Source organism: Marmota flaviventris, chromosome 14, assembly GCF_047511675.1.
Source record: "Marmota flaviventris isolate mMarFla1 chromosome 14, mMarFla1.hap1, whole genome shotgun sequence".
In the NCBI taxonomy this organism is placed as follows: Eukaryota; Metazoa; Chordata; class Mammalia; order Rodentia; family Sciuridae; genus Marmota; species Marmota flaviventris.
In genome coordinates this window covers 87,695,929-87,957,585 of record NC_092511.1, presented here as the reverse complement: position 1 = coordinate 87,957,585, position 261,657 = coordinate 87,695,929, and the positions used below count along the sequence as shown (strand labels likewise).

The 261,657-nt window shown below is 42.9% G+C and overlaps 1 protein-coding gene and 1 non-coding gene across 6 annotated transcripts; one reads left to right on the top strand and one right to left on the bottom strand.

The window, feature by feature from the left end:
• The first annotated feature begins 68,324 nt into the window (after nt 1–68,324).
• Nucleotides 68,325–259,853, top strand: Vwa3b (von Willebrand factor A domain containing 3B). 5 transcript variants are annotated; one of them, XM_071601861.1, is made up of 28 exons: nt 68,325–68,816; nt 74,604–74,846; nt 87,189–87,283; nt 87,917–88,167; nt 90,252–90,414; nt 97,173–97,342; nt 101,337–101,452; nt 125,261–125,386; nt 144,229–144,416; nt 148,796–148,950; nt 163,563–163,701; nt 164,867–164,998; nt 176,615–176,713; nt 179,114–179,296; nt 181,707–181,834; nt 184,606–184,757; nt 189,964–190,083; nt 191,003–191,090; nt 191,187–191,343; nt 206,262–206,380; nt 212,859–212,909; nt 223,532–223,733; nt 240,830–240,935; nt 245,211–245,335; nt 246,532–246,669; nt 249,053–249,153; nt 258,744–258,923; nt 259,123–259,853. In XM_071601861.1, exons 2-28 carry the CDS (start codon nt 74,663–74,665, stop codon nt 259,145–259,147), a joined length of 3,693 nt encoding a protein of 1,230 aa, XP_071457962.1. In that variant the 5' UTR covers nt 68,325–68,816; nt 74,604–74,662; the 3' UTR covers nt 259,148–259,853. The 5 variants fall into 5 exon arrangements, with proteins under 5 accessions (XP_071457962.1, XP_027806470.2, XP_071457961.1 ...); XM_027950669.2 differs by having other exon boundaries at nt 258,744–259,853; XM_071601860.1 differs by lacking the exon at nt 212,859–212,909 and having other exon boundaries at nt 258,744–259,853.
• Trnat-cgu (transfer RNA threonine (anticodon CGU)) lies at nt 75,340–75,415 on the bottom strand. Its single transcript has one exon. It is a non-coding gene; the product is annotated as a tRNA-Thr (tRNA).
• Nucleotides 259,854–261,657: the final 1,804 nt, after the last annotated feature.

Below are 261,657 nucleotides of genomic sequence, written 5' to 3'. Positions count from 1 at the left end.
GGGAAAATTTCCACTTACAGCACTTGCCTATTAGATGTCAAAATGGAATGCTATGTTATACCATACCTGGTGCTAACCAACTGAAGCTGACAAAGGTCTGTGGACTTTGACCCCATTGCCAGGCCCTTCTAAGACCTACCTGAACTCTGTTTCTGCCCAGTGAACAAAGAGACATGCTTTATCAGTGCTGTTCCACCCCATTGTGTTGATTTTCAACCTTTGATTAACAACCACCATGAAACACTCCCTCCACCTCACCCCCGCTTTCCTCTTTCTAGTACTTAAAAAGCCAGGACTTTTCCTGATTCTTGAGATTTTCCCCTGATGAGTTTCCAGGCCTTGAACCTTTCCCCTGATTAGATTCCATGCCTGGCAAGTATATAAACTCAGCAACTTGGTGGTCTTTGCTTTATATTTGACATAAATTCATACCTTTATTGTTAACCGAAGATGCAGAATGATTCATTTAAAACATGAAATGTTTCTTTTCCCTCCTGCAGTGGCTCCCATCTCAGGATCAAAGTCAAAGCTCTTGGGAGGCCCCGGCTCCAGGACCTGGCTAGCCTGGCCTTTGATGTTCATTCCTGCTGCAGTTCTCTGGGCTTCATTTACATCAACTGGACTGTCACCATTTTGTTCCTGGAACATCCCCAGTATGCTTTTGGGCCCTACCTGAAGCTCTTTCTCACTAACACCTTGGCTGATTTTTAATCTGTCCTCAGCCGTGTCCTTCATCTAGTCCAGAGTATGACCAAAGCCCTCGACAAGTGCATGAGAAGAAACGTAGCATATTGTCTGTGATCTTCAGTACACAGAGGAACCTGCTCAGACTTAAGTCCTGGACTTTGTGAACCGATTTTTTATTTTTATTTTTAAGAATAACACTAATGGAACCCCACTGAAGAATAAGGCACAAAAATAAGCAGACTTAGTCCCTGATAGGTTTCTGCTGGTGTTATTCTAAAAAGAAAACAAACAAACAACCTGTTGTAGTGGTGCACATCTGTAATCCCAGTTATGTGGGAGGCTGAAGCAGGAGGATCATGAGTTTGAGGTCAGCCTCAGCAACTTAGCAAGACTCTGTCTCAAAAAATAAAAAGGGCTGAAGATGTAGCTCAGTATTAAAGCCACTGTGTTCAATCCCTAGTATGGGGGGCGGTGTGGAATTAACACACAAAGCCTAGGGCTTAAGCCTGTTAAAATTACTAGGTTAGTTACCTAGGCAAGTAGCCTAGGGTAGGGCAAATAACTTCAGGCAAGCACTTCAAGCTGAAGGGAGAGAGAGCAACTTCTGAGGTGGTGGGCTGAGCTCTGTCACTGTGGATCCCTCCTATTCGAAGGGTTTTTTTCATTCATTCCTTAAGAAAACTAGATTCCTTTGCAGTTTCCAAATCCACATGACCCAAGGTATCATCAGTGACCCCAAGCACTACCACTCACGCACACCTTAACTTTGTAGAATTAAGCGTGATTTTGTTCAATAATCTTCCTTCCAAGCCAACTGGCATATTTTACAAGTCTGTGTTAATCTTTCTACAATTCCTAAGACTTTTTTTTTTTTATAACAATCATCCTAGTTTGAAAATGAGTCAAAAACTCAGCCTGCCCTTTTAAATTCTCAACCGTCTCCAAAACCCCTCTTTCTCTCTCCTACACTTATTATCCATCTTGTGACTTTTTAAAAGTTTCATGTGACTTGATGGTATTTCCACGAAAAGGAGGGAGATGATTTCTTGAAGTCAGGGGGTAACCCTGTATTTTTCTTGTTCCTTCCACCTTCCCCTCACTCTCCTCTCTAGTACTCAATTAGTAATTTGACATTGATTTTCAGGCTTCCCTGAGTTCAGGAACATTTCTAAACACCATTATTAAAGAAATCCGTCTCACCCATCATTCAATTGTATTTAAAATTGCAAGGTTTGGTGATAATTAGCAGCCTTAGAAAGCCATTCAGGGAAAAAAAAGTCATCGAGCAATGTGTGGAGGGACTTTGTGTTACAACCTCTATTATTTAACTATAACTGAAAAAGTTCCAGGAACAAGGGCTGAGAATGCGGCTTCAGTAGCAAAGAGCTTGCCCCACAAGCACTGGATACCCAGAACCCAGAAAGAAAAAAAAAATGATCCAGAACTATTCAGTAAGGTCAAGACCAACAAATTCACAATGCAGATGGAGACCAGAAACAATGAACAGCAAAATTTGATTTTTGTTTGTTTTGGCAGGGCTGAGGATTGAACCCAGGGTCGTGTGCATGCTAGATAAGTGCTCTACCACTGAGCTATATCCCCAGCCCCAAAGTGCTAATTTGTTTTATATAAGACAGTAAAATTATAAAAATTTCTGAGACAAACATGAAACAAAAGTGACACAATCCTCTCTCCTAAGTCTCACCAAAGCCCTGGAAATACTTTAAAGAATTTTGGCACTTGTCAGGACATTTGAAACGAACTTCAGCCCAAGATGGCGACTGATAATGGCCAGGCCTTGCAGCATCTGGCAGGACCTTGGAAAGCCCCACTTTTGTCCTCCAAAGAAATTGGATGCTCAGGACCTCTCCAAGGCCATGCTTGCAGATATGGTTCAACATGTAAGGCTCGAGTCCCACCTTGCACTAACTCCTCTTCTCTAGTTACTCTGTGACCCTGGAAGGACACCCAGGTTCCTTTGGTCATTAACACGATACACAGAGACTTGTATGTCTCTGAGGTATGCACAGATTTGTGGGGCCTGAGCCTGGGCCAAAGAGAGACCTGGGATGTGACACAGTGACTACACATGCTCCTCCCTGCCTCCTGAGGACCAAGGTTGCCAACACAGATCCTCTCTAGCCACAGCCACCCTGTTCCTGATGGAGATGCTTGTTGGAGCCTCACCAGCTGTGTCTGGCACATCACCTGTCCTTCCTCTGAGAGCATGCTCCCCTGTCCAAAGGCACACAGATTTATTCTTTGTGATCTAGCCTTCTCTGCCACAGTGGACATGAACTTCCACCCCAGGCTGGCCTCATCCATTTGAAATTCTCAGTAAGAGATTAGATTCTGAAGAAAAGTCTGAGTTATATAAGTGGCAGAGTTTATACAGGACTGTCCACTATCCCCTCTGCTGAGGTCCCCAGAGCTGCTCTGAGCTCTGCCCTCTCAGGACGGGTTGCTCAGTGTCATAGTTGTTTTCTGTTGCTATAACAGAATACCTGAGATGGAATATAAATCGTCCATTATAAATCATTCATTATAAATGAATGAACAGGAATTTATTGAGCTCGTGGTTCTGGAGGCCAGGAAGTCCAATGGCACGGTGCCAGCGCCTGGTGAGGGCTTTCTGGCTGCATCATAACAAGGCAGAGGGCATCACGTGGTGAGAGAGTGGGAACGTGCAAACCCAGGTCTCTCTTCCTCTTCTCATAAAGCCTCTAATCCCATCATGGGGTGCCACCCTCATGACCTCATTGAATCCTAATTACCTCATCAAAGCCCCTCCTCCAGATACCTCAACATATGAATTTGGAGATTAGGTGTCTGCAGGAACTTTTGTGGGGGGGGGGGGACGTTCAAACTCAGCATTTCCACAAATGCTATGAAAAAATTCACACGCACAATGGGGGTGGTAGAAGAGGTTTTCTTCTCTGCTGAGTGCTGTGTGGCAGGAAGACTCTAAGATGGCCCCCAAATATCTATAAACATTTTCTATAAACAAATTCATCCCCTCTTGAGGATGAACCACATAACACTTCAATGGAGAAGAACATGGCCAAAGCGTTGTGATCTTACTTCAAGAATAGATTTTAAAATCTCTGTGTATGTCTGTTCTCTTTCTCTGTCTCTCTTTTCTCCCTCTGGGAAAAGAAGGCTATGGTGACAGGAGGATCCCTAGGACAGGCCCTCTCATCCAGACATACCTCTGGCCCTCAGCCAAGGCCCTGTGGCCTGCCTGCCAGCAGCCACCTGTGAGCTTAAAAGCTAAATGGGAGCCCTGCACTGAGCGCAGGCCTGGCCCACACTCTGTTTAGATTTGCACAGGCTGCACCGATTGTTAAAGGAAAATAAATATGAAAAAATATGAAACAGAATCCTCCAGAGCCCATGATGTAAAATTTCAGATAAGTCAAAACAACTGAATGCGAGCAAAAGGGAAGTTACTTTCCCCATGGATTTTGGAACAAAGCTCTGCGAACTTGAGTGAAGACCTCCCTTTCTTCCTTCCCACAGCCCGCCCTGAATCCTGGGGGGCGAGGATTGAACCCAGGGTCGCATACATGCTAGATAAGTGCTGTCTCTGTCGCTGGACCCTGAGGATCATCTTAACCGCCCCCCCCTTCTTTCTGATTTCTTTTCTAACTATAAAAATTTGTAGGATAATGGGGACTGATGGGAGCAATACAGATGTTTTTCAAAGCCATTTCCCCCTTTACTATGAACTGGGACACTTCACGTGGATTACATTATGAACAAGTAAGCATTAAAATAAAATGATAATTCTAAAATGATTTTAAATTCAGTTTATTCTTGCTCACTAAGGAGGTAAGCCAAATGTTGCAGAATAATAGAACATTTAAAATATTATGTTGTTTAATTAAAGAATCCCTTCGTATATTCAAGTGTCCTAGCCACTGGCCCTATATGGTAGTTGAAGCTTGGGTTTCAGGCTCTACCTTAGTGTTGTGGGTTCTTTGTTTTTGTTGTTTTGTTTGTTTGTTTTGCAGTAATGGGAGATGGAAGTCAGTGCTTTCCTTTTTTTCTTCTTATTATTTTGAGACAGGGTCTTACTTAATTGCAGAGGCTGGCCTCTAACTTGTGATCCTCCTGCTTCAGTCTCCTGGGTTGCTGGGATTACAAGCACGAGCCACTGTGCTTAGTTTCTTTTTTGGTTTGCTTTTGTATTTTGAGACAGGATCTCACTAATTTACCCGGGCTGGCCTCAAACTCAAGATCCTCCTACCTTAGCCTCCCAAATAGCTGGGAATACAGGTGTGTGCCTACCTGATTTTATTGTTATTTTTTAACTATTTTATTTTGAAATAATTATACATTCAAGTGCAGGTATAAGAAACTAAAACTGAAATCCTGCATTCCCTTCTCTCAGTCCCTCCAATGGTCACATCTGGTGCGTTTCTAATATACTATAAAAACCAGAAAATCAACCTGAAGTGGATGCACAGAACTTTTTCAGATTTCACCAGTTCTAATGCATTCATGTGTCAGTGTGTGTGTGTAGTTCTGTGCAGTTTCATCCCATGGAGACTCTGCCGCCACTACCACAGCCAGTGCCCCAGACCAGCTCCACCACCACAAGACCCTCCCTGGCCACCTTCCTGCAGTCTGGAACCTGGATTCTTCTCATCACTGTGATTCTGTCCTCCCTCCTTCCTTTTCTTCTTTTTGGCACCGGGGATTGAACTCAGGGGCACTCGACCAATGAGCCACATCCCCAGCCCTATTCTGTATTTTATTTAGAGACAGGGTCTCACTGAGTTGCTTAGCACCTCACTATTGCTGAGGCTGGCTTTGAACTCGTGATCCTTCTGCCTCAGCCTCCAGAGCCGCTGGGATCACAGATTTGCCCCACCACGCCCAGCTTGATTCTGTTATTTTGAGAATGTTACCTAAATGGAATCTGACAGTATGTGGCTTTTTCAGCTCTGCCTCCTCCCGCCCCTTTCTGTGAGCATAACTTGCTGAGTGCTGCCCGCACGGTCATCCAGGCTTCCTGCCTTCCTGGCCGTGTGATCTGAGGAAGTCACTGAACTTCTCCAGCTCTGTCTCCATTTACACCGAGCCCTGCCTGGTTCTTTGTCCACAGGCTCCTCTGTGTCTCAAGTGCACTTGACACAAGGCCTTCCAGAGGCCGTGTCATCTGTCTTAAAATGGAACCTCAGAATGTGGCTGGGACCACAAACTTCTGAATCTACTATTCAAATCAATAAAGTATAAACAAACATTTCCAAATCAATAGCGAGTAAGGAGAAACACTAGAGTCCACTGGGCATTGGTTCTAGAACCATCCCCCTGCAGATACCAAATCCAAGGACTCTCCAATTCCTTACATAACATGGCCCTGTGTTTGCACAGAACCTATGCACATCCTCCCATGTACTTGAATTACTTAATGAATTAATTTTCTGAGACTGGGGATTGAACCCAGGGTGCTCTACCACTGAACTACATCCGCAGCCATTTTTAAATTCTTAATTTGGAGACAAGGTCTCACTAAGTTGCCCAGGCTGGCATCAATATTGTGATCCTCCTAAGTTTGCCCTTGTGTACTTTATAATTATCTCTAGACTACTTATAGTACATCTTACAATGTAAACGTTACTTCACTAGTTGTTATACTATGTTTTTTTTTTTTTGGAATAACAGTCTGAACATGTTCAATACAGGTGCAATTTTTTTCTGAATATTTTCAATCCATGGTTGATTGAATCCTAGGATATGGATTGTATGAAAACAGGGGCCAACTGTTTTGGGAAACACCAAGTGTACAGTTTGGATATTTAGATTTAGTCTATTCTTGTACTAAGTAATTTTATATATGTTTACAGAATCATTGTTTTCCTTTTTTTTAATTTTGAGACAGGTTCTCACCAACTTGCTCAGGGTCTTGCTAAGTTGCTGAGGCTGGCTTTGAAGTCTTGATCCTCCTGCCTTAGCCTCCCAAGCCACTAGGATTACAGGTATGTGCCTGTAGAAACATAGTTTTCAAGAGAAGCCCATTTAAACTGGTACCAGTTGTATTTTGCCTCAGTTTATCTTCCATCAGTGGCCATGGGTACCTTAGTGGCATTTACCTGCTGTTTGGAGGTCGTCGGATTCCATCTTACATGGGGTGAGCTAACAGGGTAACTAACAGTCCCCCACCGTGCCATCATCTGAAGTAATCATGAGCACAGAGTGGTTTTGTAAGTTCCCAGAGCCCTCTGCCCAGTGGTCAGCTGGATACAGAGGCCTTTCTGGCCACCTCTGAAATGCACCTGTCTCCTGTCTCTCTTCCGTCCTTTACTGGACTATATTTAACTTCGGAACACTTGTCATTTCTTGACACATTGTCTATTTATTGGTTTACTGTCTCCCACCTTCCAAATGCAATCTCCAGGAGGAAAGGAACTTGACCCTCCCTGTATGTTTCCATTGCCCAAGGTGGTCTCTGATACTTGGTGTTCAGGGAAGGAATGAGTCCAACACAGAGTGAGGCACTGACTTCTCCCGCTGCCTTGGAGGTAAGCGGGAAGTCTCTACTTGGAAAGGAGAAAGGAGATGTGAACTCCATCCAGCAGGAAGGACTTGGGATCTGTCAAAGATCTCCACTGGAGCCAGAGAGCAGAGGTGAAATGGCTTCCATCGATAAAAATAAGAAGGTCATGATGAATAGCAAGTCTGGAGAGGGGAGTGTCCCAGACCAGAGAATTGCATATGCAAGGGGGGGGGGGGGAACGCTGCATTTTTCTGCAGCTCGGTTCAATTCCTATTTCAAGGCTTAATTTTGAAAGGACGATGCACTTGATAGCTTTGGAGTTGTGGTCCTGCCTCACCTTTGCCCAGAGGTGACGGGTGAGAGCTTGTGTGCATATTCCCTTTGGATGATTTAATTCATCCACAGACGCTGAGCCCCATCTCCTGCCTCTGTACAGATGAGGAGACTGGGACTCAGCACTCTGAGCCGACTCATCTCGGTGGCTCTGTGGTCAGCTTTTCCTGACTCACTCATTGGGTTCTGTAGGGAAGGTGAGTACCCACAGCAATGTTCTGCTTTTTAGCTGCAATTTCTGTTCTCAATATTATAATAAGCTTCAGTTCTTTGTGTGTGTGTGGGTGGGGTACCTGGGATTGAACTCAGGGGCACTTGACACTGAGCCACATCCCCAGCCCTAGTTTGTATTTTATTTAGAGACAGGGTCTCACAGAGTTGTTTAGGGCCTCGCTCCTGAGGCTGGCTTTGAACTTGTGATCCTCCTGCCTCAGCCTCCCAAGCCACTGGGATTACGGGCGGGTGCCACCATGCCCAGTGTAAGTTTCAGTTCTTTATTTTCATCCTTGATGTAAGATCTTTCCTCTGATTCTCAGGTCTTGAGGTTTGGTAATGAAATGAGGTGGCCTTGCTTGGTGACTCCTACACTGCACTTTCTCATCACAAATGCTAAGAGATCTTGTCAGACTCAGTAGCTTCTTCCAAGTACCGAGCTTTGCTTAAGCAATGAGTATATGTTAGAGCCATTATAGATTAATAATGTCTTAGCACTCAGATTTCTTTGACTATAAATCAATTATTCATCTGAAGTTTCTTTTGAAAAGTCCCAATTTTTAAGTTAATTAATTAATTATTTTGGCACTGGGGATTGAACCCAGGGGCCCTTTACCCCTGAACTACATCTCCAGCCTTTTTTATGTTCTTTTAAAAAACCTTTGCTTTTATTTATTTTACTTATTTTTATGTGGTGCTGTGGATGGAACCCAGTGTGGAGCAAGTGCTCTACTGCTGAGCTACAACCTCAGCCCCCTTTTTTTATGTTTTATTTTGAGACAGGATCTTGTTAAATTACTGAGGCTGACCTTCAACTTCTCATCCTCCTGCCTCAGCTTCCCAAATTGCTGGGATTACAGGCTTGTGCCAATGCGCTTAGTGAAAAATCCTAATTTAGATGCAACAACAGTTTTTCTGACCTTGAGTGTCTTCATCAACAAAACAAATGAGGGGGCCACAGTGGACTTCTGGTGGTAGTTAATGATATATGCATGTTCAAACCTCAAAGGGGACTCTCCAAATCTGTACTGGGGAAATTTTTGCACTATTGTTAGACCTAAGTTTACGGGTGTTAATATAAAATATTAGAAATTAAAAGAATATTAGCTAGTAACCAGCAGTGTATGTCAATACAGCCTGGAGAACCTTATTAAAATTCATAGGCCTTGCTGGGTGCAGTGGTACACTCCTGTAATCCCAGCAACTCCAGAGGCTGAGGCAGGAGGATCATAAGTTGAGGCCAGCCTCAGCAACTTAGCAAGATCCTGCCTCAAATAACAAATGAAAAGGTGTAGGTGTAGCTCAGTGGAAAAGCCCCATAAATTTAATCCCCAGTACTCCAAAACAAAAAAACCTTAAGCCTAGGTCCTGCCCCCAAAGACCCAGATTTGAAGAGTCCCCTGTGAGGTTTGAACACGCATATACCTGTAACCACAATCAAAAGTCCAGTATGGCCCCTTTATTGATTTTATTGATGAAGAAACTGAAGCACAGAAAAACAAAGAGATTTATTCAATTTCACACATAGAAAAGAAGTGGTTTCCACAAGTATATTTCCAGAGACTGTGACTCCAAAGTTTTTCTGGAGGAAGATGCTTAAACAACTGTCGTCATCTCCTTGTAATTCTGTAAGTGAAAATGGTGAAGTCATTCTTAGTTCCTTTTGGAACAAAGCCTTGGGTGTCCAGGTCAGGCGGTTCTCAAAGGTCATGTTTACATCTTACCAGAATGAATCCTCTAAAGAGAAGGCGTCTGTGAGGCTTCAGTTTACAGAAAGATGGGGGTGTTCACCAGAAACACCTCTGGGGAAAAGAGGGTTGAGGGGGTGGGGAGCCAGCAACCCTGTCACAGGGTCGGAGGCTCAGGAAGCCACCTGACACGAGCCCGAGAGTATCCTGGCTGAGTTTCTTCAGGACACGGACAGAGAAGATGACCTCCAGACACAGAACACGTCTACATCACTGATGTCACTCTCCAGATAATTTAAACAAAAGAACCCCCTTTAGCCAGGCATGGTGGCACATGCCTGCATCCCAGCTACTTGGGAGACAGAGGCAGGAGGATTGCAAGTTTGAGGACAGCCTGGGCAATTCCATGGGACGCCCACTTCAAACAAAAACTTCTTTTGACCTTGTTGCCCATCAGTTACCTTCTGATGTCCCCATGACCATCAATTTTCTCAAAAGACCCATCTTAATGGCAGCCTCTGTTAGTTGTTCCCCCTCCCACCACTACGGTTTCTGAAACTGTTCATTTATTTGTGAGTTCGTGCCAGGCACTGTCCTAGACTCGAGGTGAGCGTAAAAGACGTAGTCCCTCTTTCTGGTGAGGGCACAGACAATCATGAAGCTGGTGGCACAATCCAGGAAAAGGAGAGAGTGCTGGGAAAGAATAACCAGAGCTGGGTTTAGATCGGGGTGGGAGGTGTTGATCTAGAAAGCTATCTTGGAGCAAGTGGAAGCTAATCTGATATCTCAAGGAGTAGCAGGAATTAGCCTGCAAAAATGGAGGATAGAGTGCTCTGGGTAGAAGGGAACACAAAGAGTGAAGGACTCGAGGCTGGGACAGCTTGGGCAGCAATCATGGATCTAAGAGAAGGTGGACCCCTGGCTAGGGCTGATGAACTTGCGAGTCAGTAGTGCCACGCAGGTCTGGGGACACAGGAAGGACATGCCTCCTAGGCCTGCCTGAGATCTCTGGTTCTGATTCCAAACACACAGGGAAGTCATTGGAGGAATTTAAACAAGAAGAGACAAGATCCGATTTATATTTTAAATTGGCTGGACTGGAGACTGGGTTAGAATGGAAACAGGAGGGCCTCGCGGGGCTCTTTCCAAGAGTGAGAAGTGACCCTGATTCAGGATAGAATGGAGGCCTTGAGGTGGGAGAAGCAGGCACACTCAAGTCCAGTTTGCAAATGGACAGAATTTGATCCATTGGATGTCTGGGAGGTACCCAGGGGGTCTCTAGGTTTCTGGCTTAAGCAATTAGATGGATTGGTTGTGCTGTTTGCTGAGATGTAAAGAGAGAGAGAGAGAGAGAGAGAGAGAGAGAGAGAGAGAGAGAGAGAAAGGTTGGGGGAAAGGGCCAGAATTTCTTGTTTTGGGGTCTATGGACATCAATGAGGAAAGGTAAGAGGCAGATAGATCTGTGATGTCAAGCTCAGAAGTCTGAGCTGAACATCAATTTGAGAGTCACTGGTATATGGTTGGCACTGAAAACCCCAGGAATGTGGAAGTCCAAGTCCAGAGAGAAAGCAAGAGACTTTAACGATATAAAAATCAGGTGAAGGAAGATGGAGAAAGGAAGACCAAATTGCCCAAACAGAGTAGAGGAAACTACAGGGTGTGATGTTGTGGAAGCTAAGGAAAGAGACTATTTCTAGAGGATGTGGCCAACTCTGTCCAGGGCCACAGAGAGCTCGGGAAAGCTGAGGACCATCAAGGGATTACCAGACCAGGAGGGTCATTGGTAAACTTCACCAAGAGCCACTTGGAGGAAATCCTGAGGCAGAAGTCACCCTGGAGTGGCTTGAAGAGTAATGGGAGGTTCTGTAAGTGGTAATGAGAACAAAGAGAAATAGGAAAGGATGGGAAACCCCAGAACATCAGGGTACATCACTTCTACCTAGAATAAGAAATACTTTCTGGAACTTTTGTTGTAGGTGTACAAGGGTCTAGCTGTGGGCCAGAGGTCAAAGTAACCTGAGAAATGCTGGACAACTGCTTTGCAGACGTATTTTATTGTCACACCTGTGTAGAGGGGAGTACCTATTGATGTCCGTTGGGTAGAGGACACGGGAGCTGTCAGACACAGGGCAGCCCCCACGCCAAAGAATTAGCTGTCCCAAAATGTCAATAGTGCTGAACTTAAGGACATTTGTCCTATGGCAGTGGATTTCAACTCCAGCTACATGTGAGAGTCGCATGCATGTGCTGGCCTCTGGGCCCCTGGGATATTTACAACACTCCTTGGGTTTTCTGTGCAGCCAGGCGTGGGATGTTTTCACCACCCTTATATGCACAAATACAAAAAGGGAAATGGACTGCAGATAATTTAAGACGCCTGACACCACCCCCTCCTGCACACATGCAAATCAATCCGTGGACACCCAAGTCCACATCGTCAACAGATGTGACCATGAATCCTTGCAAAGTGGTGTGAAGGAGACCACCAATTTCTTTTTTAGGTCAAATGTCTCTCTGAACTCCCACCTTTGCTTGGACAGTGACTGGTTCTTCTCTGTTCTTGTTCCCCCCTCTGGCTACAAGGTATAGGGCCCCAGATAAGAGAGGCTGTTGCAGCTTCTTAGTGACCCACTTTAGTTCCCTTTTTCAAAAGAACTTAATATGCTGGCCTTTGTCCTCTGCACACCTCAGTTGCACTATGACGTGACCCTAATTGATTTTATTTTTACCCATCTTGCTCTTTCCATCTGAACACTCATCCTTCAATTCTGGTAAATTCTCTGCTATTTTTTTTCTCTCTCTTTGCCTCCTCCTCATTCTCTTCCTCAAATGCCTACTGGATCTGTATTGGATTTTGTGATTCTATTTGTCACATTACATTGATTTCCTTTTTCAAATATTCTGTTCTCTCTCTTCTTTGGTGTGATTTTCCCAGATCCACCTTTCAAACCACAGGTTTTACATCTTGACATCACCTCTATCTTGTTTACTGAGATTTTTGATGCCTATATATTTTAATGCCTATATATTTCATTTCCAAATTTTTATTTGCTAATTTATCTTTCCCAGTGTCTCTTCCTGCCCTAATTCTATTCATTCCTTTATTTCTCTGAAATTTTTCTTCTTTTTTCTTTTCCTCTCTCTTTCTTTCTTAGGGATGGAACTCAGAAGTGCTTTATCACTGAGCTACATCCTCAGCCCTTAAATATCTATTCATCTTTTTAATTTTGAGACAGGATCTTGCTAAGTTGCTGAGGCTGGCCCCAATTTTTTTATCCTCTGCCTGAGCCTCCTGAGTCACTGTGCACCACCACACCTGGCTATGAACATGTTTAACTATCTCAGATCATTTCTTTATCATTAATTCTTTGAGCATATATCCCACCATTTGCTGTGTCTGCTGGGACCCTCTTCCGCACAACCCCATGTGGACGGACATCTGTTGTAAGCTTATACTTTTACAGTAACATGACCCAAATATTGTGAGATAATATTCACAGCCTTCCTATGCAGAAAGCACAGTTTACAGAACATTCCCTCCAATATCTAGGCTTCCCATTTTACATGAAATAATTCATATTGTTTTAAATCTCTGATTTGAAGAGAATACTAAAATTTTTTTTTTTTTTTTTTTTTTATAGTTAAGGTTGGGATGAAGGAAAGCCAGGAGAAAGCAGGTGTCCAAACCACCTGACCAACAACGTTTAACAGAAGGTAGTTGGTTAAAAAGTCTTTGATAAGATGTTCAGGTTAAGTTTCAAGGCTTGGAAAAACCCTAATGATCAATATCAAAGGCTATTATATTAAGATGTGTGTTTTCTCAATCAAATATCTTCCAGTCTTCCAGCATCCATTCTCTGGTGCTGTTTCTAAGCTACTAAACACATTTCTTTTTTCCTTTGTACATTCCTGGGGTTACCACTACCACCCATCAGTAAGGAAGGAAGGAACTCAATCTGTCACATCAGCTGAGAGGACATGGAATTGTTGCCCTTGTCCTGGACCCTTAGCAGCTCAGGACTATCAGACCTTTTTAGCTAACACAACACTACTGAGTTAATGTTCAGTCACCTTAAACCTTGAATTTCTCCCACACATTGGACTGCAGAGGATGTGACTTCTACAGTACAATCACTGTGATTCTAAAAGACATCCATAGAGGCAGTCTGATGGTAAGTATCCTGGAACGGCCAGTTTCTTGGTCTTGAGTCTGGGAGGTGGTCACAGAAGGCAATGGAATGAGCTGAGGTCCCTGCCAAGCAGGACTGTCATCTATCTGGGGATTGGGCCCTTGCATATAGAAAACACTGAGTGCACACACAAAACCACGTGGGCCAGACGAATACTGCCGTAGGGAAGGGGGAGATTTAGGAGCTGAGGTTTGTGGGCAGACTCATATCTAATCTGGCCTTGAGGGATGAGCTTGGCTTGTGCACAGCTCATTTGATAAGCAGATATATGTGTGGGCGAGCGCATGCTGGGACTCGTGGTGGTGAATGCTTCCTTTTGGGGAAGAATTGGTAGACGGGGTTGGTAAAGGCGTGGTCGTCAGAGGCAGAGGGTCAGCTGGGGAAGGAAGGTAAAGGGAGGAATATTGATAACTGGCTGATGCCTAGGAGGGGAGGTGGTGGCAGGCAGATGACCAGCGGGAAGAGGTAATGTCATAAATGGCCACTGCCCACCAAGTGCTTTGACAAGTGGGGTTGTGTAACTACATTGCATGGATTACCCCATTTGATCCACCTGTGAGGCAGAGAGTGCTGGTGTCCTCCTTTGTTAGAGGAGGAATCTGAGGCTAAGGTTGCTTAAATAAGTGGCCCCAGGGTGTACAGACAGCAAGTGATAAAGTATCGATATGAGCCCTGGCAGCGGTCCCAGGGTTTATGTTCTTAATTACCATAAAACTCGGTGCCTCAGAGGACTGCATGACTCACCTTCATGCTCCTGAGAATTACAGCATGTGTCATCTTGGTCATGGCTTTCCATTGGCTGCCAACTTCTGAGGTCAAACATTGTTCACTCTACAAACACTCATGATATGGCCAGTCCCTGGCCTTGGATTGTAGGCTGATGAATCAGGTGGACCTCTGCCCTTCAGCAGATGACAGTGCCCACAAGGAGGTCACAGGAAAAAGAGCTGTGTCAACATATAATTAAAATGCAGCAAAGGGTGATTCATTGGATGTTTCTGTAGGGTGCTAGGGAATCTCAGAAGATGGAGTGGCCGATTTCAGGAGAGGGAGCTGGTGGGGAGGCTTCAGGAAGAAGCCTGGATGGAGGAGTAGTTAATCAGATAGATATGGAGGTGTGAAGGTGATGCAAATCAGAGGAACAGTGCTCAAGCACTTTGGAGGTGAAGGGTGCGTGGCAGATCAGGGGGCCGGAAGAGAGACGAGTAGCAAAGTCCAAAGGCAAGCCTCAAATGGTTCAGAAGGCTCAGTTCCTGGGTGAGTCCAGCTCTGTAGTTAAATATATGTGGACTTCATGGCACCTTATAATCCTCTTGGCAACTTATAATGCCTGCTAGCATATCAAAGGCTCTAAGAAATATTACAGTAGCCATGAGCAGTGGTGCACGCCTGTAATTCCAGCGGCTCAGGAGGCTGAGGCAAGAGGATTTCGAGTTCAAAGCCAGCCTCAGCATGGGTGAGGTGCTAAGCAACTCAGCGAGACCCTGTCTCTAAATAAAACACAGAAAATGGCTGGGGATGTGTCTCAGTGGTCGAGTGCCCCTGATCTCAATCACCAGTACTCCCCCCAAAATTATAGTAAACTAGCCTGTATACATCTTTTAAAACAAGACTCTCATTTTAATGGTCCACAGAATCCTTTGAAATAACTTTTACTTTTCATTTCAAGAATTTACACTTTTCCTAGTTTTTATTTCTTGGCTGAGTTCCTTATCTGTTTACTCACTAAGATGATATTTTTCTCTAACCCTTTGAAAGTAAGTGTGACAGCTGCTTTAAAGACTTTTTCCCCCCTAATTCCAAAATCTGGTCCATCTTAGATTTGGTTTCAAATGACTGCTTTTTATAATTAAGTTCAGCGGATCACATTATCCTGTGTCTTTGTATGTCTAGCACTTTCTGATTGTTTATTGGACATTGTGCTAGTACATTTTAGAGAACGCTGGTTTCTATTATCTTTCCCTGAAGACTGTTGATTTCTTATTTGGCCAGGATGATTGATTAATGGCTGATCACCGTGAATTGATGGAGACTTAGTTTTTTGTTCATTAGTGCCAACACGTGGAAAGCTCAAGACGTTTTCCAGTCCCTTTGAACTTGGAAGGACTGATTCTCAAAACTCTTTATCCCACACCAGCCTTGCGGGACTTGGCTTTAGACTTCATTAGGATGGGTTGAGAGGAGCCGTGACTCCAGGGCTTTTCCAGGGACAGGCTTCTAGCCTCTGCTGGAGGATGGGAATGTTAATTAGTTGAAAACAGATCTCTACTCTTTGACAGGGCTATTTCTTCCTGTCCTCAAGTCCCATTTGGTTTCTAGCGTCTGACCTACTCTTACATTATTGCAAATCCTGTCTAGTGAGCTCCAAAAGGTCTTGCCCTGTGCCCTCACAGACCCTTCCTTGTTGACAGATTCCTGAGGATTCCCCACGTGGACCTCCGGAGCTCCCTGTCTGCAGAGCTCCTTCCTCTGCTAGGCCCCCTCCCTGATGCTATCTACTGAGCTGCTCCAAGCAACTATTTTTGCCTCCTCGGCTCAGCTGGACCACAGTGTTTCTGCTTGGATTCTAGTTCTTGGTTGTGATCAGCTGGAAAACTTTCCCCACACAGGGATCTGCGAGTTTTCCTTCTTTCAGGAATAACAGTCTTGTGCCACATGTTCTTCAGGGACCAAGAACTATTCTTCCATATTTTTGTCCATTTTATAGTTGTCTATGGAAGGAGGGTTATTGTGATACCAGTCACTCCATTATGGTCAGAAGTCGAAGTTCAATGTAAAACTATTAAACAGCACATGAAACTAGCAACATGCAAAGTACACTTTGAGAAATACAGAGTGTTGTAATCAGTTTTTTCTCTGTTGGGACTAAAAGACCTGACTAGAACAATTGTAGAGGGAGGAAAAAATTGACTTGGGGACTCACGGTTTCAGAGGTCTCAATCCATAGACAAGAGGCTCCATTCCTTGGGCTTGACAGAACATCATGGTGGAAGAGTGTGGAGGGAAGGGGCTCACATGATGATTAGGAAGCAGAGAGACACTCCACTCGCCAGGTACGATATATACCCCAAAGGCACGCCCCCAATGACCCTGTCCTCCAGCCACACCCCACCTACCTTCAGTTACCACTCAGTTAATCCATCAGGGGATTAATTCACGGATTAGGTTAAGACCCTCATAACCCAATCATTTCACCTCTGAACCTTCTTTCATTGTCTCACACATGAGCTTTGGGAGGACACCGCATATCTAAACCATAAATCTGAGATAAGTTTATGTTCAATTTAAGCCACACCTTTCATGTAATTCAATGCCTTGCTTTAAATGTTCTTCTGGATCCCTACTAGGTCTCTTAAATTTATGTGTTATGGTTTAGATACCAGGTGTCCCCCAAAAGCTCATGTGTGAGACAAGGCAAGAATTTTCAGAGGTGAAATGATTGGGTTATGAGAACCTCAATCCAATCAGTGGATTAATCCCTTGATATGGATTAACTGGGCAGTGACTGCAGGCAGGAGGGTGTGGCTGGAGGAGGTGGACCCCAGGGGTGTGCCTTTGGGGTTTATATTTTGTCCCTGGTGAGAGGAGCTCTCTCTGCTTCCCGATTGCCAGGTCCTGAGTCGCTTCCCTCTGCCACACTCTGCTGCTATGACGTTCAGCCTCATCTTGGGCCCTGAGGAATGGAGACGGCTGTCTATGGACTGAGACTTCTGAAACCCTGAGCCCCCAAATAAGCTTTTCCTCCTCTAAAATTGTTCTTGCGGGGTCTTTTAGTCACAGCAGCAACAAAGCTGACTAAAGCAACCTCCTGACATCCACATGGCTGACTCCTCCCCCCGGGTTAGATTCTACTCCTTCCATTCTAGATGACCCTACACGGCTGCATTTGCTTCATAGCATTTAACTCTGCCTGACGTATATTATAGCTCTAATTTATCTCCCCTCCTCAACTTAAGTAAGTTCCATGAGAAAGGAGACTTGTATTTATTCTAGTGCTGGGATGGAACCCAGAGCCTCTCACGTTTTAGGTGATTCTCTACCACTGAGCCACATCCCTGGCTGAGAACAAGGACTTTTGTCTGTTTTGGTCACTGCTGAATCCCGGGCACATAGGACACTGCCTGGCTCTCCATAAATTAAGTTGAGCAAATAATATAAATCACAGTAAATGCATTTAAAATTAATTTTTATGAGGCTATTTAGAATAAGAGAGACTGAAAATGGGCATCCCCAATTAGAAACATATTGGAAAAAATTTGAAAATTGTGTTGGCTCTTTTATGAAGAAAGACCATCGAATGAAAAGCCCTTGGGTATTGCATTCCAAACAGTGGGACCATTATCCTGTGGGCCTAGGTGAAGTTACCCAAGCTCCATCACCTTCTCTCCACAGGCCAATTTCAATAAAAATCTTAACAGAAGACTGTATAAAAATGAGAAAAGAAAATGCAGCATCCCGAGACAGTGCTATTCTACAGTTTGCATGTGCTAGAAAAATCTATTCTCTCTCTCTCTTTTTTTCTTTTATACAGACACCATGGCATGCAGGGGCAAAAGCAGCACAAAAGTTTTGTGAGGCACAGTCTTGTGAGGTTTGCTCTGGAGGATGCAAGATGTGTGAGGACAGGAAAGCCTCTTGTGTTGTCCACGGGAGATGACCAAACCCTAGACCCTTACAGGAGACATTACCTGAGGAGAGTCTGCCAAGACCAAGATTCCTCCATTCTGCGTTCTGGAGCTCTTGGTAAACCAAAGGTACCCCTTACGGAAGATATGGGGCCAAAGAAGCAAGTGCAGTTCCGTCACACCTTCTTTAGTGTAACTGTCCCCTGCCCTCCAGGACTGTTTCATTCTCTCTCTGTTCTAGGAGCCCCAGCTGTGGACATATTCTTCTAAGCTGCTGGGATCAACATCCCAGGGGACATTGGTTCCCATTCCTACTGCTTCCTAAAGATCAAGAAAGGCGGTCAGGCACCTCCAGTTTTGGGGGGTTCTTGATATATTAAAAAAGGGTGAAATTCCAAAACCGGGTTATAAAAATTGTGGTATTTCTAAATGGTTTCACTGAATGCATGAATGCTTTTGAAACAAGAAAACATAATATGGTATCGTGATGCTATTTAGGGTACCTCTGTGCCTGTGTAGAGAACCTTATTTGGAGATAATATTGAAAATCTAAACTTGGGCTTCTTCAGGAATGTTGCTCTCCCCATAATGATATGTCTACTCCCTGGACATGGCTAAAGTCTTTTGCTGGTCAGTCAATGACCCCAGTCTCTGTGACCCTCAGTCACTTAAAGGCCACTTGGTGCATAAATAGATGCCTCAATGTAGTAAGAGCTGCCTTGCAGGGGAGGAAAAAGGGAATGATTTGATCAGATTAATCAGTTCCAGAGAAATGACTAAAGTCTTCTAACCAAATTATTAAAAAATCTATTCCTAAAATCTCATTACCTGCTATCTATTACAAAAGTGGACAAAAGATTAAAAGCCGGACTCATAAAAATGACATACCAAAGGGTGTTCAGGATTTACGAGTTAAACCGCAGGGAGACCACAGCTGTGTACACACTGGGGCTTCTGGGAAATGCTGAGGCTTGGGGTGAGAAAAGGATCAGACTGGGGAGTCAGAGCACCTGTGGTGGAGAATCTTCGTTAACTAATTCACCTATCTATCCCAAACGTGCTTACTACTCCTATCCACCCATTTATCCTCGCATCCAACTGGATATTTACAGAGTGCCTGTACCAGGTCAGACACTAGGCCAAGTTTGGGGGTTTCAGAGAATGGGACAGGAGCTCAGGGAACTTATTCTGCTTGGGGTTAGAAACATAATCTACCATGGCAGCCCAGGATGTAAGTGACCCGGACAGAGGTGAGCACAGTATAGGCAGCTGACTTAGAATGGGCAGAAGAACAAAAGCCAGGACCCAAGCCCTAGTTTTCTTTTGCTCTGTCTTCAAAAAGAATGCCCTTGGAACTAGAAATAATAGAATATTGGTTAGAAGAAACTGAGGGCTAAGCTGTCAGAAGAAATCTGGGAGAAGCTCATATATATATTTACTCTAAATGAACTTGGATTTCTTTGAATGTTTTATGAAGTCTCAGTGGGAAAGAGGTTTTATTTATACTGTGTATTTCTAGAGGGAAAAACTAGGACCAAGAGGAAAAAATAAGAGTAAAGGAGATCATAGCTTAGTATATGAAGGGTTTTAGGTAAACATATCCTTGTTTTGTAAGTTATTTTTTTTTACCTTGCCAAAAAAAAAAAAAAAATAGAATATGCAAGAAAAGTATTAACATGAAAATAATTAAAATTACATTGACTCTCACAACTCAGTCATAAACATTATTGAAGTGTGGTATATTTACTTGCTGTTCTGAAATGTACCACACTTTCAAGATTATGTGATACATGCAAATTTTATCTTGCTATTTTACTTAACGGTATGCATTTTCCACAAAAAGTAATTTCCGAGTTCTTAGTCCTAGCCAAGATGGAATAGCTGCATTACACTAAAGTCTCCCTCACAACCAAGCACAGCTAACAAGCACAGGTGACTCTGCACCATAGAGAGAAGTCAGATTGGTGGAGGACTTTCAGACTTGAGAAACAACATGGCAGCCAGTTCAATGGGACTCCTTTTTGCCTCCTGTATCTGCTGAGTGAAGGGCTGGTAAAGCCTGCAAATTGGAACCACCAGCAAGCAAAGCAAAGGGAACAGCAAAGAGTTAAGAAAACCCAATTCCCCCTGCACAAAGGCCCAGGCAAAGAGAGGACAAGACAACAGAATGTCTGTTCTACTCCAGCAAAACACCACTGGAGGAATGTTCTCACCTAAGGTTCCCATCAGACCCAATGTGGATCTCCTCTCTTTCTCTTGCCAGCTCCAAGAAAGGAGGAGTGATTTATTGATTTACCCACCCAGTGGTGTTGACAGGACCAACCAGGGGACCCATCTTCCACCTACTGCCCAGCGGAAGCACAGCAGTACGCCAGTTATCCTGCTTTGGTGCCATCAGTGGGGAAAGCCAACGAGAAAACACCTGCCCCACCAGCCATCAAGGAAGGTGAAGGAGACAGTGTGTGGCAGGGACAGTCAGCATCCATGTCCTTCCACCCTGGATCAGCCAGGCCTAGCAGGAAACTGAAGACATTGAAGTAGTGTGTCACCCCTGCATGCACAGGCACATGAATCACTGCTTAGCCTTCGTCACGATGGTGTCCTCAGGGCTCAGGAGGGAGGGGGACACCCACCCCCAGACTGGCCTGTTTTTCACACTTAGAATGAAGAGCTATCTGCTAAAAGAAAAAAAAAATAAGTAAATAAAGATGAAGTAGGATTCAGTCTTATGACATAATAACCCAAATTGTCCAGGATACAACTGAAACTCATTCATCATACCAGCAATCAAGAAAAATTATAAATTGAGTAAGAGAGCTAATCCACAAAGGCCAACCCTGACTCAGCTCGGATGTTGAAATGATCCAACAAGGACTTTGGAGCAGCCATCACAAAAACCCTGAAACAAGTAATTACACACATGCTTGACGTGAAAAAGTTGACAGTCTCAGGAAAACAGATGATATTATAAAAGGACCAATGGAAGATTAAATTATAGAACGGAAAGTACAACAAGTCCCCCAAATCTGAATGTCATTTAAATGAGTCATTAAATGGACTCTTGTCTGAAAAAAAAAAAAAAAAAATATATATATATATATATATATATATATATATATATATATATATATATATATATATAAAACTGAGGAATGAATCAACAAGATTGAAGATAGAAAGACAGAAATTACCCAATCCGAACAACACAGAGGAAATAAACTGAAAAGAAAATATTAGAGATTCAGGGAGACTAGAGTGAAAAAAAAACTTCTAACATTCTTATTATTGAATTCTAGAAGGAGAGAGCAAGAATGGAGATGCAAAAATACAGATAATGAAATAATCAGTATCAGCAAAAATACTGATAATGCTGATAAGTGATAATGACAGAAATTCTCCCAATTTTGACAAATAAAACAACAATGGAAACATAAACATTCAAGAAACTTAAAGAATCCCAAACAGAAAAAAACCCAAGGAAATCCACACCAACATACACACAGGTGAACTTCTGAAGACTAAAGAGAAAAATCTGGAAACATCTAGAATGAAACAACACTTCTTTACTTTTATGAGAAAAGCAATGTGATTGACAGGAGAATTTCCATGAAGAACCAAGAAGGCCAAAAGAAAGGAGAATGATAGAAGTTCTGAAGAAAGAACCATGAATTCTACACGCGGCAAAATTATCCTTCAAAAACGAAGGGGTAATAAAGGCACTCGCCCAGAAAAATAAAGATCTAGCCCTGAAGAAAGGCGCAAGGGCTGGGCTCAGTGGTGCACGCCTGTTATCCCAGGGGCAGCTCGGGAGGTTGAGGCAGGAGGATTGCAATTTCAAAGGCAGCCTCAGCAAAAGTGAGGCACTGAGCAACTCAGTGAGACCCTGTCTCTAAATAACATACAAAATAGGGCTGGGGATGTGGCTCAGTCGTTGAGTGTCCCTGAGTTCAATTCCCAGTACCCCAAAAAAGAATGGCTAAAGGACATTTTTTCAAGGAAAAGAAAGAAGAAGGCTTGGAACTGCAGGAAGGAAGGAAAAAAGATGAAATGGGTAAAAACCAAAAAACCAAAACAAACAAACAACAAAAAACTAAATGCTGTTTTGAGATAATTTAATTATAATAGACTATTTCATTCCTCTCTCTTTTTTTTTTTTTTTCTATTCTGGGGATGGAATCTGGGGCCTTGAACATGCTAGGTAAATGCTCTACCACTGAGCTACATCCCCAGCCCCTTTTCTATTTATTATTTTGAGACAGGGTCACACTAAGTTGCCAGAGGCTGTTCTTGAACTTGCCATTCTTCCATCTTAGCCTCCAAGTAGCTGAGATTATAGATGAACCCCACCATGCCTGGCTTGTGAGTTTCTTAAATAATATTTAGTCAATGGAGCAAAAATCATAATGTATACACAGGGAATATAAAATAATTATATTTTTTAAGTGGGTAGGTGGAAATAAGTGTCCTACACTTTAAAGGGATAAAACACTATTAATAGATTGCGATAAGTTAGGTATCTGTGGATATGTGTAGGTGTATGTAGACAAATATTTTAGGTCCACAAATATCTGGATCCCATCCCCAGATCTATAAATGCTGAAGATGTCAATGTTCCATTCTCAGCGACTGATACAACTACTTGACAGAAAATCAGCAAAGAACATCTGAACAGCCCCACCATCCAGCAAGATCCAACTCGCATCTGAAGCACACTAGACTCGACAGCAGCAAATCCCATATGCTTTTCAAATGTCTACGAAGCATTCACAGAGACAGACCATTCATATCCTGAGACAGAACATAAATCTCCAGACTTGGAGATACAAAGTAGGTTCCTGGAAGATAACAGAACCAGGATTGGAATCGGTAACAGACAGCCAACAAGAAAACTCCTTAAGGTTGAATATAAAACAACAGAATTCTAAATTATCTGTGGGTTGAAGAGGAAGTCTCAAAATGCATGTCACTGAATGAAAACAAAATCCAGCAGATCGGTTTCCTTGTAGTGCAGCTGGAGCAGTGCCAAGACAAGAAAGGGCCAGACCAGAAATCATCGAAGCAAAGTCAGAGGAGATGGCAGAGTGGGGATCTGCAAAACCCTTCTCCTCCATAAAAGCCACGAGAAAGGGGCAGACGTGTCAGAATCATCATCTTTCAGAATTCTGGACATTACCCAAAGGCTTTTGGTGATTCAGGAGCATTTATTCAATAAAAAGGGCTAAATTATTATTTTCTTAACTGGCTTTTTTTTTTTTTTTTTTTTTTGGTACTGGGGACTGAACCCAGAGGCACTTAACCACTGAGCCGCATCCCCAGCCCTTTTTTATTTTTTATTTTTTTCTGTATTAGAGACAGGGTCTCACTGAGTTGCTTAGGACCTCGCTAAGTTGCTGAGGCTGGCTTTGAACTTGCGATCCTCCTGCCTCAGCCTCCAGAACCTCTGGGATTCCAGGTGAGTGCCACTGAGCCTGGCTTTTTCTGGCATTTTTGACTTCCTTTTCATCTCGCCCACCTCAACACTGTGGTAGTCTTGGAAACTAACTGCCCATAATCATTGTGAAAACCACCAGCCTGGCAGCCTCTGGAGGGTTCACCAGAGGGAGGAGGGATACAGCTCCTTCCAAGCCTCATTCCCAGAAACTGAACACGTGGCCTGGGGGTGGCTGCCTGCAAGGCTGTCTTCACAACACCTGGCTTGTCGCCAGCCCTGAGGTGAGGCGACCTGTCACGGTGGCAATGTGTGAGGAAGAAAACCCACTCACCTCTTCGCCAGGACAAGACAGAGGGAGGGCAAGATCCCACGGTCCCCTTTGAGGGCCCACCCCCACTGACAGGAGAGGCCCTTGAGAGGACACTCCAGATTCTTGTGAACTAGAGCCACCTATGATGGGATATTATTCAGCCAGCAGAGGTCATCGAGGATGGATTCAAGCTACAGTATTGGACTGTGTTTCCGTGATGAAGATATCATCCTAAGGGAAATGAATTCAGCATGTAGCATGCAATTCTATTTACATGCAATGTCCAGAGTAGGCAGGTCCACAGAGTCAAAGGTAGGTTAGTTGTTGCGGAGGGCTGGAGGAAGGGTGGGTGGAGAGGCATTGCGAATGGGAGAGTTCTTTCCTTTTTCCTGAGGAAAAAAGTTCTGGAATTAGATGGTGGTGGCTTGTGCTCACTGTGTAAATATACTCAAAACCAATGAACTGGGCACTTCACAAGCCTGAATCACAGTCGTAGGGTGTGTGAATTACATAAGAACAGCAGCCAGGAAATCGATGAAATTGAAAACTGAACATCAGTGAAAAAAAAGTTGATTTAAAAAAAATCAAATCATGTTGATAATTCCCCAGCAAAGGATGGACAGAGATAGAAGATACAGATCATGATTATCAGAGAGGACACAGGGGATGCCACTCTGCATTCTGAAGTCATTGAGAGCATAGTAAGGGAATGCTAGGAGGGACTTAGTGCTTCCAAACTCAACGACTTGGAAGGAATGAGCTATTTCCTTGAAAAATGTGATTATCAAGATGTAATAGATAACCTGCATAGTCCAACGACCATTGAAGATCTTGAATTCATGATTTTCTTTTTTAATTTTTTTTTTGTTTTTTTAGTGTAGGTGAACACAATACCTTTATTTTATTTATGTGGTGCTGAGAATCGAACCCAAGGCCTCACACATGCGAGGCAAGTGCTCTATTGCTGAGCCCTAGCCCCAGCCCCTTGAATTCATGATTTTAAATGCCTTCCAAAAAAAACTCTGAGTGCAGGTAGTTTCACAGGAGAATTTTATCAAACATTTAAAAGTATTAGAATCCATTTTAAGTAATGTCTTCCATTCAATAAAAGAGGAGATAACATTTTCCTTTTGGGGGTGGGTGGTTTCCGGGGGTTGAACCCAGGGGCACCTGACCACTGAACCACATCTCCATCCCCGTTTATTTATTTATTTTTATTTTGAGTCAGAGTCTTGCTAAGTTGCTGGGGCTAGCCTTGAGCTTGTGACACTCCTGTCCCAGCCTCCCAGTTTGCAGGATTAAAGGGGTATGCCACTGCACCCAGCTGAGGAGGGAACATTTTAAACTTATTTTACAAAATCAGTTTTACCTTAATATCAAAGACAAAGATATCACAGAAAGAAAGCTACAAACAGCATCTCTAAGAACTTAGAAGAATCCTTATAAAATGTTAGCAAATCAAGTCCAGCAATAAATAAAAGGAGTTATACAATGTGACCAAATGGGGTTTATTCCAGATATGCAAGTCTCATTCAGACTTCCAAAGTCAATAAATGCAATGCACCATGTAACAGGTTCAGATAGAAAAATTGTATGTTAAGGTCCATTAATGGAGAAAGGGCATTAGGCAAAATCCAATACCTATTCTTGCTAAAAGCTGCAATCCAGGAGTAAAAGAGAAATTCCTAACATTGATAAAGAGCATCTACATGAAACCTACCACCAACATCATACTTTATTAAGAAAGCTCAAATTCTTTTATGTAGAATATATAAATCACTCTCAATAGGGAGGGTGCATGGTGGGCAGGAAAGATGGTGGAATGAGTTGGATGTCATTACCCTAGGTAAAGGTATGACTACACATATGGTGTGACGCTACATTGTATACAACCAGAGAAATGTCAAGTTGTGCTGCAGTTGTGTACAATGAATCAAAATGCATTCTGCTGTCATATATAATTTAATTAATTAATTAATTTTAAAAAAGAACTCTCAAAGCTCACCTGTGAAAACAAATAATCCAACAATTAGAATGTGGACAAAATTTCAATAAATAGACAAATTTCAATAAATAGACAAATGTCAGCCACAGAAAGAGGAAAACCATGTGAAAAGATGATCAGTATTATGGAATTGCAAATCAAACCGTGGTGATCTCCACCCACCTGTCAGAAAGGCTAAAATGAAAATGATGACATCATCAAGTGCTGGTGAACACTTAACAGAAAACAAATCCATCATAATTGCTGGTGGCATGAGGAATGGCATGGCCTCCCTGGAAAACAGTTTGGCAGTTTCCTCGAGAACTAAACATGCAATTTCCATGCAACCCAGCAATTGCACTCCTGGGCATTTATTCTACAGAAATAAAAGCTATGTTTACACAGAAACTTGTGCATAGAAACTTTTTTCACAATAGCTTAAAACTGGAATCAACCCAGATGTCCTTTAACAAGTAACTAGTTAAACTAATTGTGGTATAGTAATTCCCCCTTTCCCTCAGAGGATACGTTTGAGATTCCCAGGGGATGCCTGAAAGCATAATGGTACCAAACCCTATATATCTGACAGCAGAGACAGCTACCAAGTAATCAATGGGTGGATAGTGCATACAGAGTGGATCCACTAGACAGAGGGATGTTTCATGTCTCAGGCAGGACAGATTACACAGAGGGTGTGAGATTTCATCATGCTACTCAGAATGGCATGCAATTTAAAACTTATGAATAGTTTGTTTTTGGATTTTTCCATTTAATATGCTGGACCATGGTTGACCATAGGTAATGGAAACTGTGGAAAGTGAAGCCAGGGATGTATATCCCTATCTCGGAATACTATGCATCAATAAAAAGGAATGAACTATTGATATACACCAACTTGAATGGACCTCAAAGGCACTATGTAGAGTGAAAAATAAAAAAACAATCTGGAAAAGTTACATACTATACAATTCTGTTTACACAGCTTTCCTGGAGTGACTAAATTATAGCTGTGAAGAACAGATTGGTGGTTGCCAGGGTGGAAAAGGAAGTGAGGAAATGGAGGAGAGATCTTCATGGAGATGTCTTGATTGTGGTGATAGTTACATGAATGCCCACCAACGCTAACATCTTGCATAACTAGCACATTAGCAAAACTAGAAAATCGACACTGGCACAATCCACAGAGATTATTCAGATTGCACCGGATTTGCATTCATTTATGTGTATAAGTCTGTTGTCTGTGTGCATGTGGTTCTACTGGGTGAAGTTGAAAAATAACTTGGAAAAACAGTGATTTTTTTTTTATACGAGGAATTTAACCTAGGGGAATTTTATCACTGAGTTATATCCCCAACTTTTTTTTTTTTTTTTAAATTTTGAGACAGGGTCTCACAATTGGTTATGGTCTTGTTAAGTTGCTAACACTGGGCTCGAACTTGTGATCTTCCTGCCTCGTCCTCCTGAGTTGCTGGAATTACAGGTGTGCACCACCGCCAAGGAAAAAATGTAATTTCAATAGCTGTATTTACCAAATTTTATATCTGGTGCATTTAAATGGCTAGAGTCATCACTAGCAATAAATAATTTCACATGTACACATCTTTGTGTACAAACCTTGCCCATGTTTTGACTTCTATCTTAATTTTGAATTCCTAGTAGTGGAATTTCATGGTCCTAGGAAAAGTGTTTTAACAGTTAAGCTCCTTGAACTGGGACAGGCTGCCAGGGAACAGCAGATCATTGTCACTGGTGAAGCTCAGGTTCTGGTAGCGTGATGCAGTCAGGATTTTAGAGGAGGTGCCCGAGCTGGTTGAACCAGGTGGCCTTTGAGGGCCACGTCCATTTTTGAGCTCCGACATGGACTTTTCTACAGGCTTCTCTGCTCTGTGAGATAAAACCAAATCCATCTTCCTCTCCTCAAACCTGCTCCTCCTCTTTTGGATGACATCGCTACCTCATTGCTCACTGAGAGTCACTTCCTGTTCATTTGTCCAGTTCTGAGTGCCAGTTGTCACCAAGTCCTTGGAGCTCTAGCCCCCGGGCCTCCCACTGTCTTGCTCTTCTCCCTTCTGCTGCCCCCTGCCCCTCCTGCTGGCCCCCTGGCCTTTTAGCCACGTGCATCTCTGCTCAATTACCAGTCAAGCTGTAACCAATCAACTTGTCTCTCTCAGTTCTGTTTTTCATCAATGCCGCCTGATCTCACTGTTGGGGGAGTTCTCAGAACCTCTCCTAGCGGATTCAAGAATTATTTTACTTCACTTGGTTCTTTTTTTGTATAATTGCTGAATTAAAGTATTCAATTTAGTTGGTCTAAGGAATTTTCCATTTAACACTGGTCTCCTAGGGCTGCTGTAACCAAGTACTGCAAACAAGGTGGCTTAGAACAACTGAACTCTTTTGTCCTACAGTACTGAAGGCTGAAAGTCACAAATCAAAGTCTGGCCAAGGCCATGCTGTCTCTGGAACCCAGGGGAAGGACTGTTCCTTGTTTTTCCTAGGTTCTTATGGTTTATTGGCAGACTGGAGTGTTCCTTTACAATCCTCCATCTTTACGTCCCTCTTCCTTCTGTGTGTGTCTAACTCTGTGTCCAAATCGCCTTATTATTATTATTATTATTGTTATTATTATTATTAATTTTGTGTGCTGGGGATGGAATCCAGGGCCTCGTGCATGCTGGGCAAGTGCGGTACCACTGAGCTACATCCCAGTCCTCCCCCTTTTAAAAGAACACAGGTCACATAAGATTAGGGACCACCTTAATGAGCTCATTTTAACTTGATCACATCTGCCAAGACCCTGTTTCCAAGGAAGATCACAGTCTGACGATAGGATTTCAACACATTTTTTGGGGGGGGGTGGTGGCAGGGAGCAGAGTCAAAATTCAGCCTGGGATGCGCTCCAGGTCACAGGGCTTGGTGCTCTGCCTCCTGTGGGAGGGCTCCAGGGTGCTGTCTTCTTCACATGGTCTCTATTTTTAGACAATTGTTGAGCAGGCAGTACCCAGGAAAGACCTGCCCAGGAACCTGTTGTGGTGTTTTCAAGTGCCCTAGGTCCCCAGTGTTACAGGAGGCAGGGACTCCTTCATCCTCTATCTGCATAAATGCCTCTGTGGGCTCAACAGGGGGGCACCCCACCTGGGAGCCCCCCAGGCTCATTGCACTATTGTGTTCATTCTGACACTCCTCCTCAACTCCTCTTAGGATGAAATAAGGTATAAAAATAAATTAATTGGATGGCAATTCCCAGCCATGGTTTTGTGGCTTAATGAAGTAGCAGCACAGGGGCAGGCTGTGAGTTCCAGGGACTCAGCGTTACCATGGCAACGGCAGGGCACCACCTCCCCCACGTGGCCCTTCCCCAGCCTCCATTAGGAATGCCAGCTCAGCCTGATGCCTCTGTCCTCCGGAGAAGCCATCTCTGAGCCACAGACAGGGCCGTGGCCCTCTGAGATGCCGACACAATCCTAGCGCCCTTGGTCACTGAGCTCGCCTGTGGTGGCATTTCAGGTGTCTGTTTAGTCCCGTCTCTCTAGGATGTGAGCTCTGGGAGGGTGAGGACCCTACGGCCTTCATCACAACTCCCACCACCTCTAATTCAGAACTCCGCCCATAGTGATCAGCAGAAGGGAAGAACCTTCGGGGAGCTACCACAGAGAGTGGAGGACCCGCAGTTATGAGCTCCAGGGGCGTCTCCAGAGCTGCCATTGCGTGTGGCCACGCGTGCCCACTTACATTTAAAAGTTCAAGTTCAAAGTAAGAATTGAATTAAAATTAAATTTTAATTAGAATTAATTAAAAAATTTAAATGGAATTAAAATTTAAAATGCGCTTTCTCAATTTCACTAGCCATACTGCAAGTGCTAGATAGGCATGTATGGCCAGCGACCATTACATTGAACAATGTCGATTTAGAACATCCCACCATCGCAGAAAGTTCTACTGGAGAATTCTGCTCTAAGAGGACCCCATAACCAGCAGCCCCGGGATGCTCTTTGGTTAACTTCAGTCCTATGTCAGTGAAGCTATGCAAACTAGATTGATTCCTGGAGGGAAAAAGTAAAATGTGAATAGTTTCTGACTATCAGGATTGTGAATTAATAACCACTTACCAGAGAAAAGAAGTTGTGGCCTAAGACATTCCTCACCAATCCATGGCCAAACCCAGACTTTTCTTTTCTTTTTTTTTTAAAAATATCTTTCTTAGTTGTAGGTAGACACAATACCTTTATTTTATTTATTTATTGAACCCAGGGCCTTGTGCATGCGAGGCAAGCACTCTACCAGCTGAGCTCTATCCCCAGCCCCAAGCCCTGACTTTTCTAATTCTTCTTCTCTGCATGTGGAGTTCCTCTGCCTGGAATATTGTGCTGTGAGAATACACATCATTTACCTAGTTTTTTAGGGTAAGGCCGTGTGGCTTCACATGGAGGAATTCATTCTCCCCTCTCCCTCCCCTCAGCGTGAGTATGTGTGTGCATGCACACACGTGCACATGGGTGTAGAGAATAGGTCTTCTCATGCTTACTGCAGCCTAATTCTTATTAGACAGTGACATCAGAATTGGTAAGTGGAAAATGTTTTGTGATTAGCACAGAAGGCAGTAATCAAGTAGAATCAAAACTGCTCTGAAAACCTCTTAGATCTGCCATGAAGCATGCATACTTTGTCTCATTAATGCAAACTCACAGATATTCTTAGGGACATCTACGTGTAACTACTCTGGGTTAGAAGAGTAATTCTAGGAGGATGCTCTTTAGCAGGCATGCAGGTCTTGAAACCACTTGTCATGTGTGATAACCACAATCCCTGATATGGAAGGGACATTCTAGATTGTTCCTGATGGCCAGTAACTGTTTCACTTGTTGTTCTCAAACTGTGGGTCCCTGGGGGCCAGCAGTGTCAGCGTTGCTGGGGAGCTTGTTAAAAATGCATATTCCCGGGCCCCACCCAGACTTACGCAATTAGAAACTGGCCATTCAGCTGTGTTTTCCCCTAGGTGATTCTGATGCATTATAAATTTGAGAACTGGTTTTAATATTTAGCCTCTATAGTTTAATATAGATGGACAGATTTGTTTGCCGATATGAAGATGACAGTCTCTGCGACAGAACCCGCATTTTTGCTGGATTGAGTCTAAGTCCTATAAGACTATTTCTTTGCATAGGAATCTTTTTTTTGGGGGGTGGTACTGAGAATTGAACTTTGCCTCTGAGTCACACCCCCAGGCCCTTTTTACTAAGTTGCTGAGGCTGACCTTGAACTTGTGCCTCAGCCTCCCAAGTTACTGGGATTACAGGTGTGCACCACCCTTGCAGAGGACTCTTTGAGGAGCTTGAGAGAAGACTGGCTGCTTACCCGCTGCCTTTCCCAGGTGATGTTTGCAATGAACAGAGTCAGGCCATTCCTTGGACATTGGTCTCATCTCAGAAGTAGGAGATGGGGAATGAGGCTTTGTGGTCTCCTCAGAACCCGAGGACGTTAAAATTGAGCAAGGCGGTCTCATCCTCATAGCAGAGGGTTCTGCAGGCAGGAAGGGGCCCACAGAAGGCACAGGCTCCCTTGTCAGCACTAGTTGCTCTACGGGCTTCCCCGGCAGCAGAGCAATTACGGTTTCCTTTATTGTAGAGTCTTCGTTTAGATCTTGTCACTTTTAAGAGACAAGCCTTTTGAAAAGAGGTGAATTCTTCCTAAAATTTTACTCTGAAGAGGGATTAGTGCCACTTTCCAGACTAAAGATAGTATTGTATGTGTGAGTTCTTTTATCCTTTATTTTTCCCCAAGCAGCTGTGATAAGCATGGCCGGAGTACTCCATGCTCTCTTGCTTCACCAGCAGAACACAAACGTAGCTCCTCTGGGTCTTTTCTCATTCAGTCCTGCTTTTTTTTTTTGTACTGGGCATTGAACCCAGAGGTGCTTTACCACTGAGCCACATCCCAACCCTTTTTATTTTTTATTTTGAGACAGGGTCTCACTATGTTGCTTACATCCTCGCTAAGTTGCTGAGGCTGGCCTCGAACTTGCGATCCTCCTGCCTCAGCCCTCCTGAGCGACTGGGATTACATTTTGCCTTTTTTATTTGTCAAGACTTTGGATTTGACCAGTCAAGGGAAACTCCATCCACAAACCTGTACATGTTCCATTGTTCCAAGAAGGGATTCTTGCTTTTTCTCTCCGGGTGTGGCATTTACTTTGAGGAACTAGGCTTTCCTGGCTTTGATGACATTTCCAACTGTGCACATCCTCTCCCGTTACCTTCCCACGGGCTGACCTGACCTTCACGGTGTCCAAGCCCTTCCTCATCTGTTTTGGTTTGGGGTTACAAATGTCTCTTCAGTTCTTTGAAGATAGAATTTTGTTCCTGTTTCTTAGTCTCTTTCTTACATTTGGGTGATTTCTCAGAGAAAAGGGAAATTGCCCCCTTCAGACCACAGTTCAAAACCAGAAGGCTTACCCTCAGAGAGTCTTTTGCATACAATATTATTTTTAGTTTCAATTCTGCATCACATGTAATCTTTCAAGAGTCATTTTAAATCACGATGAGGGAACTAAATCAAAGTTTAAATTCAACCTTTTCTGGTGCTACCAATGCAAATAACTCCATTGAAGTAACACTCCAGCCCTCCGATTCTGTCGCTCATGGCTAAACACGCATATTACCTGCAGTGAGAGACAGCCACATCGGGGTACACGTCCTTGCCTGGCAACGGATAAGCATCCTTTGACATAAATTTATAATGCCTCCCCAGAGCAGAAAGGTAAGCATGGGAAAAAATGGAGTATGGCATTTTGCCCTGCTATTGGTTCCAATGTGGTCTGTGCCCACCAAACTCATGTTGAGGCTTGGTCCCCAGCGTGCTGGTGTTGAGAGGTGGTGCCTTTAAGAAGATGAATGCTTTTTTTTCCCAGGAGTGAGGGAGGTCTCACTGGAGCACCTTCTTGCTCTCTTGGGACTGGCTACAGTGAATTTGGCTTCCTCTGCCTGCTCTTTCACTTCCTTTTTTTGCCATGTGACCTCCCTCACGTATTGCTCCATTTCCACACGTGCTGCTCACCACTCTTGTCGGAATTCCCACCAGGTGAGGTCACCCACCATGTTGTCATGTAGCTCACACTTTCAGAGGCTCAAAGTCCAAGATCATCTCATCCCGCCTGCTGAGCCTCTAAAATGGTGAGCTAGGTAAACCTCTTTATTTCATAAAAGTGCCTGGCCTAAGGTATTTTGTTAGAGCAACACAAAATAAGACAGTTCTTCCACGGGTTCTGAAATTTCAGCCTTTGCGAGAGTTGATGCTGTTTGGCAGAAGGACCTCCCTGGCCTGTTCCGCTACCCAGTCTTCAAGCCAAACCAGAAGAATCAAACAGCCAATCGTCCAACTGTGGAGGACCATAGCATCCTGTGGCATGTGACACTTTGTTTTCTGTTTAATTGAATGCCAATTCTTTTAATTTGGACATGAAGCCTTCCCCCAGTGTTCTGGCACGCCCATGGCCTTCCCACTGTCTAGAGAACATTGCTGAAATGCAAAGCCCTCCACCCCAAGAAGCCAAAACTCATTGGAAGGAACTGACCAGTCGAATTCCTTTCCTTGTGTGATTTGGTGGCATCCTCTCCATCCTCCCTTGCTCCCTGGAACTGGTGGGAGCTGTTTGGCAGGTATCCCATAGCTGTGCCAGGGCTCATTCTCTCTCTACCTGGAACTCTTTTCTTCCCTGAGAAGAAATCCTATTTACCTTCCCAAGCCCCACACAGCCTTTCCTGATTCCTTCTTATATGAACTTGCTTTCTACCTTAGGGTCCTAGAAAAATTCATTCTAAATTAGAAGTGAAATTAATAACTTAGTAATATCAAGAATAACTCATTCTGAATAACGAGATCGGATCCTTTCCCAAACTCATTGTTAAGAAAAATATTTTCAGCCAGGAGCTTCCGACCCGTGGAGGAAAGTTGTTTCCTAATTTGGAAGACTCCTTCTTGGATTAGAAACCACTTTCTCACTTTGGAGAAACCACCAGCACAAGTTTGTTTTGTGTTGCAGGAGGGGTCGAGGGCGAATTTCAAAAACATTCTGCAGAGCAAAAGAAGCCAGACACAAACGAGTCTATTTATATGAGATCCTGGAAGAGTCAAAATGAATCTATAGTGACAAAAAGCAGATTGGCGGTGGCCGGGGGCCAGGGTTGGGGAGACGACTGGCTGCAGAGGCTGGGGGACCTTTTGGGGGGAATGGAAATGTTCTCTGTCATGGTTGTGACAGTGGTTACACCGATGTCTATTTTTGTCTAAACACAGCAGATGTAATTTATATGTAAATTACGCTTCAGTAAAATCGATCTAAAAGTGCAATCTGGGGCCAGGATCTGAATGGACAGGAATTCTCAAATAAACGAGAAAATGTATATATATATATATATATATATATATATATATATATATATATATATATATATATTTATGCATATACATGTACAAATTTTGTGTTTCTTTTTTTTTCTTTAAAGATCTTTATTGAGATCTAACTTATGTACCATAAAATGCACCTATTTGGGGTGGGGGGTGTAGCTCAGTGGTAGATGGTGTGATCAGCGCGCTCATGGCCCTGGGTTCAAGCCCAGCATCAAAACTTTGGAGCAGGGAGGCCCTGGGGACACGGCTCAGTAGTAGAACATGGGCCCAGCATGAAGAAGAAGTCTTGGGTTCAATCCCAATGCCACAACAACTTTTTTTTCCCCACCTGTTTTAAATATATAATTCAGTAACTTAGTAAATGGACAGTTGTGTGGCCACGGTCTTGATCCATCTATAGACTGTTTCCCTCACCCCAATAAAATCTCTCATGCCCTTCATCATGCTGATGATGTCAGAGCGCTCAGGAGCCAATCACTCCCCCAAAAGGTGAAGGCAGTCAGTCCCCAGGGGCTGAGTGTGTTGTTTTGCCAGCGACTCCCCAGCCTCTGGGGAGTGTGTGTGTGTGTGGCCTCACACACTGTCCCCAGGCCCCAGCACAGGAGACTTCCCATCCTTGCTTGCTTTCTGCAGATGTGATCTCAGGTGTGTCCTCTGTGTACCTCTGTGCACCTGGAGGGGCAGAAGGGCGCCTGGGTTTGTCCTTTGGGCACACCTGCTGCTCTCTGGGTCCTGAGCTCCACCAGTCCCAGGGCGGCCGAGGCTCCTACCCCCGGCTGCCCTGCCCTGTCCCACCTGCTTCCCTTGATGTTGCCCAGGGTGCTGCTGGACAGGGCTCAGGCCTCTGCTCTTGCCAGCTGTCCAGGAGCAGGCCCAGGAGGAGCCTGTCCTGCCAGTCAGCTGTGCTGGGAGCGGTGACAAGAACAGAGGCTGGGGAGCAGCACAGCAAGAGACAGCAACACGGGGTCTTGGTGGGCCTGGGGCAAAGCCAGCCCCACTCTGGGCAGGAATCATGTCTCACCTGAAAAGACGGACAGGTGCCCAGAAATAGGAGGTAAACTGCCATCCTAGCCACCAGAAGTCAGGGGACACCCTGACCAGGAGGTGGAGGACTGCCTGGGCCTGCCCTCCCTGCTCAAGGCCTGGGCTCACAGCCTGACTTTGGACACAGCTCCCCAGGGTTCGACTTATGGCATTTAGGAAAGAGCAGAGTAACCTCACTGACTTACACCCCGAATGTCACAGTCTCAACTCCTCTGCAGGCAGCTCTGGCTCTCAGGGGAGTTGGTAACTGGTCTGCCCAGTTCTGAGCTGCAGATTGACCACGGGACTGCAGTGGGTTGGAGAGAGTGTGACCGTCTGAGTGTCCCTGGAGTGTTGCTTTCCTTATTAAAAGCAGGGCTTTAAAGCTTTACAGTGGTGGGGGTTATGGTTTGATCTGGAATGTCCCCGAAGGCTCATGTGTTGAAGGCTTTGTCCCCAGTGTAGTTCAGAGGTGGGGCTTTGGCAAAGCTATTGGATCACCAGGGCTCTGACCTCATCAGTGGATTAATCCACTGATGGATTCAGTGCGGAATGGACTACTGGGAGGAGGTGGGGACGAGGAGGTGGGGCCTACTGGAAAGCAATGAGTCTTGGGCATACCCTTGGGGACTACAGCTTGGTCCCACCCCTTCCTTCTAGCACCCCCTCCCCACCTGATGTTCCCCCTCCGCCTGGAAACAATGGAGCTGGCCAACCAGAGACTGAAACCTCGAAATCCGTGAGCCAAAACACATCTTTTCTTCCCTAAGTTGATTTTCTCAGGTATCTTGTCACAGTGACAGAAAGTTAACCCATGGGGCCATGTCGAACCAGCCAAGTTGCTAATGGGCTCCTTGGCTCATGAACTTTGCTTTTATAGAGACTATTTATTGGAGCAGGGCAAGAATAAAATGTGGATCTTTTTGTTTACGAAAGAGAAAGAAAGGCCCCAGCAGGGTGGAGACAGTAGAGGCTGCTGGGCGGGGGCGGGGAGTGGGAACTGAGCTAGGTGGCCTGCAGGCAGCCAGAGGTGGGCCTCTGTGAGCTGAGAGGCCAGCCCTTGGCACATGCTCAGTTGTGCCCCTAGACTCCACTCATACAGCATATATATATATATATATATATATATATATATATATATATATATATATATATTTTTTTTTTTTTTTAACAAATAATTAAGAATTTCAAGGGGATTACCATGGAGCACTAAATCCAAGCACCAGCCCACCCTTGCCCATGGCCTTGAGTGGCTGCCTGGTGGCAGGCTTAGGCAGCAGGCCTTGATTGCCATTTCATCATTTCTGCCCAACCTCCCACAGGCAGGATTTGCACCCAGATGTGCCAGGAGTCCCCGAGGTGAGCAGCAAGTATTCAGCTCTGGACAGAAGCCAGCTGATGGCAGGCTTCCTACTTGCTGGCGAAACTCACTTCATCTTTATGAGTCTAATTCTCCTCGTCTATGGAATGGATGTGGAAATACCTGCTTTTCAGAGATGTGGTGAAGGTCAAATGAAGTAGGAAGAAAACATACAATCATCCTTCAATATCTTGGGGAGTGGTCCCCGGGCCACATGGACACCCATATCTGAGCTTGCTCAACCCCTTTATATAAAACGGTGTAGTGTTTGCTTACACTGCCCCCCCCCCCCCACCGCCCCGATTCTAACAAATCTCTAGATGACTTATCGTAACTAATACAACGTCAGTGCTATGTAAAGAGTGTGTATTGTTGGAGGCCATAATGATAAGAAAACAAACTCTGGACATGTTCAGATACCACACCATACCTGCAGATGTCAATTTTTTCTTTTTCTTTGGCAGTGCTGGGCTGGACCCAGGATCTCGTGTATGCTAGTAAGGCCTCCATCACCGAGCCCCAGACCACTGGTTTTCTTTTCTGAATATTTCTGAACCACTGTTGGGGTGAAGATGGGGAGGGGGAACTTGGGGATACAAATGGCCAATTTTAGGGCTGGGGATGTGGCTCAAGCGGTAGCGCGCTTGCCTGGCATGCATTCGGCCCAGGTTCGATCCTCAGCACCACATACAAACAAAGATGTTGTGTCTGCCGAAAAATAAATAAATAAATATTAAAATTCTAAAAAGAAAAGAAAAAAAACGAATGGCCAATTTTATATTTAAGCTCAGGGCTTTGTTATTTTGGGGTCTCTGGCGTCAAGCTTAGCGCCTAAATTTGAGAGAGGAAATTCTCTGCAGCCGTGCTTCCTGAGCCATTTCTGCCATCAGTGATGGCCTCTGCAATATTTTGACTCAATGATGTTTATCTTCCAGCTCTCTCCCTCCTTTTCTTTCTTTTTATCTTTTTTTGGTACCAGGGATTGAACCCAGGGGCACTTACCCACGAAGCCACATCCCCAGACCTTTTTAATATTTTATTTAGAGACAGGGTGTCACTGAGTTGCTTAGGCCTTTGCTAATTTGCTGAGGCGGGCCTTGAACTCACGATCCTCCTGCCTCAGCCCCCCCCCCCCCCCAGCCTCTGGGATCACAGGTGTGCACCACTGCACGCAGCCTCTCCCTCCTTTTCTATAAAACCTTTTCTCCTCATGGCTCATGCCTCTGATGCACTCCCTAGGCAGTGGCCTATGGCTTCGGTTCTTCCAATTCTCCTTCTTAAAACTACCTGTTCAGGGTTCCCTTGGTTTAAGACTCTGTATTGTCTTCAAAGGAAGCAAATTGAGTTACTGTCCCACTGTTGTAGTCTATGCTAATATTTACATTAGAGTCAATAACTTTATGGCCTTAACCCAAGGAATAAGGCAGTTAGGAATTTCAGAACCCTTAGAACTGGGGAGGGGGTGTTTGTGACTATCCGAGGAAACCGTAACAGATCAGGATAGCTAATCTGCCTTTGTCCCACAGAACATCTGGAAGGTGATGGTCGGCACCAATCGGCTGGTCTCCTGGGTTGCTTTTGGGCCAGAAGAAAAATTTCCAGGCCCCAGAGCTGAATGTGACCCTCTGGCTTTCCTTATTTGGATAGCATTAATTGATTTGAAAAAAAAAAATCGAATGGTCCATGCTTGTAAGTGGGGTGAGCCCTCTCTAGTTGGCTGGAGGCCCCCCCTTCCCTTTTACCTGTGGTCTCCCTCTTGGGTGTGGTCATTAGTCTGCACCCTCCTTTTAGAGGTGAGAAGTTGGTTTGGTTAAGAGAAAAGCCGAGGCCAGAGGGCCTGGCCCCAGCAGGTCTCTGCTCCTGTCCCTCCCTCAGAGCCTCTGTTAAGTTTTGCACCTGGCCTAGGTGCACCTTCACCCCCAGCAGCTGGCCCCTGGCGATCAGCAGGCTCAGGGTGGCAGCTTCCTAGGGCTGTGATTACAAAGTTCCCAAACCTGGTGGCTTGAAACACTAGGAATACGTCCTCTTAAAGTCAAGGAGGCTGAAGGTCTGACATCAAGGTGCTGGTGAGGTCCTTCTGTTGTAGGCTCTGAGGGAGGGTCCCGTCCCCGCTTCCCTCCCAGCTTCTGGGGTGCCAGCAAGCCCTGGTGCTGGCTCGGCCGCGCTCCTCTCCAGCTTCTGCCTGGGTCTCCACAGGGCGTTCTCCTGTGCGCCCTGTGCACCTGTACCCATCGGCTGCCGTTCCTCTCCTTTGGAAAGACTCGGTTGTTTTATCAGGGCCCACACTGCGCAGCACGACCTCATCTCAATGCTTTCCATCAGCAAAGGCCCTGTTTGGAAACATTCCTTTTTGTTAATCATGATTTAATTTGTTGTTTTTAGATATACGTGGCAGTAGAGTGTATTCTGACATATTATACATTCACGGAGTGTGACCCATTCCCATTAGGATCCCATTCCTGTACTTGTCCATGATGTGGAGTTACCCTGGTTGTGTATTAGGCCGTAAAGAGGTGTCCCAGCCCCCCAACCCTGGGGATGTCAGAGAAGGCCTGGTGGGGAGCCAGGATGCTCACCATCACCTAGTGACAACAAGGCCATCTCCCACCGTGTCGATGGAGCCAAACTCCTGTCCTGTCCTTCCTAGTCAAGGAGGTATTGCCTACGGGGAGCCAGGACTTCCCCCTGCACCTTGTAGTGATGAGGAGACCACACCCTTTGAGTGTCAAAGGAGGCCATCAGGGGACCTAGGCTTCTACCATCACCAGGCAATAATGAAATAATGATCTCACGCCCTCACTTCTTCTGCTAGACAGTGTCAAAAGAAAGCAACTAAAACAACATTTAAATAAGATCCAGTCTCATAGGGCACTGTCTAAGGTGTACAGGATTTAATAAAAATATCACTCATTATTTCAAGAGCCAGACAGATCTCAAATAAATCATTGCCAACACATTAATTGATAGGAGAGGCAATTTGGGTTATCTCACAAATATTTGAAAGCAGCTATAATAAAAAGGCTTTGGTGAACAATTACGGACATGCTCGAAACAAATGAAAATCTGAAAATTCTCCGAAGTAAAAGCTATCCAGCACCAAATGAGAATTTTAGAATTGAAAAGGGTAACAATCAAAAAATGCAATAGACAGGCCTGATAGCAAAATAGTTGACACAGAGGAAAGATTGGGTGAACTTGAACATGAAACAACTATAATTTATCTGAGCTGAAGAGTAGGAGGAAAATAGACTTCAAAACCTACTATTTATTATTTTATAACAAAAGGTCTAATATTAATCTCCTCAGAGGCTCAGAAGCAGCAGTGAAAGAAAGTAGGTCTAAAAAAATTACTGGAAGATACAATAATTGAAATACTCCCTGAATTTGGCAAGAAACACAAACCTACAGATTGAAGAAGCCAAGTGAAACCCAAATGGAATGAATGTAAAGAAATCCACACTGAGACACATTACATCAGATGTCTGAAAACTAAAGAGAAGAAGAAGAAAAAAATATCTGGAAAGCGGCAGAAAGAAGCAACACCTTATATATAGGAGAAAGTCAGAAACCGGGGAGGCCAGAAGGAAGTGCCACCAAATGTTTTGAGTGCTGACAGAAAAGGATCATCAACCCAGAATCTTGTGTCCAGTCAAAACAACCTTTAAAAATGAAAAAGAAATCAAGGAATCCTCAGATGAAGAGAAACCAAAGAATCTGTCACCAGCAGATGTATCCTCAAATAATGGCTAAAAGAAGTTCTCTAAACACAGAGGGAATGATAAAAGAAAAAAAAGATAAAAACCTTGAAAAACAAGAAGAAACAACAAAGTCAGCCAAAACATGATCTGCTCTCTTTTTCCTCTTGATTTTCTTTATTTATGTTTGTGATGGAAGCAAAAATTGTCACATTTTCTGGTGTGCTTCTAAATGTATGTGGAGGAAATAGACAAGGCAATTATATTACTGTCACCTTCAATATTTAATATACTAAATTTGAAAGCTATACAAAGGTGTATACTGAAATAAAAGTATGGAGAAATCAAAGCATAATTCTAAAACTGTTCAAGTAACCCAAAGGGAGTCAGGAAAAAGAAAACAGAGAAAATTAAAACAGAAAAGAAATAGAAAACAAAACAAAACAAAAAAAAGGACTTAAGCCCTAGTACATTCCATGCGAACACTGGTCACAAGGAACCTGGTTCACTTGCTAGGGCTGCTGCAACAAGATACCATGTGAGGCGGTTTGAGCAACAGGAATTTATTGTCTTACAGTTCTGGAGGCCAGAAGTCCAAGATTAGGGTACCATCAGGGCCATGCTCCCTTTGAAGATGCTAGAGAAGGATCTGTCCAGTACTCTCTTCTTAGCTTCTGGCAGGTCCTTAGCCTAGGGCGGCACAATTCCTATCTTCACAGGGTATTCTTCCTGTGCATTGTGTCTGTCTCCAAATTTCCCTTTTATATAATGGCATTGAGTTGTACTGGATTGTGGATATCATGTTAAGTCATTACATCTGCAACAGCCCTATTTCCAAATTAGGCCAAATTCTGAGATACTAGGGATTAGGACTTCTACATTATATTTGGATTATACAATTCAACCCATTCCACAGGAGAAACTACATTAATGTCAGGGAAGAGCAAGGAAAATTATCAGAGGTAAAGAGGAGATTTGCATAATAATAAAGGGGTGAATTATTCAAGAAGACATAATAATCCTTAATGTGTATGTACCTACCAACAGAACATCAAAATACACAACACAAAAAACTGGTAGAACTGCAAGGAGACCCAGACAAATCCACTGTTACATTTGGGGACTTCAATACTCCTCTATGAGACACGGCACCCCTAGCATGTGCACCAATCAGAGTGTAAAACACAAGAAGCAAAACTGGTAGGATTGAAAGGAGAAACAGATAGACCCAGCAGGCAGACAATCAGTAAGGACATAGGGAAACTAAAAAGCATCACCCATCAACCAGATCTAATTGATATTTATAAGCCCTTCCACCCAACAACAACAGAATACACCTTATTGTCAAGCTCAGTTGGAAGTTTCACCAAGACAGATCTCATTTTGGGACATAAAAATGCATCTTAACAAACATGAAAGAGCAGAGACATAAAATATGGCCTCAAACCACAATGGAATTAAATTAAAAATCAGTAACAGAAAAGTAACTGGAAAAAAAATCATAAAAATTTAACAACATATTTCTAAAAAACAAAAGGTTATTTAGGTTAAGGAAAACATCTCATGGGAAATTAAAAAATATCCTGAATTAAATGAAAATTAAAATACAATTCACCAAAATTTGTGAGATGCAGGAAGTTATAGCATCAAAGGCATAATTAGAAACAAAGAGTAATCCTCATGACTTGGGAGGCTGAGGCAGGAGGATCACAAGTTTGAGGCCAGTGTGGGCAACTTAGCAAGACCTTATCTCAAAATGAAAAATAAAAAGGACTGGGGATGTAGCTCAGTGGTAAAGTGCCCCTGGGTTTAGTTCCCAGTAATGGAGACAGACAAGAGAGACAGAGACAGAGGAAGCAAGGATAAGAAGAGCAAATTAAACCCAAATTCATCAGATGAAAGGAAATAACAAAAGTTTGGGCAGAAATTAATAGAGAAAATCAATGAAACCAAAAATTAGTACTTTGAAAAGATCAATAAAATGGATAAACCTCTACCGAGACTAACCATGAAAACAAGAGATAAAACACAAATTACTGACTTCAGAAACTTAAAAGGGGTGATCATTACTGATCTTGATGACATTAAAAAACAATAAAGCACCAGATGTAATAGTAAAAGACACACATCTGTAATCCCAGCGACTCAGGAGGCTGAGCAGGAGGATCAGAAGTCTGAAGGCAGCTTGCACAATTGTTTAGTGAGATCTTATCTTAAAATAAAAAATAAAGAAAGAGCTGCTGGTGTAGCTCATTGGTAGAGCACTTCTGGGTTAAATCTGCAATACTCCCCTCCCAAGGATAATAAAGGAGTATTAATGAACAATTCTATGCCTAAAATTTTGATAACTTAGATAGAATGGACCTGGAAAACACTACCAAAATCTACCAAAAATCACAAAAGAAGAAATAGATAATCAGATCAGGCCTGTATCTATTAAGAAAATTGAACAAATAATTTATAAATGTCCATACCAGAAATCACGAGATTCAGAAGTGTTCCCTGGTGAATTCTATTGAACATTTAAGAAGGAATAATATCAATTCTCTATCATCTCTTGATTGAGGAAATAAAGTGGGAGGAAATACTCCCTAACTCTTTCTATGAGGCTGGCATACTACTAAATATCTAATACTAAAATCAGACAAAGACATTACAAGAAAAGAAAACTTCAGATCAATATCAATAGATGAAAATATCCTGAACAAAATAATAGCAAATCAAATATACAGTGTATGAAAAGAAGCATACACAATGACCAAGTGGGATTTATTACAGGTATGTAATGCTACTTCAACATTTAAAAATCAGTTGGTGCAATCCATCATATCAACAAACTAAGAAAAATAATATGATCATATCTATTGATTCAGAGAAAGAATTTGACAAAGTCCAATACTCATTCATAATCAGACTGTCAGCAAACTAGGAATCGAAGAGAACTTCCTCAACATGATAAAGAACATCTACAAAATATCCAGAACTAACATTATACTTCATGGTGAAAAACTAGATGCTTTCCTTCTAAAATCAGGAACAAGGTAATGAAGTTCATTTTTACCACTTCTATTCAACAGCACACTGGAAGTTTTAGCCACTGCAATAAGATGAGAAAATTAAATAAAAGGCATATGGATTGGGAAGAATGAAATAAAACTATCACTGTTCACAGGTGACATGATTGTGTAGAAAATCCTAAAGGATCAACAGTGATAGCAATGGAGCCTGTAACTAATAAGCAATTTCATCAAGATTCTAGAATACATAATTAACACGCAAAAATCAATCTGTTTTCCTCTATCCTGGCAATGAACAGTGGGAATTTGAAATTAAAATACAATACCATTAGCATAAAAGGAGCAAGAGGATGAGGAGAGATGATAAAGTATTGTCAGTGATTTGAATTTTAGACATTCTGATTGATGTAAAGGGGTATCTTGTGGATTTTATTTTAAATTTCCCTGTGATATGTGATAGTGATCATCTTTTCATATATTTATTTGCCATTTTTTGGTGAGATATCTTTTCAGATTTTTCTGCCCAATGTAACAAATGTACTACATTAAAACAATATATTAATAATAAGAGATATTGTGGTGGGAAGATGGTAAATGGGAGCTCTGTAATTTCTGATAAGGTTGTCTGAAAACTTAAATAAGAACTATTAATTAGGGGCTGAGGTTGTGGCTCAGTGGTAGAGCACTTGTCTTGCATGTGTGAGGCCCTGGGTTCAATCCTCAGCACCATGTTAAACAAAACAAAACAATCAAATAAATAAATGTATTTTTTTAAAAAAAGAACTGTTAATTTAAAAAAGGCACATCTAAACCCTAACATAGCAATTATTGCATTAAATGTAAATGGTTTAAATATACACATTAAAAGTTAGGGACTGGAATATGGATTAAAAAGGTGATCCAAGTGTATGTTCTCTATAGAAACTCACTTCAAATTTAACAAACTGGCCAGGTTAAAAGTAATAATATGTAAAAAGATATGTAAAGACTAATCAATGGAAAGAAGGAATGGTTATAATATCGTTAGATAAAATGAACTTTAGAACAATGAAAAGTACCAGGAGCAGAGAGTGATATCATATAATTATAAAAAATATTTCACTAAGAAGTCATAATCATCCTAATATGTATATACCAAACAGCAGAGCTGTGAAGTAGGAGAAGCAAGACTGATAAGACCAAAAGGACAAATAGACACATCCATAATCACAATTAGAAAGTTCAAATCTTCTGTTAACAATTAATAGAGTAATAATGAAAAATCAGTTAAAAAATTAGAAGCATTCAACAGCCTCATTAACCAAGAGGACCTAATTGATATTTATAGAAAATTCCCTATGACAACAGGGAAATACATATTCTTTTCAAATATCCATTAGTACATATACAAAAGTAGACTCTTGGCTGGAAAACAAATCTCAACAACCTTAAAGGAATTGAGATGATAGAGTATATTCTTCAATCACAGTGAAACCAAGCCAGAAATTAGTAATAAAATAATAGGAAAAAATTCAAACTCTTGAAAACCAAAGACACTTCCAAACAATCCACAGGTAAAAGAGGAGCTCTTAAGGAAAAAAAATTAAATACATTGAATTGAATGAAAATGAAAATACAATTCATAATTTTGTGGGATATGGATAAAGTAGCACTGAGAGGAAGATTCATAGCATTGAGTCAAATATTAGAAAAGACAACATGTTTCAAATTAATCATCTAAACATCCATCTTAAGAATCTACAAAAAGAAACGTAAAATAAACCTGAAGCAATTAGAAGGAGGGAAATGAAACAGATCAAGCAGAAATAAATAAAATTGAAAACAGATCAATAACACAAAACTGGTTCTTTGCAAAGATCAATAAAAATTTCAGACCTGTGTCAAAACTAACAAAGGAAAAAAAAAAAAGAAACAGAGATAATGCAGAAACCACCAATAAGAGAAATGAAGCAGAGTGTATCACTACAGCTCCTGCACATATTAAAAGGATAAGAGAATACCACAAACAACTCTATTCCAATTAATTTTAACCTTAGGTGAAATGGGCCTATTCTTCAAAAAACACAAACTACCGCAACTTATCCATTACAAAAAAAGATAATTTGAGCTGGGCACAGTGGTGCTCCCTGTAATCCCAGCAGCTCCAGAGGCTTAGGCAGGAGGATTGCTAGTTCAAAGCCAGCCTCAGTAAAAGTGAGGCACTAAGCAATTCAGTGAGACTCTGTCTCTAAATAAAATACAAAATAGGGCTGGGGATGTGGCTTAAAGGTCCAGTGTCCCTCAGTTCAATCCCTGGTACCCGCCCCCCACCACTACCAAAACAAATGAATGCAGGCTTAGGAAGAAGGAGCAAAGGAGGGCATCAATTGTAAACAGAACACTCTTCCAAAGTAAAGGCCAAATGAGGCCATGAATTGAAGGAAATTTCACAATAGCTCAAAAGAAGAAAGGAATGGGAGGACTGAGTCACACTTGGGAGAGGCGTTTTTTTTTTGCTTTTTGTTTTTGTTTTTGGTACCAGGGAATTGAACCCAGGTCGCTTAACCACTGAGCCACACACCCCATCCCTTTTTATATTTTATTCAAAGACAGGGTCTCACTGAGTTGCTTAGGGCCTCCCTAAGTTGCTGAGGCTGGCTTTGAACTCCCAATCCTCCTGCCTTAGCCTCCGGAGCCTCTGGGATTACAGGCGGGCACCACTGCATCCAGCTTCTGTAAGGTTTTACTCCAGGGTAAGCAGCAACTTAGGACCAAAAAATTGGTATTATCCATCACATTGAATTAATAATGTCATTTATTAATGAATAAGAGGAATTAACATTTAATAGTATATATGGATTGCATTTTATTGTATTTATTGTCTTGTTTCAAAAGTCTAAAATCATTTGTGTAAGGAAATGTCTAGTTTTAGGATTACATGTGTGAGTAACATTTTGACTAGAATTCTCAGAACCCATACTGGAGGGCCACGAGAAAACTTTTTGTTTGAGCCTTGTGCAGTCATAGAACAATTTTTAAACTGGAAAGTTCTTCAGAGATTCAGTAGAGAGGAAACTAAAACCCCAAGAGATTAAAGGACTTTCCCAAGGCCAGACAGCTAATCCACAGCAGGGCCGTGAGGAGCATCAGGTCGCATGGTGTCCTGTCCGGGCCCCCTTCCAAGGCATGGCTGTTCAGAACTGTGATCCAGGAAGGTGGATTATTCAGACCAGGAGGCCTGGAATGCAATGTCTTGTCTGAGACAGAGCTTTGCTCTTCCTTTTGCAGGCCTCTGACTTGTGGAATACAAGTTGAAAGACAAGAAGTTTAGAGAGGAGAGTGAACAAGAGAACCCACTCCACCCCTAGCACCCTACCAAGGCCAAGGTCACTGCAAACTCCGGCTTCAGCATGTGCAAGTACATGCCAAAGAGGGCAACAGCTGAGCCAAAGGGCTATTTTTAACATTTCTAAACCACACCGGTTGCATGCCTTAGAAGATGAGCTACATAATGATTCTCTGTTGGAAGTTTCTTTTTTTGCTTTAAAAAAAAAAAAAAAAAAAGATTCACTTTTCTAAGGGCATCTACACTGAAGGGCAGCGGATAAATTCTAAAATTCATCTTCTTGTTTTTAAACATTTAGTGAAATAACAACAGTATGGTAATTATTGATTTCAAACTTAGAACTTGCCCTGTTTGTAGATGGAATTCACCTGAAACATTCTAATATGACCTATGTTCTATTGGTTCCAACCATGCACTAAATATGCAGGGATGTTCCAAGCTGGTTTTTAGGGGTGCCCAGGGATTCCTTCCGAATGCTCACAAACGCATCGACTTAGTTGCCAAATGGGGTCAGCCGGTCCTACAGCTTGATTTCCTGTGTCCTGGCCCTGTTACTGGTCTGACTTCATGTCTCCCTTTCCCAGGCCCATTCCTACCCTGGCGCGCCTGCTGCTCCTGTTGCTGTCTCTCTGAGAGCCCACCCCTTCCCTGTTAGTAGACCCCTGCACCTGCAGTCTCCTCTGTGACCTCTGCCATCCTGGGCTCGCAGACTTCTGTTGTGAAAAGAGGGAGGAGATGAACTGGGTTTAAGAGCTGGCTGCAATGTTAAGCTAAGAAAGTGGCAAAAAATCACCCAATGCAGAGAGTAGTTTTTAAACTGAGGGTCGGATGGCTCTGCGACCTTAAGGGTCAGCTTCCATGCTGGAACGAGCGAGCGCTGGAGACAGCGTGCACCTGGAATCTCTTTATTTTTATAGGGGGACTAACAAAGGAGTTTCATAGAATGTTCTTCACCAAATAAGGCAGGGATAAGGTTTCAAGGGTGGAGTCTTGCTTCCTGATGTCTTGTGCTCAGCAGATTGATTGACATCTTGGCAAGTCACACCCATCTCAGATGCTGGGTGGGACCTTAGGCCGAACTTGAGGGGGAGGAGCACCGGCATCATGCGACCACTCCCTGACAGGGAGCCCGCAATGCCAGGCCTATCCCCTCACATCGCTGCAATGCACAATAGCTCACACACAGCCCATGGCTGGCTGGCCACAGGGAGTGGGGCAAAGGGTCTGGATGACGTTAAGATCATGAAGTGTAGACAGTGTCATGGCATGAACTGAACTGTTTCCTCCTCGGGCCGCTAGTCACTTTTTGAAGCTTCCTAATTAAGAATACATTTTATATATATAAATTTTGGGGGGGAATTAACCCAGAGGTGCTTAATCACTGAGCCACATCCCCAGCCCTTTTTAAAATTTTATTTAGAGACAGGGTCTTCTTGAGCTGCTTAGGGCTAAGTTGCTGAGGCTGGCCTTGAACTTGAGATCCTCCTGCCTCAGCCTCCAGAGCTACTGGGATTATAGGCATGTGCCACCAGGCCTGGCTCATTTTATTAATTTTAAAGCATTTTACCCCCTGAAAAGGGGTCCATAGGCTTCCTAGACTGCCAAAGGGGACTGTGGCACAGTGTTTAAGAAACACTGCCCTAGAGGTTGATTTATCATAAAGGATATTAGAAGTTATTTTTCATTTTTGTAATCAGAGAGTTTATCCTTAGAGAGTCAAGTTGTGAGCTCTGCTCTTGCAGAATGAGAAGACTCACTGGAACATCACTTGTTAGTTCTACTAAGATCTTGGGTCCCAATTTTTCTTCCCTTGAGAGAGAACTTTGTCATCTGACTTAATAAAACCCTGGTCCTGGCTGGTGAAGTTTCCAGGTGGGTTTTTGAGTGTCCTTTTCCAGCAAGGTGCATGTTGAGGGCTGAGTTCTACCATCCAAAAAGATATTGAGGTTCTAACCCCTGCCACCTGTGAATGTGGCTGTATTGGAAATAAGTTCTTTTTTATTTTTAGTTTTTCTTAGTTAAACATGACAGTAGAATTCATTTTGATAAAATTAATCACACTATCTATCTATCTTATTCTCATTAGGACCCCATTCTTGTGGGTGGACACAATGGTGGGGTTCATGTAGGTGTTTTCATATGTGTCTTAGGAATATTATGTTAGGTTTATTCTACTGTTTTTCCTATTTCCATCCCCCCTCCATTTATTCCCCTTCATCTAATCTATTGAACCTCTCTTCTTCCCCTCCCCACCTTTATTGTGGTTTAGCATCCATATATCAGCAAAACATCTGGCTTTTGGTTTGGGGGGGAATTGGCTTATTTCACTTAGCATGATAATCTCCAGATCCTTTCATTTATTGGCAAATGTCATAATTTCATTCTTCCTTATGGCTGAGTAAATACTCCATTGTGTATATGTACCTGATTTCTTTATCCATTCATCTGTTGATGAGCATCTAGGTCAGTTCCACAGCTCAGCTATTGTGAATGCTATAAACATTAATGTGGTTGCATCACTGTAGGGTGCTGACTTTAAGCCCTTTGGATATATGCTGAGGAGTGGGATAGATAGATGAGAGATAGATGTTAATCTTTATCCTAGTACGGATTTCCATAATACATGGATTCCATTCTATATGGATTTCTAGTTTTCCTAGCACCCTTTGTTGAAGAGGCTATGTTTTCTCCTGTGTGTGTGTATGGGTGTGTTTTGGGGCCTTTATCCAGTCTGAGGTAATTGTATTTAAGTGAGTTTGTCTCTGTGTCTTCTATTCTGTTCCACTGGTCTTCTTGCCCATGTTGGTGCCAATACCATGCTGTTTTTGTTACTTTAGCTCTGTAATATTATTTAAGGTCTGGTATTGTGATGCCTCCTGCTTTGTATGGAAATAGGTTCTTTACAAATATAACCAAGTTAAGATGAGATCAAATTCTACAAATATACTCCGCATATATGGTCCTTGTAGATGTAACCAAGTGAATCCAATAATAAGTGGTTCTTATTAGAAGTGGAGAAGGGACACACAGAGAGAAGAATGACATGTGACCATAGAGACATAGATGGCAGTGCTAGGGCTACAAGCCCAGGGACCAAGGACTCTTGCTGACAACCAGAAACTAAGGAGAGGCCAGAAACTAAGGAGGACCCCAGAGTCTCAGGGGAAGACTTGCCCTGCTGATACTTCAATTTTAGACTTCTAGCCTATAGAACTGGGAGAACAAATTTCTGTTGCTTTAGGCCACCAAGATTGCAGTACCAGGCTGGGGATGTAGCTCAGTGGTAGAGCACTTACCTAGAAGCATGCACAAAGCCCTGGGTTCAGTCCCTAGTAAAACACACACTTGTATACGTGCACATGTGCGTGCGCGCGCACACACACACACACACGTTGCAGTATTGTGTTACTGCAGCCCTGGGAGGAATGTGTCCCAGGGACAATAGAGGGAAAGAGAGTGGAAAACCAATTGAGGTCACAAAACTGGTTTTGTGACTTTTAGAAGCTCGTTGCTAATAAGGCTTGTACACCAGGCAGGATCTGGTCTGAGATGAACATTAATGGTTGCATACCATCTGGCTGTGCGATTGTGGAAATATATAGTTCCTACCCACGTCCAACTGGCAGAGCCTAAAGCTACCCAAAATAGCCGTACAATTGTTTGGCCTAGAGATTGGCTTAGCTCAGCAGACAGCAGGAGCCTCTCGCCCTTCTTGTGTTACACTTGGCTAAAGCGGCCCTTATCTCACAAATGCTTCAAGTGAAAGTGTCTCTTACATTTTTGCTCCTTTCCCCCCTTTCCCCTGGTCCCCAAACATAAGTTTAGGGAAGACTGGGTATCTGTGTTTTCCTAATGATCTCCCTGCCCCTCAGGAAGGGCTCAAGTTTTTATGCAGTGATGCATAAAGTCTGCCCACAGGTGTGCTAGACTTCCCTCTCTCCTAATTCCCAAGAGTGAGCAGGACGTGGGCCAGGTTAGGACTCACTTGGTTAATGCTGCATCCTTGTTTACTCAAGAAGACAACCATGTCACCATATATTAGGGTACCAATTCACACACCCACTTTAGAAAAAGACGTTGTGCCGGCAGGCAGAGGCATTCTGGGCGCTGAATACCTTACCTCCCTGGTTTGGACCCTCCAGGAAGGGTGGTAGAAGTCAGGAAACAGTTAGGGCAAGGACAACTGATTGTTTGGGTTGTCCAGGCCAGCATACCCACACCACGCCCCTCCTCTTAAGTCCCCAGTTCCCTCATGATTGGCTCATTTCCTGGAGGTGAGTCCTGAAATCTGCTGTGCTCCCAATGGGTCCATAAATAAAGCCCTTTCAATACATAAGAGCATTCACAAAAGCCACCTGATCTTTCAATAAATAGTATCCCTTGGACTAAATGCAAAGTCAAATATTGACCCACTAAATTTATACTCATGTAATCTAATCTTCATGTCAGAAAAATAACCTTCAACCCTGTTCCTGATTCAGAGAGAGAGAGAGAGAGAGAAATTGCTGTTCCTTTGGTCTCACAGAAAACCACGATATCTAGTTCTGCTCCCAAAATCAAGTTTCCAATTAAAGAAAAAACTTGCTGAAAGAGTCCACCGATCAGGTAAATGACATTAATTAAACCAATCTTGCATCCCCAGAATAAATCCATGTGATCATGGCATACAATCCTTTCCATGCATTTCTGGGCTCTCAGTTTACTAGTATTTTATTAAAGAGTTTCGTGTCTCTATTCATGAAAGATATTGGCCTGTAATTTTATCTCCTTGTGATGTCTTTGACTTAAATATCAGGGTCCTACTTGGTCTCATAGAATGAGTTGGGAAGTATTCCCTCCTCATCCATTTTTTGGAAGGATTTATGAAAAATTGGTGTTAGTTCTTTAAATGTTTGTTGGGATTCACCATGGAAACAATTTTTGCCTTGCTGGGGTTGTTTTGTTCTGTTTTTGGTTAGTAGCTCTTTAATGGTCGTAGGTCTAATCGGATCTCCTGTTTCTCTTTGAATCAGTTTCAGTGGATTGTGTGCGTCCGTGTGGTTTTATTCCATCCCATCCAGGTTGGCTCATTTGTTGGCCTTCAGCTGCTCATGGTATTTCCTTATAATGCTTTTTATTTCTGTGAGGTTGGTAACAACGTTCCTTCTCTCGTTCCTGATTTTAGCCTGTTTTTCTTTGGTGAATCTAGCCAATTAAAGGTTTATCAATTTTGCTGATCGTGTGAAAGAACTGTTGGCGTCACTGTTTTTCCCAATGCTTCTGTTGTTCACATCATTAATGTCTGTCCTGATTTCTTTTATTTTCTTCCTCCCATTGGCTCTGGCGATTAATTTGTTCTTCTTTTCTCCAGTGTCTTTAAAAAAAAGTTGGGTTATTGATTTGAGATTTTCTTCTTTTGTTTAATATAGGAGTTTAGAGCAATGAAAATCTCCCCTGCTCCAATGCACCCCATCAGGATTGCTGTAGGGTGTTTTCATTTTTATTCATCTCAAAGTGTTTTCTAATGAAACTTGTGATTTCTTCTTTTTAAATTCCGGCGTATTATGGATTCCTCAAATTTCTTTCTGCTTATACTGCACTTTCAAGCATTTCTATTATCTTTTTAAAAACCCACAATTCTCTCTGTAGAAGCTCATTGTTTTGAATCTCTGTGTTTTTTAATTTCCACTGGAGGTCATTTATATTCAGCTTAAAGAACTTGCTTTCCTATTTCTTTAAAGTGGGACTGGTAGCCAGGATTTCTCCCATATTGTATCTCATTGAATCTGTCTTTGTTTCACCCCAGCTTTTGAATGATATTTTGTTGTATAGAAGCATCTTGGCTGATAGTTCTTCTCTTTAGTGCTTCAAATACATCATCCTACTTTCTTCTCACCTCCAGTATTTCCAATGAAAAGTCAGCTGTTAGTCTTTTTTTGCAGATCTTTCATATAGAATGAGTCATTTTTCTCTTTTTGCTTTCAAAAATTTTCTTTTTGACTTTGGCCTTCAGCATTCTTACTATGATCTGTCTGGGTGTGGATTTTATTTGTGTCAGTGCAATCCTCCTTGTAATTCATCAAGCTTCTTGCAGTTAGATTGTTGGTAGACTAAATGTTTGCTTTTAAATCCATTTTAGGACATTTTCAGCAATTATTTATTTAGACTTTCTGTGCTATTTTCTCTTCCTGTCAGGTACTCTAATTAGTGTATTTTGGTGTGCTTAATGTTATCCCACATTTGCCTAAAGTTCTGTTCATTCTTTTTCCTCCTTTTCTCTCTCTGTATTTCATATCTCATAATCTCTAGCTATCTGAATTAGTCAGTTCTGATGACAATAACAAAATACCTGAGGCAACTAACTTTATAAAGAGAAAAGGTTTAGCTTGCAGTTTTGGAGGTTCACAACTTACATTTTGGGAAGTTCAACATCCAAGATTGGGTGGTCCCATTGGTTTGGCCTCTGGTGAGGACAGCACACAATGGTGAGAGTACATGTAGGAACAAATGGTCACATCTCAAACCAGAGAATAGAGAGAAAGAGAGAGATTAGAGTTCCACAGTCTTCTTCAAGGGTACACCCAATGACCTAAAGACCTCCTGCTAGGTCCCATCTCCTAAAGGTTCTACCACCTCCCCAGATAGCACCACTCGGGGGACTAGGACTTCAATACACAATCCTTTGGAGAATATTCAACATCTAAGCCACAGCACTGTCTAGCTTCAATTTTGCTGATCCTTTCTTCTGCCAGTTTAAATCTACAGTTTAGCCTCCCCAGTGACTTTTTCATTTAAGTTATTGTAATTTCTAACTCCAGAATTTCTGTTTGCTGCTGCTTCTTCTTCTTCTGTTTTTTTAAAAATAATTCCCATCTCTTTATTAATATTCTCTACTTCACGAGACATTATCATTGTAACTCCGTTGACTTTTTGAAGCATGATTTCCTTTTGCTCTTTCAACATATTTATAATCACTACTTCAAGTCTTTCTAAAATTCAACATCACTTGTTCTTTCAAGTAAAAATGATGTTTTATGGGAAAAAAAAATTGGCTAGTTCGTTACACAATACAAATGTTCTCACAGCTGATTTCCCTTGATGCAACCATTGTTCTTTGATCTACAGCCACATACCTCCCAGTTTGTCACCCCGTGTGGGTGGAGGTATGTCTCTGCATAATGATCCACATGGCCCTGAAGTAGAGATTTGAATCTGAGGATTTTTCCTCATCCTGTGACTCTAATTTTAGCACATTTTCACACGACCATGATGAGCATAAATGGTTTTAGAATGACTCTAATTTTCAGTGCTTTGCTTAAATTATGGCAGTTGAAGCCTTCTTGACTATAACAGCTGTTTCGGAGGGCAGGACACAAATGCACCAACATACAGGTGGTAATGTGGTTACATTAAAACCAAAAGGAACTGACAAATCAAACACAGAAAGGCCCCCAAGCCCAGTACCACCCAAGCTGGCCTTCCTGGTATTACTGCCAAAGAGTGGAGCCCAGGGTCTAGGTTCTGAGTAGCCCACAGAGCCTAAGAGTGGAGTGGGAGAGACAGCTTCATGGCCAGGGCAGCTGAACGGGGCCTCTGGAGCCATAGCACAGACTGGAAGCAAACCCTGCAGTCAGGTTGAATCAAAGGCATCTCGGGGTTCCTGGAGGAACCCCCCACGGGGGAAGTCCAGGCCTGGCCATTGTGTAACAATGGAGTGAGAGCTCTGCTCAGTTTTGAGGTCTGTGTATTTTACACAATGAAATCCATGACTCTCCTTCGCTGACGCTTCTCACCCCCCGAGGTGGGTGGCAAGCAGGTCACTTGCAGAGCAAACAGGACCGAGAAACTGGCAGGTTGAGATGTCCACTGTAGCCCCTGGGCCATTTTAGATTCAGTTCTGCACTCTTAGCATTCATGTTCCCGGGGGGAGCAGACAGGATGCTTTGGGAACACGTGTCCTCTTATGTGCCCCTCGTGGCGGAACATGCTGGCTGAGGGTCCAGGCATCAGACGAGGCTTGTCAGCGACCCCACGGCAAGGACTTGACTGGGGTTGATCAAGAGAACTTGCAGCTAACACTGATGAAAAATTTTGACTTCCAAGCTTTAATTAAGTTAATTCAGAAGACATAAAAGCATGCTGAGTGAAAAACTTCTATGTCCCTAAACATTTATTTTGTTTCCCTGGAAGCAATCAATACAGCAGTTTTTCCAGTTTCCTTCCAGAAATAGCTTATGCAACCAAGCAATCACATATATATGTTCTTAAAGAAAAAAAATGCATTTGTGCCAGATTTTTATATAGTGCATAACACTAAGTGTACATTTTCTTTCACTTCAGGGGAAATGGTTTTCAGTTTTTCAAATTACAAAATATGCATATTTATTATAGAAAATACACAAAGGAAAAGCAAGAAAATGAGAATTGTTCATTATGCTGCATTTGGACATAGCCTCGAGTGACCTGGGATTATTTATATATCCTTCCAGTATTTTTACATGACATGTATAATATATTTCCTTGGGGTCTTGTTTTGTTTTTCTCTTACTACAGTGAGTTGCAAATCAACCTTTCCAAGTCATTAACTGTATCTTCTAGACTTTTTTTTTTTTGGTACTAGGGATTGAACCTAAGCATACTTTACCACTGAGCCACATCCCCAGCCCTTTCTATTTCTTTATTTTGAGACAGGATCTCACTAAGTTGCTTAGGGCCTTGCTAAGTTGCTGAAGCTGACCTCAAACTTATGATCTTCTTGCTTAGGCCTCCCCAAGCCATTGGGATTACAGATGTGTGCCTCTGCGCCAGGCTTGACTTCATTTTTTTTCTTTTCATTTTGTACTGAGGATTGAACCACCCAGGAGGGCTTAACTACTAAGCTGCATCTCTAGTCCTTTTTTAAAAAAATTTATTTAAAGACAGGGTGTCACTAAATTGCTTAGGGCCTCACTAAGTTGCTGAGGTTGGCTTTGAACTTGTGATCCTCCTGCCTCAGCCTCCTGAGCCACTGGGATTTCAGGCATTCACCACCACACCCAGCTAGACATCACTTTTCAATGGCTTGTTTATATGTAACATAATTTATTTAACCAAGATATCTTATTTGAAACTGACTTTGGTTACAGTTTTGCACCTTTGTAAGCCTTAATTTGATATATAGTTAGCCTTTATTTATGGAAGACTTTATAATTTAGGTGAACATTTCCTAATGAGAAGAAGACAGTCCTTGTCTTGATTTTGTATGTCTCCAGGGCACTGTACACAGCTAGATGAATCTAACTATTACAAGGACATATCTGTAATAAACACAAGTTTTAAGTGTAAACAACCTCAGAAAGGATTGGGTTTCTGATAGAAATTGCTTTCTGGAAGACAGGATAGCATTCTTTGGACTTAGAGCTACAGATTCTGCTGAGGGTTCACCAGGGATCTATTCATTCTATTTATAGAAAGAATTGTGACTTGGGGGTCTTACATACAAAACAAAGTCAGAAGAAGGGCATCTGGCCTGGCGTAGTGGCACATGCCTATAATCCCAGAGGCTTGGGAGGCTGAGGCAGGAGGATCGCGAGTTCAAAGCCAGCCTCAGCAAAAGCGAGGCGCTTAGCAACTCAGTGAGACTCTGTCTTCAAATAAAATACAAAATAGGGCTGGGGATGTGGTTCAGTGGTCGAGTGTCCCTGAGTTCAATCCGCGATACCCCTCCCCCAAAGAAGAAGAAAGGTATCTGTTTACAGTAAGCACACCCTCTATGATTTCCATTCAGTTGGGACAAAAGAATATATTTTGCACCCCAGGGAGCTGTAGGGCTCCCAGACCACCTGAAACACACCAGATAAAATGCTTTCTGCACATGACAAAACCATTTCACACATTATTGAAAGCTACTTTCTCGAAACAATTCCCTGCTTCTTAGGACGAGTGTGTTTTAAACGATGAAGTCTGAGTGCTTGGTGAGCATGCGTGAGGCCCTGGGATCAATCTCCAACACTGTGAATGTCTAAAGGATGATGGTCACAGGCCTGGGGGTTGTCACTCCAGCAGAGTGCTTGCCTAGCATGCAGGAGGATCCGTCTCCTAGCACTAAAAGCTGAAGAGGATCAATTGTGTTCTTGTTTATTATTATTCTCAGTGAAGCGGCAGAATCTTTGTAGCTTCTTCAGTCTCCAAGGAAGTCTTCTCCATTCCTAACTGTGAATCTCTAAAATAGGAACAAAGAGAAATGCTTCCAGGAAAAGGACCAGATAAGCCAGAAGGAGGGGAGAGAGAGCATACCTTTAAATGTTCGCTCCATTTGTGATTCAGATGCAGTTTGACATTTCAAGTCAAGAGGGATATCTGGGGACCACTGCTGTGCTGACAGAGCCCGTGCTCGGTGATGGAGAGAGCCAGGGGGACAAGGATAGAGTGTGCCCCGTAGTCGAGGCGACACTAGGGCACCTGATGCCTTTCTTCTTTTGAAGGACACTTGCACCATCAGCCCCAGGCTGGGTTTAGGCTTGTGCACGTGGACAGCAGTCTCCTGAAAATCTCTGAATACATTTATAAAGAAGAAAATCTCAGGTCTTTTCTTCACTGGAAACTAGACTCTTGACTGTTATCTGCAGAAGGAAGATATTTCTTGGGTTTGCCTTTCCTGGAAGGTATAAAAAAGCTTTTCTTTTCTTTTGAGACAGGGACTCACTAAGTTGCTAAGGCTGGCCTTGAACTTGTGATCTTCCTGCCCAATACTACCTCCTCTCCAAAAAAATAATTTCTATTTGTGAATTTTTTAATGATCATCCTTAGAATGCCTATAGAAGAAGTTTCAGTACTCTCAAGATGACACTTTTATACCTTTCAAGTGACCGTTTTTTCCACAATGCATCTGATCTCACAATGGGCCCCATACCCTAAAAAAATTACAGTTCTGGCTGGGTGCAATGGTGCACACCTGTCATCCCAGGGACTTGGGAGGCTGAGGCAGGAGGATCACTAGTTCAAAGCCAGCTTCAGCAAAAGGGAGGTACTAAGCAATTCAGTGAGACCCTGTCTCTAAATAAAATGCAAAATAGGGCTGGGGATGCGGCTCGGTGGTTGAGTGCCCCTGAGTTCAATCCCCAGTACTCCCTCCCCACTGCCAAAAAAAGTTACACTTCTGTCTTTCAGGAATAAGATACAGTCAGCCAAAGTTCATGAAGTAATCTACATAAGCCTTGAAACATGGGCCACTGTTTTTTAAAATTTTTTTTAAACTTTTATTTTTAAATAATTGTAGACTCACAGGAAGTTATAAAAATAGTACTGAGAGTTCCCCATACTTTCCCCTCAGCTTCCAAGGGTAACACCTCATATAACTGTAGTGTACTATCAAAACTAGACAATTGGCATTGATATTGGTGCTATTGCTACGATTCTTTTTGACATCTGACAGTGTAAGACCTGAAAATTGAAAACTAAAACCCATGAAAAGGAATGAGCTCCATCTACTGAGATGGACTTGTCCCAGGTTTAAGTTCTCCACACCCCACCTGCTGATGCTATTTTGGTTTTGTAAATTAAAATGCTGTCTCCTGTAAAAACTGCTAATCCCAGTCTCCAATAGGCAGAGCGGCCTCTCTGATCTTTTGTTCCTTGTGCCACTGAAGGGGAAGGGGGCATCCTTGGGGGCCTCTCCTGGGGGTGTCTAATGTTCTTTTCCTCCCTCCCTCCTTCCATTCTGGTATTGGATTGAACCCAGGGCCTCACCTGCATCAGGCAAGGGCTGTACCACTGAGCCACATCTCCAGTCTTTTTTTAAAAAAAAAAAAAAATTTAAACATTTAATTTTTAGGTGTAGATGGACACAACACAATGCCTTTATTTTTATGTGGTCTGAGGATCGAACCCGGGTCCTGCCTGTGCTAGGCGAGTGCTCTACTGCTGAGCCACAATCCCAGCCCCTCCAGTCCTTTAAAATTTTTATTTTGAGACAGGGTCTTTCTGAGTTGCCAAGGCTGGCCTCAAACTTGGGATCCTTCTGCCTCAGCCTCCCAAGTAGCTGAGATGAGAGGTGGGCCCCACATGCCTGGATTGCTCACTTTTATCTATTTATTTATTTATTGCTTTTAAAACCTTTTATTTAAGTGATTCTTGATTCATTTTTTTAGGTTCTTATAGTTGGAAAAGAGAATCAATTTGTTTTTTAAACTAGGAAACATCAACACTTTTTCTCTACTCCTTTTGCCCAGTGAAACCCCTGAAAGATGTTTAACTGAAACTCTGTGATCCAAGGAACTGGGGCTAATCATTAACCAGTTAATTGAAAATGTAGGAACCATCACCAAAGAATGACACATAGATCTCGCCGACTTCCTCTAACTTGGCTCAGATGAATGTATTTATTCCCCGGTGTTTTGATGTTGGGTTGCAGGGAAAAAAGTGTGCTTTAGTGGAAAACTATGCATTATTAATAGTGCCCCCTCTGCCTTATCAAGTTGATCTGTCAGAGTTATTGTAAAAATCTATACTTTGCTGGTAACTGAGAGACATACAAACTGCCCCGTCAGCTAAGGATTGACTTTCCTCTCCCCAGGAGAAAAGTCGGTCTGTGTCCATCTGTACTTTCAATTCCACATGACTCCTTATAAATTTGTTCTGTTTTGACTTCTTCTTTGAAGGGTTATGACATTTGCCTGCTCCTTCATCTGATACATGTAATAAGATCTTTTACATGAATTCACTTTTTTATCTAAATGAGTGTCCTTTTCCTTTTTCCTCAACTTTTATCAGGGTCAAGATTTTCTCTTTGAAAATTGTTCACTGGTCAGAGTTTCTTCTCTTTCTTTCAAAGATTACACCCAGACACCAATGATTTCCACTTCCACTCTCCATAAAGTGGAAATAGAGCTTCAAGATACCTGCAAGATAGTTTGGGATCTGAACACTTCTGGATTTCCGTGACTCCTCGTTTCCTGTCCCCAGGCATTTAGGAGGGTCTCACCTACTCTGAAAATAATAGCAGTTGCTTTTTGACTGTTATGGTTTGGATAAGATTTGTCCCCACCAAAACTCATGCTGAGACTTGATCCCATTGTGGCAGTGTTGGGAGGTATGGCCTGGTAGGAGGAATTTGGGTCATAGAGGTGGAGCCCCCATGAATGGCTCAATATCCATCTGAGTTCTCGCTCTTGTGAGATCGGATTAGTTACCTCTAGAGCAGATTGTTACAAAGTGAGTCTACTTTTTTTTTTTTTTGCTACTGTTGATGCCCTCCACCACACTGTGACACAGCACGGGGCCCTTGCCAGATGTGGTGACCTCGACTTCCCTGCCCCCAGAGCCATGAGGAGCATAAACCTCTTTTCTTTATAAATTTCCCAGACTCAGGTATTCTGTTAAAGTAAGAGAAGATGGTCTGAGACAGCGGCATGGTATTTCCAAAGCATTCATCCTGAGTTTCATAGACATATTTTTTTTCCCTTTTAGTACTTATTTTTCACTAATTTTATTCAATCACATAACAGGAGTCTAACCAGTTTCAGTGGATTTGAACATGAACACATCTGACATGGTAAACATATAATGCCGTTGGCTGGAGCAGGGCCTGCCCATCACTGACTTGCCAGTCCCAGGAACTTTCTATGCTATGGTCACTCTGAGGTGCTGGGTTAACCCTGTGAGGACACCGAGGGAAGGCCAGTTCCGAGCCTGTGTGGCAGAGACTGGCTGACTGTCCACATACATCTTTCTCCCAATGTGCGCTCAGCTAGACCTCATATGCCAGACTCCCTGGTAATCACTGTGGCCCTGGAACTCCATGCTAGCCGATGGGGTTTAAGCAAAAGGGACAAATGTCTCTTCTAGGTCTGCCCCATGGAAACCTCCCCCAGACTGTCTCCAGCTTTCTTTCCCTTTTGCTGGATTGAGTGCAACTACCACCTTTGAAGTCGTTGATCAAGATGGCAGAGCCAAAAGACATTAAGAAGCCTGGGTCCTCAGATCACTGCTTGGAGGACTATCACTTTTTGGACTCTATCTAAAGAAGATACGAACTTCCGTTGTGCTTGAAGCAGTCTGGATGTCTGGGTTTGCTTGGTACAGCAGTGAGCACCATTGTCCCTGAGCTAAAGCTTCCGGGGCAGCCCCACGGCTGACCCCTCTGTTTCTACTGGGTGAGAGGAAGACCAGTCTTTCCGTGGGATTCTCTGCTCAAACCACATCCACAAGCACAGTTAGTGTGATGAAGTGGCCACCTGCTGAGACATCCTTTAAAAGGAGAGCAGGTAGAGTTAGGCTTCTCATATCTTTTCACAAAGACGTCTTGGGGGCCTACTGCGTATCAGGCCCTGTTCCAGGCCCTGCAGATATGCAGCAAAGTTGACAAACAGTGGGGACAGACAGGAGCAAAATGACTGATGCTGTACAAGACAGCTGGAGATGTGTGCTACGAAGAAGGGCCCATCAGGGAGGGTGGATGGAGAGCTGAGGAGGCAGGAGATGTCTGGGATCTCCAGGGTCCTGGTCAAGGAAGAGCTCAGTGAGAAGGTGGTGAGGGGCAAGTCAATGCCTAGCTGGGGGAAGAGCATGCCAAGAAGTCAGGTCAGAAAACACAAGGCCTCCTAGAGATGCACTCAGGTTAAAATTCTACTTCCAGGACCCAGTTTAAGCCTAATCCAACCTGGACTGGGGTGGGAGAGGATGTCTTCAATGGCCACGCTCCTGAGCATGGCAGGCCCTGGTGCTTATTTTTTCTCTTAAACTACAGATCAGTACGCCATCACAGGGGGCTTGCTTGGCACCTTGGCCACACCTGTGGTTTGGGCCATCTTCACTGTTTTTGCCATGCTGCAGGACCACTGTGTCACGGTTCTTGGTGATTTGCATTCCACCTGGCTCTTCCTGCCCTGTCTCTGTCCTGTCAATCTGACCAACGAGACAATCACTTCTAGGAAAACTCAGGCTGATCACGCTCCTCCCCTGAACTTCTGCAAGGTCTCTCTGTAGCCCTTTTCCTCAAAGCCCCTCCAAGTGCTACCCTGAGCTGTGTCTTCTGGGCTAACCCATCCTCTAGCAGCCTGCATGTGCACCGTTTGCTCTCTCCCCCACAGTCCTGGGTCCAGAAGGAAGGTTTATGCCTCAGAGCTCATCCAAGCCCCTTCCCACAGATTCAAGCTCAGATATACGGGGTCATTTTGAGAATGGGGGTTTGGCCAACATTCACACCTGAACCTTTCAGAACCACGTAATCCCTGACAAACGAGAACCCACAAGGGCTCAGGAGTGTAATCAACTTGACCCAGGAGCAGGGTTTGGGCCCAGCATCTCTGGTTCTCAGCCCTTCCACATTCTTACTGCATTTTGGTTAGGTTACATATGACAGGAATTATTTAATTGCCGCGACCTGTATGGCCATTAATTCAGGTACCAGAGGGGGCGATGAGAGGATGAAGAAAAGACAAACAGACACACAAATAGAGAAAAAGCTGGGGCTTGGTGGGTCACTAAACCCCAGCAGGGAGAGAGATGGTGACCCAGAACCAGCTCAGCACATTTACTACATAAGTTTTAAAACCAAAAAGGTTATTATGAGAAAGTCTCTTCAAAAAACAAGCAAAACCAAGGTCATAGGTATGAGCAGCCCAATTATGATTATCAGCTTCTGCCCACAATTTTCTACCCCTGGGAAGCTGGTGTCTGAACTTCATGGTCAAAAACTGATAGTTCTCTGGCTGGCACAGAATCTCCTTTTGAACAGGGTGTCACCATAGCAACTGGGCAATCTTTAATGGGCACCTTCGCACTGAAAGTTCCCAGGAGAGGTATTGCCTGTGTCCCAGGACAGCTCAAGAACCATAATTCAGTCACTGCTCCCAACACTTCATATTTGTCAGGTTTACAATGTTTGGTTAATAAGCCTCCAATTGTAAGTTCTAGTTAAAAGAAAGACCATCTTACTACAATTGTGCAGTCACGAGGTTCCCATGTGTAGGGTGAGTGAATAAAGAACAATATGCCCTGACTGTGTTCAGGTTGAGAGAGCCGCATACCAGAGGCCGGGTGACTTATAAACAACAAAGATCTATTTTGCACAGTTCTGGAGGCTGGAAGTCTGAGCTCAGGGTGCCATCATGGTTAGGTTCTGGAGAAGGCTTTCTTTGGGGCTGCAGAATGCCAACTTCTTGTTGTGTCTCCACATGGTGGACAGAGTGATGTAGCTCTCTGGCCTCTCCTTATAAGAACACTATTCCCATCATGAGGGCTCTACCTTCATGACCTTGCTACCTCCAAAGGCCCCACCTTCAAATACCACGACACTGGGAATTAGATTTCAACATATGAATTTGGGGGACGTATAAACATCTAACCCACATGGAACCCTATGTACCAGGCCCTTTATTTTATACAGTTGATGAACAGACTCACTTCAGTAAATGGAGTCACAGTTGCTTTTTTTTTTTTTTTTTTGGCTTCCCTTTTCTGCATCCCTCCCCCAAACCCCAAAACAAAATAACAACAAAAACCCAAAAGAAGACCTCTGTCTGTTCTGAAGAAATTTAGAAGTGGAATGCTTCACAGACAATGTATGCATTTTTATATTTGAAAAAGCAATTGTTTAGCCAGACAGATTCCTGTCATCCCAAAGGCTCGGGAGGCTGAGGCAGGAGGATTGCCAGTTCTTTTTCCAGTATGGCTCTACGGAATTTCTTCTTCACATTATTTGTGATTTACTCCTTGTTCTGTTCTTTCCAGAAATGCAGTTGGGAGTCGTAAAGGCTTGGCCTGCAGCCTTGCAAAGGCCTGGAGCTTGGTAATCAACAGGAAACTCAAAAGCTCTGCACTGAGAGAGGGATAAACCTACTATGTCCACAGGCCACCTTTTAAAACCACCCTTTCCATGAAGGAGGACTTCGAGAGACAAATGGCATTTGAACAATGACTTCCTGGGAACTTTGTTTAAACTTTTACTATGGTTAAAAATAAACAATTTCTTCTTGCTATCGTGTGTCAACGCTTCAAGAACCTGGCTCAGTCATCTATTGCAGGAAGGACATGTGCGAAGAAGCTCAGCAATACGCCTGAACACTGGGACTTGGAGTAGGCAGGCCTGACAACTTGAGTGATGAGATGGGGACAGGAGCTTCTGCTGTATAGAGCCCTGGGTGGGTGAGGGTCGAGGGGTCCTGCCTTCCTCCATGAGGCCTTAGCCATGGTGAGAGTCTTTACCAACCTCAAGAAGTGTTAAAAAAAAGAGGACTGAGAATGTGTCTCAGTGGCAGGGCACTTGCCCTGTGAGGTCCTGGGTTCAGTCTCCAGCACTGCAAAGTAATAAACGAAACAAAACAAAAGAAACAAGAATCTCCCTCCCCTAAACCCCACAACAAAATAACAACAAAAACCCAAAAGAAAACCTCTGTCCGTTCTGAAGAAACCTAGAAGTGGAATTGCTTCACAGACAATGTATGCATTTTTGTATTTGAAAAAGCAATTGTTTAGCCAGATGCACGCCTGTCATCCCAGAGGCTCGGGAGGCTGAGGCAGGAGGATCACCAGTTCAAAGACAGCCTCAGCAAAAGTGAGGCACTAAGCAACTTAGGGAGACCGTGTCTCTTAATAAAATCCAAAAAAAGGCTGGGGATGTGACTTAGTGGTTAAATCCCCCTGGATTCAATCCCTAGTAGTCTGTTTGCATGTCCCCCCCCCCCCCGCCCCCACCAAAAAAGCAATTATTTAGCTGGGCATGGTGGTGCACACCTGTAATCCCAGTGGCTCAGGAGGCTGGGGCAGGAAGATTGCAAGTTCAAAGCCAGACTCAGTAAAGGCCTAAGCAATGTATTGAGACCTTGTCTCAAAAAAAAAAAAAAAAAAAGGCTGGAGATGTGGCTCAATAGTTCAATGCACCTGGGTTCAATCCTTGTTTTTTTTCTTTTCCTTTTTTAAAGTGATTGTTTAAAAAATATTCTTCTGAATTCGATCTGCTAGCATTTTTCCTAGGAATTTTATGTTTAGATCCATCAATGGGAGTGTTCTGTCTTCTCAAGTTCTTTTCCTCAGTCTTCAAGGAGGGGGGCATCCTGATGTAAGTGGGTCAGAGTCCAGGATGTTGGTGGTACCAAGTTCATACATTATGGGCTCTAGTGTGCTTCTCCCTCCTCTGCAGACCCTCCTCTCCCTCTTGATCTCACATAAGCACTGGCAGTCCAGATTTCCCTTCCAGGCTTGGGAAGAACCTGGTGCAAAGATCTGAGCACAGAAGGAGAGAGGGTCTAGCCTGTGCTCATGCAGGGTTGCAGGTCACCTAGGATAAGGAGGACCCTTAAGGCCCCTACGCCTTTGTCCACATCTCCCCAGAACCCTAGGAAGAGGATGACCAGGGCGAGGCAAGATTCAGCCCATTCCTGAACGCCATTTCCATATGTTCAAAAAGCTCATCCCAAGAGCAGAGTCTTTGCCAAGTTTTAGTCTTGGTATCTATTTTGAAGAGTGATTTAAAAATGTCAAGCATGTGGGACTTTTGGTGTTTATATGAAATATTTTTTGCACCTTCTTAATTTATTATTGCGATATGATAGATGGCCTACCATCCTTCAAGAGTAACGCCCTGAGGCCAAGGAGTTGTTAACAAGCCCTGTGGGAGGGAAGGGGAATTAGGAAATAGAGCTGCTTCATGTCCTTTGAGATGAAATGTGTCCCGTTATAAATCCATTCAGCAGGGGTTTTGCTGGGGATCTAATATCCAGCTCTAAGTGAGCACTTCAGCTGAGATGACACAAAATTACTTTTGGAGAAAATGAAACCAACAATTGATCAATACAGCATATAATTAAGAGGAGAAAGTGAAGAGTCAGGGGGCCAAGATTCAAACTCTGAAACTATTAGTGAAGTGGCCCTAGAGATGTTACTTAATCTTACATCTCAGTTTATTTATTTACCTATAAAATGGAGATATTTTGGCAGCTCCCTTGTGGAGCTTTCCTAAGTTTTAAATAAGGTAATATATTTAAAGTGCTTAGAACATTATTTGGCATTCAGTAAATTCTAGCTTGCTTTCTTTCTTTTTTTCCCCCAGTTCTGGGGGTTCAACCCACAGCTGCTCTACCATTGAGCTACATTCCAGCCCTTTTTATTTTGAGAAAGGGTCTTGCTGAATTGCGGAGGCTGACCTCAAACTCATGATCCTCCTACCTCAGCCTTCTGAGTCACTGGTATTATAGGTGTGTGCCGCTTGTTGGGCTCTGGCTATTATTTATAAGGATTGATTCCATCTGGTAGAAGCGAACACTTCAAGGATGGAAGACTTATGCCTAAAAGCTTTGTTCCTCATGAAAATTGGTAGAGTGACAGCCAGGATCCTGCACTCCCTCCCTAGATAATGAACATCAAGTATAGGTGATCCCTGACTCAGGATGTTTGATTTGTGATTTTTCAACTTTAGGGAGATGCAAAAGTGATAGGTGTTTAGTAGAACCTACATCTGAGTCTTGAATTTGGGTCTTTTTCTGGGCTAGTGCTACAGGGTATGAGATGCTGTGATACCTTCACCAAAGGGAGCGCTGTCCGCAGCTGACACTCTATAGTGTTGCGTTGCTCAACTATGGTGTACGGTAAATTGGATATATTAAATACATTTTTTTTTTGGCACTGGGAGTTGAATGCACGGTGTTTAACCACCCAGCCACATCCCCAGCCCCCCCCCCCCCTTTTTTTAATGTTTTATTTTGAAACAGGGTCTCTCTAGGGCCTCGCTAAATTGCTGAGGCTGGCTTTGAAGTTGTGATCCTCTTGCCTCAGCCTTCTAAGTTGCTGGGATTACAGGGGTGCACCACTGAGCCCAGCTAAATGCATTTTTGACTTACAATATTTTCAACTTATCATAATGAGTTTATTGTGAATGTAACTCCATTGTGAGTCGAGAAACGTCTGTATAGACAGATGTCTGTTGAGACTCTGCCTTCCCCTGGCCCCACCCACCTCTCCCAAGGCTGCCCATGATGATCAAACTCCCTTCCCCAAAAGTGCTAAAAAGGGTTTAACAGAGACTGTTGCCTGACCCAGTTGCTCCATGTGCCCCTTTCCTCCCTTCTCTTCAGAGAGAGGGCCACCCTTTCAATTCCATCTCAGGCTCTTCCACACACTGCTATACAATTCCCTTGAATGCGCTCTCTCCCTTTCCTCTAGTTCCAGTTTTTATAGTGGGTTTTGGAAAATTGCTTTTCCTCTTTTCATTCCATTTATCACTCTCTGTCCCCCACCAAAGATCTCAGTCATGGGCATGAATCCAATCAGTGTCAGGGATAGATTTATATAAAGAAAAACAAACAAACAACAACAACAAAAAACTACCCGACCTGAAAAGTAAACAGCACAAAGGTCAAATGACAAGGAAATGGGAGTGTATATGGTTGCTGAGAGTGTGGTACTGATAGGTCCTCCTCCCAGCCTCAGAAGGTGGAGAGCAATTACTGGGGTTGGAGCCTCCAAGGGAAGACTTCCCTGAAGGACCTGAGAAGCTGTGTTTCCCAGGCTGTGGCAGTCCTGATCAAAGGGGTGGCCTAGGAAAAGCCAGTCGTACTCAGAGGCAGGGACTAGTTAGTCTCTCTTGGGGGTTTAGTATTTAGTACTGTGTAGTTTAAAAATTTTTAAAAATTGTCTTTGGTTTTCGGTGGTATGAATAGCAGATGTCATTTTCAGGGCCAATGCTGTACAATCTTATAACTTTCTAGAATGATTTGTGATCTGAAGTCAAACTTTTCACTATTCTTTATAAAAGCATTAAAAAGGGGGGGGGGTAATAAATTCCTATAGTTGAAGTAGACTTTTCTGTTGGGGACAGAATTACTCAGTTCTAATATTAATTGTGTCTTATTAGATTGTTGACTCATAAACCTACAAATGATCACGTTACTTCTTCAGTTTGAAAATCTAAATCACAGCGTAATAGACCCCATATTAAAAGCAATACTTGCCTGTGGGATCTTTTATTCAGGATTTAAGGATGATTTTCATAAGCACATTTTTTCTGGTACTAGTGCCTGAAAAATCATGGTATATATTTTGAACCCTCGATGAGGCAAAACTAAAACAAGGGTTAAAAATAAAGTTGAATGGGGGAAATATTGCCTACAGAAATTTATTTTACATTTTGGTACCAGGGCTCGAACCCAGGAGTGCTTAACCACTGAGCCACGTCCCCAGCCTTTTTTAATATTTTATTTAGAAACAGGGCCTCACCAAGTTGTTTAGAGTCCTGCTAAATTGCTGAGGCTGGCTTTGAATTTGTGATCCTCTTGCCTCAGCCTCCCGAGCTGCTGGGATTACAGGCATGCACCACGGTGACCGGCTGCCTACAGGAATACTATTATCTAATGATAAGAATTTTTTTTTTTTTTTTTTTGTAACTGCAACCCAAAGTAACATTGCAACATCCTCAAGTTGCAATTGTAACAGTGCAAATTTGCAAAGTTGCTGCTCGCTGTTCCTTCTGTCTCAGCTCCACCCATGTCTGGTGGCTGAACATCTGTAACTGACGCTACTGTTTCAAGTTTCTTTCCCTCCACTGCACAAGGAAGAGAACACACTTCTCAGTGAGGAGGTGAAAACCACTCAGGGGCGAGTCCTAACAGCCTGGCTCCTTACCCGGGCTCTCTGCATATTTATTTGTTAACTTAATTCATTAATATTCTCCACTGCTAATTTTTCCCGTGACAGTAGGCACAGGGGACAAAGCCATCCTCTCTCTGCGTTGGGCGTGGCCCCTGCGTGAGGAGGGTTCCTTGGAGGTGGCGGACGACCGCGTTCCCACCTTTCCCGGGAACTGGGCCCTAGACCCGCCAACTCCTCTGCCTGGGGCGCGCCCTGTGGGCGGGGCCGGACCGCGAGCCGCTCCGTGATTGGCTGTGTCCGAGCAACCGCGGCAACGCCTGGACAACAGAGACGTGGACCCGCTGAACCTTCGCGCAGCCGGCGGAACCTCCGCTTTGCCCATTAGCAAGATGCTTACCTCGCCCGCCCTCTCGGGTCCGATGGGCCCTGGAGGGTGGGTGGGGGGCTGCTGAGCCGGAGCCGCTTGCCCTCCATCCGACATTGCCTAGTAAGTGGGGGGACACCATCCTGCCACGCCAGGACCTGCGAGGCGCTGAGCTTTCCGTCAGGTTGCTTGGAAGGATGCCGAGTTTCCTAGCTGAACTGCAATCCTCCCAAGTGCTCAGCGACCTCCCCATGCTCACTTAACTGTGGTTGTCGGGTCGAGTCCAGGGACAGGTACCTGCCCATCCTGCCCTAGAGAGCTTTCCCTTGGCACCTTGCTCCCTGCAGAAGCTTAGCCACTCGGGCAGAGAACCAGCTCCCTGGTTTCTGTCTATGCCACAGTTCAACGTAAGATGACGAAGTCCACTTGGGCTTTGGAGGTAATACGAGAACCAGGAAAACTAATTTCTAATAAATAATGATAAATATAAATAAAACCTCAAAGTGATCTGCTTTGCACTAAAGCTTTCCACAGATTTCAGTTCCGGAAAGGCCTCTGGCTGCCTGCCATTCCACACGTGGTGTCACAATCACACCACTTTCTTTGACTCTTTTTATATGGGCATAAAACTTAATAGTTAGCTTTAGTTTCCATGTAGTTTCATCGCCTCAAGAGCTGTGTGTTTCTTTCTTCTCAGCAAGGATCCACCCTCAAAGCTCTCTAATTATTCTTAGGTTTTCTTTTCTTGCCCCTATTTTCTCAATCCTGGGACAGTCCACTGGAGACTCCTCACCGCTGCCAACATTGTTGGCTCTGATGATCACAGCCTGGCCTTGCCTTTTAAGGGCTGAAAAATGGGGACTGTAAAGAATTGAAGCAAAGTACATCAAGGAGTGTCGGCTCAGTGTCCTTTCTTCTGGGAGCATGACAATTCAGAACTCTCAGAAATCACAAGACATAACCACCTCGCCTAGACCTTTTTTTTTTTTTTTTTCCAGAAGTTATCAAGAATAGGAAGTTTGGGAGGCTGATCCTAAAGCTTACCAAATGCTGAAGCCAAATTGATGAACTCTTAAGTCTTGCTTTGCCTCTCAGCCTCTTATCACATAGGATATGACCTTGTAGGGCATGGGACTCCCACCACCCCCAAAGCAGCTGTGGGGCATCAGTTGGGTGCCCAGGACAGCAGGGCTGGAAGGACATGGAGCCCCTACTTCCTTTGGTTGTGGCCCTTGGACTTAAGCCATAAACTTTCTATTTTCTCCAAAAGCTTTGCCTACCCAAGGCTTCAGCTCAGACTTTCACTTCCGTCTTTTCCTCTTTCACTTCCTCCTCTTACTCAGGAAATCCCTTCCTCTTTCTTCAAATTCCATGATTCTTGGCATAACTTTTAAAACTTTGGACAATGTTCAAAATGGAATGTGTTACATTGTTCTGACTTCTGGGTTCTTTGGTCTCCCAATTTGTAAGTAACCTCAGATGATAAAACCTAAATAATAGTAGTAAATAAATAGTATACTTATATCCAGAACATAATGTCTATAGTTAAAAAGATAGCTGTTTCCCATTCTTAGCCTCCTTAGAATTGTGAATCTTTACTTGGTTTTGAAAAAAAAAAAAAATCAGGATTCTGTCAGTAAGTTCCAAGTGATGGATTTAATTCATCTCATCACTTAAACAACGTGCTTGCTGTATATAAGGCACTGTGCTGAGAGCCTTCCTAGAGTTTGCCAGTACAGCCGTGGAACCTTCTTCTAGTCTAGAGAGGTCACACCAGAAGTGTCCAAGGCTAGAGAGATGAAGTATTCAAAGTGAAGGGAATCTGGAGAGGCAGCATTTGATGCCAGATCTGGAGGCTGAGATTCCTCACAGAATGCTGGAGATCAGCTTGGAGGTGGGAAAGCATGGGTGGGGTGCTGTGTGTTGATGGGGTGGGATGGGGAGTCCTTTGCTAATCCTGGCTTCAGGCAGGCTTCCTTGCTCTTAGAATAGTCTTTTTTTTTTTTTTTTAAATCCCATTTGAGTAGAAGATCCCTCCTGTTGGGAGATGCCCTTTCTCTTTTCTTCCTTGTTTTCTCTGGCTTGTTCCACTTTCCACTTCCTTTCATGTCTGACAGTACAGGTATTGTCAGGCTATAAAACCCTGGAGCTGAGGTTTGAGTCAGAATGAATCATACATGTTCTCAGATGCTATAGAGCCAATCCCACCTATTAAAAAAATAAAATAAAAAGTCAGATAATCCCAAAAGGAACTGGGGATGTGTACCTGAGCTAAGCTGGGGAATTTGGCTACCTTTGGTTTGGAATCAAGAATGTGTCCTTTTAAAATTAATTAAAATTTGAAAGCAGAAATAAAGAAGTAAAACCTCTTCCCTTTTAAACCCAAGACATGTACTCCTTCTGGCAAGAATGTAGGAGTGGGTGTGTTTTAGGGAAGAGGAAGATTAACTGGAAATGACGAAGTAGTAAAGAAATCTTTCTTCTGAGCTTCCCTTCCTTGTTTCTATAGGAACAATTGACCCAATTTAAAAGAATTTTAGCTGTAGCCTTTGTGGACAGATTCCCCCAAAGAAAGTTGAAGCATATTGATCTGCCCTTGTTCTCACTATCTGTGATTTATTCTGAACTTCATAGTTCAAAATGCCTGGGAATTTTGGATTAAAAAGGTACTTGAAATAAAAGTGGATGTCATGAGCCAAGCTTGGTGGCACACACCTGTCATCCCAGCGGCTGAGGCAGGAGGATCGCGAGTTCAAACCCAGCCTCAGCAAAAGTGAGGTGCTAAGCACTCAGTGAGACCCTGTCTCTAACTAAAATACAAAATAGGCTGGGGATGTGGCTCAGGGGTTATGTCTCCCTGGGTTCAAAAAAAAAAAAAAAAGTGGATGCCATGAAACAACATATAACACTAAAGGAAAATGGCTTTTAGATGGTTTCTTTGCACACAGCTCTTTCCATGCAGTAATTGCTTATCCATGCCTAAGTCCTACAACATCATATTTGATCCTTCGAGTAACCTGGGGTTAGGGCGTGCCACTTTGGTGTTGCTATGGTAAAGAGGTAAAATCACTTCCTAAAGTGGCATAACTAGTTTACAGTGAGTTTGGAGTCTAAACTTTTCTGCTCCTCTGTCATGTTCTCCAAATAATCTTGTAACACACTAATCAAATTGAGCCTTGTAGGAAGAAAGTGGGTTCTTTAACAGTACGAATGTATATACCTTTGGAAGTCAACATATAGGAATAACACAAAGTCATACACAACTTGACATGGAAAAGTTAAAAGTTCAAGAGCGATAAGCCAGGAGGCACGTTGAGCCTGAGCTCTGAGAATAAAGTTAATGCTATCTGTGTTGGATGAGGACCAGGAACCCTAAGAAAATGTGCTTCTACTGGAACACAGTTGTAGACTTGTCCCATAGAATCAGGCTGGAGGAGGCTGGCTCTAAAGATAACAGAGTGGTAAAGCAGCGGCTTGGACTCCTGCTTCTGCCACTTACTGGCCGTGGCAGAACTTGCAATCAAGTTCTTTATTCTCATAGTTTCTAGTTAGCATCACTAACTGTGTGGTTATGAGGAATCTGTGGGCCAGTGCTCATGAAGGATTCCGCCCAGTGCCTGGCCACTGTGGAAGCTGCTGCCCTTGTTTCTATTATAATAAAAGCCACAGAACACAGACACTGGGGATGAATGGCCGGGGTTAGAATCAGAGTTACACCTGCTACCAGCTGTGAGATTGGGCTGTCTCGGATTCCTCATCTGCAAGAAGGGAATAAGAATAGTGCCTGCCTCCTGAGGTTATTATAACTGCACACACCACCTTGTTAAATAAGTGTTTGCAAACCTTGGAGGCACTACTAACTTCTCTGCACTCAGGCCTCCCTGGCTTGGGTCCAACTGATTTTTGTGTTTGACTGAATTTCCATGTCAATAAGACAGAGCAAAGAAAGGGTAGCAGATTAACAAAGAAAAGGAAATGAGTAGATAGCAATTCCCATCACCTGGTTGCTAACAGTGTCCGAGAAGGGGGAGGATCACATTTTCCAACCAGCTCTGGGTGGGTGGCTCTCTTCCCGCCTTTTGGTCAGGTACACCTGAGAAGAAAGGAAACCTGAAATCTATAAAGGGGCAAAACACCCCCAGAATGGTTACCAGCTTCCTCTCTGGAGGATGGGTAGTCTCTCTCTCCCTCTCTCTCTCTCTCTCTCTCTCTCTCTCTCTCTCTTCTATCTTTCCAATAAAATTTGCTTTTTTGCTCTTGCCTCAGTTTTTCTCCAGTGTTTAATCGTCAACACTGGGGGAACGAGGATCTGATACTAATTTTCAAGACTGTTTTCATCATAATACTGAGATTTAGGAAATACAGTTAAGAGTCTTACAGGGCTGGGGTTGTGGCTCAGTGGTGGAGCACGCAACTATCAGGTGCGAGGCCCTGGGTACCACATAAAAGTAAATAAAATTAAGGTATTGTGTCCAACTACAACTAAAAAATAAATATTTTAAAAAAGAGTTTTGGAAAAGGGAATATTTTTTTGTTGTTGAAAAGTTTTACGGTCCAGGCAACCTTCTTATGCATCACGCTCTGGATATAGAGGTAAGCAGAACTTTTCACACTTCCTCCAAGTCATCAGGCCCCGCTCAGTTGTGGTGGGTTAAGATTGCATTATAGTCAGGTGTGGTGGCGCACACCTGTAATTCCAGAGGTTGAGGCAGACTAGCTAGTTCAAAGCTAGTCTCAGCAATTTATTGAGGCCCTGAGCAACTTAGGGAGATCTTGTCTCTAAATAAAATATAAAAAGGGCTGGGGATGTGGCTCAGTGGATAAACGCCCCTGGGTTCATTCCCAGTTAAAAAAAAAAAAAAGGATTACATTACAGTGTGGCCATTCCCTTTCCCTGTTACACTACTTTATTTAGGTGAGTTGAGATAAGTTTAATAGGTTGCATATTGCTTTGTGTCCAGTTGATCCCAGAATAGCTAGTTCTGTGAACCAGAATGTTTCAGTCCAATTTTAGAATGAAATCCCAGAAAATCAAACTCTGAGAAGATGTGTGCATGTATTCCACCAGGGCCCAACTGAGATCTGCTTCCTGCCTGCCACCAGTTCCCAGTTAGCCACTCCGTCTGCAGACCATGCACACTTCCTCTATATCCTTGTGGGTGCAAAATGTCAGGTGTGGTTATAATTGGAATACAGATGTGTGATGCAGTTTCTGGGGAGAGATTTTCTGTTTATAAAAGCAATTCCTATTTTAGAAATGTTCAATATCAAACAATATGTGCTGGGTGCAATGGTGCCTGTCTGTTATCCCAGCAGCTCAGGAGGCTGAGGCAGGAGGAAGGATCGCAAGTTCAAAGCCAGCCTCAGCAACAGCAAGGTGCTAAGCAACTCAGTGTGACCCTGTTTCTAAATAACATATAAAATAGGGCTGAGGATTGAATTCAGGGCCTTGAGTGTTCCTGAGTTCAATCCCCAGTACCCCAAAACAAAACAAAGCAAAATAAAGCAAAACATACAAACAAAACAAAGCAATATGCATTTTTGCAAAGGTAAAAAGAAAAATTTAAAGAACATAGAAAAGGCAAAAACCACCCATACTTCTGCTACATATAGATAATTATTGCAAACTTATTGGCATATATCCTTCTAGATGCGTTCTCTCTCTCTCTCTCTCTCTCTCTCTCTCTCTCTGTCTCTCTCTGTGTGTATGTGTGTTTGTGTGTGTATTGAATTTTATGGGTACCTCTCAGCAATATATGTGGATATCTTTGCCAACAAATGTATATCTATATTGTAATTTTAACTGGTAAATAGAATTGCATGTCATGAGTTTTTTTTTTTTTTTTTTTTTTTTTTTTTTTTTTTTTAATTAAATCAGTCCTCTGTTGATTTGAGAAAATTATTTTCAAGTTTTCAGGAAGTCCGAATTTGACTCAGGAGGTCCCAGTGACTTGCATATTGACTCAGAGATGGAGGAATCAGATTCATCTAAACAGCAGCTGCACAGACAGGAGGGACTAAGCAACACCAAGACACAATTGGTTGAACAGAGTCTCATTTCATCTGAGAAATGGCTTCAACTGCATGGACTTAAGAGCAACAAATTGACCTTGAACCAGATTCTGTCGCAGATTGGATTTCCACACTGTAAAGGTATAGTACTCATGCCCGGCCAGCATGCTGCTGATGAGCCTTCCAGGAGGCTGGGTCTGTCCTGAAGGCTCCCCGAGAACCTTAGGTCTCTGAACTTGCTTTGATCTGACATCTCTGTAGGTAGGAAATCCTTGTTCTTGCACCTTTATGTGTATTATATAGAAATACAGCTGTCAATCCACATTCTCACTGAGTAATGCTAAATTTTATTCTTTCATTTTTATAGATGAAATGAAAAAAAAGAGAAGAATTTGTATTTATCCATACCCTAGCAGATGTCTCACTTATCCCTTGGGCCATGAACCCCTTTGGGATTGATTGAAATAATCCCCTTATTCCTGAAGACAATAGCTGGGTGTGATTTCAGGGAGCATGGTTCAAGTTTTTCTTAATGCATTGGCTGGAATGCTAGTTCTTAGCTCACAGGGGCACTTTTCTCTATAGGAAGCATAAACATGTATAAGGAGGTTTGTTTGTTTTTTTTTTTTGGTGGGGGGGGTAGTGCTGGGGATTGAACCCAGGGCCTTGTGCTTACGAGGCAAGCACTCTACCACCTGAGCTATATCCCCAGCCCTATTTTTTTTTTAAGTGATACACTAAATTGGGTTGGTACAGAAATACAGGGTCTAAGAACTGGGATCACAGAGTGTTTTACCATGGGTGAGATAGCAAGTGTGGAGGAACTGCCCTGTCCAGCACATTCACCTGATGCACATGCTCCTTGATCTAATTTCGATTACTAGGATTTTACTCAGTAATTCTGAATTAGTCAGTCAATCAATCAATCAAACAAATATTTATTCAACAGCTAGTAATACCATTTCTTTCTTTCTTTCTTTTTTAACCAAGTGTGTCACCACTTCCTTTGAGACCTTTTCCATACAGGTACTGTGAAAGGTCTAGGCGTGTGGCTGTTATAGAGTGATCTGGAGGCCCACCTGTATGGCAAGACCTGGCTCTTTGGGCCTCAATTGTGCTTTCTTAATTACCCTATGGTCCTGTGCTGTTAAATATCTTTTGAGTGGCAGTACGCCAGAATCAGGGCTTGTGGGATTCCCATATAACGACACAAACAGAAAGATTTATCTCATTTTCAAATAATTATAATTTGCAACTATAATTTAGTTATTAATATTAGCAAAATAGTGATTCCTTGTATTTTATTAGGGATTTTTCGTCTAGGTTCATCAGGGACATATTGCTTTGTGATTTTCTTTCCTTATGACATCCTTGTCAGGTTTCAGCAACAGGATTATGCCTCATAAAATGATTTGGAAGTATTCCTTTCTCCTCTATGTTCTGTGGGTGTTGGAACATGATCGATAATATTTTTTTCTTTAGAAGTGCGATGGAACTCACTAATGGAAACTTATCTGGGCCTGGAGCTTGGTTTGTGGGAAGAGTTTGATTTTTTAAGAAATCAACATGGGGCTATTTAGGCTTCCTGTTTTACCACGCCAATTTTGGAAAGTCATGTTTTTCATGAACTTTGTCTATTTCATCAACATTTTCTAATGTATCAAGAAAGCGCTTTTCATACTGTTTCCTTAACAGCCCTGTAATGCCTGTAGGAACTGTAGTGTGGTTTCCTGATATTGATATTGTGTGCTTTCTCTCCTTTTTTTTTTTTTTTTCATTAGTAAGTCTTAGTAGCAGTATATCTTCTCAAAAAAGCCAATTTTGAGTTAAGTTTTTTTTCTATTTCATTAATATCCACCTTATTATTTATTTCCTTCTACCTACTTTGGATGTGTGTTCTTTTTTCTAGGTTTTTAAGGTATAAACTTATATAATTGATTTTTAAAACTTCTCTTTTTATATAATCATTTAAAATTACAAACATGCTTCTAAGCATTATTCTAACTGAATGCCATAAAAAATGGTTGGAAGTGTTGAAAACTATTATTGAGTTAAAAATACCTCTTTCTCGTATGTGTGTGTGTGTGTTTGGTGATGTTAGGAATTGAACCCCATGGTGGTCTACTACTAAGCTACATTCTCAGCCCTTTTTAGATTTTATTTTGAGGCAGCATCTCACTAAGTTGCCCAGGCTGGCCTCGAACTTAATGATCCTCCTGCCTCAGCTTCCTGAGTAGCTGGAATTACAGGCATGCACCATTGTGTCTGGCTCTTGGGATATTTTTCTTTGATAAATGTTTAAAATTGTGTTGTTTACTTTCCCAATATTTTAGGGCTTTTAAAGAGATCTAGTTTTTCTTGAATTTCTAGTTTAATTCTATTGAGGTTAGAGAACATAACATGCAAAATTTTAGACTTTGGACATTGACAAAGATTTGCTTTACAGCTCAACATCTGTCTCAGCAAGCATCTGACACAACTGAAAAGAATGTGTATTCCACACTCGTTAGGCAGTATTTATGCATGTCGATTAAGTCAAGATGGTTGATGGTATAGTAGAGATACTCTATATGTTTAGTAGTTGTTTTGTCTGGTGTATTTGTCCCTTAATTCTGTTTGTTCATGTATTTTGAAGCTCTAAATACATACACATTTATTTATTCCACTCCTTGGCATATTCCCAAAGGACTTAAAATCAGCATAAGTTGCATAGGGCACTATATTTAGATTTTTTTTTTTTTTTTTTAGTACCAGGGATTGAACTCAGGGGCACTCAACCACTGAGCCACATCCCCAACCCTATTTTGTATTTTATTTAGAGACAGGGTCTTTCTGGGTTGCTTAGTGCCTCACTTTTGCTGAGGCTGGTTTTGAACTTGCCATCTTCCTGCCTCAGTCTCCCAAGCCACTGGGATTACAGGCCTGACCACCGTACCTGGCTATGATATTTAGATTTCTGGTTTCCACACATTGATTGCTAGTGTAGAGAAATGTGATTGATTTCTGCAGGTTGATCTTCCATCCTGTGATCTTACTGAACTTGTTAGTTTTAAAACTTTTTCTTTGATTGTTTTATGAACTCCAAGGGATTTCTAAGTAGACCATCATATTATCCACAGTTTTCTTTCTTTCTTTCTGATCTATATGCCTTTTTTCTTTTCTTGCACTCTGCTGGCTGGAACCTCAGGCACTATGTTGAATAGCAATGGTAAGAGTGGATGTCCTTGTATTTAGGGGAAAGTTTTCAGTCACCAAGATGATGTTAATTTAAGGTTTTTAAAATCAAGTTGAGGAACATCTCATATTCCTATCAATCTGAGAGTTTCAAAATCATTCTTGGTTGTTGAACTTTTGTTATTTTTTTCCTCCATCAATTGACAGGATCTTGTAATTTTCCAGTCAGCCAGTCAATTTGATGGATTATGTGGATTGATTGTTAAACAGGGAACGAAGCTTCGGTCCCTGAAATAAACTGGGTCATGGCGTATTCTGTAGTTTCCCCATATCCATGGTTGTAGTTACCTGCAGTCAACCAAGGTTAGAAATATTAGGGGGAAAATTCCAGGAATAAACTATTCATAGGTTTTAAATAACTTTTATTATGGACTATTGTTACAGCTGTTCCATTTTATCATTAGCTACTGTTGTTAATCTCTTACTATGTTTAATTTCTAAATTAAGCTTTATCTTAGATATATATGTAAAGGGAAAAAAGCATAGTATAAATAGGATTTGGTGTTACCTGTGGCTTCAGGCATCTACTGGGGATCCTGAAACGTATATCCCGTGAATGTGGGTAGATTACTATCATTCCATATATGTTATATATTGTTGAACACTATTTGACAATATCACTTAAAGGATTTTTGCTTTGTATTCATGAGGAATAATAGTCGATAGTTTTCTCCTTTTTCATACTGGCTATGCCTGTTTTGGGCATCAAAGTAGCACTGATTTTATAAACTGGGTTGAGAAGTGTTCCTTCATCTTCTATTTTCTGGAAGATATTGTGTGGGATTAATATTAACTCTCTTTTCAACGTTTGGTTTAATTTTTCAATGAACTTATCCAGGTCTGGAGATTTCGTCTTCAAATAGTTTCAAATGACAAATTCGATTTCCTTAATAGACACGGAACTACTCAAATTATCTCTTTCATATTGGGTGAGCTGTGGTAGTGTGTGTGTGTGTGTGTGTGTGTGTGTGTGTGTGTGTGTGTGTGATTGTTTGTTTTCTGGTAACAGGGATTGAACCCAGGGGCACTTAGCCACTGAGCCACATCTTCAGCCCTTTTTAATATTTTATTTAGAGACAGGATCTCACTGAGTTACTTAGGGACTCACTAAGTTGCTGAGGCTGGCTTTGAATTTATGATCCTCCTGCCTCAGCCTCCCTGGCCACTGGGATTACAAGCATGCGCCACAACCTCAGGCCTAGTTTGTGTTTTTTGAGGATCTGATTCATTTCATCCAAGTTGTCCAGTTTATCTGGGTAAAGCCATCTGTAGTGTCCCCTTGTTAGTCTTCCTATGTCTGTGGGGTTTTTAGTGATAGTCTCATTTTTATTTCCGATATTAGTAATCTATACCTTCTCTCTCTTCATTTTTGTCAGTCTTGAGGCTTGTCAGTTTTATAGGTCTTTTTAAAATTGGGATTTTTTTGTTTGATTCTCTCTGTTGTTTTTGTTTTCAAATTTGTTCACTTTGGCTTTGATTGTTACTATTTGTTTTCTTCTGCTCATATTCTGTTTATTTTGCTATTCTTTCCTAGCTTCTTCAGGTAGAGCTTTGATTACTGATTTGAGATTTTATCTTTTCTAATATGAGCACTTTGTGCCATTAATTCCCCTGGAGACACTGCTTTGGCCACGCCCCACAAATTTTTTTTTGTGTTATCATCCCCATTTAGTTCAACTTATTATTATTATTTTTTTATTTCTATTGAGACATCCTCTTTACCCATGGATTTTTAAAAATCATGTTGTCTATTTTCCAAGTGTTTGAATATTTTCCTGCTTTCTTTCTGTTACTGACTTCTGGTTTGTTTCCATTTTGGACAGAGGACATACCATATTGGATTTTATTCTTTCAATTTTTTTGAGGTTTGTTTTGTATTTGAGGATGTGCTTTGTCTTTGTATATGTCCCGTGGGTACTTGAAAAGAACAGGTACCTTGCTGCTGTTGTGTGGCGCTTTCTACAGCTGTCACTTAGATTCTGTTCATTGGTGGTGGTGTTGAGCATCCTTGCTGATTTTATATCTAGTTGTTCTATCAATTGTTGCTAGAGCAGTGTTGAAGTCTCCAATTATAACTGTGAATTTGTCTGTTTTCTTTCAATTCTGTTGGTCTTTGTTTCACATATTTTGTAGTTGTTTTGTGCACACATGTTTACTGTTGCTATGTCTTTTGGTGGATTTATAATATAAAGTCCTTCTTTCTTTCTAGGAATATCTTTTGCTCTGAAGTTTACTTTTCGGAGATAGCCATCCCGAGTTCTTTTTATAAGCATTTGCATGGCCTGTCTTTCCCCATCCTTTCATTGTAACTTGTGCATGTAACTATATTTGAAGGACAATTTTTATAGACACCATGTTATTGAGGCTTTTTTTTTTAAAGTCCTCTATACCAATCTGTCTTTTAATGGGCATATTCAGATCATTTACGATTAGTGTAACTATTGATAAGTTTGGACTTTGGGGCCATTTTATTTTTTTGTTTTCTAATTTTTAAAATTTTTTTTCACTTGCCTGTTTTTGTTTTCCTTGGCAACCTACCTGCTTTGCAGCCTTTGTTACTTAAGCTTTTTTTTTAGAATTATGTTCTTATTTATAATGTTTTTAGGGTTTCTTTTCATATGGCCTTTTTGGTGGTTGTGCTAGTTATTATATTATGGATACATAAATTCTCAAAAATCTACTGATATCTGCATTTTCCCAGTTTTAGTGACAGGCAGACACCTTGTTTTCCTTTATCCCTCCCATTTGAAATAAAATGTGTTATTCTCTCTTCATACACTAAGACCCACATTATATTGTGATATGATTTTTTAAAAAATTTTTGTGCTATAATTTTTATTAAAACTTCAGCTTATAAAACTCAAGCAGAGTTTTTATTTACTCCCGTGTTCCCCCTTTCTGATATTACAAGTCTTTAGTTATATTCTTTTGTTTATGAAACTTCTTTTCCCCCCTTTAAAAGTAGCTCTGCTAAAAACAAATTCTTTTAGCTTCTTTGTTTGAGACTGTCTTTATTTTACTGTAATTTCTGAAGAATATTTTCACCACATATTAGATTTGGGGTTGACAGGTCTTTTCTTTTAGCAATATTAAGACATATTATTCCACTTTCTTCTGACCTCCAACATTTCTGATGAGAAAACTGCTGTCATTAGAATTGATCTTTCCTTATTGATAATATATCATTTCTCTTTGGCTGCTGTTGAAAATGTCTCCTCTGTCATCCGTGTTTGGAGGTTTGGCCTCGGTGTAGACTTCTTTGGGTTTATTCTCAATAAATTTTGCTCAGCTTCTTGAATCTGCTATCTTATTAGTATTTTGCCAAATTTGGAGAATTTTCATTTTTTTAAATACTTTTTTTTTTTTTTGTATTTTTTCTCTTCTTCTTCTGACACTACAGTGACTTGAATATTCTCTCCATTTCTCTTTCCCTAATCCTACATGTCTGTGAGGTTGTGGGCCTCCTCTTCCATCTATTTTGCCTTTGTGTTTTAGACTGGATACTTTGTATCATTCTGTCTTCAAGTCTACTCATTCTTCTTTTTTTGTCTCTTTGACTCTTGAGTCCATTCACTGGATTTCAAATTTTGGTTATTCAAAAAAAATTTTAACATTTCCATTTGGTTCTTCGGTGTGTCTTTTATTTCTTTACTGAGACTTACTACATTTTTATTCATTTCAAGCACATTTATAACTGCTTGTTAAAGTGTTTTTATAAGTGGTGATTGCTGTAAAATCTTTGCCAGACCATTCTAATGTTTGTCATCTTGGTCTTGATAGTGTCGATTTTCTTTCTTCATTAAGTTTGAGATCTTCCTGACTTTAGAGAGGATGAGTGACTTACTTATCTATTTCTATTGAACCAAGACATGTCAGTGTTTTATAAATTGGTCACTGGACCTCACTGAACTCTGGTCTAGCTGACCTTCTCTGATACGGCTCTGGTGGACAAAGGAAAGTACAACTTGTTGTTGCCAGATGGAGGCCGAAGTCCAGGTTCACCCCTCGACCTCTGTGGACCTCCCCAGGACCAGGTGCTCCTTGGTAAGGATGGGCTCCCCTCTAGGCCTCCTTTGATGATCATGCTGGCCTGATGGGAGGGGTACGTTTTTATTGCTCTCTAACCTCCTTGGACATTGTGGATGAGTGGCCTTGTTACTTTTCAGTGGTGGAAAAGTCTTGACCTATCACAAGGCCTGCTCTGACGCCATCCTAGAGAAAACAGGGAGGGCTGCTTCATGAACGCCTGGGGCAGTGGGAATCCCAGGCTGCCTCCAAGGTCCTCCCGGACATCCTGCTGTGGTGACTTGTTGCTGACCTGCGGACTCAGAGTCCTGGCTCTCTGCTCTGCCTTCTTTGATAAAGCCGCAGCAAGGTTCTGGTGTACTCTACTGTGGCCTGCCAAGGCCAGCCATCTAAGCTCTCCACCCAGCCTTTGCTAGTAGAGATGAGAGGTGCAGATGCATCTTTTCTCTAGCATTTGGCTGGAGTAGAGCACCTTTCTTTGTGTGCCAAGCTCCCTAGTCCATTTACCTCCTTTGCACCTTTTAGAGTATTCCTATACTGTTTTAATATTATAATGTCCATAAGTTTTTGGTTGTACTTAGTTAAGGAAGGAATAGGGAAAAGTGCATTTTCTCCATCTTCCCAGATACCGAAGCCCTTGCCTTCACTCCTGAAGGATACTGTTGCTGGATATAGAATTATTAGTTAATATTTGTTTTCTTTCTGATCTTTTAACAAATTGGTTCACTTTAGGTATACATGACAGCAGAATCCATTTTGATATAATTATACAAGTACGTAATATATCTGATGCTAATAAGAACCCCATTCTTGAGGACACACACGATGATGAGATTCACTGTGGTATATTCATGTACGTACACATGAAGGTCATGTCCAATTCATTCTATTGTCTTTCCTATTCCTGTTCCCCCTCCCTGCCATTCATTCCCCTTTGACTAATCCACTGAGCTTTTATTCCTCCTCTCCCCAGCTTCTCATGGGTAAGCATTCCCATATCAGAGAGAACATCTGATCTTTGGCTTTTTGGGGATTGATTTATTTCACTTAACCTGTCTTTCTGACCTTTAAATATCCAAATCCACCATTTCATCTGAGCAATCATCCATATTCATAGTGCTTTTTCTCTGTATGTGATGTATACCATTTCTTTTTTCCGTTGGCTGCTTTTAAGATTTTTCTCTTTATTTTTGTTTTTAAGTTATGGTACTATTCTTTATATAATGTTATGCCTTGGTTTGATTTTCTTTGTATTTATATTGCCTGGGATTTGTTGAGCAACTTGGCTCTGTAAGTTATTTTTTAAAGAAAATCTTAGAAACTCTCAGCTATTATTTCTTCTAATCTATATTTATACCCCATGTGTTCTCTCCTTTTCTTCTGAGACTCCAGTTATAGTTATGTTGAACATCATGAGATTGTCCCACAGATCACTGAAACTTTTGTTGATTTACGTAACCTTTTGTTATTGTTGCTCTTTAGACTGGGGATTTCTCTTCACAGATTTTCAAGCCAACTAACACTTTATTCTAACACTTCTAATTTGCTGTTAGGCTGATACAGCTGTTGTACTTGTCTCAGTTCATTTTGTATTGTTATAACAAAATACTGGAGGCAGGATACTTCATAAAGAAAAGATGCTTATCTTATCACAATTCATTTTTTTTTGGTGGGGAACAAATGCAGGGTGACACACATTCAAAGCAATCAAGTGCTCTACCACTGAGCTACATCCCCAGCCGCTCTCTCATCATAATTCTGCTGAATGTACCACCACCTCAGTACCTGACCTCAGCCACATCCAAGCAGTACTTTTGTTTCAAATTTTCTTTTTGGGTCTTTCAATTTCTCTGCTGAGATCCTCATTTGTTCACTTGTTAGGACCTTACTTTTCTTTCTCTTCAACACACTTATAATGTTTATAATAGAAATAATTATAGTTTGCTTATATTTATGAATGAAAACACTTATGAACATGTTGAGGCCCTTTTCTGCTAGTCCCAACATCTGGCTTATCAGGGCAGGTCTACTGATGACTGTGTTTTCTCTTGTCTATTGATCATGGTTTCCTGACTTTCTATCTGGTGATTCTTTGGTTTCTACTGGGCAGTGTGGGTGATTTGTAGAGACTTTGGGTTGCATTTTCTTTGTCCTGGGAGATGCTTCCTCATTGTTCTTTTAAAACTGATTTTTTAAATAATGGCTTTATTAAGACATAATTCACATCAATCACGCATTTAAAGTGTATGATTCAGTGATCTTGAGCATATCCACAGATTTCTATAACCATCCCACAGTCAGCTTTAGAGCAGCTTCATCTCCTCGAAAAGCAGCCACCCTGTGCCCCTCAGCTCTCTGCTGCCTCTCCCTGACCCCCACCCACCAGCTGTAAGTAATATGATTTTGTCTGTTATAGATTTGCTTACTATGGACATTTCATATAAGTGGAATTTACAATAAGTGGTCTTTGGTAACTGGTTTTGTTCACGTCTTAAAGATTCTCTATACTGTAGCACGTACCAGTTTGCTATTCTTTTTTATGGCCACATCATATTCCTGGTGTGGATACACCACAGTGTGTTTATCCACTTACCATTTGATAGGTGGAGAGCTGGGTTTTATCCTAGCAGGCAGTTAACTTGGCTGAACCCAAACTCCAAACTCTCTCCTGCTGAATAAATAGTAAATTGAACCCAGGGGAACGTAACCACTGAGCCATAGCCCCTTTAATTAATTAATTAGTTAATTTTTTAAATTTTGAGACAGGGCCTCACTAAGTTGCTGTGGCTGGCCTTGAACTTGGGATCCTCCTGCCTCTGCCTCCTGTGCTGCTGGGATTACAGGTGTGCACATTACACCGGGCTTGTGCCTTCCTTTTGAGGATGAGCGCTACTCCAGTTTTTGTCTGTTCTTGGTTGCCCTCCAGGGCCTTCAGATAGTTGTCTCTACATTTCTTCCACAGTTTATCACTGTGTGAGGTTTAGCTAATCAAATCTACTCCCCGACCACTGGATGCAGAACCCACAATATCTCACGTTCCAATTGGCAATACGGCTTGTGGAGCCTTCCAGTGACCCACCCCCTCAAGCCTCAAATACCGGCCCTCTCCTGAGCCCAGATTAACGTCTCAGGTAAAGAGTTGAATGCTGCTGGTGATCTGAAGTCCCTCCATCAATGCCAGCCAGGAAGGTGAACCCTCGGAAATAGAGATTTCAGAGTTGGAGAGGTCTCTTGAGCAGGGGTATAGCTGACGGAATTCAAGTAGCCACTCTCTTTCTATGAGAGCTGGACCTCAAGGCGTGTGAATTTTATCACCCCTTGTGATGAGGGACCAAGCCTGGCCAGGGCGGCTATAAAATTCAACCTGGACCTTTCCACTTTTCCAAGGTAGCTATTACCCTTCCTCCCCAGAAAGGGGGAGGTGAGGAACACCTCCGGCTGTCTGTCACCTTTGGGGACTTCACCACCACAATAACATCATCATCATATAAGAGCACTTCTGTGAAGCTTGAACTCATCTTCTGTCCTGCGGGGTCCTTGTGGTTCCTAAAGCCTCTGTGGCCTTCTGGAAGTTCCAGGGAGGAGAGTAGGAAGATGTTTTAGGGAATGTCATCTTGTCAGCCCTGAGCCCAGTACGTAGCAGCTGCCTGATAGATGTTCGTACGGCTGAGCGCCTGATTTGCTAAGGAAAGCCCCGTGGTTCTGACGCAGTGTTGGGGTCTTCTGAGTCCATTACTTGCATCCTACATTTTGTGCATTTAGTCGTGAGCATCCGCTAGAGAGAGCGGTGGCTAGATGATATCTAAGTGGAATTCTCCAAGTTCCAAAGTCTTCCAGAGAAGTTTTCAAGAATTAAACGCTTTACCATGTCGTCCATTTGCCTTAGTTAACCTGGACGAGAGAACCAGGGAGCCAGGAGGGGAGCTCTGTTCTGCCTCCCAGTTGTTCATTCATTAAAAGATTCTATTTAAAGTTATGTTTTCCACAGCATCTGGTGATGCTTCCCCATTTAGGACAGAACACAAAACATCACCAATTGTCGGTGTTGCTGGGACTATAACTTGAACGGTGTCAGGGAAAAAATTATTGTGAAATACAAATAAGAAGCTTTGACAGTGCACCATTTTTCTTTCATGGTAGGGTGTATTTTGACATATTATATATACATGGAGTATGACTTATTCTGATTAGAATCCCATTCTTGTGGTTGAACATGATGTGGAGTTTCGCTAGCCATGTACTTATATATGAACTAGGAAAGTGATGTGTGATTCATTCTACTATCTTTCCTATTCCCATGCCCCCATTTTCCTTTGTCTAAGCCCGTGAACTTCTATTCTTCCCTCTCCCCACCCTCCCTTATTGTGAGTCAGCATGTGCATCTCAGAGGAAACATTCGGCCTTTGGTTTTTGGGGATCGGCTTATTTCACTTAGCATGATAATCTCCAGTTCCATCTGCCATAATTTCATCCTTATTTATGGCTGAGTAATATTCCATTCTGTATATATACCACATTTTTTTTTATCCATTCATTTGTTGAAGGGCGCCTAGGTTGATTCCAATAGCTTGGCTATTGTGAATTGAACTGCCATAAATATTGATGTGGCTATTTCACTACAGTATGCTGATTTTAAATCCTTTGGATATATACTGAGGAGTGGGATAACTGGGTCAAATGGTAGTTCCATTCCATGTTTTCTGAGGACTCTCCATACTGCTTTCCATAGTGGTTGCACCAATTTGCAGTCCCACCAGCAAAGTATGAGTGTGCCTTTTCCCCATTCCTCACCAACATTTATTGTTACTTGTGTTCTTAATAATTGTCATTCTGACTAGAGTGAGATGAAATCTCAGTATGGTTTTAATTTGCATTTCTTTAATTGCTAAAGATGTTGAACACTTTCTCACATATTCGTTGACTATTCATATTTCTTCCTCTGTGAAACACCTGTTCAGTTCCTCTGCCCACTTATTGGTTAGGTTATTATTATTATTATTTTTGGTGTTAAGCTTTTTGAGGTCTTTGTATATCCTGGAGATGAATGCTGTCTCTGAAGTGCAGGTGGTGAAGATTTACTCCCATTCTGTTGACTTTCTCATCATGTTCTTGATTGTTTCATTTGCTGCGAAGATGCTTTTTAGTTTTATACTATCCCATTTATTGATTATTGATTTTACCTCTTGAGCACCACTTTGATTGTCTTTCTTTATAAAAATGCAGATTATGTGACTTCTCTGAGGAGACCCGTGGCTTCTAGGTATGCCGTTGGCCTGTTTCCGCAGTTCTACCGAGCAGAAGATGGCAGAGTGTACAATGTAAGTCAGAGTTGCCTCCGTGGCTGGGTCTGGTGACCTGCTGAGGTCACCTCAGGTCACAGAGGAGGTGGCCATTCAGGTGGAAGGGTTCCTTTGGCCAGTGCCATTGATGATCTCACAGCCAAGGAGCTATGTGCAAGGAAGCCCTGGACCACCAAGAGATGAGCGCAAAGCCCTTTTGGCCAGAGATACCTTGTGATACCTAATGCCATGTCAACGCCATGTTGGTAGCTCTTTCACGGTGTCATTTAGGGATTAATGACAAGGAGGAAAGCCCGTACATATGTGTTCATCACAGATGCAGTTTGTTTCTGAATATTTTCCATCCCAGGCTGGTTGAATCTGAGGATGCTGGAGGGCTGACTATCCTAAACAATGTAAACCGAGGCTGGCCCTAGGCAAGAATCCAAGTTGAATTCTCCAAGTCCTGAAATTTGCCCTGGACAAGCACCTGTGGGCGCCATCCATCCAAGGGTATCTCGGTTGAAAGGCTGGAGATTTTTCCTGCAGGATTTGGAGGATCATTTGCAAAGTTGTTTTGAACCCTCAGCTCTTGATCGCTTCGCTGCGTTCCAGGTGACTTATTTTGGCGCTGTCTTCTCATTTCTGCTTTTTCCTTTTATTTTCATTCAGCTGACGGCTAAATCGGAACTGATCGATCGGTTCGCGGGGTCCTTAGAACAAGCCCTGGAGAGCTGCAGGCGGCGGATGGACTGGCTCACCAGTGGGAGCCGGCAGATTTTCGGGGTCATCCTGGAACAGTGCATCACCTTAGTGCTGGATTTCGGCGACATTCTGGAGGGCGAGCTTCCTCTGTGCCGAGAGGCTCTGACCATGGTCCTGCGGGAGCAGGTGGCTCAGGTCGCCAGGTTCAATTTCATATGGTGAGTCCCCAGGGGAAGCACAGAGGGCGGGGAAGAGCCACAGCCATCAGCGATTGGCCGGGTATTTGTCCTTCAGAGGCACAGCTCGCTCTGGCGGGGGGTGGGGGGAGGGTGGGGGAGGGTGGAGGGTGGGGGAGGTGGGGGGACCATCTTGAAAACCCCTAGAATATACAATTTTAGCAGAAAACTCACAATGAATAAACATTAGGAAACTTTAATCTGCTTTGCACCAAGCATCTTGATGTTCTTGTTAAAAGACATTTAGGGGCTGGGGTCGTGGCTCAGTGGTAGAACCCTTGCCTAGCCCGTGGGAGGCCCTGGGTTCCATCCCCATAGAAAAATAAGTAAAAATAAAGGTCCCGTGTCCACCTGCAAATATTATATATATATATATATATATATATATATATATATATATATATATATATATATATATATAAAAGAGAGAGATTTAGGACCCGGAATGCAATTCAGTAGCAGAGCCCTTGCCTAGTGTGTGCAAGACCCTGAGTTCAGTCCCCTGCCCTGCAGAAATAAGAGATTTAGAAACATACTTTTCAACTTAGGGAAGTTGAAAAATACGAGAATAGGAACCCTCTGCACATATTCAACAAATATTTAAGGCCATAAATCCCCTCGATCAGTTTAGATTTTAGCTAAGATAATGAATTCAAAGGCCACAAACTTCACTTGTTTTTCCAGACCCAATTTGCAACTCAAGTTGACCTCTCCTGTAAGTTGACTTCTTTCATCCAAACGACAGGTGGCTGGCTTTACAGAATTTCCCGGATCTCAGAGTTTTCACAGCCAATTATTTACGGATTCCTGGATAGGGGAGAATTTGGGCCTGGGTGCTCACCCTCCATCTGAAGCAATGGTTGCACCTCCCTGAGAAGAAACACCTGGTTGCCGAGGGGGAGGGGAGTCTGCTTAGCTCAGTTTGTCTTTTTTAAATAAAATGCTTTGGACTAAATAGAGGACCTCTTGGGGGCTGATCCTGATGGTGTGCCCTCCCGGGCTCCTGTTTCTGCCGCGGTGTGTTATTAAAGGAAGCAGATATTGAAGTTTGCAAAATTTGCTTCCTTGGAATGTTTACTGAAGTGTACATGCCACTCAGTGCTCAGTTTTTTCTACCTGGAGAAGCCACACAGAAGGGACACTAGTGTGAGCTAGCTCTGCCTCTGGAGGCGGGCCATGAGCGACTGTCGGGCCAATTTATTTGCAATTATAAGCACACATCCATTCAAACGGCTCCACATTTTGGAGTTTTCCAACTGTTGTTTCCAAACTCAAACTAAATGGTTTTACCAGATTTTCTCAGGATTTAAAAACCAATGCTCTGTTGAATTCAAAACAATTTAATTTTTGATCTGAAAAAGGTGACGGATGGGAATCTTTTTCAGAACAAGGAAATGTCAAGAAAGAATTGGGCATAGTAGCGCACGCTTGTAATCTCAGTGGCTTGAGAGATTGAAGCAGAAGGATTGAGAGTTCAAAGCCAGCCTTAGCAACTTAGTGAGGCCCTAAGCAACTTAGGAAGACCCTGTCTCAAAATAACAAAATTAAAAGTGCTGGGAATGGGACTCGGTGGTGAAGCGCCTCTGGGTTCAAAACCTCATACCAAAAAAAAAAGAAGAAGAAGAAATAAAATTTATGCAAAATTGTTATACTGTGAGTTTTTTGTATATTTGTTGTTAATGAAAGACGGTTTCATACAAACCTGCCCATTTAAGAAAATAGCTTATCTGGATATTTTTAAAGGACTTGTTACTGTTTACATTTCTTAGTTTTTCTTGTTCTCAAGTAAACATTGTTTTTCCTAGTCAGGGTGGCTTGAGGAAGATAATGTCACCTTGAAATTACGGGGTGCATTCAGAAGGTACACTTCCCTCAGCAAGACAGGCCCATCTTCACCAAGTTTTAAATTTTCCTGGTGACTCTGAGGGGCCTGGGAGCTGTGTCCTTCTTCACTGCTGATGATATGACATTAGGTGGCCCATTGTTTGTGGCCAGGGGACTGAGGTTGGACATTCCTCTGGTGGCACTGATCACTGCCCTGTGACCACCCATGTGATTCCTTTCAGGGTTACTCAAGAGCCTGTGAAATGGCAAGAACATGCTATTCCGGTGACCCAACAGTGCATAGCCGCTGCAACAGGCTGGGTCGAGGAGCTGAGTTTTGAGCTGACCACGATGAGCGCCATCTGCCGCCTAGACGCTCTGCTGGAAGCTGGGAAAGACGAAACTGTAAGTGTGTGTCCATGGTCTGCCCGGGTCCCCAGGGTGGCTTTGACTCTGCACTCTCAGTGTCTTTACACTGTCCTTCAGCTGACCTTGATTTCCCCACATCCGCAGCATTCCCTAGAGGGCCCCGTCATTGGCATTGGAGAGGCCCCTGGGTATTGACCTGATTGAACTCTGAATTTTGAGCCAATTGAGAAATAGCCTGCAGGGCACAGAGAGGGATGCAGGGAGCGGCCTCGGTGACAGTAGAGCTGGACTGGACCGACCACATAGAGGCTCCCTCAGGCTTGTGCCCTGAGCCTGGCTGGGCTTCTGTGAGGTGGCCAGGGCTGCGGGGTGCTAGTGCCAGGAGAGACCAGCACTGCTCACACCCCCTAAGCATCGGGAAAGGACGGGGAGGGAGGCCATTGCTGCATAGCTCCAACAGATTCATTCCGCTCTTGCCCTCCGGCCAGTTAGAGAGCACCTTCCTTCCCTGAGGGGAGGAGAGGCCGGAGGACTCTGAGGATGGGGAACTGAGGGGTCCCGGCATCAGCATCTGCGTTCTGAGGCTTCCCAGGTCCTCTTCTTCATAGATGGAACTGTTTTGTGCTTTCCAAGGTGAAGTATATCCAAGCTGAGGAGCCTCCATTTTTGAACATTAATGTACTGACATAGGCATTTTGAAAGGAACCTTCTGGAAATAAAGCTTTACCCAGAAGGAGCGATTTTATATGGCAGTGTCTTATGTCTCTTTCAGTCCCAGGGTGTGTGTTTCTGGGAGGGATCACTGGGAGGACTGTGAGGGCTGTGCCAAGCTGGTAAGGGACTTTCTGGAGAGGAGTGTCCCCAGGTCCCCGACGGTCAGCTTGCTGTATCCACACTTGCTTCCTCGGCTCTGGAAGCCTGGCCTTTCTGTAGGTTTCCAGCTTTACCCGGCTGCCTTCAGAAGTCTGCCCAGTCCGGCTGCAGCAAAATAACCAGGGGGGGGGGGGGGTGACGAACAACTTGTGTACACTGATACTGCAGGAGTGGGAGCCGTTTATTGTAGGACAGGAGGGGTATATATACATTCCACACAGCTTATCTTAATTAACATAAACTAGATACAGCAGTCAACCAATAAGGAATCTCCACACTTAACGGCTCGCTGGCGCCACGCGGCTTGTCCAGGAACCAGCAGCCGGAAAAAATCCCCCCTCCGGCACTTCCCCAACCAATCAGAACTCTCTAGGAATCCCCCCCCCCCCCCCCAGAGCTCAGATGGAACTCAACGGGAACTCCGCGAGAACTCGCTGGCGTCACCTCTCAACCACTACTTCTGGCAAAAATGCCATGTGTCATCCCGACTCGGCTGTGGCCCTCAACATCAGTCCTTTCCTGGGCAAGCAGGCCATGTGCTGGCCCCATGAAAGGACAGCTCCTGGAGCTCGCTGGTCTGCATTTTATCAGTGACGATTTGAAATTGGAAACACATTGTTTTCCTCGGAAAGCCAGACCAACAAATGTTTTCTGTTAAGGAAGAACCAAATACAAGCCACTTTGTTCTTTGATCCTTCCAGATTGTTTCAACATCTGTAAAAATGCCAAGATTCCTGACACCTTAGTATTGCATTCAAGAAATGGGACATTTCCCAGTCTCCTGGATGTGTGTGCTCTTGAGTGCGCCTTGAACCTGACTGGCCCGCCTGACGTAACTGCAAGATCCCCCTGGGACCGTGCTTCTCTCCCCTTCCTCCGTCTGGCTGGGCTCCCCTTTCTCTAATGTGCATCCCTAGCCTAGAAAACGAGGAGTGCTTCAGCAAGTCCCAGGGAGGTCCTACAGAAGAGAGGGAACCAAGGAGTGAGCTCGCAGGCGCTGATCACCAAACGCAACCCGCAAGCTCTTGACAAGAGCTGGGAGCGCGTTGGAAATTCTAGGCGACACAAGCTGCTCTGTCCCTCCGCCCGTAGCCTCTGCCTGGGGTGGTCCCAAGTTTTCCTCCAGTAAGTGCAGCTGTCTCATATATAAAAATGCCATGCCTGTATTCTTTTTTTTTTTTTTTTTTTTAAGAGCATGCATGTGTATGTAAAAGGGGGGAATAGGTTCCCAGGGTGGCCTGCTCCTCTGCTTTGGGCCCCTCCTGACCACCCCAGGGAGTTTCGCATTCCAGCATGTAGCTGCCATCTGCTAGGAATAGAAAAGATTTAAGGCTTAAGAAACTTCTGGAGCAGTAACTATAAATTTCTCACACTGATGATTCCCTGAGTTTGCCGGAGCTTCTGCCCCCATGAGGGTGCACCTGGAGGAACCGGGACAGTGGGTATCATCCTGGGTCCAAAAATCAACACGGAAGTCTGGGTCTTGTATCAAGTCCATATGAGGACCAGGCTCTGTGACCACAGGTAGGCTGAAGACCCAGCAGGGAGCCCAGGCAGTATGAGGGGGTCTTTAAATCATGGCTCCCATAACAGCACTTGAAGAACACTACTAATGGGTGAATTCTTACTGAATCCTGTGGAAAAGGACCTGATGCCCCGGAAGGTTGTTGAGGAGATGTTTGCAGGAGAGGGATTGCTGTCCTTTGAGCCCAGTGTGCTGACCGGCATGGGCTTCTGTTCCTCAGCATCCTCTGTGCTTTGGAAGTTGGCAGCTTCCCTGGCCTTTCTGAGGAGGAGAGGTCTGTTGGGAGGCCCTGGCCTCCCCTTTCCCAGGTCTTTGGAAGAGAGGACTGTTTATCCCAGAGCCCTGGCTTAGGCCACCCAAGAAAGCTAACTGCCCTCAGGAGAAGGCTCCATGACTAGAAGACATCTGTATTTCCATTTTTTGTTCTCTCCCATCTGCCTGGTAGTCATGAATCTGTTTTTTTTTTTGAAGGGGGGGGCATTACTGGGGATTGAACTCAGGGGCACTCAACCACTGAGCCACATCCCTACCCTATTTTGCATTTTATTTAGAGACAGGGTCTCACTGAATTGCTTAGGGCCTCACTTTTGTTGAGGCTGGCTTTGAATGCACGATCCTCCTGCCTCAGCCTCCCAAGCTGCTGGGATTGTAGGCATGCACCACTGTGCCTGGTGAATTTGTTGGTTTTTTTGGTTTTTAAAAAAATCATATTTGGGGCTGGGGATGTAGCTCAGCTGTATAGAGTGCTCACCTTGCATGTGGAAGGCACTGGGTTCGATCCTCAGCACCACATAAAAATAAAATAAAGGTATTGCATCCATCTACAACTAAAAAATATATATTTAAAAAATCATATTCACTGAGAGAACTGACCTGCACCTTTCCATAAGGAACCTGTGCTGCTGCTGCTCAATAAGCTGAAGGCCTGGCCCTGTGGGTGCGTGAATCTAGCATCTCATTTATTTCCTTTCGGTGGCTTGGACGGGCATCAGATCTTTTCTTTGTGTGTCCCTGAAGCTTCCTAAGAGTTCTATAAATGTTTGTTGGACACTGATGGGATGGATTGGAAATAATGGTTATATGCTGGAGTTTGGAGGCTAGATGTGGGACCAAGATATCCTATCCTCAATGTCCAGATTTGAGGATTTTTGTTTTTTTTTTCTTTTTTAAAATTGGAGGGAGGTGGTTTGCTCAGGACCAGAGTGGTGAATTTGCTGAGCCTTGTAGGACCCTGGTGGGGTGAGGGTAGGGATAAGGACCTTGAAGCCTGAGAGGCTAGACAGTGGGTGGTGACCAATCAAAACGGGTCAAAGCAGGAAAGGGCTGTTGCAGGCACAGGGAAGACCTGGAGGCGCATCCGGAGGTCTGGCGTCTCCCCAAAGGTGCAGCGTTCCAAGGTCAAGGGCGAATTCTGCTGGACCCCTCACTGTCGTGCTGGTTGGCTTCAATTCTTCTCCTTGATCTTGGGGATCTTGATACCCAGCAGGACGTCAGGCTGGTTCGCAGAGGGCAGTGGGAACAGAGGCGGCCACTCCCTGCTATTCCTTCCCCCGCCCCCACCCCAGAGCAACAGCTGGGAAGATGCCAAGGGCTTCGTGGGTGGGCAGAGTTGCCCATCGCTGTGTGGAGCTGCAGAACAAATGGCCCAGACAGAACAGGCCTTCCAAGCAGCGGCGTGGAGGCTCCACCTTGTCTTCTGTAATAAGAAACCGTGAGAACTTGTGACTCACTCTTAGGAGGCCGAATGGAGCCTTTGCATTATTTTATCAAATTCGGTGCACATCAGTCCCTAGGGGAATGCCCGCCAGCCGGGAAGCTGCTCCTGCTGCTGGGTTTCAAGGCTGGCCCTGGCCCTGGGGGCTGAGTTTATGGCCAAGGGTGAGCATTCCCATGAGGACAACCCCCTTAAAGCCACCGTCAGCAGTGTTGATATCGGGCAGAAGAGCCTGAACCCTTGGACAGTGGGGGAGCCCAGCCAGTGAACAGAGTGCCGGCCTGGGCCACCTCCTCTGCCCCCTGACCTTGACTTCATCGTTCCCGGATTCACATTCATCTCTAATGGGTGAGCAGCCTTTCTAAATCCAACACCGTGTGGTTGTCAGAAAGCAGGACATAAGCTCCTGGGTTAGGCAGCCAACTCCTAGGCCAGGTCAATCCACCACCCTAAGCCTCAGTTTCTTCATCTCTAAACTGGGCATGCTAACGATAAAAGCATGCTCCACGAGGCTGTTGTGAACGCTGAATCAAATAATCCATTTTCACCTACCGTCCCAAGTAGCAGATAACTATAGAGCCGTTTTACTTTAAGAAGCATTTTTGTCAGTTTGGAGAGAGAGGGGGATAGGTGTTGCGTTTATCCCCCTCTCTGTTTTTCTAAATGTCATTATTATGTGAGCAGAAAGGAGACCAGAAAGGAGCCTGTCTGCAGGAGCGGGTGGAGCCGGTGGCCTCCATGCCGAGCATGTCCCAGGGCCTCTGCAGCCCGAAAACATGTGATTCAGAAGCCGAATTTAATAAAGTTAATGAACAGTGAAGCATGGCGTAGGCTCCGCAAAGGAAAGGAAATTCTGACTCACTGCTGGCCACAGCGATCTGGGGAGAAACCATCGCTGCCCAAGGAATGTGGCTGCTTGGGTTATTGCCACACAGGCGGGGCTCAGCGCTGCCCACGACCCCTCGGCCCGCGGTGCTTACCTCCCGGTTGATCTGCAGACAGATCAGCCATCAGATCACATGTGAATCTCAGAAGGTGCCCTGTGTCTGTCCCTTGTCTTGAGCCATGTGTCATTTTAGGATGACCCTGTCCCCAGGATGCTAAACTTGGGCTGAAAAGCTGAAAAACTTGTCAACAGCGGTGCGGTGAAGTGGGACCCTGTTAGGGCATCCTCTGCAAGGTCATTTATATCAGAAGAAGAACAAAATAAGATGCACTGGCTGGAAGCAGAGTTTAGTTGCCTAATAAGTCACTGGGAGAACATGGTTTCTTCCTCTATTTCCCTCTGCCTCCCAGGAGGCTGACTGAGAGGTTGGAGCTTGGTTTTTACCTCCCTGTGGTGCTCCTTAATGTCAAGGAGCTGGTGTTGAAAGATCTGAGAGATGAGGCTTGGGAGGGAGGGAGGGAGGTGTCGCCTGGTTTCAGCTCCCACTCTGGCCCCAGTCCTCGGCTACCCTGCCCCCACCTCCCCCCTTGGAACTCCAGAGCCCCCTGATTAGCTGGGGAACCAACTGTGAGTCCACCCCCTCTGCCAGGTGAGTTAAAGTCCCAGGTCTGGAGTTAAGGGAAGACCATTTGGTAGCAATCTGTAGCTGGGGTTTGGGATGAAAGCAGGGAGAGTGTTGTGAATCCCAAAGGAGGGGTGAAACCTATTTATCCCTTAAAACACTGCACACCTGCTGGGGCCTCATCCCCAGTTACCTGTAGAGACCATCACTCAGGACGTTTCTGGGTTGAGATGATGGCATTCCTAGCTCTCCTTGGTTCTCACTCTCTGAGGCTGGTGTAAATACATGTGCACATACACAAATGTCTCCCTGCTTATAAGTGAAGGCCCTGAAGCGAGGTCCCTGTCCCAGAGATCACAGAACTCATCAGTATCTGGGGAGATCAATGTCCTGGAAGCCAGTCTGGGGGATGAACAAGAGTGGAGTGGTTGTGTTTGGGGGAGGACAGCTGTCCTGGGGCCCTCTTGGGTGGACATCCATCTGCATTAAACAGGGACCGCTTTGGGGGGATTGTCTCTAGATGGGGCGAGGTACGCATCTCCCAGAATCCCTGGTTTAAGGTGTGTCGGGGGAGACTCTGGCCCCTGACCCAGGTTGCTCACTGTGTACAATGTCAGCCTGGGGCATGGCAGCGTGGAGTGAGCCTGGGGTGGGCCTGGCTCCTGACCAGCTGCCTAAAGTCAAGACAGCCTCACGTCCCCAGGCCTCTTGCTCCCTGGTGACATGAGACCAGAGCAGGAAGCAGCTGGATATGCCCCCCTTCCCACACCCTGCCTCCGGCTGAGGATGGGCGAGGCGGCACTGCAGAATTCTGGCACCTCCTCGGGAAGTGGCTAATAAGCTTCCTACCCACAGCGGCTGTGCCAAGGCCTCCTTCGTTTCTTGATTTGCACACAACTGCTCCTAGATGTGTAACAGCCACGTTCTTCTCATGCAACCCCGAGACCGCAGCCCCTGCTATCTGGCCTCTGTTGTCTCTTGGCGACAGCCTTGATCACCTCACTCGCTGACTTTACCTCCCAGCATCCCCACAAACATGGAGTACTGTTGCTATTCTTTCTGCCATTTTTTTTTTTAAAGAAGTGGTTTTGTGGAGAGTATGTTGCTGATGAGCCCAGTGCCAGTCAGGGGCATGCAGGTCCATGAACCATTGATTGGCACCACTGTTTCACAGATTGAGTCCATTTACTACTTCGTGGTGGGGGACATTCCGGCGGAGTCCAAGGAGCTTCTCCTCCAGAGGGCTTTGGACATCCCACATCCTGTCCACACAGTGTCCTTCAACGCCAGAGGAGAAGGCATGGTAGCTTTCCTGAAGGATCTGAGCGCCAAGACCCATGGCAGGTAGGTGGGAGGACGCTCGTGGGGGACTCAAGTAGGTGGCCCACTTAAGCAGGGCTAACAGTGGGTCTTGGTGGCCTTCTTACCCAGTCAGTTGCTGGATTCTCTCTCTGTTCTGTCCTCTTTAGTCTCTGGGCACCCTCCCCCTGATTTTCTTCTGTATCCCGTATCCTTCACACCTTTTTTGTTTTCTGTAGCTCTGATGCTTTGACTCGTTAGGGACTCTCTGACTCTGGAGAGACTGCCCTCCCAGGGTTAGCCAGTCCCTAGAAACAGCAAAGCAGGGGCCAGGGTGTACCTGTCATAGCAAACCAACTCACCCAGAGCCCACCCTCTCAGTCCAGGCTCTCGCACTCAGGACCACTGTCCTCCATGCTGGTCAGCCCAGGGCCAGGCACCAGACAGCTCAGGACAGACCCCACCCCCAGAGCTCACTCAGATGATTCAAATTAGCTAATCCTAAACCTGCTTACATTGCCTCCCCTTCCCCTGGCCCTTACCCACCTTCTCCCTCACCCCTGTGCCTCCTGACCAGTCCTGTTGGGCCCTGTGTGGCATGGTATACCCGCTTCTCTTGGGAAGTATCTTAGTCTACTTGGGCAGTGTATTAGCCAGCTTTGTGTCACTATAACAAATGCCTGAGGTAATCAACTTATAAAGAGCAAAGAAGGTTTATTTTGGTCCACAGTTTTGGAGGTTTTGGTCTGTGATTCATTGGCCCCATTTCTTTGGGCCTGTTGCAGGAGCACATGGCTCACCTCATGGCCAGAGAGCAAAAGAGAAGAAGAGAAGGGGATTGGGGTTCCACGATCCCTATCAAGGGTTCCCCAAATGATCTAAAGACCTTGCATTAGGCCCCGCCTCTTAAAGGTCCCACCATCTCCCAAGAGTGCCAAGCTGAGGACCTAGCCTTTAACACATGCGCCTTTGGAGGACATTCTGGAACTGAACTCTTGCACGCCGCCATAACAAAATATCAGAGACAAGATGGGTTAAAGACAGAAATTTATTTCTCAGCGTCCTAGAGGTTAGGAGCCACTTGGTTTCAGGTGAGGGCTCTCTTCCTGGCTGTAGACAGCTGACTTCTCACCACAGCTTCACCTGGTGGGAAGAGAGCAGGTCAACTCTCAGGTTCTCCCTTCCTTTTCTTACAGGGTCACTAATCCTGCCTGCTCAGGGCCCAACCTGGTGATCCCAGTCAACCTTTACTCTCTCCTTATGGATTCTGTCTCCAAATATAGTCATACTGTGAATTAGGGCTTCAGTATACAGAATGGGAAGTGGGAACCCAGACACAAATCAGTCTGTAGCAGTGACTGTCTTTTCAATAGTGATGGTCTCCTGAGCTGCTGGCCTTACTGCACCTGAATAATATTAATAAAACCCACACCTTTAAAAAATATTTTAAATATTAAAAAATGTCTTTATTTATTTATTTTTTATGTGGTGCTGAAAATTGAACCTACTGTCTCACACATGCTAGGCAAGCGCTCTACCACTGAGCCTGAGGCCCAGCCCATAAAACCCATATCTTAAACATGTCTCCCCTTCTTTGGTCTCTCTCTCTGTATGTGCAAGTTTAGGTCCCCTTGGAGAGAGACCAGCCACTTGGTGGCCGTAAGGAGAATTCATGAGCCTTTTCCTAAGTCAGCCTGTCTGAAATGGGTACACATTTTGCCCACAGCCCTTGCTCTTAAATGGAGCTGCTTGTCATAATGGCAGGGGAGTGTGCTGATGATGCAGAGGCCTGGCCTTGGCCTTTGCTGATTCCACATAACAGAGAGGAACATGGGAATATGCAAATTTGCCCACCAATTTGTGTAATAACAATTTAAGGAGCTAGATGGAAATGTGGATTCTGATTTTCAGGGTCTGATGGGGGCTAGGAATCTGGGAGTCTGAGGCCATCCTCTGGTTACTCTTAAGGTCCTCTGAAATCTTTTCATAGCAAGAACTTGACTTCCATTCTGGGTTCCTGAGCTTCCCCAGTACAGAAGGGGGCTCGCTTCCCCACCTTCACTGGGGGAGAGAAAAAGACAACTGGCAGGGCCCTTTGTCTTGCTTGTCCTCTGCTCTGTCACCTGGGGCACTCTCTGTGGGCATGCTACAGCCCAGGGAGTAATTCACCACGGGAGAAGCTGTGGTTCCCTACTGACTGTGAGGAGGTGTGTTTTTAAGATAGGGCAGATGTAGATATGCCCTCCTGTGCCTGCCCAGGGCCCTCACAGCAAGCCTACCCACTGCCAGTGCTGCTGCTTCCTGCTCCACCCCTGCCCAGATACCCATGGCTCCCGGTTCCTCTGGCACGCCTTGGGCTGCTGGGCCCCAGATAGAGGACAGTTAATATCTGACCAGAAACAGTATGTCGTGGGCCTCTTAACTTGGAGGAGGTGGTCCCAGCTTATTGGCCTTTCAGGTGGACTCTGGCCCCCTAGACACTGAGTTGGTGTCTAGTGGAACCATCAGTGTGGCCTCAGGGCTATATTCCAATAGCTCTGCTGTATTAGAGTCGTATTATATCACTATTAAGGGATTTGCTTCTGCACAGGCAAGGTGGTATCAGCAGGAGGAAACCTTCTCCTGCTCTCTTTTCTAATCTGGGGAACAGATCAGAGTGGAAAATCCTGGGCACCAAAGGCCTCACCAGACTCAGGGCGTGGGTTCCGCCAGGACAGACTTCTCCTGCCTCCCTCACTTGCCCTGCTAGGAGGTCACAGGAGGAAGGAAACTGGCAGTTTCTGTTCTAGATGAAGCTCTCATAGGGGCAGGCATGGCCAGTCTGAGTCCGCTGGCCTTAGAATGGGGCACTGGAGTGATATTTATTCACTGCCATGGAGTCTCCCCAGAACCTTTGAGGCAGGTGTGAGGCTTCCCATGGTCCAGAAGGTCCCTAGACCTCTCCTACCATTTCTTTGCCCATCTGTCCACCCCAGGCTCTGCTGCAGGATTTTCTGCATTGAATGAGCAGGAACTGGCAGAGGCGGAACTCTTAGCATTACCAAGACCTTCTCTGCCAATCAAAATCTAATGCCCTGGTGCTGTTGACAATTTGGATTTCGGTTAGGGGGGGGCTAGGAGTGTGACAGCCCGTTCCCCTGTATGAACCTCACCAGCACTTGTCAAGCTTTAATTTGCACACTCACCCCGGGGACATTCAAGTGCATGTTCTGACCCAGCAGGCCCAGTTGGGGCATGGGGATGCGGATCCCTAACCTGCTCTCAGGCCCTGCCACTGCGGTTGTTCTTTGGACCACACTTTGGGTAGACAGGCCCTGAAAACTTGCCTGGACAGCAATTCTTTTAACTAGCACTTCACCTTGGGTCCCAGGGAAGTATGTGTTTGCTGGGTTAAAGCTGACTGAGGCCCGTCCACAATGGGAGAACGAGCCAATGCTGCCCATATCCCCAGACTTCAACAGGCCCACATGCTACAGGGCTGCTACAGGGTCACCGCATTAAAATCCTGAGTCATTAAAATTGTTGGCATGTTGGAACCCCAGGAACCAAAGAATAAATAGAAGAATAGGGTATCATTTTCCAAAAACCAAAAAATACCATTTGGTTGAGCTAATTACCCTGTAATGAAAAGACACATCATCACTTAAAATCCCAAACCATTTTAGACCGGGAGGCTGAGGCAGGAGTATCACAAGTTTGAGGCCAGCCTCAGAAACTTAATGAGGCCCTAAGCAACTTAGCAAGACCCTATCTCAAAATAAAAAGTAAAAAAGGGCTGAGGATGTGGCTCAGTGGTTAAACCCCCGTGGGTTCAATCCCTAGTACCAACCAAACAAACAAACAGAAACAACCTCCCAAACCATTTCCGATACTCTTCTGCCTTCCTGTCTACTGGTGGAAATTGATAGAGTGTAAAGGAAAGGGGTGAACATGGTGAGATTAAGATGCTCAGCCCTAAGGAGACAGGAGATTCACAGTCCTGAACAGAGAGGCGCACTCACCCGTCTCCGGCTTCATGTGGAACGTCCTTGTGTTTCAGATTCCACGCGTTTGCCGAGAGGACAGAGTGTATGGAATTGCCAGCTTTCCTCACAGAGGCTGGTGACAATGTGATCACTTGGAATTCAAGAAAACTGAGAGGAAAACTCCCCCCAGGTACCTGGAACCCCAAAGGAGCCGCGTAGTTATCCTTCTTGACTCTTGGTGATCTCTGTCGCTAGGTAGGGACCCCCTTTCCCTTCTCATTATGATGGTGGCACAGGGGCAGAGCCCACAGATGTTCATGGGGGATTCCCAGCCTGGCCACCAGGCATAAGGTTACGGCCCAGGGAAATGGCCTAAGCGATGCGTGTTTACTCACCTGAGAACCTTCTGGAGGCGTGGCCTTAGGTGTGTCAATGATGGAGTTAGTTCTAGGCAAATGAGGGCGCCTGCACTTCTGAGGAGGGGGTCCTGCTGTCCTCCCTGTGGTGAGCCTCAATGTGGCTCCAGAGTATGGGCTCTTCCTGCCTCTTGTGAGGGTGGAGGCCACACAGGGACCTTTATGGAGGCTGAATGAGCCTCCCTTTTTCACTCAAGAAATGAGGCCACAAAATCAGCCAGAAATAGGAATGTGACCTCAGGAAGTCTCTTTTTTGGGCTGATGAAATTGCAAAGTGCCCAAGACACTGAAAAAATACTGCCAAGAAAAGCAGGGACGCAGTCTCCCATCTGATAGTTAGATGATGTGGCTCCTGACTAGTTAGCAGCTAAGAAAGCCCACCCGTCTCCACCCGCCTGCGCATCCTCAGACTCCTGGCTCCAGCCTATAGGTCTCTGAAAGATTCCTGTTGACCTAATGGTGTGGCAAAGGCTCTCTGGGACCCTAAGGAGTGGGCAGTTAGTTGCAGGTAGTTCACAGCAGGGGATCAGGTTGGAACCCCGCATCTGACGCACAACTTCTCGGATTTAAATTCTTAGTGCCCTCTGGGCAGAGCAGGGGGTAGTTTCGGGCAGAACTCACTGGAGCACCCCTGTAGATGACTGTTCTGATTGTCAAGTGGATGCCTCCAGAGAATGCGAGAAAATGCCAAATCATGAATTAGATGGATGCTAATCTGAGAAACAGTTACTTCTGGATGTCCTACTGAAAGTAACAAATAAGACTGATCCTTAGTGGGCACTGATTCAATCAGGGTGAAGAATGTATCACCAGCATTCTAAGCCTTGCCAGTTACTGTGAATGGGATTTGCTTCTGGTCTATGTAGATTTCTTGATGTCTTTGTCTGTTTTCTGCTGCTATAACAGAATACCTGAGACTCGTAATTTATAAAGAGTAGAGATTTTTTTTGGCTCACAGTGCTGGAGACTGGTAAATTCAAGGGCATGGTGCTGGCATGGCATTCAGAAGCAAGAGAGCAAGAGAGGGCTGAACCTAATTTTTCTCTTTTCCTTTTTTTGTGTTGCTGGGGATCAAACGCAGGGCCTCACACCTGCTAAGCAAGCACTTTACCACTGAGCTACATCCCCATCCCCTTAACTTGCTTTTAAACCTTCTCTCTCAATAACTAATCCATGCCAGTCATAAAGACCTTAATCCATAGGTGAGGGCAGAGTCCAATACAGCCCCAATACTGTTGCACTGGGAATTAAGTTTCCAGCACCAGGACTCTGGGGACACACTCAAACCACAACATTTGCCATCTGAGTTGTGAGGGAAACCTGCCCGACCCCATAGCTTCCTGTTGTCCACAGCTATTATCTTCCCAGCCCTGGGAAGCATCAAATTAAATTACAGATAAAAACACTTGTCTCAGAATGGAGGTGTTGGTTGTGGCTTGTCACTCTAAATCCATTCCAGTGATCACACGTTCTGGGTTTGAGGGGGCAGAGTGTCAAATGCTCAATATGCGATCTTGTCTCCTCTTTCCGTCACAATGTCCCAGAATGCCAACGTTTCAAAGCCTAGTTCTCCCACTCAAGAAACTGCCCGGAAAACTTTGACAGACTCTTAAGGTCTGGAAATGTGTGGTTTCCCACTTCACAGCCGCTCTGTAGCCTCTTCTGCACTGAGTCCCTCTCCCCATTGCCACATGGGCCCTTGAGAGCACTTATTGCTGTGGGTTTCCCAGGCCACCCTCTAGTTGTGTGTGGATGGTGTCGTGTGTGTGTGTGTGTGTGTGTGTGTGTGTGTGTGTGTGTTGGGGGGTGGCTTCCTTAGGAGATAATTTTGCCTCCATTGTAGATAAAACAGAGACTATCGAGTGAGGGCTTGGGGAAGCATTGTTTGTAGAACTCATTTGGCAATCTTAAAGACTTTCCTGCTATGATTGTCTTTTGGGGTTCCAAATCATTGGTTTTCAGAGAGCTTTACACCAATGCAAAAACAAAAACAAAGCAAAACAAAAAACTATCTGTGATCCAAATAAGAATGGTCTTCAAATTGTATTAAAATATATCATTGTGGCCATTTTTGAGCATACATTTCAGTAGCCTAAAGCACATTCACACTGTGCGACCACCCACCACCACTTAAATCTAGAACTCTTTCTGCCTTCCCAAACTGGAACTCTGTACCTGTTAAACAATGGCTTCCCATGTCTTTTTGGTGCTGCTATAACAAAATACCAGAGACTGGGTGATTTATAAAGAACAGAAATTTATTTATTTATTTATTTATTTATTACAGCTCTGGGCCCTAGAAAGTCCAAGATCAAGAGGGCTGGCAGATTCAGTGTCTGGTGAAGGCTTTGTCTCTGTTTCCACAGTGGGGCCTTGTTGCTGAGACCTCCACAGGGGAGGGACCTCAGGTCCTCCCATGGAAGAGAAGGTGGAAGGGCAGAACAGGGCAAGTGGGAGCTCCCTTCAACCTTTTATGAGAGCCTCATGACTCCTGTTATGGTTTGGATGTGAGGTGTCCCCAGAAGCTCATGTGGGAGACAATGCAAGAAGGTTTGGAGGTGAAATGACTGGGTTATGAGAGCCTTTACCCAATCAGTGCATTAATCCTCTAATAGGGATTAACTAGGCAGGACCTGTAGGCAGGTGGGGTGTGGCTGGAGAAGGCGGGTGTGGGGAGATGTGCCTTTGGGGTAGATATTTTGACTCTGGTCTGCGGTCTGTGTCTGCTTCCCTCCACCACACCCTTCCACCGTGATGTTCTGCCTCCCCTCCAGCCCAGAGTGACAGAGTCGGCCGTCTATAGACTCAGACCTCTGAAACCATGAGTCTCCAAATAAACATTTCCTCCTTAAAATTGTTCTTGTCAGGTTTTTTTTTTTTTTTCGGTCACAGTGATGAAGAAGCTGTAATCAACCCTACTCCTAAAGGCCCCACCTATGAGTCTGTCACGTTGGCTATCAGGGCTCTCAACGTCTGAACGCTGGAGTGCCGCGGGCATTCAGACCACAGCACCCGCGTCCCCTCCCCAGCCTGACGGACACGGTCCTCTCTCCCTTTGAATGTGCCACTGTAGGCCCCTCATATTAAGTGGAGTCACACAGGGTGCGTCCTGTGACTGGCTTCCCTCACTTAGCCTCGTCCTCACGGTTCACCGATGATGTCGCATGTGTCAGAAGTCCCCTCCTTTCTAAGCCAGGCAGGTTCAGTGACATGTACAGACCACATCCTGTTTGTTCATCCGTTCACCTGTGGACACTTGTGTGCTTCTGTAGCTGTTGTGAATAACACCGTTATGTCCACACTGTGCAAATGTTTTTCTGAAACCTGCTTTCCGTTATTTTGGGTATATACCTACAGTGGGCTTCCTGGATCATATATGGTAATATCATTTCTAATTTTTTGAGGAAGCTCAAAAACTCATTTTCCAATTTTTTCCACTGTTTCCCATAGTGGCTGTACCATCTTATGTTCCCAACAGTGTAAAATTGTTCTACAAGTTTGCCAACATTTGCTATGTTCTGTATTTTTGATAGTAATCATCGAGTAATGCGTGGGAGTTAGTGTTTCATTGTGCTTTTGATTTGCATTTCCCTAATGACTAGTGATGTGTAACATCTTTTTTATGTGCTTATTGAAATAAATATTTCAGTGTGATATATATATATATATATATATATATATATATATATATATATATATATATATATGCCACATCCCCAGCCCTTTTCATATTTTCTTTTGACACAGAGTCTTGATGAGTTGCTTAGGGCTTTGCTAAGTTGCTGAGGCTGGCCTCAAACTTGCAATCCTCCCACCTCAGCTTTCCAAGTTGCTGGGATTACAGGCATGCATCATCACACCTGGATGAATGCAATATTTTTTTTTAATTAGAGCTTTATAGCTCTACATAGTAGTTGGGTTTATCCTGACAAACTGATGCATGTTAATGCAATATTTTTAAAACTCAAAATTAATGCAAGAAAATTCATGATAATAAAAATAATGATCCAGCTCCCTTCTATCTTTTGGAAATTAACCCTAGTCATTGTCAAGGATGCTCTCCTGGGCCTTAGCCACTGTTTAGAGCTCCTAGGAGGTAGCTAAACATTTGGAGAGAGGGTCTAGAATGAGACATCTGTTCTGGCAAATAACCCTGGAGTCCCTGTTCTATGGCCTCACCAGCACAAGAAATCTCACTGCTGTCATGCCGGGCTCTGGCTGTCAGGCTCATGCAGATCCTGCTCCTCCTCCCTGGAGACACCGTGCAGCCTTCTTTCCAAGGTGCTGCAAAGAACTGGTGCCAGTTCCCACCTTCTCCTGGGGACTCCCTCATCTTCCCCAAACTAAGGGCAATCTCCTTTTAATCTGAGAAAAAAAAAATGTCATTCCCTTAGGCTTCTTCAAAGCTTCTGCTTTGTAAACAATTAGTTATTTTGTTTTTGATGTTTTAAAATACTTTAGGAGTAGGTGCTGGGGAATGGAAAATGAAAACTTGGCACGATATTGGGCCAGTGAGATGAGACATGCAGAGCCAGCATACAGGCCAGAAGTCACCAGCCATATGTGGCTTTAGAGCACATGAAATGTAGCAAGTCCAAATGGAAAGGCGCCTTGAGTGTAAAATACACATGAGATTTTAAAGACTTTGTGTAAAAAATGTAACTAGCCACATTAATAATTCTTAATATAGATTATATGTTGAAGTGATATTACATTTTTCAAATATATTAATAATATTAAGTTTATTTATTTAGTTTGATTTTCTTAAATGTGACTACTAAGAATTCAAATACACAAGATTTGCATTGTACTGTGTCGTTGGACCTTGGGAAACAAATTCAGGATGTCAGCAGGTGGAAGGAGAGGAGAGGTGCAGTTGGATAGTAGGCGTAATTGATCCAGAGGCAGCAGCAGCCCCCCGAGTCCTTCTATATATATATATATGTATGTATGTATGTAAAGGCTAGGTCTTAAATGGGTAGATATACTCAGGAGCGGGCTCTAAGAGCAAATGTGAGCCCCAGGTCTCCATCTAACATATGCAGGGACAGTATGCTTCACCTTTGGTGTATATTTATTTGTCTTTATTATGTGGCCACTCACTTATTGATATAAAACTGATAAAATATCCTTTGGACACTTAACCATCTACTCTCAGTTTTTAAATTCTATTATTAAATTCTCATTATCGATTTTAAAATTCCACAGTAACTCTTGAAAGCATGGTACACAATTCTCATGTTTTAAAAGACAGCAAGATGTGTAAATATCAGAAAGTAACTTTGATCATCCTGTTTCATGCTCCTGCGTTACATGGGTTACGATATCTTTGCTAGTCACTGGGCCAGGAGGATGAAGTCCACTGACCCTTTAAAAGTTTAGCTCTTGTTCTTTCAAAGCATGTTGCTAAGTGTATTGCCTGCATTAGCTCATTTTAAAAATCACAACAGCCCTGGGAGGTGGGGGATAGTGCTGCCTCGGTTTTTTTTTTTTTTTTTTTTTTTCTTTTTTCAGGAGGCAGACAGCCTGGAAATAATTTGCAGAGATTACAGGGCTGGTATGAGAAGAGTTGGAAGTCTGAACACACAACTGTAGGACACTTTCCAGGCATAGTGTAGATGATTTGGAAAGTATAAGAAGGAGGAGAAAAGAAAATCCTTGCCACCCAAGGATTTTTTTTTTTGCTGTTGAACATTTTGGTATCTTTCATCAATCTTCTTGCTGTATACTTAAAAAATAATTAAAGCACAAATATCATATTATACAATCTGCACATGACATTTTCTGCTTAATATTCTGGCAAGTGTCTTCCTATTTTATCATAAAACATCTGTAGTTGACATTAAAATATCTAATCTTTCTTAAAGTTCTGTATCAATTTTGTCCAACATTTCCTATTGGACTTTTTCATTATTATAAATAATGATTTTTCATTATAACAGATGATATTATAATATTTTGTTATTATAAATAATTTACATTTATCTTTTGCATGATATATTTATTTCCTCCTGTATTTTAGTATTTTATAAATTAAAAAATTTATTTCTAGTAGTGAAGATACTGGATCAAAGGGTAATCACTCATGTGAATTTTGAAAAAATGGTTTAAGACGATTTCATTCACACCAGCAGCATATAAAGAATACCCATCTGAGGGGACTCAAATCAGTATTAGGTTAGTATCTTGTTTCCGTCAATATTTTTTTGATGAAGAAATTAATGCAATCACCAGAGAGGAGTAACGGCTGCTTTTATATTTATTGACTGCCTTTGTAAAGCACCTGCTTGTCTTTTGCCTGTTTATCTGCTGGGGTCATATGTTTATTGTCACGTCATCTCAACTTTGTATATTAGAGACATTAACTCTTTAGTGTAATATTCATGGATATTTTTACTAGTTTTTTTTTCATTTTGGCTATTTTTTATATGCTGCCTTAAAATTTGCGCAGTAACTCCAGTCTCTAAGTCCTAGCTCCTTTGTGATTCTATCCTCCTTCTCTTGGTTGTTTTTTTTTGTTTTGTTTCTTTTGGTGCCACGAATGATTGGACCTAGGGACATTTAATTACCGAGCCACATCCTCAGCCATTTTTATTTTTTATTTTGAGACAGGGTCTCGATAAGTTGCTTAAGGTCTCAATATGTTGCTGAGTCTAGCCTTGAACTTGGAATCCTCCTGCCTCAGTCTCCTCAACTGCTGGAATCATAGGCATGTGCCAGCACACCCAGCTTCTTTTGGTTCTTAATAGCCTGAGTTTAAAACAAAAGCAAAAATCTTTTGGGCCCATCTAGATTTATTTTGAAGTACAATGTGATGTGAGGATAAAGGTGGATTTGAAGCTAAGTATACAGCAATGTCTTCCTGCCACTCATCTCTTCTTCCTTTTGAAGTACGCTGTGTGTGGCTAGTGATGGGCTTGATCCTGGACCATCTACTTTGTTTCCTTTCCAAGTCCAAGGCTAATTGTGACCTTTTGACATTAACTGATTTTACCATCTGCCTTGTGTACTTTTTGTAGATGTGAAAAATGATTTTGATGCTATCCAAATAAACCATCATTTTGTATGTTGCTGGCCTGAACTTTCTAGGAGGAGCGCACATGTGTGTTTGAGTTCAGTGCCCTTTTATTCCACACACACCATTTTTCTCCAAATATCCATTGCCATTTAAGCTTCTTGGGTTTTTTTTCCCTGCCTTTTTCATTTTTCTTCCCCTCCCCCCAGCATACACTGGCTCACTCTAGTGATGCAATTTAAAAAGCAGACAGAAGACTGGGCTGTATCAGCAGTTTGCTTGCTGGCCTAGTAAAACCTTTAAAAAATTAGAACAATGTTATTGCATTCATGTCATTAGCAATTGGAGATTTAAAAGGCAAAAACTATTCTCTAAAACTTCTTGAGGACTTTGGACTGCTCCAAGCTAAATTGATAGAGGGTGGCTAAATTAGGTAAATGCATTGTCACAAATCTGATTGCATCTAATTTTGATGTTTGTTACTTATGGTTTTGTAGATATTTATATGAATCTGCAATTTTTTCTTTTTTGAGGGGTGGGAAACGGGGATTGGACTCAGGGCACTCAACCACTGAGCCACATCCCCAGCCCTATTTTGTGTTTTATTTAGAGACAGGGTCTCACTGAGTTGCTTAGCGCCTCACTTTTGTTGAGGCTGGCTTTGAACATGATCATCTTGCCTCAACCTCCCAAGCCACTGGGATTGAAGGCATGTGCTGCCGCACCCTGCACAAATCTGCATTTCTTGAAACAGGTTTGATAAACAAGTTGTAATAATATCTGCAAATAAATTAATTAGGTATGAATTTTTATCAACTTTTAGAATGCACATATCTTTTTTTATTTTTATTTTTTTGCAGTCCTGAATCAAATGCAGGGCCTTATGCATGCTAGGCAAGTGCTCTACCATTGAGCCACATTTCCAGCCCTATGGATTTTTACCAAATTTTAGGTCTTGTGTTTTGGGGTGGTTCCTTTCAACAACCTCTTCCCTTGAGAAAACAAAAAGTAGTTTTAGGCTGAGAGCAATTTTGTCTTGTTTCTTGTTTCATTGCAAAGGCAAACATAGATATATCATGTAAAAGCATTTATTCTTCATTCTTGAACTTTTTAACCTACATCCACATTTTATTGAACAATATAACACAAAGATACATTCACAAAGAGTGATTCTTTTGACTTATAATATAAAATCATTTATTTAATCTGTGCTTGCTTTGGATTACTCTACATGCATTAACTCCTCAGAGGAATTTTCTTCCAGATTTAAATTTTCCCTTTTTGTTTTCTTGGATTGTGCTCTTTGGGGGATGGGAACCTTTTCCAGTGTTTTGACACAGGCAATGTTTGTTGCTTAGGGTGCATTGCATTTTAAGTTTTTCCTACATTACCTTCTAGAAGTTCATGGCCAATCTTTGGCTGTCAAGAATGCGAAGATGGGGACGGGGACTCGGGCCCAAGCTCACAGTCCCTGCTGAGCCGCAGCCCTTCTAAGCACTTGTGCGGTGCGGCTCAGATGGGGTGGTGCCTCTCACCCCTGACCCTGTGGCCTGGTGCTGTCTACAGACCCTTGGAGGCACACCCTCCATTCATTTCCTTCTGGGACTCTCTGCCCGCACTGGGTCTGCTTCCCCCCCCCCCATTAGTCTGGAAGAAAATCCAGCTCCTCTCTTGCTCCCGCCGCCGTCCTCTCCCACTCTCCACTGGGTGGGATTTAACAGCTGCTAACAGCTGGAGGCAGACCACATCCTCCTGGCTTCCCCCTTTCATTTCTGTCCTTTCCTTCTGCAGCTTCCCACCACATTTTACTAGGAGCAACGTCTATCTCTAACGTCATCCCTAACGTCAGGTATCTTGTACTCAGGGTTCCTTGAGCTTCTTGGACCTATTGGTTTTCATCAAATTCAGAAAAATTCCAGCCATTTTTTTTTTAAATCATGCATCTACATGTCAACCGTGGTGTGATTAATTTAGAATGGATTAATTTAGTTTCCTCCTTTAACCCGTGCCATCCGGTGTATTCTTGTCATGGTCAAGAGCATATGCACAGGAGCCAAGGCCAGCCCTGCAGCCCCACTTAAGACTCACATTACACCCATTATCCAGAGCAAATCTCATGCCCAAGTTCAGCATCATTGGAGTGGGGAGGTCTGTCTACTGCACTCACACGCAGGTAGGCAGGAAAGTGAAAATTGGGTGCACGATCATACAAACTATTACAGTGTTTTGTTCCTTTGGGATTCTGGTTTTGGCCTAAGAAGCAGCATTTGCTAGAAAGTGAATCAACTTTGGAATCCGAGTTGTGTCACTAACTGTGAGCACGGAGGCAGGTTACCTCACGTTGCTGAGCTATGTTTCCTCGTTTTATAAAAATAGGAATGATATAATGTCACCAGAAGAGTTCCCAGAGAGGGGGACCTCAACTCAGGACAAGTGGGGTCATGATGGAAAAGAATTTCAGCATGTGCACATGATGGAAAAGAATTTCAGCATGTGCCAGTCAGAGACACAGGCACTTTATTTGGGAAAGCAGATATACATTGGAGGGAGAAGATGGGCCATTGCAGAGGGAGAGATGGCAACCCATTGGTCTGGAGTACTAGCATTCATAGAGGGACGGTAGCTAGGGGCTGGATTAGAGGAGGAGTCAGAGTGCAGCCAGCTTTTCCTGTGCTTGAGCACTACCCACACTATGTTACTTTTTGAGGGCAAGGGCCAAGGACATGGGTTATGGTCATGGGCTGCTTTGCTCATAGTTGTATTTCAAAACTTATAGGCATTTCTTATATTCATGGGGCTTCTCTTTTGAGATCCAGTATTTCTTTTTCTGTATCCCCAAATTTCTCTCTCAATAAAGTCTATGGCAGTGGTTGTTGGGAGAATCTAAAAAATACAACGCCCATCAAGACATTCAGCCTCCAGTGGACATTCGATGAATAGCAGCTTTCTTTTTCCTTCCTGCAATCCCAAACAGGCTTATCATAGAAAGTTCTTGAAAGTGAAATAATCCTAAAGGGTAAGGTAGCCTTGACCATGATCATGATGTTAACTGGTTTATCTGCATACATAATTATGGGTGGAAATTAGAATTTGAAACCAGGAAGTGCATATGGGAGTACTAAACTGTGTCCTGATAGGAAATGGGTCAACGTTGATACTTGGGGTTGACCGCTGGGGGTTTTGAAAGAAATCAGGAGCATTTGTCTTACTTAATGTAAATAGGATTCTATTGGAGGGACCTTTTTGGGTGGCTTCACCTACTTCTCTGTTCTAAGACTCAGGTCAGCAAGTGGCTCAAATACTACAAGGATATTTATAAATTGGACATGATGATTTTCAGTTTCACGTAGGGATGGATTGTTCTGGATTCGTCTGGGCTTGTTGCTGCTTTGGAAGGAACTTTAACAGCTGGTGCTATCCCAGGGCGGCATTCCTAATCCCCTGGGAAGCTGCTGGGGTGGCCTGTGAGCCCAGAGCAGGGGTCTGTTTAGTGGTGTGGGGACTCTTTCTCAGAAAGAAAAATAGCTTCAGATCTCTTGGGTTTGGAGAAGCCTTCATCTTTTTTTAAAAAATTGTTCTTTTTAGATATACATGACAGTAGAGTGTATTTTGACACATTATACACACAGAGTGTATCTTATTCTAACTAGGATCCCATTCCTGTGGTTGTACATGATGTGGGGTTTCACAGGTTGTGTATTCATATATGCACACTGGAAAGTTCTGTCAATTCTTTCTACTGACTTTCCAATTCTCCCACCTTTCCCTTCATTCCCCTTTGTCTAATGCACTGAATTTCTATTCTTCCCAACTCCCACCCCATGATTGTGGGTTAGCATCTGTGTATCAGAGAGAACATTCAGACTTTGTTGTGTGTGTGTATGTGGTGGGGGATTGGCTTATTTTACTTAACATGATAGTTTCCACTTCCATCCATTTACTGGCAAATGCCATTATTTTATTCTTCTTTATGGCTGAGAAATATTCCATTGTGTATATACACCATGTTTTCTTTATCCATTCATCTGTTGAAGGGCACTGAGATTGGTTCCCTAGCTTGGCTATTGTGAATTGAGCAGCTATAAACATTGATGTGGCCGTGTCACTGTAGTATGCTGATTTTAAGTCTTTTGGATATAGACCACAGAGTGGGACAGCTGGGTCAAATGGTGGTTCCATTCCAGGTTTTCTGAGGAATCTCCATACTGCTTCCCAGAGTGGCTGCACCAATTTGCAGTCCCATCAGCAGTCCCATTCAGGAGCAGGCTTCATCTTTTATTTTGGTTCTCTCTTCCTGTTTTAGCTTCAAAAAATGTAATTAAACTGAAATAGTACAGATACATAAAATTATATTAGACTAAAAATTTTCCCTGTCATCAAGTAAAAGTAAGTGATCTTGGCATTAATGTAGCTTCTCAGGCTTAATGAATCAATGAAGTTGACAGGAGACTTGTGTGGGGTGGTAGTGGACTTGTGGCGTGGGGTGTCTCATGATGTCAGCCTCTTTGTGCTTGAAAATCTAAGGAGCCAAATGGTGGTGAACGCCTGTAATCCTAGTGGCTCAGGAAGCTGAGGCAGAAGGATCACAATTTTGAGATCAGCCTCAGCAATTTAGCAAGGCCCTAAACAACTTAATGAGACCCTGTCTCAAAATAAAAAATTAAAAAGTCCCAGGAATGTGGCTCAGGGCTCTCACTTCAAGCCAGAGCATCATACCCTTGTGGTGGGGGTGGAGGAGGCAAATTGCAAACAGCTGGGGCATAATTTCAACTCACATGGTTTCATGGATACCACCCAAAGTACCAATATGCTGATTTGTACTTTGGGTGGTACTCAGGACACTTTTGTGGTTCCAGTAGGCCAGGGTGGGCACCAAGGAAGCCCTTCCATTTCCAGCCTCATCCTCACCCATGGCAGACATCACTAATCAATCCACCCTCTCACCCCACCATGGCAGCCATCACTAATCAATCAATCCACATCGCTCTCCCCACTGAGCCTGCTTTAGCCCCTCTGGGCACAGCACTTGCTGGGCTAAGCATCTTTAATCACCAGTCCCTGTTTATAAGATTCTCTGTGCTCATCACTGGATTTTGCTTAGGAGACAAGGGAAAAAGACTTTGCAATGAATAAACTAAAAGGAGTATTAGGTAATAGCAAAGCACAATGTTTCTTTCTGAGTGTATTTTTTGTAACTAGGACTCTTGGCAAAATGACATTAGAAAAGCTGCTCAGCTCTACCAGCATTAAGTCCAAAAATGTTGTAGCTATAAAATATAAAACTTTGGTTGGTTCTACCTTTGGAAACTACCCTTTTTTGTGTGTTGGTGGAGAAAAATGTTTGAACTAAGACTAACTATTTTAAAACGAAATTTTATTTACTTGGGCATATGTCAGGTTGCTATGCTTAAAGAGAAAAAATAAACGAGTCCTGTTCTTGGCAGACTCTCGTGATCTTGAATTAGACATCTGGAGTCTAGTGGCCCATCGCTCCGGCTTGGCTTGGCTTCTTCTTTTCTAATCTCCAATTTAATTTAGAAGCCCTGGCTGGTGCCAGTTTATAGCTGTTTATACTGACAGCAGGAGGTTCTCAGACAACTCCTTCCTGCTTCCTAGAATTCAGCTTATGTGATGGATGGAGCCAGAGCAGCGGCATTTCCAAAATTGCTGCCACCTTGTAGTTTAGGAGGTGGAGGGACCCACGTCCCCTGAAGCCTTGCTCCTCTGACAGTCGGGTGCCTTGCGAGTCTCATCGACTGCTACTGGTTAACAAATGTTTATTAAACACCTTCTGGGGGCTTTAGATTCCCACTAGGGGGTGAGGAAGTGGAGATTCAAAAGGAATTAAAGATAAGGTTCCCAAATAGGGGACCCAGGACTCTGAGTGTCCCTTTGCAATTTAGACTTCCTCCTTCCCCTGTGACTCCAAGGCCCCGTTCACCTAAGAACAGTCTGGCTGCCCCTCCCTCTCCTCTTCCCCTAGTTCACACCTTCATCTGACGTAGGTGAAGACCAGTTTCCCAATTAGAGAGTACGTGCCTCAGGGCAGGGCCCCTGTATTCCTACCCCAACTTGGGCTCAGGTCCTAATTCCTTGCTTAAGTCTAGGCTCCCAGCTGCAGTGCAGACTGCTCTGATTATGTTTGAATAAACTTGCTATGATTACAGAGTGAGAGATTCCACTCACATTTGTTATTTAAAAGTCAAGGGTAAAATAAATAAATAAATTAAAAAGTCAAGGGCATTGCTGGGCTCTGGGGATACGATGATAAACAAAGGAGGCCTCTTAAGGAGCCTATGTTCTAGAACAGCTATTTGGAAGTATTGACCAGGCATCAGGGATGTATCATGGTTACAAAAATGGATAAACATGATTCTGTCATCAAGAAAGTCATGGTTTAAAAAAAAAAAAAAGAAATTCATGGTTTGATAAGAGAATGTCTTAGTTTTACATTGCTATAATGAACTACCAGAGGCTGGGTGATTTATTAAGAAGAAAGGTTTATTTAGCTCACAGCTATGGAAGTTGAAAGTCCAAATCATATAGTTGTGGCTCTGGTGAGGTCCCCTCTGACTGTGTCAGATCATGGCAGATGGCATCATGGCAGGCATGTATGTGAGAAGGAGGGATCACAGAGAGGGGGGAAGCCAGAGAGACTGGAGAGAGACCAGTCTTGCTCTTCTATAACAACCCTTGCATGAGAACTCACTGGGGGCCCACAGGAACCATCTTAGTCTCTTCCCAGGGTGGCACCCTCAGAGACCTCCCACTAGGCCCCTCCTCTTAAAGGGCCCAGCACCTCGCCCACGGCCACGTTGAGGACCAAGCTTCCAACACATTAACCCCAGGGGACAAACCACATCCAAACCTTAGTAGAGATGAACGTGCAGACAGCAGAAACCCCGCCATGGAGAGCTCTCAGGGCTGACCCCAGCAGGCTTGTCCCAGGGGTCACTGCCCATGACCGTTTCAGGGAAACTGAAAAGGGCCAGCACACAGGGGATGGGGTCTGCCGACATAGAGCTTGCATCGTGATGATGCCTGAGGATACAGGATGGGGTTCCAGTGTGAAAGGAAGGCAGGGGCTTTGGAGGCCCACAGACCTGAGTTCGAATCCTGACCCTATAGATGGGCAGCTTTCAGCAAGTTCCTTGATTTTTCTGACCTCAGTGTGCTCGTGTGTGAAGTGGGGCGACTCACACCTTTGTTGTGAGCCGATGAAGTGATGTGTCTAAAACGCCCAGCAGTAGTCAGCGTGAAGCAGGTTCATGCCACATTTCAGTTTCCCCTTCTATGTCCTCTCTTCATGCGTCAGCAGGAGGCAACCATTATAAGATCCAACTAAAATAATAACACTCTTTTTTTTCCCCCAATCCTAGAGATGGAACCCAGGGGCCTTTAGCCACCAAGCCACGTCCCCAGCTCTTTTTTGATTTCAATTCTTGATTTTGAGACAGAGTCTCACCAAGTTGCTTAGGGTCTTGTTAAGTTGCCGAGGCTGGCATTGAGCTCTCCATCCTCCTGCCTCAGCCTCCAGAGCCGCTGGGATGACAGGTATGTGCCCACTGTGCCCAGCTAGCACTTGGAAAGCACGGGCAGTGGGCGGCCTGCGGTGGGTGTCTAGAATCTGTAGCGTCAGGGTATCCCCAACACTCTGCAGGGGAAACAGCCGACTTCTTTGGCAATCACTCCTATGGGGCAGAAATAGGGGCATCAGTGTTTGAGAATATTGTTCCTGGAAATCACCCAACTTTTTTTGTTTTTCAAGGAATGTTTTGGATAGTAAGAATTTTCTTACAGGCAGGTCCACTGTTGGACTAAAACTCTGAAATTTTGTGGCACAAGAATCACTGGGATGCTTTTGTAGTTCTGTTTCCTGGATCCCCACCCTGAGCGTCAGTCTGGGGCGGAGGTCCAGGACTCTGCATTGACAAGCATTGCCAACGTGGGTTCTGGGCACCACGCTTGGGGAAAACTGTAGGTGCATACCTGTCATCCCAGGGGTTTGGGAGGCTGAGGCAGGAGGATCGAGAGCTCAAAGCCAGACTCAGCAACTTAAACAAGAGCTACCAAAGAACTGGGACAGCGTCCTGATCACTCTGGATATCCGGTGCTGGAATATAATAAGCATTGGTGGAGTTTTGTCAGAGTGAGTGAGTGGATGATGTCTTTCCAGGTGGACAGTCCCCTCAAGAAGGGGGTATGATACAGTGATCAGCTTCCTGGTTTCTGAGTCAGTCTCCTGGCATGGAGAAAATGATCCAGAACTTGCTTGTTCCTGAGTGACCCAGCAAAGTGGGGAACAGTGAGACCCAGTCCCCATTCCCTTGAATTCACCGTGTCATTTACTCCCTGATCCTCCTGCCTCAGCCTCCCGAGCCGCTGGGATCACAGGCATGCGCCACTGCACCTGGCTTCCTCTTGCATTTTATAGTGTTCCACTTAGAGAGAGAAGACCCAGGAGACAGTACCACATTCACAGATTAGATTATGGCATAAGTGGCTCATCCTTTGTATTTGAAATTGCTTCTGAGATAACATAAGGACCCTTGTGAAACACATACTCAGTGACCCAAGAAAACATTAGACACTTGTCCAGATGGCGAGAGGACTCTATATTTGCTTTAAATTAATTAACAGTTAATTTTCGTCGGGTGGGACTGGGTGCAGTTCCTTGGTGCTTGGGGCCTGGGGCTGGATCAAGCCAGCAGGTGTTCAATTGCCTCTCACCAACAGAACATCTGAACATACAATCTAACGCAAATAACTGGGATTTTTTTTTCATTTTAACAAAAGCTATTGATTTCATTGTCTTCCACCTTTTTATGGAGGTGATATTCCCCCTTTGTCTGATCTAATTATCATTTTAGGTCTCTGGGAATTTTTAATAGCTTGCAATTTATTGTCTTTTAAAAAACATCTTGTATGGCTTTCTGAAAATAGAAGCATGTGATACCTTTTTCCTGAAAAAAATACTGCCTTTTCGTGGTTGTATTGGGGCGGCTGTGTGTGGGGGTTCAGGGTCAGGCAGACTGCAAACTCTGGAGCCAGCTGGACCAGGCCCTCACCTAGGCGTCCCACAAAATCCAGCCCACAGTGGGACCTGGGAATGACCTGGGGTTCAAGAATTGCCAAGGGTGCTTTTTTTTGTGATTTTTTTCTTTGTTCCCTTTAGTTCCCTTTAGTATGACAGTAGAGTGCATTTTGACATATTATAAATACAGGCAGTGGAACTTCCCATTCTTGTGGTTGTACATGATGTGGAGTTTCACTGGTCATGTGTTCATATTTGAACGTAGGAAAGTTCTGTCTGATTCTACTATCTTTCCTATCTATTCCCATCCCCCTCCCTTCCCTTCATTCCCCTTTGTCTAATCCAGTGAACCCCCACACCCCCATAGTGTGTTAGCATCCGCATATCAGAGAGATCATTCAGTCTTTTCTTTTTTGGGGACTGGCTTATTTTATTTAATAGGATAGTCTCAGTTCCACCCATTTACCAGCAAATGCCATAATCTCATTCTTCTTGAAGGCTCAGTAACATTCCATTGTGTGTATGTACCACATTTTCTTTATCCATTCATCTGTTGAAGGGCTCCTAGGTTGGTTCCATGGCTTAGCTATTGTGAATCGAGCAGCTATAAACATTGATGTGGCTGCATTGCTGTAGTGTGCTGATTTTAAGTTCTTTGGGTACATGCCAAGCAGTGGGGTAACTGGGTTGAGGGGTGGTTCCAATCTACACACTGCTTTCCAGAGTGGTTGCACCAACTTGCAGTCCCACCAGCACTGTCTGAGTGAACCTTTCCCGTGTTGGTTTTGTTTTTCAATTGCTCTTGCCCAGGGCTAGTTGTCACTTGGCCCAGTGCCACACCACCTCTCTAATGGCTTTCTCCCTCCTGACCTTGGAATGATAGTGCTCAAGTACTTCAGGGCAGTCTCACCTCTCTGTGGCATGGGGACCTAACGGGAATGTCACCATGAATGCCTGGAACATCTGGGTCATAGCCCTATGAGCAGAGAACCTGCACCTGTCACATACCCCTCGGGAGAGCTCTTGCAGTAATGGGGCTGCCAATGACGAGGGGGAGCAAGGCCACCAGAGAAGAAACAGTAGGTGCTCAATAGCTGTTTCCTCGTCGTAAGTACAGATGAAAACAAGGAGGGAAAGGACTTCTGACCTAAAACCCTGGGTCCTGTGGAGGGTGCGAAGGCAAAGTCTTTGTCCCTGTGCTTGAAACGTTTGCAATCCAGAGAGCAAAGTGCGGACAGCACCCCAAGAGCTCACGCTACTGCGGAAGGAGAAGCTGGGCCCACGGCTGAGTAGCAGGCTTCGGGCTGAGCAGCGGCCTGTCGTGTTTGTGGAGGTTCGGCTTAAATGAGACTGGAGTCAAGGTCCTGCGTATAACAGTGTCACCGTCCCTGGTGCATGCTTCTTTGCACTCTTTGGAATTGAGGCTGGAGTGACAATCAGCCAGGGATTTCATGTACCCACAGCCTAATTCATATGAGGCCTAGGAGTGTCCTGGCGGCAGGAGGATGGAGCACAGGGTTGTGGCTGGTGCCCTGGGGAGCGGGAGGCTGACCGCAGCTTCCTGGGGCTTCTAGGCAAAGCTTGATGGTGGCACAGACCTGGGATAAGCAGTGGAGGGCTGAGGGGAGGACATGAGCCCTGGACTGGGAGGAGAGAGCTGCAAGCAGGTTTCTGAGGGCAGAGTGTTGGGAGGGGGACGCCCTGGGGGACCTTGGCCCCTGGATTCACCTCCAGCGCCATCAGTGCCCACCCGACTTGTAGAAGGCACTCAACCTATCTTTGCTAAGTGAACCTGTTTATCTATGGATGGTGACAACTGTTTTATCTGATAGGTGAGACGTGAATGTGACAGAGAGGTAGTGTTTGGGAGCAGGTGACTGTGACCTGTCCCCTTTGCTACACTCAAACTTAACTTGTCCTGGGCCTCATTTCACTTGTCAAATTAGCCATTTGGGCAAATCACTATCAGACACCAAAGAACAACAGCAGCTTCATGTGACAAGGATCCCCAGAGATGTCAGCATTGTAACATGAGCCGCTGTCACCCCGTGGCATATGGGGAGGTCCAAGCTGGGGGCCTTGGGGGCTCTTTGGCTGTGGCGTAAGGCACCTCTGTGGTCGGGACAGAGGGCTTTGTGTCATTTCCCACCCTCTCTGGGTGAACCTGGAGAATTTCAAGCTCACAGAGCCCTCTGGTGCAGACTTCCTGTGCTTCACCCCCATCCTCTTCCATTTCCGGTGGCTTCCTCTCCCTCGGCTGCAGCTCCCTGAGAAATCTCTTAGCAGACCCCTGATAAAAAATGGCAGCACTTCCTCCTGGGAGGGAGCACTTTCAAATCCAACCTACCCTTTGTACGTTATGCTTTTAAAATGCCTCTGGGGTTTTCAACAACAGCTTGGTTTTGTCTTGCTTTAAAGCAAACCTCATTAAATGAGCAGCTTTGGTTTGGTCTGCTTTTTGATCGCCTGCGAGCTCAGCTGTCAACTGCAGGCACCAGACCTGGGGAGTGATATCCTGGCTCCTGCCTGCACCGGGAGCTGGTCCCCTGCTCCTGAGATGCGCTTTCCTATTCCTGGATAATCAAGAGCAAACTGCATTTCCTTGGAAATGTGTCCTTTGATACCGACCTGTGGTGCACTCGCTTTTAAGATGTTGTCCATGAATCTAGAGGACAGCCTTGTCTCATTTGAAACTTTTAAAGAGAATCCTGCTACTCAACACCTCCAGGCACAGGCGGGCGGCTGGACCTCACTCTTGGTCTTACTGGTGCACAGAAGCCCTGAGGGCTTAAGGTTTGCATTTGGCAGCTGTGAGAGCTATTTTGGGAGTTCCAACTCTGGGCTCAGCACACATAACATTTCACTTCTTGGGCCCTGGCTGTCTGCGAGCTGTGCTGGCCATCCATCTCTGTCAGGACTTGTCCCTTGCTTCTTCATGAACAGAGCTATTAAAACCCTCTCATCTGATCTAGCCAACTTTGGGAGGGCCTGAGCCCCAACCTGCCTTTGCTCCTGCCCTGTCCTTATTGGCTACACTTTGAAAGTCAGAAACATCCACCCTGGTGTGCCTCAGTCCGTCTTGGTGGCTTAGGGTTAGTCCTTGGGCTCTGGTGCCCCCTAGACCCAATGGTGGTCTTGCTCTCTGTGGTTCTAAGCTATCAGGCATCCGTGAGCTATTATGGAGATCGGCTTGGTCAGAGGGGTCTCAACTACTGGTGGGGGACTACTTTTTGAAATCTTGAATTATTTTTTAAAATTTTTTATTTGTTCTAATTAATATACATGACAGTGGAATGTTTTTTGACACATCATACATGGAATATAATTTCTCATTCGTCCGGTTGTACATGATGTAGAGTTACACAGATCATATAATCATATATGCACATAGGGTAATAATGATCTATTCATTCTACTAGACTTCCTACCCCCATATTCCCTCCCCTCCCTCCACTCTTCTCTGTTTAGTCCAAAATACCACTATCTCTCCCGCCTCGACTTATTATGAATTAGCATCTGCATATCAGAGAACACCTTTGGCCTCTGGTTCTTTGGGATTGGCTTATTTTGCTTACCATAATAGTCTCCAGTTTCATCCATTTCCTGGAAAATGCCATAATTTCATTCTTTTTTAAGGCTGAGTAATATTTCCACTGTGTATATATAACACAATTTCTTTTTTCCTTCATCTGTTAAAGGGCACCTAGGTTGGTTCCATAGCTTAGCTATTATGAATTTTTGAGCAGCTATAAATATTGATGTGGCTGTGTCCCTGTAGTATGCTGATTTTAAGTCCTTTGGTATGCCAAGCTGTGGGATAGCTGGGTCAAATGGTGGTTCCATTCCAGGTTTTCTGAAGAATCTCCACACTGTTTTCCATAGTCGTTGCACTAATTTGCAGTCCCACAGCAACGTATGAGTGTGCCCTTTCCCCCACATCCTCACCAGAATTTTTTGTTGCTTGTATTCTTGATAATTGTGCAGGACCCCTTTCTGAACATCCATCCTGTTTCCAGGGCAACCTTACAGGGCAGCAAGGTTGGTGATGTCCCACCCACATGGGTTTCACTCCCTGTTCTGCCCCTTGTTTTTGCTGTGACCTTGGACCATTTACTCCAGTTTGCTTGGCCATACAATGGGTGCAAGTAGATTTTGCCTGCAGAGCTGTGGTGAGGAGAAATGAAAAAATGTTTAGAAGGACCCGAGCCCAGGCAGAGACCAGGTACCCCAGCAAGGACGGTGTTCGTCCCTGAAGAGTTTGGACCCAGCTCTTGGCTTTAATGGTGATATCACCGGTGGGCTCTGAGCCAAGGTGAATTCTGTGGAATAGAAGGGTTTAGTTTTGTGCTTTAAAAAACATTTTACTGGAATGGAGTTTTTAGAACCAGAGAACACATCTGCTGAGTTCTTTTCTGCAAGATCATATTTATTAGAAGCAAATCCCAGAGTAGGGACTCCCATAACCCCTCGAAGCTAAGTAGTGCTCAGCTGGTAGCTGGGCCGAGGATGTCACTGAAAATGGTGGGGACCCACCACGGTTGCCTCCGGGGGTCTCCTTGGTTCTCCTGCACACAGCAGGCTCCGGCCAAGAGGTGCCAGAGCTTGGCTTGGTGAGGGCAAGAATAGCAATGTGACAGCCCCTCAGTGATTGTCCTTCCTTTTTGCCTTACTTGAAAGAAATTTTACTAGGAATCAAACAGATACTTCTCAACCAAAGAAATACAATCAGTCAACAAATATAGGAAAAAATGTTCAATGTATCTAGCAAATTAAAAAAATACAAATTAAAACTACACTGAGATTTCATCTCACTCCCTTTAGAATATTATCAAGAACACAAGTAACAATAAATGTCGGTGAGGATGTGGGGAAAAGGCACACTCATACACTGCTGGTGCCAGTATGGAAAGCAGTGTGGAGATTCCTCAGGAAACTTGGAATGGAGCCACCATTTGACCCAGTTATCCCACTCCTTAGCATGTACCCCAAAGACTTAAAGTCAGCATTCAATAGTAATGCAGCCACATCAATGTTTATAGCAGCTCAATTCACAACAGCTAAGCTATAGAACCAACCTAGGTGCCCTTCAACAGACCAATGGATAAAGAGAATGTGCTATCTATACACAACGGAATATTACTCAGTCACAAAGAAAAATGGAATAATGGCATTTGCTGGTAAATAGATGGAACTGGAGGGTATATCATGCTAAGTTAAATAAGTCAGTCCCCCCAAACCAAAGGCCGAATGTTCTCTCTGATATGTGGAAGCTAATGCAAAATACAGAGGAGGATAATAAAGTCTAGAAGACAGATCCAAGGAGTAGACAAACGGGAATGAAGGGAAGGGAGGGGAGATGGAATAGGGAAAGTCAGAGGAATGACCCTGACATAACTTTCCTATGTACATAGATGAACACACCACGGTGAATCTCACCATCTTGTACATCCACAAGACACTCATTAAAAAAAAAAAAATTATAAATACCAGAAAGACCAGTGAAGGGAAGCCGGTAGAGATGGGAGGAAATGAGGGGAAGGGGAAGTTCTGGGGACTGAATTAGAGCAAATTATGTTTCATGACTTTAATTATGTCGTAGTAAATTCCATGGTCATGTAAACTAAAAAGAGCCAGTAAAAATGCTAAAAAAAGAAAAAAGAAAGAAATTCTACACGGGTTTTGACTGACAGTGGGACGTGAAGGACTCCTTCCGCCCTCTCACAGGGACAAGGGCACAGCCAGCGGTGAGGGGGCCGCGCTGTGTGGCCCACAACGTGGCTGTGCGGGTGCCGTCTGCTCTAGTCGCTGAGGCCCAGGCCGCTGGTGCAGCCCAACAGGCCTCAGGGGAGGCGGCAGGGCACCCACCCAGATCCGCCCCCATCCTTAGGTTTGCCCAGTTTTGTCGGGGGGCTGCGGTGGGTCCACCACGAAGCTCCCCGCCCCCCACCCCGGGGGTCCCTTACCAGAGGGGCCCTGGGAGAGGCGCTGGCGCTGATGCAGTGAAGCTCTTGCTGGGCCCAGGGGAAGGCGCCCAAGAGACCTGACTCCATCAGGGGTGTGGTCGTGGGCCCTTCTGCCTCTGGACCCCAACATGGACCTGTGCTTGGCATCCTGAGGCCACCTTGAATCCCAAGGAGACTCTGAGGATGGGGAGGATGAGCTGGGATGGTGCAGCAGCATGGTAGAAAGACCATGGATTTAAATCTTTTTTTAATTTTAATTTTGAGATACTTGTACATTCATATTCAATTATAAAAAGTAAAAGAGAGAGAGAGAGAGAGAAATGATAGAGATACCCAAGTATCCTTGTCCCTGCTCACCCTTAATAACATCTTGCAAAAGTTGAGACCATCATCAGACCAGTGTCTTGACTTTGATGCAATTCAGATCCCTCATGGTGCACTTTAATTTTAATTTTTTGATACTGAATATTGAATCTAGGGGTGTTAACCACTGAGTCACATCCCCAACCCTTTTTATTTCTTATTTTGAGACAGGGTCTTGCTGAATTGCCTAGGGTCTCACTGAGTTGCTGAGGCTGGCCTCAAACTTGGCAATCCTCCTGCCTCAGCCTTCCAAGTTGCTGGAATTATAGGCATGAGCCACCACACCCGGCTTTTATGTTGCACTTTTATTGTCACACCCATCTGTCCCCAGCCCCTGTACTCTCTCAATCTCTGGGAACCACTGATCTGTTAGTCTGGACCTTGAGAAAGGAAGAACCTCATCCCAGCCCCATGTGCAATGAACTGGGATTGACTCACTGAGAGATACAAATTCTAGATTAAGCTACTTCATTAAAAAACAAGTGTCATAGTGAAAACTAACCCGTTAGTCAGAGAGCAGAAGTCCAAAAAAGGAGGTCAAAGGCTCACCATGATGTTAGAGTAGAGGGAAAACTAGTGAAGCTGGTTTCAAAGAAGCAGAAAATCTCAGTCAGGTTTGGAAAGCATCAGAGACCACTGCGTCCTTCTTCCTGAATCTCCCTCCCTCACAAGGGTGACCCTGGCTTTATGAGGTGCTTGGCTTTGTTTTTTCAGTGCTGGGGATTGAACCCAGGAATGCCTTACCCCTGAACTACATCCCCCTTTTTCTTTTCTATTTTGAAATAGGGCTTCAACCAAGTTTCTTAGGGTCTTGCTAAGTTGCTGGGTCTGGCCTCAAACTTGCAATCCTCCGGTCTCAGCCTCTACATCTCTGGGATTATGGGCGTGCATCACCACACCTGGCTTGTGAGGTGCTGTGGACTGTTTTTATGCTTTCCATAATGTATCTTAAACTATTTGGCTGCTACAAATACTCAGCTTACAACAATTTATTGCATCCTAAAGTCTGTGTCCGTGCCTTCTGGAGGTGACAGCATTTCCTTGGGGATTTCAGTTTTGATTCTCAGAGACAGCTTAGTGGCAACATGGAATTGGATGTTCAGGAATGTTCTAGAAACTTGATTGGACCATGCCAGGCTTGCTAGGACCACAGGAGAGCTCCCAAGCCTGTCTCAGGTGGCCGCTCACGCTGTGTTTCCCTTTCTAGGGGCTGGAGTCAGAGAAGACGTGTTTCTCATTTGGAAGGAGATGGAGGAGGCCTTCAGAACCCTGGCCCAGGTCCAGAGGCTGCTGGTCGATCTCCCCAAGTCCAGCACGGCCCAGACAGACTGCGGTGGGTGCCATTTATGTCACCTAGTGTGATGGAGTTGTAAATGTTAACAGTTGGGGTTGGGGGTTGTTTCCATGCTCCTAATGAGGAAAGTCCCTTGCTCAGCTTTGAGAAGCTGCTGGAAAGACAGCGTGTGCAGTGTGTGTGTGTGTGTGTGTGTGTGTGTGTGTGCGTGCATTTAAAAAAGAACCAGAGCTGCACAGCAGTTAAAGCCGTAACAACAGATGTTCCTGGAACTGATGCAAGGTGTGTACTGTCACAGGCCTCAGGGTAGAACTGGGCTCGATCTGCAGTGTGGACAAGTCAGGGTTCACAGCCACAGAGCAGGGTGGGGGGTGTTCACTGGATGGAAAATGACTAGGGGGAAGCCTCAGCGGTAAGGAGGATCATGGCTCAACTGCTCTAACAGGATTCTTGCTGAAGGCAAGCCTTGGTGATCCGACATCCCCCAGGGATGGGCAGGAGGAGGCTGTGAGAGATCAAGGGTGGGGGATTCTGGTCAGACTCCAGCTGGGGAAACCTGCGGTGGCATCTGCCTGTCATCCCAGTGACTCAGGAGGCTGAGGCAGGAGGATTGCGAATTCAAAGCCAGCCTCAGCAACTTAGCAAGCAGTGAAGCCATCATCGAGTTCTCCTCCATCCTCAAGGTACCTCCAAGAGCACATGCCTCTTGGCAGAGTCTCCCCTAGGCCAAGCTTGAGTTGGGCTCTTCTGCATCCTCTTTTCAATGAGGCCTCAACCTCTGGACTTCTGTGCTCATATTTGCATAGCTGGACTTTTTTTTTTTTTTTTTTTTTTTTTGATACTGGGGAGTGAACCCAGGGGTGCTGAACCACTGAGCCACATCCCCAGTTCTTTTTTTGTATTTTATTTAGAGACAGGGTCTCACTGAGTTGCTTAACACCTTGCCATTGAGGAGGCTGGCTTCCAACTAGCGATCCTCCGGCCTTAGCCTCCTGAGCCTCTGGGCATGTGCCACTGCACCAATTTGCAGTGCGATTGCTTTGCCAGGACCACCCCTGTGAGGATTCCAAAGGAGGAAACTGGGCAGGCTTGTTTAGAGGAGCAAATGACCCACTTGTAGGGTCACTACACCCAAGAACCCAGACAGTGAGTCCCCTGTCATTTGGACTACAGAAAATGAAGCAGACTCATGTGAACATCTCTGCCAGGCAGCGACGATGGCGATTCTGCTGCTGAGGTGCTTGTATGGGGAGCTTTATGGACTGAATCATGCCCCGTCCCATTTATGTTGACGCCCCAGATCCAACTGACTATTTTGGAGATCGGGCCTTTGGGAGTCAGTGAAGGCTCAAGGTGATCACAAGGGTGAGGCCCTAATCCGATAGCATTGGCATTTTCATAAGAAGAGGGACAGCCACCAGAGAGCTGTCTCCCTCCACAGGCACACAGATTAAGGGATATGCTGGGACATGGCTGGAAAGTCAGCCAGGAAGAACGGATTCAACAGAAAGCCAGCTAACAATGCTTTCATCATGAACTTTCAGCTCCCCAAACTGTGAGAAGACAAATTCTCATTGCCTAAGCCACCCAGCCTGTGACATTTTATTTATGGAAGCCCAAGCAGACTGTTGGAGGGAGTATTTAATTTCAGTGTAGTCAGGCCTAAGGGTTAACAGAAGAGTTTAGCTGCTACTTCTCAGGGATACAGAAGAGCTCTGGAGCTCTGAATTGGACAATGACCTACAATTGTCCTTTTGTTTCAATCTAAAATATACACCCCCCAAAAACCAAAGGCCAGAATAGCTCCAAGCAGATGTTTTCATGAACTTCTTTGAAGGTACTGTTTTAATTTTAATAGGAAGATCTCATCAGGACAGGTCCTCTGTTGGACAGTCATCAAGCTTTTGTGACCTCAGTTTGGCCCTGGTGGCTGCAGGTAGGGAGTCTGGCCCCCTTCTGTTCCTGCCCACAGCTCAGTGTCACTGACGCAATGTCTCAATTAGTCCATGACCCGGCTCTGATCCTGGGTCAAGAGCTTTAGGAAAGAAATAGAAAGAAAAAGGCTTAGAGCTCATCCAGACTCATTAATAGTGTTCGTTGTCATCAGCCTGAAAACTTGGCATAAGGTATGGGGCCATGGGTAGACCATGCTGGAGAGTCTTGCCTCAGTGATGGGGAATGATTAAACTTCAACTGAGTAGCATGCTGGACACTCCTAAGAAAGCATCCAAGCAAAGCGTAAAGAAGAAATTGTTTCGAGGTGACATAACTGCAGCTCACAACAGAGTTCAAGATTGATAGATAGGAGTACAGGACCATCTGGGACCCAGCAAGGCAAAGTTCACAATTGGCATTCAAGCCAAGGTTACCAGGCATAAAAAAAGCAGAAAAATGTGGCCTTTAATAAGGAAAAAAAATCAACCAATTGAAACTGAGAGGTGGGACAGGTGGCATCTGAATCAGACCCTCCAGTGATCTCTCCTGACAGACACACCACGCAGAGCAGATGTTCATGCACCAAACAACCTACATAGGAGTGAAATAAATCAGGTACAAGCCCAGAGGGCCTGAGTTTGGTACAACAAAACAAGAAGATGTGTTGAAGAAGGCGGGGAGGAAAGAGTTGCTGCGTCCCCCACTCCCAACTCCAAATAGTCCAATGTAAAGAGACGCCTCCCACTTTGGGGAGGGAAGAGAAGTGACTCAGGCTTGAGACCGGAAACCCCGTGCCAGACCCACCATGGTAAAATCCAGTGCTGGGCGGAGCCCCATGCCCCTTACCCCCAAGCCAGGATCTGCGACTGACCACTGGAACTGGGAAGGGGGTTCAGCCAGGTGGCTGACTGTCTCCACCAGACCTCCTCCAAACTTGGGCAGCAGAGAAGGGAGCAGGACCCCACACAACTGGGGAACAGAACATGCAAGCTAGCACAGGGTTTTGTCTCTGGGCCTCTTGCTGGGAGTGGGCTGGTACCACTTCAAAATGTGAAATGGAACATCATCAAAAACTCAGAATGTGGGGAGAAATGGATGCCAGTGTAGCGTTTTCTTGTATATTGTGTTAGTTACCTTTGCACTGCTGTAACCAGTACCTGAGATACTCAAAAGGGGGAGAAGTTTATTCTAACTCAGAGTTTTGGAGGTACCAGCTTATGGGGTTGGCCCTGCTGGTTTGGGGTCTGTGGTAAGGAAGCACATCATGTTAGGAGCCTCGACTGAGGAGGCTGCTCTGTTCATGGCAGCTGTAAAGTAGAGAGAGAAATCAGGGGACAGGGTCCCATTTTCCCTATCAAGGACCCCCACCCCTACAGGGTCAGAAGACTTCCAAATAGGCCAACCTTGTGAAGGTCCCACCACCTCCCAGCAGTGCCTTGGGCTAGGAACCAAACCTTTACTACATGGGCCTTTGGCAGAAGCTCGTCCACACCATACCATATATTTTCCTTTGTTCTTTTGTTTGTTTCTATTCCTATCTTTACAATCATGTGAAGTTGCTATCATTTCAAATAGATTGTTAGAATCAAAAGTGTTTTTTGCACATTTGATGATAACCACAAAATAAAATCTATAATAGAAACATAAAAAAAAATAAATAAGGAATCAAAACACACTACCGGAGCAAATCACTTAACCACAAAGAAGAGGGAGGAAGAAAGAAAGTATTAAAAAAAACTAGAAAACAAGTTTTATAATAGCTATAGTGAGACTTTCCCTACAATATGACCTTAAATTTAAATGAAAGAAACTCTCCAATTTAAAGATGTAGAGATTCTGAATGGATTATAAAGAAAGATCCAACTATATTTTACTTACAAGAAACTCAACTTTGCTCCCTAGGACACACATAGATTGAAAGCAAAGGGGGATGGAATGAAATATTCCATGCAAATGGAATTCAAAAGAAAGAAGGAGTAGCCATACTCACATCAAATAAAATCAAAAGCAATAAAAAGATAAAGTCATCTAATAATAATGCTGAAAGTATCAATTTTGTAAGAGGAAATAGCAATTCTACATATATATGCACACAATACCTAAGGTGAATATCGACAGATCTAAAGAAAGATGCTGACTCCAGTATAATAATAATTTAGGACATTGATGCTCCACTTTCAGTAGTGAACAGGACATCAGAGCTGATAATCAAAAAAGCAACAGCAGAGTTAACTTGAACCCTAAACCAGATGGAATGAATTGATGTCTACACAACATTCTGTCCAACAGCTGTGAAAGACGCATTTCTCATCAGCACATGGAATGTTCTCCAGGACAGACCATGTTCTAGACTGCAGAACAAGTCTCAATAAATTTTAAAAAGTTGAAATCATATCAAGTGTGTTTTCTGACCACAATGCAGTAACGCTAGAAATCAGTAACAAAAGAAACTTTAAAAACTCCACAAGTCCATGGAAATTAAACAACTTATTTTTGAACAATCAGGGAACCAAGGAAAAAAATCAAGGAGGAGGTTTAAAAATTTCTTGAAATAAATGAAAAAGGAGACCCAACATACCCAATCCTATGTGATACAAAACGTAAGAGGGAAGTTTATATCAATCAATGCCTTCATGGAAAAAAAGGAGACTAAAATAAACTCCTAATCCTGAATCTCCAGGAACTAGAAAAACAAGAACAAATCAAACTCAAAATTAGCAGAAGGAAAGAAATAATAAAGGGTTAGAGCAGCAATAAATGAAATGGAGACAAAAAAATACAAAAGAACAATGCAATGGCGCTGGTTCTTTGAAAATGGACAAGCTCTATAAATGAAGAAAAGGAGAGAAAAGACTCAAATAAAGCAGAGATGATAGGGAGACATTATCACTGATACCACAGAGGTACAAAAGATCATGAGAGATTATTATGAGCAAGAATATACCAACAAATTTGATAACCTAGAAGAAATGGACAAATTCCTAGACATGCAACATTACCAAGACAGAGTCATGAAGAAATAGAAACCTGAAAAGACGAAAGCAAGCAAAAGATTGAATCCATAATGAAAAGTTTGCCCTCAAAGAAAATCAGACAGCTTCACTGCCAGATTCTACCAAACATTGAAAGAACTGACATCAATTCTCCTTAAGTTATTCAGAAAGAAGAAGAGGAAGGAGCTTTCCCAAATACCATCTGTGAGGCCAAAAGAAAAGGCCAATGACCTTGATATACATGGATGCAAAAATGTCCAACAAAATACAAGCAAACCAAATTGAATAGCACATTAAAAAGATTCCTTGCCATGATCAAGTGGATGCATCCCAGGGATGCAAGGATGTTTCAACATAAGCAAATCAATAAACATGGTGCACCACACAAGTAGAATGAAGGACAGTCATCTGGTTATTTCAACAGATGTAGAAAAGGCATTTGATAAAAGTCAACCTCCTTCATGATAAAACTCTGAGCATATTAGGTATAAAAGGAAGATAACTCAATATAATAAAGGCCATTCATGGGGGCTGGGGCTATAGGTCAGTGACAAAATGCTTGCTTAGCATGAGTGAGACTCTGGGTTCCATCCCCAGCATCATAAATACAATAAAAAAAAATTAAAAAGCCAGTAATCAACATTATACTGAATAAGGAAAAGTAGAAAACTTTCTAAAATCTGTGACAAGATATGGTTGACCACTTTCACCACTTTTAGTCAAAATAGTTCCTTGAAGTCCCAACCGGAACAGTCAAGCAAGAGAAAGGAAAGAAAGGGGTCAGGGAGAGAGAAAAGGCATCCGATTTGGAAAAGAAGTCAAATTGTCACTGTTTGAAGGTGACATCATCTTATATATATAGAAAATTTAAAACCTCCACTATAACAACATTAGAACTAATAGATGAATTCAGCAAAATTGCAGGATACAAAATTCAACCTACAAAAATCAGTAGAGTTGCTATATGCCAATAGTGAACTATCTGAAATAGAAATCAAGAAGGCAATCCCACTTACAATAGTTTATTTTTTAATAAATTTAAGGAAAGAGGTGAAAGATCTTAACCATGAAAGTTATAAAACATGGATGAAAGAATTTGAAGAGGATACAAAAAATGGAAAGATAGCTTATGTTCATGGATTGGAAGAATCAGTACTGTTAAAATGTCCGTCCTACCCAAAGCGATTTACAGATTCAACGCAATCCCTCTAATGCATCAATGACATTTTTCACAGAACTAGAAAAAAAGCAATTTATAAGGAATCAGAAAGAAAGCCTGCAATAGCCAAAGCCATCTGGAGCAAAACAAACAAAGCAGGAGCCATTACACTACCTGACTTCAAAACATGCTACAAAGCTGTTGTAATCAGAACAGCATGGCCACTGGCATAAAATAGATGAATGGAAGAGAAGAGAGAGCCCAGAAGCAAAACCATCACCAGCCAATTGGTTTTCCACCAAGATGCTCATAACACACCCTGGAGAAAGGTAATTCTTTCAAATGAATGGTGCCTGGAAAATGAGATATCCAGCTTCAGAGGAGTGAAACCAACCAGCCCTCTATTTATCACTTTAATATAAGACCTGAAACTGTGAAACTGCTAGAAGAAAACCCAGGGGAGTTGCTTCTGGACACTGGGATGGGCAAATGATATTTTGGACAATTCTCCAAAAGGACAGGAAACCAAAGCAAAAATGGACAAGTGGGATTAGAACAAATTAAAAAGTTTCTGCACAGGAAAGAAAACAATCAACCGGGGGCAGAGACAGCCTACTGAATGGGACATGTTTGAAAACTGTACGTCTGACAAGGGCTTGATAGCCAGAGTATCCAAGGAAATCTAAGATCTCAACAGCCAAAATAAAATAAAACAGCCCAGTTAAAAAATGGGCAATAGATCTAATTCATATTTCTCAGAATACGACACACAGATGGAAAACAGGTGTGTGAAAAAGTGCTCAACATCCCTAATCACCAGGGAAATGCCAGTCAACACCTCACTGAGCTGTCATCTCACCTGAGCAAGAACGACTGTTACAAAAGGGGAAAGGTAAAAAGTGCCCGGGAGAACATGGAGTAAAGGAAACCCTGGACACTGCTGGTGGGGAGATACATCAGCACATTCATTGTGGAACCAGGGTGGAGGTCCCCCCCAAATTAAGAATAGGGTGAGGATATGATCCAACAATCCCACCACTGGGTAGGTAGCCACCAGAAATGAAAAGCCAGTCAAAGGCACACTCGCACCTCCATATTTATTGCAGCACTATTCACAAGAGCCATGCAATGGAAACAACCCAGGTGTCTTTCAAGGGATGAATGCATGAAGAAAATGTGCTACTTAGACCTAATGGAATACTATTCAACCTTAAAAAGAATGGGATCCTATCCTTGTGGCCACATGGATGGAACTGGAGATGGCGATGTTAAGTGAAAGAAGCCAGGCACAGAAAGACAAGCATCACATGTTCTCCCTCATGGGAAATCTAAAAAGCTGAGGTCATCAAGATTGGACAGGGAAAAGGGGTGGGGACGGATCATTGGTGGGTACAAAGTTTCAGTTAGTTGGCTGCAAGAAGTTCCGGTGTGCTGTTGTACCAGATCATAGTCGGCAGCCATGGGCCATACATTGCAGGGAGCTGGAAGAAAGACTTTTGAGGGCTTTCATCATGGGGATGATGAATGTGGGAGATGAATTTTTTTGACTGAGGCAGGAGAATCACTAGTTCAAAACCAGCCTCAGCAAAAGTGAGGCCCTTAGCAACTCAGTGAGGTCCCGTCTCTAAATAAAATACAAAATAGGGCTGGGATGTGGCTCAGTGGTTGAGTGCCTCTGAGTTCAATCCCTGGTACAAAAACAACAACAAACCACATTATTTTAAAAATGGAGAACTCATACATTAGAATTCACTGGAAGGGTATGCAAAATTATTATGTGTCCCAAAGTTAAGAAAAGACAAAGAAGATATAAAAGTGATATATATTAAACTGTTAGAGATGAAAATTTCAAAGAAGGAAATAAATGCAAAATACCAAATGGGATCAATGGTAGATTAGACGTGGCAGGCAAAAGAGATTAGTGAACTTGAAGACAGTGATAGAAACTATCAAAAATGACACACACATGGGGAAAAAAGAATGTAAAAAATACAAAGAAATAAAAGAGCCTTGGGGAGTCGTGGGACAACTCATGAGCCTAAATATACAGTGCCACAGTCCGGCTGGGCCAAATAACCTGGAGGTGACAAGCAACTTGAAGGTTGAAGCGGGAACTGCTTTATTACAGAGAAACTCAGCGGGAACTGAGCGGGAACTCAAGGTAGCGGGCACCCTAGGTAGTGGGAGCCGCTTTATTGCAGAACAGCAGAGGTATATATACCTTACTGATTACACACAGCTTGTCTCAGTTAGCGTCATATAGATACAGTAGTCAGCCAATAAGGAATCCCCACAATCTTAATGGCTCGGTGGCGTTGCCCCACAAACCACTCCTCCTGGCAAACTGCCAGGCACCATCTTGACTTGATTTGCGGTCCCCAACAACACAGTCCATGGGATTACTGGGGAGAGGAGGTGGAGGAGAGGGGAACAGAAAAATACTTAAAAGAAATAAGTGTTGAAAAATTTCCAAACGTGATCAAAACTACAAACCCAGAGATCCAAGAAATTCCATGAATAGAGAACACGAGAAAATGAGGGGCATCTTAATTAATTTGCTTAAAACCAATAGTGAAATTGGTTGATTTTCTTAAAAGAAAGCCTGAAAGGTGACCAGAGGTGTGTAGTGTGTGTCGGGGGGAGATGTTATATACAAAGAGCAAAGAAAGGGTGACAGCAGATTTTTCATTCAAACAAAGGGATGGTGGGAGCGGCACCTTCTCTTTCAAAGAAGAGAACCTCAACATTCCACTCATAATTCTGTATTCATGGAAAAATACCTTTCCAAAATAAAGGCAGAATAATGACATTTTCAGACATACAAAATCTGAAAGAATTCATCATTAGCATGTATTATACATGGAGTGATAAATTTCCTGATGTTAGACCAGGATAATTTGAAAGTGTACACTATATATTTTTTTGGTACCGGGGATTGAATGCAGGGCCTGTTACCATTGAGCCACACCCCCAGCCCTTTTTAATTTTGAGACAGAGTCTCCCTAAATTGCTAAGGCTGGACTTCAACCAGTGATTCTCCTGCCTCAGCCTCCTGAGTCATTGGGATTACAGGTGTGCACCATCGCACCCAGCTGAAGATATACTCTGTTAACCCAAACAACCACTAAGACCACAAATACAACAAATGAGATAAATGGAATTTAAAGTATTCAATGCAAAGGTTGTCAAAAAAAAAAAAAAAAGAAAGAAAAGAAAAAGAAAAAGAAAAGAAAGAAAAAAAGCAAATAGGGCCAATAGAAAACAGATAACAAGATGATAAACATAAACCAACCATACATATGTTAAACCTTAGCAGTTTGTACATTGTACACGTGTATGGGTCATTTTACGTTGATGCCACCTTAATGCAGCTTACTGATAAAGGAAGAGAGGAGGATACGGCTTACTCCTGAGGTGCTGAGCTGCTCAGAGACATCTGTGTAAGTTTGCATCTGTGTGTGTGGTCTAGGCACGATTCTCAAACAGGAAGGTGGCTTTTTTCACAACATATTAAAGCATTTGTCCACAGCCAGGGAAGCTGTATCCTTCTGGGACCGATGCTGCAGCTCAAGATATTTCATGGGCTCCTCATTGGGAATAACCTTCACAGCCATTTTGTGACCCACCAGAGCTAATTAGCTGAATCATAGTGTGTAGTCACGCTTTAATCAGGAACAGAGACTTCCACCCGAAACTTGAGATTTGACTCAGAATACTTAGTATCAAAATATCAGACTTAATGTAAAAAGAGCAGGAAGTGCTTAGAGGCTTATTCAAGCTCCGTGGGCAGTCCCAACAGCAGCTTCATACAAGCTTTGAGCACATTTTTTTTTTTTTTAGCACATGGATGAAGCTCATTTTCATTGACATTGTATTAAATAGCCACTGAGATTTTTTTTGGATGGGGCGTAGCCCTGGATGGCAGGGCTTTACAGATTTAGAGTTAGGGAGATTTAGAGTTAGGGACTTAGAGTTAGACACAGATTTAGAGTTAGGGAAATATTCAACCTCACTTTGCCCATCCTGCTGTGTGATGCTGGGAAAGACACTTATTGTTGCAGAAAGCTCGGTCCTTGACCCTGACACCAATCCATTAATTGAGCTAAAGGAAAAAGAAGGTTTATTGCTTTGCTAACAAAGGAGAAACACAGGGGACTCCTGTCCCAAACGCTGTGATTCTGCCCAACCGCAGGAACAGAGGGCTTTTATAGAAGCGATTCAGAGAAAGAGATTAGGGAGGAGAAATCAGAAGGAGAAGATCAGGGGGAGAAGTTTAGGGAAAAGAAGATTGAGAAAAAGAAAAAAAATGTGTAAGTTTCAAAGCCACAAGGGATATAGTCAAAGCATCAGGTGAACCCCTGTTACATTATTACTGTGCCTCAGTTTCCTTATTTGCAGACTGTGGATGAATGTTAGTGCCATGGGACTGTTGTGAAAATACCTGCAAAAATGTGCTGGCAAAGGCTCAGTGGCTGAGTGCCCCTGAGTTCAATCCCTGGTACAAGAAAAAAAAAAAAAAAGAATGTAATGATAATTTAAGAAAAGGTTTATCCGTATGATGTTTTGTTGAGTGCTTACTATATGTAGCTCTGTGCTTGATGATGAACACAGTGGTGAGTTAAACAGACATGGAATAGGTCCTCATAGAGCAAGACCTGTGAGGATCATTGCTTGCTCAGTGAGCTGAAAATTAGATGAACACCAGAAGTATAATTACCAATTTTGATTGAGGAGAAGTGGGGGCTCCAGAGCTATTCTCTGAGGCCAAGGGAAGCTTCCCTGGGGAAAAGGACTTTGGAGGTGATACCTGGGGGTTGAGGAAGTAAGTAAATGAGACGAAGGATGGGAGTGAGGGCTAGTATATCCCTGGCAGAGGGAGGGCATAGGCCATGGCCGAGGCTGGAAGACACGTGCTGCTGTAGAGGAGCTGGAGAAGATCAATGTGGCTGGAGCTCAGAGCTTGTGATGGGTCTGGACAGGAAGGCAGGGACCAGATCATTCAAGTTGTAGAGTCCCTGGAGCTAATACCAATCGTCAGCCCCTAGAGGATTCTAAGCAGGGAAATAAGATCAGATTCGTATTCTAAAAAATCATTTGGGCTACTGGGTGGAAGACACACTGGAGAGAAGGAGGCAAATAAGGATTGGGGAAGAGAGTTAGATGTAATGTAGATGAGACATGATGACATCCTAGGATGAGGGATAGAATGTGAAGAAGATGATCGACGGACAGATGTGAGGGTCGTTGAACTGGCAAGACTCCGGAGTGAAGGAGATGGAGGAGTCAAAAGTAAGTTCCTTGGTGCCATCCACCCAGCAGAGAAATAGCTGGAGGAGGGCCAAGCTAAGGGGAAGAGGATGAAGTTGGTTTGGACCTACTGAGACCGGAGCATCCTTCAGAGACCCAGCGGAGAAGTAAGGGAGGCAAGGAACATGCTAGCCTGAAATTCAGATGCCCGAGTAACGTACCACCGGGCTGAAGTGAACATGCATGGTATAAAGGTGAACAGGGCACATCAAGTGATGATCTCATGTTTCTGATCTTTGACCCCAAGATTTTTTTTTTCATTCTGATATGCATAGAAAAGAATGTACCATTTGAGTTTTCAATTCCATACCAGTAGTGGATGCCCAACCAGGTCATTAGACAAAGACTCTCCCATCAACACAATGACTTGAAAGCAAAATATGAGAGCAGAACAGACTGCTTGAGAGCACTTGTACATGGCTGCCTTCCCAAGATGTCTCCTCCCTTTGCTGAAACAGGACTGCAGAGGAGATCTGGGCAGAATGAGATCTGGACACAGCTGGTTTCTTATACAACCAGAAGCATCTTACACACGGGTCACAGTGCTCACACTTCAATACAATAATAGTGTCTCCCAGAATTCACATTTTCCTCCAGCATGGCTTTATACCTCGAAACCCCCTTCATAGTCCAGTGAATATTGACACGGCTGATTAATAAAGCAAGAAGTGAGAGTGTGAGACAGGATCAAGATGATATTGACTCAAACATGCATGGGTAATGAAGTCTGTATCTCCCCGACTAAAAATAAACACAGAAAAATATCTGCATTAGAATAGCCTATAATGCTTCCACAACTCAGAATTAAGACTCAATTTTTTTTCCCCAACATAGGAGAGCTGGCCACTTAGAATATTATTGATTTGACGTATTTAGTTTAGCAAAGATATTGGGATGCAATGATGCCAGGCATGATGTAATGCCAAAGTTAAAATCATGTTAAAAAGTGATTATAGAAAAGGATAACAAATCCAATAAGTAGTTATATTCAGTATTTTTGAGTCTTTTAATTATGAAAACACTAAAAAATGTGTAGGTGGAAATAGCAGTTAAAGATATCTGAGAATTCTCTCCTCCATAAAAGCAATGAGGACATTGTTAATTTGGAAATTAATCTGGAAACTAACTGAAGGTATGCAGTAATCTGGGGAGTGTTTTGCCAAGAAAAGTGACTGAATCTCAGTAATGACAGTAAGCTTATGGCATTTTAATTTTCCCTATTTATACTCCCCCTTTCTAGCACTTCACTAAATTCGAAGATAAACATCTGTGATCCTAGTGAGAATCAGCAGCCCAGCAGCCATCAGAGGGGGGCAACATGGGGCTGGAGTTCCTTCTGGGTCTTATTCTTAGGAAATTCTCATTATTTGACCTGTATGCTCATTATTAGGAAGATGCCATTTGCAAACCATCTTTATTTGACCTGACTCAGAGCTTGCCCAGTGGGAAAAGCCTGGGGGAAATTGTCAAAAACAATGAGAGGTAATTGATTAGCTTTGTGGCTGCCTGAGGCCGTGGACAACAGTTAAAATAAACCATACGCTAGACTAAAAGCGTCAGGAGAGAAGCTGGGGCTGAGTTCTATCAGAAGAGCTCTGACATGGGATCTAGAAGACCATGCACAGAAATTGACAAGCTGTTCCTAAATTCATATAGAAATGCAAGGGACACATAATAGCCAAAAATAATCTTGGGGGAAAAAAAAACCAAACCAAAGTTGGAGGACAAATGTACTACAAAGATACAATAGTGAAGACAGTGAATTACTGGCATAAATATAGATGTAGATTAATGAAATAAGATTGAGATTACAGAAGTAAATCCACACATTTATTGTCGATTGATTTTTGACAAGGGTGCCAAGATGTTTCAATGGGGAAAGAATTATCTGTCAATAAATGGTGCTGGGACAGTTGGATATTCACACCCCCAAAATGTGCTTGGACTCCGACTCCTACCATATACAAAGATTTAACTCAAGGTAGATCAAAGACCTCAGTAGAAAAACTATAAAACTTGTAGAAGAAAACCTAGGTGCAGTTTATGGTGTTAGGTTAGGCGGTGATTCCTTGTTATGACAGCTAAATCACTGGCAAGCAAAGAAACAAATAGGCAAATTGGACCCAAAAAGATTTACAAAGTTTTAGACTTCAGTGGACACTGTCAAGAAAGAGAAAGGACAACACACATAACGGAACTATTTGTAAATTGTATGTATAATAGGACTCTAGATCCAAGACAGGTAGAGAACTCTTACAACTCAACAATAAAAAGACCAACAACCAATCCTCTCTGCTGACCTGTGAATTTCAGGACACTCAGTTTAAATTTCCCAAGTGCCATTAATCTTTTTTTTTCACTTCTTAATCTCAATGTGTCCACATTGTACCAGACATCTGGAATTTGCTTATCTTGCCATGTTCTGGCTATTTTTAAAGGAGTAGTGGCTTAAGGTACAAATACTTTCAATTTATTTCAAACGTCCATTAAACTGTGGCTTTTTAAATTCTTCTGCACTCCGTTAGTGGTTTCTTCTCAGTCTTCACGGGGGTTGGATGCCATGCTGACTATTGCTCTTCATTGCTCAGCAGCCGTCGGCCTGTGCTGTAGACTTTGAGTCTTTGGATGGGTCTTAGCTCCTCTCCCAGGTCTTTCCATTCCTGGTACTTTATGTTCTCTATTTTGACATTTGCTTTTTTTTTTTTTTTTTTTTTTGCCTCTATGTTTTTTATTTCCTTTTCCTCATGCTCCCACCCCAATGATCACAGGAATTATGGACACTTATGGACTCATTTTTCCACTGGTTTATCAACAAATGGGGGAAACTATGGAGCTCTCTTTACAACAGATTTTTCTTGGATTTTATGAGGAGGAAGGAAAAATGGTTTTACAATATTCCAGGGGAGAAAGAGCTAGAATTTATCACCATCCTTCCTCATTCTCGTGACTGTCACAGCTACATGCTCTGGTAGGCTTCCCAAGGTTCTAGGACAGTCGGCTCAGCAGACTCTAGAACTGCCCATTTGGAGGTGGTTACATGGTGGACATGTGGTTTCAGCCCCATCGCTGCTTCCTGTTTGGCCTTGGTCCTCACGTGTACAGACCCAGAGGCGCCCCCAAAATTTTACCAGAGTCTCCTCAGTGAATTAATTAGTTTTGTAGAATATGGCTGTGTTACAGCTGTGGAAAGTCCCCTAAAGCTCGTGCATTGGAAGCATGATCCCCGATACAGTCAGGTTCAGAAGTGGGACTTTTAGGCAATGAGTATGGCTCTGACCTCATCAGTGGCTTAATCTATTTGCTGGATTAATCCATTGACAGTTGAAAGGGCTGCTGGAAGGGGAAGTAGAGTTGGAGGAAGTACGTAGCTGGGCGCAAGGCCTCAGACTATACTTGGTCCCTGGATATCTCTCCTTCTCTGTGTCCCTCTCCTTCTTGGCTGCCATGAGTTGAGCAGCTCTCCTCTACCATGCCCTTCTGCCATGATTCTGTGCTCAATGGTGTTGGCTGGCCATGGACTGAATCCTCTGAAACCGTGAGCCATTACTGAACAACTTTCCTCCTCTAAGTTGTTCTTGTTGGGTATTTTGGTCACAGTGATGCAAAACTGAGTGACACAGTTCTCTTCTTCCATCTCCTCTGTCCCCCTTTTCTGAGATCCTGTGCAGTCCAGCATGTATGCCCAGCACATGGTTTTTAGCAAGTGCAGAGTCACAGAAAATATCAGGCAATAAGTATGGCTCAGGGACTGGCTGCTCTCTTGTGCCCTGCTGTCACCACCTGTCCCCTGGGCTTCTGACCGGGCTGGGCTTCCTCTCACCTTCAGAGGACACTTGTCCCTGCAGCTGCTGTCTGTCGAGCTGGCTCACAGCAGAAACCATACCCATCTTACCAGCAGGTGGGACCCGGCTACAGTTTCCTGAGAGAACCGTCTTTCTCCCCACCTCCCAGCGGCCCTCAATCCTGTTTTCCTTCTCTCCTCCTTTGCTTCCTTCCACCTTCTTTCTCAGCTTTCTTACAGCATCATCTTCCTGTGCCTTCCTGTCATGGTGGCCAATGGTTTGGTCAGTGTCTCGTGGCACCTGTGATTGGTAGGGGTGTTGGACACTGTGTCCCCTGATGTGGTCTATAAAATAGAAGCGCATTTGGGAACCTTGCTTGGGTGGAGCCTCCTTGCCCATTCCCAGAAAAAAAAAAAAAAAAAGGTTTAGAAAAGATCTGTGACCAAGAAACCCTTAAAACTTGATTTTCAAGTTCCTCAAACTTTCTGCGTAATGCACCTTCTTTCTTTCTTTTTTTTTATTGGTTATTCAAAACATTACAAAACTCTTGACATATCATATTTCATACATTCGATTCAAGTAGCAGCCGCTGGCATGTGTGGGAAGTGGTGTTGGTGGATCCTGGTGTTGCCCCCCGGCAGTGACTGAGGCTGCTCTCCAGTCTGGAGCTCTAGTCTATTCATCTGGTGATAGTGTCCTTGAAAGGCCCTGGACCTTGTGTGTCGGAATGAGGGGCCAGACAAGTAGCTCTCTACGGGGAAGGATGGGGGTGGGCAGTCATGGGGTAGTAAGCCCTCCATACCTGTAGGCCCCCAGGGAGCTGGGCCTTGCTGTAGGTGAATGAAGGATGGACCAGGGAGAGGGAGAGGGAGAGGGAGAGTGGTGGGGGAGAGTAAGGGGGAGAGTGAGGGTGAGAGAGAGGGGGAGAAGGAGGGGGAGAGTGAGGGGGAGGGAGGAGGAGAGGGAGGGGGAGAGAGGGGGAGAGGGGAGGGGTAGGGGGAGAGGGGAGGGGAGGGGAGGGGAAGAGAGGCTGGGGGAAGTAGGATGGAGGGACCAGCGAGTGCTGTGGTGTGACATGCTCTGCCATCTGCTCCCCTTGCCCGTCACTGCAAGGAAATCTCAAGCAATCTGTCAAGTGGGAGAGGAGAGCCCTCACTGCCTCTGCTGTGAGACAGGGCTCCGTGGGGGAGAATCCATGTAACACTTTTAATTAAGAAAACTGCAGGGGAATGGAAAGGCCCCCTTAGTAAGTGACGCTAATGACCAGCTGACACCCTGCCCCTCCCTTCCTGGGGAAAGTGAGGCTCGGCCACTAATTGGTATAATTAGCCCTGAAAAGAGGAGATTTCTCTCACTTCTTTCCTCCTGACCTGGGCTGGGAGCATCTGGGTTCTTCGTTTGTGATTGATTAGTGGCCCATTCTCTCCTTGTTGGGGGTCTTCACCTGAACCCCTTCTTGGGGTGGCTAATTGGGACTCTGAATCCTTCCCTCAAGGGCCTGCACCAGCTGGTCCCCAGGAAATCAAGGAGTTCAAAATGAGTCTTTGGCTCCTTAAAAACCCTTGCAAGGATTGGTTTGGATGTGTTTTTAGGAAGTTCTTTTCACGGTAAACTTGAATTCAGGCTTGAAGGGCTCTCTCATCTTTTAAAAAGAAGACAACCCAAAACAGGGGAGGCATGTGTTGCTATAGAAACAACTGAATGAGAATTTTATTTCCTACCACATCTATCGATCAGGAAAGAGGGGAGGAGGAAAGGAATCTGTCTCTGCTACCAGAGAAGAAAGAGTGAAACCCGGGTCTTACAAATCAGGACTGGATGGGAGGGGGGATCCTCCAGAGAGTTGGTGCCCGAGGAGTCGGGGTGTCGTGCCCCTTTTATAGAATTCAGGTTTCCTTTCTTCTCCTGTACCTTCCTCCCACCCTGCCTACTGGGTGACCAAAAGGCCAGAAGAGCGCCAACCAGGAGGTGCTGGCTTGCGTTGTAAAATATGGTCCTTCCCTCCCCTGGAGGCTGTTAGCAACCAGGAGGCCATGGGAGTGCTATCTACGCATTTCTTTTTCTTTGAAGCCACCTGTCCTTGCCCCTGTCTCAAGAGGAGACCAGAGACTGGCAATGTCATTAACAATTATTGAGAGAGGAGAGCCATGGAGGGGCTCCTTCCTCTCTTGGGCTGCGTCCTGGGGCTGAGGAGAGGTTTGGAGGGCATCCCGGGAAGGCCAGACTGCGCTCCCTGAGAAGGAAGGGAGAGATGGCCCTGGGGTGGAAGGACACCAGGAGTGTTCAGGGTGCTGCTCAATGGGGCTTTTGATGCTAGTTTGGTATAAAGTTCAAAAGCCCAAATAAGCTTCTTTGACAAGTTCCAACTCCAACAGACTTCAGAGTGAAATCTTTCAAAGGCATTCTATTAAAATGTGAGGACCTGGCTCGGATGCAGTGTTCATGAGCACCTCCAATTATTGAGGGATAATTGCCTTTAAAGTGTTTTATTTCTTTGAATCTCCTGCTAATGATGTAACCCCTTATGTCCAGCAAAGAGTACGTGTGGGTAGTATTTTATTTCCCTAACAGCGCAACTATTTAATTGCAGTCAGTGCTTTGTATCCTCAAGTTCTTCCTCTGCGAATTCAACCAACAACGGACCAAAAATATTTGGAAAAAAATGAAAAACTGTGTCTATGCTGAACATGTGCAGATAGTTCCCTTGTCATTATTCCCTGAACAAGATAGCCTGACAACCATTCACCCAGCTCTGATATTGTATTAGTTATGATAAGCCACGCAGGGATGACTTAAAGGACAAGGGAGGATGTGCCCAGGTTCTATGCAAATACGCAACATTTTGTATGACAGACTTGTGCATCTACAGACTTTGGTATCCTGGTACCAATCCCCTGCATATGCCGAGGGAACAACTGTACAGATAGCTTCTGGAATACACAAAGGGACTGTGCCTGGAGTTGGAAATATTTGGGTAATTGACAAATTCTGGGTTTTTGGTGATCCGTGAGCCTAAGGAAAGTCGTCCTATCTATAGCTCCAGGCATCAGGGCTCACCTATGAGGCTTCTGAGATAGCAGAGCTGAGGACCATGTTCTTAGTAGGGACAAATTCCCCCCAAGGCAGTGGACTTCATGGGAAGCAGCCTGCCAGCTGCAGCATGTTGATAGACTTCACCTCTCTGTAGGCTGTGTATCCCTACTTCTCTTTCCCCCTCATTATAAAATAAAATAAAATATCAGGTGACTTTTCTTATTGAATTACTGCAACATACTCAGAAATGCCTAGCAGATACTAACTTCCATCTGCAGGTGAAGCCAAAGTTCAAAAGGTCAAGTGGGGTGTCCCATTTAAATTTGAGCAAGTAGCCCAAGCTAGTAGGTAAGAAAGCCAGGACTTGAACCCATAGCCTCTGACCCCAAGTGTAACGCTCTCCTGACACAAGGCCCTTGTCTATCATGCAGCTCCATCCAGGCACAAGGCCAATCGACTTCAGTAGAGGAGGAAATGAGATGAGAGGTCTTAGGTTTCTGCTGTCTAGTCTTGGGTACTAATCCTCTGCCAGTCCTGCTTTGGACAGCTGCTTATCCGAAATGAAGCGTGGCTAACAAAGGCACGTCCCAGCCTGGTGCGCAGGAAGCTGAGGGTGTGACATGAAGGGTCTGTGTGGAATGAATGGCTCATGAACTGTGATTCCAAAAACAGAGTCAGGTGTGGAGAGTGAGTCGAATCCAGAAGACACCTGGGACTCCAAGAAGTGGCTACAGAAATATGGTCTGAAGGCCCAGAAGCTGTCATTTTACGATGTCCTTGCTGACTGCTCCTTCCGCCATGCTGATGGAGTCATTGAGATAAAAGCCAAACCGGAGAACGAGTCCCTGCAGACCAGTGCGGTAGGTGAAGTGAACTTGGGGAAGGGGGGCTGTGGAATTCCCATGGTACCCTAGCAGATCAGAAGCCCAGGGCAGGACCACATTGAAAGGCAGCCAGGAGAGAAATCCACTTATGTTTCCACGAAGAAAGAGGTTCTTTCTGCTTCCTGCCTTATTCTTCTCTAAGTGGTACCCGTGAGGCAGAGATCTAGTCTGGGAATGGTTTCTGGTAGTCTTAGTCTGTTTTGTGTTGATGTAACAGAATACCTGATGCTGGGTACTTTATAAAGAAAAGAGGTTTATTTAGGTCACAGTTTTGGAGGCTACAAGCCCAATATCAGGCAGCCTCTTCTTCTTGGCTTCCGGGGAGGGTCCCTTGGCTGCATTCCAACATGGCAGAGAAGTGGAAAGGGAAATGGACATATGTAGAAGGGGGCCAGGTTCTTCACTTTACAACAGGCGGCCAACGAGAACGCTAAGTCACTCTGTAAGACCAGCATTAATCCCCTTCAGAGCCAGTGCCCCCATGACCTTCCAATAGAGCCCCTCCTTAAAGGTTCCACTGCCTCTCAACACTGCCACACTAGGGACCAAGCTTCCAGCACACAGACCCTTGGGGGACACACTCAAACCATTTCCAAACCAGAACACTAGACACGTGAATTATGGATGAGCCATTGGCTGGGCCTGTAGAAATTCAGGCATTAGAGTCTGAATTATTCAACATTATGTCAAAAGAGAGGACTTGCAGTCTCCCACATTGAATGGAAAGAAGCAACTGCTGGTGGGTACTCCAAAGCAGGCATTTCGGTGGTTCTTGTCTTTTCACTCTCTCAAAGGTGCATTATTCCTGTGACTACCAGCCAGCACATAATGGATTCCCAGTAAATATAAAATCACTTTCTCCAAAGGGTTGTGGCCCCAGATGAGTGTGTTTTGAGAACGTTGAAAGCTGTAGTTCCATGGTGCTGAGTGGTTCTCATGGAAACAGAGCTTCTCACGGTGCCTGACTCTGGCTCCCAGTGGAAGGATCATCTCGTTCACAGTGGTTTCCACGCTCTAGCATCACACACAGGAGCCAGTAGGTCTGAGTGGAGCCCCAGGATTTGCATCAACAATGTCTTCACTTGTTTTGTGTTACCAAATACCTGAGGCCGAGAAATTTATAAAGAAAAAAGTTTATTTATCTTACAGTTCTTCAGATCAAAGAGCATGGTGCTGGCACCTGCTTGGTTTCTGGTGAGGTCCTCACGCTGTGTCAATTCATGGCAGAAAAGAAGGAAAGTGGGTGCAGGTGTAAAAGCACCCATTTGAGAGACTGAGGGGTAGCTGCCTCTTTATGACAATCCACTCTAGGGGTAAATAACCCAGTTCTCAGAGAGTTAATCCCACAAGAAAAACCCAATCTCTCTTAACAACGTCATCTCCTCTTAGAGGCCCCCACCTCCCTACACCGCCACATTGGGGACCAAGTCTCAACGTGGTGGGGATGAGCCATATTCAAACCTTGCAAGTGACAGTCCCCAGAGGACCCTGAAGCCACTAGACCAGGGACTGCACTTTGAGAAATAGCCACATGTAGAAAAGGAACCAAAAGACTTGAGATCAAAAGTTTAGAAGTACAGAAAGACTTAAGAAGTGTCCCAATATGAAAGAAAATCAGGATAAATTGAGCCTTCCAGATTCTTAAAACCTGAGAAAAGCCATTTTAGGAGGTGGTGAAGTCCCAGGTCCACACCAAGAGGTGAGAGTCAAAATGCCAACCAGAGCAGACCTGCTGGATACTCAGCTCCACGGAGCCAAGTGGGGAGGGAACCAAAGCCCTCCTCAAACACAGTATGGAGGCTCCGCTTGACATCAGGGTCACCACTGAGACCTACATAGATCCAGGCAGGGGAGACTCCTGTCTCTTTGATGTGTCTTGTGTGGCTGACCACTGGGCCCCGGGAAGGGCTGTTTCCCTCTAGCCGCTTCAGCCTCACCAAGTTGTGTCCTTGTCCTCTTGCTGCCGCGTGCTTACAACAAACTGCAGGAGAAAAATATAAAGTTTAAATTAGAAAAATGCAGAATGCAATTGAATTAGAAAAATGCAGAATGCAATTGAATTAGAAAAATGCAGAATGCAAGACCTGTTTCCTGGCATATCCTAGGATGCAGAGTCATTGCTGCCGTGCAGGGAAGATCTCATTTGTGTCCCCCCCCACTCCACCGCCCCAGCACAGTTTTCCAGTTTAATAGACATTAGTCAGTCAGTAATGATCAGGAAATCATACATAACTAAATTTCCATTTTAGAAATACATTAGACCCTGGATATTTAAAAACTATTAATCCCTGTTGATTTGGCTGTGGTCAGCCATGAGCCGTGACCACGTGTTAGGCCCAGAGCTAGCTCTAGGACCGATTTCTTCCTTACTGTTTCTTGACCATTTAAATGACATTTTAGGGGGTCAGCTTGAAGAATTTGCCTTATAAAAGGGGTCTTTTGCCTCAATTTTTTTTTGTGCTAATAATAACATGGCAAAGGTTGAGAATGATATAGTATAGCTCTTCTTTTCCGCAAACACCGATTTTGGAAAATATCCACACATAATGATGTTGTATTGGGGGGAAAAAGGATAGTTCTACTTCTAGTATTTAGACTACGAGTCCCCAAAATGAATTCAACCCTAAAATTGGGATGTGGATAAGGCAGATAGAAGCTGTGTCTGCCCAGTGGGCTCTGCCTCTGTTTCTTTTCTTCTCTCCTTTGTCTGTCTCTAAGGGACAAGGACAATTGTCCCACTCCCTCATCTTTTTTTTTAATCATTATTTTTAACTTATAAAGAGGAAATCTTTATTTCATCCGTGGTTCTGGAGGTGCCAGGACAAGATTGGGCAGCCAGGCTGATGTGGGCCTCTGTGGAGGGGACTGGCTGGCAATGGCTGGGACTCCCTCACCTCTTCGCTGGTCTCTCTCTGCCCTCGTTCATTCGTTCTCCTCTTTCGGCTTCACAGCAATAATGCCCTGTCTCTAGAGCTTTCCATCAGCAGATCTGCATTTGGTAAACTGCTCCTGTCCCCATTGTTGTTATTTCCCCATGCATAAACTCCCATCTTGGGCCAGTTTCTGTTTTGTTTTGTTTTTTAATTGAACTCATATTTGCTTCTGGTTTTGCTTCATTTGTTTCATTCCTTGGCTTCTCTTTAGAATTCAGTTCCTCAAAGGACTTGTAGACACGCCCTCTCTCCTCCCCTTCCATTCTCCTCCAGTGCCCTCCTGGACCCACTCCCATCTGGAGGGGCTCCCCTTTCACTCAGAGAGTCAGCCAGCGTCCTCTCCGTCCTCTCCATCAGCCACCAGGCTTTCTGGAGTCGGCTCCCTGGCCCTTTTCCTTGTGCATTTCCACCTTCGTCTCACACTTTCTTCCCTTGCCCACTCTCTCTGGCTACGCTGGTCTTCCCAAGATCCCACAAACACGCCAGGCAAACTCAGCTCTCCAACTCCCCCCGGGCCTGCCTGTGGCTGCCTGGCTCCTTCAGGTCTTTGCTCCTATTTCACCTTCTCCATGAAGTTTTTCCCCGCAGTTTTAACCTGTCCTGCCCTCTGCCCTCTGGCCTGGCAATCTCTCTTCTCCTTCCCTACCATATTTTTCTCCCAAACCCTGGGCATCTTCTGACCTACCACATTCTGCTTGGCTCATGATCTGGCTCCTCCCCTGCTAGTGTGAGCTCCATGCGGGCAAGTTCAGGGGTCTTTGATGTGCATTGTATTCCTGGTACCTGGCATGGAGTAGGGACAGATCATGTCACTGATGAGAGCAGTCCTTGTGGGAACCTCTGTCCTTGAGCCAGGTCTGTATGTCCCATCTAGGGCACTAGATGTGGGAGGGGGTTCTTGGCTCCCTGGCTTCATTGGTGGCTGGGAGCAGACATGGAAAGAGGTTTTGGGGGGACTCTCAAGCCCCACCTCCTTCAGCATGGTCTCCCTGGCCCTCCGGCACACTGTGAGCTTTCTTCTTTGTTGAGATTTTCTTAGTTCCCCTCTGTCTCAACCCAGTACCAGGTCCTGGGTTATCTAATAATCTGTACTGTTCTCTCACTTTCTCTATTCTCTCTCTCTCTCTCTCTCTCTCTCTGTGTGTGTGTGTGTGTGTGTGTACTGTCTCCCTCCTGCTGGAATCATTGGCTCCTCTGGGGCACAGATGGGACCATGCATGTCTTTCTGACCACTGTGCATGACACTTAGCACCCTGTGGAGCAGGCCCAAGGGCGTGTATATGTGAATTAATGATTGAATGATTTGATGGTGGGGATGAGTACAAAGGGCCATTTCAATAAGGCAGAGGTAGAGGTATCATCCTGGGGACCTTTCTTCTCTGAATGGTTTCTGAGTGGTTTCTGTCCTTGCCCCTACCTTAGGAGAGCAAGAAGAAGACAGTCCATGCAAAATACTGCAACAATTTCATCCACGCTGCCTGGAAGGATGGGAGCTTGGTCCACGTCAACATCACCAAGGAGAAGTTCAGGTGGTACAGTGACAGAGTCCACACAGTGCTGGCCAGGATCCGGAGGAGGTTGGTGTGTTCCCAGGAGGTTCACAAGTTCAAAGCCAGCCTCAGCAACTTAGTGAGACCCTGTGTCTAAATAAAATATATAAAAGGGCTGAGGATGTGGCTCAGTGGTTAAGAGCCTCTGGCTTCAATCCCTGGTACCAAAAAAAAGAAAGAAAGAAAAAAAAAAAGATGAAGTAGCCATTAAACATTGTTAAGTCGAGGTGGCTTGTCCCCTGGTTCATGATGGCCTTGCTGACAGCAAGGGGACATCTGTGGATTCCAGTTCCATCCTGCCTTGGTGCCAGTGCAGGTTCTTATGAAGACCAGAGGTGTGGTTCACAGTGGTCATGCTTTGAGTCGCTGCAGGAGGCTATGCCCTGAGTTTGGGGGCCACAGGTATATTGCATACCACATTTCCCTTGCCTTCGACTCTTGAATGTTCTCTTTCAAAAGCATTTCATTGTACCTGTTGCAACATTGGGCAATCTTAGAAAGCAGTTGAAATGTGTATATAAAAATCAACTAAAAGTAACTTCCTGTCATCCCTCTCGGTGTGGGTGGGTTCTTAAAATCTGATGGTGTTCATGCTGCAGCCCCAGGGGGGAGCCCCCGGGAGGATGATCTGCCTGAATGCCTTCACCTCCCAGGGAACAGGGGATAGTGTTAGACCCCGAAGACCAAATGCATTTAGACGCGTGGGATCTGAGATCTGAGGGAGCTGGATTGTAATCTCAGCTCTGCCACTTGCTGTGTGACCCTAGAGGAGTTAGTTAATGTCTTCGGGTATCAGGTTCCTCATTTATCAAGTGGGGACAGTAATGCCATTCATAAATTTGTTCTATGGATTAGTTAAGATGCTAAATCTAATGAGTTTTAACTAGTACCAGCCCGCAATAGCCACTTGAACACGAGATGCCTCCCTCCTCCTGAGCTTTCTGTTAGGCACCCTTAGGCTGCAGGCACCCACCTACCGGGCCTTCACCCGCAGAGTGCAGCCTTTCAAAACCCAGGCCGTGGTGGATCACTCCTACCCAGCAGCCCCATGTCTGCAGCTGCCTCTGCTCAGGGTCTAGAGCTGACTCCCTGCGGGGAGTAGCCTGAGCTGCAGATCTGGGAGGGACACCACCAGGGCCTCTGGGTCCCTTTGTCCTTCTCCTCCCCACAGATGTCAAGGATTGTCGGGAAGTTCTTTCTTCCTCTACTTTCTGGAAGACATTGTGAAGACTGGGTATCGTCTTCCTTGTACATGTTTGGCAGAATTTGCTTCTGAAGCCGTCTGAGCCGGAAGTTTTCTTCTTTGTGAGAAGGTTTTAAACGAGGCATTCGATTTCTTTCTTTTTTTTTTTTTTAGAGCTGAGTAACACTGAGTTTTTACTATTTTATTTTTCACATCCTTTATATCGATGTAACAGCACTTCCTTTTGGTTGTCAGCCAAGATGATGGGAATCATTTTGCAATGATAACAAGAGAAAAGAGGGAAAATGAGAAGGAAGAAAGCAGTGCCAATCCACACTACGACAGTACAGAGTCATGAGGCTTGCTGCCAACACAGCTGGGGAGCAGTCCAGCCAGGACCAGCACACAAATCTAAGCATGGCACCTGGCTCAGCCACTCACAGATCTGTGACTTGAGATCAGAGACATCCCTCCCTGAGCTTCAGCTGCCCAAGCATAAAAGTTCCTATTCCATAGGGCCATCTGGGGGGGGCAACTAAGATCATGTGCCTAAGCACTCATACTACTGACACATAATATAGTCAGCCCTCAGTCAGGAGATTGGTTGCAGTACCCACCATGGAGACCAAAATTCACAAATGCACAAGTTCCTTACATAAGATGCGTAGTATTTACATATAACCTATGCACGCCACATGGACCTGATGTTGACAACTGAGGTCACTTTGTTTTCTAATATGCCCGGCTGAAGGTTATCCATTTTATTGATCTTTTCAAAGAACCAGCTTTTTGTTTTCACTGATTTTATGTGTATCTATACACAACCACACACACATATGTACACACATATACACACATACATATACACATAAAACATATAAAATTATATGTAATATAAAATATAACATGTATTATAACATATATTATGTAGTATTGTATCATGTATAATATATAATATATTGTGTATAATATTTCATTGAATTCTACTCTTTATGATTTCCTTTTTTCTCATTGAGTTTATTTCTTAAAATAGATTCTTAGGTCCCTGATATAAGACCTTTATTTCTTTATTACTTACAGAACAAGTTTTTGATTTTATAAATCTCCCTCTGGATACTTCTGTAGTTGCTGCTCATGGATTTTGATATGTTGTATTTCATTTTCTTTTCTTTTCTTTTCTTTTTTTTTTTTTGTAGTGGGATTGAATCCAGGGCTCTTAACCACTGAGCCACATCCACAGCCCTTTTTATTTTTATTTTATATATATTTTTTGAGACAGGGTCTTGCTAAGTTGCTGAGGCTGGCTTTGAAACTCGTGATCCTCCTGCCTCAGCCTCCCGAGCTGCTGGGATGTACTTCATTTTGAGTCTCTTCAGAATGTTTGCTAATTTCTCCTGTCATTACTTCTTTGGCCAACGGGGTATTTACAAATGTGTTGTTTACTTTCCAAACCTTTGTGAATTTTCCTTATATATATTTTTTTGTTATTGATTTCCATATTAATTTCATTGTAGATAGAGAAATACTGTATGATTTCGACTCTTATACATTTATTGGGAGCTGTTTTGGTGAGCTGGAATATGAAAAAAAAGTTTCTGCTTCTGTTGGGTGGAGTGTGCTGTAAACATCACCCAACTGGAGCTGGGCAGCTATGTTGTTCAAGGGATTCCATATTGTACTGATCTTCTCTTTGTTCTATAAATTATTGAGAAAACAGGGTTGAAATCTCCAGCTGTAATTTCAGATTCACCCACTCCTTTCATTTCTGTCCACACTTTCCCTACCTTGAAGCTCTGTTAACGGGCCTAGCATCTTGAGGATTGTTAAATTCTTTTGGATTGAACCCGGGGTCACTTAACCACTGAGCCACATCCCCGGCCCTTTTTTATATTTTATGTAGAGACAGGGTCTGGCTGAGCTGCTTAGAGCCTCACTGAGTTGCTGTGTTAGACCAGGACGCAAGAAAAGACCACTGACTCCAATTAAAATCAAATTAAAGCAAGCTTATTATTTCGACCGGCTGGGCTGCCTCTCCCTCCCCAAACAGCGGGAACTAGACAGCACCCCAGCTTTCTGCAGCCCAGCTTTATAGCCCAGAAAGTTACACAAAGGGATTACAGATAACAGAACTTTGACGAGCATCACACTAATGGTAGTTTACATTTTTTGCTGGCCCCAACATCAGAATTTATGAGGACCATTAGAGCCTCAAAGAGGGTCGTTGTCTGGCCAGGGAAGGCCAATATTTATGAGGTGTCACTAAAGTTTCAGAGAGGGCTGCTCTCTGGTCAGAGAGCCAGGCATGGGTGAGTTCAAGGCACGGGCAGGCATTCCGAGCAGATTCAGAATTTGCAGTAATTTATAGTAAAGCCAAAATTATATTTTCATGGCTTTGTGGCGAGATTGCTCCCAATTTTAAGAAAAGATCAGGTTGGGTCTATCAGCTGAGTCTGACTTTGAACTTGTGATCCTCCTGTCTCAGCCTCCTGAGCTGCTGGGATTACAGGCATGTACCACTTCACTTACTTCAGCTTGCTTTTGATTATTGTCTACATAGTTTATCTTCTTCCTTTTCCTTTACCTTTAACTGTCTGTCTTATGTTTACCTGGGTTTCTTGTAGACAGAATATGTATGAATATCGTTTTTAAATAAGTCTGGAAAGTTTTGCCTTTGAACTGGAGTGTTGTGATCATTTACATTTAATATGATTAGTGATTTGGTTGGATTTAAATCAGGCATCTTGCTGTTTATTTAATGTTTATCCCTTCTCCTCTTCTTCTTCTTCTTCTTTTTTTCCCTTTCTTTTGTTTATTTTTTATGGTTCCATTTTTATCTCCACTATTATCTTACTAACCCCATCTCTTTGTTTTGATACATATAAATAGTTGGCATTTACAATACAATATGCATTCTTAATTTATCACAGTCTGTCTTCAGATAACATCACACTACTTCATGTATAAGAATCTTGCAACTTTCACTTACCTCTTCTTTAATTCTTTTTTTCTTCCCGGTGCTGGGGATTGAACCCAGGGCCTCACACTCGCCAGGCAAGAGCTCTACCCCTGAGCTACATCCTCAGCCCCTTCTCTACTTTACTTCTGCACATGCCATAAACCCCACAATGCTTTACAAATGGCCCACTGTCTTCTAACTGGATTAAATACCAGAATACACATATTTTACATTTATCCACATACTTGGATATTTCTGTTGCTCTGTTTTCCTTCCTTTGGATCCAGAATCCGCTTGGCATCATTTTATTTCTTCCTGAAGGAATTCCATTAGCACATTTCCTGGAGTGTGAGTAATGAATCTTCTGCTAGTGGTGAGTTGTCTCAGCTGTTTAAGTCTGAAAAACTCTCAGATTTACCTTTACATTTTGAAAGACATTTTTGCTAAGTATAGACTTCTAGCTTTAAAATTTTATCTTTTGACACTTTAAAGATCCCCCCTCTCTTGTCTCCTGGCTTGGCTCGCATGATTTATGATTAGAAGGCTCTTGCTATTCTCGGGTCTCTTCCTCTCCATGTAAAGTGTACTTTTCTGTCGCTGGCTGCTTATGTGATTTTTCTCTTTGTCACTGGATTTCATCAGTTTTGTTATGATGTACTCTGGCGTGATTTTCTTCATGTCCCTTTTCTTTGGGTTATTTGATCCTCTTGGGTCTGTAGATATATCATTTCAATCGAAATCAGAAGCATTTTGACCATATTTCTTCTTTTGTTTTTAATTGCTTTTATTTTTTAAATACATGACAGCGGAATGCATTACAATTCTTATTACACGTATAGAGCACGATTTGTATATAAAGTATGTTCACACCAATTCATGTCTTCATACATGTACTTTGTATAATGATGTCCATCACATTCCACCATCATTGCTAACCCCCTGGCCCCTCCCTTCCCCTCCCACCCCTCTGCCCTATCTAGCGTTCATCTATTCCTCCCATGCTCTCCATCCCTATCCCACTATGGGTCAGTCACCTTATATCATAGAAAACATTCAGCATTTGTTTTTGGGGGGATTGGCTACCTTCACTTAGCATTATCTTCTCCTACTGCATCCATTTACCTGCAAATGCCAGGATTTTATTCTCTTTTATTGCTAAGTAATATTCCATTGAGTATATATGCCACATTTTTTAATATTTATTTTTTAGTTGTAGTTGGACACAACACCTTTATTTCACTTGTTTATTTTTGCATATGGTGCTGAGGATCGAACCCAGAGTCTCGAACGTGTGAGGCGAGTGCTCTACCACTGAGCCACAATCCCAGCCCCTATGCCACATTTTTTAATCCATTCATCTATTGAAGGGCATTTAGGTTGGTTCCACAGTTTAGCTATTGTGAATTGTGCTGCTATAAACATTGATGTGGCTGTGTCCCTGTAGTATGCTGTTTTTAACTCCTTTGGGTAGAGATTGAGGAGTGGGATAGCTGGGTCAAATGGTGGTTCCATTCCAAGTTTTCCAAGGAATCTCCATACTGCTTTCCATATTGGCTGCACCAATTTGCAGTCTCACCAGCAATGTATGAGTGTGCCTTTTCCCCCACATCCTCACCAACACTTATTGTTGTTTGTCTTCATAATGGCTGCCTTTATGACTGGAGTGAGGTAGTATCTTAGAGTAGTTTTGATTTGCATTTCTCTAATTGCCAGAGATAATGAACATTTTTCCATATATTTGTTGATTGAATATCATCTTCTGAGCAGTGTCTGTTCATGTCCTTGGCCCATTTATTGATTGATTTGTTTTTTTGGTGTTTAGCTTTTTGAGTTCTTTATATACCCTAGAGATTAGCGCTGTGTCTGATGTGTGAGGGGTAAAAATTTGCTTCCAAGATGTAGGCTCTCTGTTCACCTCACAGATTGTTTCTTTTGCTGAGAAGAAACTTTTTAGTTTGAGTCCATCCCATTTATTGATTCTTGGTTTTAATTCTTGTGCTATAGGAGTCTTATTAAGGAAGTTGGGGCCTAATCCCACATGATGGATATTAGGGCCTACTTTTTCTTCTATTAGATGCAGGGTCTCTGGTTTAATGCCTAGGTCCTTGATCCACTTTGAGTTGAGTTTTGTGTATGGTGAGAGATAGGGGTTTAATTTCATTTTGTTGCATATGGATTTCCAGTTTTCCCAGCACCATTTGTTGAAGAGACTATCTTTTCTCCAATGTATGTCCTCTATTCTGTGCCATTGGTCTACCAGTCTGTTTTGGTGCCAACACCATGCTGTTTTTGTTACTATTGCTCTGTAGTATAGTTTAAGGTCTGGTATAGTGATGCCACCTGCTACACTCTTCCTGCTAAGGATTGCTTTAGCTATTCTGGGTTCTCTGATTTTTTCCAGATGAATTTCATGATTGCTTTTTCTATTTCTATGAGGAATGCCATTAGGATTTTGATTGGAATTGCATTAAATCTGTATAGTTCTTTTGGTAGTATGGTCATTTTAATAATATTAATTCTGCCTATCCAAGAGCAAGGTAGATCTTTCCATCTTATAAGGTCTTCTTTGATTTCTTTCTTTAGGATTCTGTAGTTTTCATTGTATAGACCTTTCACCTCTTTCATTAAGTTGATTCCTAAGTATTTTATTTTATTTTTTGATTCTAAAATGGGGTAGTTTTCCTCATTTCCCTCTCAGAGGATTTGTCACTGATATACAGAAATGCATTTGATTTATGATTTTAAAACCTGCTACTTTGCTGAATTAATTTACTAGTTCTAGAAGTTTTCTGGTGGAGCTTTTTGGGTCTTCTAGGTATAAAATCATATTGCCATCAAATAGTGCTAATTTAAGTTCTTCTTTTCCTATACGTATCCCTTTAATTTCTTTTGTCTAATTGCTCTGGCTAGTGTTTCAAGGACTATGTTAAATAGAAGTGAGGAAAGAGGGTATCCCTGTCTTGTTCCAGTTTTTAGAGGGAATGCCTTCAATTTTTCTCCATTTAGAATGATGTTGGCCTGGGGCTTAGCGTAGATAGCCTTTATGATGTTGAGATATGTTCCTGTTATCCCTAGTTTTTCTAGTGTTTTGAACATGAAGGGGTGCTGTATTTTGTCAAATGCTTTTTCTGCATCTATTGAGATGATCGTATGATTCTCATCTTTGAGTCTATTGATGTGATGAATTACGTTTGTTGATTTCCTTATGTTGAACCAACCTTGCATCCCTGGGATGAATCCCACTTGATCATGGGGCATAATCTTTTTGATATGTTTTTGTATTCAATTTGCCAGAATTTTATTGAGAATTTTTGCATCTATGTTCATTAGAGATATTGGTCTAAAGTTTTCTTTCTTTGATGTTTCTTTGCTTGGTTTTGGTATCAGGGTGATATTGGCCTCATAGAATGAGTTTGGAAGTGCTGCCTCTTTTTTTATTTCCTGAAATAAATTGAAGTGCATTGGTATTAGTTCTTCTTTAAAGGTCTTGTAGAACTCGGCTGTGTAACCATCTGTTCTTGGGCTTTTCTTGGTTGGTAGGCTTCTGATGGCGTCTTCTATTTCATCACTTGATATTGGTCTGCTTAAATTGTGTATATCTTCCTGATTCAATCTGGGCAAGTCGTATGAGTTAAGAAATTCGTCAATGCCTTCAATATCTTCTATATTATTGGAGTATAAGTTTTCAAAATACTTTCTAATTATCCTCTGTATTTCTGTAGTGTTTATTGTGATATTACCTTTTTCATCATGTATGCTGGTAATTTGAGTTCTCTCTCTCCCTCTCTTCATTAGCATAGCTAAGAGTCTATCAATTTTTCTTATTTTTTCAAAGAACCAACTTTTTGTTTTGCCAATTTTTTCAATTGTTTGTTTTGGTTTGGTTTCATTGATTTCAGCTCTAATTTTAATTATTTCTTGCCTTCTATTGCTTTTGATGTTGATTTGTTCTTCTTTTTCTAGGGCTTTGAGAGGTAAAGTAGGTCATTTATTTGTTGACTTTTTCTTCTTTTAAGGAATGAACTCCATGTAATGAACTTTCCTCTTAGAACTGCTTTCATAGTGTCCCAGAGATTTCGATATGTTGTGTCTATGTTCTCATTTACCTCTAAGAATTTTTTAATCTCCTCTTTGATGTCTTCTGTAACTTATTGTTCATTCACTAGCATATTTTTTAGTCGCCAGGTGTTGGAGTAATTTTTATTTTTTATTTTGTCATTGATTTCCAATTTCAATCCATTATGGTCTGATAAAATACATGGTAGTATCTCTACTTTTTTGTATTTGCTAAGAGTTGTTTTGTGGCATAGTATGTGGTCTATTTTAGAGATGGATCCATGTGCTGCTAAGAAGAAAGTATATTTGCTTGATGCAGGTGAAAACATTCTATATATGTCAGTTAAGTCTAAGTTATTGATCTTATTATTGAGTTCTATAGTTTCTTTATTCAACTTTTGTTTTGAATATCTATCCAGTGGTGAGAGAGGTGTGTTAAAGTAACCCATGATTATTGTGTTGTGATCAATTTGACTCATGAACTTGGAAGAATTTGTTTGATGAACATAGCTACACCATTGTTTGGAGCATGTATACTTATGATTGTCATGTCTTGTTGGTGTATGGTTCCCTTGAGCAGTATGTAATGTCCATTTTATCCCTTTTGATTGACTTTGGCTTGAAATCTACTTTATTTCATACAAGAATGGAAACCCCTGCTTGCTTCCGCCGTCCATGTGAATGGTATGATTTGTCCCAACCTTTCACCTTCAGTCTGTGTATGTCTTTTCTTATCAGATGAGTCTCCTGGAGGCAGCATATTGTTGGGTCTTTTTTAATCCAATCTGCTGGCCTATATCTTTTGATTGGTGAGTTTAAGCTATTCAGGGTTACTATTGAGACATGGTTTGTATTCCCAGCCATAATTGTTTATTATTGTTATTTAACTTGACTTGGTTGACTTGGTGTATTTTCTCCTTTGAATAGTTTTTCATTTAGTGTACTACCTTCCTCTGCTGATTTTCATTGTTGTTTTTTGTTTCCTCTTCATGGAATATTTTTCCAAGAATGTTTTATAGTGTTGGTTTTCTTTCTTTTTTTAAAATTTTTATTTATTTTTATTTTTTAAAAATTTTTATTGTTGGTTGTTCAAAACATTACATAGTTCTTGACAAATCATATTTCACACTTTGATTCAAGTGGGTTATGAACTCCCATTTTTACCCCGTATACAGATTGCAGCATCACATCGGTTACACATCCACTGTTTTACATATTGCCATACTAGTGTCTGTTGTATTCTGCTGCCTTTCCTATCCTCTACTATCCCCCATCCCCTCCCCTCCCATCTTCTCTCTCTACCCCATCTACTGTAATTCATTTCTCCCCCTTGTTTTTTTTCCCCCCACTTCCTCTTGTATGTAATTTTGTATAACCATGAGGGTCTCCTTCCATTTCCATGCAATTTCCCTTCTCTTTCCTTTTCCCTCCCACCTCTCACCCCTGTTTAATGTTAATCTTCTTCTCATGCTCTTCCTCCCAACTCTGTTCTTAGTTACTCTCCTTATATCAAAGAAAACATTTGGCATTTGTTTTTTAGGGATTGGCTAGCTTCACTTAACATAATCTGTTCTAATGCCATCCATTTCCCTGCAAATTCTATGATTTTGTCATTTTTTAATGCAGAGTAATATTCCATTGTGTATAACTGCCACATTTTTTTTATCCATTCGTCTATTGAAGGGCATCTAGGTTGGTTCCACAGTCTTGCTATTGTGAATTGTGCTGCTATGAACATCGATGTAGCAGTGTCCCTGTAGCATGCTCTTTTTAGGTCTTTAGGGAATAGACCGAGAAGGGGAATAGCTGGGTCAAATGGTGGTTCCATTCCCAGCTTTCCAAGAAATCTCCATACTGCTTTCCAAATTGGCTGCACCAATTTGCAGTCCCACCAGCAGTGTACAAGTGTACCCTTTTCCCCACATCCTTGCCAGCACTTGTTGTTGTTTGACTTCATAATGGCTGCCAATCTTACTGGAGTGAGATGGTATCTTAGGGTGGTTTTGATTTTTCTAGCTATACATTCTTTTAACTTTTGTTTATCATGGAAGGTTTTTATTTCATCTTCAAGCCTAAAGCTTAATTTTGATGGATACAAGATTCTTGGTTGGCACCCATTTTCTTTCAGAGCTTGATATATGTTATGTTGTTCCAGGATCTTCTAGCTTTTAGGGTCTGTGTTGAAAAATCTGCCGTTATCCTACTTGGTTTTCCCCTATATGTAATCTGATTTCTTTCTCTTGTGGCTTTTAAAATTCTCTCCTTATTCTGTGTATTGGGCATTTTCATTATAATGTGCCTTGGTGTAGATCAGTTGTGATTTTGTACATTCGGCATCCTGTAGGCTTCTTGAATTTGGATTTCTAATTCATTCTTCATGTTTGGAAAGTTTTCTTATACTATTTCATTGAATAAATTGTTCATTCCTTTGGTTTGGACCTCTATGTCTTCCTCTATCCCAATAACTCTTAAATTTGGTCTTTTTATGCTATCCATATTTCTTGAATGTTCTGCTCATGGTTTCTTACCATTATCACTGTGTGGTCTATGTTCTTTTCAAGATTATATATTTTGTCTTCATTGTCTCATGTCCTATCTTCCAAGTGGTCTACTGTGTTGGTGATGCTTTCATTTGAGCTTTTAATTTGGTTTATTGTTTCTTTCATTTCAAGGATTTCTGTTTTTTTTTTTTTTTAATTTTGTTTTTAGAACCTCTATCTCCCTGTTGAGGTGATCGTTTGCTTCCTGGATTTGTTTATATAGCTCCTTGTCGAAATGATCTTTCACTGTCTGTTTTTGCTCTCTTATATCTTCCTTGAGTTTACAGAACATTTTAACCATGTACATCCTGAACTCCTTCTGTCATTTCTTCTGCTGTGGCTGCCAATGATTCTAATGATGTGGTGTCTTGATTTGTTTGGGGCACTTTCTTCCCTTGTCTTTTCATGTTGCTTGTGTGTCTTCCTTTTCAGCTCTGTGGGTCTGGGTTGTTATTGTTTTTACCCTATAGGTTTGTAGTGCTCTTGTAGGGTTCCAAGACCTCTCCTTTGTGGGGAAGGACAATGTTAACAGATCCCAATATCAACAATATTCCACCTATGAACAGTTTGTTGTTATTAAGACATTTACAGTTTAGTCTCAATGTACAGAAATGTTGGATTCAATTATTATCGAAGATATAATCAGTAGTTTTGTAAAAAGGTTTACAGTTTGTGATGGTGGACAATAAACTGGGGGTAGGGCATAGGACGATATGTTGAGAGGTAGGATGTGAGGACATAGAATTAATATATATTAGGAATGTGAAGGAGAAATCTAATGAAGAGGGTTCTTAGCAAGAGAATAGACAGGAAGTAATTCAGGGTAGACAAGTACATGGGAAGACAGTAGAGTACATAAAACAAATACACATGTGTATTTAGAAAAATACAGATGTTAAAACAGTAAAATTTGGAGGGGGAAAGAAAAATGAAAGAATAAAAAGGAAAAGAAAAAAAGGGGCATATACAACACCTCTATATTATATTATTCAGATGACTCAGTCCTCAAAGTCCTATTTCATGCAAAGTTCTTGGTTTCACATATGTTGGGGATGTGAGGGCTGAAGGATAGAGGGGTAGAAGAGAACAAACAAACAAAAAACTTGAAGGGAGACGCCAGGGTTGTAGCTAGCTTTAGAAATCCGTATCTTTCCTGCTTCTCATCCAGTAGGTGGGGTCGTCTGTTGTAAGCTGGTGTCTCTGCCCTCTGGATGGTGGAGGTAACCAGGGTGGGAAGACTGGTCCTGGCGCAGGGTGCCTGGATGCTAGGAGTGGCACCCGCCAATCCCTGCAGAAAGACTGCACCTCACTTGTCTCTTTTTGGGACCGCTCGCTCCTATGACCTGAGCGCCCTGCACTATTTCCCTCTCTTGTCTGGAGATTTCCCAGTTCCTGGTCTCTCCCTCTCCCCTAGCAGTCAGTTCCCAATTGAGGACACTCTCACCCTGGGGCTCCCATGGGTGGTTCCCAGGTCGCACTGCACACCTGTGTTGGGCACCTACTATGTTGGGTTTCCGCTGCTGGGGATGGGGGGAGGTTGGAAACCTGGTACCTGGCCGCTGGAGATCTGATCTGGGAGTGGCCCCCACCTAATACAGAGAGACTGTTGAGTCAAGATGGTGGTGATCTGCTTTCAGTGCCTGGGTGTCTGGTGGGGTGGGAGGAGCCTGGTGAGGTGGGAGGAGCCTGGTGAGGTGGGGGGAGCCTGGTGAGGTGGGGGGAGCCTGGTGAGGTGGGGGGAGCCTGGTGAGGTGGGGAGAGCGGGCGATGGCATTATGCTGTGGGTAGGTAGCAGCTGAGTGACTTGTGTGGGAGTGGAGTGAAGTCTTGGCGACCTGCAGATGTGTTCATGGGTGATTCTGCTAGGATGCTTGCGGAGCCTTGTGTGGGCTGGAACTTCAGGCTTTGGGTCCTGCTCGAATGCTGAGGCCCTGAGCCTTGCGCGGGGTCACAGAACTGGTGATTTCTATAGAGAACAGCTGGACAGGGTCCTCTAACACTCTCAGAGATGGAGTATTCCAACTAGGCGAGATCTGCGGGCGCGGCAGCCCAGGGCGCAGGGCAGCTCACTCCCTTCCTGCTGCCATGTTTTCTCTAAGCTCTTGACTATATTTTCTTCAAATATTTTTTTCTCCTTATCCTGTCCTTCACAGACTCTAATGTTGTATATTGGCCTCAGAGGCTCTAATTACATATATCTTAGGTGCCTAGATATTGTTCTATGGGCCATTTATTCTCTGTGAAAGTGTTAAAATCTTTTTTTCTTGGTTGCATTTCAAATTATTCCTATGGCTATTTCTTTGAAAAAATCTTTCCCTGATCTTTTCTTCTCCGACTTTTAATGTATTGTTAATATTTTGCTGCATATTTTTCATTTCAGATATTGTGTCCCTCTGGAAATTCCACTTGGATCTTTTTTATGTCTTCCATTTCTCTATTTCTGTTCCTACTTCTCCTTCTTGAACACATGAATTACATCTCTAATGGCGTGTAGCCAATTCCATTGGGTATGTTCTTTTGGGGTCTGTTTCTATTGATCACTTTTTCTTCTATCATGAATCATATATTCCTGTTTCTCTGTTCTGTTAATTTTTTATTGGATACCCGAAATTTTGAATTAAACCTTGTTGGGAGCTGGATTTCACGAGTTTGTTATTGTTTGTTTGTTTTGTTTTGTTTCTTGGTACCAGGGATTGAACCCAGGGATGCTTAACCACTGAGCCACATCCCTAGCCCTTTTTATTTTTTATTTTGAGACAGTCTCCCTTAATTGCTTAGGGCCTTGCTAATTTGCTGAGGCTGGTTTTGATCCTCCTGCCTCAACCTCCCGAGTCACAGAGATTACAGGAGAGCGCCACAGTGCCTGGCCACTGTATTTTTATGACTGTTCTGTGATGTGGTTCAGTTACTTGGAATCAGCAAGACCCTGACTTTTGTTAGCATAGGTCCAGAGTTTATTCCAGGGCTCATTTGGTCCTGTGACAAGCTAATGCCCTTTGAGGGCTCCCCTTGATTCTCCCTGCATTAAGGAGGCTTAAACGGCCCCTCTGCTGGTTGGAAGGTGCTTTCTTCCTAACCTGTGTGAGCTCTGAGGAGTTGGGCCACTTCCTCCTTCCCAGTGATTGGTTCCCTGGCTTCAGTAGTTCCTTCCCCAGCTCTTAGCCAAAATCTGGAGGCCACTTTTCTGCAGATCTCTGGAGCATGTTTCTCTCTGTCTCTCCCCATGACCTCAACGCTCTCCCTCTTTCTAAGCTTCTGTGCAGTGACGGCCTCTTCAATATTTCTCCCTACAGATTCTGGTTGCTTAGGTCTTGCTGAACTCTGAATGGTTTCAGGTCTTTTCTCTCCCCTCCTTCCCTAATCCTGACCTTCCAGGTTTTCCTGGCAGCCTTGAACTTCAGTAACATCCCATGAGGGGCTACAATAGCAGTCCCACTCACACAGCTACCTGGGGCTTGGTTGTTACGGGGCCCTGAGCTGCCTGATACTGTCCATAAGCTCCTTAGAAACATCAGGCATATTCTGCTCTACCATCTTGATGGTAGTTAGCAGGATTAGAAGAACAAATGGTCTGAATTCATAGCTGAGGGTCCCAATGTATCAGGTGACTAGTAGGAATTTCCTCTTGGCTTTAGCTCCCACGTTGGGTTTAGTTTTCTTCCTACTGATTTCTTAGTTCTGTTTTACTTGGAAGAATGAGGGTCAGTGGAGGGGGTTGGAAAGGCAGCTGGCCCAAATGGAGGATTTTCTACAGAAAAACTTCAAAGTATCCATTCACTGAAGATTGGGTGTAGACAATGTATCCCACAGCTCTGGCCACTGAAGAGCATCATTCCATTGTAAGGAAGATGACCTCATGGCCTGCAGGCTCTGACCATTCTTTTTGAAACTTTTTCCCTCCTAGGATTAAATGGCTAGAGGACGGGAGCCAAATCCTCTTTGGAAAGGTGCGTGAGGATTGCGTCTACGTCCTCATCGATACGTCTCACTCCATGAAGAGCAAACTGGACTTGGTGAAGGACAAGATCATTCAGCTTATACAGGTCAGAGGGCGTGGTCAGGTCTGTGCATTCAGGGCCTGTGTGTTGCAAATGCATCTGCACCAACCACCGTCCAGTGGCCACCAGCAGAGGACAGGGAGATTTTACACCCCATGAGGATGCCAGTTCAGAAAAGGCTCCCCTTTGCCCATTAGAGAATCCTCAGTTCCCCTTTAAAGCAGACCTGTCCTCTATTGGGTCCTTTAAGCCTCCTGTGGGTTACTGAAGGGAGATCCTATAGCCACTGCTTCAGGCTTTCTCTATCCTGAATCTGTGATACACCGAAAGCTTTAGAAAGCTCTGTTGTTTCCCAGATATTTATTATCTTAGCCTTTTTATTTTAATTTCCAGCATTTATTATGAATGAGTGTGTCCCAGGGTAGATTCATGGGAGGATACATGAGGCTGATGAATAGAAGCTCCCACTTCTGACTCTGCCTGTGCTGGCCACAGGTTGTCTGACCTGAAGCAGGTCCTGACTTCAATTTCCATGTCTATGAGTGTGTACGATCATGCTCACAGGGTCTGTTGTATTAGTTACAGAAATAATAGTGGGGAGTGTTTGAAAATAAATAAATAATAAATAAATATAATAATTACTATATTTATATTATTATAATTATTATAATAATTATTATATTTATTTATTATATTTATAATAATAATAATAAATAAATAAATTCAGCTTTTGATCTGACCAAGCTGTGTGGGAGAATGATGGACAGATAGAAGGCAAGTCAATAATCTGTAACTGAAAAATGGTTTTTCCCAAAAGATGGTAATCAAAATGATGAAATCATTTCAGGTTTCTTTTTTTTTTTTAAGAACATTATATTTAGTGTGCACATTTAGCATACCATTAATATCAGTATTAAAGTCAATATTTAATGCCACATTATATGTATAAACGTATACATATTTGTGACATCTATAATAAACATTCATACCTTCTTATATACATTTGGAAGGGTCTTGGCATTCAAACTATGTATAGATTTTATTTAAATGCCTTTTGTACCAGAAAAGATTTTTTCTATTGAACATAATTTTTAAGCTTCTAGAACTGAAAATAGATATTCTAGTGATTAAATATATTAGGCTAAGAGCTGCCCTGAGCTTTTCTTACATTTGAGTGGTTTTATGGTTAAGTAATAATTGTCTCTTACAGGAACAGCTGAAATACAAAAGTAAATTCAATTTTGTGACTTTTGATGGTCAGGCAGTTGCTTGGCGGGAAAAACTTGCTGAAATCAATGAAGATAATTTGAAAGCAGCTCAGTCCTGGATTAGAGACATTCAGGTAAAATAGAGATGAAATCTTGGTGAACAAGCCTGAGATTTTTCAAATGTGTACTGAATTTATTCACAGGATAGGAATTATTCTTCTTCTTCTCCTTCTCCTTCTCCTTCTCCTTCTTCTTCTTCTTTTTTTTTCTTGGTACTGGAGATTGAACCCAGGGTCACTTAACCACTGAGTCACATCCTCAGTCCTTTTTATATTTTATTTTGAGACAATTGCTTAGGGCCTAAATCTCTGAGGCTGGCCTCGAACTTGTAATCCTCCTGCCTCCGCTTCCTGAGCTGTGGGGATTACAGCGTGTTGACCCCTGCCTGGATGGATAGAAATTCTTGAGAAACATTTTGAGCTATAGGATGGCAGTACTTTCACATGGACATTCATTTTGTTTATAAAGGTCACATTAATTTCAACAGCTAATATCTTAAGGTTTAGATAAGTCTCTATTCACAGGATAGCCGTCCCTCAGTATCCAGTGGGGATTGGTTCCAGGACCCAATGCACCCACCCACCACACACACACACACACACACAAGGATACCAAAATTCCATGGATGCTCAAGTCCTTACAAAAAATGGCATCATATTTGCATAGCCACCAGCCTACTTTAAATCACCTCTGGATGATGATGCCTAATACACTACAAATGCTATTAAATAGTTATTACATTAGGGAATAGCAATGAGAAAATAGTCTATGTACAGTACGGACTCGGTTTTTCCCCCCATTTTCCATCCGTGGTTGGTTGAATCCTTGGAGACCCGTAGATACCAAGGGTTGGCCGAGCTGTTTCCTGATGGGTCCTTGGCTCAGGTTTCAGACACTTAATGAAAACAAATGTCAAAATATAACATTTTTTTTTTTGTTCTCAGTTGTTCATTTCTGTCTCATGTGACACTTCATTATCATTTTGAAGGATCTATGGCAGATCTTCACTGTGAACTTTGTTCAGGAGAAATGAACTTGTGGAGATGGGCAGTACAGTCTGGGTGTGCAGGGCTGAGAGCTAGAGGAGGAGAAGGCCAGCAGGACACAGGGAGAGGGCGACATCGTCCCTGCCGATCCGCGTTTCCTTTGCAGACCTTGAGAGCTGCTGGTCTTGGTGTTTACCATTCAGGAGGAATTTCCTTTCCCTACATCCCTCAACTAGAACTTATTTTGATTTTAAAAGTTCTACAGAACCACGTGACATGCCAGATACTTGAAAGACACTAAAATCGAAACTGAGTTGTTAAAAAGTTAAATATCACAAACATCTTTAGAGTTGGCTAGAGTCCCAGCTTTGACAGGAGGGCCACAAATGGACAGCAGCAGACCTCCCTAAATCTCCCTAAATTTCCCTAAATCTGATGCCAAGATGCATCAGGGTTCCCTTGGGATTTGAATTTTTTAAATGGGAAAAGGAGGAGGAAGAGGAGGAGAGGAAAATATGTTCTAGTGTGTTCTAAAAGAAATGATAATACTGATAATTTTTTTTTTGTACCAGAGATTGAACCCAGGGGTGCTTAGCCACTGAGCCACATCCTCAGTCCTTTTAATATTTTTATTATTTAGAGACAGGATCTCACTGAGTTGCTTCGGGCCTAACTAAATTGCTGAGGCTGGCTTTGAACTTGTAGTCCTCCTGCTTCAGCCTCCTGAACCTGTAAGATTTTGACCTGACTGGGCATCTTATCCTGAGAAAGAGTCTGAAGCTCAAGCCCAACTTGCTTAATTTCCAGAATGAATCAAGGAAGCTACTTATGACACATGTTCTCTCTTACAGACTATAGGAAATATCTTGTTCACCCAGAGCCCATTATTTTTTAGGGTTGTGATAACAAAATATTATGTATGTAATCTCAGTGGATAAATAATGAATAAACTCAATCATCTATTTAGATTTTAGCCCTTTGGCCAAAACCATAATTATAATTGTTTGGGGAAAGCATAGTTCTGCTATCTTTAAAAATCTGCATTTCTGCTCCTTGCCTGCTTACTGAGTGTCCAAAATTCATTTTCAAGATGACCAATGCAAAAGAAAATGTGTGATATATATACATAATAAAATATGACACAGCCTTAAAAGTATTATTTGCAACAACATTATGAAAACATTACATTAAGAGAAACAATCTAGTACAGGAACACAAATACTGCATGATCTCACTCATAGGTGACATTGAAAAATGTTGAACTCATATCACAATAGGTGGTTGTCAGGGCCTGGGTGTGGGGGACAAGGAAGAGGGAAAGGTTAGTGAGGTGCATAAAGTTTCAGTTAGACAGGAAGAATAAGTCCTAGAGATCTATTCCACAGCGTGGTAACTATAGTTAATAAGAACATAGACTTGAAAACTGCTTAGGGAGTAGACTTTGAGTGTTCTCATCATTAAGAAAAACACACAAGTTAATGGATATGTCAATCAGTTTGATCTAAGCATTTCTCAGTGCATATACATATCAAAGCATCATGTCACAGACCATTAGTATATTTAATTATTACCAATAAAAAATAAATTAAAACAACAGTAATAGAGATGACCAAATTCTCCTGTTATTCTTTGGCTAGTTTGTCTAGTAATCGATTATGTACACCCAGGACACCACTCCTGGTGTCCTGTACCTGCTTTGTGCTGGTCTTATGGAGCAGTGGACACAGCCATTCTGAAGTCCACAGAGGGGAAGCCTGGGTCAGCACCCACTGGGTAGCTGGGGGTGAGGCCTGGTGGGAGGAAATTGGAAGAGCAGGTGCAAAACAGGCACCTTGACCATCTCCCTAGGGTCCCATGCGTCTGGCTTCCTCCTAGCTCTCCACCGTCTTTTCAACATGGCCCACCAATGGCTTGTCAACCAAGGACTAATGAAACTGGACTCGAAGGGAGAAGTTGTTCTAATGACCCTCTGGGCTCTATTTCTGCGGCCCAAATCCTGCACGAAGGTTTAGTTTTGTTTTAAATTTTAAATGATTTTTATAAAATTTGCCAAAAACCAGTACATATTCCAGGAGCCTTTCTGCTAACTTTCCCTAACGTGAACACCTGACGTGGCCGTGGTTATTTACCAAAACTAAGAAATTCACATTGAAACTATTAAGGAAAGCGCAGGCTTCAGAGTCCTATGAATGTCCCTTCTGTGTGCCAGGATCTCACATTACATTCAGTTGCAATGTCTCCTGTCTTCTTCAGTTGGTGACAGTTCTTCTGTCTTTCCTTGTCTTCCATAATCTTGAAACTTTTCAAGAATTCTCATGAGATATTTTGTAGAATGTCCTGCAGTTTGGTTGGTCTGATGCTTTCTCACAATGAGATTAGGGTTATGGATTTTGAAGAAGAATCTCACCAAGCCATCTGCCTTTCCCAGCATGGTACCCAGGCACATGGGATGTCAAAATGCCTTATCATCAGAGATGTTGACACTGACCATTTCACTAAGGTGGTATCAGCCAGGTTTCTCCCCTGAAAAATTAATATTTTCCCCCTTTTTAACTAATGAATGTCTTGGTGTAGATACTTTGAGGCTATGCAAAGATCCTTTGTTCCTTAAACTTTTGCCCACTAATTTTTGCATCCTGTGGCGATTCTTCTCTACAGCAAGTATAAATGAGCTAGTGGTGATTTTCTATTTCCTTTTACATTTATTTTTTGGAAGCTTCTATAAAGAAGAGGTTCCATTTTCCTCCTTTTATTTGTTCACTCATATATTTGCTTTATTATGGGCTCCTGGGGATTTCTTTTATTCTTGAAATTATAACCTAACACTGTTATTTTTTTTTTATTTTGTTGCTGAAGTTATTTCTACCTTGGCCATTGAGAATTCTTTCAGGCTGCCTCCTGTGTCTTTTAAACATGAATCCAAAGGCCGGGCATAGTGGCACGTGCCTATAATCTCAGTAACTTGGGGGCTGAGGCAGGAGGATGATGAGTTTGAGATCAGCCTCAGCAACTTAATTAGGCCTTAACCAATTCAGTGAGACCCTGTCTTAAAATAAAAAATAAAAAGGGCTGGGGTTGTAGCTCAGTGGCAAAGCACCCCTGGGATCAATCTCTGGTCCCCAGAATAAATAAATAAGAATCCATCTTTTTTTTTCTTTTTTTATGTTATATTTGCTGACTTTCTGGCATAAAAATGTGTTTTATAATAATCTTTTAAAACAATATTTATTTTTTAGTTATAGTTGGACACAATATCTTTATTTTATTTATTTATTTTTATGTGGAGCTGAGGTTAAACCCAGGGCCTTGCACATGCGAGGTGAGCGCTCCACTGCTGAGCCACAAACCCAGCCCTTTCATGATCATCTTAAGTTTTCCCAGCCCCAATCCTAAAATCTACCAGTTCTTCAAGGAATTCTCATTCTTTACTAGAAATTATATTTAGAAACCAAGATCATGGTACTTGATGTGCTTGTTGCTACTGGATTGTTTCATTACTTTCAGACCTTCTCAGTGGAAAGAAATGACTGGGGGTGGGGGTGGGGATATATATCAAGTTGTTGATTTTAAGGGCATGAAATTATTTATAATATTTCCTATCCTTCCTCTCATATATAAATCCAGAATCTACAAACATCTGGATTTTTGTATCTATTTATCTGTATCTACATTAAATACACTGTGAGTTCACATTGATACCTCTGGCTCCAATTTGGAGCCACAGGTTAATTGGTAATGGACCTACTTGCCTATTTGTAACTTCTATGGACCAATCCCCAGGGAGGCCGGGACAGATCTACCTGGGGGAGTCTTTCCTATTTCATCGAATGAGATGTTTCTTCTTTTGCCAACACCACACTGTCTTTATTACTATAACTTTACACTAAGTCTTGAAATCACCTGTCACAAATCCTCTTTCTTCTCTTCAAAAATTTTTAGTTATTCTAGTTCCTTGGACCTGCCTTATAAATTTTGGAATCAATTGTCGAAATCTACAAAACACAAATGTGCTAGGATTTTGATTGGGATAGCATTAAGCCCATAGGCCAGATTCAGGAGAGCTGACATTTTAACCCTGTCTCTCCCTCTTCATTTATTTAGGTCTTTTTGTTACTATCATAAATGGTACTTTTAATTTTTAAATTTTGTTTTATTACAAATGATATTTGTATGATGACATTGTATCTTTTGGCCTTACTAAACTCACTTGTTCTAAGAGATTTGTGATAGATTACTTAGGATTTTCAGTGATATTATCTATGATTAGAAATGATTTTCTGTATAGCTTTTATCTCTTTTTCTTGCATCAATGCAATGGCTAGGACTTTCATATTGAATTAGAGTGATCCAAGAGGACATCCTAATCTTACAGGGAAAGGTTTCTATCTTTCACCGTTAAGTACTTTGCTAGCTATGGCGGATTTTGTTGTAGGTGGTGGTTTTTTTGTTTTTGGTTCCTTTTTGTCAGTTATGATTTTTTTGGATTAATGAGGTTCCCCTCTATTCTTGGTTTGCTGAAAATTATTACCATAAATGAATGCTGAATTTTGTCAGATGTGTTTTCTACATCTATTAGTTCACAAATATGGTGATCTATATAGTTCACAAATATGGTGAATTACATTGGTTTAATTGTTTTTGAATGTCAAATTGACCTTACACTCTTGAGATAATTACCACTTGTTCATGAGGTTTTATACATTTCATATATTCTGCATTAGATTTGTCAAAATATCTTGTTGAGGATTTTTGTGTCTGTTCATGAGGAAGGTTAGTCTGTAGATATTTTTTCTCAGAAATAATGGTCTAGTTTGATTTCAGAGAATATAGAATTCGTAATAAGGGTAGAGAGGTGTTCACTTTTCTTTTTCTTCTGAATCTGACCTATGTAGAATTGGTGTTATTTTTTTTCTCTTTAACTGTTTGGTTGAAATTACCAATGAAACCATTTGGGCCTTGATTTCTTTTTGTTGGAAGGTTTTAAAGTATGAATTAACTTTCCTTAATAAATATGGGACTATCAAGATTATCTGAATATTTTTGAGTTAGTTTTGGTCATTTGCTTCTAGAAGGAAGCGATCCATTTGTTTGAAGTTGTTGATTTTAAGGGAATGAAATTATTTATAATATTTCCTATCATTCCTCTCATTTTTGTGGGGTTTACAGTGATGTTCCTTTGTTCACCTGTCATATTGGTTAATTTTGTCTACTTGTTTTCCTTTTCAATTTTATTGATTTTCATTGATTTCTTTGTTTATTTTTTGTTTCCTTCCTCCTGCTTGCTTTGAGTTAATTTTACTCTTCGTTTTGGGGGTTCTTGAGTGAGGAGCACAGATTGTTATTTTGAGATATTTCCTTTTTTCTAAAGTAAGCTTTTAGTGTCATCAACTTTATGTTAGCTGCATCCCATAAATTTAAATGTTTTACTTAATTTTCATTCAACTCTTATTTAATTTTAATTTTATCAGTAATTTCTTTTCTTGAACAATGAATTATTTAAAGCATGTTCTTTTATTTCCAAGTGTTTGAAGATTTTCTGTTATTAACTTGTGTTTCAATTCTGTGATGGTTGAGGACATGCTCAATATGACCTCAGTTCTTTTAAAATTGTTAATTGTTGTTCTGTGACTCAAGATTTGTTTATGTAAATGTTTGATATTTGTTTGAAAAGACTGTATATTCTACTATTGGGTGGAGAGTTCTATAAACGTTAATTAGATCTGGTTTGTGGATCGTGTCATTTAGTTCTTCTACACTGTTGCAAAGTGTTTAGTTGTTCTGTCAACTATGGATATTGAAGAACCTAACCATAATTCTTGATTTATCCATTTTTCTTTTCATTTCCATCAGATTTTGCTTCATGTATTTTGGAGCTCCGTTGTTTGATACATACATATTTAGGATTCTTGGTGTATTGAGCCCTTTATCTTTATGTAATGTCCCTTTTTGTCCTTAATAATTTTCTTTGCCTTCTTTAAAGTGTATTTTTTATGCTATTAAGGTAGTTACTCCTGCTTTTTAAAAATAAATCTTTGCACAATATGTCTTTTCCTTCCTTTTGCTTTCAACCTGTCTATGTTGTTTTGCTTGAAGTGAGTTTCTTATAGACAGCATATGGTTGCTCTCTTCAATGTCTATCATGTAATTGGTACATTCACAGCATTTGCATATCATTGTTGATATTTAAAGCTTAATTCTCCCATTTAGTTATTGTTTTATGTGTGTTTCCTGCTTCTCATTTCTTTTTAATTTGACTTCCTATGAGTTATTTGACCATTTTTTAATGTTCTATTTTGACTTATTTATATTATTTTTATACTTTGCTTTGCATCATTAATGATTGTTCTAGGGATTTTCCTTATAATGATTGTTCGGAGTAGTTTGTAACAGCCTAATTTTGATGTTTTACTGGTTTAAGTGCACAAACCTTACTTCCACTTAGGTCCCCTTACTCTCACTATTTAAAAAATGTAATTAAAGTCTTTCCTTCATAAATATTACATACCATATTAGAGGGTGCTAAACTTTTGCTTCAGTCATGAAACATGATTTAAAAAAACTCATGAAGTTAAGAATTGTATATTAAGTTTACTTCTTTTTTTCTTCAAATATTTATTTTTTAGTTTTAGGTGGACACAGTATCTTTATTTTATTTCTACATGGTGCTGAGGATCAAACCCAGTGCCTCATGCATACTAGGCGAGCACTCTACCACGGAGCCACAACCCAGCCCCTAGGTTTACTTCTATTTACCCATTCCATTGTTCTTCTTTCTTTTTCTGAAAGTCTAATCTCTCTTCTTTAAATGTTTTCTTTCTATTTGAAAAGCTTCCATTAGCCATTCTTTAAGGACAGGTCTTCCAGAAATAGATTCTCGTAGTTCTCAACCTGGGAAAATATTTACCCCAGCTATATCATGATTTATAGTTAGCAGTTCATTTATTTCAGCCCTTGAAACACAATGTGTTTCAGATAAGAGGTGACTGTCATTTGAATTGATATTCTTTCATAGATGCTACAGGTACTATTTTCCTTTGGCTGTTTTTAGAGTTTTCTCCTTTTTAGTTTTCAGAAATTTAAATACAACATGTACTGGTGTGGGTTTCTCTCTCTCTCTCTCTCTTTTTTTCTCTTTGGAGTTTTTCTTAACTTCATGAATTGTGTTTTTTGTATCTTACACCAAATTTTGTGATTTTTTAAAGTCATTACTTCTTAAATGATTTTCAAATTTTTCATTCTTTCAATTCTTTCTTTGAAACTCTCACAGTAGAAAGATTATGTCTTCTTTATTATCCCACAGATCTCCAAGGCTCTTCTGCCTCATCAGTAGATAGTTTTCTCATTCAAAAGCAGTATCTCTGGTTCTTGATATGATGAGTGATTTTTAAAAAAATTGTATTCTGGACAATTTGATAATTATGTCAGGAAACTAATCCCACTTGAATCTTCTCATTTAGCAGGCATTCGCTGTTTAGATTTAGCATGTTTGTTCTGGTTTCAATCTGCAAGTTTCATTCCAGTGACAGTTTGGTTTTGGGAGCCATCTTGTGCTCCGAAATCCCATTTGCTGCTGTCTGCAGAGGTGCCAAGAACTTGGGCTGCCTGCTGTTTCTGGGTGACCTCCAGGGGTGCAGGGGCAGAAGTTGCTGCCTGAGTCTTCTTATGACAGGGGTAAAGATGCAGGGAAAGCAAGTCCCTCACCTGGCATGTGCTCTCTGGAGTTTTGTTTTTTTTTTTTTTTTAATTTTTTTAGTTGTAATTGGTACAATATATTTATTTATTTATTTATTTATTTATTTATTTATTTATTTATTTTTATGTGGTGCTGAGGATTGAACCCAGTCCCTCAAGCATGCAAGGCAAGTGCTCTACCACTGAACTACAGTCTCAGACCCTCTGGGAGTTATCTTATGATTGCCACCACCACTGTCACTATTCTGGCCTCAGAGGAGCTTTGCAAATAAAATTACTTGCCAATTCCTGAGCAAAATAGGTGTCTGGAACACCCATCATCTCTTCTACCTAGCTTACTGATCTTTTTTTTAAAAAAAAAAAAAAAAAATATATATATATATATATATATATATATATATATATATATATTTATTAGTTGTAGTTGGACACAATATCTTTATGTATTTATTTATTTTTATGTGGTGCTGAGGATGGAACCCAGAGCCTCGCATGTGCTAGGTGAGTGCTCTGCCGCTGAACCCCAGCCCTACCCCCTACTGATCATCTTCCCCTGCCATCTCACCCTGAGAAGCCTTTAGCTGCCCACTCAGTTAGAGCAAGATGTGTCCTATGCTGGGCGTGGGCCGTGACAGCTTTTGCCCAGTATTTGCTGGTGGTTTTCCAAGCCTCCTGCACTGCCTGCCAACCCCCCTCAAGACATAAAGTTTGGTCTGGCTTCGTAAGTTATGTCCCCTACCTAGCAAAATGCCTAGCAGGTGGGACTTCAGTGCTTACTGAATATCCACAGAAAGGAAATGAAATCAGATGAAGGTGACCGAGGCGAGAGCAGCTGGGTGGGGCAGGGCGCAGAGTGCCCCATTGGTGTCTGGTCTGTGGCCTGTGGTGAGGCTTGGGAGACACCTTGGGCAGAGGCTTGGATGCGTGTTTGGCCATCAGTTTTGGTTCTCTTCCTATCCTGATTCTCCATATGGGAGGCAGAGCCTCCTCACCTGTGGAAGTTGGGGGTCCTGGCCTCCCATCAGCTGGAGAGAACGTTGTATGAACCAGGCCCCACCAGGCAGAAAAGCCTCGTGGGCTCTGAGTTGCAAGTCAGCGATTCCAGATGGTGCCAGCAGGGACTCTGTGGCAATGATGGCAAGTGCAGTCTGATGTAGCTCCTTGGGTGACAGGGACAGCAGGCTGCTGGTCCAGCTCAGAGCCAGCACCTCCAGTGTTGGCGAAGCAAGGCGTAGCATCTGGTGTTTGGCAGCAGAGCTGCAGCGGGGTTCCACCAGGCAGGTCTGCGGCAGGATCAGAGGCCTTGCTCCCAGTGTGAGGTCCTAAACCATGTTCTCCTGCCAGTTGGGTAAGGCTGTGAGCCATCCCATGTCCTTTCCATAAATTCCTTTCTTCTTGGGTCAACCACAATTAGTTTTCTTGCTTATAATTAAAGCTGGACTGATACCCTGGGCCTGAGAGGAGTGGACAGGCTTAAGGAAACAGTTAGGAACCTCCAAGTCCTGTATTTCTTACTAATAGTCTCTTAGTATTATTTTTGCATATTAAGTAGAGTGCATTCCAGCTGGGCACGGTGGCACATGCCTGTCATCCCAGTGGCTCGGGAGGTTGAGGCAGGAGGATCACGAGTTCAAAGCCAGCCAGGCACTAAGCAACTCAGTGAGATCCCATCTCTAAATAAAATCCAAAATAGGGCTGGGGATATGGCTCTGTGGTTAAGTAACCCTGGGTTCAATCCCCAGTATAATAAAAAAAAAAAAAAAAAAAAAAAAGGAAAGTGCATTCCAGTGAATTTAAATTTGTCTGAAAGTCCATCTTTTTCTATATTGATGAAGCATTAAAAAGATTTTCTAATTTATAATTGTTTAACATAAGTTAAATATCATTTATCTCTCTTAACATATACCATGTGTATAATTTTACCTTTTTTATATAAAGAGTTGTGGATGGTGTTATGATTGATATAATGTGTAGGAGAGAGGATGAGCCATAACTTATTCCCTTTGATTCTGATTCTGACTGGAACAATCATCCCTTAATAGCCCTGGAGGATTGGCTCTAGAATCCCCCAGGATACCAAAATCTGCAGATGCAATAGTATTTGCTTATGCACATATCCACCTATGTGCTTTAAATAACCTTTAGATTATTTATAACACCTACTACAATGTAAATGCTACATAAATAGTTGTTCAACTGTATTGTTTAGGAAATAATTAGAAGAAAAAAGTCTGTACATGTTCAGTACAGATGCAAATTTTTCCCCAAAGATTTCCAATCCATAGTTGGTTGACTCCATCCGTATAGAATCCATAGATTTGTGCCAACTGTAATTGAATGTTTATTTCTATGATATATAAAACAGCATTTAGTCCCCCACTCAATACCACGCACTTGTGTAAGACCTAATGTGCACATGAACTTCTGTAGTCGCTAGAACCTATTAGATATATCCCTGTGCTATTGTTAGACTGCTAATGATATCATGCTCGTGTTTGCCAAATGTTGGATATCGTGAGTAAATCTGGGTTTGAAATAAACACAATCCCTACCAGGGTGCATCTGGGCTGTGTGTTTAAGCTCTTTTGACAGCTGGATGAGATGTAACTGAGTTAGCATCCCACAAAGAAACCCAAAGATAAAATTGCATTAAGATTTCTGTCATCAAGACAGGAAACCCACAGTCCTGGCTGCTAACAGTTCTTGTACTGCCTAGAAAGAGACTTTGGTGACACACCGAGGGGTCTGGTGTCTTGAAATCATTGGACTTAAATTATTATTATTATTATTATTAATTTTTTTAATAAAAAAAATTGTTGTAGGAGGACACAATACCTTTATTTTATTTATTTATTTTTATGCGGTGCTGTGGATATAACCCGGTGCCTCACATATGCTAGGTAAGTGCTCTGCCACTGAGCTATACAGCCCCAGCCCTAATGATTATTTTTGGAAGCAGAAAATAAATACCACTCGTTTATGAGATCTCTGGGTACCTCTTTTTCCCCACAGGTTGGAAGCTCCACGAACACCCTGGATGCCCTACGAATTGCTTTTGCTGATAAAGAAACACAAGTGATCTACCTTCTGACGGACGGCAGACCTGATCAGGTACTTATTTTCGAAGTTGGGACTCCCCAGCACACTGAAAGTGAATGCTGAGAATGGGTTTGGGGGACCTTTTCGATGACCTTAAAGAAGTGGTTGAGAGGTGTCCCTTGGCTTAGGGATCCAGAACTGAGGTGAGAAGACGCACTGGGGAATTCCTTTGTCTGCCTCAGCTCTGAGGAGCCTTGTGACACACACACCCACAGTCCTGGAGACCAACCCGGAAGGGTTGGTGTCTGCCTTCTGTTGGAGTCTGGTTTACACTTTACTGCAAATTGAGAGTGAGGAGAGTCTCCCCCCCGCCCCACACACACACCTTTGAGGACTCAATCTAAACATGTCACTGCACAACATCCTTGGCTTTGCCCCTAATTTTAGCACATTCCTCATTTAAACAAAGCATGCCTTTCCAGTGAAATGTTCTTTGTTTTGTTTAGCCCGACTGGGAAATATTTGAAAGGTTCTGGAGAAGCCTGTTCAGCTTCTCTTGAGCTTTGTGAATGAAAGAGGAGAGTCGCAGCCCTTAAATAAACACAGGGATTTCCAGGCCAGCACAATGTAAATTACCCACTGAAGTGAATTACTATCAACTGGTTTCCTTCCTCGACAAATGTTTACATAGGCAGACTGCTAGGCAAATATCTGAGAATATCCTGTGTCAGATGGTTCATGGAGTAAATCAGTTGGAATTTTTCCGCCCTCAGCATTGGCTGTATGGCAGAGAGGCAGCATGTAAAGTGACATTTTATTTTGAGTGGTTTTCCCATGAACTTTGCTGTGTTTTCAATTGGGAAGCAGATTCTTGCATCTCTCTGATGTTCCCCGTGGGATACCAAGGTTAGAGGCTACGCAGGTGAACCATAGCTCATCCTGCCTGAGGGGCGTCTGTCCTTAGGGGGACGAGCTGGACGTGCCTAGACAGTGAACTCTAATACAGTCCAGGGAGCCGGGCTGCCCGCCCTAGGCCTAGGCCCCGAGAAGGATGACAGCTGTAGGAGATGGAGAGACCAGGGCAGGGCCCACGGGGGAGACCACACTGCAGCTGAGTCTGGGAAGAGGAGAAGGAATGTTCTGATCAGAGGAGATGAATGGTGACCTGAGCAGGAGGGACAGAGGTGTGGACACGGGGTGGAGGCTGGGTCAGGGAAAGAGGCTGAGGCAGGGCTGAGATGAGAAAGTCGGGTTGGGGAGGTGTGAAGGTTCCTGAGTGCCCTGTTAAAAGGGTGGGCATTTCTCAGGGAGAACCTGCAAGAGGACCATACATGCCCAGTAGTGCCAGGGAAAGGCTGGCTCTGCTCTGCCTCCTGCCTATACCTTGGAAAGGACTAGGAACAGCTGTGGGCAGCAGCAGCAGGAACAGGGAGGTGGGGACCCTCTCCTGAGATCAGATGGCAGCCAGAAGACGTGTGACTGGTTTAGGAACAGGAATGGGGTGAGGAGAAGGTGGGAGCAGAGCAGAAAGGCATCGAGGTGACCAATTTCTGGCTTATTCCATTATGTGATTAAGGATTGACATTTAAATTTCAGGGAGCAGGAGGTTCGCAGGTGCTGGTGTTATGCACATGGAGTGCTTGGATGTTCAAAGTTCTGGAAACATGAGGCTCCATCTGATTTGGGAAAGACGTTGGCTAGGCGTTCTGATTGAAGAGTCATCTACACAGGGCGTCTTTTTCTTTTTAATAAACTTATTTTCTTAATGTTTGTATTAGATGAGACTTAGAAAATATGGATAAGCATAAAAGAAGACGATTGAAATCACTCATGATTTAATTCTGTGTTCTGCTTTGTTTTCATCTAATATTCAAAACACTCCTCCAAGTCACGAGGAATTCTTCAGAGGCCTCCTTCTCAACGACTGCATCATATTCTGTTTTATGGGCTTAATCAGGATTTTTAACTTAAGGATCCATTTTGTTATTCAATTTTTGAATACCCATACATTCACGTGGCCCAAATTACAAAGGTACAAAGGGCATATGGGGAAAGTTCTCCCCCTCACCCCACGCACCAGCTAAGAGGCAACCGAGGCCACCAGTTTATGTTAGGCCGACAGAAATGTATCTATATAGAGATTCTTTCTTCAAATAAAACAGACGTTAGCGTATTCTACACGCGATTCTGCATCTTCACAGGGACCCTGAGCTTAGGAGCACCTCAAGTTGAGCAACTTGGCTAAGCAAATCTCTCTCCGTGCTGCTTCTTCCCATTGAAGTGCGAGACCTGGGAGGACAAGGGCCTCATATTGGTCTATGTGCTCTCACTGTCTGGCGGTGTCCCTTCATTGCATTGAAACGACACATTTACAAAAAGCCCCTTATCCCTATGTGAAGAATCAGTATTTTTCTATGGCAAATAGCAAGGGTTCTCCCACATCTTTGTTTTCCTTTCTCTTTTCTATTTCAGCCACCTGAGATGGTGATAGAACAAGTCAAAGTTTTCCAGAAAATTCCTATTTACACCATTTCCTTCAATTACAATGATAAGATTGCGAATGAATTTTTGCAAGAGCTTGCTTCTTTGACGGGAGGAGATTTCCATTCTTATAAATTTGGTTGCAAGGATCCCATTCCTCAGGAGGCTCTTCAGGTAAGAGCTTGATGGGCTAAGCACAGAGTGTTCATTTATTTTAACATGACCGGTGGAGGTGCAGGGGCAGTCAGTACCTTAGTAAAAAACAGTAACCACAGAGAAAACCAAGTCAAGCCAACAAACTGGTTAACAAGTATACCAGCATTTCTCAGAAGTGGCTCAAGGGCTGAATGTGGTGGTGCATGCCTGTAATCCCAACGGCTCAGGAGGCTGAGGCAGGAGGATCACAATTTCGTGACCAGCCTCAACCTCTTAGTGAGGCTCTAAGAAACTTAGTGAGACCCTGTCTCCAAAAGGGGGGGAGGCACTATGCCTTATATGGCTTAAATTACTGTGGAAACCCATGGACAGAATATCCTAGCCATCAGGATTCCAGAGTGGGTCCCTTAGATTCTCAGTGTGGCTTCTAAAAAGTGATTCCCAGCTTCCCATATGCTCTGGTTAAGTTTTCCCATGGAGAGTGGAGGAAGAGCCATTGATTCCAAGTCCTTCCAGACACTGGGTGTCCATTCTGCAACCAGATCTCCCAGTTAGTCTGGCGCTGAGGCTGGGGATGTAGATCAGTGGTAAAATGTCCCTGGGTTCAATCCCCAAGGACCATCTGAACTGGGGCACAAACTCCAGGGTGCCACTGTGGAACTCTAAATTAGGCTGTGGGCACAGAGGCCCAGGAATTTTAGGGTAATGTGTTTTCTTCTAAACTTTTTATTATGGAAAGTTTCAAAAGTCTCAAAGTGCAAGGACCCCAAGAAAACCATCACTCAAATTTAACAACCATCAACATTTTGTCAAACTTTAGGACATTCAAGGGTCCCTGGGGTTCATGTGTGATGTTTGTTAACCATTGCTATATACCCATATTTGTGATACTTTCAAAAATTTCCAATGTAAGGTAGTTGTCTCCTGACTTCTCAGACTATGTGACCATGTGACCATCTGAAAAAGCAAAAAGTTCTCAGGGGTTATTAGGGGAAATTAAGTACGATTCTATTTGCCAATCCTTCAATCTTGGCCAAAGGGTATATACTTTAAGAATGCCCTTCTAGTAGCTCAGTGGTAGAGCGCCTGCCTGGCATGTGTGAGGCACTGGGTTCGATTTTCAGCACTGCATATAAATATGATAAAGGTCCATCAATAACTAAAAAAAAAATTTTAAAAAGAATGCTCTTCTATATAGGAGTGTGCTTCTTGAATTATTGTATGCCCTGGGGTGAAAGGTGGGCTGCAGACTTGGAGAAGGTCTCTGCAAATGACATATTGAACAAAGGGTGTGAAGAACTCTCAGCACTCAACAGCAAAAAGCAAAACATCCCATCAGAAAATAGGCAAAACACGTGCACACACTTCATAGAGGAGGATCGTGGTGTCAGATAAGCTCATGAAAGGTTCAGTATCATTAGCCTTGGAAGAATGCAAACTGGACCACCATGAGACATCCCTGCACACCCTTCAGAATGGCAAAAAAACCAAAAACTGTGAGAAAACAGAGTGCTGGGAAGGGTGAGGAGAAACTAGAAGATCAACACACTGCTGGTGGGGTTGGATACTGTCACACCCATGTAGGATGCTAAATGAGAATGGCTGACTCGACCTTGCGTCTGCAAGGATGTGGAGGGAATGGGACTCTCATGCATGACTGATGGGAACGTAAATGGAACAACCATATTGGGATACTTTGATAGTTTCCTTAGAATTTTGACATCAGCATCTGTATGATCCAACAATTCTACTTCTAGTTCCCACCGTGAGAAATGGAAGCAGATGTCCATACACAGGCTTGCACACAAAAATTTATAGTTTTATTGACAGTAGCCCAATCCTGGAAATAGCTTACCTGTGCATCAGCAGGCAAATGGATAAATATTGATATTTAGCATACCATGGGATCATCCTCAGCAACAAAATGAATGCGCTCTTGATCCACGCTACAGCATGGGCGAATCTCAAAATGATTATCCAAGTGAAGGAAGCCACACAAGAAAAGAGCATTTGCAGCACGGCTCCATTTATATAGAATTCTAGAAAATTGAAATTAACATATCATAGCACAATGCCCATGAGAAGTTTCTCAGGAATTGGGAAGAGGGGTTGTAGGAAGGAGGGCAGATTTGTCATGGAGTAGGAGAGAATTTGGAGGGGGGGTGGCAGATACATTCCTTCTCTTGATCATAATAACGATCTCAGGGGTGTGAATGTTGAAACTTCAAGCCGTACACTTCATATATGTCCAGTTTATTATGTGTGAAATACCTGTCCATAAGTGGGTTAGAAATTCATAATATAGTATAAGAATCCCGTGGAAGTCTTCAGATTCTTCTTTTCCCGATGCAGTCCATTTTCTGCTAGAGATGTTTGAGATGGGAACTCTGATGCAACCTCATGATGTCCTCACCTCTCATTGCAACAGAATGAAGATGTGATTCTTTTGGTTCAGGAGATGGAGCAGGGCTACAGCGACCTGGAGAAGGTGCAAAGTCTTTATTCCAAGTCCTTGATCATGGACTGGTGGTACAACGGAGAGAAGGAAGAAAGCAAGTGAGTTCAAGGGACCGCTCGCTGACCCCTGCCTGGGGGTCCTCGCAGACACTATCCTCGCTCTCCTTGACTTCTCTCTCTAAAATGCTTCAGGAGATTTATTTTAGTGTAAGAATCACATAGTATAGATTAGTTAGGATTTTTTTTATTTTAGCAGAGAGAATAATTTAATAGCAATCCATGGTCTTGAGAAAGCCACTTTCATGCTCTATCAAGTGTGGACAGGTCCCCTAACCCAAGCAGTGTCAGGACTGAAAGGTGCTGTATAATGAAGGAGCTTTAACTTGGAGATAAGGAGGCCCCGGCCTGGGCTTCCCTCAGAGGGCTCTTGGTGAGGGCCTAACTTGCCTCTGCACCTGTCCATCACTGCTGGCCTCATTTCCTCATTGTTCTTTCTTTCTTTCTTCATTTGTTTTGACACAGGGTCTCACTAAATTGCTGGGGCTGCCCTGAAGTTGGGATTCTCCTGCCTCAGCCTACTGAGCAGCTGGGATGACAGGCGTGCACCGCACCGCTGTGCCTGGCTTTAGGTTCCCCATCTTTGACTTGGAGGCTCGAGTGGGAGGGTTTTTGTTTTCCAGCCTATAGTATAATACATTTCTAATTCTTAGTTAAACCCCAAATCAAAAATATTCCCAGGCTGGGGATGTGGCTCAAGCGGGAGCGCGCTCACCTGGCATGTGTGGGGCACTGGGTTCGATCCTCAACACCACATAAAAATAAAATTATATATATATATATATATATATATATATATATATATATATATATATATTCCCAACACTCAGGAAATGTGTCAGAAACTCATTAAGATGATTCAAGGGTCTGTGACCAGACATTCCAGGGTCACAGCGTACCCTGCCAAGAGGGTATCTTTTTATTTAAGCGCAAAACGGAAAGAAATTGAAGAAAAAAATAAATCAGAATTTCTTGTTCATCAAAATCGACTGTCTTCCTGTTAGCAAATCAAGCATTTTACAGTATTATTTTTCAAGTATTTAGGAAAACATAGGTACATCTTCTAAACTCAGCAAATTTAGACAAAAAAACCAAGACTCAAACAAATGAGCTGCTCTTAAATGTACATTCCCTTCTGTGTACTTTCAGTCCTGTACCTTAAATCCATTCTTACCCTTTTTAATCAAATTTGAGATCTCAGGATACAAAGAGCAGCTATTTCTTAGAAAGTTGACTTGGTTAGTTGGCTATGTCTGCTATTTGAGTGGTGGATGAAGTCCTTTTTATTTTTATTTATTTTTTGTCTGTTTATTTTAGTTTTATTTTTAAGGGCTGGCGGGAGCAGGTCCTGGAGTTGGACAGAGAAACATTTTAATATTCCCCTAGTACATGATGGGTGACCTTGGGCAAGTCACAGAATTTTTCTGGGCCTGAGTTTCCTCCCCAGGGTGGATTAAATAAGAGTGTGTCCAGCACATGATAAAACAGTCTTGCTTAATGTGATGGGAAGTGCTAACCATAGCCCTTCATCCTGCAGATACCAGGCTTCTGAACTTCCTTTTAACTTAACATTAGGAAAAGTTATTTCGCCCTCTTATCTGTGGTCAATCCCAAACTACCTTTTTCTAGTTTTTCCAGCAGAAGAAAATATTTAACAGCCCCCAAATGCTTTTTCAAACATCTATTGAGAACAGGTTGTACACGGGGGACCTGGGACGCACATGAAGGTGCGCTTGATCTTTCCGCCAGGGGATGCACCCTGTGGGGACCATCACACAAAGGATTCCAGGATATGGGGTGGGTGCTTTGTGGGGGCATTTGGTGAGGTGTGAGGCAGGCTGGTGAAGGAGAAGGAGCACATTTTAAAGTGGTAGAGTGGGAGAATGTTCTGGAAACCTTCCTATCTGTGGCTATTGTGTTCTGAGCTTCAGAGAAAGAAATGTGTCAGAAAATAGTCAAGCATTTCTGGATCTTTCTTGGCTCCAGATCTTCCCCAGAATGGATGGCCGCCATCTCTTCCTCGGTTGGGGAGGTCCAAGGTGGGAGTTTCCCTTCTCTGGCCTTTGTAAGAGCTTGCTGGTCAACCTGACCCTATGATTAGAGAAATGGATTTCTGTAAATCAGACGTGGTAATACCAGGTGGTTCCTCTGTTAGCCCCTGTATCAGCCCTACCTAGTTGGTCCTCCCACCTTGGTGCCAATCCATTAAGGAGTACATGGTTTTGAGAAAAAGGAAAAAGAAGGTTTATTGCTTTGCTATGAAAGAAGAAACACAGGGGACTCTTGTCCCAGACTCTGTGATTCTGCCCATTCACAGGAACAGGAGTCTTTTATAGAGGTGATTCAGAGAGAATGAGATTAGGGAGGAGAGATCAGGAAGGAGAAGGTTAGGGAAAAGAAGATTGAGAAAAAGAAAAAAAAATGTGCATTTTAAAGCCACAAGGGATAGAGTCAAAGCATCAAGTGAACCCCTGTTGGGGGTGCACAGGTGAAATTTCCTGAGGAACAGACAAGGAGAGTGAAGAAGTTTCAAGAGGACTGTGCAACTTCAACGGGGTCGCCCAGTGACGAACAGACCTGTGGTGGGAGCCACATGTTCCCACTGACTCAAGGACTGGACCCCTATTTCCTCTTCTGCAGGGGCAGGGGTAGACGGCTATTTTTAATTCCAATAAGGGAGGGCTCCTTTCTTTAAATTTGCAGTATTCAACATGAATGCATTTATTTAAGTCTTCCTTCTTGATGGGAATTGTCTTTTTATTTATTTTTTTTCTTTTTCTTTCTTCGTCTGCGTTTTATCTAAATACAAACAGGCATCAAAAGGAAATCTCTTCTATGGTTGCAACCCCAGGAAAATGTGCTAAAACTCAATCTGATGTTGAATCAACACAAATCTCACCCTTCAATATATTGAAAGTACCCTGGGACCTTTCAAATCATCAGAAGAGGAAAGGCCTCCATGCAGGTATCAGTGAACACAATGGCTTCTTTCTTTTGGCTGGTTTCCCTTCAATACAAGAAAATAGACTAGAACCAAACACACAGAGAATTTCTTTTCAAGCCCTAACCTGTGGGTTTTTATTGTTTTGGTGGTATTTGTGATTGAGCCCCTAGCAGTGTGCTTTTCCACTGAGCTAGCCTCAGCCCTCTCAGCCCCCGTGGGGTTTTTCAATTAAAATTCTTATTGAGATTATTATATATTTTCTTGCTCCCCTAGAACTACCCTATACCCTGCTTCCGCCAATGGTAATATCTTTCAAAATAATAAACCAGGATCCTGACATTGATATAATTCACAAATCATAGGTTGTCCCAGTTTTATTTGTGTTTATCTGGGGTGTGTGCGACCATCTGTGTTTAAGAAGAATTTCATCACCAGAGGAATCTTTCATATTGCCCTTTTATAACCATATCACCTGCCTTGTGTATCCTTTTTTCTTAAATTGGCAACCAGTAGGTTTCTATTTCTAAAATGTTGGAATTTGAAAAATATTGTGGTATGACCTTTTGGGACCGGCTTTTGTCACTCAGTACTTCCTTGGAAACTCACCCAAGTTTCCGCCTGTGTCAGTGGTTCATTCTTCTTCATTGCCGAGTAGTATTCTGAGAAATGGATAGACGTACCACAGTTGAAATGTCTTCAGCATTTATCTGTTGAAGAACATCCAAACCATTTTCAACTTCTGGCTGTTACCAATAAAGCAGTTTCTGAACATTCATTACAAGTTTTATGTAACATAAGTGTTTGTATTTGGGATAAAATGTCCAAGAGTGTGATTTGCCAGATCACGTGGTAATCGAATGTTTCATTGTTAAGGATATTGCCAAACTGTTTTCCAGATTGACTGTACCATTGGGCACAATGAATGAGTGGCCCAGTCACTCCATACCTTCATCAGCACAAGCTGTCACTATTTTCTATCTTAGCCCTTCTGATAGTGGCTGCATCCCCCTAATTGCAAATTATGTTGAGCCTCTCTTCCTGGGCTTATTTGCTCTCTGTGGATCATCATTAGTGTGTGCCTGTGTTTTGCCCATTTTCTAAATGAGTGGTTTGTCTTTCCTGCTGATTAGAAGAGGTCTTCATATCGTCTAGAGACGGGATATGTCCTCGGCATATGTTTTTTCGCTATCTGTATCTTGTCTTTTCATCCCCTTAACAAGGTCTTTTGCCAAGCAAAACCTTTTAATTTCAATGAGTCCAGTTTATCAGTTTTTCCATTCACAGATCCTACTTTTGGGGTCAAATCTAAAAACAAATATTAATTCTTGAAGATTTTATTTTATGTGGTTTTTTTCCCCAGAAATCTTGTAGTTTTATGTTTTACATATAAATCCATGATTCATTTGAGTTTTAGGCCAAATTTCTTTTTCTTTTTGGCCTATAGTTATTGCTTTAGAAGTATTTACTGAAAAGGCTGTACTTCAATTAATTCATCTGAACCTTTGACAAAAACCTTTGGGTATGTTTGTGTGAGTTAAATCTATTTTCTGTATTCTATTCAATTGATCTAGTGTCTGTTTCTCTGCCAGTAACACATGGTCTTGATCCATGTGTTTACATGGTAAGTTTTAAAACCAGGTCCAATGATGCTTTCAACCTAATTCTTCAAAATCATTGTAGCTTTTCCAGGACCTGATATGTATGTGTACATTTCAGAACATGTTTGTCTATGTTTATAAAAAAAAAGATCTTCCTGGGATGTCTTCTGGAGTAGCATTAAACCTACAGATCCATTGGGGAGAACTGTCATCTATAATGCCAGTTGCTCCAACCCATGAACATGGTATGTCTCTTCAGTTACTCTTTTTTGATGTCTTGCAGTAGCATGTTGTAACTTTCAGCATGTAGGTTATGTAAAAATATGCAGGTGATTTTTTTTTTTTTTGGTGCTGGGGAGTGAACCCAGGGCCTTGTGCATGCAAGGCAAGCACTCTACCAACTGCATTATATATACAGTGGATTTTTATGTGGATCTTCAACCTTGTGGAACTCAATAGTCCTAGAAGTTCTATTGTCTCTATAGACAAAATGTTATCTGCAAATAGAGTTTTATCTTCTCCTTTCCAATCTTTCTAACTTTATTTCTTCTTCTTGCCTTGCTGCAATAGCTAGAACTTCCAGTACCATATTGAAATAAGAGTGGTCATCCTTGCCTTTTATCCGATCTTAGGAAGAAGGAATTTAGTCTTTTCCCATTATGATTTTTAGCTATATGTGGTTGCACATATTGCTTCAAATTGAGAATGTTCTCCATATTCCTAGCTTTATGGAAGTTTTTATCAACAATGGATGCTGGATTTTGGCAAATGCCTTTTCTACATCAATACGTGATTTTTCTTCTTTTGTCTATTGATATGGCAGATTCCATTGATTATGTCCATTTCAAATGGGGAGGAAGCCTTGGATATCTTGAATATTTTCTGCTTGGTCTTGGTGTGCCATTCTTTTAATATGTTGTTAGGTTCTGTTAGCTAATGTTTTGTTGAGAACTTTTGAATCAAAATTGCTGAAGGGTATTGGTCTGTAGTTCTTTCTTAATAATGTCTTTGTCCAATTTTGGTATCAAGCTAATATAGTCTTCATCAAGTGAGTTGGGAAGTTGTCCCTCCTCTTCTATTCCTGGAAGAAACTGATGTAATTCTTTTAATGCTTGGTAAAATTATCATGGAACCATTTAAATCTACAGAGTTCTTTTTCAGAATGTTTTTCATTATGAATTCAGTTTCCATAATGGTTTTAACATTATTATTATCTTGTTTAAATTATTATTTCATCTTTTTTAAATGTTAGAAGTTAGTAGGTTTGGGGGAAGAGGTTCATTTTCTTCTACTTTGTTAAATTTCTGAGCACAAGTTGTTCATGATATTCCTTCACTTCCTTTTCATTGGCTGCAAGATCTGAACTAATGCCCTTCCTTTCATTGCTCGCCCTTTGTGCCTTAAGTCTATCTTCTCTCTTTTTGTGTTTTTCATTCTTGCAAGAGGTTTCCTTTCCTATTTTCTCATTTGTTTCAAGAGAATTAGTAATTAACCATGAAAGCATCTGAATGGACAGCTTCTTTGAAGTCCCTGTTGGATAATTCTAATTTCTGATTCATCTTGCTGGCATCAATATTGTTGTTTTTTTTCTTTTCTTATTGAAGATTTGATTCTTAGTTCTTGAAAGACAAGTGATTTATTGTAGTATCCTGAACATTTTGTGTATTATTTGGGGGACTTTGGATCCCATGTAAGTCTTTTATTTTGGGGCAGTGGCCACTCTGTTTTAAATTTAGCCATGTAGGCCTTGGCCTGCTTTTGTGGGCTATGGTTGCTATGGTAATGTAATTTTTATAGCCTTTGGGGTATATTTCTGGTATTATTATTTTCTTGTTTTTCTGGCATCTCTGGCTCTCCTTTTGGTCCCTGTGGTTTTGCCCAAGGTGGCAACAGAGGTCTCCTCAGACCAGAATGCTAGGTGTCTTCCAGGGGGAAGATTATGGTGGCTTCTCCCACTGCTGTCCCTTGGGGGTCCTCATGTCTCTAGGCAGGAGAGTCCAGCCTTGACCTCACAAGGACATAGAGGCATCCTGGAACAAACCATGAGCTACAACTCAGTCCCTTGTGAATAACCTGTCCACTTGCTCCTGATGTCCCTGTACAAGGGAGAAGTGTCTTATGCTCCTGGGGAAAAACAGGCTTCCCATCCCAGGCCAGTTGGTGGCTGCATCCCCAGTACCAGTCAGTCCTGCCTGCCTCGCCCAGTAAACCTGAGTCTTTCCAGAGCTGTTATTTGCTACTTGTTCAAAACATTTCACTTATAAAAATCCTTGGTATTGGGCAGGCAACCAGGTACTGGATTTTTATTTCATTTTCACTTTCAAAGCATAAGCGTTCTGAAGTGGAGCTGCTAAGCAGAGTCTGGGGAAGAGTTAGATGCTTGAATCCACTGCTATATGAATCTGTTTTTATTCAGTATCTTCGGGGTGTGGCACTAGGACATCTTTTTGTATGGGGCCTTTGGGAGCTAGATTTAATTTTCTTTTTGCCACAGTCTTGTATCTGGAGGGGTTTGCCTTGTGATTGTGGACAAGGTGGCCTGCCAGTGAGGTCAGCAACAGGAGCTCGGCTCTCCCGTGAGGGTCATTGATCTCTTGCTCACAGACACAGCTCCCATGAAAATGTGTCTTTCTTCACTCCTGGCTACAGAGGCCGCAAGACCAGTCTCACCTTCTTGTTGCCTAGAAAGAAAAGACAACGAGCACCAGATAGCACAGTCCCTTCTCCATGCATGGAGACCGCTAAGTGCCACTGTTCTGTGTAGCAGAGAGTTCATTTGTAGATTATTGGCTAAGCTTCACTTCCACTATCTAATTTCTTATAGGGGAGAGTGAGTCCCCCTCCTTCATTGAAAACATGGATGCATTTCTTTCATGAACGCTTATAGAGAGCCTTGGTGCTTGTGAAGAACACAGAACACATTTACAGTCAGTGTGTGTGTTATCAAGGATGAAAAGGAACCAAGATACCTTGTCACATACTCATTTAATGCTCACAGATTCAATATCACCATTGCATCAGTCAAGGGACCTACAGAGGGTTAATAACAATGTAAATGAAGTCTGAACAGCAGCTGTGGTGGGCAGAATTTCTAAAAGGGCTCACCAAAGATGTCCTGCCCTAAACCCTGCAGCCTCTGAACATGACAAGACATTGCTCTAGTGGTTATGTCTCATTGACTCAAAGCCAAGATATCCAGGGGGTCCAGTGTGGTCACATGGAATCCCTTGAAAGCTGGTGGCAAAAGAGAGAGGGAGATTTGAGCCATAATAGGAATTCAGTGCATCATTGTTGGCTTGAAGGTGGCAGAAAGCAGTGTAGGTGCCTTATGATGAGACAGGCTGCTGGCTTAGGAAACGGGAACCTCAGTCCTGCAGCCACAAGGACTGCACCTGCCGACAACGTGAATGAATGTGGAAGTGGGTTTCTTACCAAGAAGAGCACAGCTTGAATTCTGATACAGGGATCAAGTCATTGTCACAGCACTCAGTTTGCCTCAGGGCCACCCCCTGAAGATTGGGACACTAAGGTTGCACTCTTCTTTTAAAGATCTAGGGAAACAGGTGCATTGAATTAAGTATCTCTTTCCACCCCAAATCCTTTTAATCCCTCTCCTGTGGTACCAACAGAATCAACCAAAACCAGCCTGCTTAGAAGCCAGATGTCCGCCCTCAAGAGCCCACCTTGCAGTGAGAGAAAGGACTGTCTCTCCAAATCCAGCAGCTGGACCCTTTCTCTGAGTGACAGAGGCAAGTACACGAGGGTCCCCGTCCCAGGATGTGCTGGCCAGCCTCCTTTGGCCCCGTGTCCCTGTTCCTGAATGAGCCGGATAGGCATATGTTGGGGGAAAATGAATCACGATTTAAAGGTTCTCAGATTGCTTCCCATTTGGAGGGCTCCCCTGTCAATCAGCTCCAACAGCCTTTGTGTGCTGGATTCCTTTGGGCTAGACTTTTGCTGCTTGCACTTTGGTTCAGGACACACCAGCAGCTTGGGGCCACTCTGTGCTTCAAATCGGAACCTTTTATACTTCATAGTGTGTTTATTTTCTTCCCATCGATCACTGGTGGTGCTATCTGATGATCCCCTCTCTGACCCAAATTGTTAGCCTTTTGGGGCTAAATATAAAGAAAACTTGACTTTTCCACTTGGAATTTATTCCTATTGATAAAATTATTCTTAAAATAATAAATTTTTAACAGTTGAAGTCCCATATTATTTTCCCCAAACATAAAATAGTTACTAAATAATAAATCCCAAACACACAGACACACGGTCCCCTACTCATGGCTGATGTGCACCTGTTGTCACTCATCAGAGCCTAATCAAACCCTGTTTTCAGGGCCTGCTCTTTGTGACATTTTTTCCCTCAATGTCACTTACCTTTCATATCTCTGCTACACACACACACACACAGTCCATAAAGGGCTTATCAAACGATGACTAGGATTTGATTTCTTAGGGATTTAGCCAACCCATTTAACCCCTCCCTCCAGATGCTCCTCATTCAGTGAGGTGAGATCCCTTTCCATTCATAAAACCAAGTACCTACAAGGGTACACTCTTAAAACTCCAGATACTGATTTCAGAACTTGCCTAACAAGTGTGAACCTGAACTAGTGTGATCCTGTGCACTTTGTCACATACCTGCCATTGTCTCTTCCACAGAGATGAGCATCCTGCTGATGAATGAGTATCCAGACGACGGATCGTCAGATAGATGGACTCGAGAAGGAAGCCAACCCTACGATGACAAGTGAGAGCCTTCCTTTGAGGAGGATAATTTCATTAGGTTGTTGTTCATGACCCATCAAGACAGAAGTTTTAAAACCCCACAATCCTCTGTTCCTAGCTTTTCAGAGGTGTCCTCAGAGAGCTGGCTTCAGATCCACGGCCTGGTGGCCAGGAAACTCACCATCATGGACGCCTTGTCAGGGACCATGGTGCCCCACAGCCCCACCTACGTTCCCATCTTGGACAAGCATGTCTCCTCCAAGGTCTTTGATGAGGTAACCTGATTGTCTTCATGTCGCTGCTTGGGATATGTTTAGTTTTCTGTTTAAATAAAAATGAACCCAGTGCAGTTTCCTGTGCAGCTGTAACAAGTATATTTCAGCCATTGGAAGAAATTGTCCTTAAGGCAGGGACAGGGAAAGAAAGAGGCTCTTAAGAGTCCTTGGTTTAAGTTGAGACAGGCGCGGAGGGCTCGTCCCTCCTGTGGAAGTCCAGAGCTGCAGAAATGCTTGGAAGCTCTCGAGGCCTGAGCCTAGCATGCATAGCATCCAGGATCAGATGAGTTTGGAAGAACTTGGAAGCGATCCCGTCCTTCCTTGCTTGCCTTCTTCCTGAATTGAGTGACTTCTTTTTCATCCTAAAGCCCTCCACGGGAAAAGTCAGAGAGTGGGAGAGAGACCAAACCACAGAGAGTGATTGGGTAGCCGTGTGCTCCAGGAGAAACAGCCTGGATGGGGGGGCGGGGGGGGGGGGCTGACGGGCCAGGCAGGCAGCCAGCGCTTCCATATCTGCAGGTTCTGTGTCTGCAGATTCCACTGACCGCATGTTGAAATACCCAGGAAGACAATGGCATTGTACTGGACGTGTGCAGAGGAGTTTTTCCTTGTTGTTTTTCTTTAAAAATTCATTGTGGCAGCAGGTCCAGTGGCACACACCTGTAACCCCAGCAGCTTGGAAGGCTGAGGCAGGAGGATCAAGAGTTCAAAGCCAGCCTCAGCAACTTAGTGAGGCCCTAAGCAACTCAGTGAGATCCTGACTCTAAATAAAAGTATGTGTTAAGTGGTTAAATGTCCCTGGATTCCATCCCCAGAACACACACACACAAAAAAAAAAAAAAAAAAGAAGAAGAAGAAGAAAAAAGACCTCAGTACTGCATAACATTTACATTGTTTACATTGTAAGAAGTACTATAAATCATCTACAGATGATCTAAAGTGTACGGGAGAATGTGCATAAATTGTATGCAAAGACCATGCCATTTGATATAAGGCATTTGAGCATCTGCAGATTTGATACTTGCTGGTGGGAAAAGGGGTTCCTGGATGCTGAGGGATCCCCCCAGGTACTGACGGATGATTGTACTGAAAAGTTACCATCAAATTTGGCAACTAGGAAGTCCTTGTCCTTAGCAAGAACAATTCCAGGTTCAAAGCCAGCCTCAGCAATTTAGCAAGGCCTTAAGCAACTTAGCGAGGCCCTGTCTCAACATTAAAAAATAAAAAGGGCTGGGGACGTGGCTCTGGTTAAGCGCCCCTAGGTTCAGTCCCTGCTACCAAAAAAAAAAAAATAAAATAAAAACAAAAGAACAATTTCAGGGAGCATGGAGACTCCAGTGGGACATAGAACACAAAAGAATATCAATGTGGAGACTGGGCTCCACTGATTCCTGGCAAAGGTAGCAACTACTGCTTGAAATAGCAGCCCGTCATGCGTTATAGTAGCTAAATGGAAACAATGTCCTTAAAAGACCTTTCTCATACTGAAATATTTACAGAGGAAATGATAAAATGTTTGGAACTTGCTTCAACATAAGCTGGATGGTGGGAGTAGTGGGGGAGGGTAGGAGTGGGTGAAACACATTGTTTATAGTTGATAATTGCCGAGGGGGAGGCTGAATGTACTATTCCTTCTGCTTTTTGTATATTTGAGATTTTCCATAAGAAAAAAGTGATAAAAATCAAAAGCAAAAAAACATTTTTAAATAGGAAAGTTTAAGGCCAGATTCGACAACTTAGAGAAGCCCTAAGCAACTTAGCCAGATCCTGTCTCAAAATAAAAAAAAAATAAAAAGGGCTGGAAATTTGGCTCAGTTTTTAAGTGCCTCTGGGTTCAATCCCCAGTACCCCCCCCCCCAAATAAAGAAGAAAAAAAAATTGTATCTCCCCTGGAAGTCAACAGGCATCTTGCCAACATCACTGTTCCTACTCAGGCGGTTGAGTGTGGCTTCGTTTCATCTGGTTCCTGCCTACTTTGTCTCAAGTTTCCAGAAGCAACAGAAAGGTGAACATTGATTCAATTCATCCAGGAAATTTGGTTACCTTTTCTTCATATTCTGTATATTTCTTACGTTAGTATCCTTGAGTTTTTATTTAGAACAAGATATATTTAGTGAAGTCTTCCTGGAAATAGACTTTTCCTAGGTTTATGCCTCTTTCTAAGCCTCCCAAGAACTTGAGACACAGTGAAAAGTAAATTCTCAAAAATCAGGAAGTGTAAGCAGAAAATCAAAGAAAGAAGTCATAAAGGAAAGATTTATAGACTGAATATGTAGAAGGGGTTTTTTTTTTTGCATAGAAACATAAATAAAATGAAGACAGAATTCAGAAAAATATCTGTAACATATGCAACACACAAAGGGTCATGAGAGTATTTTATATGTGTATGTGTGTATCTGTATAAATCAGTGTTCAGCAAAGATACACACATGCACACATACCCATACCACGCAGGAATACGAAAATGATATACACCTTAGTGGAAAATCTAGGGGAAAAAATCAAAACTACATACAAAATTACTTACCTTCCCTGGTTACCAAATAGTATGACTTAGAAAAAAATGTAAATTGGAGATCAGTTAGACACCCTCCCCCATCAAAGTGATAAGGTCAAAAAATATTGATAGATACTAACAGCAAAGCTAGAATGAAATGAGAAACTTTACATCCTGCTAGTAGGGGTTTTAATTAGTGTAAGCTTGTGTACAATATCTTCAGATCCTTAAGGGCTTAAAACATTTACCCTTGTAAATCCATATATCACTAGGAATCTATTTAAGTAAATACTTAATTAGAGATATTGACAAATACATGCAAAGAATAATTATTGATGGCTTATATCTAAAAATGAGAAACTTGAAGTCAATCTAAATACCTACTAAGTACATTCCTATAATCACATATTGTATACTCATTAAACACATTTCTGAAGGATAATTAATGACCTGGGGAAAATCCTCAATATCATACTGAATGGAAAGATCAGGGCACAAAACTGCACGTGTCGTGTGTTGACCGCTGGGTTATAGGTGTGCTCGGCACAGGTGGACAGAGTATCTCCTCATTCCCTTCTTTCTTTTATCAAATGTTAATAGTTTGGCTGGGGGTGTGATTGTTGGTAATTTTTTTTTAATTATAGACTGACCCAATACCTTTATTTTATTTATTTATTTTTATGTGGTGCTGAGGATCAAACCCAGTGCCTCACACAAGCCAGATGAGTACACTACCACTGAGCCACAACCCCAGCCCCTAATGTTTGTTTTTTATTTATATGCTTGTATGTTTTTATTGTAGATTAACTCTGAACCTACATGAATTACATACTGAGGAAAAGTTAAGAAAAGCAGAATTAACAGCAAAAGAGAAGATGGTGAAAATACAAAAAGAACTCGATTGTTAGTTAATTAGTTTTTTTTATCTGATGAGTGATGTATGAATAGATTTTCAGCATGAATAATTTAACCCATATAAAAGTCTTCAGAAGAATCTCTGGATGCTTCTCTGACATGAAGGGAACACTGAATAGTTTGGTGAATTTCCTTCTAATTCTTTTCCTATACACACACGGATCAATGTGTGTGTATATATAACATGCTATTTATACATAATAATTTTAATCAATATAAATAAGGCAATACCATATGAATTTACTGTTTGATCTTTTGAAAAATGTGTCTTAGAGGGCTGGAATTGTGGCTCAGTGGTAGAGCGCTTGCCTGGCATGCATGAGGCCCTGGGTTTGATCCTCAGTATTGCATATAAATAAATTAATTAATTAAAAGATCCATTGACAACTAAAAAATATCTTAAAAAAAAAGAAAAGAAAAATGTGTCTTAGAGACCTTTCCACACCATAGATCTGGGTCAGTCTTACTCTCTTCAGTTGCAATGTTCTTCCGTATTATTAAGGGACACCTACATCATGTCCTTCCTTCCCTATAGATTTCACTGCACATTGTTGGCACATGGACAAGACAACCTTTGGGACAGATTCTCTCCAGTGGGATTGCTGGACCCAAAGGACCTATGCATTTTCCATTTTGACGTGGAAGTCCAAATCATTTTCTAAATACATTTTATACTTCCACCAGTCTGTACCCCACAGGCGGTGTATGATAGGGCCCTTTCCTGAAGAGGAACCCTATGATGCTGTTGGTGATATGCTTTCTGGGTGTGGAGATGCGCTGGTGGTGCTGAAGGTGGTGTGCGGGTATGAACTCTTCTTCAACCTGCCCTCCCCTCGCTGGCTCATATGCTGTAGAAGCAAACATAGTAACTTAGTCCCACAGTCAGAAATCGTTTCTTTGGGATGTATCCTATACATGTGTGCTCTGGGAAGAGCGTTATTACTTACTCTGAGATTGCTATAGTGTTAGAAGAAGTAATGCATATAGTGGGTAGTACTTAGCGGCGTTTAATTACATGCCTTCTGCATGCCGGTGCTGGGCTCTGGAGTACATGCCAAAGAGGACATCTGACATGCAGGAGAGGCCCCAACTCGTTTCCTTGTAGGGAAGGTTTGTCTTAGCAGGTGTAAGCGTCATGAAGTGGAGGAGGCGGAGGGTCCCTAGCAGGGGCTGCTGTGAGCCAGCCTGTGGGCCAGCTTTTGTTCTGGGAATCTTCCAGGTTGATGAAGGGTGCACCATGGCTGAATTGAGGAGTTTGAACTTCATCCTGAGGGGAATGAAGGGCTCTCAGCAGACAATAGAAAATTAATCTGAGGTCCTGGCTGCCATGAGCAGGCTGAGGGGAGAGGAGCGAGGTTGGGAAGATGGGCGGGGAGGCACGCTGTGGGCAGCCCAGACCTAGTGGCGCCCGAGTGCATCCAAGGCCATTATCGAGTCAAGTGGACAGGGCCGAGCAGTGTGTGGCTGGCAAAGAAAAATGTCAAGACTGCTATCAAGATTGCAGCCTGGATGATCTAGAAGGAAGAGGCCGGGAGGGGAAGTAGTGAGAGTCCTGGCTTTAGAACATTCCAGTCTTCTGCCCCTAGAAAGCAAAGCCAAAGGGGGTGGACATTTTCAAGGGACAGGGGCCAGCTGCCAGCAAACCCATCCCCTCTTATTGGTAGGAAGAGCACAACTCTTGGTGGTGCAAGACATATACTGCAATAAATCTCAATTTTATCATCAAAGCACACGCTGTACTTAAAATATTTTCAAGTTTATTTCATTTTATTGGTACTGGGGATTGAACCCAGGAGAGTTCTGCTTCTGAGCTACAACGCCAACTTTTTTTTTTTTTTTTTTTTTGAGATGGGGTCTTGCTCAATTGCCCAGGCAGGCCTTGAATAGGCTATCACACCCCTGCAAAAATTATTTATTTTTGATTGACAAATCATAATTGTATACATTGATGGGGTACAATTTGATGTTTTGATATATGTACAATGTGGCATTATTCATGATTAAATTAAGCTCATTAACATATATATCACCCCCATTGCTTTTCTTTCTTTTATTTTTGCTTCTCTCTCTCTCTCTTTTCGTCTACTGGGGATTGACCCCAGGGGTACTATCCTGCTGAGCTGCATCCCCGTTCCTTTTTCATTTTTTATTTTGAGAAAGGGTCTCATTAAGTTGCCCAGGCTGACCTCAAACTTTCAATCCTCCGGCCTCCTTGATTGCTGGCCGTGCACCGCTGTGCCAGAACTTGCCTATTCTTTTTTTTTTTATTTGTTCCTTTTAGATGTACTAACAGTAGAGTGTATTCTGACATATCATACACATATGTAGTACAACTTCCCATTCTTGTGGTTGTACCTGATGAGGAATTTCACTGGTCGTATAGTCATGTATGAACATAGGAAAGTGATATCCGATTCATTCTACTCTCTTTCCTATTCCCATCTTCCCTCCCTTCCCTTCATTCCCTGTTGTCTAATCCACTGAACTTTTATCCCCCCCCACACCTTATTGTGGGTTAGTATCCGCATGTCAGAGAGAACATTCAGCCTTTGGTTTGTGGGGGTTGGCTTGTTTCACTTAGCATGATATTCTCCAGATCCATCTATTTACTGGCAACTGCCATGATTTCATTATTAACTGTGTAATATTCCATTGTATAGATTATACCACATTTTATTAATCAATTCATCTGTTGAAGAGCACATAGATTGGTTCTGTGGTTTAACTATTGTGAATTAAGCTGCTACAAACATTGATGTGGCTGTGTCACTGTAGTATGTTGATTTTAAGTTCTTTGGGTGTATAACTGCGTCAAATAGTAGCTCCATTCCAAGTGTTCTGAGGAATCTCCATTATGCTTTCCAGAGTGGTTGCACCAATTTGCAGTCCCACCAGCAATGTATGAGTGAACCTTTTCCCCCATATCCTTACCAACATTTATTGTCACTTGTATTCTTTATAATTGCCATTCTGACTGGAATGAGATGGAATCTCAGTATAGTTTTAATTTTCATTTGTCTGTTAGTTTTTTTTTTTTTAATATGAGATTGCTTGACTTTATTTATATATAGAACCTAAAAAAAAAAAAGTTGAACTCATAGAAATAGAAAGTAGAGTGATGGTCAGCTGGAGTGGAGGGGGTCCGGATGGGAGTGTTGGTAAAGGGTACAGTTTCACATAGGCAGGAGGAATAGGTTTTGAGATCTACTGCAGAGTAGGGTAACTAGAGTGGAAAACAATGTGTTCTATTCCAAAATAACTAAGTAAATTTCAAATGTCTTGCATTTTTATCTTTTATTCCCTAATATTTTCTCTGACTAGAAGAAACCCTCAGCTATAAATAGAAAAAAATAGCGATAATATCTAAAATATCCCCCACTTCATTTTATATATATATAGCTCTTTGAGATTTGGACCAAACATTTTATGATCAAGTAGACCGGAGCTGGAGGGCACCATGGTTGCACCTCCGTTGGCTTCACTGAGAACTTTGACTGACTTGCCCTCTCCTGTGAGTGGCCACGTCTGCCTGGGCTGAGCTGTGAAACAGCGTTTGGTTTTGTCCCCTCTGTTTGTTTCATTCATGACTTATGTATGGGCCCTCTCTTCTTCTGGAACACAATGCAGTCTCAGTTTTTAGTTTCCTGGACCAGCATCAAATCTGTCACCTTGGAAATGAAGTCTTGAGTAGAGAGGTTGCCCTGGCAATGCTTCATTACAAGATGCAAAGTGAGCCAGATCATTTTATCTCCCCTCTTGCAAAAAAGATTGGTCCATCACCACGTCGTATACGGGACAAAACTGCCTCAGCCATCTGAGGAACCTAGAATTCAAAGCTCTTCATTGCTAATTGCTTTGAAAAAAAAAAAAGATTGGAATCATCTGGAAACATCTGTCTGCATTCTGGAGAATCTGCATTACCATCCATCATCAATGTCACCATCATAGCTTTCTCAGGGTCCCATCAAGGCTTTCTGCTTTGATTGAAGCTGCATTGTGTACATAGATGTGTGCATTTATGCCATAGCTCTATCATTTACTCCTGAAGGACTGTGACAAGGTCCCTAATCTATTATGAGACGGACCCTCATCACACATTGGGCTCTGAGAGAAGCACTTAATACCACTCAAGTGTCTCATCTGAAACTCAGAGCAGCCTGAGCTGTGGCTGGTCACCCTTACCTAGCTGACAAGGAATGTCAGGTGCAAGAGATCTGGAATGCTGCCAAAGTCGTGACATCTTGTTGCTTTCCACTCCAGTGGCCTTGAACATAAAGCTATATATTGATCGAAAAGCTTTTTAAAGTAAAATTTTAAAATGATGGTTATTGCAGAAGATATGTGTGTATGTGTGTGCGTGCGAGTGTGTGTGTGTGTGTGTGTGTGTGTGTGTTTATAATTCTTTTCATTATACAGAAAGATCAGAAACTACAGGTAAGTGGAAAAGAAAGGAACAATAGAGTTAGAATCCCCCAGGGGTGACTCACCTGGCGCTTTCTCTGGTTAGACCTTTTCCACGGCACATATTTTTTGCTTTTTGGTTTTGTTTTTCCCCAGTGAAGTCAAACTGAACATGCTATTGGTACCTGCCTTTTGCTCAGCATCTCTCATGAACATTATTCACTGTCAGCATGAAGCTCCTCAGCTCTTTACAGGTCTGAATTAAAAATGCTGAGATACCATCATCGCTGCGGTAACAGGTTTTCATGGGCTTACAAGTGACCTTCTTCACACGCCGATGTGCCAGTTAATTTGGTGGCCTGCCTTCTGTCTGTTCTGTGGAGCTGAAAGCTGAGGACGTGTCACGTTAGCACTCAGCGGTGTGCACCATTGCAATAGCTATTGCATCCATGGTATTTATTCATGTGGGATTTGCACTATTTGCATGTTCATTACACACATCCAATCAGAACCTCTCCTTGGCCGATTTGGTAGTAAATTCTGGATGTTTAATGGAAACACTGATTTAGTTGAAAAATAGTGACATTGGTGAATTCAGACAGGATTGAATAATAAATATATAATAATCTCTATTTTCATACTATTTTCTCAATTTCAAAATGTTTGGGATGGTTCTAGTTTAGCAGGTAATAGCTGTGTCTGTAGTTTGGTATTGTGTGTGGGTTTTTTTTTTTTTTTTTTTTGTACCAGGGGTTGAGCCCAGGGGCACTTAACCACTGAGCCACATCCCCAGCCCTTTTTAATATTTTACTAAGAGACAGGGTCTCACTGAGTTGCTTAGCACCTCGCTAAGTTGCTGAGGCTGGCTTTGAACTCATGATTCTCCTGCCTTAGCATCCTGAACTTCTGGGATTACAGACTTGTGCCAGGGCACCCACCTATAGTTTTGTATTCTATTTTCTTCATTTATCCTATGTTCTGAATGTTTTTCCTCATAATGACCATTTTTGGATGAATTTTAATGATTGCTCTACTATTCAATAATATGAACTACTACAATTTACCTAATTGTTCTTCCTGTTATTAGGTAGCTTATTTGGAGTTTAATGAATGTCCATTTTCCTATGTCTTTTTGCTATCACTAAAGCAGAATAGTAAAACAAAACAAAACCCCAAATTTTTCAGTTGTTACGTAAAAATGGTACCATATTTCATTTTAATATTCAATTATTTTATCATTTGCAAACAGTTTTCTTATATAAATACAGATCTTAAATATTTTTTATATTATTCATATACTTGGCATATTCTTAAAATATTCTTTTAAAATAGTCTTAAGATATTCTTCAAAAACAACAGAGTTATGCTTCATCCCGTGCTTCAATGACCAAGAATTTAAATTTGGTAGAATTCAAACTTATTTATGCTTTATAAAAAGATAAATTTAAAAGAAAAAGTCTTGGGGCCTTAGTCATTATTCTAATTTGTATATAGTTTTACTCTCTTGTGTATTCAATAAATGATGACTTTGTACATGTATTGTGCCAGTAACTACTATTTTTTAAAAGAGCCTAAAGAACTCTGGAGTTTGGTATGGAAAGAGAAGCCATATAACAAAAATAGCAATTAAATGCATTTGACTATAAAGGAACTGAATGAAAAAGTATGCAGAGACTGCCTAATATCTGCAGAGAGTGAGGATAAGTACCATTATCATTATTAATAAAGTTGTTCTTGAAATATAAGCAACCACAAACGTTAGCACAGATGTGGGGGAAAAGGTACACTCAGACATTGCTGGTGGGACTGTAAATTGGTGCAACCACTCTGGAAAACAATATGGAGATTCCTCAGAAATCTTGGAATGGAACCATCATTTGACCCAATTATCCCACTCCTAAATTCATACTCAAAGAACTTAAAATCAGCATATTACAGTGATACAGCCACATCAATGTTTATAGCAGTTCAATTCACAACAGCTAGACTATGGAGCCAACGTAGGTACTCTTCAACAGATGAATGGAAAAAAAATGTGAGATATACACACACACACACACTGGAATATTAGTTAGCCATAAAGAAGAAGGAAATTATGGCATTTGTCAGTAAATAAGGGAATTCTAGACTATCATGCTAAGTGAAATAAGTCAATCCCTAAAAACCAAAGGCTGAATGTTTTGTCTTATATGCAGATGCTAATTCACAATAGGGGTGGGGTGGGGGTTAGGGAAGAATAGAAGTACTTTAGATTAGACAAAGGGGAACGAAAGGAAGGGAGGGCAAATGGGAATATGAAAGATAGTAGAATGAATGGGACATTATCTTCCTATGTGCGTGTATGATTACACGACCAACGTAATTCTATATCCTGTACAACCAGAAGAATGAGAAGTTATTCATGTATGTAAAATATGTCAAATACATTCTCCTATCATGTATAATTAGTTAGAACCAATTTTTTAAAAAAGAAGACCTCATGAGAATGTTAAAAAATAATAAAAAATAAAATTGCTCTTGAGTTCAGTGGTTGCCTTTGGGTATTTGATCTAACAGAAGATTTCTAACATAATCAGCCCAAATTGGCCTGACCATGAATTCTAGCAATTTCCTCTGTGTTTGTGGTCAGGACCTATCCTCCCTCTCTCTCCCCCCTTCATTCTGTCCCTGTCTGTCTGTCTCTGCACTCACACAACCCTCACAAACTGTTGTCCCAAAGGGTGTGATCGTCAGTACGGATTTGGTAAGGCCTCTGGGTCAGCCTCAAGAAAACGGAAGCAGCAGTACCTCGAGGCTTCCTTTTGCTATCAACTACGGTCCACAGGGTCCCTCACTGTATTAATAAGCCAGCCACATTCAAAAGTGGCATGATCGGGGGCTTTTATTATCCTCAGCTTCCTCGTGAGCCCCACTTCCCTCCCCACTGGCTTGCTTCTGGTCCCCCCAGCCCCGAGAACGCCCCTTATGACCTCAGAGCCACATTAAGTTCGACATCATAAAGAGGGTGTCGCATCTGACCTGCTGGGCCAGCACCATGCTGTAAAAACTAAGACCACAGACAGCAGGTGTGGGGTTATGCCTTTGTCTTTCCCCAAATCTGCATGCAGAAAGGGGGGAGGAGTGGGTGCATACAAGCCAATTTGAATGACCACACTGAAGTTGGCCATGACCATGGAAGGCATCAGATCGAAGTCCACAAAAGAGGGAAGTAGCCCATGAATGGGGTTTCTTAAGTCCAAGAGTCAAGATGATCGTGGTGAAATGTTATAGTATTTCTAAGTATTCAGGGGTATGGATTTACAGCTGAGGCATTAGTTGACAAACTAGGAGAGCTATTTATAGACTTCTAAAGTTTGGGGATTTTTCCCCCCTCCCAAGGGAGATAAAAATGTGTCTTTCATTCTGCAGAGATGACTTTTTTTTTTTCCCTTTGAAAGTGTATATGACCCGTAGCTCTATTTTGAGAGATGTTTGTTCCCCACGTACACAAGCTTCGGTCTCAAAGCCTAGTGGTGCCACCTTTAACCCAGTGTTCTGGTCCCTTCCTTTTGACCAGATTGTTCAGAAGCCACTGGCTGGTTTTTAAGTAGCGGGGTTGGACCATGTGACCTGTAACTTCATTTCTTTCTCTTTGGTTTTCTAAATCTTTGCCAGTTGGTGGGTTTGTTTGAGTCTTGATGGTTTAATTATAAAATTAATTTATGTATTTGAAAAAAAACTAATAATTAATTTATGTATTTGAAAAAAAAAGAACTAAATAGTTAAGAGAGAAAGTCCTACCCGCCTCTCTTCACTTGCCCTGAATCCCAGATTTTGAGAAGTAACCGCTGTTGGTCATTGTAAACCTCATCTTATTCCTGTGTTAGATATGCTTTAAAATAAATAAAGCATCACAGATAAAGTTGAGGACCCTGTATCACCTTTTTTGATCCCATTCTCCCCCCAGAGGAAAACAGCAGCCTATATTTCCATGTATGTTTTAAAACTTTTAGTACAAAGAGCACTAAAGCATTGCTCTCCAGGTTTAAAACTCATATTGTCAAGGAATAAAAACAAAATGGAGTCGCATTTGCTCGTGACACGGAAAACAGTCAGACGGCCACTGTTCATCAGACCCCTGACGGGCCAGCAGCTGAAGCTCTGAACCCTGCTGCAGACCGCCCCCCCCCCCCCACTCCAAGCAAGCTGACCCTTAAAACACTGTTGACCCTGACCTTCTGCATAATGGACCTCCTCCCCCAAATGACACAGGGACTGAGACCACACCCAATTCCTTTCTCACAAACAGCTTGACTAATCATAGTCCTAGCAGGTAATGCAATCTCCAGTCCTCAGAAGGGTAAAGCTAGAAATTCAGCTGCCATTTTGTAAAATCTTGGAGGACATTTCCCCAATGTTGCCTCTCTGATAATCTGTTCTTTTGAAATTTCTATTAATATAAAAGATTCTCAGTCTCTTTATACATATACCTACCTATCATCTATTTATCTATAATTTTTGGCTTTTGGCCTTTCTGTGCTATATTCTGGGGAAAGGCATCCAGTATTATCATTCACCCATTCTTTTCTTAAAGACTATTTTGTCTGCTCTAGAATTTTATTCTGTTAAGATGCATCTTTGTTTCAGTTCCATTGTCTTAGGTTTTAAAACTTTTTTTGTAGTTTTTTAAAAATATAGTTGTTATTTTTCATCTAAATTATTGGAATAGAGTTGGCAATCATACTTCTTAATTTTTCTTTGACATCCATTGCTTCTTGTGGCACTTGAGTAAAGTTTTGTAGTTTTATCTTTTTTGTCTTTGAACAGCTTAGTTGTAAGTCATTTTAATAATAATTTAAAGTCATGTTTAGAGATGGCTCATAAAATTAATTTAAGTGCATTGACATTTTGATTGTTAATTTCCTCAACTAATATTTTTGGCATTTGTGTTCTTTTTCTTTGCTCTTCTGTTTTGAAGTTGCCTAAATCCACCCTCTTGGCCCTCAACACCCGGAACAACACATGGATATTTAGGGCGTTGGTTCCGTGGTGATATTGTGGCTATCACAGAGACAAAAAGTGGTCTGGTTTAGTGCCTGGTTGTAAAGCCACAGGAGTGTCCTTTCACTAGGCAGGGCCTTCTTTCGGGGCTGAGACCTTCGTACCAGTTGACATCAGTCACTGAGGTGACTTCTTTTCCAGAGCACTCATGGTCCCATTTGGTCCTACTTTGCGGGAGCTGAGCTCCCACTGCCCCACCATCTTTGGAGCCAGAACCAACAGCCATGGCTTTAGCCCTGCTCACCATTCACATTTCTGTCCATCTTTTATCAACCATGCTTCTGTCTTTTTTCTTTCTTTCTATGAATTATTTTATTAAATAATAATAACAAATTTTTTGGAAGATTTTAGTGGCAGGGAGGAACAGAAAACCATGATCTCTATCATCCTAATTAAAAGTAAAATATTTACTTCTTCAGAGCAATGAGAAGTTATGCTCCATTTATGTACAATGTGTCAAAATGCATTCTCAGGTCATGTATAACTAATTAGAACAAATTTTTAAAATTTACTTTTTAAAATAATTTCCCCCATTTCCAAAATGTCTTCATGTTCATTATGATCAGTATCAGGATTTTGAAACAACGATAGTATAGCTTAGTATTTTCCTATTAGATTTTTTCTTTTTGTTTAAATGTTAAAGAATAGAATATACCTATATATTATTATTATTATTATTATTATTATTATTATTATTATTATTATTATTAAATATAGGAATCTTACATACTGCCCAGGCTGGTCTTAAACTCCTGAGCTCAAGTTATCCTCCAGCCTCTGCCTCCTAAGGAGCTGGGCCTACAGCGATGTACCACTGCACCCAACTTGGAATATACCTTTTGATGATGTATGTCTACCATTTATCAACAAATATTTGGTGAGGGCCTATGAAGTTCCAGGTACTGTGCTAGGTGGTAGGAGTTTAGCCGTGACTGAAACAAAGTTCCTGCACAGAGCTTACATTCTGCTAGGGAGAGACAGGTAAAATGCAAATAGGCAAATATAAAATGATGGGTACTATTAGGATGAAAGAAGTCTTGGGAACAGAAGAATATGATAGAGGGTTCTGGTTCTAGAAAAGATGGAGTGAGCATCCTTCACCCTGTTTCTCCACTAAAATCAAACTATAAATCCTGGACAGAGTACTTAGGTGACCAATAAACTGACATGGAAATGGTCCCAAGAGAATTGGGGAAGGATACCAGAGTTTGAAGTTCCACCTAGTCAGCGATAAGTTGACCATTTTTCTCCCTGGAATTGACTGGCATGGAATCAGAGGTATCCCAAACCCACAAGTAAACACCAGATGCAGGAAGCAGAACCAAGAAAAGTCTCTATTTTTGGTACTCTGCTATTCTTGGAGCCACTATTCCTTCCTCGTTTACCAAGTGTAACAGCCTCTTACAAATTGATGAGGAAAAATAGCCAAGAGATATGAACCAACATCAGATATTCTCAAAAGTTTAAGAAAATATGAAATAAATATATTAAAAAGATGTTTAATTCAACTAAGTCACTTACAAAGAAGCAACAATGAGATCCATTTGCTTTTGGCAGGTGTGTGCTTAACAATGTATTAATAATAATAATACAATATTAACATTGTTATTAATAATATGTATCAATAATACAATAATAATAATGTATTATTAATAATTTTTTTCAATTTTTTTAATGAACATGTAATAATTATGTATATTTAAGGAGTCTTATTTTTTATTGCCTGCTCTTTCCAACTTGATAGATGCTCTTGGAAATCATACTCAATGCTAAGTAGGGTTTCCTGAAGCAGTTTTGGGATTTGGGTGGTGGTTGTTTTGGGTGTGATGATGTGGTGTTTTAAAAATGTAGTTTTAAAATATAGAGTTTTAAGACCTGGAAGGGAAAAGTTAGCAATGACATCTGATCCTTATGGTTCATGACTCCCTCCACCTTCCACTTTTCTACATTTATAAGTTGTTGATTTTATAGTTGGAAAAACCGCCCACGGCCCTGCCCCTCCAGCTCTGCAGGCACCTGGGGACCTGTCAAGTGACACCTGCTTTCCTTTGGTTTTGGCCTGTAGGTATTTCCTCTGGCACACGTGTGCAACGACACGAATAAGATGACACTGATCAATCCCCAAGGAGTCAAACTCAATATCTACAAGCAGAAAGTGGAGCAGGCCATTAAATCCTATGAAAAGTGAGTACTAGTCCCGACCGCTCTTCAGCGGACGCGGAATTTGTTTCAGCCTGTTTTCTCTCGCGTGCCCTTGTTTGGCTTAAGTTTGTGTTTGTTTGTTTTTAATTTGAAGCAGCTATTTAAAAATCATCCAACATCAATATAAGCCGCTGTGTAGGGACTTCTTATGTACCCGAATATTCCCAAGAGTTCTCGAGAAACCATCTTTCCTTTCCAGCCTCCACAGAAACCTCATGTTCCGTTAGCTTTTCCTCTTGGCCCAGTGAATTGGGTCATTTCCACATCTAACGTTATGTAAAATGACTGTGAAAGCACCACAGTGACGAGATATAGAGATCACAGAGCCAGCCCTCTGTATCTGTGGGGTCTGCATTGGCTGATTCAATGACCCATGGATTGAAAATATGCAAAAGAAAAAAGTTGCATCTGCGCTGCGCATGAATAGACTTGGTTTTCTTGTCACGACTCTTCAGACAATGCCCACAGAACAACTATTTACATGGCATTTACCCTGTATTAGGCATTATAGGCAATTTAGAGATGATTTTAAGTGTACAGGAGACTATGAATAGGCTCTGTGGACATACTGGGTATGTCTTTTTATGGAAGGGCTTGGGCATCCTTGGATTTGGTATCTGGGGGTGGGCAGGAGGTCCTGGGACTGACCCCCATGGATACTGAGGGACAACTCTATACATATAGATTATTATTTGAAAGTTTTTGTATCTCCGGGCATGGTGGCACACACCTACAATCCCAGTGGCTCAGGAGGCTGAAGCAAGAGGATCTAGAGTTCAAGGCCAGCCTCAGCAACTTAGCAAGGCCCTAAGCACCTCAGTGAGACCCTGTCTCTAAATAAAATAAAAAATAGGGCCGGGGATGTGGCTCAGTGGTTGAGTGCCCCTGAGTTCAATCCCTGGTACAAAAAAACAAAACAAAACAAAAACAAAAACTTTTTGTATCAAGTTCAAGATGACCAAGCTGACTCAACAGTGCCATCTCCCACCCCAGCATAGAATTAATCCTTGATACACAGCTCTTAGACCTGGACTGTGCCCAGATTCTTCAGGCAAATCTGCTCTTCTTTCTGGAAGCTGGGCTCTTGTTTTTTTGGTTTTTGTTTTTCTTTCTTTCTCTACTACATATGAGAAAAAATGAAATAAAAACACAAAAGTCAATGATGTAGCCAGGCCAGCATTTATTAATCTCTAGTCATTTTGTGGTGGGCCTACTATGTGTTCAAAATAAGTATAGGCACTCGTACATTGCTGGTGGGACTGAAAATGGTGCAATCAGTCTGGAAAGCAGTATGGAGATTCCTTAGGAAACTAGGAATGGAACCACCATTTGACCCAGCAATCCCACTCCTAGGTTTATACCCAAAGGACTTAAAATCAGCATACTATAGTGACACAGCCACATCAATGTTTATAACAATTTAATTCACAATAGCTAAACTATGGAACCAACTTAGGTGCCCTTCAATAGATGAATGGATAAAGAAAATGTGGTGTCTGCACACAATGGAATGTTACTCAGCCATAAAGAAGAATGAAATTATGGCATTTGATGGTAAATGGGTGAAACTGGAGACTATCATGCCAAGTGAAATAAGCCAGCTCCCCAAAACCAAAGGCTGAATGCTCTCTCTGATATGTGGATGCTAACCCATAATAAGGGGGAAGGGAAGGGAGGTATAGAAGTTCATTGAATTAGACAAAGGGGAATGAAGGGAAGGGAGAGGGGATGGGAATTGGAGAGACAGTAGAATGAATCAGATATCACTTTACTACGTTCGTATATGAACACACGACCAGTGAAACTCCACATCATGTTCAACCACAAGAATGGGAAGTCATACTCCGTGTGTATGATATGTCAGAATATACTCTACTGTCATATATACCTAAAAAGAACAAATTTTTTAAAAGTCAGAAATAAAATAAATAAATACCACTAAATTAATACATAAAAATGTATGTATCCCTCACAGAAAATATAAATAATATACATAATTATTTTTTTTAAAAAAAGAAGAAAGTACAGAGCTTGACTCCTGCCTGCAGGGAGTGCCAGTCCCTCCCACTGAGAGGCCTTGGCCTACCATGTCCATCACAGGCCTCTCCAAGCCCCCCTTCAACTGGAGCCTCTTCCATTGGGCCTCCCTTAAGAATCGAGGCCATGGTATGTGGGCTCCCTCAGCAGCCTCCGTGGGCTCCTCAGCTCAGGTTGAGGGCATCTGTTCCAAAATGCTTAGGATCACAAGTATTTCAGATTTGGGATTCTTTTTTTCAGATTTTGGATATTTCCCTATGTAACATGAGCTATCCTGGGGAGAAGACCCACGTCCAAATAAAATTCACTTAGGTTTCATAAACACCATATATACATAGCTTGGAGGTAATTTTGAGCAATATTTAAAATCATTCTGTGCACAAGAGTTTAGGGGTTTGGATATTTTCCACTGTGGTGTCAGGTGGGGAAGGTCGACAGGTTTGGGATTGGGGATGTTTGGATTAAGGAGGCCCCCGCTGTACTCCTCGGCACCTCAGCCTGCCCTCCACCTTTCTGTCACAGGTAGGACAAGCTCTGATGCTTCCTTTCGGGCATTTCCCGAAGGGCCTCCAGGAACGTAGCTCCTCTTCCTGCCTTGCTGCTGTCCCGCCCTGGGCCCCCCGTCCTTCTTGCCTCAGCACCAATCACCTCCTCGGAGGGGCCATTCCACGGGCCCTTTCTACTGCCCGCCTGCATGTGGCCCTCAAGGGACTCACGGCTACTGCCCAGTCCTCAGGCTTGCTGACCACCTCTCCTCCTAACCCGGGGCTGTTAGCTCCAGAGCCAGGGGCTGGCCAACCCTTATCTATTCCTCCTTGCAGGTGTTTGTATATTTGACCATTTTAATTCAAATTTGATATGATTCCAGTTTAGTTGTTATAATTTTTCAAAATCAGGTATTCCAGATGTAACATCATAATACCACTCAAATTCTAATGTTGTTTTCTTGTGTGATTCGGATATTTGTGTCCTATAATTACCAGTCTGTGAAAGCCTGGTGCACGGCCACCAGCTGGAGCTTTGGGGTCAGACAGAGCTTGTAGGTTTCCCTCGGGGCCCTGATGCTCATGCTGGGCAAGTGTATGACATTCATGAGCCTCAGATTCCTTATTTACAATAGAACTCATCTCACGGGGCTCTCACAAGGCTTATGTAAATCATATCTAAAGAGCAATTAATGTGACTTATTTCCCCCTTTCCTTCCCTGACTCTGGTGATCGTAAAGTAACCATGAATACATGCGCTGTCCTTGTCACAAGGCTCTTCCCCAGGGCTTCAGGAAGGACAGGGACGCCCCATTCCCAGGCAAAAATGTGCTTCTTTCTTAAAAGCAAAACCCCAGTACAGATGTGGTAATGATTCGTCCCACTTCCTACTTCTGAGTGAAAAACCTTTCAGTCACTGCAAGTTCAACATCTGTGCTCTGAAAAATCCAAAATCCAGAATGCTCCAAAATCTAAAAAGTATTAAGTGCCCATATGATGCCAAAAATGGAAAATTTCACACCAGGTTTCATATGAAAGATCAGAGCCAAAATGCAGGAACACTAAAATATTCTATCAAGTTACTTTCAGGTTGTATGTATAAGGTGTATATGAAATATAAATGAATTCTTGCTTAGACTTGAGTCCCACCCCCAAGACTTCTCATTATGAGTATGTAAATATATTCCAAAGTCTGAAAAAAAAAATCTGAAACACTCTGGTCCCAAGAATTTCAGAAAAGAGATACTCAAGTTCTGTTGTTACTTGTAAAGAATAATAATTTTAATATTAATGAGACCAACTCTAATGGGACTGGTATTTAATCCTATTTAGTATTGCTTTAATTAACATTGGTATTATGAAGATTATGTTCATAGTAAGTCTTTTAATATAAAAATTAATATTATAAAGAACAAAAATTTCTGGTCTTTCACATTCAGTGGTGTTTAAGAGTTCTGTTGGCATAAATATAGATTCTCTTTTCATCTTCCTCCACCTTTCTGGAGGTATATGAAATAGGAAAAGTAATTGATGAAGGGCTCCTCCAGCCATCCTCAACATTACATTTCTGAGGAGTTTCCCACCAAAGTAAGTCAGATGTAACTTTAAATAAACTTCATCTAACCTTAAATCCGTTATGATTAGGTTAGCAAATGGGAAATGGGAAGCTCATTCTTTGACCAAAATAATGGAATTTACTAGCCATTCTGGTCCCATTTAGTGGCCATGTGTGGTGACCTCCTGTTACAGTATTTCCAGAATTGAGGCAGCAATTTGGGCTTGTGTGTCTCAGCATGAGCTTTGCATATTTACAGAGCTGTCTGAATTCAGAGGTGATTTTTCTGATTGCAAGTTCTAAAGTCAAGGTCGCCGCTCGAAGGTCCACAGAAGTCTGGGTTCTAACCTGGCTCTTCGACCAGGCATGGAAACCTCTGCTTATGGTGCCTCGTTTGCTAAGTTGGCTGCTGGCCAGAATTCTGAAGCATCATTATTTATAGATTGCTTTGCCAGTGAGTCAGTTCTCCGTGCAAGAAGATTTGAGAACTAGAAATATAGTGAGCCAGTGAATGCAACCCCTCAACTTAATTTCACTCCCCCACAACAAAGAGGGAAACAATTCTTAGTAAAACCCCTGAATCAAGGGGCTGAACCAGTGTCAAAAAGGGACATCCCAAAAGGACCCTCCTCATCCCTCAGGATTTCCAAAGGTGGCCACCCAACTCCCTGAAATGCTTCAGTGGAGATGAACAAAGGGAGAATAGCAGGGGTTACAATGATGTGCTCTCGGAAAAACCTCTCCTAAGGGGTTGAATTAAAATTCAGGACATGTGCTAGCTAATCGGATCCACATTCACCCATGGTGTCTGCAAGTTTCCAAGCTTGGCCCTTCTTTAGAACCTGGGAACAATGGACATGGAGTTATTTCTGGTCACTTCGTAGGTGACCAGAAATCTCTCACTTCAGCCTCTCAGTGCCAAGGACAAGTAATGGTATCCTTGTTTTATTGATGAGAAAACATTTTCAAAAGTTCTGCCCCGTGGGCTCAGCCAGCAGCACAGGGATGGATACGGAGCTCTCAGCCCAGGCCCGTGCTGGGCGAGAGCCCTTGTCCACTCCCCCTCCCCACCACACTGAACCCACTTTCAAGTGGAGATTTAAGAGGGGGTTGAATATTTCTTTTAAATGAGAGCACAACAAAATGCATACTATAAATCTTTTCCATAAGTCTTGGGAGCCTTGATTATTGTTACATGAACCACGTGAATAAAGAAACCCAATTTCCAAATTGACCCCAAAGAACCAGAACACTTCGGTGGGACAGAAGCACAGAGCAGGTGCATTCCCTCCTCCTCTCTCGCTATCACTTACAGAGCACCTACCTGGGTCCCACATGATTCTGTGCTCAGGCTACCTCAGGGAGTCCCCACGGCTACTCAGGAGTTCTAACTGTTGCTGTCCCCATTTGACAAAGTTGGGCACTGCCCAGAGCCACATGGCCAGGAAGAGGAGATGCTAAGTGAACTCTGTTCCGGGTTATGCCCACCCCCAGACTCTCTTGCCCTGTCCCCCAGGCTCCAGATGGGCAAGCAGGGCAAGAGAGCTCTACCTGAGGTGTGTTCTCAGAACCCTGCTCCAGAGGTGCTGGTTCCCATGGCTAGAAGAGTAACACTTCTAGTGGCATTCCCCCACCTCCTTATGTTGAAGATTTTTTTTTCATGGAATCCAGACTCACACTCCTCGAGGTCAGGGTTCTATGCCCTGCAGCCCACAAAGCCTGCTTTGGGGGTAATAACATAAGGACACAGAGCTGGGTGAGACCCTTTGAATGAAGCATCACTGATTAGTAACAAGGAGACCAGCTGTAACCACCCGACAGCAACACCACTGGCTCCAACCTCCTCCTTTGCTCTTGGGTTGACAGTTCCTCTCTGAAGACACCATCGGTGATGGGCTTTGGTCTCAGCATGTTGACGTGAATGAGCCATGTGCTATGGGTCCCCCTCAGTGACCTCACCCAGAGCACAGGTGGTCAAGCTAATATGTGTCCCCATCCTTTACTTAACAACCTTTTTGCTCTGAAATTCCAAGTGGAAGAATCTACAGAGGCAAGATAAGGCACAGTCATGTTTTCCTTAGGATGTTTGGAAACTTCTTAATGCAGACATGATGAGGACCAGTTTGTTTGCACTTACTCTGATTAAGCTGAGCCGAGCCATTCTTTAATATTTGGTGTGATCACCGCAGAGCCTGGAGGCCTCTGCACTGGTGCAGAGGGAGGGAGACTTTCACGCCCAGTTTCTTTAAGATGACGTTGGCAGAGTCCAGAGTGATGGGGCTGGGCTTGGGGTCCCCACGCAGTGCCCTTTAGATCCTGGGGCCAGACTTTTGCCGTGAAATGTATTATTGCTTCTAAATTGTTGTTGTTGTTTTTTAAACAGGCGCTTGAATAAAATCGTATGGCAAGCATTATCTCAAGAGGAAAAACAAAAGTAAGCCCTTCTATTCCCTCCTCACTTAAAAAAAAAATTCAATGAAATTCGTGTCAGTAAAAATCCATAACTTTGAAGTGTATAATTCAGTGGTATAGAGAGAATTCAGAATGTTGGGCAAACTACCACCTCTTTAGGTGCAGAATCTTTTTATCACTGCAGAAAGTGAAACCTGGTATCCATGAAGCAATGACTGCCCACGACCCCTTCCCCAGCCCCTAGTATGCACTGGTCTGCTTTCTGTCCCTATGAATCTGCCTCTTTGGATGAATCATCAGAAAGGAATCATACAGCAGGAGACATGGTGTCTGCTTATTTTACTTAGTTAATGTGGAAACGTGATGCTTTTCAAAGCTCATCCAAGCTGTAGCATGTATCAGGGACTGCATACACACACGTATTGAAAACACACACATACACACACACACACACAGAGCTCTGTTTGCCTGTCCATTCTTCCATAAGTGGGAGTTTGGGTTGTTAGCACTTTCTGGCTATTATGAATAATGTCATAAATAACATTATGAATGTCCTTGTGTAGATGTCCCTATGGGAACATGTTTTCATTTCTCTTGAGGATATGGCCAGAAGCGGATTTGCTGCTCACGTGGCACTTCTATGCTTAACATTTTGAGGAGCCTCTAAGATGTTGCCCCCAGGGACTGCTCCATGTTGTACCCCCACCAGCAGCATACAGGAATGTCCCACCCGTACTGGCCGCTTTCCTTGAAACAAAAACAAAAACATTTAAAGTCATCCTAGTGGGTTTTAAGTGTGACCATGTGGCTCTAATAGACATTTCTAATGACCAATGATCCTGAATGTCTTTTTACATTCTTGTCCATCTGCATACTTTTGGTAATGTCCACACAAGTCCATTACCCATTCTTAAGCCAGGTCGTGTTTTGGTGGTTGAGGTGTGAGTCTTCTAGATGTTAAGCACTTACCAAACGTAGGATTTTCCCATATTTTCTCCCACTCAGTAGTTTGTATTTTCATGTTCATCTTAAACCCTTTTCCCGCCCACATCCCTTGTGGGCGGTGGGAATGGGGTTGCCCTCGGTGGAATGGGCTGGCTGAAAAACAAATGCTAAAGGAAATAAAACAGAGGAAAAACCACAGAACACAGAAAGTAGTTTCAAAGCTGGGGCAGGACGGTTAAGCTGATCAGAAAGATGGAGCTTCTAGACCATGGAGCCCATGCCTGCCTTATTTATATCAGGAGACATCAAAGAGATTCTATAGAATGTTATTCCAAAAAAAAAAAAAAAGGTTAAAAGTGGGCTGTTCAGTTCTAGTGGGTTACCCCCATCTCTGGAGCTACTATGAGGAACCTTCCTAGCAGAGTGGAGGGAAAGGTCACGTGCATTGGGCAATCTATTGCCATGGGAGAGCCATGGAAAGTTCCCAATGCCAGGCCTCTCTCTCCCTGGCTGTCATGCCAAGAGAAGGTCCTCATGTATTTCATGGATGGCTTCCTGCACCTTTTTATGTCCAAAAGCTTTTAATCATTCGAAATCCAACTGATCTATTTTTCTTCTGTTTTTTATGCTTTTGGTGTCTTATCTGAGACTCCACTGCTGGATCCGAGGTCATGAAGAGACCCCACTGTTTGGTGTATGGTTCTAGCTCTCACATTAGGTCATCAATCCATTTTTAGTGCAGTTTTGTAGATGGAGTGAGTCAGGGAGCCGACTTCACTCTCCTATTGTGGCTATCCAGTTTTCCCAGTGCTCTTTAAGAGACTTCTTTCCTCCTTGAATGATTTTGATATCCTTGTCAAAATTCAATTAGCCATGAACATTTGAGTTTATTTCTGGACTCTATTCCATGCCATTGGTCAATATGTCTGATTTTATGCCAGTAGGGCACTGTTTTGATTTCTGTAGTTTTGCAGCACGCTTTGAAATTGGAAAGTATGAGTGCTTCACCTTTATTTTCTCTTTTAAAGTTGTTCTGACTATTCAGGGGCCCTCAAAAGTACATATGAGTTTGGATTTTTTTATTTCTGAAAAAAAATAAAGCCATTGGGATTTTGATAGGGATTACTTGAATCTGTAATCAATTTGCTTGGGGAGTCTTGGGAAGTATTGCGATCCGAACAATATTAGGGCTTTCAGCCCATGGATACAGGATGTCTCTCCATTTATTTAGGTCTGTAATTTTCCCTCAGCAATGTTTTGTAGTTCTCAGTGTGTAAGACTTTCATCTTTGTTATTTTGTTCATTTGGATTCCATTGTAAATGGGATCATTTTCTTAGTTTTTGGTTGTTCTTTGCTGGTGTACAGAAACACAACCAATATTTGTGTTTTGACCTTTCATCTTGCAACTTTGCTGAATTTATTAGTTCCAGTGTTTTGCAGTTTCAGGAATCTATAGGATTCTCTGTATATGGTAACATGCCATGTGCACATAGAGTTTTACTTCTTCTTTTTCAATTTAGATGACTCTCTTTCTCTTATCTAATTGATTTGGCTAGAATCCTGTACAGCATTAAGTAGCCATGAAAGGAGACATTCTCGTATTGCTCCTGAGTTCAGTCTTCTTTCACCACTGAGTGTAAAGTTTTTGTTTGTTTTTGCACTGGGGATTGAACCCAGGGCCACTTAACCACTAAGCCACATCCCCACCCCTTTTTATATCTTATTTAGAGACATAGTCTCACTAAGTTGCTTAGGGCCTCACTAAGTTGCTAAGGCTGGCTTTGAACTTTTGATCCTCCTGCCTCAGCCTCCCAAGACGCAGGGATTACAGGTGTGTGCCACCTCACCTGGTGAATGTAATGTTTTATTATTTTTAGGAAATTTCCTTTCATTTCTGCTTTGCTGATGGTTTTTATCATGAATGTGGTGTTTAATTTTAAGTGATTTTTCTGCAGCTACAGAGAGGATTGGTATTTTACCCCTTGCCTATTGATGGGATGTAGTAAAGTAATTGGTTTTCTTAGGTTGAACCACTCTTGCATTCCTGGAACAAATCTCACGTGGTCCTGGTGTGTACTCCTTTGACTGCTTTGTTGAGTTTGATTGGCTAGTGTTTTGTTAAGGAAATTATATTATAGTGTTTCTACATTCATAAAGGAAAATGGTCTGAAGTTGTCTTTGGCATCGTTGCCTCAATTTGTGATCAGGGTAATTCTATGACTACTGACAAGTGTTCCTGCCGCAGTCTGACTGGGCACAAAATCACGAGCCACTCAAGCAGGAACAAACTTTTATTATTTTTTGAAACTGCCGCCAATGTCCGGTAGGCGCCCAGGAAGATTTTCCATCCACCCCCGCGGCCTCCTCCCCCGGAACTCCCTCCTACTGTACTTCCCCAACCAATGGGAACTCTCCAGGAGTCCCGTAGCCGGCCTAGGTGGACAGCAGGAGTCCAATATCCATATGAATGCAAATCTTAACATAATCATATCATCTCAATGGCTAGCTGGCGTCACCTTTCAACCAAAAATGCCATGCATCATATACTTGGCTCTTAGCATGTTCCCTCTTTTCTATTCTCTTGAAAAGTCTAAATAGGGCTGGTGTTCATTTTTCTTCATATTTTTATATTCTTCATATTTTCTTCGTATGTTTGATAGACCTTTCCCTGGACTTCCCTTTCTTGTGGGTGAGGAGGAGGAAGGTTGATTCCTCATTCAATGTTTTTAATTATTATAAGCTATTGAAATTTTCTGTTTCTTCTTGGGTCAGTTTTGGTCATCTGTATATCTAGGTTATTTGTCCATTTATCTGATTTTTTGGTGTATAACCATTCATAGTCTACAATCCTTCTAATTTTTGTAACTTTTATGTCTGTTGTCTAACTGTATTTGTATATGTGTGTCTGCTCTACTCTTCCTGTTTCTTTCTTCTGCTGACTTTAGGTTTGGTTTTCTCTTCTTTTTCTAGGACCTTAAGGTATAATGTTAAGCTGTTTATTTGAGATCTGTTTTTTTTAATGCAGTATTTACAGCCAAAATTTTCCTTCTGAGCATAAGTTTTGGTATATTGTGTGTTAATTTTTATTCATCTCAAAGTATTTTCTAATTTCTCAAGTGATTTCCTCTTCGACCTGTTGTTCTTTGTGATATTTAATTTTTATGTATTTGCCAAATTTTCAGCTCTCTCTTTGCTATTATTTCTAGTTCTATTCCATTGTGATACTTTTGTGATTTTGATCTTGTTTTGCTTTGTTTTGGTACTGGGGACTAAACACAGGGGTGCTTTCCATGGAGCTACACTCCCAGCCCTTTTTATTTTTTTATTTTGAGACAGGATCTTCCTAAATTGCTTAGGGCCTTGCTAAGTTGCTAAAGCTAGCTTCAAACCTGCAATCCTCCTGCCTCAAGCCTCCTAAATTTCTGGGATTTTAGGCTTGCACCACCATACCTGGCCTGATTTTGATCTTTTAAAGTATTTTGAGAATAGTCATGGATTGATATATGGTATGCCCTTGGAGAATATTAAATGTGCACTTAAGAGCATATGTTCTGCTGTTACTGAATGAGGTATTCTGTATATGTCTGTTGTATAACTGATTTATACTGTTTTATAATCTACAATTTCCTTTTTGATCTTCTCTAGATGTTCTATCCATTACTAGAAAGAGTCTCCAGCTATTTTTGTACAAACTGTCTGTCTCCCTTTAATTCGGTCAAGATTTGCTTTATTTATTTGTGGGCTCTATTAATGGATGTGTGATATGTTTATAATTTGTAGATCTTCTTGATTTAATATTTTTATCAATATCAATCATTATCCTTTGCCTGTTGTAACAGTTTACGACTTTAAGTTTCTATTGTCTAGTAACGGTTTAGACACTCTGGGCCACTCCTGATCCCTGTTCACACAGAATATCATTTTTCCATCCTTTTACTTTCAACCCATTTGTGTCTTTGGTTCTAAAGGGAGTTTCCTTTAGTCAGCATTCGGTTGGGTCATTTTTTTGTTTAATTCTGCCAATCTTTGTCTCTTAATTGGGGAGTTTAATCCATTACATTTAAAGTGTTTACTAATCATGGAGGACTTCGGTGCTATTTCTATATGTGTGGATGTACCATTTATTGTGCTCCAATATTTATATTTTTCTGGTCTACTATTTTGATTGCTATTCATTTCTTTTGCTGTGTACTTTTTAGTTTTTCTTAGTAGTTCCCTTGGGGATCACAGTTAACACTAAACATTCATAACCCTCGAGTGTGAATCAATATCAAATTAGTTTCCATAGCAGACATTCACTTTCTTCCTCTGTCACTTCATGTCCTCCCTTTATCTAGTTATTTCCACAGATTACCTCTTGTGTATTGTGTATCCAATAACATAGTTATAATTATTATTGTGTAATTGTCTTTTAAATAATATACAAAACTTGAAGAGTTATATACCAAAATACAACAATACTAGCTTTTATATTTATATGTCATTATTTTTACCAGGCATGTTTATTTTTTTATATGGCTTAGTATCCTTTTATTTCAGCATGAAATGTTCTTTTTAGTGTTCTTGTAGAGAAAGTCTATCAACAGCAAACTCCCCTAGCTTTTGTTTATCTGTGAATGTCTTAGTTCTGTCTTCATTTTTGCAGGACGGTGTTGTTTGATATATAATTCCTGGATTTTCTTTCAGTACATTAATAGATCATCCTGTTACCTTCTGGCTATTACAGTTGATGATGAGAAATAAAATGTTAATATTCTTGAGGATTCTTTATTTATGACAAGTCACGTTTTTCTTGTTTCTTTAAGGATTCTCTTTTTGGGAATTAGAGGTATAGCTCAGTGGTACAGAGCTTGGCCCTGGATTTGGTCCCCAGCACCAAAAAAAAAAAAAATTTTTTTCTTTGTCTTTGTCTCTCTGTATTTATACCCCCTTAAAATTTGCTGAACTTTTTAGGTTGTGTAAATTTATATCTTTCATCCAATTTGGGAAGTTATCAACCAATATTTATTCAAGTGTCTTATTCCTTCCCCTCTTGTCACTTTTTGGAACAAGGTTCCTTGGACTCTGTTCGTATTTCTTCATTTATTTATTCTCGCTGCTTCTCAAGCTTGGTTATCACAATTAATCTACCGGTAAGTTCACTGATCCTTTTGCCTACTTAAATCTGCTATCGAATGGATTTTTTATTTCAGCTATTACACTTTTCAGCTTCAGTATTTCTATTTACCTCCTCTTATATTTTCTGTTCTCTTGTTGTTCAGACACCATTCTCTTGATTTCTTTGAGTTCTCTTCTCACGGGTTCTTTTATCTCTTTTAGCACATTTAAGACCATTAAGTTAAAATCTTTGTTAAGTAAACCAAACATCAACCTTCTTTTATCAGGTTTTTGTTTTATTATGAATAGGACATAAGAATTCTTGTTTCTTGATAAAATTTTTAGTTAACAATTGAACATTTTGGATATTATAATGTGATACCTCTGGAATTCAGAATCTGCCTCATTGCTTAATGAAATGATTTGGTTGTCTAGTTAGTGTTTTTCCAAACAAGTTTTACAAAAATTACATTCCTTGTCATGTGTGTTTCCAGAGAAGTCTCTGTTCCATTTTCTCTGTGTTCAGCCAGTGACTGGGCAGAGATTTCCTGAAACACCAGCCTCTTTCTTCATCAAGCATTCACTCCCCTGGATGCTACAGGTATTCAACTAGATTCGTGAGTTTCAAAATGGTTGATTCTGAGTTACAGCTGGTTTACTAGTTTTGGTAGAGAGCCTAGATCTTGATTTTTCTTATTCTGCCATCCTTCACAACCTCACTTCACTTCTCACTTTCTAAAGCAAGGAGTTAAGTGAGTTCTGTGCTTGCTGTCACCTGATACTTGTCATTTCCTTATTTAACCTTCATAATTCATAGATTATCATTATCTGGTTTTACCTTCCCTGAAGGCTGCCTGTGAGCCTGGAGAGTGAAAGCAGGATCAGGTGAGGGTCTGTCCTGAGGAGTTTCCCGCCTTGTCAGAGTCACACTGTGTGGATATAGACAATGACAATTCAAGACCGAAGAAAACAGAGATACTCAGAGTTCTGGAAATTGGTGTTAAGAATAGAATGAAAAGTCAGGGAGAAAGATCCCTTCGGCCTGACCCAGGACTGTAGAAAGGGAATTAGGAGAGATGTGTAGATCCTATTCGACCACTACCTCACTGAACACCAGATGTGTGCCAGGCCTTCCATGAAGCACCTCACTCCCATTGTGTCATTTCACTCCTGTGACACCTGTATGTGAGGGGTATCAGCCCCAACTTTACAGATGAGATTGTTTCTCTCGAGACAACATAGCAGAGGGGAGGGGTGCAGCCATCTGTGTTGGAAAATACCCTTCAGACAATTCTTAATTGAGATAAAACTTAAGAATCCCTGGTGTAGGAAAATTAAGTCATTTTCCCAAAGTCACCCGGCTGATAGCTAACAGTATCTGGATTCTCTCCCAGGCCTGCCTTGCCCTACAGCTCTAAATAGTTAATTAAAGAATCCCTTCTTCTAGCACCGTTTCAGAACCCAGGTTTTTATATACGTATTCACATATGCTGAAGTTCTCTATCTTGGTTTGTGAAAACTGACAGATTTGTTTGATCTCTCTTCATTTCACACATGCTATTCCCTCTGCCTAGAATGTCCCCTCCCACACTGTCTGGGTGACAGGCTCTTTGTACTGTCACTTCATCAGAGTCTTCCTGATCACCCTAGCTCACTCTCATCCTGACGCACTCTTTCTCTCCCCCTCTCAATATTTCTTTATTTCTTTCTTACCATTTGTCATAATCTATAATTACATATCTTCTGTATTTCCTTGCTTATTATAGTCTCTTTCCACCAGTAAATTGTTGAGGTTTTTTTAAAATTTTATGTTTTTTATTAGTACATTATAATTATGCAGAATATCAGGGTTTACTGTGAAAATTCATATGTACACATATCATATTTTTCCCCATTTCATTTCTCCACTTCATTCCTCAGTACTTCTCCTTCTCCTCCATTTCACCTTCGCACTGATCTCCTTCCTCTACTATACCGGTCTCCCTTCTATTTAAAAATAATTGCTACATTATAATTATACATAAAAGTGGGGTTCATTATGCACATAGCATTTGGTTGATTTCATTTCACATTACCTCCCCTCCCTCTCCAGACTCTGAACGTCGTAGGGCTTGGTTCAGCTATTTATTCATCAGAGAAATACCTCATGTCTATCAACACGCTCTGCCTGGCACAGCACAGGCGTACAGTAAATACTTATTGAATAAATTAATGAATGAAGTCTATGTGCTCGATATTTACCAGATATGGAAATTTTAAGTATTTTTACCATTACTCTATATAACTTTTTCATGCCTTTAAAAGTCTTGACAGTTAAATTCCTTTATCTAAAGTTAGGAAATAATTTTTTTCCTCCTTTAAAAGCTACCTGATACATTAATGTGTCACTTGACACCAGGGATGTATTCTGAGAAAAGCAGAAGTAGATGTTTTACCATTGATCAAACACTGTAGCATCTGCTTACACAAATGAAGATGATGAACGTCCCTAGCTGATGTAATCTTATGGGACCGTGATATGTTCCCATCAACGGTACATGAGTCTCCATTACCCCACCTCCTTGCCAGCTCTTGTTATTTTCAGTCTGGTTTCACTTTTATAGTGACCATCCTTGTGGGTGCGAGGTGACATCTCATTGTGGTTGGACTTTTATTTCACTAATGATTCTTCATGTCGAATATCTTCTCATATGCCTTTTGGCCATTTGTGTATCTTCTTTGGAGAAATGTCTATTCAAGTCCTTTGCCCACTTCTAAAATTGGGTTGAGTTATAGTTCATTATATACTCTGGATATTACCCAAGTCTTGGGTATATGATTTACATATATTTTACCCCATTCTGTAGGTTGCTGTTTCACTCTGTTGATACACAGCTGTTAATGACTTAAAATTTATTAAAGTTTACTGATGCTCTTTTCTGTGGAACGCTTCCAGTAAAATGTTCAGTTCCATTGTATTCTTCAGTTCAGAATTTTCATTTTGTTCTTTTTTTAAAGTCTCATTTTGTTCACATATCGCTTTTCTGATTTACTTTGTCTACTTTCTCTGTTAGCTCATGAAGCATCAGTAGGATATTTTTACAATTCTTTGTCAAGTATCTCCATTTCTTTAGGCACAGTTTCTGGAGATTTATTTATTCTTTTGATTGGACCATGTTTCCCTGTATATTTGTATGCCTTGTGATCTTTAGTTGACATTAGAGTACTTGGAAAAAAATTTAAAAGACACCTCTCTCAGTTTTTATAGGCTGGCTTCTTACAGGGGGAGGTCTTTACCAACTATCCCAGCTGAAGATCCTGAGGGTCTCCCAAACCCTTTCTGGAGATTTGTATTTTCTGGTCTTGTGTGTATAATTTCCCAATTAAAGAAGTTTGCTCCTATTTCTTCCTCAGGATTTTGTGATCTGTGATCTCTTGCTCCCCATGATGTGTGTCAGAAGTACTGCTGTGTCTCTGATGCTGTGGCAGATTCCAACCTGGCATCTGAAACATGCCACCGTTACCTTCAGCCCTCCAAGTTAAACAGGACAGAAACTAGTTCTCTAGACAGCACCCCAGAAGACAAGAACTTTGGATGCACATTCCACTCTCCCTTCCCAGGGAGAAGGTAGAATTTGGGAGTTTTCTTCCAGTTGTTCTGCACTGTTTGTGGAGAATGCAATGAATTTTCTGTCCCACTTAGATAAGACACCTCTTGGCTTTGTACTTGTTTGAGATGCTGTGACCAATTTGGTCTGTACATTGTTAAGTCAGTGTCTCTGTGTGGAAATAAGGGCTCCAGGCTTCTAATTCTACTATCTTACTGATATCATTCTAATTTAGAGTTTTAATAAGAATTTTGTGTTGTCTGCTGGAGAGAAGTTTAGTTTGCAGACTTGAGTCCTGTAGCTGAATTTAGACTGCACTCCCCCAACATCTGCCATCTAAAGGGATAAGGTAAGAGAGTGGGGATTATGAAATGTCTTTCTCCCCACCCCTCTCCGTCAGAAGCATCTGACTCAGAAGCTTCAGTGACTAGAAATAGATACCAGGAACAAGGCCATACTCCATGTTAGCTTTACCTGGAGACCCACAGCTCAAAAAGTGTGTCTTCTGTTCTTTGTCTATCAAACAACCTAGCCAGAAAGTTGAGGCATATTTAGGCTTACATGGAAGAACAAAGATTAAAAGAGCTAGAATGAGCTAGCAGAGTTACTGCCCTGTAGCAAATATTTGGGTTTTGTTTGGCTTTGCCTTGTTTTGTTTTCCAGAGTCACTGCTATGCCTGGTTGGGTGAAATCTCCTTGAATCTCATATTTGGTTCTAACAAATGTTAGGCCTAGGGAGAACAGAATAGGCTCCAATCTGCTGGGCAATTTTACTGAAAAAAATTCATGTCTATCAAACTTCTTTAAAACGAGGTGATGGGCAAAAGCACCTCCAGTGATTCACAGAGGTTGTTGTTTTTAACCTATGCCAGCTACCAAAGTCCTAACGGACGGGAGAGCACGGCTGTGACTCTGTCATCTGAAGTCTGAGAGTTGACTGAGGAAACTATCTTATCCTATTTTTCTCTATTATAGTCATTTTCTTTTCCTTTTGTTTCTTTTTTTGGCTTTTAGGTTAGATGCAAACAAACCAATACGATACTTGGAAAACAAGACTGCTTTAAACAAGGCATTGGAACGGTTGAATTGGCCCATTTCATTGAAAGAACTGTCAATGCTGGAGAATGAGATCCTGGCTGGAAAAATGTACATCCAGCAGGCCCTGGAGCTGCAGGGGGCAGCCAAGAAGAGCTGCATAAGCAAGTCACTGGTTGAGGTGGGTGCCACAAGCTCTCCAGATCGCCTTCTCCCTGCCTGTCCCATGTCAGGGGCCTCCCATGTTGGCCCTCCCTCTCTCTCCCACCCTCCACCACACCAACTTCTCAGAGAGTCGGAGCCAATCCAGCTAAGATCTCACTACTTTTTAATCATAAAGGAAATGTCATTTGACTTTAATGTGGTCTTATGTTTTAAGACCACACATCTTTTAATTTGAAAACCAAAACTAAATGGAAGTATAATGTAATGATTAAAATCCTGGACTTTGCTAGGTGCGGTGGTGCACACCTGTCATCCCAGTGGCTCAGGAGGCTGAGGCAGGAGGATCACGAGTCACAGCCAGCCTCAGCAACTTAGTGAGGCACTAAGCAATTCAGTGAGACCCTGTCTCTAAATGTCATACAATAAGGTTGGGGATGTGGCTCAGTGGTCGAGTGCCCCAAGATTAATCCCTGGTATCAAAAAAAAGTGAGACAAAGGCCTACCATCAAATTTACCACCTAATCTTTGTGTGTTCTTGGCTAGTCACCGTGTCTTTTTAAACTTTAGTTTTCTTATCTATAAAATAGGAGTAGTAATACAAGCCACATAGGGTCGTTATGAGAATAAAATGAGCATGTTAAGTACTCAGTACTGAAAGCCCCACATAAGTGTTAGCAATTACTATTATTATTATTATTATTAGAATAAATCTAAAAAGGAAAAATAATTTCTAATCCAACTGCTGTCTGAATTCCACTTTGGAGTATTTCCTTTTATCTTTTTTTCTCCTCAAAAATGTGTTTTTATGTAGATTGAGCTAGAGTGTCTATAATTATTTTATATGCTGCTTCTACTTAAGCCTAATTTCATAAGTTTTCTTTTTTTTTTTATTGCTGAATCTTCAGATGGGCATGTTTGGTGTTCCGTCATATTTCCACGGCGTGTTTACATCCTGATGTATTTAACTCTTCACTGAATGTTGGACGTTGGGGTTGTTTCCAGTGTTCCACTCTCTCTCATGTTTTTATGCCTCCTGGGCTTTGTATAGTTGGATTATTTTGTTAGGTTACAGTCTAGGCGAGGGATTCCTGGGTGAAGGGCATGAACACTTGGAGGCTCAGAACAGATCCTGCCATGTGACATCCCCCTTTTCTGACTGTCTTTGGGTATATGGACATGGAAAAAATCCATCTAACATCTTACTGAATCCTAGATAATTTTTTGGTATTCCCCATACAATAGTCTGAAAATGATTCCCAAAGAGCTCACCTTTGGGCTTCATCCTCTCAGTTTCAGTCTTTGCCAAGTGAAGCGGGTTTTCCTGGGTTCGGCTTCTGTGTTTGCTGTCTTGGGTCTTTTGTTTTGTTTGTTAGTTTTTCTTTCATTTTCCTTTTTTTCCCTATGCAAATCATAATCTCCCCTCCAGTATAAAAAGCTGTCTCTTCTGATTTTATTCTTCTTGATTCTACCAAGATTTTATCATAGATCATCATACGTCCATTAATGTTATTCTGAGAAAGTGACTCCCTCAAAGAATTACTCAATGTTCCCTTGAAAGGCACCATTGGATGCCTCCAGATATTTCTGTTCCTATTGGCCTTGCTCATCTCAGGGCCCCAGGGACACCTAAGAATTAAGAGGACCGAAAGGGAATTACCCACCTCTCCTCAAAATATGCTCTTCACTCACATATCCCCTGGTCTGTTTGCTCTTTTTTTTTGTGGGGGGGTTACCAGTGATTGAACTCAGAGACACTCAACCACTGAGATACATCCCCCCAGCCCTATGTTGTATTTTACTTAGAGACAGGGTCTCACTGAGTTGCTTAGTGCCTCGCTTTTGCTGAGGCTGACTTTGAACTTGTGGTCCTCCTGCCTCAGCCTCCCTAGCTGCTGAGATGATAGGCGTTCTTTCATTTACTCACTAAAATATTAATGAGTTCTTGCAAGGTACGAAGCACTATTCTAGGTACCTGGAGCACAGAGAACACAACATATAAATCCACCAGTAATGGACAGACCATTACTGGTCCACTGCTGAACTGTGGAGACACCACGGCCTAACAAAAAATTTTCTAGCATTATTCTTTTATCTCTGCTTTCTATTAGATATTCAAATAGGAAGTGTTACAAATGGAGTTTTTTTTTTTTTTTTTTTTTTTAAAAAAGCCTCCTCTGACTCAGAACAAAGATAGTGTGTTCTATTGAACTTGTTTAGAATTCTGGCAGTCCAAAGCTCACTGTTTACAGGATGTGAATTAATCAAATTAGTTTTTCTGTTTCTACATCCCCTTTCCACAATATGGGAATAAAAGCAATTTCCATACATCCTGCATTCAAAAATATTTGATCAAAAAAGTAGTTATTCCCTGCCGTGGATAAGACTCCATGCATGGCCCAGGTGAACCCAGGCAGCAAGGAGCCTGTCTTATTCTCTCCCTCCTTGGGGTCTCCCGAGTGATACTGTGTGTTACTTACAAAATGCACTGGAGATGTGGGCCCAGCCCAGTGGAGGAGACATATTAGAATAGAATATCACTGCCATGAGGGCTGAGCCCTTGTCTGGCCTAATTTGCAGCTGTACCCGTAGCACCAAGAGTAGCCTCAGTGGGCACCAGCAAACACGTATGGAAGGACCAAACCTAAGCCCTTGAACGTTATGAGTGCGATAGCAGAGGCCTCCCTAGACCTGGCAGATGGGAACACCACCAATTCTGACTGGGGAGTTGAGAGAAGCTTCACAGGGTGAAGGGCCATCCAGTTTGTTCTGGAAAGCTCTGTAGGACTTGGGGGTTGGGGTGCAGAAGATGTTCTGAGTGAAAGAAACAGCCTGTGCAAAGCAGGTGGTGGGTAGGGAAGAAGATGGGACGTTCACCTGGAGAAAAGATAGGAAAGGGAAGATGGTGGCAGGGGCTTGGAATTGTCTGTGAGGATCTTGTGCCTAGGAATGGATCCCCAGGCAGGGGTTTTCAGCAGGTGGAAGACTCCAACAGATTCGAGTCTCAAGGAGGTTTTTTTGGCAGTGAGACGAGGCCCATTGTAGAGGGAAGAGACCAAAACTGTGTACAACGCTCCCAGTGGAGGTGTTGAGTCCTTGAGCCAAGGGGGAGCAGAGGAGGGGACAGGTAAAGAATCACGCATCTCTGGAAAGCCATAAGTGTCAGGTGAGCCAGAGGTAAAGCCCAGGGTGTCCAGGAAGATGTCTGTGCTGGACAACTGGAGGACAGTCACTATTAACCGCTTCCTCACTAAGGCCGTTGTTCCCCGGGAAGTCCATGTGCTCACCTCATCATTCTATCACCCTTACCTCATTTTTGTTGACTTTCCAGCACATTTCACTCCCCAGCGTTAGGGACACATTTGTCTGTGGTCGGTCTTCTCCACTAGGATGAGTGCGAGGTACTAGGTCCTCCCTCCCAGAGCCTGAACTCGTGGGAGGCACTGCCCAGGCACTCAAGGGTATTTCAGGAAGTCAAAGAAGGAAAAACCAAGAGGAAGAGGCACAAGGAGGGGGGTAGATTATTAGGAACAGGATGTTCTTCTTGGTCCTGTTGATTCTTAGGTGTCAACAGGGCGTCCAGGTGGGAAGGCCAATGGCAGAACTCTGGGAGCTCCCAAGAGAGGCCCAAGCTACGGATTAGCTTGGAATCATCTGAGGTTCTAGAGAGGAAGAGGAGACAGTTGGGAAGGGACCAAGACAGAAAAGCTAGAGGAGCAGGAGGCTCGGAGCAGAGAGCTGTGATGTGAGCCCACTGAGGACCGGGCTGGGAGCTGGGTGCGGGGGTCAGATAGACTTGAGTCAAATCTCTGTCCTGCCACCTTCTGGTCGTGTAATTTGAGCCCTGTCAACCTCGAGGCTTCCTCATATGTGAAATAGAAAAGTCAAAGTCCCAATCTGAAAGATGGTTATGAGACAAAGAGCATCTTGAGCTTAGGTCAGCGTTAGGCGCCAACAGGAAATGCATTCTGCATATACACACACCATGACTGCCGTTTCCATTATGCAAGTTGGAACTGACTTTGGAAAAGCCATCCCGAACGGTGTCTGAAAGCCGTTCAGTTTGGCCAGAGGAAGCTCCCAAACGATGTTAGCCAGAAGAACGTCAGGGGCATCGTGGGAGCAGAAGCAGTTTGCAGTAAGTGGAAGAGGAGGTGGGAGTCAAGGAAGCCAATCTAGGAAGCCAAGAGCTTTGTTTCCAGATCTTCTTAGGGTAGGCAAGGAGAAAGAGGTGGCAGGACCCTAAGAAGTAGGCATTCTGTTTGTACAGTGACATCCCAGGTCCACTGCTGCCCTAGCTACTTCTTGGCCAGAGACTAACACTCTCCTTTCACTGCCCTGTCCCCGCGTAGGGCATCCAACCCCCCTTCCATCTGCTCAGGGTGAACCCCACGTGCCAGGACAGTTGTCCACAAGAAGTGAATAAAGGGGTTGTCTTTGTTAGCCCACCTTCAGAGTTCTTTCCACTGCCACCTTCTTCAAGGGAAGATTTTGTATGTTGTTGCCTTTAAACCAATCTTCCTTTTGACCATGTGTGATATATTCTGGGATTTTTTAATTACATTTCTTTCTTATTTTATTTTTTGGTACTGGGGATTGAACTCACTTGACCACTGAACCACATCCCCAGTCCTTTTTTGTATTTTACTTAGAGACAGGGTTTCACTGAGTCGCTTAGTGCCTCTCCATTGCTGAGGCTGGCTTTGAACTCACGATCCTCCTGCCTCAGCCTCCTGAGCCACTGGGATTACAGGCATGCGCCACCGTGACCCAGCCTGAATTACATTTTTATCATGCACCCCTGATTTATTTTCATGACCCATGAACAGGTCAACTTCCAGAGTGAAAAACTTTGGTGGGAACCAAAGCTCAAGACTACAAGGCATTTTAAAATCCCACAGTGCAAAATTCACAGATGCAGAGATGCACGTCATTTTTAACTCATTCATATATTAATATAGTCTCATTTTAAATTCTTTTCACCAAGGCAAAAAGATTTTGATAAATGATCAAATGTTGGAGAGGAAGAAACCTTGTTAACCATAGAGACCCCCTAGAGTTTATTTATAATGTGCAGCAAAGATAGATTAAAGTGCCTTTGGAGTGGCATCCAATCAGAAACACCCAGCTGGGTCCAGAAGGCTGTGGTCACTGCATTTGCATTACCCCAGGATGCACCATGGAGTTGGGTCATCGGAGGCTTTCTGGTACCCTCCTCTGCAGTAATGTTGGCACCCAACAAGCTCCCTCTTTGGCTTCTGAGTTTGGGACAGCACCATGATTTTTCCATCAGTGAAGTCTAGAGATGGGAAGGAGTTGTGGCTTCAGATGTCTCGTGCAGATGGTCCTGGCTTGCTTTTAACTCTCAGGTTTCCATCAAGGGGCACTGGTTGGCCCCAGACTAGACCTAAGGTGAAAACCATTCTCACCTGCTCTGCAGGTGCCCCCACACTGAGCACATTCCATGCTTGGCTGTGGAATGATTTCCCTGTTTCCATAGTCCACTGGTTTTAGGGTATCCCTGATGAGAGGTGCTCACTGATCACATAACAGAAGGGAAATGTATAAGTCTAAATTTTTAAAATTCTCCTTGCAAATTCCTGTTGCTAGCCCGCCTCTGGTTGCCATGATTACAGATCTCACCCTCACAGCTGAGCAATGAAGGGCATCTGTAAATTATAATTAACCTTTCCCTGGTCTCCCAGGGAGCCTGGTCTAGGGCAGCCAGCTGTGCTGTCCCAAACATTTTCTCAGTAAATATGGATTGTCCTCCAGAACAAATCATACAGAATCCAGACTAAGACATTCCTCTCTACACCCATGCCTTTGATCACCTTGGAAATTCTGGATGCAGAAGATCTTTTTAAAATTGTAAGCAGCTGCAGGCAACTGTGAAGGAGGCCTTGGAACTGTACCCATACAGCTGGCTGCATGTGTCTGCTTCTCAAAGCCATGACCAGTGAGGCATCTGGAGTCCATGACTTTGAGGAATGTGGGTTGGGCACTCTGCCCCATGAAAAACTATCCAGGAGAAAGAGTGTTGGGAGAAAATGCACATAGGGAAGGGGGGCGATTGAGGCTGGGTGAGTTGGAACTTGGAGAAAGAAGAGAAGAGACACACTTTGGACATGAGAATATTATACTGGATTGTGACCTTGATGTTGTGCATATGGGAGAATGTTAATTGGGGAGATTAGAGGGAAATTTCTTTGAATTATATTAAATGAAGTCAGACTCTCTACAGTTGTGATATTTGCTTCAAAATAGCAATTGGACCAAAGTGGAGGAGAATCACCCTTGACCTCCAAGTCAGCCTTCCTCATTCCCTAAGCGAACACTTCAGTCTGCTCTGCTGACAGCCAGGTCTGGTAGGAAGACCTGTTCTCTGACAGAGTAAGACCTCTGAGGTGAGGACAGGGGCTCACAAATCTGTGCACGGATGACATTGCCATCCTAGAAAGAATGGATGTCAAAGAGAAAATACCTCTGACCTCATGATTGTGCTGTATGAGCTAGAGATTTAAAGAGACAGTCCTGCTCAGGAGCTCCTGTCACTGTGGGAAATTAGGGAAGGGAAGAAAAATTCTCACAAATTCAAAAAGTCTTCTGTTTAGTACCCACCTGCGCAGGAGCAGGAAGATGGGTACCAACTCTGGGGATCTCCGAGGTGGCAAAAGCAGCAGCCAGGTTGCTTTTGCATTCTGCGGCTGAAGGCGCCCCTCCTAGCTGGAGATTGCAGCTGATTGACAGGTGGAGGAAGGTCCAAGGCAATCAGCTGGGGGTACTGGGGCACCCGGAAACTGGCAATAGCAGAAAGTTGTTGAAGGAGTAGAAGGAAATAGTCACTGGAACCCTGAGAGAGAGCGCCAGGGTGACCTTCAGGGGCAAGAGAAAGCCCTAGAGAACAAAGAGCAGGGAGCAGCAGGAAACTACAGCCCTGGTCTTTCTCCTCCTCCTGCTTTCTGATCTCTGCCAGTGCCTCACATTGGCTGCCCCCTTCCAGACTACAGCTGGCTGGGGAAATAGTGGGGTATGGTCCTCGGGGGCCAGCCTCTGGGGTCACAGAGCAAGGCAGGGAGGTGGAGGCAGAACAAGAGCTGTCGATGTTTTGAAGATTTTCTTAAAAGACCTGCTGTAGTCTCATGTGAGATATGAATACATATCTCCGCACACCTCAGGGGTCCCCAGGTATCTGGTGGTGGTCCACCTTTCAGGCAGTGACACCAAAGTGGCTCCAACAGGTGACTTTTGTTCATCTCTGCAGTCGCAGAAAATGGATACCTACATCAGGAACATCCAAATCCCCAAATCTTCAGTCATTTTCAGTATTACCTATTAATATTTCAGATTTTTTTTTAGTTCTCGGTGGACACAACATCTTTGTTTGTATGTGGTGCTGAGGATCGAACCCAGGCAGCACGCATGCCTGGCGAGCGCGCTACCACTTGAGCCACATCCCCAGCCCCTCAGATTTTTTTTCCTCTTTGATTTTTTTCCCTAGAAGAGCAATCAAGGAATCTCCATCTTTTCATAAAAGTCCCCCAAGTCGCTATTCACATCTGCTTGGCTGTTTTATTTTCAGAATGGTGACGTCTGCTCCCCAGACCCCGCTCCGCCCTGGAGCTGGGGAGGGGAGAAAGGGCTGTTTTCCTCCTCAGGGTTTCCCGAGAGTCCTCCTCTCCTTACCGTGTGAGGGAGCCATTCACACCACACAAAGTGCCAGGCTGCCTGGGATGAGCTTAGAACCAGACAGCTCACCAGGTCCATGGTCCCCTCAGAAAACAGCCCTGGAGAGGGCAGAGGAGACTTCATGGAAGAGTCTTTTTCTCAAACCTCATTTTCTAAATTCCCTGAGGAGATGTGAAAAGAAACAGCTCCACCAAAGCAACTCCCCTCTGGTTTTTAAAGCAAGGCTAAGTGACCCCACTGCTGCATGGAGAGGAAGTAAATGTTCCCTTAAGCCTCGGACTCACAAGCAGTATGGCCACTTTCCCAGCGGCCCCAGCCCTGAACTGCTTTGCTAGTGGGAAAGGTGCAAGGAGACACCCCTTCCTCTCCAGGGCTGAGGCAGGAATTCCACTTAGAGTTTCACTTCTTTGGCACAGTACCTCTCCTCCTGTTAAAATGCACGTGATCTGGGAAAGAAATCACATGGAGGCCTTCCAACTCCTTTACCATGAATCACGAATCCGGAGCCCCCAGGGGCTAGGCAGGAGTTTGTTTCTCCTGATCTTTGTCTCTCTCTCTCCCTTTAATCCATTTTTAAAAGGGATGAAGACCCTGGATATTCTCTGGGTGGAGGAAGCTCTTTGAAATCTTCTTGGCGAGTGAGGGGGATGTCAGAAGACTCTCCAGACTGGCCTTGTCCTGCTCACCAAGGTTTTAAAGGGAGTTGAATTATTCCCAGAAACACTTTGCAAATTTTATGGCCTCATAACTGGGAATTCTAGAGAGAAGATCAAAACACATGTGACTCTGCGTGCATCATCTTAATTAAAGCAAAGTCATAGACTTTACTGATCATAGGACAACACGTGGACATGGAAGCATTAATATTAAGCTGTTTTTGGTGTTAGGACACCTTGGGGACTGTGTGTGGTGGAGTTCAATGATTTGGGGCGGGAAAAATAATGCAGTAGTAGTTTCTCAATGTGATTTTTGAGCCAAGGTGTAGTTGGAGTTAAATCAAAGAAATGTGTTCTGTACCCAGCATGGAAGCTTAGTGCTTACCCAATGGGAAATTTTAAAGCATCAAACATTTAGTAACATCACTGTCTTCACTAATGCAAACCCAGGGGCGTGACCTTGAAATGAAGCAATGAAATGAAAAAAGGGTGACATCGTTTGGAGCCCCACCATACATCACCTGATGATTGAATCTGGCACAGAAGTGAATTGGATTCTCTGAATTTTATAGACAAGGCTAAATCAAATTACCCAGAGGACAGCATCTCCCCATCATGTGACTTCCCCACTGAACTGGTTTGTAGTTATTCTCAGGTGCCTAAGCCTCGAGATATGTCAGCTTATTTTAGGACAGCCATTTTTATTTCTCTCTCTCTTTCTGTCTCTCTCTTTTCTGATTCTTGTCTTCATGGATTTCTTTTTTCAATATAGTGTTTTGTTTAGTGTGTGGGGGGGGGGCGTGAGTTATGGCAGGAAAGGACTGGGCTGGGGGTATTCTTTGGTGTGAGCTGTATACCTCTAACGTCTTTTGCAAGACTTACAGCAGCAGAATATCATCTTTCAGGAACAAAGCTGTCAGTATTCTGGCAGAAGGGTTGGCATGTCTAGCTTCCCTGATGAGATGTCCCCATCCTGGGAGGCCCTTCTTGTCTCTCTGCAGGACGAATCACTGTATTAAAGCCCTACTGGGCTCATTGTTGCCTGGGCTCCTCTGCTTTATTGGTGGTGGAGCCCAACTGATCATGCCATGGTACAAATGTGTATTAAGGAGTGAATGGCTCTCTGCACACAGCTGCATGCTGTGACGTTGACCAGAAATGAATTTTTGCCCAAAGTAAGAATAGCTGAAACCAAAAAGAGTGAATGTAAGTTACTGGTGCAAAGCCCTGACAATCTGACCTGACGTTTTCCAGGTACACTCACAGGTATATGAATAGTGCGAGGGAGATGATACCTCTAGCCCTTTAGAAAGACACTTTTGCAGTGTTGTTGTCCAAGCAGAGCAAAGGCCTGTCTGGAGTGAATGGCTGATCTATAGTGGATGAACTGGCAAGTGAGTCAATAGAAGAAGAAGAAAAAAAAAAAAACCTTATTATTCTAGGCAACTGACTTCACAGATTTGTACCTCTAACACATTCTGAAAATGTAAAAAAGTAATCTCATCAGTTAGCTTTTGGCTAGGACATTGAGAAAATCAATATTTGAAATCCAGAGATAAAAGAGGGCTAGTTAAATAAATTATGTGAGTATACTCACATAGCATTTTAAGAAGGAGCTTTAACTGAATCTAGACATAGGTTCTAAGAAGCAGCTTGGCATATTGATGAACCCTGAAGGGGGATGAACCCTTTCTGGAATCAGTCTGGAATCAGTCTGGACATTCTTCTGGAATAACATGCTGTTATTTGGAGACAGGGAGGCTGTCAGGTGGCCTCGGTGACCAACCATACCTCTCTGGCTAGCTGGTCTTTGATGTGAACACTGGTAGCAGGAAGCAAAGTGGTCTTGGAAGTCAACTTATGTAAAAGTGAGGTTTTTAAGCAACAGCTGTTGACTTGGCATGTTCTAGATTCTAAATGATCTCACTGGACTCTCTCATTGAGTTTCTGGTGGGAGGAAACTTTGGCATGGGCCTCTCTTGGGAAGATAGGAAGTCTGTGCTGCTTGTGTGCAGAGTTGGCCCGTGTTTTCCCCACGCTTTGTAGAAACTGCAAAAGAGGGTGGCCTTCCTGCTTCCCTATGCCTTTTGTAGAGATGGCCTAACTGCAGATTCAGTGCCTCCTGGTCAGAAAGATGGAATCAGAGGAAGCCAGAGATCATTTAGTTTGTCTGCTTATTTGCATATTGCAGGGATAAAACAAAAAACCTGGGAAGATTTGAAAAGATTCTGCCCAAACTCGCACAGCCAGCCGGGCAGCAATGTGTCATTTCTCCTGTCCCTTGAGGCCATTTTCAGACTGCAGTAGGTCCTTCTCAATCTTCAACAGGGAGAAAGGGGGTTAGGTTTTTCCTCTTGATAAAAGCCCCAAAATAAGCAGCTAGCAACCCCCATCCACCACTGATGACATACTGATTGCCTCAGAAAAGAGACAAATTCCAGGCTTGGGAAGAGCCCAAGCAAAATCTGACCAGTTGAGAATACCACAAACAAAGAGCAGTGTTTTCCATACATGTTTGCCCGTGGCTTCAGAGACTACCAGCAATGAAAGTTTGAAAATATTCCACAAGTCCTTGAAGAGATCTTCACCCCTCAGCTTACTAATTCTTCACTTCTGAGAACCTGGATCTGAATTTTCATCTCTGAGGAAATAAACCAGACTCTCACTTCCGCTAATGAACCTGAAAAGCATCTCCAAACAGATGCCAGTGATAGATGGCTACAGCAGAGCCCTGTCATAGGCACGTCAGGGCACCATGGAAATGAGCCCACTTATTACCAGAACCCAAATTGTATTGAACATGAATAATGATCCAGTGGCAAGTGGTTTTGAGACTGCCTGAAGTTATTTAAATTTTTATAGTCAATTGCCTCATAAATTAGAGACTTCCTTAAGTGGGGGCCTGCAGATGAACTCATAAAGTATGCATTGAATACTTTATTTATGATATAACTATAATACTGCAAATACATAGCTGTGGTTATTCAGCTGTAGTATTGCTAAAAGTGGCATCAAAATGCCTATGGAAATACTTTATGTTGGGCTTTGTGTCATGGAGAAAATGAGCATTTGATAGTCTGCAAAGAGGAGAATCTGCAGAATGATCTTGCTGGGTACTCTTAATTGAGATGGAGGACTAATTTCTTTTAAAAACTCAATAATTAGTAAGGTAATGGTATAGAAAAAAATAGATAAAAATCTAGGATGGGAAACCCCTGTTTCTGTGACATGGCAATTTGGAGGGAAAGACTTATTTGTTTTAACTTTTGATTTAAAAGGATATTCAAGGCTGGGGATGCGACTCGGTATAGAGTAAAAATGTCTCTGCTTATTTATTCAGCCCACTAGATGCAAAATGCCATGAGCAGTCGCATAGATCAATCAGAAATAAGTAGCCACTCATATTTTCTTTTAAAAATAAAAACAGATTTAGGCTGAAGCAGGAGGATCCCAAGTTCAAAGCCAGCCTCAGCAACTTAGCAAGGCCCTAAGCAAGTTAGCAAGACTCTGTCTCAAAATAAAAAATTAAAAATGGGCTGGAGATGTGACTCGGTGGTTAAGCACCCTCTGGATTCAATCTCTGGTATGAAAAAAAAAAAACGACTTAAATAAACAAAATCAAAAGCCTAGATTTATAGAAGTATGATCACTTGTTATAAAATTTTGTCTTTCAATACAATTATGGGTTTTTTTTTAGTTGTAAATGAATGCAATATCTTTATTTTTATTTATTTATTTTTATGTGGTGCTGAGGATCAAACCCAGTTCCTCACACATGCCAGGCAAGTGTTCTATCACTGAGCCACAATCCCAGCCCAATTCAGTGGTTTTAATAAAATCATCAGAGTTGTCAGTTACCACCACAAATCCAGTGTTACCACATTATCCTCATCCCCAAAAGATCCCTCATTCCCATGTACTGTCAACCTCTGTTCCACCCACAGCTCCAGGTAACCACTAATCAATTTCTGTCTCTATAAATTTGCCTTTTCTGCATATTTCACATATCAATGGCTGCATTATATTCTATTGTATACCACATTTGTTCATCTATTCCCCAATTAATGGATAGTTGAATTATTTCCATCTTTTTATTATTATAGACCATGCTGATATATGAACTTGCACATAAATCTTTGTATGGTTATAAGTTTTCATTTCTTTTGTATTTATACCTAACAGTAGTATTTATGGATTATATGGTCAGTTTATTTTTTTCAAGAAAGTATCAAGCTTTTTCCAAAGTGTTAAAAATAAGTTGGCCAAAAATATAAGGATTTATTAATAGACTCTCAATACTGTTCCTTTTTGGCACATGACTATTCTTACATCAGTAGCATACTTTCATGGTTAAGTGTAGCTTCATAGTAAGTTTTGAAATCAAGAAGTGTAAGATCTCCAAATTTGTTCTTTTTCAGAATTGTTTTGGCATGTCTGGGTCCTCAGAATTTATGTGTAAATTTTAGGTCACCTTCCAAATTTCTGAACAACAACAAAGACAAACATACTAGGATTTTGACATGAATTATATTGAATCTATAGGGCAATTGAAATCAAATGGCTCTCTTAATAACATCAACTTTGATCCATGAACATGATATGTCACTCCCACTCAGTGATGTTTTGTAGATTACAGTGAATAGGTCTTTCACTTATTTTCATAAATTCATTCCTAAATGTATCTGTTTGAATGCTATTATAAATGAAATTTTTATTAATCTCATGTTTGGATTATTTATTTCTAGTACATAGAAAAACTAATTTTTATTTATCTTGTAGCATGATATCTTGCTGAACTTGTCATTAATTCAAGTAATTTTGAGGTGGATTCTCTAGAATTTTTCAAATATAGAGTATATAATTTATGAATAAATATACCTAGATTTACTTGTTCCTTTTCCTGGATTTTTTTCTTGCCTTATTATATTGGTTAGAACCTCAAGTACCAAGTTGAATAAAAGTAGCAAAAGTGATTTGCCATTTTTCTGATCTTCAGGGGGAAGTTTTTCACCATTATGATATTTGCTGGAGGCTTTTCATAGATGCCTTTTATCAAGCTGAAAGTGTTCCTTCCTTCTATTCTTAAATTGTTGGGAATTTTTGTCACAAAAGTGCTGGGTTTGGATAAATTTTCCTTCTTTGTGCATTGAAATTATCATATGGTTTTATGGCTTATTCTGTTAAGTTGGTGCATTATATTAGTTGATATTCTTTGTTCTATTAACATGATTTTAAACCAGCTTTGCATTCCTGGTATAAATCCTACTTGGCCAATATGTAGAATCCTTCTTATCTTGTGGATTCATGAAATATACAGATCTGTAGTTTCCTTATCTTGTGATATCTCTGTCTCTTTTTTTATTGGGATAATGCTTCACCTGCCTTTTTCTAATCTATGGATCCTTTCAGTTTTTGTGGTTCCAAGAGGCTCCTCTGTCCAGTTCTCCAGCCAAAATATCTGGTTATATTTTGTTTTCTTTTACCCAGAGATCAGTGTCATGCTTCTACTTATTTTACTTGTATCTGTGGACTGATTCCACTTTCTTTGGACCACAGTACTATTATTCAAACCAGATTTCCCTCCTTCAGAGTTCTGGCTCCTCTGGGCTCATGTTGCCAACATTACCACAGGATGGGTTTTGGGGACTAGGATACTAAATTGGGTTAAAAGGAGAGAGGAATTTCTTTATCTTCTGCAAGTATTAGGAGTCCCCTTAAACCAGAACTAGAGGACTTCTAAAGCTGTCTGCACCTGGTGCCCAATTCTGACTACCTGGAGATCAGGCCACTAGAGGGAAAATATAATAAACACATTATTGGTTATGAAGTGCTTTGAATTCTTGCTTTTTTTCCCCAACTCATTTATTACTATTTGATTTTCAGATTTCTTGAATAGATTTTTTAAAATCCAGAACCTAAACTTTCTATAAGCCTACACTATTTCATTTCTCTAGCAATTAATTTTTAGTATAGTTTACAAGGACATTGGTCCTCAAATTGATTGGGAATTAGAAATAATTACTATTCTGGATGATAAAATGAAGGTTTTGTGGAATTTGGTGGGGGAGGGGCGGGTTAGCAGACATTGAGTCTTTCTATTAGTGATCAGTCATCAAACATAGAAAATAGAACTTTTGATAGCAACAAAACAGTGTTTATTTTGCTGTTTCTGAAATTTCCTGGGGGTAAAGTCTTCACAGAAAAGTTATAAGTGAGCTGGTCCATGAGCTGGTCCATGAGGTTTATCTGGAACAAAAAAAGGATACTGTTTTTTTTTCTTCTTCTTCTTTCCTCTATGTCCTTCAAAATTAAACACTTTCTATTGATATGTCTTAAGTACATCGTCTCTTCTCTGTTACATCAATTCTGCTATTCAGTAGATATTTATCCTGATATTATATTTTTTACTTCCAAAGTTTCCATTTTTTATACTTTATATTTCTTCATTGGAAAAAACTAAATGAACAACGTTTCAACAGTATTTACTTTTACCTCCTGGACTGTGTTTATAATTGCTGATTATAAACCCTTCCTAGACCAGCTCATTTATAACTGATTTATCAGTTATTCAAACATCTGGGTCATCTCAGTGTTGGGATCTTTGGGTTGCCTTTTACCTTGAGAATTGCTCAAATTTTCTTGCTTTTTTCTATGTTGCATTTTTAAATGTATGCTGGACTTTTTGATACAGTGTTTTAAGAGTCTAGATTTCAGTTTTCTGGAGAAGGCTGAGTTTGTTTGTTTGTTTCCATCCAACTTGGTTAGGGTTAGAGTTCCATAGTAGTGGTTCCCATGTCAGTTCCGTTTTAAAAAGCTGGTGCTGTTTCCTTTGAGTCTGCCCCATGCTTGCCTTATTTGGGGTTCATTCTGTCAGTCTGGGACTTGGACAATGGTATAAACTTTAGCTCAATTCTTGAATCCTGGGCCTTGTTGCTTTAAGTCTTTCCTACTCATGTGCACTTCATGAGTGAGTCCTGGAATTTGATTCATTCATAGAGAGAAGAAAGGCATCATCTCCTCCAGCTATTTCCTCTCTGAGACTTCCAGATTAATTTTTAATTTTTATCATAGTACTTATTTCATAACAACTCAAATGCATAGAAGAGCTCTTGCTAATGATAACAGTGTCCCTGCCATCTCAATCCTACTTCCCAGAAGCAACAACTATGACATTTGTTTTTAGTTCTTCTCTTCAAACTCTTTTTATGCCTCTATTTCATGATTAATCATATTTAAACAATATTTTATGCCTCTGTATGAAAAAAAAGTGATAATTTACCCTTGTCAGTCCCTCTCCCAACATTGTTAGTTGTATTTGCAATGTTTTACTTAATATATTTAAGCCTATCTTTTTAGATTCATCAAGTTTCATAATCTTCAATTCCTGAATCCACATGGTAGAGATCTCGGTGCCAGTGATTTTTCTTTCTTCTTTCAATCCCACCTTCCAAGAGCTACATTTAGGCCACTGTATTGTCAGTATTATGCTCTTCCCAAAGGCTCACTGTAAATTTTAAGGTTGTTTTAAAAACCATTAAACACTGTTTGCATTATTATGATATATGCATAACTGTTGTTCAAAACTGGTACAAATCACAGTTTAGTGGTACATGGCCCTCTTGAAGTCTTATTTGATATGTCAACCAATTAAAGAATGTTAACAGCATCAAGAAAATAAATTTCTTTACCTTTTATCCCTTGGTATTCAAAATGATGCCACAATTTTGCTTATGTTTGAGTCATTACTTTGTGTTTATTTTAGATAGATAGACAGACATGCTTTTATAGATGTATGTGTGTTTTTTTCTAGGATTTCTATGTCCTCTTTTTCCTGGGAGACTTCCTGATGTCTATGACCTGCAGAAAGCTATCCTTCTGAGATTTCCCTTTCCTGTTCCCTTGGGATGAATCCTACCGCTTCCTGGATTTTATGTGTTTCTCTTTCTTCATGCCTTCATTTTGCTGGAATACATTTTCAAATAACTTACTAACATAGGATGAATGGGAGGGAGTTTGTGCTTACGGGCATGACTAGCAATATCTTTACCTTGTCATTTAATTTGATTGACAGCTTTCTGGGGTTTAGAATACTAGGCTGAAAGTTCCTTTCTCCAGGGACATTGAAAGGACATCCTATTCCTTCTAGTATCCACACTTGCCCCACCAGGAGCTATGAGAACAAGAGCAATCCATTCATTAGCCAATCTCAGCCCGTGCATTTCTTTCCTCTTTGTATGTAGGTGATTTATAAGAGTTTTTCTTTGTCCTGAAGGGGTGGGATATGAGCTATTATATTTGTAATCACTGTGCTTTCATGCTTGTCTCCAAGTTGCTAACTGATGATTGACTTTTCTGTTAAAGAACCCATTCACCTCCCCCAATTCTACGAAGGCGATGGTACAAGTCCTGTTTCTAGGTAGTCTTTGGTGTCCCTAGCTTTAAGACTATCATAGATTTTCTAGAATTCTAGTTGTATATATGATTATTTTCTGTATTTCCCTTTTCTTCAGTTGGTTAGTCAATTCTCCTTTTACCTGGAGCTAAGTATAGATATTGGGGAGGATAGATAGTACACTTCCCAAGAGGGTGATTTTTAATTAATATAGAACAGAAGGTATTCCAAAGTGAGTATATAGCTTATGTAGGTTTGGTAGTTCTTCATTAGTGCTGTGCTCAGGAAAGAATCCCAGGTGATGTGAGACTTAGGATTTTCACTCTCTACACTGACTTTTTCTCATTAATGACTACTGTTTGTCTTTTTCAACAACAGAAACCTCAAGGAAATCCTACAAAGAAAACCAAACCAAAAAAAGTAGATCCCCTGAAAGGCCAGAAGGTTATTGCAAGATGTGATGAAAATGGCTTTTATTTTCCGGGTAGGCTTGCTTTTTACTTATTTATTTATTTTTTGTGAGACTCTTTTGTTAAATAATTTGGCACTAGAGACCACTAAGGTATTCTTAAGTGAAACAGTGATGGGTTTTCTCATCACATTGGAAGGGGGGGGGCAGGGAATAGCCAGAAAAGTGTATTTATTTTAACTCTCATTTGCTTAGCAAACATATTTTTATTATATACCTACTTTGTTCTTTTGTGCAATATTCTGAAAGTGCTGGTCTGATACAGTAAGCAAACACATGAAAATTCTTATCTTTCTGGAGGTTATTTATATCTTACGGTGGGAGACAGACAAACAACGGAACAAGTACAGGCGGGTTGCATGTCAAGATACAGTGCCCGCAGAGAAAAATCAGGCCACAGGGGGCGTTGAGAGTGTCAAGGTGAAGGTCGCGGTTCTAAATGTGTGCTTAGCCCTGCACACTGAAGAGCTCTTGGGGAAGGTGACACAGGATACGGACTCAAAGGAGGAGGGCACGCCATGAAATAACCTGAGGAAGACAGTTAAAGAGGAGGCAAGGGCAGCTCCAAGGCTGGAGGCTGGAGCAAGCATGGAGAGTTGGGGAAAGAGCAAGCTAGAGGGGAGGAGGGAGCTGGGGGAGGAGCCAGCAGCTGGTGTGGCTGCACCTTAGGGGTCCGCCCAGCGTTCCTGGGCGGATGTGGTTCCTGAAAGAACTGAGCAACCGCAGCCCAGCATTGGGTGGGGGTATGAAAGACCTACTAAGAGGGTCGGAGAGACCCGCCAAGACCACAGTCACATGCAAAACCAAAGGTCACACTGGCAGTTTATCTTACTTTATTTAATCTTTTTTTGTGTGTGTGATACTAGAGATTGAACCCAAGGGTCTCTGTCACGGACCACACCCCTAGTCCTTTTTATTTTAAGATAGGGTCTTGCTAAGTTGCCCAGGCTGGCCTTGAACTTGCATTCCTCCTGACTCAGCCTCGCAAGTGTCTGGGATGACAGCGTGTGACACTGCACCCCACATGTTGGCAGTTTTTAAAAAATGTGTAATTAGAGATCATTTGCTCTTAATAGCTGCATGGGATCTGGCTAATTGGGAATTTTAATTTTGCAGCTGTGATCAAATTTAAATAAGTTGGAGTAAAATATTTGAATTTAGTCATATAACTAGTAATTTTGATCAGTGACTAGTTAGAAAACACTGACTGCCAAATTAAATGACAGTGTGTGGGAGAGCTGGATGAACTTACTTTTTGTGTCCTCTCCTCTCCAAAGTCAAGTAATCTTTAACGGGAAATTTCAACTTTACCTTGATAGAGTTAGTTTTTATAGAAAATAATTTCAAGCTTATATAAAATAGTTGCAAGAATAATATAGAGAACTCCTGTGTGTGCTTTACCTAGATTTATAAATTTTTAACATTTAATCACATACTTTTATTTATTCTGTCTCATCTCTCTTTCCCCTCCACACGTACACATCACACCCACATATCATTTATGCTGAACTATTAGAGGTTGGGCAACACTTATCATGCTTTGCCCTTGATACATCAGTGTATATTTCTCAAGTACAAGGATGTTCTCTTAATATAACCACAATAAAGTTATAAGATTCAGGAAATTTAACACTATTATAGTCCTTTAATCTACAGATTTTGACTTCACTAACTGTCCCAATAATGGCTTTTATATGATTTTTTTCTCAGTGCAGTTCCAATCCAGAATCCCATATTGCATTTAGTTAACACGTCTCTTTAGTCCTCTTTAATCTAGAGTCATTATTTAGCTTTTTCTGTCACTCATGATGATAGTGACGTTACTGAAGAGTAAGGCCAATTATTTCATGACATGTTCCTCAATTTGGACTAGATTGGATTCAATGTGTTCGTTCTTGGTCAGAATGTTACCTGAGTGACCTTATTCAGGTGACATTGCATCCGAAGGCACATGATGTCCATCTGCCCTCATTAGTCCACCTGGTCACTATGAGTTGCTACTTTCCCTCCTGCAAAAGAGAAGGATAACAGAGTGATGTAGGGCACAAACATGGCACCCATTGGTGAACCCCTTTCTGGAAGCTATTACTCCAAAGCTCCTAAACACGTTCAGTGAAGAACAGCTGCTTGAAAATGTGCCCTCCGCCCAAGGCAGCATTGCACCTGCTGGATCTGGGTGTCCCTTGGTAGAGGCCAGGTCACACTGGAACAGAGCTGGGCCGGCTGGCTATTGCTGCCACCCTCCAGGGCATGGCAGGGACTCCCAGGAGAGGTCCGAGTTCCAGGGGTGGTCGGGGTGGACTGCCTAGATGAGGAACGACTCCCTTGTACAGAGTGGAAGTGGTCAGGGCTTGTCTGGCTGTCAGGCAAGACGCCTTTCAACACCGCATCCGATCGTGGCTGGTGGGACTGGGGCTCGCTCCTCGTCATTCACTGGCGAGAGGCATCTTACTTGGGGAAGCTCGGGGATTTCTGTTTGAGGCCACAGGACAAGTTATAATTGGAAGAAAACAGGGGCATGCGCAATGTCTACATCAGAAGACCCTGGGCTTTGGTTTATTCCGATTGGACCCCTTCCCTCTTCTCGCCCTATGACGGGGTCCCTCAGTTTCCCTCTGCCTCAGCTTCCCTGCCTTTACAACTGGAATTGAAACCTACCACAGCCTTTGTGAGATCGTCGCCTAGATTAAGGGTGGCAGCGCACAGCGCGCTGTTCATTGCGTGGGAAGAGTCCGTCTAGTGTCCACTGAGAGCCCCTCTGAGAAGACCCAGCCACTGCAGTACTCTCTGGGGCACAGGCAGCTGTTTTCACATTCACAGCTTAACAGAAGTCACAGGCAAAGGGACTCGCCAGACTAAAGGAAGAAGAGGCTATGACAAGGGAGTGTGGGTGGCATTGCAGTGGAGAAGATGGCCAGGAGTCTCCAGCCTGAGACTCCTGTTTGGAAAAAAGATGGAGAACTACGCATGCACCTTCCACCCAAGAACCAACTTATACTGACTGCCAATCCTCTGACCACTGGGCATGGACAGCATGTTTGCTGAGAAGCTCAAAAAGAGGTGTGTTCCCCTTCCCCCATCCGACTGCAGGACAGCTCCTGGCTGAGTTAAGGGGCTGACTCCTACCCAGGAAGATGCCTAGGCTGGACGGCCTCCCCCAGAAGGAAGACCAGAAGCCTGGAGGCTCTTCTGCTTGCTCCTTGAATCCGTCCTCAGATGGATTTCAGAACCAAGAGACATAGTCTCAGCTCTCTGGCATTGGGGGTAGAAAGAGAGAGAGTGCAGGTAAGGAAGGCCCAAACTTGGAGCTGAACTTAGTCCTAACACAAGAATTGGTAGCAATTCCTTAATAAGATGGAGACTGAGGCCAACCCTGAGTCCTCCAGCTCTCCCAGGATATAGCTAGCAGGGGAGCCCGGTGAGGCTGGTCTTGAAGATAACTGTGAGAAACTTACCCACATGTACTGATATTATAGAAAGAAAGAAACAGAATTGAAGGAACTAAAAAGGCGTCATGAGCTGGGCACAGTGGTACACGGCTATAATCCCAGTGCACAAGAGGCTGAGGCAGGAGGATCACAAGTTCAAAGCCGGTCTTAGCAATTTAGCAAGGCGCTAAGCAACTCAGTGAGACCTGTCCTGTCTCTACATAAAATACAAAATAGGGCTGGGGATGTGGCTCAGTGATTGAGGGCTCTTGAGTTCAATTCCTGGTACCAAAAAAGAAGAAGAAAACAAAGAAGAAGGAGAAGGAGAAGTCGTGAGAACACAAAGTCTACATGCAAGATGTACAGCAAAGATAAGCCGATGTTTTCTATGGAAGAAAAAAGTAGTCTAAGCTTCGTGGGACATACAGCCTCCGTCCCAGCTTCTCCACCTTTTTACCTTCTCATTTTTCACCAGATGAGAAGCTGATTCGGATGGAGTTCATGTTTCCTTTATACTTTCACAATTTAATAACACCTTTTTTCTATCTTTGGAGAAGAAAACAGGGATAAAATAAATAAGTAAGGGAATGGGGCAATAGGGGGTGTCCAGAGGGAGGATGGTCTCTGGGACTAGTGTCTCACCGCTGGATGGCAGCTGGTGGTGCCCGACGGACAGGCCTCCTGGAGTCTCCCAGCTCCAGCCCAGAGCATGCGCTTTGCCACTCCGCACGGCGCAGCCGGGTAGACCACGTTCACATTATTTTCTAGAGAAATCAAAGGGCTATGCTGATTAAAGCAGCCAGGTGCTGTGACTCGGTAGCGCTCTTGTCTTTATATCTATGCCGCCTTTGATTCCTTCCAGGGATTGTGAAGAAGTGCTTGAACCCCACCCACGCACTGGTGGGCTTCAAGTATGGAGACACCAAGGTCGTTCCCACCTCCTTCATCACTCCCATCGGAGGCGCCATGCCCTGCCCGCTGCTGCAGGTACCTGCTCCATTCTGTCCTGGGACCCTTCCCATCATCCATGCAGTGTAGGATAACAGAAGATAGCAAGGCACTGTTTAGCACTTTGCTGATTCCAGATGGGCTCCAGCAGGGAGCTTATGTTTGGGCAGGAAGAGCAGTGGCTTCTGTTTCTGGAACCTGTCACCTGGCAATTTCTTTGCTAGTGACTCTGACCTGCCAGCTCCTGCTGATGTAGCTCAGGATTGTGCAGATTGACTTACATTGCACCTTGTGGCTCTTGTCGCTTGACAAGACTATAGATAGATGGGGGAAGGGAGTCGCTGTGGTTCTTGACACTCTAACTGCAAAAGATGACATTATATTGTATGTAATATCAAGGAAGGAGACAGTGCTTCCTTAACATTGTAGTCAGTTGACATCAAACTGTGATGTAATGCACAGTGGCCCCCAGTGTGCATTCCACAGATGAGCCAGACTAATGTGCTCTCATCTGCTCATCACTTCGTAAAGGCTATACTGTGTCTGGCCCATCCTCCTGCCACTGTCCTGGCACCTAGGCCAAGGTAAGGGGAGGCCTTGCAAAGTGCAATTTCTTGCATCATATGAGCCAGGAGGAAATAGAGCATTTCACCTTGGATGTCTGTTCCTATGTCCCTGGCCAAACCCATTGTGCACTCAGGCACTTTGCCCCTGATGACTGGCCAGCACCCAGCAGTCTGTGTGCTCCTTTGCAAAGTTTCCTTTCTGCTGCAGGTGACCTGTGGAACTTGTATCCATGCCTTCCAAGTGTGCACTTGGGAGCCACATTGACCAAACCTGCTCCTTTGCTTTGAGTGGCAGCCCTTCTGATATGCGAGGAGACACCAAGTGTATCTCTTAAGTCAAGCACCCCAAACAGGTTCCTTCAACAAATCTCATAACATGTGGTTTCCAGAACTCCCACCATCCTCCTGGCTGTCCCCTGGACCTTTGTCAGTTGGCAAAGTCCTACCAAAATGGGGCTTCCCCAAACTGACCATAAAATTCCAGGTGTGCCTCACCAATGAATCCAGAGAATTCTGGAATTCATTCTTAACAGGAAAAAGAAAAATAGGTATTTGAATTTTAGCCCCAGTACTTCCCAGTCATGTGGGGTATTTTGACACAAGTTTCTATCAACATTGTCTGTGAGATCTATAAACATTATCTGCTCTGATATCTGTTCTCCTCTACAGGTTGGAGATTACGTGTTTGCCAAAATTGTGATCCCCAAAGGATTTGACTTCTATGTCCCTGCCATTGTCACAGCACTTCCAAATCCAGATTCAAACTCAGAAAAATTCTACACAGTTTTAAAGTGTAACAACCGTAGAGTAAGTAGACTTTGGTTTAGAAAACCACTGTCCTGCTAGAAAGTGGCCTTACCCTGGACGTCCCCTCACCCTTTTCTGGCTTAGCCAGATGTTTCGGCCAAGTCTCTGCCTAGACACACCCTGGGTTTGGATTCTGCCAGGAAAACTCTATCCCCACTGGGGTCATCATGACCTGCGCTGAATGATCTTTTGACTCTGGCCAGACTCTGTTCTGCATTTGACAGCTGGATGGGCTCACTCTGGGTTCTTGGGGTGTCATTCTCTCCCCCCTCCCCATCCTCCTCCTACTACCTTGTTCTCCTCTGCAAGCCCTGAAGATATGGGCATCTCCCAAGCTTCTCCCAGTCCTGTCCTCCTGTGCTACCTCATGGCCTGTCTCTTGGGATAAGCCTTGATCTTTGGACACCTTCTCTGGGCCAGGCATGGCGGCTCCTGCTCCTACCCTGAGCTACAACTCTGCATTTCTTGCTGGGTTCTCCCGGACGGCTCCCTCTTGGTGAACCACAGGCCATCCCAAAGTGTGGGGGTCAGAGGCAGGGATGCCCCTCTTCCTTCAGCCCTCATCAAGGAATATCACCCCCTGGTTCCCCACCTTATCCCTGCCTAGGAAACCCCCGCCCTGGGGCTGGCAGGAATATGAGGTCAAGTGCAGCTGGGTAGAGAGAACATAGGCTTTATGGTTTAAAAAGCTTGGATTCACTGAACCCCCTGCTGTGCTTTCTAGTGGATACCTGACCTGGGCAGTCTGCTTCACCTTTCTGAGCCTCTGTTTCATTACATAAGAGATATGTGAAGTGTTGTGTTTTCCGTCTGATCTGTGGAGTTCCTCTCTGTCTTCCAGATTTAATGCATACTGTCGGTATTCTTTTTTCTAGTCTATTGCTTGTCTTTTAATTTTAGGATCTCTGTTTATACAGATGCTCTAAATTTTAATATGGTCAAATGTATGCATCCCCTCCTGTATAAATTGCCTTCTCTATGTTTTGTTTAAGAAATCCTTCCTTAATGATATATTTCTCTAAAAACTTACCTGATTGAGACTTCCCACTGACCCTCTCCCATGCTGGCTTCTTCACCAAATTTCCAACCCTGACTTATTCCTCTTTATACCCTCTTCCTACGTAGCCCCTGATGGAAAGAAGGTTCTCACGGTGTTTTTTAAAAGTACTTGAATGAATGACATTCCTAATGAAAACTGACATTGCCTGATGGACCACTTAACAAGCCTAAAAAATTGATTGGCAAGAGAAATAGATTGGTGAGAAGAAAGCAAAATAGCAGGGCTAACTTTATTGAGCCCTTGCTATGTGCCTGGGGTAATGTAAATGCTCTCTGGGTTGCGAGTGGCTGAATCCTCAGCACACTGTGAGGTAGGGACTGTCATCCCATTTTCAGATAAGAAAACTGAATCAGAGAACTGAAGTCACATATCTGGTAAGTGATTGAGCAGGCATTTCAACCCAAACATCTGGATCCATGGCTTGCACACTAAGGCACTGTGCCCAACTGCTTCGTCTACAGAATTAAAATATTGAGTAAATTCTTGACTGTAGCATGAGGTATTTCCATCAGGAGATGGGGCAAGGGAAACCAATTTTAGGGTTGAGGGAAGGTATGAAGATGGTCAGAGCCAGTGGACACCAGAGCGCTGTGTCCGACTAACAAGAGAAGAAGGTGTCTTCCCACCAGTCCGTGCAAAACCATATTGTTAGAGAAAGTTGAGCAGTCGGGAAGGATGGAGAAGGGGCTAGCATTCCTTGTATATGACACTGTTCTCTGGGGATAGCAAACCAAAGGACATCTGAGGAGATGTCCCCAGGCATGCCCCAGGGTTTGGGGAGAGATGAGGCAGTTAGCCCAGGATCCCTGAGAAGGAGCTTCAGAGCCCAGGGGGGGACCTTGGAGTTGACCCACAGGGTACGGCATCCCTGAAGTCCAGAGAGGCATGCTCAGGGGAAAGGACACTGGAGACAGTGCTGTCAGCGATCCTTGGAGACCCCACAACATCGAAAGTTGGGCATTCAGCCAAAGGGTGGTGGCTTCAGTTGTCATAGAGATGGCCAAGGCTGAAAAAAAAAGATAGAATGGAAGGTGGTTATACAAAGAGTGTGTGTGTGTGCGCACGCGTGTGTGTCATATCTTATGTGGGTAGATTTGACAACTGACCCGGAATGTGGAGAAATGACAGAGCCGATTCAACAATGTTTAAATTCTGCAAGTAATTATCAAGGGAATCTCTGAATCTAACCGGCTGTCTCTTAAGTGTCACCCTGAATAGGATAATGACTGGTAGTTATTATAATGGGTTGGGTAGAATAAAATCATTTCTGAGTTATGGACTTTCCTGATTTAAACTGAATGAACACTTTCGGTGTCGTTGCAGGAATTCTGCCCTCGGAGTGCACTCATAAAGATCAGCCAAAACAAATATGCTCTCTCTTGCTCTCATATAATCTCACCCCCACTTCAGGAAAATCCAAAAGGGTAAGTGTGCCCAGCCTTCACCCCTTGGCTCCCATCTGTGCCTCTTGTCCTGTTTCTAGGTGGAATCCATGGCTTCCGCACAATGGGGGAGAAAACCAGAGTGGAAGCCTGCCCACTTAATGTAGCTCTGTGACAGCTGTCCCTTCCATGTCACATTCTCTGTGACTCAGCCCTCCATTGGGTTCTAATCTCAAACGCAACATGATTCCACTGCCCTTCAGAAGGGTATTCGGTCCTGTCATTTTTTTTTTTTTTTTTTTGCAGGAATTCAGGCCCTCCTAATGAGGAGGCCGACAGTTACCTGCTGCCTGTTCCACCTTGGGAGGCAGAAGTGAGGGGCTGGCCCTGGCTTACAGTGAGAGGGTGGGGAGGTGGGTGGTGGTTTCCAGGAGCTGCAAATTTGGGGTGAACAAATGTTACTTTTTAATTTTATTTATTTTGAGACAGGGTTGCTTAGTGCCTCCTAAATTGTGGAGGCTGTCTTTGAACTTGCAATCCTCCTGCCTCAGCCTCCAGAGCCGCTGAGGACAGTGGGATTTCTAAGAGCTGTGGAGGTGGATTAACACAAATAGCGAAAAGAGCAGGGGAATTAACACCAATAGCCTAAAGAGCATGGGGGAAAACAACCCCAAGTCTGTGGGGCCAAGAAGGGTGTCAAGGTTGAAGTCATAGAGCCATGACCTTGGAGTCAAAAGTGTATGAATAGAGATAAATGTAGATTCTGCGCAAGGGCTATAGAAAGAGACCCAGGAAACACCTTCCAATTTTACCTAGAGTTCATGGGCTATCTTTGGGAGCCGGCCTTTATTGTCTTGATGGCCTGACCTTCAGCTTCATTACAGAAACCATCAAAAATCCTCTCCCTCCCCTTCTCGTGCCTGCCCTTTGTGGGAATTCCTGCCTCTTCCCATGATGATGAAGAATCGGCATCCCTCCTGTCATCTGAAGTTGATCTATCGGGTTCCAGTGGCCTATCCCACTGCCTCGGATCCTTGCTCTATGGGTCATCATCCCTGGATACTTTGATCTCTTTCTTTAGTTCCTCTCCATTGAAGGCTTCACCCTTCAAAAAAACAGGTTTGCTTTCCCCTACCATATACACCCCCCCCCCACACACACACACACTTAAACACAAAGGCCTCCTGTGGCTGTGGTCCAGCACCCTCCTTCCCTTCTTGGCCTCTGTCTGTGCAGTCCAGCAGACTTGGTGTCTCACTCTCTTGCCTTCTGTTTCCCCCTACGCCTTGGGCATCAGCTTTACCCCAATCTGCAGAAACAGTTCTCACAGAGCTACTCAGGACCTTTCCCAGGGCCAAGCCAATGAGCTCTTCCCAGGCTTGATTGAGCTTGCTCTTGGGATCGTATGTGACAGCCGGCCACTCCCTCCTTCCCTAGCTCACTGGTCTTGAAGCTTGCCATCACTCTCTCTGAGTTTCTCCCTGCCTGGCTTCACCCACATGGCTCCCGTGACTCTGCTTACTCTAAGGACCCCATGTCTCCTCCAATCCAGGCTGTTCCCCTAGGCTCTTGAATCAGGACCCCAGACCCTGAGAGGGGGACCTTCAGTGGGTCTCTAGAGAGTGCCCCCGTGATTGTAATGCACACTCATGGTGGCTAACTATAGGGAAAGGACATTGGAAACTAAGACTGGGCCCATTGCTCGTCCACCATCATTTGGCTCATGCTCTGGGAAGATTGCTTTTCCCCTCTGAGCTTTGTCCTGCCTTTGTCAGGCTAGGGGTGGTAGAAGGGTTAGGAATGTCCCTTGCTGGGTCTAGCATAAAGTAGGTGTTCGGCGCATGGTGGGAAAAGCACCACCATCCAATGGGTATTTCTACTTAAGGGTGCAAAATGGAAAATTGAGCCATCTAAACCGAAATTGTAGTTCCCCACAAAGCTGCTGCCCTCTCGTCCTTCCTCGTCTCAGTTCGCCTTTCCACCTACCCTTCGGAGTGATCCTAGCAGAAACATGCCGGTCATCTTTGCTGCTGCTTGTCCTTCACCCACCACATCCCAAGTCTCCACCACCTGTCTTCATGTTTTAGTGATTTCAAATTTCAGCTATTTCTCAGCTCTCTGCTGCGTTAGGTCAGGGGCTTGCATTTCTTCCAGCCTTGTTCTGCCACAAGCCCAGGCATTGTCCAAGAGGGCTGAGCTGGGTAATCTTCCTCACATGCAAATCTGCTTTTAAGATTCCCTGACTTAAAAATCCACCCCCTCCCTGAATGCCCCTTCTTATCCTATCTTAGCCTTTCATTGCCGTGACCCAGCCTGCCTTCCTAGCCTCACTTGTCCCTAGCCAGCCTCAACCAACCCTCCTCCAGGGCACACTAACCACATTAAACTTTCTGTAGTGCGCCCCCCACACACACACACACACATACACACCATGCCTTTTCAGATCTCTGTGCCTTTGTGTGAGCCAAATATCCCTGCCCTGGAACGGTACCCCATGCCCTTGGCCACCTGGGGAATTCCAAGATTGAGCTCCAGTGTTCCATTAGTATTCAGTAACCTGGCAGCCAGCCCTCCCAGTAAGGTGATCCTACTGCACCCTGTAGAGGTTTTCATTAAAGAAAATTTTTATAGCTAGACATAGTGGCTCATAGCTGCAATCCCAACTACCCAGAAGGCTGAGGCAGAAGAACAACAAGTTTGAGACTAGCTTGGGTAACTTATGAGATCCTGCCTCAAAATTAAGAAATTTTCTAAAGGGCTGGGGGTATAGCTCAGTGTCCCTAGGTTCAATCACCACTAACAAAAGAAAAAAGAAAATTTCCCTTGTGTTGGATCATGTCTTAGTCCATTTTCTGTTGTTATAACAAACTGCCTAAAAGCTAAGTAATTTATAAAGAAAAAGAGGTATATTAAGCTCCCAGTTTTGAAGACTGAAAGGCTCAGACCAGGTGGCCCCATCCATTTGGCCTCTGGTGAGGGCGCTAAGGTTGTATCACAACTTGGTGGTTAACATCCAGTGGGAGTGCATATAACAAAGATTATGGAGTAAAACAGGAAGCCAGAGACTGGAGAGGGGCTAGTCCTATTCTTTTATAACAGCTCACTCTCAAAAGAACCAGCTCACTCCATGAGAACAACATTTAGTCTCTTTTTAAGGCCAATCCTCCAATGACCTAACCACCTCCCACTAAGTCCCACCTCTTCAAGGTCCCACCATCCTCAACATCACCATATGTGAACCTTTGGGGAACAAACAACATCCAAACCAATAGACTCTGTGAAATCCTTGAAGGCCAAGGCCACGTTCTATCTGCCTCTGAAGCCCAATTTTCAGATCTGACTCACAGGCTATGCCCACTGACTATTTGAAGAACAACTCAAAAAACAAATAGATGTTAGTGTCAGCATCCAGTGGTGGTCCTGCAGGGCTACATAATTCCACAGAGAATGTTTCCTAAGTATGATTATTGAGAATATATGCTACACTCCTTCATCCTTTGTCTACATAGCATATTTCCTTTAAAAATAATAGTGGATTTTGTGTTAGTCTCAAAACTTCACTCAAAAGGTATGGTATGTGGGGTTGAGGTTGTGGCTCAGCATTAGAGTGCTTGCCTAGCACATGCGAGGCCCTGGGTTTGATCCTCGGCACCACATAAAAAATGAATAAAATGAAGGTATTGTGTGCAACTACAACTAAAAAATAAATATTTTTAAGAATATGGTATGTAAATTATAGTACATTGTGAAGAAATATGAATAGATATGTCCAGGTGCTGGCTGTTGTCCCTAAACTCAACATTTTCAATTGCTATTTGTTCATTAAAATTCATTTCTTTCTCTGCTGAGAAAAGCCTTTGTTTCCTTTCCACGTTTCCAAGGCTTTATTGAAAGCCCTTAGCTGCTAATTTTCTACTCTCACTTCTGGGGCTTCACACAATGAATGTATTCATTGACTGACTCCCTCCTCTCCCATTGTAATTTCCACTGTTTTTCACACTACCTGCCTTTCTGGGTGTTAAGAGAGACTGAATTTAATTCTCCTAAGCAGAGGTCACATTCAGCCTGCTAAGTTCAGAGCTTAATCTGTCCATTTCCATAATCAGGGCTGGCAGAGCTGAGCTCAAAAATAAAGATGTAGGGTTTATTTGTATCTACCCTGGAATTTCCTTGTGATAGGTCTTTCACTGGGGGCTCTTTCTCACTTTATAAATGTGCCATCTTTTAATGAGGCCAATTAAAAAAAATCTTGGTGCTTTCTTCATGGGCCATTAAAGAAATGTATTATAGGTAACATCTCCAACAAGTCATCATTTAACTAAATTTAATTTTAAAATACTGAATCAAGTATACCATCCATTTAGGGCAGCTAAGACAGGGATCCTTGGCCCCAGACAGCTGTGTGCACCAGGATGCCTGATGTCTAGCTCTCCATCTTCTGGCCCTCCGATCTCCTTCCTCCTGGGGGCCTTCAGGTGCAGATGACTGACAATATTCCCTGCAGGTCCCTCTTCCAATTTCTGACTCAGGAATGAAAGTATTTGGAGAGTGAAGGGTTCAAAATCAATCAAATATGGCCGAAGCTGATGCAAATTGTCATTCTTGATTCAAGATCTGACACCGAAATGATCTTGAAGACTCTTAGCAAGGTTGGCTTGCAGAATAAGCTACACCTCTTGCCACATTCCAGTGACTGGTTCCCAGAGGAGATCCCTGACAAACCCATATCTACAATGTGAAATGACTGAGGCTGGCGCTCATTTCCTCTTTTGCCAAGGCCACACCTGAGAGTGGGTGGGTCTCAGTGGAGGGAAGTGACTGCCCTTCCCTTCCTCTGTCCCTCAGGAGTGTCCCTAAACTTTCTTCTACATGTTGTGACATCACAGTCATCTTTTATGAGCAAATATATATATATATATATATATATATATATATATATATATATATATATATATTCTCTAACATACCCATAACTTCCCCCGTTTAGAGAACACCCATGTAATTTCTCCCAGGAAATCTCAAGCAGAACAGGAGGAAATTCCCCCCATTTAGCATCCTCTGTCCTCCTGTCCTCACTTGGCAGGGGACTCCTTTCCCTGGCTGCCTCCCCTGGGGTCCTGTTCACATAAGGGGATTGTGGCCTCTGGATGCTGCAGGGGGAAGCACCAAGTAAGTTCCATGCTCTAGCTTCTAGTTTTCCCCATGGAAGGGAACTCCGGCCTCCACAGATGTTAACGGTCCACAGCTGGGGCTCTGGCAGTTCTGAACCCAATCCACACACCTGATGTTATGTAACTGGCTGGAAATCCCTGCAGCAGAGCTGGAATCCATCCTCCCTTCGTTCTTGACCTTGCCAGACTTGAGCAAGACTCCTCCTTAAGAAGACCCTCTTTAGAGGGAGCATGATCTCTTTTTAAAAACTACTAACATTCCAAATGTGATCTCAGGAGAGTCAAATAAGATCAGTCATTTTCTTGGTGCACCAGAAAAACCATCAGGTACCTGGAGGAAGTTGTTGGGTCCTGAGATCCTGATGGTGAGGAACGTTCTTGTCTTGTTGCTCGACTGTCTTAGTGACCTAGTCGTGAATTTGGCTGCAGGAGGAGACCCTCCCAGGGCTCAGATGTGTTTGGCTGGGTCTATGGTCAGCTTCCCAATTCCTGCTTTCTCTCCTTTGAGCAGTTTAGTAATTTTCCATGTAGCCATTTGGACTTGGGAATATGTGCCAATAGAAGTGATAATTCCCATGTTGTTTCCCTCCCCACTTTACTCACATTGTCCTGACAGAGTGAAATCAAGTCACTGATTAAAACTTGAGGTTCAGCAATGCCTCTGACTTGACACGAGACGAATCGCTTCCTTCGGCCTCCCCTGCTCACTCCTGACAACTTTTTCCCTGGAGGGAGTCGTGCATTTGAAATCAGTGTTTTAGGCAGTTTTTTCACTGCTGTGACCAAAAGACCTGAAAGAATGATTTTGGAGGAGAAGTTTTTTGGGGGCTCCAGGTTTCAGAGGTCTCAGTCCATAGACAGTCAACTCCATTGCTCGGTGTCTGGGGTGAGGCAGAACATTGCAGCGGAAGGGTGTGGGGGACATTGCAGCTCAAGACATGACAATCAGGAAGCAGAGAGAGAGTGTACCTCACAGGGACGAAATATAAACCTCCAAAGGCCCGTCCCCTGAGACCGACCTCCTCCAGTCACACCCCACCTGCCCTCAGTTACCTCCTACTTGATGTCCCTATAAGGGAGTAATGCACCAATTGGGTTAAAGCTCTTGTAACCCAATCATTTCCTCTCTGAACATTCTTGCATTGTCTCACACATGAGCTTTTAGGGGACACCTCATATCTAAACCATAACAGTCCTTAAGCCTCTGTATGTCATTAGTTCCTTTTCTCCTTTCTGGTCAGATTAGGAGCCCCATTTCCTGTCCTAAAGCAAAGACTTGAGAAATAAGAAGTTCAGCAATAAATCCTGTCTGCAAGCGTCATACATTATCCAGGGACAAACGCCACTGGCTACTCTCAGGAAGTGTGCCGTGGTGTCCTGACACTTGAGACAAGAGAACATAAGGCATCACAGAGATTTGCTGACCCTCAGGGCCAATGGTCTCAGTCTCTTCATTATCTGCTCCTTCATTGTTGAAGCTCAGAGGCCTCCTGTTCCTTCTCAGACATCTGCTTGGTGTCTACTTCATAGGTCTTCCTGTTCTTTATGTCCTGTGATAGCCTTGCTGACAGACACTTAAGGGCAGAGTTGAAATGAGGGCCTCAGGGAGCAAGCTAGGATACTGGCAAGCTGGTGATGCTTCTTCAAGCAAGTGAGGTGGGTTTTGTCCTCAGGAGAGCACAGAGTGGGTGCTCAGTGCTTTCTTCCTGGAAGTGGGACCAGCCCCTGCTGAAGAGCCAAGGAAAACACTGTCCCCTCCCCAGCTGGAGCATGCACACGTTTGGCCCATTTATCTTATTACAGGTCAAGCATCCCTATCCAAAATATGACATGCTCTAAAATATGAACTTTTTGAGTACTGAAATGACACTATGAACGGAAAATTCCTCACCCAACCTCAAGTGAGAGGTCACAGTCAAAATGCAGGCACATCAGAAATATGGTATAAAATCACCTTGGGCTTATGTTAGGTATATATGAAACACAAATGAATTTTGCATTGAGACTTGGATCCTATCCCCAAGGTATTTCATTATGTATATAAATTTTCCAAAAATTTTTTTAAAAAATTCTAAATCTGAAACACTTCTGGTCCCAAGCATTTCAGATAAGGAACACTTAACCTGCCCAACCAGCTCTGTAGCTCGATAGCACCTGATTTACTGCCACTTTGATATGAGATTGAGCTAAAGAAAGCCACTGAGTCCTGGGTCCTTCCCAGGTTTGCTGATGGAGAAGGTCCACCAGCAGGAAGTCGGGATCATGGCAGCCCTTCTCCTCTCCACAGAGTGGGTGTGAGTTGAGCATCAGAGTGAGGGGCATGGGTTGAGGGTGGTAAGAGCTTTCACATCAGATTCACACCTACCCTGCTCCCTGCCCCCACCTGTACCCCATAGAGGGGGACGTCTCCTCAGAAAATGTCTTGAACTTGGTCAGCATCAGTCATTCTGGAGAGTGAAATACAGAACCCAAACAATATCTGCCTGATTAACCTAAAGACTTTTCCCTGATCCAAACTCTTTTCTGTTCTTAATCATGCCAACCTGTTTTATCCTTATTCTGAAAAAAAAAAAAAAACACACACATACACAGTTAATATAATTTATAAATTACAGGTGAATGGAAAGAGTACAGAAACCATCCATAGTCCCACATTTCAAAAGTAATGACCATTTATATTTTGGTGTGTTTTCTCCGCTGTGTTGATTCTTATTTTTCCTCAAAACAGAAAGCTTGAATTTTTTTCATCATATATGACAGTTGCAAAAAAAATTCTTTAAAGGTGGAGAAAGTGTCAGTTAACAGTTTGACACAAGGTTTCCAGGCACCCTTGCATATTCACAACCTTGATAACAAAAGTGAAAATATAGTATGTATCCCATTTTCTAACATCTTTCCCACTTGGCAATACATACTTGGCTTATTTTTCCATAACACATCTTGTTTCATTATTGCCTATCTAAAATCCCACTATTCAGGTGGCCCATAACGTATCCACATGACCAGTCCCAACAGAAGCTATATACTTGGTCTCTCTTCCTCCTCTCCTCCTTCATACCTCCTTCCTCCCCCTCCTACTCCCTCCCTACCTGTCACGGAAAGCAGGTTCCTCTACAGCCTTATTCGCTGGGTGCTTTCAGTATGTCTAGAAAACTCTCTGCTCCCATGCCTGTTGGTCTTCTTTCTGAGAGATTACAGGTGGTAGACTAGACTAGGGGATCATTCCTCATTACGTGGTAAGTAGAGAAAGGCTGTAGAAAGCAGACATATCAAGAGTCCACTCTGGAGGGGGGCAGTTCAGGGTGAAATGGTGGGTAAGGTCTTGGAACTCACAAAGCAGGGTGATGACCAGAATGTGGGAGTGCTGCGATTCCAGGATGTCTCCCAACCCTGGCATCACAGAGCCCCGTGTCCACACAGGCACCGGGGTCTGTCACTGGCCTCCTGGGGAGCCCGCTACTGCCACGGCTCAGGCCAGTGTTTTAGTCTCTCTCCGGAATTCTCTCCCGAGTCTTTGAGCCAACCTTTGAAAATTATCACCTGCACTGACTCTTGAAGGGAGGGATTTGAATGGTGGAATTTCTCTTTGGAAGTAACTAAAAATCTTTTCCCAGTTTATTCTCTGTTTCCTGACTTCTTCCAGAAGGATTGGAAGCAGTAATGATCCAAAGTTATTCAGAGTAAAAGCAAAACAAAACACTACGCAGAGGGTAGGGAGCGGGGGACCAGGTGGTCGAGGTGCTTGATCCTGACATGGGAACAAAATAAGATTGAGTGCCAGGCAGCAGGTACCCTGACATCCCTGAAGACCCTGAAAAAGGCTGAGTTCTGAAAACAGGGAGCCATGGTACCATGTGGAATGAGGTCAAGGTCTTCCCAAGTGAAGGACAAACACTTCTGGACAAAGAGGCTTTGTCTGGGACATTTCCTAAATAATATGTCTAGCTCTGTGACTTCATGGTGGTGCCTAAGTTTTTTCAATTAAATGCAATTAACAGTCAGATCATTGTTGGCTTTCGGGAAGTGTTCCCGATGGCACACCTTGGATCAAGACCTGAGAGAAACCCAGGGCAACAGAAGGCCATCTCTGTGGTTCTCCAGTTCAGGTGTGAGGGGGCCAAGCTGGTCCCCTTGGGTGGACAAGGTCAATGCTGAGGCGGCACGCCTGAGGCTTCTGCGATGGAGCGAGCTCTTCCTTCACCGACTTGGTCAGGACTCTGTCCAAATGTCTCCATGAGCCCAGACAATCCTGCAGCTCCAGGAGGCTCAGACCACAAAGGCCTCTGGGGGAGAACTGAGCAGCGCTAAGTATCAGCCCCCAGGGCTCAAGGACTCCATTCCAGAGGACAAAGAGCTGGGAAGCCCCTGTGGGGCTGGATTAAACCTCTCTCTCTCTCTCTCTCTCTCTCTCTCTCTCACTCTCTCTCTCTCTCTCTCTCTCTCTCTCTCTCTCTCTCTCAGGAAAGACGCAGAGGTCAGGGAATCTACCTTCGTACTCTGCCCACTGAAAGAAGCTGACATGGGGGATTTAAAAGAGCCCAAACAGGAGAACCCAAGAAGGAAGAAGAAGAAACCTGCTAAGAGGCCGCCTCTGCAGGAGGTGGTGTCTTCAGATTCGGATGACTCTTCCCGTGGCACCAGGTCCCAAGAATCCCATCCCAAGCCATACCCCGAGCCCAAGGTGGGGGGAGGGGGACCAACACCACACATCTCGGCGACACTTTGAAATCTCGATTTCAAGAATAGTGCCTGTGAGGTCAATTCCAGACTCCAGACAGAGGAGATCCCACCACAGCAAAAACACTAACCCTTAAATTAACACTAACATCCACTTCCCCAGAGAAGGCCCGAGGCCCGAGGCCTAGGACTCAGCCGGCCATCGCTGCCACATGTCCACCTCCAGCAGCCCCGCCCTGTCCTCTCCAAGGCACACAGCAGCAAAGGGCTGAGGACCACCACTGAGAAGTCTTAAAAAAATAGTCTAGTGGCAACTAGGTTTAAGAGAGCCAGGATTCCTCCAGGCAGCCCAAGCCTCCGCCACTGGACACTATGAAGCAGCCCCTCACTGAGGTAAGGCCGCCATCTTCCACCCGAGCCTTCCCTGTGTGTAGCAGAGGCCTAGCGCGCGCCCCTCTCCTTCCCTGACTCCCCCACCTGTTTGAGCGTATGGGTTCCCACCTTTCCTCACCATTGTTCATCCCAGTGTCTTCCCCGTCTTCACAAAACTCTTCTGGATTTTCTGGTACATGGTCACACTCAGAAGTTCTGACCTGACAGATTATTGTCATAGGATTTTCCAACTGTTTAGCAGTCAGTACTTATCAATCCAACCCTGCCACCTCGTTTTAAAGTATCATTCCCATCTGAATTAGGGACTTTGTCACTCAAGGTTGAGGACTGAAATTAAGACCTGGTAGCTTGTCTGAGATCATCGAGACTGACCATTCTCCGAGTTATTGTTTTTCCGAACATTTCTATTGAGCCCTTCCTAATTATTTTTGTCTACAGTCTGTTGTAGGTACCTCTAATTGAGTGCAGAACGAGAATAAAAACTCTTACGTTGGAGACATTTGAAAACTGTCGGGCTGTTCACTGATCACTGTATTCTTTGAACACATTTGAGCAATGCCGTATAAAAGTACTGGATTCTCTCCTAATTTCAAAGCTGAGCTGGCTCTCTCCAATTCCCTTTTTTCTAGTTAGTAACAACCCTAGGGCTGGATAAAAATAGAGTACAGATTGTCAATAAGAAACAGATGAAGGTTTTGTTGTTGTTGTTGTTGTTGTTGTTTAAAAGTGGTGTTCACATTCCTGAAAGTTCAGGGTCACCAGGGTTATGATAAAAAAATAAATATCGGAGAAATCTACTTCCAAAAACGGAATAAGGGACATTAGCTCAACATCAGCCTAGGAATAGGATGCAGTAAGGAAGGAACGGAGGATGGAGGAAATGACGGACACAAGGCAGAGGGAGTGTATGGGGAGGCGTGCTGCCTGCCCCCAACTCAGATCTGCCTCTCCAGCAGGAAGGTTCTAGAGCAATCCTCTGCTAGTGAGAGCTGTGTCTGAAGGACGCAGGGTGGTGTTGTACATAGTAGAGAACTGGAGGAGGGGTAGGAAGGAACCCACCCATCACGTTAAGCCTGCGGGCACCATTCCATTATTCAGCAGGCAGTCGAGTACTGACAACGTGTCAGGCTCCAGAGATACCATCAGACAACTGGAAGATGTTACCCCTCTACATCCCTTCTCTATCCCTCCATCTGCACGTTCTTACTGCACCCAAGGCTGTTGTCTGGTCGGGGGAGGTGTGCAGGAAGAAAGGACTGCAGGGCAGAAGGACATCCTAACGGCCGTGTGTGACATGTTTTAGGAGACGTGTTTAATGATGCCTAGTTCAAAGAGATGGGGGAATTTGCAATTACAACTGAGTGCTTCCACTTCCAGCCAAAACGTGGAATAACAGAAACTCAATTTCCACTGCTGGCCCAAATTGAAATGCCTGATAAAATGCATGGAACCCAAGAGTTTCCCAAAACGTTGGCCACCATGCAATCAAGGACAGTCATCTTTGAGAGACAAAGGAGGTGAACTGTTGGAGCAGCCCCCCTTGTTCCCTAGAGAGACAGGTCCAGCTGCAGCAAAGGGAGAGGGGAGCCTCCGCAGGGCCCTCGGCCTCCTGAGCCGAGGAAATATGGGACTAGGTTCTGAGGAGACCAAGGCAACCGGAGTTCACAGGGTCGAGTGCTGGAGAGAAAGCTTCAGAGAAAGCTCTGGAGTTTGCAGAGGGCCCCCCTTGAGACACCCCTTGAACCCAGTACTGATCAGTACAACTGCAAGGCAGTTACTCAAGGCTGAAGGGAGGACCTCTCGAAAAGACTAGAAGGAACAGTCGCTGCAACACATACATGGCTGGGACTAGTTCCTGTTCCCTCTATTCAGAGAGGAAAACCTCCTTCATTCAGGCCTTCCAGTAATGGGTCAGAAAGGATTTGCCTCCATTGCAGAGCAAAACTGGCCTTAGACTTAAATGCTCCTCTGTTCCCCTGAACAGGGTTTAAAAGAAAGAACTGGAAGGATCACTGTTTCTAATTAACTGTATCCCTGAAGAAAGATCAGGAATACTTAACAGAGATAGAAAAATATACACCATCCAACCAGGGTAAAATTCACAATGTCTGGCATCCAAAGATTAGCTTAAAGATAGGCATGCAGAGAAGCAGAAAATGCAGCCCCGACAAGGACGAACACAGCTGGAATATCTCAGAAATGGCTTAGATGATGGAGCGTTCCAGAAATGTAATTGGTGGTATTTATAAAAGGCATTATTGAAGTCCCTTTTAAAGGTAATTGACTGTATAGAGTAATGGTACTG

Excerpts from the sequence above, each read along its gene's own strand:
- Vwa3b (XM_027950669.2), top strand. The coding sequence starts at position 74,663 with ATGGAGGAATCAGATTCATCTAAACAGCAGCTGCACAGACAGGAGGGA. Across the intron at positions 90,415-97,172 it reads AAGCTGGGAAAGACGAAACT|ATTGAGTCCATTTACTACTT; the intron begins GTAAGTGTGTGT and ends ACTGTTTCACAG. Across the intron at positions 249,154-258,743 it reads CTTCAGGAAAATCCAAAAGG|GAAAGACGCAGAGGTCAGGG; the intron begins GTAAGTGTGCCC and ends TCTCTCTCTCAG.